Source organism: Myiozetetes cayanensis, unplaced genomic scaffold, assembly GCF_022539395.1.
Source record: "Myiozetetes cayanensis isolate MyiCay16 unplaced genomic scaffold, myiCay2020 scf5-8, whole genome shotgun sequence".
NCBI classification, from domain to species: Eukaryota; Metazoa; Chordata; class Aves; order Passeriformes; family Tyrannidae; genus Myiozetetes; species Myiozetetes cayanensis.
Window position 1 is genome coordinate 40,017,398 of NW_026087742.1, and position 288,358 is coordinate 40,305,755.

General features: G+C 36.7%; 2 protein-coding genes across 3 annotated transcripts; one reads left to right on the plus strand and one right to left on the minus strand.

Moving 5' to 3' along the window:
- Positions 1–29,511: 29,511 nt before the first annotated feature.
- Positions 29,512–43,283, minus strand: DCUN1D5 (defective in cullin neddylation 1 domain containing 5). The gene is made up of 8 exons (XM_050331547.1): positions 42,897–43,283; positions 40,261–40,343; positions 37,646–37,716; positions 37,132–37,223; positions 32,008–32,116; positions 31,810–31,914; positions 30,849–30,951; positions 29,512–30,116 (listed from the first exon to the last, which is right to left on the minus strand). The coding sequence occupies exons 1-8, from the start codon at positions 42,974–42,976 to the stop codon at positions 30,061–30,063; spliced, it is 699 nt and encodes a 232-aa protein (XP_050187504.1). The 5' UTR covers positions 42,977–43,283; the 3' UTR covers positions 29,512–30,060.
- An 864-nt stretch (positions 43,284–44,147) lies between these two features.
- Positions 44,148–200,352, plus strand: DYNC2H1 (dynein cytoplasmic 2 heavy chain 1). Of its 2 annotated transcripts, none has more exons than XM_050333050.1 (89): positions 44,148–44,504; positions 47,011–47,181; positions 48,125–48,260; positions 48,578–48,696; positions 49,243–49,387; positions 50,098–50,330; positions 50,571–50,705; positions 50,809–50,922; positions 51,121–51,232; positions 51,384–51,508; positions 52,912–53,087; positions 54,510–54,705; positions 55,751–55,846; positions 57,620–57,772; positions 57,880–57,978; positions 60,071–60,210; positions 60,300–60,528; positions 60,970–61,097; positions 62,274–62,389; positions 63,639–63,766; positions 66,197–66,346; positions 67,111–67,316; positions 68,260–68,415; positions 68,506–68,620; positions 69,162–69,332; positions 69,513–69,895; positions 70,654–70,786; positions 70,877–70,994; positions 71,151–71,263; positions 71,355–71,474; positions 72,828–72,978; positions 74,496–74,698; positions 75,141–75,323; positions 75,617–75,799; positions 75,909–76,132; positions 76,712–76,827; positions 78,403–78,602; positions 79,256–79,520; positions 79,846–80,053; positions 80,418–80,547; positions 82,044–82,199; positions 82,911–83,170; positions 83,812–84,058; positions 84,760–84,911; positions 85,440–85,584; positions 86,753–86,855; positions 87,239–87,406; positions 87,516–87,640; positions 88,766–89,014; positions 89,832–89,940; positions 90,941–91,054; positions 91,887–92,029; positions 94,091–94,172; positions 94,566–94,720; positions 96,455–96,592; positions 98,896–99,009; positions 100,421–100,581; positions 100,735–100,858; positions 101,451–101,572; positions 102,465–102,551; positions 103,868–103,994; positions 105,717–105,858; positions 106,408–106,517; positions 109,422–109,520; positions 110,672–110,795; positions 113,706–113,869; positions 115,160–115,279; positions 117,521–117,655; positions 118,356–118,499; positions 120,138–120,227; positions 122,249–122,314; positions 124,453–124,503; positions 126,245–126,322; positions 127,431–127,562; positions 128,938–129,010; positions 131,083–131,243; positions 133,166–133,291; positions 136,528–136,638; positions 138,414–138,569; positions 140,507–140,582; positions 142,073–142,284; positions 144,199–144,303; positions 161,097–161,213; positions 168,391–168,600; positions 171,501–171,590; positions 187,746–187,855; positions 188,187–188,268; positions 195,032–195,148; positions 199,782–200,352. In XM_050333050.1, exons 1-89 carry the CDS (start codon positions 44,307–44,309, stop codon positions 199,938–199,940), a joined length of 12,918 nt encoding a protein of 4,305 aa, XP_050189007.1. In that variant the 5' UTR covers positions 44,148–44,306; the 3' UTR covers positions 199,941–200,352. The 2 variants fall into 2 exon arrangements, with proteins under 2 accessions (XP_050189007.1, XP_050189008.1); XM_050333051.1 differs by having other exon boundaries at positions 87,260–87,406.
- The last annotated feature ends 88,006 nt before the right edge of the window (positions 200,353–288,358 follow it).

Genomic DNA, 288,358 nt, shown 5'->3' on the forward strand with positions numbered 1-288,358 from the left:
TTCTGTTAAAGCAGTTTGTATATTCTCCTTTACATTGCCTGTCACCAGTGCTGAGACTTTTTTACTTTAGCAGTGGTGGCATAAAGGTTGTTAATTAGGTAATTCCACCTTCTTAAGAAGTACAGAATCAAACAGGTTGGAAAAGACCTCTGAGATCATCAAGTTCAACCCATGACCCAAGACCACCCTGTCAAATAGACCATGGCACTAAGTGCCACATCCAGTCTCTTCTTAAATACCTCCAGGGACGATGAGTCCACCACCTCCCTGGGCAGCGCATTCCAATGTCTGATCACTCTCTCTGTAAAGAATCTTTCTAATGTCTAACCTAAATCTCCCTTGGCACAACTTAAGACCATGCCCTCTTGTCCTACTGCTGGTTGCCTGGGAGAAGAGACCCCCCGCCTGGCTACAGCCTCCTCTCAAGTAGTTGTAGAGAGTGATGAGGTCCCTCCTGAGCCTCCTCTTCTCCAGGCTGAACAGTCCCAGCTCCCTCAGCCTCTTCTCAAAGGACTTGTGTTCCAGTCTCTTCACCAACCTTGTTGACCTTCTTTGGACACTCTCCAGCACCTCAGTGTCCTTCCTAAACTGAGGTGCCCAGAACTGGACACAGTAAAGGTGTGGCCTCACCAGTGCCAAGTACAGGTGTAGAATCACTGCCCTGGTCCTGCTGGACACACTATTCCTGATACAGGCCAGTATGTCACTGGCCTTCTTGGCCACCTGGGCACAGGTGTAGCGCTGCAGGGAGTTGTTGTGGCTAAAGTGCAGGACCTAGCACTTCTTCTTGTTAAACATCACACCACTGGATTCAGCCCATTTATCCAGGTTCCTCTGCAGAGCCCTCCTACCCTCCAGCAGATTGATACTCGCCCTCAACTTGGTGTCATCTCTAAGTTTGCTAATGGTGGACTCAATCCTCTCATTCAGATCATCAGTAAAGATATTAAACAGAACTGGGCCCAGCACTGATCCCTGGGGGACACCACTGGTGACCGGTCGCCAGCTGGATGCAGCCCCGTTCACCAGCACTCTCTGGGCCCGGCCATCCAACCAGTTCTCAACCCAGCACAGAGTGTCCCTGTCCAAGCTGTGGGTTGCCATCTTTTCCAGGAGTGTGCTGTGGGAGATGGTGTCAAAGGCTTTGCTGAAGTCCAGGTAGACCACATCCACAGCCTTCCCCTCATCCACCACTGTCTGAGTTTAAAAAATGAAGAGAGGTGTAAATGAAGGTAAAAACAGTCAGCAGTGGTTCCTAGACCTTGTGCTGACCCCAGAGTAAACAAGCAAGCACGGAAAGTTATATTTTGAAAGCACTGAAACCCACAAAACTGCTGAATAGTAAGATTTCAACAAGCATGGCAGAATTTCTGCAGTTCTGGCATCTTGTGGGTGTGGGTAGAGTTAGCTAGACTGATGGTAATTTTTCACAGGCACAGCAGAGACTGGAATAATCATACCAGTTTTCCCCCAAAAGAAAAATGGAGAAGGAGGGATGGGAGATGTGGCAAGAAGAAATGAAGCAGCATTTAGATATTATTTATTTAAAAACAAGAATGGTGCCAGCCATATGATTTCAACATATATTTTGCTACTGCAAATAATTGAAAGGTGTCATGTTTTGATTTACAGTCTGTGTTTGGTGCCCAAAATAGCACTATATAGTGAATGTGGTGAATGGTGTGACCCTGAAACAGCAGACACTTCACTTAAGACAGATAAACAAAAGTCAATGGTCCCATTTGTTAATGTTTCTTACCAAAAGGTAGTTGTATTTCAAGTGGAATACTTCCAGTTCCTAGGGCTATGCCATCATACTTAGATCAGCTTCCTCTGGGAAAAAGCAAGTTATTCTGAGGCCCATCGTGCAGATGGCTAAATGGAGTCCCAGAGTAGTTCCAAACACACACTCTGGCTCTGCCTCTCCAGGTGGGACTCCATCTGTGGGACCTGTTGCAACAGGGGGTCCAAGAGCTGGGATGACAAGGGATGTTACACCAACCTGACTCCTTTTTATACTAAACAGCAGCATCTCTCTGCCATTTTCTGGCAAAAAGATGCAATTGGGGTGCCCAGAGGTATTCAATATGGTCCATTGCCAAAAGCAAGAAACATATAGACATGTTTCCAAGAGGCAATGGTTCTTGTTTGAATGAGACCCTGTTGATTCTATACCTCTTAAGTAATAACAAATCATAACAAGTACAGTCCTTACTGGATCTACACATGTCAAACCAGTGCTGTAAGGTATTGTAAGACAAAATGCAGCAGAAGAAGAGTGCAGGTTAATGATCTGGATTTTGAGAGGGGAGAGAAATACTCTCTTCAGAACCAGTGAGAAATACAAGAGTTGTGTCCATTGTTCACAAGAAAATGATCTGTACTGAATGATGTATTACCTGATAATTTCCAGATGAGTCATTCATTAAAACTACAGCCTAATTGAACTGTATGTCTGATGCCTGTTATTTTTTCCAGGACAATACCTACTGGAATTTCCACCTGGCTGCTTATAAATTTCTTTTCAGGATCAAAGCCTCCCATATGTGCACACAAGTAGTTCAGAATGATGTCAAATAAATTAAAAAATTTGCACTGACATTATGAAAAAGGGACAGTACCACAAGCCCTAAGGACATGTGTTTGTCCTTCACAGAAATACACGGAAGTGAAGTTTACTGTAAATTTTTGATTTGTAAGGAGTTTTATGAATAAAACCATACATTTAAAAACATCTAGGAAAGGAAGTATAACTTTTAAAGCCCTGGTTTTTGCTTGCCAATGACATTCATGTTGTTTATACAGCTGGATTTTTAAAAGCAGTTTCTCAACTCCATTGCAGAAGCTCTTGAGAATAAGGGGGACCTAAACTAGAAGTCTGATGTATTTAGTTTAAGCAAGTGATGAGCTTAAAATGATGGTTTGAATTACTGGTAAGGAATTACTAAAGGTGGATTTAAGAAAATTCCTAGAGCTATTTAGCAAAGCGCATGATTTCAACTATGAAGTTACATGGCACAGAAATAAATGTCTAATCTTTTTCCATTACAATGAAGTATAATATAAAGGGGCATGTATATTTAATCAAAAAGTTCTTTCCCCTGTATGGATTAAATTCAGAGTAGGTCACCAAATTGGTAGGGGTTGGAACTCTTGTTCTGTGAGGAGAGACTGGAGAGCTTGACTTGTTCAACCTGGAGCAGAGACAGCTTCAGGGGAACCTAGCAGGAGCCCCAGTGCCTGTGGTGAAGTTTTTAAGGATCTGAAGCCAGGCATGTCACTGTGGTGAATGGTGAAAGCACGAGTGTCAGTGGGTGTGAACTGAAACAAGAGGGGTTCAGCCTGGGTATAGAGACAATCTTTTTCTCCATGAGGAGAGTTGGGCACTGGCACAGAGTGCCCAGAAAGGCTGTGCAGTCTCCATTCTTGGAGATTTTCAACACTACCTGGGTGAAACCCTGAGTAGCCTGGTCTGACTTCAGAGCTGTCCCTGCTCTGAGCAAGAGACTGGACCAGAGGCCACCTGAAGTCTCTTCCAGGCTGAATTTTTCTGCCTTAATATCAGTAACCAAACATCATAGGTGTTTTGAAAACATTTTAGTGAGTATACTCCTAAAGATTCAGCATCCTCCAGTTTGTGTAGTCCACTTTTCTCTAGCCAGATGTGAAGTGGAATTTATTATATTAAGAGGTTAGAAAATATCTGTGCATAGTTGTGTCAGAATCTTTCCAGGTAATAAAAAATCTAGCATCATATGTTACTTAGTTCCCTTAGCATAAAGAATGGAAATTCCTGTCTGAAAGTGAACCATGACAAATGTTCACTGAAATTTTCACAGAGCTTATGCCTTAAGTTGTGCTAATTTTTTATGTCTTTGCAATGTAAAATAATTTATAAAACCTATTCAAAGCTGACATAGAAAACTCTTGCTATGAAAAATACTTCTACTACTGTCAAATGAGACTATTTAAATGGCTAAAAATAAGGTTTGTGTATTTGTGTTTTCCTATAGTTCTAGATGAGGAAAGAGAAACATTGAAACAACACTTTTTAGCCTTGTCTAAAAACTTAAAAAAATGCGGTGAAACATCAAGATTTTCTCTGAAGGTTGCTTTTCTATAAAAAATTACTTAAAACTATTCAAATAACTCTGAATTAAACATTTTTTAATCACTTCTGTTTAAGAAATATCACATATAACAACTCCCAACTTACACCTGAAAAAAATTAATGTTGTTTCTCTGCACTATTAATCCATCACTGACTTCCAGAAACTGAAAGCCTTCAGACTGAAGGGAATGTTACAACATGACAGACGTAATTTTGGTTATTAGGGAATTTGACTAGGAGAAAAAATTTTACATCTATGCACCTAACAAACTATGAAATTGAGGTTCACCCATATGCCAGATGAATGCCCTTGTCCTGTACTAAATGGTTGAATCAGGTCCTCTTGCCTTTGTGTGTGAAGGGATAAGTCCAGGTTTTAATCCTGTCTGACGGACTACCTAATTAGAGCACAAAATTTTATTGTACCATTAAGTACAATTACTTTCATTCAGTTTTGCTTAATTGCTTCAGTTTCTCCGTGTAACATACAAATGACTAAATGACCCATCTATCTTAATATTCTGTCTCTTAGCAGTGATAATAATTTTGCAAATCTTAGTTATATCAAGTTTTTGATCTCCTCCAAACTCCTAATTTGGTAGCTGGTCCATTCACTTAATAATTGAAATTTTCTTTCTGGGTACTTTCTTCACTGTCATATACTTTCTGAGATTTGGAGAACAAAACTGTGCAAAACTCTCACAAAAAGACACAGGCAGTTTTGACATAGTGACAAAATGATGCTCTCTGTCATTCCTGCTCTCAGCACTTATCCTGATGGTGCCCAGCATTTTGTTGACTTCTTTTGGCTGCCACTGCATACTGAGCCTTGATTTTCAAGCGGAGATTTATTCTTGTAGAGTTCACTTTTACTCTTATGCAATAGGCAGTTTACCTTCCAAATCCCATAGCGAGAAGGAATGTGAACTAAAAACAGAGTCAAAGTTGACATGATTTCAGATTCTTGGTAGCAAAAAAACAACTCTAGAAATGCACACTGACTTCTAACATTATCAAAACACACAGATTGTTTTACCTTAGGGTGTATTTTTAGCTGCATTCCTTCATTATCATTTACAGGAAAAGAATAAATAACAGGAAGAAAAGATCAATTTCCCACTCAAAGCCGACATGACCAAAAAACCCCATGCGGCTAAACAAACTGTGAGTTAAATTATAGGATATATGATGTGTTGTACACTAGATAAATGTGTGGGTTTTTCCTAAGACTGTGTGAATGACTGATGGCTTTGCTCAGTCAGAGTAAGAAAAATTAAAAAACCCACCGATTTGATATGAAATTTTTTGTGTTCACCTTTCTTGTCAGATGGAAAAAACAACCTACATCTTTAATGAGAGCTAAGATTTAAGCAAAGCTAGTTTAAAACCCATAGGTAGTATTAGTAAGTGTAACCATAAGATCCAGGGAAGTGATCACCCACTCTTTTTGACACTTGTGAGACCACATCTGGAGTGCTGTGTCTAGGTTTAGACTTTTTAGTACACAGAAGAGGTTACCAAGATGGTCAGGGGCTGGAGCACAGGATGTAAGACGAAAGGCCAAGAAATTAGGGTTTGTTCGTGCTGGAGAAGAGAAGGGGAAGGTGAAACCTTACTGCTACCTACAGGTACCTGACAAGAAAATGCAGAGAAGATGGTGACAGACTCTCCTTGGATGTGCACAGAGAAAGGGCGGGAGGCAACGAACGCAAACTGCAACACTGGAAATTCCACTTGGGAAAATTTCTGTTGTCGTGAGAGATGTAAAATGTTTGAATGGGTTGAAAACCAGAGAGGTTTTCATTCTTTGTCCTTGGAGGTGTTCAAAATTCAAATAGTCAAGTCCATAAGTAACATGATCTCATTAAATATGTGCCAGGGGTTGCCTGTATGACCTCTGAAGGCCCCTTCCAACCTAAATTAACCTGTATTTCTGCTGTTCTTAGAATGATGGTTGTTACTGATCCAGTAGATCATTGGAAGATCTTTCAGAAGGAACCTAAATATTTTTAGATGAGCTGCTGAGAAATGACACTCAGGACATTGCTCTTGGTTTGCTGAATTTTGTGAGTCTAGTCTGGATCATGTATCTTCCCTGGGTCAGATTTGTGAATATTATCAGGTCCACTGAAATTGTAATTTTTTGTGAGAAAAAATTTGTCTAAAATTTTTTTTTAACTACGAGTTTTCTCAGACTCAGTAGTGATTTGGGATTTTTTAAGGCTTGGTTGATAGTTATATGAGTCGTCTAAAACTATGATTCAAGTCTGAGCCTGAAACTCAGTCAGTATTTTTAGATTATTAAAAATGCAGAGACAATTGAGGCAGGGAACTCCTTTGCCTTGTTTACCTAAGGAATGGAGAGTAAGGTGTTTCACAGACACTTGAAAGCAGAGGTCTTTTCAGTGAGTCACTAGTGGATTTTCCACAACAGCTGTTAAACAATAACTAGAAGCATAACAACAAGCAGCTGAATTCTTAAATGAACTGCAAGTTGAAGGCCCAAATTAATCTCTTCTAAATATTGTCCTTCTCCTTGAAGCAATACAGATTTCAACTCTGCCCACACACAATAGTGTGTTGTCATTTTCTCAAATCCTTTAGCCAAATGACCCATTCGACATGATATTGTTTTTAGTATCCTCTTTTTCATGTGTAGACAGGTTGTAGACAGGCGTTGCTCTAAACAACCTCTAAATCTCTTTGCAAAGAGTCAAAAAAACCTGTGTTAAACTACCTGGAAGACATAGTTAATTTATTCACACTAGTTTTTTCAGACAACCTATATTGAACATAAATGGTAAAATGCAACCAACTTGCTCATTGTATCAGAATTGTTTCACAGTGCCAGGGCTCTGATAAGTTGAAGATTTTTCTGGTTAAATAAAATATGCATTTTCTAATGGGGTCCTATGCAGACAGTAATAGTAATATATTTATTCAGATATTTAAATACTCAGATATTTAGTTACTTATTCAGAAGTATCTTGTGAAGAATTTTAATATCTCTCCTTATCATTGGAATTGGCTATGCAGACATTGAAAATGTGTAATGGGGAAAATCCTGCCCAGTTTGCCCCAAATACCTTTAATCTTGGAACATTCTGTTTAGAGTAATCATTTTCTGTTTCTATAACAGAATCTGGTGGTTCAGCCCTGACGTTACTTATCACAGACACTGCAAAATACTTTAATCTGGACATTCTTTACTGATAGCAATGAAGCTACAGAGATGTTGATTTCTCTGAGTTGCTGACAAGTACCGGGGCTTTTTGTTAAAATGTTTGAGTATTGCCTGACTCAGACTGAAACCAAAACAAACCAAGTCATCTCAAGGGGTAACCTTATTGTCAGTCATCTGTATAGAGTAAGTGGTTAAATGCCGATGCAATGACCCCTATCTTGATTAACAAGGTGCAGACTTCCAGTGCTAAAATGTTGAACCTCTACAGTTCTAGGTAAAATCCCAAACATGAGATGGTAGGACTGATACACATACTATTACAATGGGCATGGCACAGGGGAGAATGAATAATATACACTGTAATTATTTTCTCCTACTCAACCTGAGTTAATGAAATTTTTGACAGCAGCATTTTAAAGATAGGTCAGTCATGTATTCTCCTTAACAAAAGCCAGTAACCCAACAGTTACAAATAAAACAGTTATTACAGTCTTTTATACTGTAGCATCCAATTAAGCAGTTAGTTGAGGGGACAAGAAACTTTCCTAAAACATTCCTGTGCCTTGCACACCATATTTATACATATATTAAATTCCCTAATGCAGAATGAAAGTTCTCAAGACTATCTCATTTTACATAAACTCAGATTCTAGACAGGTCTGGGATCTGCAAACATATAGAGATGCAATAAGAGAGACCAGGTTTGCAAACTAGAAAACATCCTCTGATTTAGGCATTAAGAACACAGGGCATTCAGATGAAGCAGTGAAGAAAAGAAGATAACAATGTACAGTGTTCATAAAGGGGCACAGACTTCTAAATGAGTTGGTCTAACTAATTCAAGTGATTAATCTGAATGACTGTCATGGGACCAAGTGAAAAAGATTTGATGCAATTACTTCTTTATCCTGCTCCTGTGAAAGATGCTACAAGTTGTCCCAAGTACAGTCCCAGACTCAAGCAGAGTTAAACAAGCAGCAGTCTTGATAGTGAATGTATTTATTTTTCCCACAAAAAGAAGACACAGGAGAAAAGCTGATTATGGGTTGAAACATTTCACTCATGTATTCTTGTTTTCCGCTTTGCATTTCTCTTGAAGGACTAGCCCTTTTTATATGAAATTATGTATACACTAGTTGAAATTCACTGTGGAGGAGCATGTTAAAAATTGGGCTCTCTGAGAAAGATATGGCTCAAGAAATTTTGCTTAGTTAGGTATTGGAAGGTAAGTTAACAATTAACCATTTACTGGTAAAAACCCTTTCCTAAACAAACACAAATATAACAATAACACAGTGCAATTGTGTTCTTTTATCTGAAGCCTCTATCAAGAACAATTGATATTCTTATTTGTGTGAAATTATTAAAACCAAAAGGGAAAAAAGGGATGATGGAAGGCAACTACGGCCCAACATTTGGAAAGGTGAAATATCTGCAGTCCTAGGTGTCCTAGAGCTGATTGTCCATATTATGTCAGGAAATGAAATTAGAGAAAAAGTCCAGTAAACACAACACTATTCACATCCTGGTACTGAACTCAAAACAGCTAGAAATAAATAGAATAAGCAAACAATATTTAATGATACAGAAGATCCTGATTTTTAAGGTACCTTGAACTTGCTTTGTTTTGTCCTCCATCAGAATGAGTTTTTGCATTCCAGTGAAGAAATGTTTACTGTCTGTTACAAGACGTTTAAAAACATTGGATATGAAAACCCCAAATCTTACATACAGCACTAGTCATCACAAATTAATGATAAAGAAAGGAAGTGAGACAGTCACATGCATAGCAGCACAGCAGCTGTTAAACTACATGGCAATTCCTACATTGTCAAGCCAGAGATGTATTTACTGAAACACATGTTATGAGTGGCTGTAAGTGCATGAATTGCTCTCTCTCTAGGTCTGTGGCCTATGAAGAAGCTTGAAAACTTCAGAAATGTGAATTCAAGTTTAGTATATGGGGCTCATAGTTAAAACCCAAGTGTATGAGATTAAATATCTGTTGAAAAGCATTACCTATAAATACAGGAATTTGAACAGTTTAAATACTGAATCAAGGATGTGCTTTTGTGGCCAAAGGGAGTCTAAAATTACTGAGTCAGGGCGGTATGCTGTTCTCAGCCTGCGGTATCTGGGACAAAATATAGGTTAATCATTGCATAGCTGTTTTGGCTAATAGAATTAGACATTTCAGGTAAGATTGAAGTTCTTGGAGAGGTTGCAAATGTTCCAGGAGAGATTCTCATGGCCATTTATCAAATCAGGGGAATGATGTCTCAAACATATGCTTGGTAATACAGAAACTGAAATGTGATGGAGTTGAAAAACTGCATTAAATATTAAAAACATTGACAATGCCTTAGAAATAACGATACAAGGAATCATAGAGCTTTCAAATATTTTTATTTTCTATTTGATTACCAGATGATTTAAAAAAATATAGGTTATATTTTGAGTTTCTGGGCTTAATTAATGATGGTTATGGAAGACATTTAATTGTTCTAGATATCAGAGATGATATTTCTATTCAGCAAAAGATAATACTTGTGTATACTATTACCAATATTTATGTTGTTCTAAATCAGTCATGAACAGAAGCCCACAAAGAATTTAAGACACCCAGCCTTAACACTGATGCCCCTATACTTGTGAGTTGCAGGGCAAGGTCTTGTATGGTTCCAATGAATATCAAGTGAAAAATTTGATGTGGAAAAAGGTGATAGTCTGAAACAGGAGGGAGAGTTTTCAGGGTGATGAAATTCTACAGAGAAACAGACTCAAGAGCTGCACAAGAGAGCCTTTATTGAGTATTAAATAATTTCTCTTTAAATCAGTACTTTGCCTCTTGGACTTCAGTAAATATATATTTTGTACAGTTATGATCCTATGTTTCTGTCATATCACCACTCACTGTTGTCAGACACCAATAAAGAGTTATAAGACATGTAAAATTTTCCTTGGCTAACATGGTATATTAGTCTTTTTATCTTTAATCTCCTATTTAAAATTACAGTATTTGAAGTGGGATTGAGAACTACATTTGCAGTCTTTATCTTGGAAAAAGATATTAGAAAAAGAAGAGATGATTTAAACTCTTTTTTGTAGTCTGTTAAAATAAGACAGTAATTCCATCAATTTTTTTTTTTTTTTCTTCCACAAATGAATTTGTAGTAATTTCTTTGGAGTCCCATTTGGATAATATTTTCTCCATCACATACTGAGAACATGTTTTTCTGAAACAAAAGGAAAGACAGTGAGAGTACAGTGTGAAAAAAGAGATTTTAAGATTTTTAGGGCACATTAACTCCCAATGTCATTCCAGCAGCTGCTGCAGAATGGCACTGTAGGTTTTCTCCTGCCTACAGATGATTTTGCTATGTGCAGTTGTGGAGAGTGACAAGAATGAGAAGCAATTTGTGGTTTTCCTATTAGTTCAGTCTTCATTTTGGAAAGTAAGGAATCAGCTAACTTTATCTTTTTTCTTGGCAGGGCCTAAGAAGGAAGCAAATTTCATTAGGCACTTGGGTAAATTCTTCCTTTATTCTAGCTCTTTATTTTTCCTACTGAATTGCTACACTTGTATTGGTAAAACTATTCAGGATGAACAGAAATGATTGAGAAAGCCATCATCACTGAACATCCCTGCCTTTCCCCAGTGCTGCCCTCAGGAAGTGGAAATTACAGTCGTATTACCAAGTCGCTTGTAAATAAAATATTTGCCTTGAAATAATCCAGCCAGTTAAATAAAAATAATTCATCTTGTGACAGTAGGGAACTATGTAATCTTAGCAGAGAACAAGGCTAAAATTTATGGCCAGTTGTAGCAAACTCAGCCCCAGGAGAAATGGGCTGGAGTGGCTCAGCCCCCTTTGAGCCCAGCAAGGGCTGGCAGAAGATTCCAGAAGGCGCTGCTTTTGTTGGGCATGTCACAGGGAGTCTGTAGCCTGGGCCAAACCACAGCTATGGGAATGGCTTGAATGGCTTCCAGACAGGCTGCGTGGAAATCTTGCTTGTGACCTACTTCTTGCAACACCACAGCGCACAAACTTACCTCCCTACCTGAGCTCCAGAGTAACTTCCAGGAATCATTTCTTAATACACTTCTCTTGATTTCCCCTTTTCTTTCCTCTCTCCTGCTGGCTGGCCTGAGGGTACCAGCCTTTGGTGGCTTATTCCCAGCCCTGTGCCTCCGCAGCCCTGTTCCTTCCTAGCTGGGCCAAACTTCATCTCAAACACCTTTTAAGTACAAAAGTCAGTTTCCTCACAATTAAGGGTGAGAGAATTATATTCCTATAAATCATCCAAATGAACTAAGATATTTCCATTCATACACTTCTCCCAAGGGCACATTACCCCCAAGAGCAAAAGCCTTTTTGAATTCCCTGACTTCCTGAAGTAGGGTCTGGAAGGCTTTCTTTATGGCAGGCCTTCTTGCCATACCCAGAGCAGTGAGAGACAGCCCTGTTCCTGGAGAGCCTGAAATGGAGAGAGAGAAACTTTAAGACAGGAGGACAATGCCAGTAGATGCAGTAAAACTGGGTGTTCTTCACACCTTCATCACAGCCCCAGGGCAGGGCACTGTCAGGGGGGTCTCAAGCAGGAGGAACAGAAAAGAAGCTCATCCTCATAATGAATGAACCATGGAAAACAAGGAAAATAAATTTCCCATGGAGTCTTTGTATGGTCTCTTTTATTTTATGTCTAGGGTGCTGTTTTTCTTAATTATTATATCTTGTTGAACTATGGGCTGCTTCCTCCAGTTTCCTCTGAGACTATCATATTTTTGCTGAGACCTCTACTCCTGTTTGTGGCTTCTAAGCATGATTTGTTTCTCAATAACAGTATCTGGACATCCCACTGGACTTCTAATTATGAATTTTACCAGAAAATTAACTTAAATACATCAGTCATAAAAATTTCCTTGAAGGGCCTTCACAGCCCTAAAATCAGTTACAGTTAAGCCCTGTGTGACGTGGATTAACCCTTAGCAAAGGTTTCAACATAATCATGTGGTGGTGAAGTGCAGATATTGGGTTGTGAGTTATAGGACTATTGAAGCAGCGATGCCGTATGGGCACATCTGTGCTGTGTGCTGCTCAGGGCAGAGCAGGAGACACCATTCTAGGCTGTATTAAAGAAACAGTATGGCTCTCCTGCATTTTCTGTGCTCTTTGGGAACAGCACAATACATAAAGCTTCACAGGAGATATAGAACAGAGTTATGGAGTGGAGTCGTGTTTTCTGGATATACTATGGGGGTACATCAGAAAAGACTGGGAGAGGCAGAGGAAACAGCCATGGTGGCCAGTTTGAGAAGGCTGGCTAGGAGATGAGCGTGTGGGGAGAAGAAAATGCAAGGTGAGCATAGTCTGTCCTGATACCAGGTAAATTGAAATCTTTTGTGATCTGTTTTCTCTCTGGAGCTGTGGACCCTGTTGCATCTTACTTGGCAGCCCCAAGGCTGTGTCATACCTCTCCAAGAGATAAACTGTGAGAAACCCTTCACACGTTCTGTTCTTCCCTGTTGCACTACTAACTGACATCCAAAATCTTGCCCCATTATCTTGCTGCAAGATCAATTCTTAATCTGTATAGGGGAGCATGCTGAGCTGGCAGAGTGGAGTGGAGCAGTGACCTGACACTAAGCTCTGTAAATCTTATTCTTAACCATTGTGTAATTCATAAGCTGATTTTTGGGTAACAGCATTGGTTTCAAGTCAATTCAGTACGGGTGCTGCATTACAGACTTCTGAGTGGTCCTCACTGTTTTTTCCTGTTTTTCAAGCAAAGGGGTTTTTGTTCCTAGAAGCAACACTTTTGCCAAGAATGGTAACCACAAAAAATGCTGTTTACATCACAAATTCAGAGGGCACAGACAGCAAGTCTCCATCTTGTCAGGGTAGAGAAGAAAAGAAGTTTAAGGCTCTGGGTCACCTTAGTGGGGAGGTTTGAGTCAGCGTGGGAAGAGTCCACCACAAGGAACACGACACTTAACAGTGGTTTTGCTGCTGCCAGTAAGGACCACAGGGTGCCACAGCATAGAGCATTTCTTGTCTTTCTTTTGTTTAAATGAAAAATACACCTTCCTCATCTAAATAAACTTTGCTCAGTTTGAGAATCATAGTGACTATAAACAGCAGAATTGACAGTAGCTACTGACAGTAATCTGAACTAATAACAAAGAAATCAGCTCCATGGCAAAAAGGGAAAACATGCCAACACACAAATAATTAAAAGGCAGGAGGAACCAGAGAGTGCTTTTAAATATTTCTTCAGATTTTTTCATTTGCTGTCCTGTTTAAGCTCCACAATACCACTGGGAAGAAAGCAGGTTTGTACAACTACAAACAAATACAGTGTGGGCTCAATCCTGCCATGGTGCCCAGCAGCATGTGCCCAGAGCTTGCAGTGTGCCAACAGACCTCCTGCAAATGTTAGGAGCAGGAACACAGTATTCTTCACTTCAGATCTGAGCCCTTTGCTAGGACTCTCTGATCATTCTGGAGAGACTGATTTCAAGTCAATCATAATTTGTTTCTTCATCCATTGTATTAAAGCCAAAGGATCCAGCACCTTTATATTCCTTAATCTGCAAAACACTTTTTATCCCTTCAGCTTTTCATGACATGTAAGTTGCAAACCTTGCAGTTTCATTTTTTTTTCTTTGTTTAGTTGTGATCGTCATAACTGAAGTTGCCTCTGATCCTTAAAAATCCTCTGAAAAACTTAATGAGAACACAGGTTACTACTGGATTTCTTGCCTAAGTATTTCCTTCTTTTCTTTTAGTGTGTATCACTGAGATGCTTCATCTGACTTCTAAGTTCCAATAAATTCCAATAGTGTATAGAGTTCATCCCTTTCATACTTTTATTCTGCTATTTAGCATCCTATAGAAGCATTAGCATTCTGTTAAAGGCATTCAGTTATTTAATACAAATCACTAGTTGTTTTTCAAATGAGGTAGAAGTATCCCTGTTTGTTTTTTTCACACACAGATTTGTGTAGGTAATTATTTATCTGCATCTCAGATGTATTTTTTAAATAGAATTCTCATGGTAAATTCTACTGAATTTTACAAGGTTCTTCTGTATACCTTTAAATGTTTTAGAGATCTCTGAAAGTGAAAATAAAACACGATTATAACTGTCAAGAGAAATTAATGGTGATTTCATGTTACATCCACTTATGGATAAGTGAAAAATGTTATGAAACAAAAGATTTGGATTAAAATTAAGCTAAAAGTTTACTCTCAGATCTTATCACCCATCTATGTCATTACCTATCAACTATAACTGCTCAGTATTGTTTGTCTTTGCTTTATAGATTGTAAATCTGGTTTTGGAACGAAGGAAGGGATGAGAGCAGCGGGAATAAGAATAATTGGTTTCAGGAAAGGAAACCACAACAAAATCAAGGAAGTGGTTGCAGCAATCTTTTGAGAAAATAGTCTAAGAAAATAATCTAGGAGTGTAGGACAGAGTAAATCCTAAGAGAAGCAAGTAAAGTGTATAAATTGTAATGACAAATTCTTCTGAGAATTGTCAAAAGAGATACCATTATATCTGAAGATACCTGAGAATAAGAAGGAGTTGAATAAAAGTGGAAACACTATGAAGTATGAATGCAAAGTAGCAGCAGTAGCATGTGAGCATAAAATGAGAAAGATTAAAAGATTAAGACACTAAATATTCTTGGGATCACATAAAGCAACAAATGTAGGTCATATAGTTAAATTACAAATAAAAGAAAGACAAAGGAAACTTGGCTCTGCTGCTTAGCAGGTGAAGGAGCCAGGTGTGGAAGTTGATCACCCATGTATGAACATCAGCAGGTAAGAGCACAAGGGGTTTTCAGTGAGAGTAGGAATTCCATGTACTTCTATTCAACATTTTCATCAAAAGCTCGATGGAGGAATGGGGAGTGTGACAGTGTAACAGAATGTGTTACCACATGTGCTTATACATGTCCTGCGTGGTTTTCTCTATTAAGGAACTTAAACATCTCTTTCTGCCTCGGGGCTTTTTGTTTGTTTGTTTGTTTGTTTTTCATTTCTTTACTTGTTCATTTTGGTTTGAAGTTTTGTATGATTGTGGCATTTTGTTTTGTTTTGTGGGGTTTTGTTTGTCTTTTTTTTTACCTTTTTTAAGATATGTTTCTTTGCTGTTAAGGGTGCAGAAGCATCCTACTTGAGGTGCTGCAGGATTTGACAAACTCATGAGCATATTTGTGTCTCAGCTTCTACATAACCAAGCACAGAAGAGAAGGCTATAGCAGCATCAATGTTGCTGCAGTTGCTCCTGGAAAATGTTTTGTTTTTCTGTGATAGAACCTAAAACATTAGCATGAATGTAAACATGAGTAAGGCACTGTATGACCTCTGGCAATCACAGAAGTATTAAAATTGAGTTCAACCTTTGACTGAACACCACCTCATCCACCAGAGCATGGCTAAGTAGCATCTCCAGTCATTTCTTGCACACTTCCAGGGATGGTAACACCACCGCTTCCCTGAGCGGACCATTCCAATCTCAAAAACACTTTCAGTGAAAAAATTCTTCCTTATGTCCATCCTGAACCTCCCCTGGCACAGCTTAATGCTGTCTTCTTGTCCTTTCACTAGTTGCCTGGGAGAAGAGGACGAGCACTCTCTTGCTACAACCTCCTTTCAGGTACTTGTAGAGGGTTATATTGTCTTCCCTGAGTCTCCTTTTCTCCAGGCTAAACAACCTCAGCTGCCTCAGCCACTCCTCATATGACTTAGTCTCTAGACCCTTCACCAGCTCTACCAATAAATGGCACCACAAAACTAATGAAAGAGAAATCATCAAACAAGTTCTAATGTTATCAGTGACTGTGTGCTTCAAACGCCAGTTACTCCCAGTCAGGTTCATAAAATATGTGCAGTCAGGTCTAGATTCAGAGTATAGAGCTGTTGAACTGAAAACAGGCCAATATTAGGTGATGCAAGTAAGTGACAATACTGGAAGGGTGACCACAAGCTGCTGGACGCTACTGCCACCACAGATCTGAAGGAAAAGTTGGAGCCACAGGCAAAGGAGAAATCCCTCGGGTGCTCTTGCTAGAACTCCTGTTTAACTTGTGAGTAGCTGCTGCTTCCCCTCCTGTCAATTACAGATGCTGAAAATTCCCTTATTTTGCAATTTATGAATATTCCCAAAGGCATTTTCAAGGAGGTCTTATGAAATAATGTACAGATGGACTTCGATTTATTGGATTTCTTACATCTTTACCAGTCCAGATTGCTGTACACCATCTCTAAGACCACAAGCTCTCACTTTGCTCAGGAACATGCGGTTATTTCTTGTGCCAGAATAAACTAATGACTACATGAAATGACTACTCTCAGAAACTCCCAGTCATAGTGAAATGAAGCCATTTTGGATCTAGGACTTTTGTATTTATAAATAAACAGCTACTGGCTTCTGTTTTCTGGCATGCTGAGTAGTACTTGCAAGTCAGCTCTATTTAACGATGATTTTAGCTATGGAAGCTGCTGGTGCTTAGTTTTCTTTTTTAGTTATATAGATCCTACAGTATAGCTAATAGACCAGCAAGAAACACTAACACTTCGTCTATGGATGAATGTCTTTGCCCAGGTGGCACAGAAAAGGCACGTATTTCTACAAATCAAACCAGTGACACTAACAATCTGATCTTCTCAAAGCTTTTGAGTAAAAAATACACCAGTATTAAAAATAATAAATATTTGGTCTTCCTGGGATTTCAGATCATTAGCCCATCATGATACACAGATGCTGATTCAGAGTTGTAAGTGAGATAATGAAGCTGACAGCCACTGCTGAGAGGAAGGATTGCTAAGGCCCACAGTTTTGTGTAGGAGCTTTGCCTTCTATCCTTTCAATGTATTTTAAGAAGAATACTGCATATAGGATATAATGTGGGTCCAACGGTCAATTCTTAATTCATCTTCTTTAATGCACTAGGTAGGGTTCAGTTGTAATTAATATGAAGGGAAGACATACAAGAGGGAATGTTTTTCTCCTCAGTTATCAATCTATAACATTATTCAATAAATGAGAGTCATGCTGAACACTCAAGTGCTTAGCAGTGGATATTGCAAACATATTTTACCTTAACTTTAGCTCATCTGGGTTGAAAACTTTAATTATTCTGCTCTTTTCCTGGAATCCTTTCTCATCGCATACTTATAGAACAAGTTCAGGTTTTTATTAAAAACCCAAACATTCACTAAATTATGGTCTAAAAATAACTGTAAAAAATATTAAAATGTGTGTTTACCAACGTCTTTAGAGCTTCCCTATGGTTGTGCTAATAATTCAGTCTGTTCTGCTTTGGGAATCCATCAATGGGAGCCCAGAAGGATCTCTATATCCAGATATAGAGGTGATAAGAATAATTGAGCAGTGACATATGAGCTAAGAACTTTGGTTCCTTGGGAATTATAAGACTTTGTGGACACAGATCTATTTCCTACTGTTTTTTTTTTCTTTTTTTTTTTTTCTTTCTAATACAGGATAATGAGCCACCTTGTCAAAGGTATCCAGCAATTCAGACTTGCACCTAACTAGATTTTTCAAAATGAGGAGGCAGCAATGGGAGCTAGGCATTAAGGTTCTATACATATTTGACACCCAGCTGTAAGGAAAACGCTGACATATTCTTAAGACCAGTCATGTTCACCAATTCAATTACCAAGTTAAGTCAAGTACTGAATGGAAACTTCCAGGAAAGATTGATGTTTGTAACTTTGAAAGCCTGTATTAATATTTCTTGCATCTTAAAGAGTATCTTAACTGCTAGTGTTTTCAGTAGGAATTCTACATTATGCCCACCTTGGTACCTGAATATCCTGTTAGTCTCAGAATCCTGTCATTAACTTTCAACTTCCCATAGTCTACTAAACTGATTTAGTTGTCTATTTTTTGTAAGAATAAGTCTACCACATAATATTATCACATTGTCATGACATTAATGGAGAAAATATGACTGATACAAAAATAGATTCTTTTAGACATCTGTTTTTAATAAAATAAATGTTATATGGATTAGGAGCACAAATTAGTAGCAGACCAGCACAGGGCCGTGTTTACACCAACCTTTCCCTGTCCTGGTGCAGGGGCTACAGGCCAGGTGAGGCTCCATGCAGCACCTGAAGTGACCCTGCCAAAGCCTGTTTCTAGACACCTCTACCCCGCTGTGGGAAGCCAGGTGTGAGCTCACTATCCATGTACAGGGACAGCAGACCTCTAGGTGTTACAACAGGGATTAAAATAAACATTCAGCACATTTTTCCCAGGTCCTGTGTCCTGCCTGCCAGCATTGCCACAGGATACTGGGCTGTGAGACAGCCTAAGTGGCACCAGGTCGTTGTGTCAAACTCCTCAATGACTCCCTGATGCTGAGACACCACGCGTAGTTGTCTGTACCCTTATGCTGAGCTTCATCTCATTCTGCTACAACCCTGATAGCCTGTAATCCATATATGTCAGTAGTTTTGTTTATTGTTTGGAAACTTCCCTAAAACACAAAACTATGCAGTTTTCCTATCTGTTTCTCATTTCTATTAGGAATCAGTTGCATATTCATCACAAGCTGTGTAGCTCAGCAGTTGAGTCAACAGGGGAAAGAACTGTATTCTATTTCCTTTGAAATTCTGTCTACTGCAGCATGGTTTGACCACTTAAATCAGAACACAAGTCAGTATATTATGGACTGTTTTCTAAAATAATAAAATCCTTAAATGTCATCTCTACTCTGCTAGGAAGTTTGCAGAAGCACTAGAATTTTAAAGTATCCAGATAATTGTTGACTCTATTTTGATTATATTCTTGCAACAACCATGTCATATTAAAAAGTGCAGGATGGAAATCAAGAGGAAAGTATGACTGTATGGACAGGAACAGAACATTGATTTAACTGGCTTATTAAACTGGTTTTATGGTTGCTTTCAGTCCCTATAGTGGCAGTGGTACAGTTAGGCTACTATATGTAAGTATACAGTGAGAATGTGAAGTGTTCAAATTCCCAGATTGCTTTAAATTCTTATTTTATTCTAGCAGTTGGGGTAGAGTTCCAAACAAATTCTTAACATTAGATATTTAAGATCACTGAATATGGGAATTTTATTATGAAATCCTAGTGCACACTGATATTCCACATTAAAAAAAAAAAAAAAGTGGAACACTAAGAACCATATTTTTAAACTTTTTTTCACCATTTCCAGGTATTGGTATGAAGCAAATCCCAGTTCAGGGAAACAAGATGCTACGCTTTGTGTCCAAATAAGAGAGTATATTTTTTTTCCTTCTCATATGGTCATCTTTCAGTTATAGGTAGAAATGGATATTGATTTCCATTTTAAATCTTATTTTCAAGGGGTTTTTTTGGTTTGCTTGTTTTTGTTTGGTTTTTTGTTTTGTTTTGTTTGGGGTTTTTTGTTTTTCATGTTAGGGGCAGATCTGTAAGTGTTGAAATCGTCAGGTATCAAGGTCCTTTAAGAAATGCCCGCTTCTGTGTCCTATTGTGCTAAACACTTCGGGTTAAACACATAGGAGACCTTCACAGTAGGCTTTCAGTCAAGATTTTACACTTGAAAGCGAAAAAATGATCCAGAGATTCACCTTGTCCGTATCCTTGAGTTCCGCAAAGAAATCCCAGAGCTGGCTTATCTGAGACGGTTTTATCAGCATCAGAGGCATCCATAAGGTGCCGAATTCCGTGTTCCAAAAACGAGACAGGGCATCAGCTCCTTTCAGTGCGGCAGCGGTGCCTGCCCTCCAGTGAGGGTCACGTAATAGGCTGTTTTCGTCCGCGTTGTCCCTGCGCTGGAATAACCGGGACAGCAGGAACGGGCATCGCTGGGGCCACGGCGCCCCCTGGCGGTGCCCGGCGCTACCGCGGCGGCTGCGGCCGCGCCCCCGTTCCCGTCACGGCGCTGCGTTCACAAAAATACACCGACCTGTTCAAAACGTCCACAGCGATACAATGCAACTCCAAAAGCAGGGAGTTCGTGGTTTTCCAGCAGAAAATACTTAGAAAAGGACCATACAGCTTCAGTGTTTCCCTGTGGTACAGGCACGGTTTGGCTATTTTCATGGTTAAACTATACCAGCTTATTAACTCACCACTGCCATCTGGATTCTCTCGGATCAGTGGAAGAGTTTGGACAATGCTCTCAGGCACATGGTGCGATTCTTGGGGAATCCTGCTCATGGCCAGGAGTTGGACTCGATGATCCCTTCCAACTCACAGCATATTCTATGATTTTATGATTCATACAAGATTTAAACACAGAAAATGGGAACATACCACTAACAGACAAACTTACCTGGGTCTCAGTGTGGGACTCAAAGTAACTCTTGATTAAAAGAGGGATGAAATAGCAGACAAAAGTTGGACAGGAAGGAAGTGCTCTTAGTGGAAAAAAACAGGTGAGGGCAGAATAGGTAAAGTAAAAATTTTGGTAGCACAGTCTTATTTATTGACTTTGTACTTTGAAATAAAATCACCAAATGGATATAAAATATTTCTACATTTGTTGAGACTTGCAACTATAATAATTCTTAAAACAACAACAACCTCCCAACTTCTAATCCAGGAAGGATAATGCTGAATAACAAATCACAGCCTTGATACTGAGTAAATTGACATGTGACAGGGCTTTCTTAAAATAACACTGTTGTAACCAAGTTGTATATGGATCTCACTCTCGCCCAAAGTGAACAACATTGGCAGCTAACACAAGAATATTTAACAAAACTGTGCAGCACCCAAGTAGGTCAAAATCACGGTACTACTGCATTCACAGATACAGGGTTTTCTAAGCCAGGGTGGGACCAATGTGGTTCCAGTCTATTTCTAAATTGACTTGGGCCACGTGATGTGACTTGTGAACCAGAGCCCCATTTATGGAACAAGTAATAGAAAAGTATATTTCTCTTACAGAAGATGTGCATATGAGGTAATAAATACAGATTAGAAAATTAATAGAGCACAATGCTAAAAGATACACATTTTGCAGCATTTGCTGCAGAAATATCCTTTCAAAATTTCTCAAGAAACCACAGACTTCTGATTTTTTTGGGGCCTGCCCATCACAGTGCTGATGCACTATAAACACTTTCCATTACATAATACTTAGTTAAAACAAGACTGACGACGTACATCAGTAACACATCAAAGCCAGGAAAAATACAAAACATTTAGGTTGTCAGCAAGCATCTCCATATGAGGCATGAATTTTAAAAGGGACTGCATTGCTTACTTAAAATCTAATAAACAACTGGTAACTTTTATGACCTTTCTATCATAGTCCACTTCACATGAGGTTACGAGTGGGATTTGCACAGAACCAAAAGGATATAGAAACAGAGAGGGAACAATTCCCTCCAGAACACATCTGAGACCTCAAAAGCTAAAACTTTCATGGTCTCCCTTTATGCTATAACTGGAATAATAATAATGTTGGCCCAAAGAGTCTGTGAAGGGATGCTGATCTACCTGGGCCATGTACAGTGTGGTCTCTAACAATAAAAACCCTTACTTTCTGAACAGAAAAGCAAGGAGTTTCCTGATAATGTTACTTTAGGAAAAAAAGGAACTACTATTACAGGAAAATCTACATGAAGTTTTTATTTATTGAGAAGCTTCACAAATGAAATAAATGCTCCTTATATTTTTTGAATTATATATATAGAAACAAAGCAAAGGTAGGATTTTCTTTGAAATCAGCTCTTTTTATAAATATCAGATCAAGCCATGGGAGCATTTAACACTTTATCCTACATAGATAGTAAATAAAATTCATACTTAAGCAACATTCATTCTGCAGCAGTGTTAAGAAACCCAGCATAGCCAGAATAGGCTAATTTGAATAGCAGAAGTGGGCTGTATAGATGTGATTCTTCATGTGAAATAATTTCTCTTGCTTTTGTTTTATTCTATTTTACTACAAACCATAGAGAAAAAAAAAGTTCTTAAAAGTTTTTCTATGTCTATATGTCTCCTAAAATAGAACAAAATTGTAAGAGACAGTACAAAAAAACCCATGAATGTAAATGTGTTTGATCACTCTTACTTTTGTTAAAAGCGTCATGTCTTTCTCCCTTGTGGGCTAGCTTTTCCTACCTATGACAGTTCCTTTAACCTGTTAATTCCATTTTTATTAGTTTCTGAATTTCAGCAGGCCTTGGGTGCTTGTTTCATGGAAAACATTAAACTGAGATGGACTGGATCAGATCTCCAAGAAAATTCCAAGTGCTAAACAAAGTAGTTTTGGAAGCTCTTTCTTATGTACAGAGCTGATCCAGTATCCCCTGCTTCAGTTTGGCTGCAGGACAGCTCGTGATGGCACCTCCCACAGGAATTGGCTAGTGACCCATCTGCTCTAGCTTCAAATAGTCTGATGAACGAACTTGGTGCCTCCAATTCACAGTTTACTCAGCTGACAGATTATGCTGAATACGTTCAATTATAAACCTTATTTCTTCTGTTGAACTGGATTTATGAATCAGAGTAAAAAGTGAGGCTAAGAGAATTTGTAGAGTCAATTTAGAGTATGCCTAAACCCCCTTTGGTAGAAAGTGCACTCATCAGAAATCTAAGCCCTACTGAAATGAATATTTAAGTTTAAAAAATTTATCTGAGTTTTCCTAAAAGCCATAAAAGCTTACTAGGCTACTGGACAAAAGGAAGACCAGTATCTTTCTTTGTGACTGTCATTTTTGTGTGGGTCAAACAATTAGGTGATATTTTGGAATGTCTCCTCCATTTTGCCCAGAAACAAAATAGCTGCCAACTCTCTGAACTACCATTGAAATTGAGAAACTTCATTTACAGAGTTTCAAGGTCCAATTTAGGGGCTTTGGAAAACTACCACAGCACTCTGCAGACCCACTCTATTACATGCAGTCCTATAGGACACTATAATGACATAAATGTATATCTTTAAAGAGATGGAAAGAGCTGGAAAGAAGTATTAAAATCTCATGGTTGTAAACATTGTGAAGCAGTATTTCTTTTTTTTTTTTTTTAGGATTGTATGTGGTTACAGTCCAGTGTTTACGCAAAACTACCTTTTCTCAACAGTAACCCCATTCTGCAGAACCTCTCTCAGCCCCTACATTTTCCCACATTATTGCACAGTTAGCTGTGCTTTGTGTTACATTAACATATTTACAAGTAGAATTTAATAATATTGCCCCAAGTGTATTCCTTTATCTGTGATCTTGGGTATATCTGCATGTTCATGATAGCCTAAAGATAGCCCTTCCCAAGTCTCTTCTGAAAAGTGTTTAAAAATCTTAGTCCTACTGATAAGTCTCCTGGCATGTTTAGCGGGACTCATCGTTTATTTTCTAGCATGTATTCTGCAAGGAGACAGTCCTAAAGATTGATGGGCTCTTGTTCCATTAAATGATTCCACAGATCAAAGTTCAGGTGTGGATTTAATTTTTAATGAAATTAATCGGCATTTTAAAAAACCTGCCTTTAAAAAAAGGCCAACTGTGGTCATGTACTGCAGCATATGCAAGATGCTTATTAAATGCACATTCTCTAATCAGTAGATGAGTGCTTGCTGATTCTAGTTATATTTACCTAAAAGTCAACTTGCTAAGCTGCACTATTTAAAGCTCAAAATCCTCCCTCTGCATTAAAACAGAAAATAACTTGTCATATTTCAGTATTCCAAAATATGTCATATTTTCCTTGAAGTCAAAAATAGTAGAGAGTAGGGAGATGATTATTTCTACTTTCATCACAACAGCAGGTTGCACCAATAGCAAACATAATAAAAGCCCACTGGATAAAGCAACACAGTTCTATCAAACCTAATTAATTTTTTTTGGTAATACACTCAGATCAAGAATACATTATTTGTACACATATTGAATTAATAGTTTAAAAAGAGGGAAAGTTATTATTTAAAAATAAAAACTTCCATTTCAGTTCAACTTCACATCTCTCACTTCATTTAAAAAAAAATATTTTTGAAATGATTGTTCAAAATCAGTGCCACTGGTGAAAACCTGAAATACCTTAATATGTTTATAACGTAGAGTCCATGTTCAAAATTTTTGGTGGGATTTTTTTTTAACTTGCTGTAGCTAGAAACAAACTGCTTCAATATTCTTCCAAATTATTAGTTATTAATACACTCTCTTGCGTCAAAGAATTTTGCTTGACTATATCTAGCAGATTATCACAGTTAGGTTTAATCATATTAGCCAATGAGAAACCATTACTTTATTCTTGCTTTGTCCATCTTTTTTCCCCATTGGATTCTTTATGCAGAGAAAGACATAAAAATGAGATGCAAGGTATAATTCTGATGAAACAGAAACATTTAAATATTTCTTTGAATGACAATTGATCCTGTAATATCTTTTATTGAAACTGGGAAGAAAAACAAACAACTTGTGTTGTGTTTGTATAAAATGGTAAATTTGCTTTTTTGACATATTGCTAATTCACTATAGTTTGGCCACAAACATTGGCAATGTTTGCACCAATAAGGAACATTTAGTAACAACATTATGTAAGCACACACAACTCAGGGGCCAGATGTACAATACAGGTAAGATGTAAAGCTCTCCCCTCTGCTTGTTGAAAAGACAGGCCAATAAACAAACTCCTAGACAAAATTACTCCACTGTCCTTAGACGAAATGTTGAATGGCGAGGAGGGCTACAGACTAGTAGATCCATGTGCAGCACAAATTCCACCTGTACAACTGAGTCCAGGTCCTTTCATTTCTCCTTCTGAAGGCATAAAACCCATAGAAGAAAATTAAAAGAAATGCAGCCAAGCCTCACATCTATTTCAAACTACAGCCCAACAGCCCAAACCTGGCCTGCAATCCAGCACAATCCACCTGGTACTGCTCAGCCACAGAAGATTAGAAATCAGCATGCACTAGTGACTGCACCATTTCAGGGATAGCAGAAAATTCGTTTCAAAATACATTATAAAATCTAGGAGAGAGGGGAGCAAAATAAGTGTCTTGTCAATAATTAGGAATCTAATTTCTGTAAAGATGAAATCCTAAAATATTTGGAGAGCTGCAAAGCCTATAAAACAGAAATTCAGTAACTTCTTCCATTGCTATTATGGTCACTATTCAGGGGAAAAAAAAGCTAAGGAGATCCAGATATGTAGAGAATGTCACACTCTGATTAACTAGACCAAAAACAGGAACAAGATTAAAGCTTAGAATCTGGATGAAGTGACACACAAGTCTGAGAAACTGATTTCATTTTGCTGACAAGCCTGGTAGTGGCTTAACATAAAAATTAAGATAACATAGGCAACATAATGTTGCAGGTACACCTTCAGTCTTTAATGCACTTACCTATCACTACAACATCCTTTCTTACAGAAAGAAATACAGAAAGAATAATACAGAACGGTAAAGAGAAGTAATAGAACTGTTGCCATCACCTTGTAGATGCAAGATGCCTGCTGTGCATATACCACTAAACTCCTACTGACTCAGGAAGGCATTAGAAACTTCACTATGAAAAGAAGATAAAGCAGAACCATGGAGAAAAACAAACAGGTATTGCCTTCGGTCTGAGAGAGTCTGAGGGAAGACTGTTCTGAAGCAGGTATGGCATCAGACCTCAACAATTAAAAAGTGTCAAGAGTGGAACAAGCTGCATCTGCAAGGAAAAGAGTGTAGTTATCTCAAACATATGAGACAGGATGTTATCTTTGATCCCTTCTGTAACAGGCTCTGAAAGACCCTATGGAAGAGTGCACTAGAAAACACTAAGTCCTTTCTGAAAATGCAGGTGAGTGACCAAAGAGATACGATGGGGGAAGGTGAAGGGAGGCAGCTGGGGAACACAGAGAAGCATATTCCTTCTTCATTCACATGCATTGCAACAGGTTGTTGCAACAGTGTTCATCCAATCAACAGTTAAGGATAGTTAATTTCCAAGACTATTATGTTCTATCAGCACCTAATAACATGGGCTATAATAAAGAATGATGCTTGCTGTTGCTCCCAGTTGAGATAAAGTTCTGTTTCATACATCTGCACACAGAAGCAAATAAATTCTTCAATAAGGTTAACAATTAGACTGATCCATCTTGCTGGAATTATGTCTCTCAGTGATTTTAAGAACAGTTACACATACTCAAAAACACAAAAGAAAAATTAAAAGAGGCAGCATGACAAAAAGAATAAGTTTTCTGCCCTATTACATACCATTTTATTCATCATACTTAACAAAGCTAAAACTGTACAAGTTTGTACATATTGCATTGAAAGAACTGTTCACTAGCTCAGAAAATGAACAAAGTATCAGAAACACTAAACTTGATGGTTCTTTTGCAATTTTTGTGCAGTCAGTATCAATATATCAGCTCAAAGCTTTTGAGAGATACAAAAAAAAAAAACCAAAAAACCTGAACAATGGCCACAGGGACCACATTTGGGCCAAGACAAGTACCAGGCTGGTGTCCATGGTCATATCAAATGCCAAATTTAAAGTCTGCTATATAGAAATGTGAAATTACAGCCATTAGTAAAGAATTAGAAGTTTAAACAGAGAGGATAAATTGGATCAAAACTACATATACATATATGTAGTTTATATACATATACAGACATAGGTAAACATACATGACTGTTTAATTCAAGATCACATTTGTACACAGGAGAAATATTACATTCTGATGTACCAGTATGGCTTTTTCCATGAGCAGGTGGGTATTATCAGATTTTAAACTGAACTGTTAGTTGTCTATGAAAACAAGGAGTAATTAATTATATTAGGAAGAATTAATATCAAGAAATGAAGGAGAAATTAGACTGAAGTTTATAACATTAAGATAGACATCACTGTGATTTAGTTTTAGAAGACATTTCACCTTTGATTTAATTATTTGTCATACTGTGGCAGCATATTTCACCTGTGAACTCTCATCTTAAAATACTGGAAGATAAGGTGTAACTTTTTTCTTTTAATTCAATAGACTGAAATGCACCTGAACAAAACAAAAACTTCAAAGACTAAAGAAAATGTTTAGCAGAACTCAGTTTTGACTTGCAAACATGCACAAAATTGAAAAAAATCAAAACAAATTGACTGTTATTGGCACTTATGCCAGTAAGCTATAAGGTAATAAAAGTGATCTGCTCATAATGAAACTGTACAAGCCATTAATTCATATTGAAACAGTAAGTCTGATTGTAGTTTTGAGCAAAAAACCATAAAATTCTGTTTTATTCAAATTTGAAAAACTATATTGATTTTAACTAGTTTAAATACATTCATTCCCAGTCAAAGTTTTACAGTAACTGATGATTTTCAATCACACAGACAACCAAGTTATAAATCCCTGAAAAATGGATTTATTATAGGAATACTGATAAAACCTTAACAGCGATACAAATGACACATCACATAGTGTATTACACCTTAACAGTAAGCACTTGATCCCCTTGGATTGGTAGATGCATCACTCCTACTTTTCTAGTCTAATACCATCCTCTAGGACCAACTGGTTTCAATTGAATTCACAACTGTTTGCAGTTACCTAAAAATGATGATTTTTTTTTATCTCACTATAAAATATTCTCTTCTAACCAGTATTTCAAAACTTTTGGAAAGAGAACATCCCAGTGGGGACTAAACACAGTACACAAGGAGAGTTGTTCTAGCGAATTTGAGAAAGTAATTTCAGAAGCAGCGTCCCTGAAGTGATTTAGTATACAGCAGTACTTCCCTTGACATCAGTTAATTGGTACATGTTTATCTGTGCATCTTAGGACTTGATTGTACCAGTAGGCCTTGGGACCCTTGAAGTTAATCTCATTCTGGCACAAACTTTCTGTGGGGTAGGGCAATTTGCAAATGAAAGGCACTCTGTTATGAGTGAAATCAGAATTATCAGCAGTGCAAATGGGCAACTTGTAACATACTGAAAAATGCCACAGCGTATGTGAGCTCTAAAATTAAATACTTCCTATGAAATAAGTGGAAAAATATGTAAAACAGCTGTAGTGCATCTGTTTGCATGCACACAGACACTAGCCATTGTACAAGCAGAGATCTTCCAAGTATCTCAACTGCTGTTTGTTTTTCCCCCAATGCTTTTTTCCACTTGGGTGAAACCAAGCCTCTAAGATTCAGCATGACTTGCAGGACAGCCTCTGACCACTGCACTGCTGCCTGCAGCCCACAGCAAGCAGATCTGGAGAGTAAGATGCAAGTGTGGTCCTCAGTAACAGAACAACAGCACAGGCACACACCACTACTTTGTACCCCTGCTTATCATTTCTCCTCACACTTTTTTTTTCTGCTCTCCTTGTAAAAAAACCCAAAAACAAACAAAAAAATCCCATCTTGGGAATAAAGCTTTCCTTAAGGACAGGAAAACTCATGCTTGTTAGTCTGGCTAAAGGATGTGCAAAACAGAAGTCATTTCCCTGAGGCAAAGATCTTCAAGTCATGCCTAGTTTATATTAGCTATTCTTATTTCAAGCTGTTGAAATATTTGGCACATTGAGGCCTTGATCACTGACTGAGTCTCATGGCATTATCACAGTCTACATTATACATTTATATAATAAAGTAGGAGTTACAAATGCTTCATTCACTCATTTTGTTTTGGTTTTTCACATTTATTCACTAAAATCCTTTTCCTTCTCAAGGGTGGCATTAGGCCTCCTGGGCAGGAAGGTAGAGTGACAAACTTATACTGTATTTAAAGGTTGCAATGAATACTGAATGCCTAAAAGGGCAATCACAGTAGTTACTGGACTCAAAACACAGAGTAACAGGGTGAAAATTAATAGCCTGTTACATACAGCCTGTTACATGATCACAGGTAGGTGATTAAATAGTCTCTTCTTGACTTACATTATAAAAACCATCCAGGGAGAGAAAAAAAGTCATGTTGTGAGTGCTTCCAGTCTAAAACACATAAGAAGCAAAGCCTGAAACCAAGTATTTCCAGCTTTCCCTTTTAAAATATAAATTGCACTTTTATACAAAGCAATCCAAAATCTAAATAGTAGTAAAAGTCTGAAGCTGCCTTACTGTACCAAAGAGTACCTGTGTTCAGCATCTGAAGTACAGGCAACTAGTTTTCAGCCATTCTGCACACAGAGCCATATGCTCTGTATCTTTCTGCTTTAAAAAGGGCCTACCATTAAATATCATGCCACTGGGTGGGGAATGAACAAACAAAAAACAATAATAGGAGTTTAAGGCCTTTATCTCCACAAGGAGCTGAAAACTGTGGCACAACCCATGACCAATACTTGATACAGAAAATAGCACACTCCCAGTCAGGACTTCATAAATCAGTCATTCTTTCTAACGTATGCCACACAAGACAATCATACCATCAGCAAGCAACAGTGCCAATTAAGCATTTTTAAGGTCTTCAAAAATTCACAGAAAGGGCACTTCTGAGAAAGATATTCTTATAGATTTGGTTTCAAAAATAGACACCACGCTCACATTCAAGGGACATTCTTCACTTTTAGGCCTTTGTCACAAATCTGAATCTTTATTGTTCTGAAATAAATGCTATAAACATAAGACTCAAAACAAGAACTCCAACTTTCAGTCTCAGAAGAGGTGTGGTTCAATGCCCATATCACATGTAACAAGAAAGATTCCTTAAAAAAGGAAAAAAATTACTGTAAAGTCTTTCTTACGAATGAAAATGCAATCCTTTTTCTCATTACTTTGTGTACAGGCGGGCACCAAAAAAACCTTTGCATTTTCTTTTGAATTCTTGCTATGACGCTTGACGAACTTTTTGCCATTCAACAAATTCATCCAGAAGCACAGGCCCTGCAAATGGATGAAACTTGGAGTTATATTTGCCCATGTCTTTAAAATATCTTCACTTAAAGTATGAAGGTTAAAACTACTGGTTTAGGAAACATTCACATCAATCCTATGGCCAAATACTTGTAGACTACCACAATTATTCCAATTCAAGGGTGGCAAAGGGTGCACAAAAAACACTAGACAGAATTATGGAAGAAAGTGTTCCCGATACCTGACAGGTGAACTGAATTGAACAGAAAACATAAAAATAAGGTTATATTGTAAATCAGCACAACTAAATCCTTCTTCCTAGAGCTTTCAGAATTGTAAATAATTAGAACACGTACCAAAATGGGATTAATGCAATTCAATCATAGCATCACTGACTACCAGCTGTGTTCAGTCCCAAGTACCAGCAGGTAGGCAACATAATTGTTAAGCTGGAGTTTATTATACATTAGTACAAAACGGGAGTTTGCTGTTTATAGTTGTGCTTTCAAGTCTATAGTTTCATGCAGCAAGAACCTTTACTAGATCCTCACTGAATACAAGCTGGCTCAAGTACACCATCATACCACTACATCTACTATCTGCAGTTTGAAGATGGATGGTTATCAAGACTGGTTTTCTATGCATTGCTGCAGAACAATTACTTTATACCTTAAAGTATTGTTTCTGCCACAGAAATGTGTTTTATGCAATTTTAAAATACTGCGCTAATAGTTGAATAAGCAAAACATTAATAATACTTACATGCACCATCTTCATCATAGTTGCTAAGATCTGCATGGACAGTTCTGCTGAACTCTAGTACATTGTACCACTGATCCTTGTTCATAACTCTATACTTCGATTGCTAGGGAAAATTATTTCAGAACATTAAAATGTCAAATGGCATTTGGTACAGTTTCATCTCATTTATCTCATTTTATCTTCCATCAGTTCCTAACAAACAATTTAATAGGGAACAATGGCTACCATTTACTTGGTTTTACATTTTTAAAAATACTACACATGTACATATTTCTTAGTTATGAAACTACATAAAATGATTTCTTGAAAGATCAGGGCAAAATTGATATACTGTGGAATCAGGAAGTTACCACTCTAAACTTCAAAAAACTGGTATATTTTTGTCATGCCGTGAAGTGGGACGTATCTAGCTCAAATCTACTTCTAGAAGGAAGTATTTAAAAAAAAAAAAAAAATCTTTTCTCCAGGGTACAATACATTATGATCATAAGGACATCTACTTTGCAACATTGGTACTAGTTTGAAGCCAGGGAACAGTCTCAAGCCTAGCATGTTTCACAACCTACACATTACTCATTCACTTACAGCTAAACTGACCAAAATCTTCCAGAGACAGCTAAAGATCAAGGTATCTACATACTGTATCTACATCTGCACAAAGCAAACTTGAAATTCAGCAGAGATGCAGCTGAAGAAACTAATTGAGACTAATTTTAAATTTATCTTTACAGTATAATTAGGATGGAATTTTAGTTGCCTTCGATAAGAGAAAGGCGGTGGGGCATAGGGAAAAAGAAAAGAATCTATGACGCATACAAGAACACTACTGTTTCATAAGTACTTCAAGCAAGGGAAGGGAAGCAATATAGATATATTCTTCAGTAGAACACAAACCCTGAAATCTTTTCACAGAACAGTCCAATTAATATGCCATCATTCAGAAAGTCAAGGAAACTTGTACCTCCAGGTATTGATAAAATACTGAAAACAGTGGCCAAGTTCTTCCGAGCAGAAGAGCTAACATGGACTTTGCAGTATCAATATCAAGACTTCGCTGGTCTTTTTCCTAAGGTTGAATAAAGAAAGCACAGAAACCACTCAAGTACAAGCTTGCTGAATAAATAAAGTAAGAACTTTTCTAATGTTCCAGTAGTCTTACCCTTGCAAAATCAAAGGCATATCTGTAGATATTCTTAAAGGATGAAATGTCATTCAACTGTGACCTCAAGAAATCAAATTTACTCTGTAATTTTTCTGTGCAGTCACACCTAAAATAAAAAAACAGAACACAAACCGCAAAAGTAACCTTAGAAGTTCAAAACACAACATTTAGGCAATGAAAAAAAAAGGTCAGCAAACAAAAAATTAGTTACCAAAATGCAGGAAATACAGGAATAATACTATAAAAGTGACTTAAAGAATATTGAAAAGACTTAATGTTTGTAGCTGACTGACATGATGAATTCTAGCTTCTGTAAGCAAGTTTTTTTGTTTTAAATATATCAGAAACATAATATAAGATGTCTGCTTTACTTCTCAAATAGTAGTCTTTTTATGCCATGTACACTCTGCAATGTACACTCATACCCAGCAGTACCTTATCTTTCAATCACTATGAAAGTTTGAAGAAAAAGAGTATTCAGTGCATTAAGTGGTAAAATCTAGCTTTCTGCCAGATCTCTTTGGGAAAAACAAACCCTAAACATATAGCTTTGAAGTGTGTGTTTACAAATGGTAGGATTGAGCTGGCACTCTGCAAAACATACCAGCCTGCTCATGTTTTATGAGCAATAAATGCAAGCTCTGATAAACCTACCACCTGATTTAGTTACTAGCTATTCAACTGAAAAATCAAAGTCTATAGGAGAGTGTCCAGGTCTGCTAGTTGACAGGATAATCATTTGGTAAAAATAACCCTTTGGCAGAAAAGATCTCCATGTATTTTACTCAACAAGGAATTTTGTTTCCCAATAGAAAATGCACTAGATTTACCACAACGGCAAAGGAGAATGTAATTTACCCTTGCTAATCCTGCAGAAAAGACTCACTCAAAAGAACAGTTGTTATATCACATTATATTCTTATAAAATAGTTACCATGATTAAAAAAAATAAATTAAATAATCTACCTTGCCTTTTATCCTTCGTGACAGAAGCAATACTTTCAGAAATGCAGATGTACATAAATACTTCCTTTGGTCATGTGTCCCCCTTTTGGCAGCCCACCTCTCAGAGAATACATTTGCATCTCTAACAGCTCCACATGGACTTGTCACATAGGCCCACAGCAAGGGCCCTTCTGGAGTACTAAAGCAAGTTGCTGAGATGCTGTACTTGGATGCTGTACTTTGCCCACAGCTGATACTTCCTTTTCCCCAAGTCTGCCAGCCTGTGCATGCCACAGGTGTCTGTCTGTCAGTCTGTCCCCCTCAGACTTCAACAAGAGAAATGTAGCAATTCCAACGGGTGCAGCCTTTTGTTATTTCTTGTCTCTAGCAGCATCTACCTAAAGCAGCACTGAGTCCTAGCCAAGATCAGTGCTAAATAAATAAAACTTTTAGCTAATTAATCTACATATTCAGGTGACAGAACTAATATATTCTGCAATAAGCCATATATCAAGTTAAAAAGAACTCTAGTTAAAAAAGCTTTGGTAAATTTAACTAAAGATAAAATTACTTTTTTTTGTCTTCAGCAATTTAGTTGGTCTAACCCTTAAACTCCTGTTTAACCCTTAAATAGCATTATGCTATGCAAGAAAGGAATCTCATCTTACATTCCTATCTCTTCTTTCTATGTTCAAAGCTTTATACTTCCAGTAGAATGTCCTGTACATTTGAGGACAAATCTATTTATTTAACATCTATGTAAATGCTCATGTTGTTAGTGTACTGGTGACATGTATAAGCTACTTAAGGTGGGGTTACGGCACATTTTGCTAAATATAATTTACTGAGATTTACCATACCATGTGTAAACACAAATTTCAACATGTTTAAAATTTCTTACAAAATTATTCGTTAAAGTTGTTCAAATTATCACAAATTTAAGTGCAAAGTAAATTGCCAGTTATTGTCTCTTGTACTATTGGTTATGTGTATTTTAATGCAGAAGTGATTATTTTGAAAAAGTTGGTATGAAAATGTGCAATTATTAAGCCTCAAGACTCCTGAGCTATTTATTATCAACATTTAAAAACAAACACTCAAACGGATCACGCTGAGACAGGCACCACCACCCTCTGGATCCTGTCACACAGGGACAGGTCTTTGTCAAAGCCATTTAAGGGCACTCCTGTACCTGGCCACCAACTTTCTTCCTGAAAGAAGGTAAGGAGCTGTCAAACTCCTCTTTTACAAAGATACAGTTGCTTGCGCAGCTGCACTATAAGCAAGATGACTGAGGTCACCCATACTTTGAATAATCTAACAATCAGAACAACCTTCTAATTAGCACAAGTAAATTAACACTAAACTCTTGTAGAGACTAGAAAAACATGTGATTTCTCACTCTGTCTTTACTGAAAAATAGCATTAAATAATGTTACCGCAAGGTGAACAAAATTAGACATTAGCTTACTACATTCTTGTCACGTCCCTATGGCACATCTATAACAAAACTTAAATTAGCATCACAAAGCAGATGTATTTTAACTTTTGTTGAGGTAAAGAAATCATTTGAGGCATAGCTAAAACGGACAGTGATGATTCAATAACTCCTACTCAGACATCGCAATGCTTTATATCTTATAGTTATTCACATAAGCTTGTCTTTTACTGAGAAGAAAAATCAGTAAGATGTATACAAAAGTTAAACCAAAAGCATTTAATGGTAGTATACATATTTCATCCTGAGGGGGTGCTTAAAGCAGTCAAAACATATTACCCAGTAGAGGTACTTGTTTCTCTGTGCTGACTATGGAAAGAGTTTCAGGCACCCAGCTCACCCATATATACGTACATATAAATGTATACGCACACACACATGCATGCACACACATATATAATAAGGAGCAGAATTCACCTAACGTACACAATATACTAGAAACCTCACAGCTTACTCAGGGAACACTCTCAAGCCTAGCATGTCTTAAGTCTCCTAAGTTGTTTAAGTCTCATAAGCTGATGTTTAGGGCTCAGTCCACCTTAATTTTGACAGGGTCTACCTTGTCACATACTTATTTTTCTTGCCTCTAAAGAACAAACTTCACCAGTGCGTTATGAAACTACACACAAAAAGAATGTCACTTTAGGATTCAGGCACCCAAATGCTGCCATCTAACTGTACGTTAGATCCAGGTGTCTTAAGCTTTAGATGTTGCCATTCACAGAAGAATAGCCAAGTAGCCTGCAAGAGCAATTCAGGTGACCAGTCACTAGGTCTCTGGGCAAACTGAATACCTCCCTAGGCTTCATTACACTGACTAGATCTCCAAAGATTGCAGTTAAGAGTTTAAGAAATCCAGCTCTTACATACACCACACATTCACATGTCTTACTGTAGAGCTGAATTCTACCCAACTCTATTCATGCAATTACCTTATGTGACATTTCACATATTTTGAAATAAGGATTCTGTAATATAACTGACTAGAATACACTCTGGGTTTTTAATGCATTTAAATCCTATTTCTTCATGCAAAAAGTTAAAAAAAGAAATGCTGTGCAAGACTGTAGTAATACTTTATTGCTTGGAGTATAAAATCCTTTTTCTTCAAAACTTCTCTCAAGCCTTTCCAGGCAAACTAGATTCCCCCATTCCAGAAAGAATCCCATAATATGATCCTTCCTTCCCAGTAAGGAAGAACAGCACAAGTCTACAGATTCTTATTTTCTTTTGCCATGGTTCAAGCCTAGCTAGCAAGTAAGTACACACAGCCACTCACTCCTGGCCAAAACCAGCACCTCTTTTTTAGCCAGTGCATCTTCAGCTGCTTTATGTGTCACTGCTTCATCCAGCTGCTTAGCCTACAGCCTGCTTATTAGAGCACACCAGGGGAAGCAAAACATACAGGTTAGCTGATTTAGGCTTAGGCAAGTGCTCTGATTGCAAGTCTATTTATACAAAAATGCACAGCATATTTTCAGTCTTGAACAATTTTAGACTACAGCATGACCAAATCTGTTCTTAAATGAACCAGAAGATATCCAGACACAGAGGATTATTAGAAACAAAATCTGTAACACTGGCTCTGAAGAGGTTCCTGATTTCATACATCTTTGTGTTTGAATTCTAAGAGACTGGTTAACTCCTGAAAGCTTCACTTTGGTCATAAAAATTAAGTGCTTCAGAGAAGCGACCAATACCCATTCACTACATCTAAAAAACTCTGCACCTATAATTTAATGTATGTCATCCCAGATTTCAGGCAACTTACTCATTCCAGCTCTTACTAATTTCTGCTCATAGTCACAAAACAATCAAGGCACCTACCAAAAGCCTGATCCCAAATCAAATAAGAGCTAAGAGTCAGGCCCAAGTAATTTACTCTCTGGTTACTCGAAACTATGGAGTATTCGCCTGATACAATTTCCCAAACTAATTCACAACTGACAGGACAATGGTCAAATCACCCTCTCTTTGCCACTGTGCTGTAGCTGCAATAGTACTTCCCTGATATTTTTAATATTGAATATAGTGTCATAATAAGCCACCCTTAAAACAGGCAGGTACTATAAGTAGTTCCATGAAGAACAAATAAGAAGTAACAACTGAACTAAGCCTCATAAAAAGCTGATTACTTTAATGTAAGAAAGAATCTCTTTAGGTAGAAAATTAATTCAGTAAAAATTCTAGCTAACAAATATATTTACAATTTATATATATATATATTTAATAATTAAGTTAACTTATAAATTGAAAAAGCGTTATTTAACCTAAGCATTAACCATGGCTTCTGACATGCATCTAATAAATAACACTAATAGCCAAAACTATTATCAATACAAAACTCAGAAATCAGTAAAACCTGTCCAGAATATCAATGCTGAACTACACTTATGTGCATTTCCAAATCTACTTAGTTGTGTCTGTTAGTTAGAATGATATTTTAACATATTTCTGTAATAAAAATAAGCCACCAAAATCTGACTTATTAGGTTTAGACAATAACTTAATTATTTGAGTGAACTCATCAGATTCACTTTACAGTTGTTGACCAGACCTAAAAGCAAGCATTTCTGTGTCTTTTTGCCAACATACAAGAACTGGGAGCAAGAATAATTAAGCTACTGTTACAATCATAAAACTAGAACATTCTATTATATATATAAAAACACTCTTACTGTAATGAGGTCATTCCTTTTAACCATTCTTCCTTGGTAAAAAATCCCATGCTTTCAGCCTCTAGTTTCCAGGCTAAAACTAACATAATAATCTAGGGAAGCCAGGAAAAAAAAAAAAAAAAAAAAAAAAAGAAAAAGGGGTGAGAAAAAGGAGTCAGTATGTAAGAAAAGGTTGATTTACTGATGTTCAAGAATAAAACTCTTAAGCATTCAAACATTCTAGGAATTGTTGCACATGCTTGCTCTTTATATTGGTTACTTTTAAATAATTCAGCTACATGCAATTTTCCCCTTAATTTCAATTTCTGAAAATGAAATATTACTATAATAAAACCCCCAAAAAACCTAACACACCAGCCAAGTATAAATGATGTATTCACATGAGGTATCTTAGAACAGCTCCTAAAAGCAGGAAGATGAACTCTTCACTTAGTGGATTAAGAGTTTTACACAGAACTTAACCTTACTCAATATTGTCTTTTAAAGTGCTACTAGCACTGTGCAAGAAACTTACATTTTCAGGCTCAACACCGATGTCTTCACAGAACTTTTCCATTCCTTCGGGACCCACAACTTCATCAGGACCTTCAAAGTCAAAACGACACCAGATTGAAACCTAAGCAACATTCACTGCTCACAAGGGCTATGCACAATAACTAGTGTATACTGCACACGGGTGGTTTTAAAAACAGTTACATTATTAAGTAGTTTTTACGTTAGAGCTATTCTACCACTGCAGTGTGGAGACGTGTATGTTACATTACTACACCACAATGTTTGTGTTGTGCAACCTCCATACGATAGTAGACAAGCCATTGTAGTTTTGTATGTGAGTCTTCAAAAGACTCCATTAAGCTTCCTATTTATGTAGCTCAACTCCAGCAACTGTGGCAGTCAATTATTTTTAAGATAACTTGGTTACTGCTACTCTGTGCTGAAGTTACACTATGAATAATGTTCTTAGAAGAATTATTTTATGAACAATAAACAATTTAATTCCGTCTGAGCTACTATTACAGATATCACTCTTTCAGTGGTGCTGACATTATGGGTTTGCACTAACACAGAAGAGGGTGAATCTGCAAATGATATAAGGTTAGTTTTATGATGCTGAGTAACATGAGGAAAGTGATAAAAATAAATCAGAGAAATGCTAAGTGTGTTAGTCACATACAAGGCAGAAAGAGGTTTACAGTTGCAATGAAATAACTTGATTCAGACCTAACTAACAGTTAGTGTTATGCTGTCACTTCTCCATTTTAACACAAAAAAGCCTCCAAAATGCAGCAAAATAGTACATTTAAAAAGTGCATAGAGAGACAACTCTACAGCGCTTTGTTTCTCTAAATCTCTCTCTGGTTTCAGTTATTTCCACTAAGCCTGTTCCAAAAATGAGTCCTACAGGGTAGCCAAATATTATTAGAAGGCCTGTTGACACAGTATTTTGATGTGTCTTGGATCATTATGTGAACATTGTTTTAGCAAATATGAACCCATGTAAAAGGAAAAAGGTTAATCTTCCAAAACAACATGCCATTTTATGATTTTTTGGCAAGTTTTACTACTTATATGTAGACAGAGCCCTTGATAATACTTTTCTCCACTTCATCTGTATCTGCTATCAGTGTAAGTAGAATTCTTTTAAGAGTTTGGATAATGCACTTGAATAACTACTCACTGTGAGATAAGACTATCAATAAATACCAGTGAGAATGGCTACTTTTACAGGAAAATAAAATGCACCTGACACTTAAGATCATGAAATTCTACCTCTTGAAAAATATTGCAAAGAACATTTAGCCTAGGTAAGCAAGGCAAACCACTGTTACGTAGAATGTGCTAAAAAGAAATACAAGTTTAAGCTATGAAGAGAAACACATACAAGAGTCCACTGGTAATGACAAGTATAAACCAGTGGTTTTGGTCCAGATATCATATGCACAACTCATTTTTTATATAGATGTATTATATATTTTATATATATATTATATATATACACATGTGTGCATGTGTGTAGTTTTATCTTTCAATGGAAACATTTAATCTTCAATGTGGCATATTTTCATTACTGGTTAACTAATGAAGTATAACCTCCCACACTCAATTCTTGACTCAACAACAAAGACAAAATTTACAGACATTAAAAGTTAAGCACAACCACATTTATCAGAAGAAAATTAACTGAGAATTCTTATTTTCTTCAGGAAAGACTCTTTACTCCAGAAGTGCATGCCTCAAACCTAAATTAAAAAGCAGATTACTAGAAACAAGAGTAGTTCATTGCTGTGGAAAGACTGTAAGGAAAATATCAGTCCTGATAAATATAGTCAAACTGCTGGCACATAAATCAGCAGTTTGTTTCATATTGAGAACTGGCCATTAATGAGTTTTAATTACTAACCAGTTATGATGGACTTTAAGTAATGACTAGACAAAAAATTAGTAACAATTTACAAATCCTGATTTTGTAACCATATATTTGGTAAATAAATAGCAACAACAGTGTAATCAATTGTGCAAAATACAATGCATATTCACTGAAAGCAACTATAACTTTGATGACAATTTTGAGTTATTTGAAAGAGGCTACTTCCAATACTTTTGGAATGAAACATTTGTTAGTAAGAATATAAAAAATGTGAGGACAGATTCTCAAATAGGAAAAACAGTATAAGTATCTATTATTTTGTTTTGTGAAATAGAAACCAAAGAGACTTATATCATGAGCTATAGCACTAGCCTTGCAATATGATCATAAAAAAGATCTAGTTAGACAAATAAGTTTCTATCTAAACTATCTCTCAGTGTCTGAACTTTTACTTGACAATTTCAAAGGAAAGAAGTAGAATCACTCAGCGTATCCTCATTCAACACTGTAGTGCCCAACATCAGGTATTTCATTTTAAAGCTATAAAGCACAGAGTAAAGTAAAGTAAGTGAAAAAGAACAAATAATGAGAAGGTACTAATAAAAGCTATACTGATTCAAGTGCATGTTATAAGGAAGCAAATATGGACATATTTTTATGTATATATCAGCACAAAAAAAGTAAAATTCAAATAGTATTTAATATATTGTTTTGTTTAAAACAAAAATTATAATTTTTAATATGAATCCATTGCACATTACCTGCATATTCATAAAACCAAGCCAGGCACTTTTTGCTTGAAAAATGTTCCTCTCCACTTATTACTTTACCAGACGCCTGTGATCTGCAGTAGCATATAAAAACACAACATGAACAGTATTATTTTAATGAGACATGGGAAAAAATGTAAAATTAGATTCCCAAGTGTTTATTATTAATTCAAACTATTTAATTGTTTCACAAAGTCAATATACATAAACAATGAAGCTGAATTTGATAGAGGGCAACTGTCTGTCATCCTATTTTAAAGCCTGGAACACAAAACTACCTTGAAATACAACCACCTCATAACCCAATTTATTGCAACTATTACTTTTTCTGAAATGCAAGAGTACTGTTATCTTGTAGATATTCAATAAAACTCCCCCCACACAGATGGCCAAAATATCACTCCTCAGTAATTAAAACGCCTTATCTGCTTATATTTATACATAGAGGCATTTAAGGTTAGGTCTCTAATAAGTAGCATGATCTTCAAGAGTGCTGAATATGCACAGATCCCATTAAGGTCAACAGGAGCTGCAGAGTTTGATATATTTAAAAGTCAGACTATTTATAGTTAAAGCATCGAAATTTGGGATGAAAACTTGGTTGATCTGTTTACACTAAACATGTAGCTAAGTACCTGTAAATTCTATAGATGTCTGGTACGTATACCAGAGCAGTAGTGTGCAATCTGTGTAAAGGCTGAAGCCGCTCAGCACACTCAGCTTCCCCACTACATTGCCTTCATTATGTAACACTCAACCCAGTTTGCCTAGGAAGTGAATTTTCATAATTCATCACTCACTAAAAGCATGCACAGAATAACTGATTTACTCCACTAAAAACACTGACCACACAAAAACATCTTCAGTCAGTAAGGAGTTTCAGCACCTTTCAGCATGCTCTTTTCAAATACTAGTTAAAGACTTTTAGAACCAGCTCAGATTATTTCTAACAATGAGGTGAGTGTTAATCATATGAGAGGATTTAAAATCATACAGCTCCCACATTGCAATTTTAAAATTAAGACATGAAGCAGTAAAAGAAGAGTTCAATTCTGAGAGGGATGAACAACTCCCATGTATTGCTTTAAGCTTCACTGGAAAAGAAAGATGTGCTCTCCAAGATGAAGCTGCCTGTGCTGAAAGTTAGAATTAAATGTGTCCTACAAACATCCATCCAACTGCCACTGGGAACACAGGTCACCAGAAAGTGACAGTCACACATATGCTATTGTTTATTGGCTTTATCCAGATTAACACAGATCTATTTCTAATCAAATCAAACTGCTTTTACTAGAGAATAAATCAATAAATTGCTGTATAAGAATGTAACACTAAAAATGCTTGTGTATCTAACATTTTGCGAATTCTCATTTACATCATAGTTTTTGCCCAACAACTATTAGCTTCCTGTAGATTTTTTTTTAAAGAAGCTATCAAAAGATTTATTTTAAGTAAAAGATATTAAGATAACAAAATTTTGGTCAACAGTGTTCAAGAAAGATGAACTCAAACTGAACACATGCAGGGAAGAGTTATGATGAGCAAGGAAACTGAAAGTCAGTATTACAAAGCAGTATAATCTAACTTGGTTTTAGTTTGTAATTGAACAAAATAAAGTATGCAAAAACCAGAAGCACTCCCTGCAAATGCACTCTGAGGCAGAATCATGAGGAAGGAGTGTTGCATAGAACAGAATGTTAGCACAAGAATAGTTATTAACTGGCTATGAATAAACTGACTGAAACTAAAAGGTCACTAATGACCACAGAAAACGAGCTCTGCAATAGTTATCCAAAATGAACAGTCATAACAAAATAAGAGCCTGGGTACGTCTAAGATCAACCTCAGTCAACCTGTGAGAAAGCCCATACGCCCCAGTTTCTTGCAGTAGTCATTCCTGCAGCGTTGATTTCATAAGCCCTTTGTATCCTTAGGGCCTCAGGACGTTATTCCTAACTACTGGTTTACTGACACACTTAACAAGGTCTAACAGATGAAGCAGGCAAACAGTTACTTTAGAGAAGCTACACTGTAAGCTCCTGCTACACAACACTATATTTTTATATAGGCTTATAATTTTAACAGTATCTTTCGGGTATCATGGCATAAAGTAGTCTTTTAAAAATAGTTAATGGACAGGATGCTTCAGACTTCTGTATTTATTAGAGACATTTTTCCTTCTTTTCGAGAGTGCTGATCTCTCTTTCCAATTCACTGTAGAAAAACCCCACAAAAAAAAAACCTCCCAAAAACACACACACACACACGAAAAAAAAAAAAAAAAAAGACGATTTAACGCAGACATTCTGATCACTAGCAACCGTAAAGTGAGTGGCGACCGTAAAGTGAGGAGAGCCGCCTACCGCAGGGAAATACAACTGATATGTGGCCAAATGCCAGCACTGACCCTCCAGGTGCAGCCAAAGGCCAAGCCAGCCGAGAGCGGGGGCCGTTCCGGGCCGTGCCCAGGCCGCACGCCGCGCCCCGCACCTGCAGGGCCCGCAGCGGGACGTGCCCGTCGGCACGGCCCAGGCCCTGCGCGGGGCCCGCCGCCCAGGGACGCCCCGGCGGTGCCGCAGCCCGGGCCCCGCGGGGGAGCGGCCCGGCCCAGCCCCGCGAGACGGTACCTGCCGAGTTTACACTTCTTGAGGCCGGTGTCGTCCGCCGCCGCCGCCCCCGAGGACTTCCTCTTCTTCTTCACCGGCATCGTCCTGCCTCGGGGCGGGGCCGCCCCGCTGCCGGGGCTCGCGGCCCAGGCCCCCCCGGGCTCAACTCCCCCGGCCGCCGCCGCCTCCCGACACCGGCGGCGAGGAGACGAGAGGAGCCCCCGTCTCTCCCTTGCTCCCGCTGCTGCTCCTGCCCAGCCCCGCCAGGCGCTGCCACCCTCCCCTCGCCGCGGGCAGACGCCGCCGCTGCCCCGGTGCGAGAAGCGGGTGTCGGGCTGGGGGCGGGGACGAGAGCGGTGAGCGAGAGCGGGGAGCGGGCGGTATCGGCTGCGGAGCGAACGGCGAGAGCGACCCGGACACAGACGGCACCAGGCAGGAAGTGGCAGCGCCGAGGGGCGGGGCCGCGCCGGGGCCCGCCCCCGGGGGCGGGGCTGGCGCGCGCCGTTCCCGCCTGCCGCCGGGCCGGTGCGGGGGTGCCTGTCAGTTTCAGTCGAGCGTTCGCCGTGACACAAACCGGGCAGCGCGGACCCTGCGTTAGGCACCGGTGCCCGCGGGGGCGCCGCGAGGTCCCAGCCAGCCCGCGGGCTGGAGCTGCCGGCCGTGTCCCGTGGGGACGCCGGGTGGGCAGCGCTGGGGACGGGCGTGGGGCTGCGGCAGCCGCCTCCGAGAGGTGCGGGCAGCGGCCGAGCCCAAGGACAGCTGCTGGGGAAGGGGAGAGCCTCTCTTGCCTGGGCAACCCCCGGAGAAGCGGCTGGGAGCGCGGATCAGGGCGCGGATCGCTACGCCCGCGCTGACCCAGGAAACCACGGGCACACGAGCCTGGGCTCCCGGTGGGGTCTGAACACTCGCACGCTGCGGCACGGATCCCTAGCGGAGCGGGAAGGGGTGGAGGGCGGGGAGAAACACCCCAGGTACTGCGGCGGCCGTGACACCGTGACGCAGCTGATGACAGGAGAGATGATTAGGTGAACCTAGGGGAAAGCCCGGCAGTACCTGCGAACTACTCTTGCCGCGGCGGGACGAGCGCGGTGCCTTCCGCGCCTCCGCCCCTCCCCGCCCACTGTGTCCGCTGAGCGCGTCACCGCCACCTCCATCCCTCCCTTCCTCCTTCTCTCCCTCCCTCTCTCCCTCCCTTTCTCCCTCCCCTCCGTGGGCAGCGGCCCTTGCTGGGCGCCACCCGGCCCGACCCCGCCTGCGCGCCTTGGCCGCCATCTTCGGTCACCATAGCGACGGCTTTCGGGGACGCGGCACGCTCCGGGCTCTGCTGCTGTGCTCCGCCGGCTCTTCTCTCGCCAGCCCCTCCATGTGCTCCCGCGGGGTTCTGGATCCGCCTCCACCTTGATCCTGCCTGACGGCGTGCGTCCGGCAAGCATGGCCGGGGAGGGAGACACGAGGAAGCGCTTTATCTCAGCCACGGCTGCGAACTACTTCGGGCTGGATCCGGCGGGCTGTGCTGCCCTGGCGGCGGGGCTCCACTCCCGTCCGGAGCTGAGCAGCTTCCTCGACGACGGCAATGAATTCCTGCTCGTGGTACAGCACTCGGGCGGGCAGCTCAGCGCCTCCAACAAGGTACCGAAGTGTCCGGCACCGCCCGGTCCCGCGTGTTCGCCGCATCCCGGCTTGCGAGTGGGGATGCCCGCAGTCAGCCCAGGCTTAGTTAGTGGCCGTAAAGACTGGTATAAGATTTGGGAGACATCTCCCTACTGCCCCCCACCCCTCTTTTGGGGGTTGAGATAAGAACAACGAAGTAAAATATAATAACAACAATACAATAATAACCAACTACTAATATAACACTAGTAATAGTGTTAATAATTGTAATGAAAAGGAGCGAGAGAGCCCAAGTGGAATAAGTGATACAAAAATATATTTGTTGAACACCCACTTAGCAATGTCCAGCCCGTTTCCCCAGCAGTGATGGGTGCCTCCCGGCCAATCCCCCCCCAGTCTATATACTAAGCATGACACTCTGTGGTATGGAATATCCCTCTGGTCAGTGCTGTTCAGCTGTCCTGACCATACTTCCTCCCAGCTTCCTGTGCACCTCCTCACTGGCAGTGCACGAGGGACTAAAAATTCCTTGACTTCAGATAATTGTTGCTCAGCAACAACCAACATATCAGTATGTTATTAACATTATTCTAAACCCAAAATGCAGCACTGTCCCAGATACTAAGAAGAAAATTAACTCTATCCCAGCTAAAACCAGAACTCTGGCCCAAGAGTCTGTGAAGACCATATGGTCAGCTGGTGATAACGTTTGTTAGTCGATTGTGCCCATGCTAATGCAGTTTTAGTGCGTTGTCGCTGTGTGAATGTGATGGAGCCTGGAGGATGGCATGTTACCTTACTGCAAATGCCAGGTGGAGTCTGATGTATAATTTCTTCCTGGTCACGGGTGCACATAAGGATTGCATGGCCAATGTCCCTGCAGGGAATGTGACCCAATATATGGGCATGTTGACTGATATTTGAGAAGTCCCAAGGTAGGTGTTTGTCTAAAGCATGCATTTTTCAAACTGATGTGTCCATCTGTGAGCAAATCTTAGGTTCATTGTGTGAAATGTCCTGCCTTGAGTGTTTCTGTTCAGCAAGTGACTCAAACAAGTGATACCATGGGGTGTGATGTGCACTCAATGTCACTATATAATCAGGCCATGGTGTAGTGCCTGCTGCACAGAGTGTACTGGCAAAGTGTGGGTCTTGACATGTGTCCTGTTGTTCTCCTGTGAGAGGAGGGACGTGGTGTCCCTTATGTCAGTGACAGATCTTTTCTGCAGATGAGTGTAATGTGTCCTTAACGTGGGAATTGTGGACCAGTAACTTACATGCCTCTTTGGTTAAGACTAGTGCATTCTGTATTCAGGCAAGTGAACATTTATGTGTACCAATTTTGGGAGCTTGCTGCTGAGGCACTGTCTAAAATACAAAGCAGCTTTCAACAGCTGTGGGAGGTCAGATACATATCAGTGCTACGCTGTATACCTGTTATCTCAGTGAAGATGTCTGTAGGTGTTGGGCTAAAGAGCTGATAAGAAAGTCAAAACTAATACTGTTCAGTAAAACTGAAAGCTGTTCTTCCTATCCCTCCATTTCTTTTAACAGAAAAAAGTGCACAGATGTTTATAATTGTGCAGAATTTGGGATTTCAGCTTGTATATCTTTGTATATCTTCTTGCTATTGATTTATCAAATATTTACTAATATTTTCCTCTTTTATGAATTCTCCTCAGCCACAAATAGTTTCAGTAGTTGATTATGGCAGGTTTTGGAACTTTAACCATAAATTGGGCTGTGAAGGGAACATGAGTCATGACTGATGACTGATGAAGGAGCATGCCTTTCTCTATCCTGGAGAAATCTATGAATTGCAATAGAGTTTCATATTTACAAACTCAGGAGAACAATACAGATAGTTAGAATATTTAAAAAAATATTCCCAAAGGTATGTCGCATAAAAATGCAATTTAAAAATATATATATTTTTCTCTAGGCACAAGACAGAGTTTCTGTTTTGTCTACAGAAAGTGGGGAGTTTTCAAAATAGAGTAAGAAAATATGGTATTTACAGACATTATATGCTATGGAGCCCCTGGTGGTCTAGTGGTAAAGGCACCGCGCTATCACCGCTGAGACCCGGGTTCGATTCCCGGTCAGGGCCACTCCCGGGCAGGTGGGGCTCGTTAGCCCTTAAAGGCAACCCATCTACGTCCTAAGGACCTCACTGCCACCGTCCAAGCTCGCTTGGCCCCGGCAGATGAACCTTAGGATTAAAGGGTGGGCTCAGTTCCGCGCACACTGTGTCTCACCTAAAAAATCCAATGCGCAGGCTGGAAGGTGTAAAGACCTTCCCCGGATCTTCGCTCGCGAAGACTGGCCATTATATGCTAAAAGAGGCTTTATGTGTTTGATGCTGGAAGTCAGGTTCCTATGGGTTCAGAAATGAGTATAATAAAATTTTTCATTTTCTGTGCAACTCAGACACTAGCAGAATATTATCAGGTGGAGTTATAATGTTATAATATGCAGTCACTGACAGTTTTCTAAATAAATCCTGTCTTCTTGATTATTACAGATTGAGGCTACTGATTCAGAGAATAATGTGTTGGTGTTCTTTAAGCTGAGACCCGATGTAATTACAGAAGATAATCTTCATAGTAATGTTCTTGTGTCATCTATGCTAAATTCACCAATTAACACCCTTTATCAAGCTGTACGTCAAGTTTTTGCACCACTGTTACTGAAGGTGAGAAATATACCAGTTTAAATGTTCTGTGGATTTATACTGAGACAGTGAAATTCCATAGGATGTTTACTGATTTTGAAGTAAATATTTTATGTTTTAAAACCAAAATATTTTAAGAGATTAAGCAAAGGTGAAAGTTAAAGAAAGTACTTTACCTCCTATCAGTAAGAATAAGAGGAGGATTCTGGTCATACATATATCTGACTGGAAGTGTGGAATACACTATGCAGTGGTGGTTAATGAAGAAAATAGCTCTTTACCTCCTTTCCAACAGTAATGCCAGCCTTACGTCCTTTTCTTGTTTTAGATACTCTTGGAGTTTGTATGAAATGCATAGATCTGTGTCATGCATACTATGATTCTTTAATAAGTGGCAGATAGGTACACTAGACTTTAGATTAATTTTTACACCTGTATTTTTCATAGGGTTTTTTTTTTTTTTAATTTTCAGAGGCTTTTTCTTCTGTTCTATTGAAAAATATTTGCAGATTTTTGTCAAAAACCATGGCCATGACTGTATTTCATAAGCTGAATAAGCGGAGTTTCAGCACTTAAATATCTTTAATTTATTGTACGTGATAATGTTAATAAAATAATGTTAGAAAAACACAGTTACTTTCCATATTTGATTCTAGCAGTTTCCAGATTATGCTATAGTAGTCCAAATTTATTTAATTTTAGAGAATTATCTATCAAATGATTTCAAACACATTTTCAGAGTGCCTTTAGAAAGCCAACAACTGACTTGATTTTGTGGTGAGAATGGTTTTTTAATAGTATTATTCTGAATTGTTAAATGAAGATAATTAAAAAAAACTATTACATTTTCCCACCTTGTGGTCGGTTACTTAATCTGATTTTTTTTGTTGATTTTAAGGTTAACGGGAGGAAAATAGTAATTACTTTATCATGTGAGTCACAATTTTTGAAATCTTCATTACAGGATGAGAGATGGAGTAAAACATTTGATCCCAAACTCCAGAAACTTTTAAGTGAACTTGAAGCTGGCTTGAGTACTGCTCTCAGAAGATCAGATCCTAATTACACAGGAACAAAATTCAGTGAAGATGATGTGCGAGGTTTGTTTTACAGTAATATCCTTTATAATTAATTTTTAAATTAGGAATAAATAATTTACTCACAAGTTGAATTTTTAGACTTCCTAGTGACTGCATAATGTGAAGTATAGCAGGCTGTGGTTAGTAGGTGGAATTAGTGATGGTCATACCAAGAGACCAGGGTTGACCTTTATACTGTATCTAGTCAGAATCAGAAGTTGAAAAATATTTACATAACCACATAGTAAAAGCCTGCTATAGAAAGTATGTTCTGACTGAAAATATTTTATAACAATCAATTTATTTAATATGTAAATATTTTCTGTTGTTATTTGCAGCTATACTTACACCAACAGATGAATTTCAGTTCTGGATAGAATGTGCTCGTCATGGAAGTAAATGGTGTAGTAAAGAGAGAGCTTCATATTTTAAAGACCTATTTGAGGACATTGCAAAAGTATGTTTTATTTTGTGATATATTTCTAGACTTAGTAAAAAACATTATTTCTGTGAAGTATATGTCAGTATATGTACATTCTTTTCAAATATATAAGTATATAACCATTTAGTTATTTTTTCTTAGGCAAAACTTTACTTTAAATGAAATTCATGTAGTTTCTAGTGACAATGGTGCGTGGGAATGCCAACATTTAATTGGGAACAGATTTGACCATTGAGTACTAAGAGCTGCTGTAGAAATACAACAATATTCTACAGTTTTTGAACTAGAGATTGACTCATAAGGTTATAAAAAGGACAATAATAGTGCTATCATGCAAAAATTTTAGCACCCATCAGGCGCGTTCTTCAACAGTGCTTCAGATATCAATGAGTTCTTCACATGAATAAACTTACACAAATGCTTGTTTTTTGAGAGGATTATGACATATTCTCTTATGCAGTAAACTCCAGGAAACTATACCACTTGCCAGCTTCAGAAACTTATAAATATTTCTACAATACTACTTGCAAAGTAAACATACTAAGGGCATTTTTCTTCTAGGATTATTACAACTTGGATGCTCTATCATTATTTGAAGCTGTGGATTTGGTGGAGACTACCAAGGATACTGTTGATAGTGTGTGGAGACAAACAGAACATGATCCTTATCCACAGTCACGCATGCATAATCTCTTGGATGTAATAGGTAAACCTTTATGCAGTCTTTGTTGAATGAACAGTTGAGAAAAAGTAGAATGATTCCTTGAGCAAAAACCTTCTTCCTTGTAAAGGCACCAGTAATAGCCCACAGCATTAAGGTGCTTACTTCCTGTAATTATGATCCATGAATATTATTTCTTTCTAGTATACAATAATTCAACCAGTTCTGGTACATGCCTTCAAACATGCTTGGGAAGATGATAGATAATAAGAAGATGGATACATTTCTACCGGTGAAGTAGATTTGTCATACTTCTGTTGGACTCCCTGTCTTTCTCTCAGAGGAGAAAATTTATTTATATAAACCCCCATTTAAAGGTTGATTTAGTCTCAATGACCGTCCCATGTTTGGGGACAGGTAATAGTGAGTTTGTCCCCTGCTACCAGATGTCTGTGTGCATGAGGGCAAGGATTGCAGGGGGAAGTCAGATACTGCCATTACTGCTGATAAGGACAGGTGCTTGTGTGTGGGGTTCAGAATCCAAATCCATCGGCTTCTGATATTGGAGCAACCTCTGTTTAACTCAGAGATATTCAAGAGATCTACTGAAGCTAAAACAAAATAATCAGTTATTGGTGCACTTTGTGGTTTGAAATCAAGACATTACACTAGTTTTTAAAAAGTGTAATTGGAATGTGGTGTAGGAATTATTTTAAACATAACATCTTGCTTTTGTATACGTTTTTGTCTTCTAGGTGGCTCACTAGGTAGATACGTTCAGAGAAAATTAGCAGCTTTGAATTTCTGGGAGGATGCTTTTCACAGTGTTAAAGAAAATATAAAGGCTGGCATCTTGATTTGTGAGCAGTGGGTGTCAGCTTGTGAATACCTAACTGGACAACTGTGGCAATGTTATACTCTACATCCATGGAAAAATGAGAAATATTCCCCTGAATTGCTAACCAAACTTGGCAAACGTCTTGATGAGGTAGAGATTTCAGTTATAGACATCAGTTTCATTAGACACAGAATTAAACAGTATTGTTTCAAGTTAAAAAAGAGAGTTAAACACTTTTATAATCTTTGCAGAGTCAGATAGCATTCCATAATCTGTGTTTACCTGAGCCTTTCAAAAGTGTCTTGTAAAAAGGAGAGAGATAGGTACTTCTAAATGTGAGTTTTATGTAAAAATACCTTGGATATATCAAATACTTTTTTTCCCCTATAGGTGCTAACTGTTAGAACACTGCATGAAAAACTTACATTCTTTTTGCCAACTGGAGAACAAAATTCTTTACATCTTGCTCAAGCGTTTGAACCCTTTACTGGCCTAAATCCTGTACATTACAATCCTTACACAGAGGTATAATGCTTAATTTTTATTTTTTAATTTATTCACATTCTTTCTGTGTCTTTCTATGGTATATACGGGTAGACCTAAACTAACATGAACTCATTATCTCTAGCCATTATGGAAAGCAGCCGTTGCTCAGTATGAAAGAATTATTGCACCAGCAGAACAAAAAATAGCAAAGAAATTGAAGAAATTTATTTCAGAAATTCAGGACAGTCCTCAGCAGGTATGGGTATTTTTGTAATCTGAAAATTCTCCTGAAGATCAAGTTGTTGAATTCTTAAGTAGTGAGTTTAGAGCACAGAAATAAATGGTTAGAACTAGAGACAACACTACTTATAAACAGCAGTAATCAGAAGTGTCAGAACATGTTCATTTTTTTTTCAGTAGAAAGCGATAACTTCTTTAAAATTTCATATTTCAGCTTCTTCAAATATTTCAGAAACATAAGGAACTGATAAAGCATCCAAATATAAGCAAAGAATTGCTTTTTGAAAGGGAAACATTACTGGCAGGACTTCAAGGTTATATCAAAGGTATTTAATTGCCTTTTTTTTTTTTTTGCAAATACTAGAATCCTTTATTCTGTAATTATGTCAGTATAACTAGTATATTTTTATAACTACAATGATGATCTAAGGTTTTTCTGTTACATTTCTGGACTAATGTATCTTTTGCTTGTGTTAGACTATCAGACAGACTTTGAAACTCGATGCTGTGGTGTTCCTGGTGATGTTTCTGGACCACTGTCAGGCAAGAACCTTTCTGAAGTAGTCAATAATATTGTATGGGTACGGCAGCTGGAACTGAAGGTAACAGATTCCACTACTCTTTAGAGACAATATTATCATAGAATGTAAGACATGGTGTTTGACATTTTTGTGGGGATTTCCACACATAAAAACTGTGAGCTTCCCAAGAGTTGCATAATCAAGATTCCTTATCAGTGGTGCTGCTTACTAAGTTGAATTTTATTAACAGACCCAGAAGACAGTCTTTTTATAATAAACTGAGCTCCCTACTTTTATGACTTAATTTTTTTTTTAAAAACAAAAAAATCCCGAAACACCCCCAAAACAAAACAAAAACTCAGAGAGGAGGAGTTTTTGTTAAATTTTACGCTCCAGTTTGCATTTTTAAATTGTATTTAGGATTCATAGATAGCCAGATTCTGACATCATAACTCTCACTTGTTGTTACCAACCTGTGTAGTGTCCTCTTGAGATCGAAGGGATTTCTTGGTAGTACATTTTGAGTTTGTGCCTGCCAGGGAATTTACTACATGGACAGTAAAAGTTTTACTTTACAGTAAAATTAAATGTGTTCTCTTACAACAAATTGTGTTTAAAACATATTTGATCAATTTATGTTGGTTTTGTTAGTTTGTATTTACACTTTAGTTGGAATATTTATATATATTTATATTTATATAAACTTTGAATATTTTTTGGAAAGCATTGACCAGTGAAAAGCAAAATGCTTTTTGTGAATGGAAGTACCATCTACAATAACTATAGATTTTAATGAGAGCAGAACTTACTTATTCCAAAATAAAAAATTGGGCTAATAGTACTGGATTAATAGTTATCATTCACCTGTGATTTGCAGAAATCTTCAGGGCACATGTCAGCTGAACATGACAAGGGGTGGAGGTATTAAAGGTGTTACTACTTTATTATGTCTCTTATAGAGAGAACATCAGCAGCTCAGGTTTGTTTCTTCTGCTTAGTCTACCAAAGACTTAGTTCAGCTGACCTGTATCACTTTTATGTCTGCTTTAGGTTGTGCTAAATTTTTAAGTTGCTCTCAAATCTCCACTGATTATATTGACTAGGGTTTTGATTAATTTGTCCACACATAGATGTGAAATTCCATTTCAAATACCTTTGAGTACTGTCATGGACCTTATAGATACAACGGAAGACTCATGGGAGATCTGTACCTTTACGGAATATTAACTGAAGACCAGGTGGGATACTCTGGAGTATCTTAATAGTGGTGGACACCTGTGGCGGACAACTTATTCAGACTCAATTTACTGTAATGAGAATTCGAACATCTGGGACACAATTTGGGATTCACTTCTTTTTTTCAATTTTAATCAGTTTTTTAATCATACTTGGATGTCTTGTAATGCTGATTTTATTGTGGTGGTTTTTCTTTTCTGATCAAATAGTGGGAAGTTAAGCTTCTTTTCTTTATGATTGTGTTTAAGGTGGATGATGCTATCAAGCTGGCAGAGGCTCTTCTGTCTGACTTACCTGGATTTCAAACTTTTCATCGAAGTGCAGATTCTTTTCTGGAACAGTTAAAAGTATATGAACAAGAACAATTTGATGACTGGTCTAGGAATATCCAGTCAGAATTATCAAATCCCAAGTCAGGACTTTGGTAAATACATTCTTGTTTAAATAATGTTTATTAAATAAATCATGTTTATTAAATATGAAATCTGTAGTGTGGTGTAATTCATTAGAACTTGACAAAGGAGATTAAAAAAAGGTACAGAATTGAGAATGAATGGAGAAACAAGAGAGAAGAATTTATGACAATTTCATCATCCTGACAGTCTTGGTTGGTAAGGTGATGTAAAAAGGACAATATTAATAACAAATCCTGCAGTTTCTATTAGCACCTGGAATGAAAGACGTTTGGTTTGCTTGTTGTTATTACTTGTTATCCATTGTAATCCATATAGTGATTGTGTATAGAAACCAGATGAGACTAGAGAATAACTGTGATATACAGATGACACATGTAGAGTAACAAATTAATTGTTATTCACAAGAAATTCTGTAGTCTAAATAAGGCAGATGAAAGAAGGCTAAGCAAATCTATTTAAACTTCCTGAGTTGTGTTCCCCAAAATAATGACATTTCTTTATGAGATATTAAAATATATTTTAACAATTTTTGTTTTAGTTCATTGGCCACATGGCCTCTGTGTGAATCTCTGAGTGTTGCAAACTTCCTTTGGAAAGACTTTGTCCACAGTTTCAGAGCATAAGTATACTTATGTGAAAACTTTTATTTTATGAAAAATGCTCAAATACATCAAATAACCAGATTCAGCACTCCAATATAATCATATATGAACTCCAATATAATGCAGCCATAGAATTTTATTAGTACCATAAAATTTTGTTACCATGAGATTTTAAAAGATGTTGTGAGATTAACTAAAAGGACAAGAAAAGAGGTAGCTCCACTGCAAAGGGGAATACAATGGATATGGAAACTAGAAAAAAGATGAGGAAAAAAAACAAAAAAATGAGTAACGCTGAAGTTTTTATGAAAGAAACCTTGAAAGATGGTGGTAGAAGCATTACTAAAGTGGAAAAAAAAATTAAGTAAAGTCTGGAGATAGGATGATGTTCTTATTAGCATTTGTTTGCATATACCAAAGTGCTCTACTGATCCAAGTCCTGGTTCTTGGACTGATTCCCTCAGATTACTTTTCTCCCTTTGCAGCGCTAAAGACTGGGGCCTGTAAAGTGCCTGCTTGAGAAATTATGATGGAAACAGTGTATTTGAGAAATACTGTCTAGCTGTGAGTTACATGATAACTGTTGTCAAAGATAGAAACACTTTGTAAGCAAAACCAATAGGCATGGTTAATTTCGTATTGTCTTCATTGGCTTTGAATTAAAAGAAAGGTTACTGGTAAACTTTCTGAGTAAAGTAAAATGTTGATAAGTTAGAAAAACATAAAAGAATGACATCAAGCTTTTTAGAATAGTTTATTATGGTAAAATGCATCTAAGAATGGATAAATATCAAATTACATTCTGTAATCTTTTTTATTTTGGTTAAGTATCCAAGCTAATAGCCCTGTGATGGAGTTGGATCACATTTCTGGAACACTGAACATACTTTATTCAGATCGTTTGGTGACTCTCCTAAGAGAAGTACGTCAGCTATCAGCACTTGGATTTGCTATACCAGCTAAAATACAGCATCTTGCAAACACTGCACAAAAGTTCTGCAAGCAGGCAATCATCCTTAAACAGGTATAAGATTAAATTAATGATAACTTCCTGTTCTGACTTCCCAGCTTTAGTTAGTAGAATTTTCTAGACTGCTGTCTTTTCTGTCTTTGTGATTTCTTGAACAAATTAGCTAAGTCCATAAAAGAAAACAAAAATAAAAAAATGTTTTACGATTTCAGAATGTATCTTCTTTTGAAATATAGTATTAAAGCTTTATTAAGTTACTGCATGAATATACAAAAATTAGACAAGTAATTAATTGATCACCTGATTTTAGTCTCAGTTTTTGATTATTGTGACTGAAGGAAAATGCCATAAAATGAAACAACTTATCCTCACCATTGCTAGTTTTTAACTGAAAATATATTAGTAAGTATTTTAATGGAAATACATGTGGGGTTTTTGGGAGGAGTGGTGTATTTTTCTGATCGCATTCAATGCTGCAAAAATTTTTATTCACATGAAGTATCTCACATAGCTGAGATACCCAGACAGCTAAGGCAGAGATGACATAAGACCTACCAGATACCCACACATTTGAATCACTGACAGGTGTCCAAGTGGAAACCTTAGTTTTGTCAAAAGGCACTACATGTCTATTTGTGGACACCTAAAGCAAGCTGTAGGGTATACCTCTTACTCCAGCCGTCCATCTGGAAGTAAACAGACATTTTTAGGTCTTGTGTCATATCCTGGCAGATGTGATGGATACTTGAAGGTCTCTGAAATGGCACTGTTTGCCATTTCAAATGCCAACATTTGCATAAAATTATGGAACTAATCCACTTTTAACAAATCAGAGACTGAACTTCTTTCACTTAGACTGAAGCATAATCACCTCAGATGTGTAAGAAACAGCCTTTTTTCAATTAGAATTCATTACTAGAAGAAGATGGGACCACATTAGCATTATATATATATATTTGTAAATATTTTACTAGTGTAGTTAGTTCTCATTTCTTAATGGGATTGACTGGGCAATATTTTCAGGAATGTTCTGGGTTACAATTATTTGCATATAAATATTTTACCTGTTCTTGTAAATTTAATCTCTCCATTTTTACAGGTGGCACATTTTTATAATTCTATTGATCAACAAATGATTAAGAGTCAGAAGCCAATGATGTTACAGTCGGCTCTAGCATTTGAACAGATAATTAAGGTGAAATAATTCTCCTCCCTTTGTATTTTTAATTTCAATTGTATCTGTTGATATTATGTGCTGTTTTTTTCTGAGTTTATTGCTGGACTTTTTAACAGCAGCCTTCCCATCCAAGCAACACCACCTGTTTAATTAGTGTTTATTGAAATCAGTGGGCCTTTTTTTAATATATATTGTCATTTAAACAACTGCTTACTCCCTTTCAACTTGAATATTATTAGTGTAATATGCTCTCTCAGGAATTATTTTTAGTGTTTCAATTGCACCTGAACTATAGTATAGTCAATTCCTTAATAGTTGGTAACATAACTCCAGTTTTAGCTGTTCTAAATAATACTATTTTGGTTTGTTTGAGTAAGATTGGCATATGCTTTATTCTGGAGATAAACTAGTATTAGGAATTGTTTCGCTGTTTTGTCTGTTATTAAATCTCTCTGGATTTTGTAATTCTCTTGAATATCTCTAATTTGTGTTATGAGCAGGTTAGAAGCAGCCAGCTAGTTTCTGTTTTAGGCTAAGAACAAAGAATCTGTGGATCTATCTGATTATTGACTTATACATGCAGTTTGTTATAGTGAGTTAGTATTCAGAAATAATATAGTTGCTCTGAGAATAGTGTTTCATTTTTTTTTTTTTTAATTACTAGGAAGTTCACTATCCTTAGGTTCTTCTAAGGAATTTGGGTCAATTTGGAGGACTTAATTTATTTTAATTTTTCTACTTTGAAGGGACAATATAAACACTACTGCAACCCACATTTTTTTAACAGCATATCTCTATTTTATGCCTGGAGAAGCATGTCTATAGTGATTTTCAGTTTACTGGTTTTGATCATTTTCAAGCACTCCAGCCAGTTCTAATGCTCTTATAACGTGAGAATGGCTCATGAATTATAACATGCACATAAACTCTGTATTGGAGAATGGTGCCACCAGAGCAAGCATTACAGGAACAAGTGGAAACTCACTCCTGAGAAACATTTTGCAAGACAGTTTATAAGAGTGGGGCTGGGAGTAGAAGGGATGCTCGGGGTTGGGATTAGTTCATAAAAATGGTGGAGACTGCAAACCAAACTGTAGGTTCAAAAGTGTCCTGGTAAAAGTTCCCAAACTATCTCTTAAGTTTTGCTTGAACTGATATAGATTATGCCACTGATTCTTTTAGTGTGCAAACCCTAAGATAGCGATGGTGCACAGGTGTTCAAAACCACAACATAATCTCCTATTTAATGTGATTTCTGCCCTGCATATTTTAAGAATAGATCTAACTCTGGAACTTCAGATGTGAAGTTCTGTCTTCTGATTTTCTACTGTAAACTTGGCAAAATGCATAAAATCACCAGAATTTGATAAAAAGCCCAGAGAAATGAAACTCTCCAAATATTTAATGATTATTTAATGAGCAGGAGAAATTGATTAGCAGTTGTTAGTGTCATATTTTTGGTTTTGTTCTGTGCAGAACAAAAAGAAAGAGAGAAGTTTAAGGTTTCCTCTCATCTTGAGCTGTCTGCTTATGTTTGTGGGGCAGAAGTCTTAACATAAGTTAATTTATTTCGAACTCTGTTAAGAGTCTATCATTAATCCTTCCCCAGTTCATTGATATAGCTATAATGCTATGCCTACATGTCTGTGATTTGCCAGATTATTTTGTCTCTAATGCAGTTAGGGAAAGGAAGGTCCTCCATTTTTTACTTTCTTGTTTTATTACTTCCTGTATGCTAGATGGTAGATTATATTTGACAATAAATCTTACAAAGTTTGTATGTTGTTAAAGCATTCAAAATCTGGTCCTGGAGGAAAAGCTCAAATAACATGGGATAATCCCAGAGAACTGGAAGCTTATATCCAAAAACTCCAAGCTGCTGCTGAACGGCTTTTCACTGAAAATAGAATACTAAGGAAGTGGCACACAAACTTCATTGAAAAGGTACATTTTCCATATGAAATTGAAATTGTGTCTCATAGCTTACCTTACCCTTTCTTTCATTTACATGGTGATGAGTATGTTTATTATTTCTTAAAATTTTTTAACAGGTTATATCGCTTATGAATATTGATCTACTTCGGCAGCAACAGCGTTGGAAAGATGGACTCCAGGAGCTCAGAACTGGTTTTGCCAGCCTCGAGTCACAGGCAGGGGTTCATTACCATACTGCAAACTGTGAACATTTGACTTTTCAACAGTAATCAAAATTTAAGACTCAAACGTGGCATGATTGAATTAACTTTGATTAAGGAGTTACTAGCTCGCTCAGGAAAACCGACTGTGTACTAGTTAATGCCAGGTGTGAGGTAAAATCTCAGATGAGGAGGAGAAAGATAATCTTTTTGATCTCACACTAGTCATGGGAGAACTTTTGGTCAATGACATGTTAGATGAAGAAATGGGAAAACCTTAGATAATGTAGATCAATTGTATCCGAGGCATTAATGCAAGGTAAAACAAAGAAATTGGTACAGATGTGAGTGATCCCCAAATATAATAGAACAAATGTATAAAATTTAGAATTAAAATGCATTTCTGCCTGAAATAATGAAAAAGGTACGCTTATATTTGTTTCCTTATCAACTATCAACTTTTAGAGTAGAATCATAGAATCATTTGGGTCGCAAAAGACTAAGATCATTGAGTAAGATGATAAAGATTTTGTTTAAGAATGTCATATTATTAAAGTAAGTAGGTGATATTATATAACCTAATCTATTTTGAGGTATCAGTCCAGTTAGTTTAATTTTTCCTATAACCTTCAACAATCAAAGAACTATATTCTTAGATGGATGTGTTGTTCTTAGCCTTTCTGATGCAAACCCAGATTACTTTAGTTGGTGTTTGCCAGTCAAATAAATGCAGTATCTCTACAGTATTTTACTTATAATTTTGTTTTCATTTTTTCAAGATAATGAGAAAAATAAATAAATACATTGATTCAGCTTTTAGCTTGTAATTTCTTTTGAAGTTTAATTTGCAGATTTTTATCCTAAAGTCAGTATATATTATGAAAGTAATCTGCATTTGCCTTAGGATCTATTTGAAAATTGTTTTGGTATTACAGAATATTTTTAGATGGAAAATTAACAAAACTGTATAAGTCACTTTTTAAAAATTTTTGACTAGAAGTTATAAAACCTAGCCAAATGTATCTTTTTCACCATCCAAAAATTACAAGATGGTATAGTCTTAGTCCTATTGTCATCAAGATTTTACATATTTCTTAAACCCTATTTATAATTGTCTTAAGGCTTAATCTAGACAATTTCAGATTTTCTTAATCTCTGGAATCTTTCTGTTGTAAGAGTTCCTTGGGCAGCCTTGAACTGTAGGGCAGGCCTTTACTGTATAGCTTTCTGCAGCAGCCCTTGACTGCCTCGAAAGCCCTGTCTACATCTCTATTCAGTTAAACAAGAGAACCTGTTAAGCTGGAAGAAGCTTCTAATTTTTTCTGTAGCTTGTATTCTCCTTTTGAAAATCCTTGGACGACTTGTAAGAGACCATTTACAGACTTGATAGATAGAGCTATATACTTTCTTACAGTGCAGTGTAGCAGATTCCAATGAAGATCTGAATTCTTTGACATAAAATCTTTGCTAACTTAGTAGTTAACACTGGTCTATGTAAACACACAAGAATTTTTTTAAATACTGTGTAAAAGGTAGCTTACATGTTATGAGAAAATAAAAGGTGTGATACAGGTTTAAATCTCTCATTCAGACAGCTCTTTATCTTATTTCTAGTTGAGTCCTGTGTATTTTAGAGTAACCTTGAAGAATCTTATAGTAAACCTCAGTGAAGTTCTTATGCTGAACTGCCATAGAGAATTTTGATTTGTTTGATTTTTTTTTGTTATTCCTATATTAATTTGAAATAAATGCAGTAACTCTAGATCTTCTTAATGTTCAAACTGGTCACATTACCGAAAAATGTTTTGAGTTAGAAAGGTCCCACAAGGACCACTGAGTCCAACCCTCTGCTCCTCACAGGACTACCTAAAACTAAACCATATGACTTAATTATGTTGTCCAGATGGTCCTTAAACTCTGACAGGCTTGGTGCCATGACCACTTGCCTGGGAAGTCTGTTTCAGTAGTGTGATGCTTCAGTAAACTTTACTGAGGTCCTAGTCTTCAGACATTGTACTGTTTCAGCTCATTGTGCAGTTTCAGCTTATAATTATGGTTGGAGAAATAAAATAAAATAAAATAAAAAGTAAACTTTGTTAAATTTTAGGGTTTCAAATCGAATGATATGAAAGCTTGGAGACAACACTGGAATCATCAACTTTACAAAGCTCTGGAGCATCAGTATCAAATGGGCTTAGAAGCAATCAATGAGAATTTACCAGAGATAAATATCGATCTAACATTCAAGTAAGATTTTTTTTTTGCCTTATAATAAAGTATTCAGGCTCAGGTTACATTAAAATATTAATTTTTCTATGATCTGTTTCACTTCTTAGACAAGGCCGGTTGCAATTCAGACCTCCTTTTGAAGAAGTACAAGCTAGATATTATAGAGAAATGAAGAGATTCATCTCTATTCCAAATCAGTTTAGGGGAGTAAGCGAAGCAGATGATGAGTCTATATTCACTGTTATGACTGAAAGAAATGCAAATGGATTTCTGACTGCTTTCAGTAAAGCAGAGGATTTGTTCAGAAGGCTGACAGACGTTTCTAATCAATTCGAGGTATTTTCAGTATTGGACTGACTCATACTTTTTTAATCTTAGATTTGTATTTGTTTATGCTTTGGACACCCTAGAAATAACTGAGCATTGACGTGTGCATTATTGTCCTTTTCTGCAAGACATATAAACAAAAGCTTAATAAGTCCATCCATGTTAGTCGGCCACTTAAGCATATACCTGAGTTGAAATATATGTACAGTTCCCATTGAAACCTCTGTATTATAGCTGTCTTTTCAGTCCTAATGTTTTGATTATCCTTAAATGTGTGAATATGTAAAACCATTTTGTACTTCCTGATTTTTGCATGAAGAGAATCTCTAGATAATTGAAGGAGCACAAAGGTTAAAGAGAATGTTGTTTGAAAACATTATTAAAGTATTTTAATATTATTTAGTCTGGAAAATATTTCTTTTCCATGAAATGAAAAATAATGTTGGAAAGGAATGGATCGTAATTGGCCAAGTAGATATGGAATCTTTGGTGAAGACGCATCTTTCTAGCAAGCAGGACTGGGAAAAGAACTTCAAGGCATTGAAAGTGAGAGGGAAGGAAGCAGAACGTCTTCCAAGGTATAGTGTAACTCTATTCTTTTGTTTGAACAATGTATTCTATCAGATACTTTAAAGGTAATAGTAGAGATTTTTTCTTTATGTGAAGATATAGATAGAACTTCTGCAGTTTTTAAAATATTGATGTACTTTTTGAATGTTTAGATTTTCATTTTTCCATTTTATTTTTAGACACTGTCTTTTATCTGTTCAGCCTTCTCTGAAAACTTTTAATTATTTTGTTTGATTATGATGGGAAACTCCATCAAAATTCAGGGCTGATTCTTAAATATTACAAAGGGTGATATTTTTAAAAATCTTTTAGCTTAAACCTGTACATGAGATATATATATGGCAGTTAGCACCAGGCACAGTAGATGTTTATACATGAAATAATTCCTTTATTGAAACATTTGATTACCTCTTATAATTTACAGTTTAAAACATACTAGTGTAGGCTTTTATTCTTACATATATTCCCATGGAATTACTGTTAGAGTTCTTAAGTGAAACTGGAAGAAATTGTTTTCAGAACAAGGAAAAAGAGGTGACATTTCATTCTGGAGAATGGACTGGTAGAACTTGTTGGCTAAGTGATATTCTGAGTAGTAATTCTGGTCAGTCTGGACAGGCTGATATGTCTTATAGCCAGAAGCAACATGTTGCTAAAAATGCTATGAAAATATTGGTGTGAGGGAGGATACTCTGGAAGGTATAAAATAAGGCAGACTTTTTCTTAATGTTCTTTAGGCATCTGCTTGTGGTCACTGTGAGATATTAAATATGGGGCCTTGAAATGACTCACTATGGCTTTTCTGTTCTTAGGACTACTGAAGGCAGGGCTAGTAAACTCTAATGAAAATTTGAGATTTAAAGATATAAATGTACAAATAATGAAAGTATTTTTCTTTTGAGCATGGTAATAGCCTTTTTGAATTTTTTTTGTACTGGTTATATAAAATCAAGCCATTTCTAACTATTTAGAGAAGCAGAGCATTGGACCTCAGTTCCCATAAAAATGGTGTAAATATTTCAATGCTGAGTAATTTTCCCAATAAGCTATGACTTTTAGTTGTAGAATTATGAGGCAAATTTTTATTAGGCAAAAAATGAGGGTAAGCTATAGATGTGCATAGGTCTTAGACACACTGACATTTAAGTATGCTACTGAATATTTGCTGTCTTTTTTTCTTGAAGCACCGTCAGGATAGATTGTATAACTGTCAATTGCAACCCTGTCAAAACTGTAATTGATGATTTCATCCAGAAGTTGTATGATGTTCTAGTCATTTCTTTGAGGAAATCTATTCAAGGTAAATAACTTCAATGGATAGTATTTTTGATTTTGTTTCAGTTGTACTTGGGGACATTTGTGTAAATGTAAATACTCCTTTAAAGAAATATTTACTCTCAGACATAGTGAGCTGCAGAAATCACAGTGCAGAAAAAGTAATCTGTTACTACTGTTTGCTCCTCAACATTACCTTTTCACTACAAGGCTAATCTAAGACCCTTTGATGCCCATATGTGTCTTTCCTGTTCACTTGCTTTGGCCACATCTCTTCCAGATGTAAGAGAATACATATGAACGTTATTTTGCTTGTTTATTTTATCTGAAGGAATATTTCTTTGTTATTTCAGAGTGAAAAATTTATTTGATGTTTGAGGGAAGAAAATTACTTAGGTGTTTGAGGAGGCATCATAAAATGTTGCAATTAAAAACATTAGATTTTTCTTTTACAAATTGAAATGCTTCATGAAGAGTCTTTAATAATCTAGACTTATTCCATAGAGTTACTTGTCACTTAGACTGTCAAAACACAGAGTATTAAAGAATGTAAAATATTTCCCTAATTTTGTATCGTCTGTCTATGTCTTGAAGAGTAGGACAAAATGCAATGTGTAGATGATGAGAAATAATAGTACTTTGTGCTCTAAAGCTAACAATCATCACAGGAAATACAGAACAGGGGTTGTGGAGAAAGTGAATGACTTCCATAGCCTGAAAGGTGAATTTTTCCTGGAAGATTCCCTGAAACTGTACAGTTCCTTTCTCAGTACCAAAAAAGATCTACCTTGGCAGAAAATTGAACATTATAGCTTAATCAGGCATTTGTTTGCGAGTCTTTTCACTATGTAAACCAAGGTGGCTTTAGTTATTTGCCTTCTTTAAAAGAACCTAACCAAAACCAAAAAACCCCAACAAACCCCCAAAGAACCCAAAAGCAATTTTAACATCTGTTTCTTTCTGTATACCCCAAAAAAGACCTATACAGCGTTTAAAAGTGTATAAACAAATACCTTATGTATTTATGTTTAATGTTCATAAGGGACTCTGATACTTATGGCCTAAATCATGCATTGGGTGCAGTGGTTTACATTTAAAAAGCTATGTGTACATACAAATGTGCAATTTTTGTTGAGGTAGTATGTAAGATTGGAGTCTGCAATTTTTGAAGCAAATACTTTGCATACTTATGACAATGTTGCATTTGTCTGACTTGGATATTTAAAACTACAAATATTTTCTCCATGGTAACTTTGTTTTCCATCATTATGTAGCTCACCTATGTGATGTTTCTTCATTTCTCACCGATGCCATGGAAACATTAGTGATTAGGCCCCAGACTGTAGAGGAAATAGCAGAAGACAATTTAAAATATTCAAGCCTACGTGAACAAAAAGAAGGGGTAAGATACTGGTTTATCATATCTAGAACAATAGCTATAAGAAATGTAATTACTTTGTAGTATCAAAACTTACATTTAATAATAACTAGTACAGACCATGCAGTGCCAGGCAGGGTCAAGGCAATAGTCCATGTAGCACAGTAATTTGTGTCCAGCAGTAGATTACTTACCTATGGAAAATATAAAATTGGGACAGAGTATTTGATATATTTCCTTCTAACCTGCAACCAGAAGCTTTTTGGGTTTTATGCTGTTCCTAAACATACAGTAACACTCAGTGATTTCTTTTTGACAGCCTCACCTCATCTTCTCTTGAGTGCAAATACATGTTTGGCATCCTAAATATACTCTAGTAAAATGTAGATCAATTACCCATTACATGAAGGACCCTTTCTTTTATATCTTTTTTCATCTGCCGTTTGTTAACTTCATACCATTTGTGTCTTATATTGGAAGAGATATTGACTTTTTCATGGTACACGATTGTATTGATTGTATTCTTCTTTTCGTGTCTGGTATCAGCCATCTCTCTTCTAGACTGAAGAGTGTTAGTTTACCTAAGCTTTTCTTATGCATAAACCCACACATAACTTTGATCATCCTTGTTGCCTTTTGGTAAGTCTTTTGTTTCTGTTTCACTTTTCTGTCAGAACAACAGAATTTTTTCAGTTTTTAAGATATGAATAAACCATGGATTTATATGATGAAATAGAAATATTACCTCTTTTATTATTTTTTTTGACCCCTGTGACTCCTAACATTTGATTTGCTTCCTACTGCTTAGATTAAGCTGCAATTTTTTTAAAACTAGCTGTCATAACCCCAAGATATCAAGCCTGAAGTTCAGTTGTTAGCTTAGAACTCAACTTGAACATGTAAAATTTATTTTTTCACGTTTATGTCACTTCATGGCTATCTTTTTGAGTTTTGTTTGTCACCGGTATCATGAGCCCCTATTTAAGTTCATTCTGCAGTACTTCACTGGTGAAGTATTTTTAACGCCTGGAATGGCAGGTTGGTCTCACATGTTGGTCTCCTTTTCCAACACCTTCCTTTTATAAAACACCTTGAGCAGTCCAACACAGGTACTTACAGAATTCTGCGGGTGACCTTTTTCTATTGCAGGAACTTGCTGTTTCCTCCTAATGCTCCTTCTCTGTCTTTTACCCAATTAATTATCTGTGCAAGGCCCTTTGTTCTTTTGTCAAGGTTATCAGTTTTCCTTAAATGCCTTAGGTGAGGGTTTGTGTTAAAAGCTTTTTGGAAATTCAGTTGGAATATATGATTTGATTTTCCTTCATCCATACCCTTACTGATGCCCTTAGAGAGCTCTGGTTCTACAAAATTGTGAAATTCTGCAAAACCCATAATAACTCTTCCCAACCGAACAATATTTACACTTTGAAGGATTCAGTTCTAAATGAGTGCATTTGAATTTAGATGTGTATGTGCAGGTGTCTGCAGTGTGTGTGCTGTTAATATACTCAGCTGAAGTCTTGTCCAGTTGCCCAAAAGTGCAGTTCTACCTTTCTGTAGTTGCAACTGGAGGCCATGCAAGTGCCCTAGAACATCTCAGATGGCCCGAAACATGTATTTGTGAGGAACTGAATCAAGTCCCAGTGATGAAGTCAGCTGCTGGGTATAATTATTTATTTAGATTTTGTAGGAACTCTGGGAGAGTTTTTGGATGTTGAAGAGAATTGCTTATTAACATTAGTGCCTCTTATCTCTTAATTTTTAAAGGAAAACATACATAACAGACATTTTGGTGAACGTGAATAACTGTATGTGTTTATCTCCGATGATTCTTCTGACTTAGTTTAAAAGAGTTGGTTTGGTTTCTCTTTCAAATTTTGTTGGCTCTTAATGTGTGGGAAAAAAAAAGATTAATTTTTTTTCTGCTTTATCAGGTTACAAAAAACAGTGCTCTTTTATATGAGTATAAGAGAAAAAAAAAGGAAGGAGGGAAGGAAGGAAGGAAGGAAGGAAGAAAAAGGGCAATATTATATGGCATGGAAAATCTCTGCCTAGCTGTGTGTCGTGGTTTGAGATAAAGACAGTTAAATAGGTAAAGCAAAAGTAGTGCAAAATCAAAGCAACACAAAGAGTTCATTCACCATGTCCCATAGCCAGGCAGGTGTTCAGCCATCTTCAGAACAGCAGAGCTGCAATGTAAAAGGAAACTTACGTGTTTCATAGTTGTCATTCACTTCTTTATATCTCATGTCAGGATCAAGATTTAGAATTTCTCTAAATAAATCAGATGCTATTTTTTCCAATGTTTTAATGTTATTCTATAAGCAGTATTAAAGCAACTGTATTATCCATGCATACATAGTTGGTGATTCATATGTATCTGCTCATAGTTTAGATAAACAGGATTTGCTGAATTTTTATATGCACATTTATTTTTAATCTTTCTGATTTTAGATTTTTGTCCTGTTTCAAGAGGCTGAAGATAAAAACAAACTTCTGCGAACTGTGGCTGGTGCAGGTTTGAACACTATCAGTAACCTAAGAGCTACATGGGATAAATTTGAATTAATGATGGAAAGCCACCAGCTTATGATTGCAGAACAGGTAACAATGAAAGATTAACGTTTTACCTGAAAATATTAAAATTATTTTGAATAAGTCTGGAAAAATACTTTTTTTCTTAGATTAAATCCATAAATATTCTCAATTCAGTGTTAAAACCAGTGTTACTGAATTGTAGTAGAGGTTTCAAAGGAAGAATAATTAAACTCTTAAGCAGCAACGATGTGAAACTTCTGTTGAATTGATGCTGAAATGAATGTTGCAATGTTGTATTTTTGTCTCAAAACAACATCCGTGTAACAGAAATGACTTAATAAATGCAAGGGTTAACTGAAGGCAACAGGATAACACTTAAAAGATAGCATTTTCGTTACTTTATCATGCTTTTAGTACTGAAACTGTTTTTTTTTCTTTTCACATAATTTTGTTAAATTATGCACAGTCCTGTAATTACAGTCCATAGGCAAATTGCTGAACTCATTTGAAGTTCTACTGAGGATATCCATATGCCATACAAATACAGCAATTTTTCTGTGCTCTATAAGATGCAAGCTAGACAGATAGCATAGATGAATAAATAGGTCTCAAATACCAGCATGATTAAAAAAATACTGCCCCTTTAAAAAAAATCCACAAAACCAGGAGAACAGAGTTGGACTATTTCTTGGGGTATCGTACAACAAGTTTCTTGAGTTTGATTTTTAATCACATTGTAGTAACCAAGTTTTGAAGTCGGTACTTTGGTTTTGATCATTGTTGTAGATACAAACCATTGAAGGAGTATAATTTTACCTCTTGCTTTACAGATTGAAATGATGAAAGGAAATGTGATTTCACGTATTAATATATATCTTCAAGACCTGGAAAAATTTAAAGCACGCTGGGATCAGCTAAAGCCAAGTGATGATGTCATTGAAACAGGGGATCAGGGTGTACTTGAGAAAAGTGCTCAGATCATAAAGGAAAAAAAAAAAGAATTTGATGAACTTGAAACTGTGAAAGAAAAACTCATGTATGTATGTTTGCTTCCCTGTATATCTTGTTCATTAATGTATGGATCTTTTGCAGCAATAGTAACTCAGAAGATGTTAACTAATTTTTCTCACAAGTGAATTCAATATTTAATACCTGATTTTCATTAGCTTTCCAGGGTCATTTTTGTTGATTTTACATAACATTAATTTCTCAAGCAAAATTTTTCTAGAGTTTTTTAAATGAAAAATTTGAGAAGTCTCTTAAGCTTTCACATGAGAAAGTTTGATGCTGACTTCTGAAATTCTCGCTAAGAGAAGGTTTGGAATATTGGTCCAAGAAGGACCTCAATGCTCTTGTAACTTCAGTGGGCAGGAACTCACTTCTCCTGTTTCTTGAGTAGGTGTCCTATCTGTAGACTGTTGTGCAAAAGGAAAGGATTTTTCTGGTCTGGGTGTCTACTTTCAGTAAAAAAATAATAATAGTAGTTGTAACAACAACAACAACAATAGTAATAATACGTAATTATTATAAAAATAATAATTAGTAAATTATTACAGATCTTGCAAGGACAAGTTTTCTATTTAACTTCTCACCTTGGCAGCCAAATGATAGTGAATAAAATTAGCATATTCATTTTACCCATCAAAAAGAAACAATCAATTCAAAATTATTTTCTTTCAAGCTTTGCTTTCAAGGGACCAAATTGATTAACTTTTCTTGTAAAAAATGAATGACAGTTTATGGAAAATAACAGGGAATATGGGAGAATATTGCTGTGTAGGAGAGTTATCCCTCATATTCCTTTATTATTTCTATTCAAGAAGGAGACTGTAAGGAAATTGGAGTTGGCAGCAATGTTCTTCAATAAAGCCAATAATATTTCTTAAAAAAGTATGATTATTTCTGTAGGATACCATTTCTTAAACCATAAATGTATAGTGGAATAATGTAATGGATATTACAATGATCTTTTTATTCAGTGAAGAATGCCATCATTTTAAGTTGGAAGAGCCTGACTTCTCATTGTCAGAAGTTGTAAGTCAAGATATTATGAGTTGTGCAGAAGTCTGGGCACTGTATGAAGAGTTTTATCAAGGTTTTCAGGAAAAAGCCAAAGAAGACTGGATTACTTTTAGGTATGATTTATTACTTTGTTTTTAATGGACATACATGTGTGGTTGCAGTATTATGTTGTTATGACCTTTTTATATTTGATTTTCATGCAGAAGTAAAACATACCTATTTGAAGAATTTTTGTTTCACTGGCATGACAAAATGAGGAAGATGGAAGAACATACTGTAATGACAGTAAAATTGCAAAAAGAAGTGGACAGATATAAAGTAAGATGCTTATTACTGTGGAATTGTTCAAGACCAGGTTGGATGGGGTTTTTAGCAGCCTGGTCTAGTGGAAGGTGTCCCTGCCAATGATAGAGGGGTTGGAATGAGGTGATCTTTAAGGTCCTTTTCAACCCTAATAATTCTATGATTCTATGAATTTCAAAAACGCCTATGAAACAAAACATGGTTTAGTATTAGTGGATAGTGGACTTCATTCTCTAGCTCATTGTTAATTTCTTACAATAAAATCAGTTAAAATTTAACAAAATATCTTCTGATACAGTTTTGCACATTTTACTTTTGAGAACCTTTTAGTTCCATGCAGTGAATAGGAAGATCATTGTAGCTTACGTAGACACACATTTAATAATGAGTTTTCTTCAGAATTGTAATGCTAAACTTTAAATCCAGCAATTGGAAAAAATGTACCTCAGTTTAAGAATTTAATTTTTTTTTTGTTTGAATAGCATGTCAGTCTGTAATCAAAGAGGTGCAATTTTCATAAAGATTAGATGGATTCATGTGTGCATTTTTTCTATAGATGATAATTCCACTCCTAAAATATGTCAGGGGAGAACATCTTTCTCCTGACCATTGGCTGGATCTCTTTCGTCTTCTGGGTCTTCCCCGAGGCACTACACTTGAGGGCTTGTTATTTGGAGACCTATTAAAAGTGATGGATGCCATTATAGAGAAAGCAATGGAACTTAAGGTATGAATAATTTCAAATAAAGGAACTATAGTTTTATATGGTTTCTTTTATGCTATACATGTTGTTCTGTATGCATACAATGTTATTACTATAGGAGTAGAACTTGCATTTTATTTTTGAATAGAAAGTTTATTGCAAGCTCTGTAGTTTCATATGAAATCTATTTTTGCTTTTAAATAGGATTTGAACTGTCGAGCCCAAGGTGAAATCACAATCAGAGAAGCATTACGTGAGCTTGAACTCTGGGGAGTTGGAGCTGTCTTTATGTTAACAGATTATGAAGACAGCCAAGGCAAGACTATCAGGCTTATTAAAGACTGGAAGGACATAGTCAACCAGGTTGGAGATCATCGCTGTCTTCTACAGTCTCTTAAGGACTCTCCATATTACAAAGGTTTTGAGGATAAAGTGTCCATCTGGGAAAAAAAGCTAGCTGACTTGGATGAGTATCTGCAGAATTTAAACCAAATTCAAAGGAAATGGGTCTATTTGGAACCAATATTCGGTCGTGGAGCTCTACCCAAAGAGCAGTCTCGTTTTAACAGAGTTGATGAAAACTTCAGGTTAGTCTTATGAAATAAGACTTATTTATTTTTAATATCTTTGACATGTGTAGTCTAGAACATTTTTCATGGTGAAAATATACGGGAACAATTGGAATATGTATGGAGAAGATAGTTAACAAAAGGAATTCAGTAGTTATATATGTGTGAGTGTGACATATCTGAGTAAAGGTGGTAATGTTTTCATTTAATGTGGTGCTTGTGAAGAAAGGAATCACATGAAACATAAAAGAGCATGAACAAGGCAACCAAACACAAGATTAGTCTTGTCAGCAGTAGAGGTGATATAGTTATTTTTTCAAGAATCATGTTGAAGACAAGAACTATATTCACTAAGAAAGAACACAGATAGACTTTTGGGAGAAACAGATAGTTTATCTGATCCAAACAAGTCAAAAGATAAAAAGGGAGTAGATTTTAGACATATAGTAAGATATGTACCTTTGTCTGTCTTGGTTTGAGTTGAAATGACTTACAAGGAAATAAAAGACAAGAACTGAATTTTCTTGGCTTGGGGTAGAGAAATTTTAGCAAAAAAATAGTTGTTTTTAAATTACAGTGGAGAGATATTGATGTAAATTCTGCAGTGTTTCATCATTAATACTGAAAACTGAAAGTTATGTATCAGCTGTTTATATTACTTACCTGTGTGTTATTTTTTATTTGCATAACTACTTATATATTGTATTTAAATTACAATTATAATGGTTTTATGAATTATAAAATTATGAATTATAATTTTTTTTTTTTCTGTCAAGATCCATTATGTCAGATATCAAGAGGGACAATAGGGTAACATCACTGAATGCCCGGACAGGAATAAAAAATACCTTAATTACCATACTTGACCAGCTTCAGAGATGTCAGAAATCTTTGAATGAGTTTTTGGAGGTACAGCCAACATTAATGGAGTTTTTTATAAAGAAAGTCAGTAAGTTTGAATATAAGTCAACAAAACTGATTTATTTTGTTTTAATATAGGAAAAGCGCTCAGCATTTCCAAGATTCTATTTCATTGGAGATGATGACTTGTTAGAAATTCTAGGACAGTCTACGAATCCCCTGGTTATCCAGTCCCATCTTAAGAAACTTTTTGCTGGTAATGCATCAATTTTCATTTGTGAAATGTACTTAGTTAGAAATAAACTTTTTCAAAGCTAAATAATATGTTGCAGGCTTTTTCCCCCTTTTTTCCACTACTAGACACTAAGGAATGAATGACTTTGACAATATATTGATATTTTCTGATTGATAGGCATTCATAGTGTGAGCTTTGACAAAGAATTTAAACACATAATTGCCATGAAGTCTGTAGAAGGAGAAACTGTGCCACTTAGAAATAAAGTTCTTCTGTCAAATGATGTAGAGGTAAGAAAATCACATCCCAGTCTGGTTCAAGCGTCTTTGAGAAATTAATTGGTGATGTAATTTTTGAGGGTTTTTTTCATCTCTTTGTCAGGTGTGGCTAAACAGTTTGGCTTCGGAGATGAAGGAGACTCTGAAAAAAATGTTAATTGACTGTGTTGATGCTGGAAAAAAATCACAAGGTTCAATTGATCCATCACTCTTCCCTTCCCAGGTAGTAGTCCAGTAATGCCACTGTGTAGTCTTAGATTTACCAAAGAAGTTATCTTTTTTGAATCTCATAGAGAAGGATATATCTGGATTTGGAAGAATATAACCCTTAACAAATCCATTTACTCATTTATTGTGTAGAGAAATTCTTAAAGATATGTGTTCTTATAATTCTTTGTAAACATTTGAAATATTCAAGTCTTTCACATGGCACATGATCTAACATCTGTCTATTTATTACATTTTATATAACTCTTGATCTTAGTTGGTATTGAATGTCACATGCAGGGCTGCAAACTTAGGAACATTAAAATGCCCTTTTTGAATCTGATTAAAGTAGACAGAGTTTCTGAAGCTTAGCTGCCTAAGCAGGAATAGTAATGAATATGAAATTCTTTTATTGATTTTGACCAGTAGCAGAGAGCATCACACAGAAACACAGAGCGGCTATGGTGGGAAGGGACCTCTAGAGGTCATCTGGTCCAACTTCCTGCTCAAGCAGGGCCATTTAGAGCTCCATGCAGTGCAGCTGCTCCCTTATGTAAAGGGCAACTCCAACTCCTCATGTTCCCTGCTTATCCTGTACTGCTTGATTGCAACACTCCAGCTGTGGGAGTCATCACACCACATCTCTGTATTCCCACTAAGATCAGAGCCTTGCAATTGAACACAGATCTCTTAACTCATTATGTTTGTTCCCCATAATGAGTGCATTGGTGTACAGGCACTTCAGAGGAACTGAGCACATTGAGTTCTTGGAGAAGGTTTGAGAGTTCCCAGTAATTGTTGCCCTGTAGGTATTTCCTTGCTGACATGGAAAGTGTTGAAGTGACCCTGCTTGAGCCCCATTTTGTTTTGTTTTTTTGTGGTCACTTTCTGTCATAGGTCCTTTGCTCAGTGATCCTCTCTGTCAGTCTGCGCACAGGACTTCTCTGCTCTCTCCCTTCCCCAGAATGTAGTTACTGTTACAATCTTCAGATTGTCGCAATTGGTGGAATTTTTTGTTACAGACCTTTCTAGTTCCAAGTTTGACTGAACCTTCATAGCTCAAACAGGGCTCTTACACTGAATGTAAAGTAATTAGAATATAAGTAGAGTGCTGGAAACTAGAATGCCAAGTGTTATAGTAGCAGATCAGTGACACAACAAGTGAGAGGTGCTTTTGAGACCCTGTAATATGGGCTCAGCATGCCCATAATATGGTTGTTTCTATCTAACATATCATTTAATAGAAAAAGAGACTTATAAATTTTGCTACTACATGCTTTAGACCAGCAATAGCAAATTAATTGAAAAACTGGTTGTTTTCTATGTCTTCTGTATTTATAAAATATAACTTGAATTTTTTGTTCCAAAGATTCTTTCCTTGGCAGAACAAATTCAGTTCACTGAAGATGTTGAAAGTGCTATAAAAAGCCATAATCTGCAACAGTTAGAATTAGAACTCATGGCTAAACTGGACCATTATACTAACATTGGTAGCGGCATAGAAAATACTGGGAGTACAGGTATAAAAATTATAATTAATATATAATATTTTTTTATGACTGTAGTTGTGTAATATTTTACATTCTGTATATTTTAACAGGAAATTATATAAATCTATCTCTATCTGAGTTCATGAAGTTGAGTTACATAAGGTTACTGATCTATTACTACCAAGATTAGAGTTTTTAATATATCATAACAAACATTTTTATTTAGATTAAAAGTTATCTTAGAGAATTTATGTATTTGCGAACATATTTTCTTAACTTTTTAAAAAGTTTCTATCTTTTGGTTTATATATCTACTGCTAATTCGTTCTCATCTACTAAACTGTGTCCTAGTGTTGTGTTTCACAGGGAGCGGCCAAAAAGCAGTTGACATATGTTGAGTCAAGCCAATATACACTGTACAACTGTGTGGGTAATTTTCTATGTTAGATGTATGCATCTGCCTCAGAACTAACAATTCCTGTGTACCTCTGAGGCAAAACAAATTAGCTAGTTATTCCCAAGATGGGATTGTTCTGAATCTTATATAGTATGAATGGGTTTGAATAATTACGCCTCTGAGTGCTTATTCCTCTCTTTTGACCAGAGGCAGGACTTTGAGTGACTACCTAAGATGTAAAGTTCCATACTGTAGGTTAGGTGAGATGGGTTTACCTTGATATGTATAAAAAGACTCAATTTGATGTGTAGTTGACAATCTTCCACCACATTTGTATAGCTGGTTACTGCTTTAAATTCTAGTTTATAATTTATGAACTGTAAACATCTGTTATATTGATTAGGAATAGGATTCATATCACCTGCCTCCAGCAGTCTATGAGTATGGTTCTTTGTCTAAGCTTCTTTTCTGCACTCTTTCTATACCCATTTGAGAAATCAGAGGAGTGTTCATTCCATCTATTGTATACTACATTTACAGTAACTTTTTAGCTTAGATAATAGGTGTGATTTTGAACTGAGTGTCTTGGTTATTCCCACTTACTTTGGTTTAATTCCCATTGTGGAGTGGTCTAGAAGCACACAAACTGGATATCTTTCAAAAGAAACTAAATTAAACAGTTTATTCTAAGAATACACTTAAAGCATGCAATCTACTAATGAACATTCATTCCACATCACCTTAATTACTCTGAGTAAAATTTCCAGAGTGTGTGTAGGGTGAGGTTTCAGATCCTCAGCAGATCACTCAACAGATTATGCCACCTGATTGCTGAAGTGGACATGGCTGTAAACACTCCTGGAATAAATTGCTTTGCAGAAAAGCCTTTTTCTCTGTTTTTGAATGTAGAGGCAGACAAAATCACTTCAAATGACTGAAATTACATGATGATTCACACTGTCTGTCAGGATCTCATTTTATGCTGTTTGCTTTAGAAAATAAAAAACCTTTCTCTATATAATTCAAATAAGATATGACTAAAATCTACTGATAATAAAAAGCAGGACAATGAACTTGAGAATGGGTGACGTGTGTCTTCCTTACTACACTACTGTGATTTTTTTTTACTTTTGTGTGTGATTATTTGCAGAATCAGGAATCCTTGAGCTTAAACTTAAAGCTCTGATTCTTGATATCATTCATAACATTGATGTGGTGAAGCAGCTGAATCAAGCTCAGGTTCACGATATTGAAGACTGGGCTTGGAAGAAGCAGCTGAGATTTTATATGAAAGACCAAAAATGTTATGTTCAGATGGTGGATGCTGAACTCCAGTATACTTATGAATATCAGGTGTGGTATTTTAATTTTTACCTAGTGTCTTTTATATGTGTCCAACACTTTCTCATTTGATACCTGCTGCTGGTTGTCTCCAAACTGTTGTCATTTTTTTTAAACTTTGTTGTGTCCTTAGCATGCTATTTCATAGAAAATATTAAAAGATAGGGTAATAATTTTCATTCTTGATGGGGTAAATGTAAGTTTTATGGAAAGGAGCTGTATTGTCATATAAGTATTTTCTAAAATGATTGCTGCTTTTATATATCTGAATGCAGTTTCATGTGCAATTCTAAAAACTTTTGAACAATGCTTTGGCATTTGGTATAAAATCAGGAAAAATTTGAAACTAATTCATAGTCTTGGCTGTAGTTAATTAGTTATGAATGAAATGAATGAAATTACTTTGTCAATAATTTCTGTCTCCCAGTCAATATAATTTGTTTTGTTTTTGCAGGGTAATTCCCCTAAACTTGTTTACACACCTTTGACAGATAAGTGTTATCTAACTCTCACTCAGGCCATGAAGATGGGCCTTGGAGGAAATCCCTATGGTCCAGCTGGAACTGGGAAGACAGAATCAGTAAAGGCCTTGGGTGGACTTCTCGGAAGACAAGTTTTAGTCTTTAATTGTGACGAGGTGAATATGGTTCTGTTTAATTTAGGAAACTGGATGTCTATGCCCATACTTTGTAAAGCAATATTATATTCTAGAAATAATATTAATAGTATCAATTATTATGAATTATATATTGTTAGTTATATTTAATATTATTAGTATTAATAATATTATTCTAGAAATAATTCTGATAATTTGTCAGTTGCCATTAGAAATTTGTGAATATTTCTACAGACATTTTTTAGTGGATGGGAAGACAGTCTTTTATATTTTCTTGTCATTTGAATTTTGATAGTATTCTTTTTAATTTTAAGGGCATTGATGTGAAGTCAATGGGGCGCATATTTGTGGGCTTAGTGAAGTGTGGTGCCTGGGGCTGTTTTGATGAATTCAACAGACTTGAGGAAGCTGTACTGTCTGCAGTATCCATGCAGATTCAGACAATTCAACACGCATTGAAGAAACACAGTCCTGTATGTGAGATGCTTGGCAAAAAGGTACAGCAAGCTTTAAAAACTGACTACTCTAACTAAGCACAGTCCTCCCAGCATTTCTCAATGCTGTTTTATTTGACATTATGCTATTATAATGCACTTCTAATGCTAGGTTGAAATGGATCATAATTCTGGAATTTTTATCACTTTGAATCCTGCTGGAAAAGGTTATGGAGGAAGACAAAAACTACCTGATAATCTCAAACAACTTTTCAGGCCAGTTGCTATGACTCATCCAGACAATGAACTCATTGCAGAAGTGATTTTGTATTCAGAAGGCTTTAAGGACGCTAAAATACTGGGTAGAAAATTAGTGGCTATTTTTAATCTAGCAAGGTAAGCTTTCACACACCCCACCTCCCCCTAGTAAAGTACCTTTTTAATTCTCTTCCCTTCTAGCTCTTAAATTTAAATGGTATATCATGCAAATCTCTGTAGATACTAACTTAACATAGAATAAAAATACTGCAATATATTGGGAGGTTGAGGTGTGAAAGTGTATGGAATGCAATTATAATCTCAAGGGGACAAATTGCTGCTCCCCTAGTATGCTCCCTAAATATAAATGTGAGCACATGAATGTTCACAAGCATTGTGTTGATTTTAGGCTCTTGAAATTGTTGAAATGCAAGTAACTACTTGATTAGAAGTATGCACATTAGAAAATACGAAAAGTCAGAGGTTATGGTTAGTGCTGTTAGGAGCAATAATAAATATATTAACTGTTGAATATAACCCCTCTGAAAATTCCAGAGTGTCATTGCTCATATCTGAAATGCATTTCAAGTGGCACTACAAATACTTACCAGTTTCTCTTTTGCCCAAAACCTTATTAGAAGCGTGTTCATTCGCCAAACCAAGATTTCAGGCACTGTAACCTAAAGATTATTACAATATTGTTATTTTCAAATTTAGGGAGCTTCTGACACCACAGCAACACTATGACTGGGGTTTACGAGCATTGAAGACTGTTTTGAGAGGCTGTGGCAGTCTTCTTCATCAGCTGAAGAAAAGCGATTCAAAGCAAGAAAGTAAGATTGACCATGCCAAACTTTTGATTCTTTAGGATCTTGTACAGATAGAATTTACTACAGAGTTCTTGTTCACTGGAGTTTTGGGAAGCCATGGCTTGGATCTGGAGGCAATTTAGAAAATAAAAAAAAAAAATTCTGTGAAAGCCCACCTTCACTAGGAGATCACAAAAGACCGTTGTCATATTCTAGATTGAGCTTTTATATGATGATAAGAACATATACACAGGACTTCATTCTGGAATGATTTTGAATGATTCTTAAAGACTTCTCTGAATGACTCTTAAAGACTTTTTGTTTTCATTTGCAAGGACAGGAGGGTTGATCCTCTGATGCGGCAATTATTCATAAGTTATCAGACTATTTTGAGTCTATTTGAGATTGTTTAGATATGTGAAACCTGCTAAAATGTTTTCTGGTTTAAAACATAATTTTGAATAGCTCTGCCAAAGGCAAGGTGGATGGATTTAACTTACAATTTAAATCCAGAAATTTTTGTTTCTGTTTGTTTGTTTTTTCATGCCTCACTTTGAGAAGCTTAAGACATTTCCAACAAATGCAATTGCCTGTTTCTTTATGTTTGCTTGTATTTTGGAGTCAAAATCCTTTGGTATGGCAAAATGCTACTTAAATTTTGTATTGCTTCCTTTAGTAAAGCAGTTCAACCTTTCTAAATCAAGTTCCTAATGTCAGTGTTTTTCCTCTTAACTGGTTATCATGATATTTAGAAAAATTACCTGTAAAAGCACTTGCATTTAGGACATTTTTCATTATGAAAAACTTTGAACTTATTCCAGACTTTAGAAGGGCATGCTAATATTTAACCTCTGGAACACTGGGAAAAAGACAGGAAGAAAGGAAGTTAGAGAATGGACACTTTCTGTCCCCTGTGTTGAATCTGGATGTTCTGTTTTTGGGCAGTCATGTATTCAGAAGCAGGACAGAAGCACAGGATGATTTTCACCTGTGGTTCTTAGTCGTACTTTCTGGAAATGTACACGTTTTATATGAGAATGTAATTTAATTAAAAAATGAAAAAAGAGATGAGAGCCCTGTGCCATTCCCACCATGAGTATCTATTTTTCTGTCAGAGTAAATAATTTGTGTGGCTTTTTTCATTCTGATCCCAAAATGCTTAAATATCCATGGTATTTCAGATTCAGGAGTAATTGTGGAAAGTGTTTACTTCTGGAATATTCATAGTTAATTAGGATGCACTTGAAAGATGGGACTTCAAACTACCTCTAGCAGATTAAGGTCTGGAATCCAGGTTCTTAATTTCTTTCATGAGTTCTTTAACAAGTAAGCTATTGTGATAATTATTAGGCAATTATGTACTTTTTGGCCAGCATCATAACCATCTCATATCTAAATAGAATACATTTGTAGGCATGTATCATACTTACAGTAAAGCATTTGCCTAACTTCCTAGTAGAGTGGTACATGAACTGGAATGAAGTCTGTGCTGCAATTCTACTTTCAACGTCTTTGCAGTGTGGACTTGTGCTGACATATTCAAAGGAAAAAAACCCAACAAACAGCTTAAACTGATCTGTCCTCTGTTTTTATTTCCAGTTAATGAAAGTCACATGGTGGTTCAAGCTTTGAGGCTTAATACCACATCAAAGCTTACATTTGCAGACTGTGCACGTTTTGATGCACTGGTTAAAGATGTATTTCCTGGCATTGACTTTCAAGATGTGGAATATGCTGAGTTAACTACAGCTTTACATCAAGTCTTTGAAGAAGCAAACTTGGAAATTATAAGCACGCAGGTAAGCACCATCTACAGCAACAAAATGAGTTATTCTGAATTAGAACTGATTTATAACATTCAACTAATTTCTGTTTTCTTTTGAAGTAAATCTTTTATAAAGAAGTGAGAATAACTGATAGTTGGATTCTAGTTACATGTATATAAAGAATTAGATGTGTGTTTGAAGCATGTAGATTAATTATGTCACTGAAAGTAAAATAGTTCAAGGAAAATTAAGATCTGAACATGTGACACACAGTTTCATTCAAGCCAGGTACAAATGCCAATGAACATTTTGGACAGCAAAAGAAGGAAATATGTGTATATTTGGTTTTATCAAGCAGTTCTTTGTCTTGTTTTCTATTTATTGTAGAACTGGATGAAGTTCTGTGGCTAAAGATTCATAAATTGCTCAGTAAAAATATGCCCAAAGATGGCTAATATTTTTATTTCAATAATTTAGTGAAATGCTTCTAACATGCAAAATAAACTTCTTGATATTCTTCTGTATCGTGATTCTAATTATTTCTGCAAATATCTATTGTTTCAAAATTTAAAATTATAACAAGAAAGCGCATGCAAAGTAAATTGGAAAAACATTAAAAAAGAGGATGTCTGATATAGCTTTACAATTTTTTTTTTTAAATAGCCATTATCTTTTTTATTATCTAGATCAAGAAGACTTTGGAATTATATGAACAGCTACGTCAAAGAATGGGTGTAGTTATTGTAGGTCCAAGTGGTGGAGGTAAATCAACACTTTGGCGGATGTTAAAGACAGCACTTGGTAAAACTGGCAGAGTAGTGAAACAGTATACAATGAATCCTAAAGCTATGCCTCGACATCAGTTGCTGGGCCATATTGACATGGACACCAGAGAATGGTCGGATGGTGTGCTTACAAACAGTGCTCGACAAGTGGTACGAGAGCCCCAAGGTATGTCTGTGAGGAGTTATACATCATTATGCCTAAATTACTGAAATGATTAATTTTCAGTTACATTTTTATATTGTATCATTATTTGTGGATAGCATAAGGTAAGAAAACCTTTTGGTAACAATTGTAGTCAAGAGCCCTGATACAGACTCCAAATTCTGTTATAAGAAAATAGAAATAGGTAGCAGAAGGTAAAGCATGTAAGGTATATCTTCATAGAACTTTTAAGTTATAATGAAGAGAGTACTAAATAGTGTTAAAATAGCAAGGGGTGATATTTTTAAGTGGTTTTCTTGGATTTTTTTATTTTTGTGCCTGGAAATAGATGTTACTTCATGGATAATTTGTGATGGTGATATTGATCCTGAATGGATTGAATCTTTGAATTCCGTTTTGGATGACAACAGATTGTTGACTATGCCTAGTGGAGAAAGAATTCAGTTTGGCTCAAATGTCAACTTTATATTTGAAACTCATGACCTTAGCTGTGCCTCTCCTGCTACAATATCTAGAATGGGAATGATCTTTCTGAGGTAAGTCATTGGAGTACTCCATATTTTTAAAGTAAGAAAATATGCTTACTTTTCTTGAAAGGTATTCTCAAGTGGATGGTACAGTTGATTGTAGCTTACACTTACAAAGCCAGTCACTGGAGAAGTTTGCTTTAGGTTGCATGTCCCTTCTGTGTTGTTATGTTATAATCTTTTGGCTAATACACCTCAGACTTTTTCAAAAAGACATGGTGGATTCTTTGTTTGTATATGATACTTAGAGAGCCCAAATATGGGTTAGAAATTATTAAAATATCTTCCTGAACTTCTTCTGGAATTTTGAACCAGTCCCTTTAAAGGTGTGGATGCCTTGTATTTATCTGAATCTTGTTTTGTTTTGACTTAGTGATGAAGATACAGATCTTAATGCTCTGATAAAGTCTTGGCTAAGAGGTCAGCCTGAAGAATGCAGGTACAACCTTGAAAATTGGATTGGTGACTATTTTGAAAAGGCTCTAAACTGGGTTGTAAAGAAGGTTAGTAAATGAATACTTAATCAAATGTCAGCTTCTGTTAAGTATGATACATTTTTGAAGTTTAACATTGAAGAGATCATTCAGGTTAATTTTTAAATTGTTAGTAAAAAAATCTCTGTTTTTTTTATAGAATCATAGAATATCTTGAGTGGGAAGGTTCCCATAAGGATCATTGAAGTCCAGTTCCTGACCCTGCACAGGATGACCCCAAGAATCACACCATGTGCCTGAGAGCACTGTCTAAACACATCCTGTACTCTGGCAAGCTTGGTGCTTGCTGGACCAAGCTGTTTCCTTCATAAAGGAACTGTTTCCTTAATAAAATTAATACTGGAACTATTCTAATAAGTTTCCAAAAAGTGATTGCTGTACTTAAAGTTTTGAAACATTCAGTACCATTTAAACTAATCAAAACAGATATTAAGTTTCACAGAAATACATGCATTACATTATTCCATACCAGACATTTTTCTTTATGTTTTCAAAGATCTAAAAGACTTTAATATCTGAACTAAGAAAAATGAAGAAATTTTCTAGATTGATGTTATTGTCTATAACACAAAATGGCTAAAATTTGACAAGTTGCACAGTGTAAGCTGAAGCTTCTTAGAGGTTGAGGAGAAATTTAATGCTAGATACCTAAAAAGATTGATAGAGACGTATATCAAAAAGTATTTTGACTGTTCAGAATGCTAAATTTTAACAGCTTCTGCTAATCTGTCCTGGAATTAAGTATATAACTTTAGCTCTTTAGGATTCTACTCAAAACCTTAATTGAAAAATGCTTTAATAGGTGAAAAGTAATATGTAATTAAAATATTTTAAAAAAGGATAGTCCAAAACTTTGTATATTATCTGGATTCTGATATGTGTATTGTGATAATTTTTTTGTATATGCCAGATTTTCTTAAGGATTCTAGATGCTTCCCAACCTCCCCTTCTTCTGAAGGAATTGGATTTGCATTGATCTAGTAGCTTATGTTGCACAAAATATTATTTAGGAGACATCCCCATTGCTGTGACCATAAGCTAGTCTTTAAGAGATCTGCATTATTTCCCCTTGAGTAACTTATATGGACCTGTTGTGATTTTGTTGTTATTTTTTCTCTTGGTTCTTCACCCATGGTGACTTTTAGACTTCTAAAGTGTCTCCAGATGGATACAGAGGAAAAAACACGATATTGATCCCAAGGCTGTTCAAAAGAAAGAATTACAGTATGCAGTTATGTTTATTTCTTATAGATTCTGAAAATCTATAAGGAAAGTTCTGATTGCTTATCCTAAATTACATCAATTTGTAGTCTGCAATTAAAACCTCCAAATAAATTCTTAGAAATAGTTTAATGTCAAGTGAATTTTCTGGAACAATAACACTGTTGAGATCTTTCATTATTTGTGTAAGTGTCAAAAAGCAATGAGTAATAGTAACCTGCTAGCAATACATCACATTTGTATTGAGAAATATATTTAAATCTACTACACTTTGTAATTTACAGAATGACTCTGTGGTAGAAACAAGTTTAATTGGAACTGTGATGAATGGACTGTCTCATCTTCATGGGTGTACTGATCGTGGACAGTTTATTATTAACTTGTTACGTGGTCTTGGTGGCAATCTCAACATGAAATCACGACAAGAATTTGCAAAAGAGGTAATCTTTGTTTTCTAATTTGATTGTAATCCCCGTTGTCTATAGTGTTTCATATATCACTGATAGACTGCTAAGTGCATCCATCCCAGATAGCAAACCTCTGTCCATACTGCTTTCTGCAAGGACCCACTATAGCAGACTGTGTGTGTCTGTATGTATTGTATATGTAATACACATTTATATTTGTGAATTTTTTTCTGTTCAGAATGCTTGAAGTGATGATGTGAGGACTTTTTTGCACCTCATTAGGGAGATGTTCTTAGAGCATTACTTTGAGGTTATGTATTGTATGTGCTCTGTGTAGATACTTGAGGGCACATGGGCTAGGCAACACTGTTAGAAAACTATGTGAGTATGCTGGTACATAGTGTCTTCAAAAGGCTGACCCTGGAGATAATTATTTCCACAATTACACTTGGGTTTTGTGTTGGAGAGAACAAAAAAAAAAACCAACCCCAAATCATAAGCTTTTCAAAATACAACTTATTTGAATTTCTCTATATTATGAAAAGTGGAAAAGTAATATGTTACTGTTTGGTTAAGGACTTATAGCATATGCATGACATGATTGAATTTTCAAAGGCAACCTTAAACTATCAAATAGTGATTTTACAAAATTATTCTTTGAACATTCTTCAGATTAGTTTAAAATGGTAGATCTTGTTAGGAGTGCAGATTTAATTGAAGTTTTATTTTTATTTTTTTCTAAAGCTCTTCAGTTGGGCACAAGAGTCTCCACCAGACCCGAGGAAGCCCCTGGACACATATTATGACACTGACACTGGACAGCTAATGATGTATCAGCTGAAAAAACCTGAAAATCTAACAGCTGATGACTTCAGTAATCTCCAAACACTTCCTGTCATCCAAACCCCTGACATGCAGAGAAGTTTAGATTACTTTAGACCTTGGCTAGACATTAATAATAAGCAGCCATTTCTTCTTGTGGGTCCTGAAGGATGCGGAAAGGGGTAAAAAGTAGTTCCTGTTTTAAGTAAAATATACTTCTAGTTATTTGACAGAAATTGTAATATTTTATTATAATGCTTTTATCATATGACTTTCTGATAGAATATCACTTGTTTAGGTCACTAATGAAACAAACCTTCTGTAGTGGCAAATAGGTAAATTCTTACGAAGTTCTACAGGGGAAGTTCAGACTGCTACTATGCATCTGAATGAGGCTTTTAGATATGAAACAGGACCTTTGCAAAACCTGTGCTGTTATGGAGCAACAGCTTAGAGGCACATGAGGTATTTCAGTCTCATTTCAAGAGTCACTTAGGTGCCTGTGTACAGACAACTGAATTTAGCTCCTTCTCTTGCCTAAATTAAGTTCCTTATTTATATGCGTTGGATCACTATAATCAAGGTATTTATACTAACTGTTTGTTTTGTGTGGCTGTGTACAAAATTTTATTGAATTTTGTGAATAGGAAATAGCACGATTTTAAAGGCAAGAATGTTGAATTCAGCAAACCTCATGCTCCACCTATTCCATTAATACAGGATATAGTATATGCATTTTAATTCAAAAACTATACAATATATTTGGATACAGAGCAGTTTAATTTACTTATGTTTGTATGTATGTACATGTTTGCTTTTCTAGGATGCTGCTTCACTATGCATTTTCTCAACTCCGATCCACTCAGATTGCTACCATTCACTGCAGTGCACAAACTACTTCTCAACATCTTCTACAAAAACTAAGTCAAACTTGCATTGTAATCAGTACAAACACTGGGCGAGTATACAGACCAAAGGACTGTGAAAGGCTTGTTTTGTACTTAAAAGACATCAATCTACCCAAACCTGATAAATGGGGAACAAGCACTCTCGTGGCTTTTCTACAGCAGGTGAACATTTAAGTCTATTATTTATGTTGCCTAAGTATACTTAAGTATACTTATATAATTTAGTGTATGTAGTAAATAACTACACTGATTATTTTCAGAGTTAACACCCTGCATCTGCATTGGTATTAGTTTTGTTTCTACTTGGATAGACTATGTAGGTGTCAGCCAGAAATAAGATACCATTTTTATTTGGCTTATTTGTGTAAGTAAATAAAGCCAGTGCTCATCTCAGTGAGTTATAATGCAATAGGCATATGAATGACAAGAAAATCACTGGGAGTAGTTAGCATGGATTCACCAAGGATAAGTCATGTTTAACAAGGGGAGAGCAGTGGATATAGTCTAGCTGGACTTCTATCTAAGACCCTTGATGCTGTCTCCCAAGAAATCCTCACAAAAAAGCTGTTGATATGGGCTGCAGATAATGAGGTGGGTTGAAAACTGGCTGAAGAGCCAGGACCAGAGGATGATGATCAATGGCACAGAGCGTAATTGGAAGACAGTACCTGCTTCACATCTTCTTTAATGATCTGGACAATGAAGTCTGCAACTGACACAAAACTGTGAGGAGTAATACACCTCTGGCAATTAAGAAAAGAGAAATAATGGTATACTTCTCACTATTTTATTTTATTATATTTTCCTTTGTATGATATGCTGTTGACTTTTTTTTTAATGAAATATTTATTTAATTATTAAAGGTTCTTACATATCAAGGATTTTATGATGAAAATCTGGAATGGGTTGGTTTAGAAAACATCCAAATTGTGGCTTCCATGTCAGCTGGAGGAACGTTAGGAAGACATAAACTTACCTCGAGATTTACTTCTATTGTTCGTCTCTGTGCAATTGAGTAAGTATGTGAAAATTAGTCTAACTCTCAGGACTCAGATTCAGCCTCTGTTTATAAGGCCCTTGCTCCATTTAGTCTTTAAAAAGGTGTGGTTGTTCTAGTCTTTCATATTTTCTAACAGTTTGGGGTCATCTGATTTGGTGCTGTTTGGTGCCTCTTGACACTAGAAACCAGCTAAGAGGAATCGGTCACTGCCTGTTGATAGTGAAGTGTTTGAAATATGTTTCCTTTTGGATGATTTTGCTTTCAGTAAGCTGTTTTCTGCATCTTTCTATTAAGGTGCTGTTTGGTTACAAAATTAGAGAAATTGTAAAGAAGTTTATTTGTTTAAGTTTGAGTACATCAACAGATGTATTTAGAAATTTCTGACAGTGGCCTGTTGCAATAAAATGATAATTTTACTTAGCTGCTGTATGGAAATGCTATTCATTGAAATTTCTTAGTAATTGTGTATACAAGTTTGACTCATTTTTAATTAAAAAAAAATTGATAGTTCATAATGATTTGTTTTTTTTTTTTCCTTTTTAGCTATCCAGAAAGAGAACAGCTGCAAACTATTTATAGTGCCTACTTGGAACCTGTACTACAGAAAAACCTAAAGGATCACCCTGTTTGGGGTTCTGTACCAAAAATACATCAGCTAGCAGGATCTATGGTTCAAATATATGAACAGGTATGGAAATCTTTTTTCTATTTACAAGGATTTGAACAATTCAGGGTTTTTTTTTTAAAACAATTAGCTTTTGATAATAACAAGTGAATAAAAAGGTTTATCAGTATTAAAATCCAAGTTTTTTTTTTTAATGAAGTTAGTATCAATTTTAGAGCAACTTATTTGCAGAAAATCCTAGATATTAGAGGCAAACTGAGTAAGTGGTAAGTATTCCTGCTTTCCCACAGATTTATTTTAGGATTTTGGTATACATTGTAACCCTTCAATACTTTCAGTTACTGATTTATAAAATGTGGATTAGTGGTGTTTTCACACTTAATGGATGAGGAGACAGTTCAACAGATTGTTTTGTGCCCACTTGTTACAGATGCTATTATGAAAAGAGAAGAGAGATGGAGGGTGGAGTGCTTTACAGACATCATTAGCTATTAAAATTTTACACTGTTAAAAATAGGTGTTTAGACACACAAGTTCATTTTATCCTCCCACTTAAAATTTTGTTGACTTCTATCAAGCAAAACATTTAAGTACTTGCTTTTCTTAAACAGTACATAGCTGTACTGGAGTAGGTACTGTGGGGATGTAGGTGCTTGCTGTATGTTCCAATAACGTATGCATGCCCCCATCTAGGCAGAACTGTGATACAAAACTGATCTTTATGACTGGAATCTGGGTTTAGTCACTGGCTGGCATGCGCCAATTACCAGGAGTTTCATATGATGTTATCAATGTATTCTAAGTCTAACTGATGAAGGCAGTTTTTCTTTGAGTTAAAGAAACAGTTGTATATTCAAATATCCTCTCTGGGAGAAGAGAAAGTATGAAGTCTTTTGTAGTGAGAAAGTGTTACTAATTTAGGTAGTTTTTTATTACACGTCTATATTTCCTTTGCATTTCATATTTAGTATTGCTTTAAAAAAATATGTATTTTGTCCAATAATACTGCACTAACAGTTCTAGGTGACATGTGTGGTTGTTTCTGTCAGAAATGGTAGAGAAGAAATGTTCTGAGAAAATCTTTTCTGATCAGAAAACCATAAACAAGAAGTCCATTAATAAAATATCTAAATGTACACCAAATAGAAAACTAATTTATCTGGTATTTTAGAAAAAGTGCTCTACATTTTAAAACATCACTTTTTTTCTCCCCCTTAACTCCCATTTTTAGGTACGAGCGAAATTCACAGTTGATGATCACAGTCATTACCTTTTTACACCATGTATTCTTACTCAATGGGTTCTTGGTTTATTCAGATATGATTTAGCAGGTGGTAAGTCACTTACTTGGTTTTCATTGATAAATCGTTCTAAAATGGCCTAAATTATTATTGATGTCAGTTGTACTGTTGCCTCCACATGCAATTCATTCATCTTTTAAAATTATGAACTGTCTGTAATTCAGTAGAGGGAAAAAATGCCTAATAGTTCACTACATAAAATTAATAGAATATGTTTCATTTTATCTTGTAATGATCCATAAAGATATTATTAAAAAGCACTTCATAATGTTTACTTTTTCTCTTCTTTCTTCCTTACCGATGCTTTCCTGCTGGTATGTAATTTCACTTGCTCATTTTCAAGCTCAAATTTTGAAATGGAAATTTGAGAATTTATTATAAATATATAAAGTTAATTATCTCCTTAAATTTTGTAGGATCATTGATTCAAACTGCAGACTATGTATTGGAAATTGTTGCTTATGAAGCACGTCGTTTGTTCCGTGATAGAATTGTTGGCGTGAAAGAACTTCATGCATTTGATAATGTCTTGATGAAAGTGTTTCAAGGTGATTGGGGCTCAGAAGTTCTGGACAATATGCCAGGTAAACTATTTGAAGCATACCATACAAGCTTGAAATATAGTAGGAATCAAGTCAGATAGCATATGAGCTGGACACCTAAAGTTTTTAATGTTTCCTTTTATTTTCACAGATACCTTCTATGTAACTTGGGGAGCTTGTCAAGAGGCATTCATCACGCCAGGACAGGCACTACCACCATATGGGAGGCCACTTGGCAGACTAAACTCAACAGATCTAAAAGATATCATTCAGAAAGTGAGACATATTAAAGAATATACATAGCAAAGGTTCACAACAATGATTCAAGACTTTTTTTTGCAAGAAGTAGCATGCAAGCACCAGTTTAGGGTGGGGTCTGCTTCTTGTTCAGGGCATTATCTTTTACATTTGGTTGAGTGAGGGAAGGTTTGTGATGCTACGTAGAAGGCAGTAGGAAGTATCATGTAGCAAGGTTTTTTTAATGAAAAATCAGTTGCATTTGCTGCTGATTTACAAGTTTGATGAATCAATATTTTGAAAAACATTTAATTCCATATATGTTTGTGTATTGTTTGAGTACCTAAGTGTTTTATTAAATGTTTACTTTTTGAATTTGTGATTTGGTAATGTAATTTTTATTTGAAAAATACAAATGGAATGTTTGGAGATTTGACATGCTTTTAAGCAGTGAAGTACAAAAAATGAGCTTGATGAGGAAATGCAAACATTTAACTCTGCTAGGGTATCTGATTTTTAGGATGAGAGCTTTGAGGTCATCTCCCTTAATAGCGTTTGATGAATTGCTCTTGCAGATGGGAAACTAATCCCTCTACTTAATTGCCAACTTGTGACCAATAGACTGTATGGGAAATGATGAAATTCAATAGCCTCAGCAGAGAATTTGTTGGGCTTTTTTTCTTCTGACTACACAGTTACATTGGGCTTCAAAGATGAGATTTTAATTGGTATAACAAGGTCAGAATTTAATTTTAGGATCTGTTATTGTGTGTGTTTCACTAGGAATTTTCATAATCTGCAATTATGCAGCAATTAGCTGCCTAAAACATCTTCTAAGTTATTAATTAATTAATCTGTAGTCACAGATGGCTCAGACTTTGTTCTGGTCCGTTATTCAATTTTAATTAGTTCAGTGGTAGATTCCTATTTTAATATATCAAAGACTTCTAGGGTACCCTAGTGCTGGGGGTAGTGTGAGATGTTCGTTACTGGTAAAGGTATCTAAATTCTGTCACATAAATAATTTATTTGTAATGAATATCAGTGTGGTCTCTTAAGCTTTCAAACTCTTCTAAACTTCTAAATTTTGGATGCTTTCATATCTCACTGCTTTTATTTATTATTAGTAAACACTTTTTTTTTTCCTCTCTTTTTTTTTAATAGGGTATCATTCATTATGGACGAGACAAAAAAGAGTTAGAGATTTTACTGTTCCAAGAAGTCCTCAGTTATATGTCTAAAGTGGACAGAGTGCTAAGTTTTCCTGGAGGATCACTTCTTTTGGCAGGACGAAGTGGTGTAGGTCGTCGAACAGTTACCTCTTTAGTTAGTCACATGCATGGAGCTGTTCTGATTACTCCCAAAATTTCCAGAGGTTATGAGCTGAAGCAGTTCAAAAGTGATCTTAAATATGTAAGTCACTCATTGTCTTCCATTTTGTAATGTTGAGGTGTATATTAAAGAAAAAAAAAGAATGTGGGAATTTTGAAGGACACAAAAGTGTTGTATGAAGACATATTTTAAGAGAAGCAAAATGACAACAATCTAAATGAAGCGAGTAGATTTTTAGAAGTTCTCTCTATCTAGGTGTATATAATGTTCTTTATTCAATTGACTGAAACTCCAGTTTCTTAAATACCAGAGTTCTCTTTGAGTGTTGTGGATGTCATAAATTCAAAGTTTTTGTGAATATTGGAAAGGCTTTTTCATGTATATATTTTCATATTTGTATATATTTTTATTTTCTACCTCTACTATGATCTGCCAGTAGCTGAATCCAGTAACATTTTAGTGACTGATGAAAGGGAACATATTATTTAAAATCAAATGCAAACCTTGAATCAGGAGTTTCTCATTACCTTCAGCAATGCTAAAGAAAATTCTAGAGATACGCCTACACAAAAGAGCAATACAGTTTTATCATTCAGTCATATATATAAATATACTCTATGAAAGAGAGTGTTTTAATTATTTTTTCATTACCAAGCTGTACATCTAGGTAGAATGTTCTTTATATTTAATAACTCATATAACTGAATCACCTAGAAATCTTTTGTAAATGTATAATAGTGTAGATGCTGCTGAGAAAATATGTATGTAATATATAATCAAGGAAAGATTAAGATCCTTGTTGGCCTCTTCCAATTCAGGATATTCTATGTTAATCATTATCTTATGAACAATACATATGTTCCATACACTGGGATTCAAATGTCTTTCCTGCTTCTAGGTGATGGAGCTTGCAGGCATTGAAGCACAACAGGTGGTATTGCTGCTCGAAGACTATCAGTTTGTTCATTCCACATTCCTGGAGATGATCAACAGTTTACTGTCTTCAGGTGAGGCAAGTCCAAAAATGATTCTAGTTTTACCGCACAGAGTTAGCTAATGAGGCAGAATAAGATGATCTTTTCTAACTTTATATCTCTATCAGACAGGTTAGTTACCTTGCTGTGCTGTTTTAGGTAGAGTGCTTGTACATGAGAACCTGACTCAAAGTTCACTTAGCTGTTCTTTAACCTACCCGATAGTACAGGTGCTTTCAGTTCCTCTAACTTGTTTCAAGGGAGTTCTTTATAAAAGTATAACAACAAAATGAGAATGCATTCTACTCTACAGCTTCCCTTTTATAATAAAATTCAAAATTGAGAAGTGTTCCAATGCTTTACTAGATTGTATAGATTGAGTCTTTTACTGAAATGAACACTAGCAAAGCTCACTTTTCTGAAAGGAGTGAGATGATTAATAATGATAACAAGAAACAAAAGTGACTTTATTTTGCTGTCCAGCTTTGTTCCTGGATCAGAGAGGTCACTGAAGGACTGAGTCTAGCTTGCTAAATGTTTTTTTTTTTTGATCTGCAGTAGTGTAAGAGCGGATTGATAAGATTTTCCTGTCTCTCAGGTGCACTCCCAAACCCTCTTACAGTATCAGATTTTTGTCATCCACTGTTTAATCTCTGCATCTGAGGATCTAGACAACTACTCACTTTCATATTTCTGTGTCCTGGTGTATGACAATCCTGGTTTGATTTGTTTTCTATGCAGAATTGGGTCAGTACCTATGCAGTGTTGTTTTGGAGTAGATTTGAATGAGCTTTTGAAATACGTTTCAGCAGTATGAACAAAGTAGACTATTAAATCGAATCACTATAATTTGGTTCATTGTTTTCATGATATCATGAAAAGAATGATGAAGTGCATGGGATGATACTTATGAAAGTATGGAGGGGAATACTGCCATAATCAAAATCTCTATACAGAGGATTCAAGGAATCCTTCAAAGGAATTTAAAGAATTATAGTGTATTTTATCTGACTTAAATTCATTCTTGAAATAGGAGAAGTTCCTGGGCTATATAAAACAGAAGAATTAGACCCATTGCTATCCCCTCTGAAGGATCAAGCCTCACAAGATGGATTTACAGGACCAATTTTCAACTATTTCACACACCGTATGTCAACAGAATTATAAGTTATAATTTATTACGAAGTTTAGGAAGTGGTATAATAGTGGACAGATGATTTCTAACATGGTCCTTCTATTGCATGTGGTTTTAACTTTCAGTTAATTATTAAATACCAGGCAGGAATAATGATAACACTGTGATATTTGAGGGCACAGAACCCTCACTTTAAAATTTGTTCTTCTATCTGAAACTTTGTATTTATGAATCTCCTACAAATGATATGAAATCTGCTATTGAAAGTAATTAGAAGGAAGAAAGTTTTTGTTCCCATTGTATTCTGGTTTGTATAGCTTATATATATATCTAGTACCAGAGTTTTCTTCTATTTGCCTAATATATATACAAATCACTTTGGATTCTGAGTAATCATAAGCAGGTTTACAAGTGGGTTTCTTAATTATTTTTCTTTCTTCCTTGGACCACCAAGAAGATTAAATAGTTTACAAATAAATAATATGACTGAAAGAATATAAATGTTGACAGTCAAAATTTCAGGCCCTGAAATTACTTCTAATTGGTTCTGTTGGTCTATATGAATTGGAATGAGAATTAGTGATATCTATTTAAATACTGTCAGCTCTTCAAAATTAAAACATACACTGTAATATACATAATGAAAATCCACGATTCTAAATTAAGTTCTATTTATAAGCATTCCTGTCCTAGTGTGATCTGATATTATAGGCTCTTTTTTTCCCAGAAATTACCTTGTGATAAGTATTTGAAGGACAGTAAATTATGTTGTATTTACAATAAAACTACCATCATGTAGTCAGATTGTTATGTACTAAAAATTTAATATGTTACTTTTTCCTAGGGATCCAACAAAATCTGCATGTTGTCTTGATAATGGATCCCACTAATATAAATTTCACAATTAACTGTGAAAGTAATCCAGCACTGTATAAGAAATGTCAGGTTTTGTGGATGGAATCTTGGTCAGAAGACAGTATGAAAAAGGTAAATTGCATTAATTGTGACTTATTTAAACTAGTATCTCCAAAAATAATGGAGCTTTGGTAAAGATACGTGAAGTTGTGAAGGAATAATTGTCACTGTGCTTATTTAATCCATTTGTAAAGTCTTAAAAAGACAGAAAATTCCCCTGAACACTTAAGTACTATTAGCATTATTATTTTCCCAACATTATTTTTTGTTCTCTCTGTGTGCTGTCTTGAACAACATGCTGACTACTATGAGTCTGATCAAACACAGCATTTAAAAACAAAGTACAAATAGACTGCAAGCAAAATGTTAAAGCCAATTGTATCAGGTTTGTGTGGTGAGCTTTTGACAGTAGTGGGGGCTGCAGGAATGGTTCAGTGAGAATCTGCCAGAATCTTCCCCCGTGTCTGACAGAGCCCATGCCAGCCAGCTCCAGGACAGACCTGCTGCTGGCCAGGGTTGGGCTCATCAGCAATGGTGGTAGCATTTCTGGGATAACATTTAAGAAGGGTAAAGAAGTTACTTCACAGGAGCAACTGCAGCCAGAGAGAACAGTGAGAATAGGTGAGAGAAACAGCCCTGCAGACCCCAAGGTCTCGAGGCACTGGAGCTGAGATTCCCCTGCAGCCTGTTGTGCAGACCACGGAGGTCCACAGTGGAACAGAAGTACCCCCTAAGGCCCATGCAGAACCCCACACTGAAGCTGGTGGAAGCACCTGAAGGAGGCTGTGACCCCAGAGGAGCCCCGTGCTGAAGCAGGCTCCTGGCAGGACCTGTAGATCCATGGAGAGAGGAGCCCATGCTGGAACAGATTTGCTGGAAGGACTTGTGACCTTGCAGGGGACCCATGATGGAGCATTTTGGACCCCATGCTGGACTACGGAAAGAGTGTGAAGAGTCCTCCCCCTGAGGGGAAAGGAGGGGCAGAGGCAGCGTGTGATGAACTGACTGCAGCCGCCCTTGCCCATCTCCCTGTGCTGCTGGGGGAAATTGTTTTGAAATTTAGTTATTTCTCTTTATCCTGTACTCTGATTTGTCTAGTAATAAGTTAAACTAATTTCCCCAAGTCAAGGTTCTTTTGCCCATGACAGTAATTGGTGACTGATCTCTCCATGTCGTTAGCTTGACCCATGAGCCTTTCATAATCTATTTTCTCTTCCCTGTCCAGCTGAGGAAGGGAGTGATAGAGAAGCTCAGATGGGTACCTGGCATGTGGCCAGGGTCAACCCACCACACCAACTATGCTGGTGATATCTGTTGTTACCAGTATGTTTCACAACTAGTTTTAAAATAGGTTTGTTAAGTGAATATGAGCTGCTGTAGATCTAAGATTGCACTGTAAAGCTTATGTTATTCTTTAATCTTTGCTAAGTGTTTTGCTTGATGGAACGGAGTCAGTGTGTTCTTTTTAGATTTTAAATCTGTTTATTTCAGGATGTTCACAGTGTGAATTTGAGAAGCATATATTACTTCTGTATGTTAAGAGATTACCAAATGCAGTACCCTGATAGGGGCAAGGGTGCCACAGCTTTATGGCTCCAAGGTGAACCCGTGGTGAAGCTGAGCATGTATTCTCAGTAGGCACACACAAACACATATGCAGCACATATATACATGTGATGGCCACACAGAACAACACAAACAGAAACCCTAAGCACAAACATAAACAGCACTGTTGCCATCATCCTATTCCCCCATCTCTGAGTGATCTCAGTGAAGGTCAGTTACTGGGTAATATGTACATGTGCAGAATGTGAATTAAGACTGTCTGATTTCCTCTTGAACTGTATATCTTTTTAAATCTTCGACATTTGTGCTATTGTAAGAGAGCTACTTGCTCATTTGTACAGCCAGCAAAATCTCTGCTTGAGAGAGCGGGAAGTTATCAGTGACATGGAAAGGCAGAATTTGTATTTCTATAAATATTCTGTAAATTCCCTGTTCTGAGTAAATGTATCATTTTCAGTCTTTCCAAATGAGAAACTGGATTTAAGGTTGCTTTGGGTTTTTTTTAATTTTAACTCAAATTGTCATTGTTCATCATTTTCATGCAGAAAATCGTGGGGTTTTTTTTAGATACCTGAAATGCTGCTGTATGAATCGGATGAGCAAGAAAAGACTGGAAAAACACATAAGGAAGTTAAGAAAAAACAGTCAGGTAATATTTGGGTAGACACACTAGTTACTATTACTTATTATTCAAAACTTACTCAGTGTTACACACTAGATCAGTAATCATTGGGTCAGAGTCACTGTGTGGGTGGGTGGGTGGTTGTGTCTGGGGGGGTGTGTGTTGGGGGAGGAGCCCAGGCCCCCAGCTTTTCCAAACAGCAAACAGTTTCAGTATATTTCTTTCTGAGAAATATGCATTTCAAATGTAGTTGCATGTTGTTTCCCTGACAGTACTTTAAAAAAAGTATAATCTTTGTGATATTTTTGGATGCCCTTAATTCGTATCTCAGAAAACATATTCTGTTGCTCTTCCTTAGTTATTTTAATTTGAGATAAAATTGAGTATAATATTATGTGTGTAACAAATGATGTTGTATAGGTGATTCTGATTTTCTGAAGTCATTTCTGGCAATCCATGAATCATGTAAAATATATGGAGCAACTCCTAGCAGGTATATGACATTCCTTCATGTATACAATACCATCAATAGCAGTAAAAGAAGAGAGCTCATAAAAAGGCAGAACCACTTGCAGGTATGTGTTTAAAACACTTTTAACACATGGCTTTTCAAAATACTCTCAAATTTGGAAATGTCCTGTGTTTAATGGGCTGTAGCTGCTAACAGGGTGTGATGTGTCCTCTATCGGCATATGCTCATGCTATGGTTTCAGGAGAGAAATATCATGAATCCTAATGCACTTCTCTGTTGAAATACCTGAAAGGGAGAAAAGTGTTTTTCTTGATTTTGTTAATGGTTTTCCTCGAGAATGTATGAGTCTGGGTGTGTTTTGTGGCAGAGTAAAAAGTACTTGAAAGCACTTTAAACTTTTTCACCCATGCGTATTGAAATTGTGTTGCTAAAAACCCATCATCTCTCCATCAGTTTAAGTCCTGACTCTGCTTGTATAAATGTTCTCTGTGTAGCTCTATATTCCATCCCTTTCTTTATGTGTTGAGAGTAACTTCCTACTTTGTGTGATTTTCACATCCTTCTAGTTCAACAGACTGTTATTGTTAACCTCATGGTGTTCTTGTGTAGCTTTGACCAAGATTCCTTTTGTTGTGATTTTCTTTCCTTTTGCGTTTTGGAATGATTTTGAATTCCTTTGGCACACATCAGACCTTTGGACAGTTCTAGACCAAAGCAGTTCATCTTACAGGTGTCACTTTATGCCTGTTTTATATGCATAACGTCCCTATTTTTGAAACCCATTTGTTATCTTTCCAGTCCTACTTACTTCCATCCCCCCACTATATTTCTGGAAAGATCTGTGTTGTCTATTAGGACAGCTTTTGTCTTTCCCTTTCTCCTGTCCATTTCAGCTCCTTTTCTCAGTCACCTGTGCTTGTGTTCTGAAACCACCCTTGCAAATCTCTATTTTTTTCTTAAACTGTCTGTCAAAACCAAATTACTTCCTTGCCTGTATTCTACTCTATATTTACTCTGTCTGCCAATATTTTTCCATCACTGTAGTATGCAATTTAAGAAGATTTAAATTTGTAGTAATAGAAATTGCTTTTTTTTTTGAGTGTATTTAGAATGTAACATGTTTGTTAGTGACAAGTACTCATTTGCTTATTAAATGCCTTGTTTAAACAAAAGTAATAATTTTCATGAAAATTAGAGATGTCTATCCTTAGTCAATATATCTTGCAGGTATTTTTTTTTCAAATATATCTTGAAATAATTCTTTTATATAGTTAATATGAAGTAAATAAGCTAGAAGGTGTGATTACACAAAATAGTTAATCTTAAGCATAATAGTTTGTTAACTAATTAAGCATAATAAATATAACCAATAATTTGTCTTATGCACAACTCTGTTCTTTAGAGAGTGTACAAATATGTAGAAATAAGCTAATCTATTTTGTTTCAATTTGTTGAATTTTTATAGATTTGTTTTTAAGGGAGATATAATTACAATGAATATATAACAGGTAACTGAAATTCTGTTGAATTATTGAGAAATATATTATGTACTAGTTACTGTTTTGGTAAAAGTTTGTTAGTTTGAGAATTTCATTGTCATCTTTCTGATGTAGCAATACATCTTACAGTGATGCATCTTGAAGTGTCAGATCTCATTCTTAGGTTAAATAATAACAAAAAAATGTAATAATATCAAGAAAATGTGGAACAATAATTACAAAAAAATAGTATGTTAGTCTACATCACTCTTAATTTGTCCATACTATTTGTAACAAACCTTCATTTAAATCCACTAAAAATTCACTGCTAAATGTCTGTTTTTTTCAAACTTTCATAGGCAGGTGTTTCAAAGCTGAATGAAGCTAAAGCCCTGGTTGATGAACTGAACAGAAAAGCTGGAGAGCAAAGCATTTTACTCAAAACAAAGCAGGATGAAGCTGATTCTGCCCTTCAAGAAATTACAGTATCTATGCAGGTGGTATATACAATCACATCAACAATGGAAAAAAACCCCAAAACTAAAACAATGCTTTTCTGGTTTTGGTCTCGCTAACTGCCTGTGTTTTGTAATCTTTTCAAGTGTTACAAAACATCATGCTTTTACAAGAATTTACCTAAGGGAAGACATGAGCCCTGAGGCTTGAATAAGGTTGCAACAGGACAGAGGATTCTATAACTTAAATCATATTTGAACTGATTGAATAGGAAGAGATCAGTGCAAGTTTTGCACCTGAGTAGTGTTTACTGCTGTAAATGTCTGAAAGTTTTCCTAGAACTTCATAAATCCAAGCTGATGCCTTTTATGTTTATCACAGATAGGAACTTCCAATAAAATATATACAAGTAGCACTATTTTAAGTAACAAGTACCAGGAATTAAATTTGTGAACTATTAGAAAGTGTGTATTTCATGAGGTCTGGTCCTCAGAATTTAACCTCGAAGAAGATTAAATAATACCTCCGTGTTCATCATTCCTTGAATTTTTATTCTTCAGCTGAGAGCTAGACTTTTTTTCAATATTCTACACTTTTCTTTACCAATGTTTTCTCAGTCAAGTAAAATAATTTCACAGGCAATAGGTCTCCACATTGATACTTCCTGGAATCATAAATGTAGGTTAAGTGTAATGAATCTGCTGTCACTGCAGTGGGTTTTTTTGTTAGTGATTTAGTCTGATTGGTCAGAAGCTCAATGCCAAAGACATTCTCTGTATGCTCTAAAGTAAATACCTGGTCTGTCAAACCGTTTGGTTTACAGTGCTTTGTAAGTGCATTAATTCCCATTTTTATAAGTCTTTTGGTGATGGCAGTTTTTAGTACTTTTAGGCTCTATCTGCCTACTCTACATGAATTTGAATAATGATGGTTACCTTGGTGTGTTCACTGATGTCAGTTTTAAATCTGTATCTGCTGTTGTCTAGAACAGTTACAGGTTATCTGGGTAGCACATATTACATTGTAGGACATAATTAAAGAATAGGTAAAAAGCAGTGAAACATGATGGGCCCACTGACATCAGGAAAATTACAGTAGAATTTTGATTATTTTGATTAGCATAAAGTATAGGTGACCTCTAACATTTTAATGTCACTTCAAATATTCTGGTTTATGTAAGAGGGAGTGCTCTAATACATAGAGACTCTTTTACTCTCCTTTCAGAGCAAGGCTTTTGACCTACAACTGAATTTTAAGGTTTTCGTATTCAGAGCAATCATTCAGTACATGTTCATTTGCATGAAATGTCTAATCTAGTTTCATGTAGCTAATGTTTTATGAATTTGAATGTAATCTTCAATAACGTGCTGATTTGCAGCTTGGGTTAAGTGCTCAGAGAATTATTATTATCTCAAGGTTTTCTCTGCTTATATGCATCCATTACCTTCTCCAGCAACTTAGCTTGACAATTGCTGGTGATAATAATGTGTTATATATCAGAAAAACATAAACTCTGGGCTTTTTTGACTTGTATTTTTTATGTAAACTGAGCTTAGAATATTAGTCTTTTATGCATTTTATACATTTATCCTCAATGATAAAAGACATGTAAGGTCCTTTTTATTGTAGTTTTATGTGCTAGGTATTAATTACTGTACTGAAGGTTTTAGGATTGTCTTGAGATTGGAGATGGCTAATAGCTACTGTCTTCTGTGTGGTAGGCACAGCACAAATCCAGAAAAAAAAAGAAAAAAGATGTAAACCCAAACAACTTACAATAGGCATGTAGGACATAAGTATCCTTACAGACAGAGTGGTACAAATTTATAAGTAAAGAAACCATTGTATGATTAGTACTTTTACACTAATAGGCTGTAGTTCCAACACAACTGCTGCTTTAATGAACATGATAGAAAAACAGCTTTAATGGTGTTGTGAAAGAAATTGAAATAGATATGGAAGCAGCTGCAAAGACAGTGACAGCATGATAGTACTTTCAAATGTAGTAAGAATGTTATGTAGGCTGTCCCTCATCCTTTTAGAGGAAGACTGACATGTTGGTAAGGAATGGAAAATCAGATGCAAAGAGAAAAAAGATCATAATGAGCCTCTCAAAACTAGACATACAGATTCTCATCTGTGGTAAAGACAGGAGACACAGTAAAAGCAAATGATGCTTATTCCATAAAGTTTTTTTACCTAGTCTGCCTGTCTAGTATCAAATAGACTCAGATATTTTACTGTGATTGGTATTGTGCAAATTATTATAATGAAGACTAAAAGAAATGAGAGCGGAGGGAATAAAATCTGTATAAATTTGCTAACGGGAGGTATTTTATTGCAGAATGCTAGTGAGCAAAAAGCAGAAATGGAAAAAATAAAACAGCGAATAGCAGAAGAGGCTGCAGAAATAGAAGAAAGAAAAAGAAAAATTGAAGATGAACTAAAAGAGGTTCAGGTAAGACCTGATAAGAAAAAGTTATATTTTGCGGTCTGATGGTTTTGCAAAATTTATCCTTGCAATTCTTAAATTTTGCACTAAATTATTTTGATACTAAAACTTTTTGAATTAGGAAACAGAATTCTATTTGCCAAATTTAGGTTTTCATTTTGGCATTTGTGTTCTCTTTGATATTAATTACAGAAAGAATTTTCAAACCAAATCTTACCAACCACTTGCTATTTCTATGCTGCTATGGTCTACAGCTGAGTTCTGCTGATTTTATGGAATATTTTCCAATTACTCATGTCTTATATAGACCAACCCCATTACTTTGCTTTGATCAAACTGGTAATATCATAGGGTTTGGTAGTCTCATCTGAATGGAAATAATTTAATGAGAGATAATTTCCAGTTATTACTAAATTCTGAAAATTGTATATCCTAATGGTGCTACAGCAAACTGCTTGTTCAAGAGACTTTATAGATAGTTGGGCACTGGAACAGGCTCCCCAGGGAAGTGGTCACAGCACCAAGCCTGACAGAGTTTAAGAAGTGTTTGGATGATACTCTCAGGGACATGGTGTGACTCTAGGGAATGGTCCTGTGCAGGGCCGGGAGCTGGACTTGATCTTTTTGGGTCCCTTGCAACTCAGTGTATTCTGTGATTCTATGTTAAGCATCAGGTTTCTTGGGAGTTATGTGTGTTCAGTCACTGCTTTTATTCTCTATTTTTCATCCTATCCATTTTAAATTTATACCAAAGCATAAGGGAAAACTACAGCAACTTTTTTTTTCCCTTTTACATATTATAATTGCCAAGGAATTGTATCCTTGTATTGAAAGTGGCATAGAACTGCAGGACTACACCCATTCTGTGGTCTTTGATAAATATGAAAGATCTGTAAGGTGTGCACAGTTTTTAAGTTATAATCTTTAATTTCTCTTATCATTCTGTTGCTTTGTTGATAAGGGCAACGGCTGTCTGGATTTGTTTAGCTACTGGAAATAGAAGGCTTCTGTGACCTGTACTTCTATGTGTGTTTACACAGAGATTCTCAGTCATGCCTATAAATAGTAATTAGCATAATTATTAAAAGATACCCGCATCACAATGAACTTCTAAGCAATGAAAGAACAAACATGATTGACACTAATATCTATCTAATATTTATAAATTACAGTGCTGAATGAAAAGCTAGGGCATGTCAGGATTATAATATGCTCTTTTATATGGAAATATATTTATTATCACTTAGTAAACACGTGACAATTTTTTAATAACTTGTAAACATGAATATGTATCAGTGGTAGTTGGATAGGTAATAAAGTATTTAAAAAGAACAAGATACTGTATGAAAACTGAAATGGCAAATGTTCATTTTTTTGTATCCTCATCACTCTTTGTACTGTGTTTTTATGTTTCAAGCCACTGGTTAGTGAAGCTAAATTAGCTGTTGGAAATATAAAGCCAGAGTCTTTGTTAGAAATCCGGTCACTACGGATGCCCCCTGACATAATCAGAGACATACTAGAGGGAGTTCTGCGGCTGATGGGGATTTTTGATACATCATGGGTGAGCATGAAGAGGTGAGCATTTTATTTAAACTTTAAACTTTTCAAGATGAACTACTTTCAGTTATATTCAGGAATAATTTGTGTTCAGAATTATTTGGTTTCATACAGAAATAATATTTTTAATATTTGTTTCTTCTTTACTTAGTTATTTAATTCTTTTTACAGTTTCTTGGCCAAAAGAAGCGTAAGGGAGGACATAGAATCCTTTGACGCCCGTAATATTCCAAAAGAAATACGAGAGAGTGTTGAAGAACTTCTTTCTAAAAACAGAGCATCTTTTGATCCAAAGGTAATTCCTGATTGCATTACATAAAACAAAAAGACCAAAAAAAGACAAAAATAAAAAAGACATGGTTGTCTGATTTGCTAACGTAATTTTTAGAATGAGAGAAATCAGAGAAAAAGTGATGAATTCTGCATGCAGAATTTGTTAGAGAAAGGTGTAGCAGAGGTTACTCTGTTGCATGCTGTCTCTAACCATGAGAATTTGTTTGGTGAGTGAGGAGCTGTGGAATGAGAAGTTACTATGGAATCAAGTCCTCAGAGATTTTTGTCACTGGTATAAATTAGAACTCAGACCAAGGAACAGTAACTGGCTTCTTCTGGCCTCCTTGTAACAGTAAGAGTCTAATAAATCATTCATTAATTTAAAATGTGTTAATTTCAGTGAAGCTTTGTGGTTCATAAGATACCCACTATGTTTTTTTATGCAGTTTGATGGCCTACAATATAATCTCTTAGTAACAATTTAAAAGATTAGTTCAGTAGAAGAGCTGGCTAATTGGCATATTTAAGTTGATATCTAGTAAATCGGTTTCAGTATTTATCTTTTCTGCATTATACTTCAAGGACTTTCTTGTAACTGTTAATCAATTTTTCAGAATGCTAAACGAGCCAGTGCTGCAGCTGCTCCGTTAGCAGCTTGGGTGAATGCCAACATCCAGTATTCCCATGTCCTAGAACGAATTCAGCCTTTGGAAAAAGAGAAGGCTGGCTTGGAAGCGTAAGTTAGACCCTATTACGAAATAAGTATTTTTAATTCCATTGGTGGTGGGTGAAACTAAAGCTGCCAAGAAGGAATCTGAATATGAGGAATAACATCTTTACTTAGAGGATGACAGAACACTGGAACAGGCTGCCCAGAAAGGGGTTGGAGTCTCCTCTGAAGATATTCAAAACATGCCTGGAGACAATGCTGTGCAACCTACTCTGGGTGAACCAGCTTTAGGAGGGGGTTGGATTAGATGATCTCCAGATCATGATTTCCAACCCCAACCATTCTGTGATTCTGTGTGGATTGAAGTTTATTAAAAAAATGATAAAAGAAACTATACCTCATCCATAGGTAGTAAAGTGTTCATGCTGATACAGAAAAGTAAGTGTGCAATATTTTATTTTTCCTGGAAGCTATGCCTTGGTTGTTTTTTGTACAATCACAAGTTACCTGTCTCAGCTGAATAGTGTCAGGGAGAAATGAACATCACAGATATGCTTAAAATGTGGTCTCTCAGTAAAACCCATGTGGGATGTATGGTTCCTCTGTTTTCAGTCACGTACCAAGCATGATCAGGTTCTCCTTGGTATCAAAAAGATAAGACATGGTCTTATGACCATCCATAACCTGAGAAATCTGTACTGATTGTTTTACCAGGTTTTAAAATTCGGTATTGGAAGAATTTGTTCTGATCTTTAAGAATAGGATGTTTGTTTCCATTTTTAAAGCTATGTGATGAGAAGTACTCAAAGCTTTTACATATGAGAACATACTTTTTTAGTGTAAAACAAAAGGAAGAACTGTCTCTGCACTATCTCTATGTAAATTACTTTCCTGTTTTATTTACTCTTTTTTTTTCCCTTGGGTCCATAGTCTTAAAATAAATGTTACCTTTTTGTAGTAATCTCAAGAAAACTGAAGACAGAAAAAAGAAGTTGGAGGATCTTTTGAACTCTGTTGGTCAAAAAGTATTGGAACTGAAAGATAAGTAAGTTGGGTTTGTTTATTTCAAGATATAAATAAAAACATTGATGATTTTATATTATGAATAATGAAATTTATCTAATTATATGTAACTCCCTGTTCTGCAAGATATTTACATCCCAATTAGCTAAGCTTAGACTATCTATACACTCAGTGGAGATAAATACTGTTAGAATACTGTTCATCTCCTCGATCAGATTCAATAAATGGCCTTTAAAAGTACCTGCTTCTCACTACTGATGGTGTTGGTAACCTTTATTGTAGCCATTGATGTTAAAGGTAAGCAGTATTGTTTCTAACCTTCTAAATCACAGAGGACTTCAATGACTCCTTAGGATTTTGGGAACATGCCTATACAAAACTTCTACTAATCACATCTTGAATGCAGGCAGTTCTATTTCTTTTAGGCTGGCCTACTTTTCTGACAGATAGTTAGCTATCTCCCTTTTTCCTAGCATCTCATCAAGTACATGACTCACAGTGGTATAAAAATAGCTCTGGTGAACTTTTATACTTTCTTCAAATTCAGTTTAATCTAAGTTTTTTATTTTGATGGGTTTAGTATTTACTTAGCATAGGATATAATTTATAATCTGACAAATGTACATATTACTAAAAGTCATGTTTTGTAGTCAGCAAAAAAAAAAAAGGCAGAATTCTTGTCATTCAGCTATACAGTGATTTCTTAGATTAATTATATACTACAGATTACAGTTAAATAGATTACTTTAAACAGGTGGATTATTAAATGCATTAATTATTTAAAATATTAATCAAACTAATTAGATATTGACCATTACAAAATAATACCTAAACCATACCTGTGTTTTAGGTCATGTTCTTACTACGTATTAGTTTACAAAATAGACTGCTGTGCATTGAACTGGAAATTCATGTGAATTAGCAATATTCTTTTTTAAAAGTTTCAAAGATCAAATTTACCAATTAATTACAAATGTACAGTATGGCATTGAGCCTGCTATTGTCCTGACTAGGTGCCAAACAAAACTTTACACAATCACTAAAATCAAGTCAAACTGTTTAAGCAGAAGAAGGAATGATTTTCAGACATTCTGATCTGTATTTCAAATGTATTTTTAAGTCTCATCTGTGCATCTATCTAAATTTTTTTAGTTAAAAGTCTAAGAAGTTCATCTGCCAATTAAAAGCAGAAGGTATAAAAAAGAACTGTAGTTGTGTTCTTCATTAACAATAATGGAGGAATTAATTACAAATTCAGTCAATTAAACTGCCTTGAAAGTAACTGTTCATAAGTTTAGTAGTTCATGATAGTAATTACAAAGACTATTTGTTTTACAGGTTCCAGAGTAGAACAACAGAAGCAGCAAAACTTGAAGCAGAACTAAGTAAAGCTCAGAAAACATTGAAAGCTGCAGAGGAACTAATAAATCAACTTGATAGGGAACACAAAAGATGGAACACTCAGGTTAGTGAAAATATTCATAAATACATCTTATAGCTGATAATTTGAAAATACAATTTTTGCACTGCTTGGAGAATGTGAGTTATTGCCATTCTACATGTCTGCCAATTCTACATTTATTTGATTTCTTATTATAAATTAAAGCTTTTCTTTCTTCTGAAATATATTTTTACTTCACCATACAAGTTATATCACCTTACTACAGAATGTGTAAGAAATCCCTCAGTATTTAATACAGAACATACAACATTCTATGATGGTTTTCAGTCACAATAATGTAATTGTTATGATGGCTGAACATGTCAGCAGTTGGACCCTCCAAGCTGAGATACAATCAAAAGGGTCAGTTTTTGGGAAACCATTAAACAATCACAGTCTTAAAACATATATTCTTTATGGCATTGATGCCAGAAATGCAAATGTGGATCTACCCAAAATATTTTGTTGCTTTTGAAGTCTTCACTTAAATGTTTTAGACTTTTCTGAGTAGGGAAAGTAAGCATATTTTATTTACTCAGATGAAATATTTGAGAGAAACTGTCAAGTCTTTGGACACACTCTTTGGTCTGAAACAAAAAGGAAAATCTCGAGATATATACAAGCTGAAAATAGGTGTCACCTCCAGAAAGCAATCCCTACTTTTCCTGTGTAACTTAAAGTGGAAAAAATCTCCATGCAGAAATTCCTGGTCCTGTCTCTCCACTGATAGTGAAAAAAGCCTAAACAAGTAGACTAAATGCCTGCATTTTGAAGAACCAAAGTTAAGGTTAGATGAATCCTTTTTGTAGGTTGACCACTATAACGGAAAAAAATGGAAGATTTTCCTTTGAAAGTAGCTTTATAGCTATTTCATCTGCTCTAGTAAGGATTGGATATATTTGAAGCCCGGAGTCTAAATGCTTCTAAAAGTGATTCCTCACAGGTTTTTCACCCTGGTACATTACCCTCATCATTAGAAAGTTCAGACTATCTATTAATGGTATGCTGTAGACTAAACTGACAGAGAGATTAGTCAGGAAGTATCCCATATTATGGACAGTGAAAAGGCAATAATTGTCTCCCTTTAAAGTAAGGAGGAAGCAATGAAAAGTTTCTTTTTTTGTTTGTGTAACACCTTTTTTTTAATGTCAGTTTGATTATAGTAAAAAAAAAAAGACAGTACTTTGAAACTAATTATGGCAGTCATATATTATTTTGATACACTGTATTTTTCTCCAAAATACTTGGAACATTTCAAAACAGAGGTGATGTAGTGCAGCTAAAGTATTTGAAGAGATATGATAAATGTATTTTATCATGTAAGTGTGCAGTGAATAACAGTAAATGTAATAGTTGCATATAGTATTTAGTATCTGTATACATATTGTGTACATACTACCTGACTGTGACTGGGAGGGATCACATATTTCTTATTTTTCTTACTATAATACTGCTTACCCATTTGTTTATAAATTGAACTGAAATTCATAGATTTTTAGCAGCTACATTCTCAGAAATATCTGTCCATGCCCTAACCCAAGGCTAAAAAGAATTTTTCCCATAATTGCTTGTCTGTTTTGCTGTGGGTTAGCTAGGTATAGATACCTGAAATGCAAGAGGGAGATTGTCTCAACTGTATTCCCAATGGCAGGCAAATTGAATTATGACTTTTTCATAACTGATGAGACATATTAACATAGCTTTTGTTTGTAATACACCTGTACATTCTGTACTTTTTTTTAAAAGGTGACAGAGATAACAGATGAACTGGCTACATTGCCTAAAAGAGCTCAGTTAGCAGCTGCATTTATTACATATCTTTCTGCTGCCCCTGAGGATCAGAGGAAAACCAGCTTGGATGAATGGACCAAATCAGCAGGCCTTGAAAGTAATTTTTTTGGTGTGTTTGTCAGTGTCTGTGTGTAAGTAATTAAGCTTGATTGAGGAAGTGAGAAATGCCAGTCAGTTCTAATGAACAGTCTCAATTGTCTTCATGTTCCCAAATGAAAAGTGATGATGCTTTCTTACTCAATAAATACTTGTATATACAGACAGACTATTTCTTTGGCTTATTCTATTAAATTATTAACATTATAAAAACTTAAAAATAATTTTATTTTTATAGAATTTGCTTAAAATGAAAAACTGACAAAAATGAATGTATTCACAGGAACTATTGTAAATTTGCCAATGCATTCTGAATGCATCTGCTTTTTCAGCAAGCATTTTTATTTTTGCATTAATAACATAATTAAATATTATTATGACATCAGCTAGTTATTAGTAATAAGTTCAAGCAATAAAATAACAGATTAAAAGGAAATCTACAGACCTGCACTCTGTTAGAGAAACTCTCCACTGTATGTAGAGTGGTAAATGCTTTATAATTATGCAGACTATAAATGCTGACACAAAGTTGTACTCTTTCATTTATCAGAGTTTGATTTACGGCGGTTCCTGTGTACAGAAAGTGAGGAATTAGTTTGGAAAAGTGAAGGTTTGCCTTCAGATGATCTTTCAATAGAAAATGCTCTTGTCATCTTGCAGGTAAATTTGCTTTTTTGTCTTGTATTGGAAGTATTTAAATTTTTACAAATTTCAATAAGATGACATCTGTCTGGAATTCTGAATTACTTCATTTGTGTTATTTATTGGCATCACAGAACACACAGATACGGAGAAATAAATACTTATGTAAACTGGGTATTCTGTAGTACAAAGGAAAACCAGTTAAAGAAAAGACATTTTCCTTTTTGCTTCTGCAATTTTCTTCCATATCAGTCTATTCCAACTTAAAGTGTGAATGGTTATTAGCACCAATACAATCAGTGGAAGATTATGTCCTATGTACATTGACTTTGACATATAATTTCTAATACTTTTTTCTCAGAAAAAGGAAAAGGCTATATACAGATACCTTTCAAAACCTATATATATATATTACTAATAATACTTGAAAAAAGAAGTGGGAAAAGATTGAGTTTTATATATAGTTATACACAGATATGTAATACATAATATTGCTTGTTTATGTACATGACATTGTAGTCATTTATTAGATCTATTAGCAAGTGAGTAATGGCATGAGGAGAATCTGCATTTACTACATGTGATTTGCTTAGATGACTGATGATTCTCTCTAAATCAGTTACAACCTTTTCTTCAATTTAAATTTATCTTGCTTTATTATCTTGATGGTAGATTGATAGTAGATCCTTTCTCAGTTTGATTAAAAAGGTTTTCAATAAACACTATCTTGTACCCTTAAAGCTACTTGTGTGCTATAATAAAATCTTATTTTAATCTTTTTCCTTAGTTGAATAGATTGAGCTCTTAAAAATCTCTATGTGTAAAGAGCTTTATGAAGTGCTCCCTCAGCTCAAATAATTTTCTTTGTGTACAGTTTTTTTCAGCATCCTTATAAAGCTGAAATTGGACATGGTATTTTGCCAAGGTGATCTACAGTAGAGTTCTCAAGCTTTTGTGCTCATCGTCTTTTGATGCTTGAATATTGTCCATGTTTCTTTGTCTTTCAGTTTGAGATCTGTGCAATTACTTAGTTTGGAATACTGGAACTCTAAAAAAAAGCCCCACAGCCTGGAAGTGTTTATCTATCAGACTGAACTAGAAAATTGTTGAAAATACCTGTTTAAACCTTCAGCAAGTTTGCTGACACAAAACTGGGAGATATGGCTGATACACCAAGATAATCAGATAATCAGGGTTGTTTAGTCTGGGGAAGAGAAGGCTCTGGAGACCTTATTGCAGCCTTTCAGTACTTAAAGGGGACTTTTGAAAAAGAGGGAGGACAAGTCTTTATATGGGCAGATAATGATAGGATAAGGGGGAATGGTTATAAACTAAAAGAGGAGAGATTTAGATTAGCTGTTAGATCTGCTTTACTCAGAGAGTAATTGGTGAATCCACCACCTCTCTGGGCAGGCCGTTCCAATGCCTGATTACCCCCTCTGTAAAGAATTTCTTCCTAACATCTAACCTAAACCTCCCCTGGCAGAGCTTGAGCCCATGTCCCCTTGTCCTATTGTTGGTTGCCTGGGAGAAGAGACCAACCCCCACCTGGCTATAACTTCCCTTCAGGTAGTTGAAGAGAGTGATGAGGTCACCTCTAAGCCTTCTCTTCTCCAGACTAAACAACCCCAGCTCCCTGAGCCTCTCCTCATAGGACTTGTGCTCAAGTCCCTTCACCAGCCTGGTTGCTCTTCTCTGGACCCGCTCCAGCACCTCAATATCCTTCCTGAACTGAGGGGCCCAGAGCTGAACACAATACTCAAGGTGTGGCCTCACCAACGCAGAGTACAGGAGAAGGATCACTTCCCTGCTCCTGCTGGCCACACCGTTCCTGATGCAGGCCAGGATGGCATTGGCCCTCTTGGCCACCTGGGCACACTGCTGGCTCATGTTCCTCAGAGAGTAGTGGGGCACTGGAACAGGTTGCTCAGAGAAACTGTGGAAGCCCCATCCCTGGAAGTGCTCAAGACCAGGTGGGATGGGCAACCTGTTCTAGTGGGTGCCATCCCTGCCTGTGGCAGGGTGTTGGAACTAGATGATACTTAAGAGCTTTCCAACCCAGCCATTCTGTGATTGAGTCTATGATACACCAAAGTGTCAAGCTACTACCCAGAGGTCCTTGACAGACTGGAGAAATGGGCTGACAGGAACCTCATGAAGTTCAACAAGGGGAATTGCACAGTACTGCTCCTGGAGAATAATCACTCCATATACCAGCATTTGCTGGGAACCACCCAACTGCAAAGCAGATTTGCAAAAAAGGACCTGGCGGTCCTGGTGGACACCAGGTTGTACATGAGCCAGTAATGGGCCCCTTCCAAGAAGTCCAGTCATATCCTGGACAGCTTTAAGCAAGGTACTGGTAGCAGTTCAAAGAAGGTGATCCCACAGCATTAGAAAGGCTACACCTGGAATCCTATATCAGTTGTGTGATCTTCAGCCCAAGAGAGACATGAATGTACTGGAGAGAGTTCCTTGTAGCTTTATGCCTGCAGAATACTCATATTCATGATTTTTTCTAAAATGCATTGAGGTCCAAAACCAGAAGTGCTGTACCTTGGCCCACTAGAGGAAGAAGAAGGAAAACTAAAACCTCTTCTTCTAAGTTTAAAAGCAGTTGTGAATAACAAAAGCTCTAGATTATACTCATTGAATAGAGACTCCTGTTTATAGAGAAGGTGAAGAACGACCTAACTTCAGCAGGACAAATGCCTGAGAATTTTGGATTGGGTGCTTTTTTTTTTAAAGAAATAAAATATAAAGACATGAAATTCCTAGTCTGTTTCTCTAAGCAGTTTGTTAATGAAAAAAAGATTTAAAAATATTTATACTATTTGTTTGGGAAAATAATAAAGGACTCCAATTTTATTCTTAGACAAAATAGATTTTAGTAAATACACATTTATATTTTTTTCATCCTAGAGTAAAGTTTGCCCATTTTTGATAGACCCTTCTTTCCGGGCTACTGAATGGTTGAAGACACATTTGAAGGAATCACGTTTGGAAGTTATTAACCAACAGGTGCAGTATTTACTCTTGATCTAACAATTCTGTTCAGCTTGAGCTTTCTCTATTCCAGACTTTAGAGAGCAGTTTTCAAAGGGATGTGATAGCAAACACCAAAAATGAGGTTGTGTTCTATGAAGTGTATAACTTCTCATGAAAATTTGTTTACTCAAGGAAGAGACCAAAGTAGTGAAAACTGGAGGGTCAACATCTAGTATTACTTCTACAAAGTTTTCCTCTTTGTGCTGCCCTCTCCAAGAATATCATATTTTCTGCTGAGAGTGAGATAATAAAAGATTTGTAAATAGAGAGGTCTTTTGTATTCTTGGCAGTTCACTAGATTTCAGGACTATGTGTACACTTACTCTCTGTGATTTTTGTGTTGTATTATCTACATTGGAAAGAGTAAGTTTGATTTCAGTTTCAGACTAAGGTAACTAAAATAATTGTCTACCTGTAACTATTTTCATGGGTGGTGAGGTGTGGCTCAGTTGTACACACACAAGCAGGCATCTAGTGCTGTTCAGAAGTTCCTTATTGAACCCCACCTGGCCTCAAGTTATTGCTTCAACAGAATGTACGTCTTGCACAAACCCCTGCTGCTCTATGCAGACCTTTTAGATACTCTCTGATGGTAATTGATAACATATCTTTGGGTAATTGATTGTTTCTCCTACCAGCTGATTAGACTGATTACCTTTTAGACTCTGTTGTCTTCATTGACTAATGTAATCTTAAACACCATGAGCTTGTTTAAACACCTACAGCAAAAGACTGCATTTAGACTTCTTAATACCAATGTGAATCCTGTCTGTAGATCTTGATTCAGTTTTCAGATATAGCTACATACTAACATTTGAGATGTGTTAACTGGCCAGGACTTCCAGGTGCACGTAGGTAGACCTGCTCTCTTCAGGTGCAGCACTTGAAGATCTAGGCATATTGAATAGATTTTCTGTATGTCAGTATCTGAGTAGATCAAATTTATTTAAATTAAACACTTGTGGCTAAACCTGAAATATCATATGATGCTTGTAATAAAATTTTTCAGCTATACTACGGATTTTTAGATTTGGACTACTTGGTTAATGCCTTCTTACTCATTCTGAGGTGTTTATGTTTTTCAAAAAAACATGAATCAAAGTAATTTATATTTATTTGCCCAGGACACCAACTTCCTAACTGCCCTTGAGCTGGCAGTGAGATTTGGGAAAACACTTATTATACAGGAAATGGATGGAGTGGAACCTGTACTTTACCCATTGCTAAGAAAAGATCTCATTGCTCAAGGTAAGTGACCAAGATCTTTACAAATGCTTCCTCAAAGCTATTGTAGTTTATACATCCAGATGGGATGTAAAACTTGATTTATCTGAAAACTTGAGTATTGTGCAATTTTTTACCTCTTTAGTATTAACCTGTTGCCAGCATTTCAGTGCGAAAAATATGTTGAACATATGTTCTTGTTTAGTACGTGAAAAAATACTGAAATGTATTTAGAGAGTTTTTAACTGGAATTAGAATAAAGTGTTTTTATCAACCCTTCAGAATTTAAATTTTAAGTTAATTTCTAGGGATAATTTCAAATGCATAGTTTTACTTGAAACTTGGGCCTTAAATAGACTAGAAGTTACACAGCTGGCTTTGCAATTAGAAATCAAGAGTTTTAGAATATTGGTGTTGCTGTTTCTCTTTCAGTTGTCTGAAACTAAAGGCACACAGGTCTGTCCCTGATGTGCCTTTGGAATGGGGAGGGTTGTAGAGACCAGCAAAATGGTGAAATTTTCTGAAAGGGGTCCCTTAATGATGCAATGAAAGGGAAAACCCCCAACATTTGTTTTGCAGTATCTCTGCTTTGGACAGATAATGTACTCTATATAACTCTATATAAAACTTCTTTGGATTTAGTTGCTTTAGTAACGGCTGATATGAAAAATTGTGTTGAAAGTTTAGCAAAAATAAATAGCAATTATATAAGTATCTCAGCATGAATGTTGTTGAATTATGTTACATATTTTCAAATTATATCACAAGAACCAGGTGGATAAAAAAATACAGCAATATCTGTTTTAAATATTTTCTAAGTTACTGTAGTTAAAATAATTTTACATTATCCTTTGTAATCATATTTCTGCATCAAGTTGTAATTCTTTAGCATGTACCACAGCCTATGCATGTAATTTACAATATGAACTTTGGCTACTGAAAAAAGCTCAAGACTTTTTTTTTTGTTGTTTCATCAACCACTGAGATCTAATAATGCATGAGGTAGCAGTAATGCTTTAAATGTAAGTACATGCTAAAAATAAATGCAAATGTCATAGGATTCTTATATACATTTATCTCCAATATCAGAAAGATCTGTTTAGTGAAAAGAAAGTTACTTTAAATCATTCTTCCATTACAGATGTACTTGCTTGCTTATTCTCAGTAAAGGAGTACCAGCAAAGTATCTTCAGGCATCTGTAGGAGTTTAGGTAGAACATCATTGCAAATTTTTTTTGCCCCACCAGTTTCTGCTGAATTTTGGAAAGGAGAGATACAGTATGGCAGGCATCTTAATTGATTTTATTCAAGGAATCAAATTGAGAGATGAATATGTCTGCAGAACTGTGGAGAAAGTAGAGAAAGCCCTTCTCAAATCTTCGTTCGCAAAGCCTAGCCATGACTGACTGACTGACTCATTTATTCAGGGAAATTGCTTATAACACTCAGACATCCTCTTTTGCTTGTTAATGAGCTATGTTAATGCTAGGTCTGTGCAGGTCCAGACTAGGGAGCTGTTATTTGAAAAGGAGAATGGGTCACTATTTGAATCTTTTCTGTCACTTTACAAGCAAGCACACACTCCTTCTCTTTGTCAAAATGTGGAGGTGGGGGCCTAGCTGCATTATTTTGCTTGTGATGACTGCACATCTCTTCATTACTTGGAATGAAACATTAAGAAAAATGTGAATATATATACTGCAATAAATTCGTCTTTGTACAGCTTCCATTTCCTGTTTGACATTTTTACAACACAGTCCTGAAATTTATTCTGATCCTTGGCATAGAAGCAAAATTGGTATGTGAGTTTCATCTCTACCAGTGTTTTAGCAAGAGATTTATATTTCTGATCTGCAATCAGTGCTAAAAATAGAAAGCACCTAACTATGCCTCTTTGAAATTTTTCTGAAATGGGAATTTTCACTTTTTAATTTTTCATCTTATAATTCTGTTCTTATTTCTTTTTCAGTATCAGGAGGCAAAGTCTTACTCTAATCATATGATTGTTTGAGTCTATTCTAACACTGCTAGAATGGAAACCTGGGGTTGAAGGGGGGTGGTGAGGGGCCATACATGTAGTTTTATTCTGTGACAGGCATACTGAGAAATACTAGGAGTATAAACAGATTGAAACCATGACATCAATTATTTAATAAATTCTTTCATACTATGATTAAATTAAATGTTTTTATAATTAGACAAATTTATGGGACCTTTCTTGATGTAATATTTTTCTTTCAGTCTAATGTCTAAATATCCCAACATGTTTAGTTTCATGGACTTGCTCTATAACAATTATCATAGAAAGTAACATTTTAATAGAATTATGATTATACAGCAACATCAACCTTCTACAAATAAATGTAACAGATCCAGAGATGAAATCTAATTATTTTGGATCACATTCAGAAAATGTTGAACCATTTTAGTTAACAAATATATAATTATGGCTAGTATGTTTTGCTAGAGTGGTATACAGTTGTGGAAATGTAAGTGAATATATTTAAATTATGACAGATTTCTTGCACATAAGGGGAGTTCTCCAGTGTATCTTGTGTGTTTTTTTGTCTCCTGTTCATGGTTTGAAGATTTCAAAGATTCATTAGTATTACTTTTACTTCAAATACTTTTTTTGCCATTTAGTCTTTGTGTGGTGGGTAAGGATAATTAAACTACTCAGGAGTATTAAATATTCTCACTATGTAGCTTTCCTATACTAGTGCTATGTTATTGCTTTTTTTTCTCTAATAACACAGGTTAGGATACGTTCCCTGAATTTTTAAAATTTGTATTTCTTTCAAAAAAACTTTATAAATAAATTTTATCAAATACATATGCATCTCATGGTCATAAAGTATTACACAAACCATTATTTTCAGATAATTTTAGGATGTTCCAATCAGAGTGTGTATAACATCTGCTTATTATTTACAGGACCCCGTTATGCTATACAAATAGGTGAAAAAATGATAGATTATAATGAAGAGTTCCGTCTTTTTCTGTCAACAAGGAACCCCAATCCCTTCATTCCGCCTGATGCTTCTTCTATTGTTACAGAAGTAAACTTTACCACAACTGCAAGTGGCCTAAGAGGACAGGTAGGCATTTAGAATAAAAACAGTGTATATTTATAGTGGACATGCATAGATGCATCCAGTGTATGGAAGAAGCCCTATGGTGCAGTTTGTGTTAATGGTCATGGAAATATTTTTTAGCTCACAAATATAAATAGTAAAATCAAAGCTAAAACTAAATTTAAATTTTAAAATATTGTTGTTATGCACTTTGGAACCAAGTTGTGAGTCCAATAGAGAAAATTAAAATGGTCTCATTGATTTCAGTTGCAACAGATTAATTGCTAAGCCTCTGCTTTCTGTTCAAGATACATTTATGATTCCATGGAAACATTTCTGTTGCAGCTCTCTAGTGTCCTACCTAGAGAGTAATGCTAGTACCATCAAGATTTTTGTGTACAGGAAAATGTAGTGAAATCAAAACACTGTATATTTTACTTCCTCCAAAATGCTAGTAGCTTTTGAGATTTTCTCTATAAAGTTTAGGAAGCAAAATGGAACATTCAAATGGAGGAAAGAAAAAAAAAGTAAATTAAGGGAAATAAAGCCCCTCTTTATTTGGTATGAAACAAGTTTTTGCACACTAGTGAGGCTTAGAACAGGATGTAGGTAAGATGTTCATAAGTAAGATACAATTCAAAATGTGAAGCGCAGATATCCGTATGGATTTCCTCCTTCCACTGGAGGTAGGGAGTTGACACCATACAATGCAGCAATGAAAATTGATCCCCTTTTTTAAGTGGAAATGCAGAAAAAACAACTTTGTTTTTATTTTCTCTCTTTGGTAGCTGGAGAGAGGTTTGATTGGTAGGCATGCTGTAAAGAAATTTGCTGCCATTCCTTCCAGTTTGTGCTTTCCTACATCACCTTTTTATATATGATAACAATACCTGCAGAAGTGAAGACTGCCAACATTTAAACACACATGTAATTCAGATTGAGGTGTAAAAGGTTTAGGTCTAAGCATGAAACACTATGAATGGATGTCCTCAATAAAGTCATCCAGAGCCTCTTGAGATGCCCTTGAGTATCTCACCTGGCTTGCATCTGCTGTTATATATATCATATATATATGATTCACAGGAGTTGCTGGGTTATCCTTGCCACCATATGATATCCTGAATGTCTACATAGATTTAAAGCTATTTGATGTCTGCTGGAACTGAGTAAACCCTGAGAAATCTACTTTCTAAAACAGAGCAGTATATAGTCTATATGATGAATGAGTATATAATATGCTATATAACTGATGAATACATATTTTGAAATATTAGAGTGTTTTTTATTCTGCTGAATAATCTCCTTTGTTTTTAGCTCTTGGCTTTAACAATTCAGCATGAAAAACCTGATTTGGAAGAGCAGAAGACGAAACTGTTACAACAGGAAGAAGATAAGAAGATACAGTTAGCTAAGCTTGAGGATTCTCTTCTGGAGGTAAAATAAATTTACTTCTGTTATACCAATAAGATAGTGTTAATATTGTTATGTATTTGAGTCAAACTATACTGTTTCTCTTTCAAATTATGAGTTTTAACAAAAGCCACATTTTTAGGCTTGTTAATCATGTCAAATGATACTTTCAAGTTGAGAAATGATCCTGTGTAGTGAAAGGAAAAAAAAATTCCCAGTACAAAAATTGAAGGATTATTGAGAGACAGATAAAATTTTAAACCTCCACAATTATTTCTTATTATCAATGAACTGTAATGTTCTTTACAGTTAACATTTTCCTGTGTTGCTTTTAAAATTAATATTCTCAATTTTCAATTCACCTTTTATTTCAGTGAAAGTACTTATACTCAGAAGTGGTTGTTCACTTCATATAAAAGGGTAGCTTCCAAGGAAGGACTGCTTTCTTGTTCTGTTTGTATCTTGTCATGGATTCCACATAAACTGTACTTCATGCTTGTAGGAATGGATCCTCAAATCCTCCATCCTTCTAAAAGGTCATAGATGCAAAGAGATTGACCTGGTGCCATAAAACACTCTGTCATAGCTAAGTCATAGAACTTTGCTGTAATGAGTGCAATGGACTAGCATAAGCTGTTAGCTTTCACAGATTAGACTGGACATTTATTAGTCTGGCCTACAAGAGAGCTGAAAAGTGACTTATTACAAAGGGCATGTAGTGATAGGACAAGGGGGAATGGCTTCCAACTGAAAAGGGTACTTTTAGATCAAGTATTAGGAAGAAATTCTTTACTAAGAGGGTAGTGAGGCACTGGAGCAGGTTGCCCAGAGAACTTGTGTACCTCATCCCTATTCAAGTGTTCAAGGCCAGGTTGGATGGGGCTTTGAGCAGCCTGGTGTAGTGGAAAGCATTGCTGCTCATAGCAGGGGGTTTGGAACGTCCCTGATTGATTAATAACTCAGTTTTAGAATTTTGTACATGATTATCTAATGTGATTTGAATTTCAACATTTACTCTCCCTATTAAACTCCTTATTAATTCTCAAATACTAAGCTCAACCCTTTCTTAAAACTGTGATGGGGCAGATTTCTCTTATAGAAAGAGGAAAACTTGCTCTCTTAAAAAATTCCATATCCAAAGTTGATAATTTTTAACATCTTGTTTTCTACCAGAAACTGAGAGTTCAGTGATACCACTATTTGACCTTTTAGAACAGACTTTTTGCATTATCTTGGAACTCCAAGATTTGTTACATTTGTCCTATCTGAATTACCAAGTACAAAGCTTAAAATACCTGATACCTAAGATATTTGCAACAAAAAGTGGCTGAGTATTAACACCGAGTTGGTTTCAACTTCAGAAGTTAGCACTGGAATCAGAATACTCTTCGACCCCAAAGATAGAAAGCTAAAGCTCAGTGGAAACTGGCAGGTGCTACATGGACTTTGTCAACAAAGATGGAGGTGGTCTAGCTAAATTCAAGTTAATCTTAAAGCAACATTACCATTCCATCTGAAGAACTGTACTGGTTTTCTTCTGAAAGCCTTGGAGTAAAAACATAGATGCTGTGACGATCTCGTAGCTTACAGTGTGATTCCTTGTAGCAAAATTAGATTCCTTGAATGCTGTCCTACAGGTGGTTGTTCAGAACTGACCCAGCTGACAAGAAGCCAATTTTGTGTTGCTGCCTGATTAAAAAAAAAAAAAGTATTGCAGTATATTTACTGAGGATTAGTAAAAAACCCATTTATTATTAGTGAATAATTCAAGCTTTTGCCACTTCTTAAAAGTGAAATTAATTGCGTGGAAGAACTCATGGAAAATGTGAGGCAATCTCAAGGATTTTTAAGTGATCTCTGATTACAAAACTGAAATTGTTGTAATGGAAATATTTGTATCAGTTGAAAACGAATTTATGAATGTCTGGGTAAAGGAAGTTGTTACAAGTAGCCAACTTCAGGTTAAATTGGAAGTGAAATGGAAATTTACCATGGAGATTTTAGTGCCTAAGACTCTGATCATAGAAATCATTCTGAAAAGCTTACTGATGACTTATGTTTCAGAACCTGGCAATCTGGGTTTTTGGAGGACCTTCTTGAGTTTTATTTTCCATGCTTCTTTAAAACATCATCTCAGTTTTTGGAATAACCATCTGTTCAGAAATATGTACAAGTTGGAAAGATGGACAGCTTCCAAAATAGTTACTTTACAGGATTGTTTTGTTTATCTTTAATGTAACATAAATTACTTTTTTTTTTCCCCAGACACTTGCCACATCACAAGGCAATATACTAGAAAATAAGGATCTGATAGAATCTTTGAATCAAACTAAAGCAAGTAGTGCAGTCATCCAAGAATCACTGGCTGAATCTCACAGACTTCAGACTTTCCTTGATAAGGTAGAAGAATATTTTAATCTTTTGTTACTGTTTTTTTCCTGCTTAAAATAGTTATCTTCTATATACAGAAGACACGGATATAAGATGAGTAACAAATTAATTTTTTTGAGTAAATGATATTTGGGATAACCAAGCACTGATAGTATTTTCAGTAATTAAATTGCTTTGTTTTAAACATGCTGAATAGTTACACAATTTAAAGTCTGCCAGTTTGAATTAAAGGATGTTTGGCAGGTAATGAGGTTTGACTTCATTTTACCATCCTCCTTTTCAAACATTATGGATCATGTGGATATTTTTACTTAATATATCCCTTTCTATTGGAAAAGTTTAGATCATTGGCATTCTTCTTTTGTGACGGATTACAGAGGGGTTTTTTCTGTGTTCTTATTTGTTTAGTTTAAAATTTTCCATTGAATTTTGGGACATATTCTGTTGTGAGATGCAACCTCAGTGCCCTAGGGATTAATTGCTATCATGTCCTTCATTTAAAAAAAAGTTTCCAATTTTGAAATCTAAAAAGCATTGAAGTCTTGAGTTCTGGTCCTTCAGTTTGAAAAACTGAAAAGGATTCGGTTTCCTAAAACAGTGGGAATCATCCAAACGTGTTTTTTTAGTGGGATGAGTAATAGTTTATGCAATAACCGGTAGGTGGCAGTAAAGCACCGGGTTTTTAAGTGTGTATTGTTTTTCTCTGCAGGAGAGGGACGCCTATCTCCCTTTGGCCGAGAGCGCCAGCAAGATGTACTTCATTATCTCTGACTTGTCCAAAATTAATAATATGTACCGCTTTAGTTTGGCGGCTTTCCTGCGACTTTTCCAAAGGGCTCTGCAAAACAAGCAGGTATTTTCTCTTCTGAAGCTGCTAATGCTGCAGAAGAATCAATCTGCTTTGATCCTAAAAATTTGTTAGATTCTCTGACATTTTAAAAAAAAAAGTTTATAATAAATGTTGATGAAATGTATAATAAGTAGTGATGCTGAACTGTTGTGCTTTAGATATTCAGAATACATACACATGGAAATTTAAATTATTACGTTGCATATAAATCAGAGTATTGCTGTGCCATCTGAAAGCAGAGGAACTCTTATTTGTGATTTCAGGCTTTCTCTTTGTCTAAGATGAACTAGGAAAACAAAGGCTGATTATAACTTTACTGAAGGCTTTATTTAAATAAATTAATGATCTAATAATGCTAATTTTATCAAGAAAGGGTAGCGTAAGAAAATACCTATATTTCTGCAAGGCTCAGTTACATGAAGGAAGATCAAAATTTAGCTACTTTTATACAGTTTGTTAGCATACCTGCATCTGTCTTATTGACAATGTACTTTTTGTTTTTCTGTATTCTAATGGCCTGTATATCCTTATTAGAGCACAGAATGGATTTATTCCTTGTCGCCAAATTCTTTAGATCTAAATACCCACACTGAGTAATGATGCGTTATTCAGTGACTCCAAAATCCATGGTATTTCTCTTTGTTTTCACTTTGAAAAGGCATTCACTAACCTTTCATCATGTCTCCTTTGGATTCCCCTTTATTGTGCATCCATGATTACAACTTTCCTCCAGCTCCAGTCATGACTAGGAACAAAGTTCTAGCTTTGTGAACTTGCCCTCTTTAAAGTTCTTATTTTTACTTTTCCACAACATGAGGTTTTAACTTCTTTTTTCTTAATTTCAGACTCTTTTGGAATTTCTTTTTTCCCTGCCTATTATGTTACCAATTTAATTCTCAACTTCTGGTTTTGCCTTCATTGACTTCTTTCTTTTTATCTTTTCCTCTATTCAGTTCTTCATTTTTGAATCATTTAGGCATGGGAAAGGTATTAGTCAAATCACTTGCCCAATTGCCCTCCTTAAACTCCTCTCTTCAAATTCCAGCGTGGTAGAAAGGAACTTATACTATCTGTTACACATCCCATGCCTCCCAGCCCCTTTCTTCTTTTGTCCTGTCATTTTTTCACTTTTTTGGTGTTAGAATTAGTTTTTCAGTCTTGACCTTTGAAGGACAGGGTACACTTACTATTTTCTAAAACATGTATTTCATTTGGGTGAAATTTGACCACAAGTTTTGTAACTACACTTAACATCAACATACCTGTTTAGTACTATTAAATATACTAATTCAATGCTTAAGCTATTTTTTACCTAGTGAAAACTATGAGATTTCAAGGATATTAATGTTAGGAGAGGAAACTGTTCTCTCATTCTTTGTGTATTTACCTTATATGCAAAGTTGTATAATGTTCATAATCAAAATATTCAAGCCCAAAATATTTATTTCTTAATACTTTGGCATAAACTTCTCATTTAATCATCTACCAATTGATAGGTACAGCTGAATTTAATAATATGTTTTTAGAACAGGTGTCATGTAGCATCCAGATTATTTGTGTCATTTTTCTGAAATTTACAAAGTACATTAAAAAGTTTTTTACTTCCACATGAGTTTTTGAAACCCAAAATTTCTTTTTTAGGATTCAAATAATACTGAGGAAAGAATCAAATTGCTTATTGGCTCATTGAAACATGCAGTGTATGAATATGTTTGCCGTTGTTTGTTTAAGGTAAGATAGTATTTTTTCTGGCTTTCGACAGTGCACTGGGTTTGAAAGTATTCTTTCAGCAGCCAACACTTGATCTACTTCAAAGAAGTGGTAATTGTGTAATAGATGCACAAAATTACACTATCAATATCTAACATGCAAAATGAGGAGGACTAAAATTTAGGATATGACAAAATTAATATTGCTTATGGACATTTTTTCACAGAGCTCCTCATTTTGGCTTCATAGCCCATCCGGGGCTTCATGGTCTCCTGAGCACTTTTTTTTTTCCTGTTTACTCTTACTTCTTGCATTCCTAAATGTGAGTGTTTGACTTAGCTGTCATGATAAGGTTTTGTGTCATTATTTGTGGTTTTGTAGGTTTTTTTTCTTTTTTTTTTTTAAAGGAAACAAAAGTGGTTGTGGTTGCTTGACAATTGGACTTGATAATCTTAGAGGCCTCTTCCAACCTTGATGATTCTATGATTCTAAAATACACCCACATTGTGATATTTTCCTTTCTCTTTTCTCTACCTGTCCCAAATCTCTACCTGGTACCTTGTTTATTTCTATCTGTTCCTTTTTTTTTCCATGTGATGTTCCTAATGTGTTTCTTCTTTATTTCAGTCAGGTGTCTTTTCTCTTCTTGCTTTCTTATTGAAAACCTAGGATAAATATGCCTTTCATTTTCTGTTTTAAGTTTTACTTTCACATGGAACTGTCATAACAAGAGGTATTTGTCTCATAATACCAGCCTGAAGAATGCACAGTAGGTCTTCATAGATGGTTTGAGTAGTAGTAGAAATCACACAAGTCTGGAGTTTCATCAGTGAGAATGGAGAGATCTTGAAAATTTTACACCAACTCCTCCCCTCTCCTCCAGTCTAGCAACGTTATGTTGAAGGTACAGAGGTAGCAGATATTTCTTAGGAATTTTGTTTATCAAAGTCCAAATGGATTCTCATGCAATATTCTCATCATATTTAATGTCTGCATTTGAAGTCATGAGTATGTGAAGCCTTCCACTATGTCATTACATCTTGTGAATATTGGAAGACAGCAATTTTTACACATAAGAAAAGGGTAGAGATTTCAAATGCAGGGCACAGAGGGGAGATTTCTAGTAGGAAGGATTTTAAGTGACTGATTATATTGGAGTTTAGAAAATACTGAAAGTCTCTTACTGTGCAACTTCAGACTAATGGTCCATCCATGGACCATGTTGTGTTCTTCATAGTTAAGAGAAAAAATAAGCTCCTCACACCATCAACAATTCACTGATATTTCCACCTTTTATCCATGAAAATTTTTAAAGACTGCTGTGACACTGAGACTTTACTAGTGTCTTCATAAAAGGTATAGCTGCTACAAGTTTATTCGTTTTTAACCATGTTAGAATTGGGAAGCATGGTTTTGTCTGTCTATTGTTAATGTCTATGTTTTTGTGTACCTAGGCTTCATGTATGTTACTAAATGAAGTTGTACCATGAAATTTTCTTGAGCACTGGAATTCACCCACCTGTACTGTTAATTTGTCAAAACAGTTGCTGTTACAGTTAGCGTTCTTCCAAACAATTTTCATTCAAATTTTGGATACTAAATCATCCAGGGAGCATCCTAATAGGCAGTTTGGATTTGAATTTGCTTGCAGACCTTGTCTGAGAACATGAAAGAGTTGACTGGTGTAGTTTGTTCTCAGTGTCATATAATGTTCATGGGCGTATTTTATTTATCAATAAAATGAGACTGTCAGTGCCTTGCAGAGTTTGACACCAATGCTTAGTAGGGACCTATTTATCCCCCACTCCACAGACCACTTTGGATTAGTCTTTGCCTTTCAGTTGCAAAGGCTATGTAGCAATTTTGCATTAAGGTATATGTCATTAAGTCATTACTATGGAATTAGAGAACACTTATGTTGCTAATGTTGCTTATAAAAAAAAGCAGGTGACTTTTGCTGAACATATAAATAGATTTTTGTTTGCTTTTTTTTTTAATTATTTTTTTATTTTATTTATTTTTTTTCATTGCTTTTATTTCAGGCTGATCAGCTAATGTTTGCTCTACATTTTGTACGAGGAATGCACCCTGAACTTTTTCAAGAGAATGTAAGTGCTAGAGAAGAAAATCCCCAAGTATTTTACTTAATATCAAGAGTAAATAAGTAGATAAAATGATTTTGTCAGTAAGTATAGGACTGACTCATACTTGTCTATAGTGTAGTTGAATTACTCCTATAAAGTCTACCTGCAGTGAAACAATATGCATAACTGACTTAATAAATTTGCTTAAATGTGGCTGATTAGCCTAAGTCAAGACATATTTAATTTTCTAAAACATCTGCATGGAATGGAGAGACAAAACTATGGCTTGTTGTATTAGAAGCTGGAGGCCAGAAGGAGTATCGAATGGTAGTAGATGTCAGTAGAGGAGAGTCCATTATAGGGTAAAAGGTAAAAATCAAACAATACCTTTGAAGGAAGTAATGGAATTTGATTATATGAAGCATATGAGCTCAAGGCACGAGGTTTACGAAAGGTTGGTTGAAACCTCTTGGTGTTATGAGTGCAAGGTAGTTTTACTGCAGACATATGGATTGACAAAGTAAAATCCCACTCTTTCAACAATGATAAAAAAAAACTAATCTAGTTGGTAGAAGCATATCCTGGCTACTCTTTATTATTAGAAGTTCCCTATTTCATCCTCTTTATTTATTTTGGACTTCTGAAAATATCTTGCTTTACCTTTCTTAAGTTTCTAAAGTCATGATGGCAGCAACTTGCAAATAGCTTTCAGACTGATTTAAAGCTTGGCTTTTTAAGTGTTTGTAAGTACAGCCTTATGTGTTGGTTTCTGTTGTTTAGCATGCATTTCCATCAGCTATTAGAGCTCTTAGACAGCTTAATCTAGGTTATATATAATGCCCATTTCTACACTATCTGAGTACTCTAGAATGAAACCAGGCAAATAATATCAATAATTTTCTTACTTCTCTGAAAGGTAGAAGTTATTTTAATTAAATTGTTAAGAGAAGAGTGCTTGTACAAAATATTTAGTGAGAAAAATGAAGCTGAAGTGATTATTCTTTTAAAGTTATTTCTTTTAAAGCTTTTAATGTGATGAGACTAGAATTTGATTATTATGCTGCTAGAGAATTTAATGTTCTAAGTCCCTCTCCCAAAAGAGTTCAACCTTCTGCACTTGTGAATTTTTTGCATAGTGATGAGAATTTTATAGTACAACTAAAACAGTATATTACAGAATGCCTTGGGTTTTAGTGGAAACGTTCTCTTTCAGAATCAATACATATAGATTTTTCTGAGGTAGTTTATATGCCTGTACAGATTATACTTTTGCTTTTCTTCATAAAAATATTACATAATTTTTGGTTTTAAAACTTTTAAAAGTACTTAATGTATTTTTCTGTTCACAAGCATTTTCTTTGTCATTGGGAGAGGAACATCAGTTTGTAACTGAAAGAGAGAGCTGTTTCAAGACTCAACTAGATGGGTGTAAAAAACTATTCTGTGGTGTGTATCAGTAGTTCTACTACTTGTCAAAAACCTTTATCACAGAATTACAGATTCTGATTATATAAAAATTTCAATACTTATGAAAAAATTTTAGTATATTTCTTACCACCTCCAAATAGAGCATTATGTATTTTGTAGTGTTCTTAGATAATTATTTAATCTGTCTTAAAAGGATTAAAAGCTGCCTAACTGGATACACATACCAAGTCTAAAAGATTTAATCATATATAAATTTAACTTACATTTCTCTTTTTAGTGCAACCAAGGTATTTGTAATGCCATTCTATTGTATTAAGTATTCCCCCTGTTCTAAAACCTGCATATTCTGGATACTGTAACATGAAACACTGTTGAATCATGGATTCCGTAGCTATCTGTTCTATGTGGGCTGCTGATACCCTGTCCTTGCCAGCAGCATTTGTTACTTCTTGGTAGTGTATAGTTATCCTATATGGTGAGAGCTTTGGGTGCTTAGAAGGTATAGGACTTCCCCTCTACTTCTTTTGCTTGTAAAACAGTCACTTAGCCTGGATTCTGCAAAGGGAATTAGATACTGGTAGTATCACCTAGCATTTTAAAAATGTCTTAAAACTCTTTCAGGATCTAGGATTTAATTTGTTTATCATCCTACTCTGCCTACATGCTATTACATACCAGTCTTTATTCTTTAAGATAACTTGTGACCTATCTGAGTTATTATTTATTCCCTCTAGGAATGGGAGACTTTTACGGGTGTGATCATTGGAGATACCATAAGAAAATCAGTAAGATACATTTATTTGCATATTTTGAAATAAGGAACATTTACTTTAATCCTGAAAATTTAAAGTTGTATTTTTACTATATTGTTTAATTAATTGTATTCATACATGAAAGAAACAAGTAACTTCTCACATAGTAATATAAAAATATAAATTTTTAAAAAACTTTCTGTACATGGCAACTAATTTTCTAATTTACTTAACTTTTTACCTTTGTTGCTTTTCTTATTTTCTTTTTCTTTTACCAGAATTACAATTTGTAACTGTATGTTTGAGGAGGTTTTCAGCCATCTTCTGTGACTAAAATAAGCATTTCTGAATCCCTCTTTCTCTCAGAATCATATATGAGTTGTTGCCTGAATTAGTGGAATTGTCCACACACTTTGCTAACTCTGACTTCCTTTTTCCTTAGTCTCAAGTTCTACATCTGGAGATGTATTTGTATGTTTTCCTAGGTGACTGAGCAAGCTTAAGCAGCTTACTTTGCATGCCTGGCCAAACATACTGTAATTTACTAAGTGTCTCTCAATTCTGTTGAATCTGTATACCTTTAACGTAACATTCCAGTAGAAAAGAGTAGAGAAAAAAGCTAAGCTTTCCATAATCTTGCCCATTATAACCCTTCTTTGAGCCAGATGTTTTGGCAAAGGTTTTGAAAGGTGTTTTTAGGAAACACGAGCACAATCGGGAATCACGAGTTTAGTTTTTGGCCCCTGTTTTGCTTTTCTCTGCTTTTCCTTCATTCATGGTCCCACTAGCTCATTCCATGAGGCTTAGCTCACAATTCATCATTCACAATTACTCTTCACCTATAGCCTTGTTTAAATACTTATCAGAGTACCTTGTATATTAAATGGTACAAGACAATGATCAGTGTGAGTACCTTGATTTTAGACACTCATGACAGTAAGTGTGTTCACATGTGTGGTGGCAGAAGGGGCAAGTCACTTAAAACACAATGTATTACTCAGGTTTTCTCAGGCAACTGGTTCCCGAAATGATCCTTAAAGTCCATTTTCTCTGGCCATTAGATGACTCTACTGCAGGTTTTGCATTTCAGTGTGATGGCAGAAGTTCCCCTTCATCTCTATGGAGTCTTTGTAATTCAATTAAATGTCAGTGAACTGGGTGATTGTCAAGTATTTTCTTGTGTAGGCAATTTTCAAGCTATGTGAGATCTGATTGTATAAGAGATTCCACTGGACCTTAAGCTGTGTTGTTCATCCTTAGAATTTTGTCCATCCCAAACACCTAAAGAGCAGAAAAATAGAGCTGTGGCCAAACTTTATCAGTGCAGGGATGTTCAGAAGTGATGTTTTGCCTAGTGACTTACCCCAAAATTGCCTTTTGTGTGAAGAACTGTCTCCTTCATGGCAGCAAATATGTACAATGGAGTTGTTTTTTGAAGTCAGTTGCTCAGAGTGCATATGCAGATAGACAATCATTTCTGTCAATTCTTTTGAAAAACTACTTAGAATTGAGTACATCATAAGGATACTCAAAATAATAAAGTATTTTCAGGCTCAAGTAGCAAAGCAAATGTTACTGTGAACAGTATGTCTCATATTTAAATTTTTGGTAGCTTTTGTTGTGTTATTTATGAACTTCGCAAAAGACCACAGAAAGATTGCTGTTGTGAATGGTATTTTTATTAAAAACATGGGTTTCATCATCTTATTACTGAATATAGTGTTTCCCAAAAATTTATGTTACTTACATGTGTAACATAACTTGCTTCAATAAGGATTCACAAAGAAGTGTTCGTGACCAGATTCCCTCTTGGATAGAACACGACCGAGCCTGGGCAGTGGCATCTTTGAAGGTATACACCGTGTGGTGGGTTGAATTTAAGTTTAAAGGACTTTGGTTTTCACAAATAGGAATTTGGACTTGAATACTCAAATATATATTTGTCAGATGGAAATACTTACTATTTTAAGCTGCTTCTTCTATCTTTTAGAAACCATGGCTTAATACATACCCACTTGAAAAAAATAAAGTATTTTAATCTCATTTTTCTGACCCTTTTTCTTGTACATTTCTACCCCATCTAAAAATGAAGTTCAGTGTTTGTAAATGAACCTGTCATCTTACTGAGATTAGAAAATGTTCTATGTAGGGTACTTCAATTTTTTTAGGTAGAAAAATATACTATAGGAAATGTTGCAAAGAATATTTGAGTTTCACTTTTGTAATGACCTTCACAAAACCACTTAATATAGTGTTAAAAACTCTTAACTGAGAAAATAGTCTTCTCATCAGATTTCCTTGTACATCTTTGCAGATGATTCAGAGTTTGTGATTGCTCAGATTGAGTAATAATCACACTAAAACAAAAACGCTTGTGTTCCTCCTACCACAGTCAATGTTAAAGAGAACTAAAAGAAAATACTAGTGCTTGAAAATCGATTTTAGGCTCTTCTCCTGCATGTAGCTGAGCAACAAGAAGGAAAATCTTGGCTGGTCTTTGGCTAAACCCAGAATCCATTATTTAATTTCCCTTGAACCAGAGATCAGGAACAATCACACTAATGGTGTGGCAGGCATTATAGTTTGAGGTTTAAAGAAACAAAGAAACAAACAGAAAATTAGTAACTGAATGAATCAGTAACATGTACTGATAGAAAAAGAACATAATCGTGATTAAAGCAAAGGAGTTAAACACAGAGCTCAAAATTTAAAACCAAAGAACCGTTAAGTTTAAAACCAAAACCACAATGCAAATACAAACTTAGCATTTCCAGGGAGTAGTAATAGTAAATAAATGGTTAATTTTAAAATGTGCTCTTCTTTAACTCCGAGGATAAAACTGAATTTTATGATGTGCACAAGTAGATTGATCATAACTGGTATTTGGAAATTATTTAAAATATACAGTGTCCAAATGGCTATTCTTCCTTATAGTTAAATGTATGTCATTTGTTTTGTAGATTTCTCTCCCAGGTCTCTATCAGGTGCTCTGCTTTGAAGATGAAAGTCTCTGGCACACTTTTTCTCAGAGTTCTGTATGTGAACAAGACTTTCCGTCTAGTGTTGTAAAAAGAATTTCCTTGTTTCAACAGGTAATCTTTTCATTTATTGTATTATTTATAAGTTCAGCATTAAAAGTAAATCTTACATCGAGGCCTGCTTGAATTACAACTTACAGTTTAACTAGTTTTTTTAGTCTAAGGATTATGTATTTTCTTTTACTATAATGCATATTTAGTTCTCTGTTATCTGAGTCTTTTTTTTTGTTGGTGTATTGGCTGCAACTGAGTAAACCCTGTAAGGTGACAAGTTCTACAGTAATATTCAGAATTAATTTCAGTAATAGGTATTAAAATTCTTTCATGGTTGCTTTGTTACTGGTGGATGTGTTAGCTTGTTGAGTATCTTTAGTTTAGTTCATCATTTAATGTACAAACTCACACATCTGACTGAAAACCACAAAACACAGTAGCAACCTCTGCATTTTTAGAATAGTAGTCATGAAATATGACTCTTCTTGAAAGCCTGATGATAAAGAACTCAGCAAGAATATCGGAGGGGAAAATTCCTTCCTCTACCTGAGGGTCCTTCTCCTCTGGAAGGGGAAAATGTAATCCCTTTTGTGTTTATGCAAGAAGGCGTAAATAGTCATTACTTACTTTCAAATGATGCTGTGATTTTTCATTTGAAGTCACTTCACATAAAAAAGTGAAGACCCATTCTGAAGAAAGGATGAGGTAGTTTCATGTAGTTTCGTGCTGATTGGCTATTAGCAGCTCTCTATTTGGTGTTTTTGGTGGAGGAGGAAAGACAGCATGCATGGAATTTAGGACCAAGACATTTTGGAAAGGAATTTGTCTGAGTCATATTTGAGTCTATGAAATGCAGAAGAGCACTTCTTATGTGTGCAGTGTGTTATCAGAAAAATTCTGCATTTATAGGAAAGTAAATCTGGAATGATCAGTGTGTCTAGTTCCTCGTACAGAAAGTATTAAGAATATTTCTGTTGATCAAATATAGTGAAACTACATGGTGAGATTGATACAGCACTCATAAATTAATTTACGCTGAAATCAGAAACATTAGTATTCCAGTTAGGACATTACTGCCTTTATACATGCACAGAATTTAGATTACTAGTATAAAGCTAAGTTTGCTTTCTTTTATTCTAGCTGCCCACATAGCTACCTTTTTTCTAAAACAGTGTAGGAAAGGTCGTAGCTTACAAATAGACATTAGATATAGATCTATCTTCTGATTCTATTAGTAGGACAAGCTACTTACAAAAGAAAATTACAGTAGATTATCTTAGAAAGGAATGATCAGACAGCTCTATATATTCAGGGAAGATAACTTTGTTCTTAAGAAAAGGGTGAAGAATTCAGCCTTCTTAGAAGAGTCTTGCATTTTAAATTGTCACTATGTACTTTTATAGACTCATCTCCCCTGAATATATTTTATTTCAAGGTACTTGTGGTCCAGGCTGTCCGACCGGACAGGCTACAGAGTGCCATGGCTCTTTTTGCATGTAAAACCCTAGGTAAGTTAATTTTCAGCAGAGTATTTCTGCACAACAGTTAAGTTTCTTTTTTTGTCCTATGTTTTGCTTTTATTTTATAGTTGCTATGGAATCCCTAAGTTTCAGGATTTGAAAGTATGTTGTAAATGGACCTGCCGATTTTGTTCTTGTAAAGTATTATTAAAAAGTGCTTTTAAAACTGTTTGGTTTATGCTGCATGGTGATTGAAAATACTGTAAAAGATCTGTCAGATTCTTTTAATGAATTCTTGAACACTGGGATTAATTAAGAAAAGAAGATAACTGGTTTTCCTAAAGTTTTGACGCTGCTGCATTTTCCTTAAGGCACAAATTTTCCAAAAATATTAATTCATTTAATGTCATTAGGTTTGAGATTTTGTGGATTGAATCTCAAAAGATTATTTAATAATTTCAGTAATTTTTGTCTGTCTCTTGGTGTGTAATACTTTTTACTGTCTGATTAAAAATACACACAATTTAGAGTGATTCAATACTATAGTTGTCTATTTGTTCTAGACAGTCTATTTCCCCTTTGAAGTCTGTTGTATCTACAGTTTGAAACCTGTATGCCAAATAATCTTAATATTGCAGTATAGCACACCTTCCCTCAGTTTTTATCAGTTAATGGATATATGGAAGATGAATTATGAGTGTCTCATCAGGGTGGACAATGTAAGTTTAAAAAGTCACTTTATTTTACTCCCTTATGCTCTATGTCTGTGGGCATTGTTTGTTGGTCAAAATCAGCTCCATATCTGCAACCAAGACCGGTATTTTCAAGATTAAGGTATAGCTTCTCTGTCAAACATTATTAGTAGATAAAGAGGATACTTTGCTGATGGTGAGTATAAAAGGCCCGTGCTGACAATGTCCCTGCCTGTTGGAATCAAATGACAAATGTGATCTGCAGTGCTGTGTGGCTCAAAGCCCAGCAGAGACCTGAATGCAGAGTGAGTTTGCCTGCTTACTGTCTTCCAAATCTTAATAAATTACATAAATTGCTTATTTTTATACCAGTTCCTTGGAGGAATGCTGCACGAGGGGATGGTTTTAGGTGAATGAAGCTACAGCCTCACCAAGGAAGGCAGAATACCATTGACTTCATTTGGGTTTCAAAACCAGCAGGTCATCCACAAATCATCTGCAGATTTTTCATGCATATTAGTGAGATTTTATTTTGAGATCATGTATAAATCATGACTAGCACTTTTTAACTGATAAAAGATGTCACACGTGTATGAATATTTTTTCATATTTTTTCTAGTGGGTCTTTTTCAGGATACTTGCCCTGAAACTACTTAAAGAAACTTTCACTTAGTTTGAAAGGGAGCCTTAAGTTTCCAGTCTACTTTGGCTGCTTTCCTGTAAGAAAAATGAGTTCCAAAAGAGCTCTAATAACCTACAAGAAAGCCTTTCACTTCTGTTTTATCCAGATATGGGTTTTTTTCTTCATCTTTTACATATATTTTTAAATTTATGGATGAAGAGGGATTAAAATAATTTCTTTTGAAGATAAGGTTCATAAGAACTTTCTATGAATGTATTTTGTGGACACCCAAAGCATGCTTATTTCTTTATCTTACATGCTGTACTGAAATGCACCATGTTAACTGGAGCCCCACTCCTATGAAGACAGGGTTGGGGTTGTTCTGCCTGGAAGAGAAGGCTCTAGGGAGACCTTAAAGCAACCTTTCAGTACCTAAAAGTGACCCACAAGAGAACTGGAGAAGGACACAAGGGCATGTAGTGATAGGACAAGGGCTATGGCTTTAAACTGAAAGAGAGTAGGCTTGGATTAGATATTTGGAAGAAATTCTTTACTGTGAGAGTGGTGAGGCACTGGAACAGTCTGCCCAGCGAAATCGTGGATGCCCCAACCCTGGAAGTTTATTTTTCTTATCATTATAGAGTGTCTTCTACCTGCATATTGTAAGGATTTTATTCTCATTTTAAGACTGGTTTTATGGTCTCCATTGAACAGAACTCTGACTGCCAGATGACCTCTAAAGTGGTTAAAGCACTCCATCATGGGGAGTCACTTTATTTCCATAATAATTCTAATTCTAACTCTAGGAATAAAGGAATTATCTCCATCGCCTCTCAATATGAAACGTCTATATAAAGAGACTCTGGAAATTGAGCCCATCTTGATAATAATTTCTCCTGGTGCTGATCCTTCCCAAGAGTTGCAGGAACTTGCCAGTGTTGAAAGAAGTACTGAGTGCTACCATCAGGTCAGTCTTAAATAAGCATAATGATTAAAAAATGCAATGTGTAAAATTTTACTGTAGTAATATCTGTTTTACCTTGTTTTTTAAGGAAGTTAATACATAAAAACATAGTTTGGTGTCTATGTGTTTGTTGTTCTTATCTGTCTTGACATTAACTTCTCGTTCCATTTGCAAAATTGGTTGGAGAACAGAGACACAATTTGTCATCCTCACAGAAGCAGAATCCACATGAGAGGCATTCCTCTAACTTTGAGAAGGAAAAAAATAAGAAGATAGATGGAATAGAACAAAAGAGGCTGAGAATTGTTATACATGCTACAATGTTATCTATTTTAAGTATGGAGTAATTGAAATATAAACGCTCTGAAAACTAGACTGCATAATTTCCTCTGCTTATAGGACATTTTTTTTCTGCCTTTTTTTTTCTTCAACTGAGGATATAAATCAAATGTTCAGTATTTGTGAATACTTCAGTATTTTGTGAAATTCTGTAAAAGATTTTGAGAAATATAACATCCTTGAAGGTTCCCAATAACTCACTGGACAAAGCCCTCAGCTCCTGGTCTGATCCTTCATAGCTGGCTCTACTTTGAGCAGGAGATTGGATTAGAGACCTTCCAGGATCCATTCCAATTCAAATTATTTTATGATAAAAGTAGTTTCCTAATGTTCCCATTACACAGTAACAATATGCTTTATACCTTTCTTTAAAACATTGTTTTCTTCTGTCATTTAAAACATGGGGGGGGGGGGAAGTTATTATCTAGACAATCACTGGTTAACATAGAAATGGAAAACGTCAAGTTTAATGTTGCTTTTAAATAGCCCTTGAAATTGTTCCTTTCCTAGAATATACACTGATGTAATATATTTTTTCCATCAAACTGTAAATTTTAAGAACCTACTACCAGTTTATCTAGCTGTGAACATTGCAGAATGCATATTTCTTACTTTGCCACCTGGATTTTTATGTTTATCTCTAAATATTCTTTACGTGTTAGACTTTTAAAATGTAACATGGTATGGTATTCAATTAAGGAGTGCTGCTCAAAGCTAAATAATCTGCAAGTTGTCCTACTAATGAGAATATTGTGTTTTTTTCCTACACTTTCTCATGTAATTTGAATAGAACATAAAAGATCACATTTTTCTTGTCTGTTGAATTATTTCTCATATGGGATAAAGAACAGAGTGCTAAATTTGTCTGCCACCATATTGCTGGTGACTTTCAATTATCTTCTTTTGGCTGTTTTAAATTATTTCAATATTAAGTTTTATTTAGGCAGAGGAGAATAATGCCAAGACGAGACTTTTCAGATTTGCTAAGATCACTTTATTTTCAACTTGTTTGGTTCAGGGTTTTTGTTATGTATTGCTTCCAAATAGATTCTAAGGTAGAACTAATATGGTGCTATAAAACACGAAGAAAGGACTGTATGTTAAACTATTCATATTTCCCAGTTGGAAAGAGACCAGTCTGAGTTTTTCACTCATCTTAATATAAAACTGAGTGTTTCTCTTCAAAGGAAATATTCCTAACTTCCAGTCAAAAGAAACTTTGTTCTCATTTATCTCTTGTTTTTATTGTATCAGCAGTTCTGCAGTAGTACAGTTTAGTCACTGATATTTAAATTACTTTTTGACTTCCCAGGGAATACCATCACTGTCACCAAGTGATGTATGGTTTTTTTCCATAAAAAGACTAGGTAATGTTTTTTTAAGGAACTCTGATTAGAGAAGTTGCAAAGGAAAACTGTTTTCCTCAATCGTTTCCCTACTTTAGTAGCCTGTCACATTAGAGAAAATTCTGGTTGTCTTTAGCACTCCTTTTTTACATGTGCACCCTAAATTGAAGATGTGATTTTGTATTTAGCTGTTAAATGAGGTATGGTAAGTTTTTGATACAACTGTGTCTGTCATTTCAGATTGCGATGGGCCAGGGCCAAGCTGACCTGGCTATTCAAACTCTAAAAGAATGTGCACACAATGGGGAATGGCTCTGTTTAAAAAACCTGCATCTCGTTACATCTTGGCTTCCTGTGTTGGAAAAGGTGAGGGCAAATAGAGAATTAGATATTGGAAACCAGGCAAAATTAGTATGCAACATTTCTGAAGCATTTCAGGCATTTCCATAGTGATGTTTAGATTTCCAGTTCAAAAATACACCTTTGCGGTTTTCTCAGTCATGAATAAGGTGAACTGCTGCAGATCCAAGCAACTCCTTTCTTTGTGCGAGCACTTTCATTTTCATACAGTGTAGGGTATTTCTACCATGATGAATGGGAAAATGTTGCAGTTAGGACTTCTGGTACTTTATGAGATACTGCCCATGTTTGCTGAACTATTTCTTTTTCCCTTAGTTCTAGGACTTCATTTTTATCAGTTCTTGTTTTTGCAAAGTATAGCTTGTGCCTGAGTTACTGAGAGGTTTTTGCTAATTTGAGATTAAAATATCTAATATTTTCTAGAAACACACTCTTCGTTAGGCATTAACTTGCTAACCAGAAGTGATTTTATATGACACGCTTTTCATGTATATCGCTGTGAAATCCTCAAAAGAAATTAACCCAGAAGAAAATTAGGGAATTCCTATCAACAGTTACTACAGTCTTAATTTTCCAGCTTTCTATGATTTTTCATAATGTGTACTCCATGGATGTGATCTGTTGTCTGTCTCGCAATGTAGCACATATGTACCTTTAGCATTTCTATAATCCATTTTGAAAAAATGCAAAGGCAAAACAAGGTAACACTGATGTGTGTCATCTAGTCTAAACAAGATAGTGAACAGTAAGGAAGTGTTTGCAAGCTTCTTACTGATTACAAAATTTCAGATCTTATAAGTATTAAAATATGGATATGTGTCAGGAGGTTCTTATTCTTTCCACAAGAATGTCATACTGAATGTGTTAAACTTTCTGCTGAGCTTAATATAGACTAAGATTTGCTGATGTTTGATTCTGCCCATTCCCTTATCTGCTTTGCATGTCATTAACAAGTGTGACACTATGTAATTTTTATGCTTGAACATTGTCTTAAGGGACTTCTTCATATTTATAATTCAGTTCCATCCAGGTACATAAATTTAGTTCTCACAATCTTTCAGTTTAAGAAGATGAAATATATCTTCTGGTCAATGTGAACTTTATCAATAAGAAAATGATACCGTCACAACTTACAGCTTCCCACAATTAGCTGCCTTGTAGCCAAGCACAGAGTATCAGAGAATGCATACTGCAGATAATGATGCTTGAACCAGCATGTGAATTCTCTTGTTTTCTTTTCCTAAAACTCCTACTTCCAAGGCTGTGGATCATTATCAAATCTTGGTTTGGTTCCCATAACATCCTCATAGACAAGCTCATGAAATATGGACTCAAGTGTACCACAGTGAGGTAGACTGAAAACTGGCCTAGTTGCATTACTTGAAGGGTTGTTGTCAACATCAAAAAATCCACTCAGAGGCCAGTCATCAGTGTTGTGCCCTAGGCATTGGTACTGTGGCCAACACGGTTTAACACCTTAATTAATGATATGAATAATGGGACAGAGAGTATTCTCAGCAAGTAGAGATGATAAAAAATTGGAGGAAATGATTGATATAATAGACGAGTGTGCTTTCATCCAGAAGGACCTTAATAGACTGGAGAAGTAGGCTGAGGAGATACCTCATGAAGTTCAGCAAAGGGAAATAGCAAGTGTTTCCCATGAGAAGGAGTAGCTCCGGCCACCCAGACAATCTGGGGATTAATTGGCTGAAAACAGCTTGGCAGAAAAGACCTGGGAGTCCTGATGGGTAAGAAGGTGACATGAGCCAGCAAAGTGACCTTCCAGCAAATAAGACGACGGCCTCCTGGGCTGTTTTAGACAGAGTGTTGCCAGGAGGTCGAGGGAAGTGATCCTTCCCCTCTACTTGGCACTGGTGAGATGTATCTGGAGTTCTGTGTCCAGTGCTCAGCTACCCAGTACAAGAGAGACATGGGCATACTGGAGCCAGTTCAGCACAGGGTTAGGGTGATAAAGGAACTGGAGCAATATATATCATACAAGTAGAAACTGAGAGAACTGGGACAGTTCAGCCTGGGAAAGAAATGTCAGGGGAATCTGTGTTATTTAGTGTGTATTGGCTGATTGGAAAGAGTAAAGGAGACAGACCCAGACTCTTCTCAGTCGTGTCCTGTTACAGGACAAGAGGCCATGGGCACAAACTGAAATACAGAACATGCCATTTAAATAAATGATAAAACTTATTTTAATGTGAAGATGGTCAAACACAAACAGGTTGCCCAGAGAGGCTGCAGAATCTTCATCCTTGAAGATACTGAAAACCTGAGTGGATACAGGTCTGGACAACTTGTATCTGGCACTGCTTTGAGCAGAGTTGGACTAGTCAGGCTCCAGCAGTTCCTTCCAAGCTCCATGATTCCATGATTCTAGGTACCAGTTATAGTTGTCATTTTGCAAAATAACTGAACAAGTAATGATGTTTCAGAATTTTTTTCTTTACTAAAAACACCAAAACCAAAATGATAATGAATATGCTTTAGATGTTATGAGAATGAATGGATTGTGAGAAAATCTGTTGAATTTTTTGACCTGTATTTCTCTGAACATATGTACACAAAACTGTTGACATTTTTCTGAAGTCAGTTGTCAGACAACTTTGGTGTCTTCAATGGAAAATATGTCTGTTTCAGCTGCACCTAAAGCACCAGCAGTGTGTGTCCATATTTAATAATTACATTCTTTTGTGAAACCTTTATATTTGAAATATCTTTTGACAATATTTCTCTTAGAACTCATTTTTCCTAATCTCAGTTTTCTGTGAGTCATGATAACATGAAGGGTTCATACAACAAACACTTGAAGAGAAAGAAATTAATATAGCTATACAGTTGTTGAAAGTCATTGAGATCTGTTGATATGCAGCCCACATTGCAAACCTTCATCTTTTGAGATGCAGCCTTCTGGTGTTTTTGTACTAAAAGAGGTAAAGAACTGCTATGTATTTTTATGCCCCAAATTTTGTATCTGGGGGAAAGGTGCAAATATTTTGTCACAGCTAGGATGAACTTCAAATTTGAGCACGGCGATGACATAGAATGTGTGGAGACAACACATCTTGAACTATAGTCTTTTGAATAACCTTATATGTAAAAGCAATTGTAGATTTTTTTTAGCTAAGCCTAACTTTCTAATCCAGGGTATTATAATTTTGTAAATACTGTTCTGTATATTTAGAAAACCACCTCAAAACCTTTTTCAATATATATCATCTCTTTAATAGGAGCTGAATACATTACACCCTCAACCAAACTTTCGTCTGTGGCTTACTACTGAAGTTCATCCAAAATTTACTCCGATTTTGCTTCAATCAAGTCTGAAAATAACTTATGAAGTAAGATGTGTTTGGAAAGTTTTTATTAGATTTTTACATGGAACAAATCTGGATGTATACTAAACTATATGTTTAGATAGAATAAGTGACTTTACCATATATTTCAAAAAATGCTTTGAATTTACCTTGAGAGATGAATCTTTTCCTGGATACTTTTTCCTATTGAATGTTTGCACTGATGGTCTGTCTTGTGCTCCAAATTCTTTTGTGCATTTAATCACTGTTTCTTAAAAGGAAAAACTTACACAGATGATGTTACATGAATGGCAAACAAGGAATTTCTCCTTCATGATGGATGTCCTCATATGAAGATCACAGAGTCCCACTTTCTTATTTTCCTTTTTGGGCCCATGGCTTTATATTCACTGGATCGTTTTAGCAAAAATGACTTTCCTCCCATAGAGCAGAACATACAGTTAAAGGCCTTTACTCAAAACTGAGAGCTTTGCTTTTGAAATAGTTCAATTTAAGAAATAACTGGGACTATGTTCCTCCAGCTGATTGGAAAGTAGTCCTAATCATGAATGCACTGAAGCAGTAGTGTCCACTATAGAAATAATTGATAGGAGTGCTACTTACTCTTCCATTCATTATAGAGTGTGGAGCTAAACCGAGAAATTCTGACCTTTTAGAGTCCAATGTTGCTGACCTTCAAGAATCCAAAATTGTTATACTTTTATATTGACTGCAGGTATTTTTAAGCTTCTGGAGTACCTTCTTACTTATGTTGAGCCCTTCAGTGGTACAGAAGCTCCAGGACTGTGTAGGATCATCACATTTCTTTTCATTTAACTTCCAGAAGTTACTCATCCCGCTATCTTTGGAATAATTGGAAATTTGCACAAATGCAATATTCTAAGTACTTTTGCTTCCTTTTCATTTTTAGTAAATATTTTGTTACCACAAAAGGGCAATGATAGACAATGACTTGTTGAATGATATTTGATTATTATATGATTGTAGTATGTCCCTTAACTGTTACCAATCAGGAGGCAGACATTAAAAGAAAAAGTCAATTTATTACAGTATTTTGCAAATGTGTGTATTTATTACAGTATTTTGCAGACAGAAGTGTGTATCAGCAACATATGAAACTATGGTAATCTTATGGAAACATGAACAGCCATTTTTCAAAAGAAAGAACAAAGAACATTCTGTAGAAATACAGAAGTGTTCGTTAAATCTCTTTAAAATCTATGTTTGCCTTCACATTTGAAATAATTGGAGAATGGCTGAGTATCCAATAGTTTTTACTTTTAAGCACTGTAATTTCTCTTATTATATACACTTTAAATGCAGTTATTTCTAGTGCTTGTGAGCATTACCTACCACTCAGAGAACCAGCATTTTATCATAGATCTATACCATGTCTATATGCTAGCTAACAGAGTGAGGTGATGGCATAAAGCAATTTAACACTCGTCACAGAATTAATTGGTAGTTGAACTTTTAAAGTTGTGTTTTTGAAAACAGTTGAATTTAGTTTATGCTTACATATTTTGATAGAGTATTATTCTTTCACTAAGTTCTTTTAGTGTAGTACAGTCCTGTCAGTTGGTCCTGGTTACAATTTCCTTCAGTATGTTGAAGTTATTTTCAGTATAGAATCATTCTATTATTATGCCATTTATTAAAAAAATTCTTTTTTTGTTAAATTTTATTCTATTAAACACTGTCATTTCATTAAGTTATAAATTTTAGGTTAGAATTTAAGAAAATAGCACATAAAAATACCAGGTTTTCTGTCTAGAACAGTGTCTTTCCTTCCAATGCAGGCACCTCCAGGCCTCAAAAAGAATCTCCTGCGAACGTATGAATCTTGGACACCAGAGCAAATTAATAAAAAGGGAAATTTGTCTCGAGCACATTCTCTCTTTTGTTTAGCATGGTTTCATGCTGTATGTCAAGAAAGAAGAAACTATATCCCTCAGGTAATATTTTATTTGCTATCTTTTTAAAAATTTGCCCCATTTATTAGCTTCTATACTTGGAAGTATTTCTCATTAAGTATATGTTGGATCATGTTCAGAAAATGAGAAAAATTTGGACACTTCTGATGCCTGCCTTTATTGTCTCTGAACTCATTGCAAAATAATAACTTGGTAACCTCAATTCCTGTCTGTCTGAAAACTGTTCCTGCCTGCATGGAGTTATTTTGTGATTTGTGCACTAACTGATACTGATGGAGAAGTGAAGTTCCATGGAAAAGATTCTGGGAATCCTGTTTGCTTGGGACAGGAAAAAAGTATTATGGAAACACACAATTGAATGGGAGGTGAGAAAAGAGACGCTTTGGTAGGAAGGAGAAGGTGACATTATCTACTCTTTCTATACACAAACCCTTTTCAAGGAAAAGGAAGAACAAGGGAAGGTATTCATTTCTTGTGAGGATTATAATGGTTTTCAGAGACTGTGATTTTTTTTCTTAGACAAATTTGTTTAAAGTAAACATTTCTTCATGGCTGCAGATGCTTAAGTTTAACAGACAAAAAACCCCAACCAGCAAACTGTTGTATGTCTTATTTTATTATATTTAGACTAGGGATGAAATTACCCTGTCATCTGAAGGATTTGGTCGGGTGTATCTTAGAACGTTAGAGAGAGTTTTTTGCTAGTTTTGACTTTGTGATTGGAAAGGTTGTTTGCCTCTTGCAGTAGAAGGCTTTTGAATATGATGTTAAAAGAGTACAATAGGTGAAAATTTTTGAAGTACTAAAGTGACACATGAATTTTCCTTTCTCGTTGTTCAAATTCATGTTCATTTAGCACCAGTTTTTCAAGTAACAAAAGATAGATTACTGCTTTCTCTTTAATTCTTCTGTAATTGTGTTTGTCTCGAGCAAACAGTGATGATTTTTCTAACATTGATGTACTGCAATTAATCCCAGGTAGAAGCTTTTGTATTTTATTATGAATTTTGGGTGGTTTTGAGATCTGTAAAAAAACCCCAACATGAACACTAGTGAGCATCTTTCCAGTAGATGACCTTCTGGGTGACTGGCTGATAGTTTATTGGGATCTGTGGAGCAGCCACAGTCTTAACCTGAGACTGTATCCATCTCACTGGATGTGTGGAAAGTTATCTGACACATTTGTGCACCTCACGTCATGAGTCATATGCACATGTTGCTATGATACGATCCATATGCAAAGGTACAGCCACAAGAAGATACAGCAACAGAACTTTGAGATCTGGATTTCCTAAATTCTGTATCATATATCAATATTTGTTTATACTTATCCATTTACAATGAAAGCTTTTTGTGACAATTACATGCACGCTACACGTTAGTGGTACATAAAGAGTAGTGCTACCAAGTACAGAAAGGAGGTACAAACTGCAAATGATTAAAATATGTGTATGGCAGTCAGCATTTTCACTGTAATAGTAGCAGTAATTGCTTTTCTCATATTTTTTTTAGTCAGAAATGAAGGGACATGAATTAAAGATGATGAATGTACAGTAAAGACTCTGTTTGAAGAATCAGTCCTATTTATGAAAATCCTTTCTATATCCTGAAATATTTAAAGGCCCTCAGAAATAAAACATAATTCAATGAATGATCTAGTCACAGATATCAGCAACTTTTAGTTAAAGTAAATAATGTTAGGAAATAAAATAAACTAAAGTTTACATTCTTCATACTTGATGGATTCTGGCTTGTGTAAGTGTAAAACTAAATGCAGTGGTAGAGCTAATGTTTCAAAATGAATGTTTCAAAAAATGCACTTTAGAGGGCACAGATTGTTTCTTTTTGATTCAGTATTTAGTATTATACAGCATTCATTAATCACATAATACTGGTATTTTACTTCATGATCATCATTGTGTGACTAATTAAATTCTTTGGGTTTCTTTTAATGATAGGGTTGGACCAAGTTTTATGAATTTTCTTTATCTGATCTCCGTGCTGGTTTTGACATTATTGACACACTTTTTGAGGGTAAGTCACATCTTAAACAAAGTCCCATTAGTAGGGATGTTGTATGAAGAGTTTTATCTTTGTACAATGTTCAGTAAGGAGTGAAGATGCTGCAGAGCTCATTAACAGTGAGCAAAGCTAGAAACATCACAGATCCATCTTTTGGTAAACCAATAATTTCTTGGTGCCCAAGAAGTATTCTGCTCAGTTTTTTGAGTCCAGAGGAACAAATGGGAAATACAGGGCTCCCTCTAAGATGGAGTCTTTTGTCTCCATTCTTTCCCAGTATGAACTTCCTGTATATTGAATAAATTAATTGAAAATTATTTGAATAAATCCTTCATGTTGAAACTCAATATTGGATGGAGCCCATTTTATTGTTCTATTAAGTAGTGTAGGAGTTTCTTAATACAAGTTAATATGATAAAGGTAATTTTTTAAAAAATCTTTGCATTTTGTATAATATCAAAGTAAAGTTAGGAACTGATATTTATTTAGAGCTAATTTATGATCATTGACTTAAATGGGATTTGTGGATTATTAGTACTTCAGGAATTAGAACTTAGTTATGCAGACTTGAAACATACAGCAGTGTAAAGAGATTGAATCATAAATCAATAATTGTTAATCTAATCATCATTATTGATTTTCTTATGAAAGAATTATTGAAGTATTAGAAACAACAGTTACCAACAATAAACCCCCCTCTTCAAATAATTGCCCCTTCCTTTTTTCAAGGGACTTTAAGAAGCACCTTTCTAATCAAGCTTTTACCTGCACATGAAACCTATAGGATATAAGTAGATCATTGTCCCATGTTGTTATTTTGGACAACTGTGACAGAATGGAGGAAAAATAAGATATTTTGAATTTGTGAGTTATAGCTAAGCCAGAATAATGTAATGCAACATCAATCTGACTAGGAAGTTACTAGTAACATGCTTGACTTTATGTGTTATGTAATGTGATTTATAATGATTTGCTAAGTATCTAGCCTGGACCTTTTTGTGTTTGAAAGGTGACATTTCGAGTAATCTTACCTATTTTGAGCATGGTCTGCTTTTGATTTAATCAGTCAGTTTATTTTATGAGATCAGATGGTGTCAATATACAAAATAGTGTATAAAATTTTATTTATGACAAAGGAGCACATAATTAAAGTTTATAACATAATTTCTGAAATGCATATAACTAATGAAAATAACCAATTGGTTCAAAAAGCACTTCAAGACCTGTTATATTTCTAATAATTCATTTTGAAATACAGTAAGTGTTCATTTTATTGATGACAGATATTTACAAACTCATCCAACTTTCTGTAACTTTTACTATTTGATAACTTAGAAGAAAAATAATTAGAAATTAATTCTTTGATGTGTTCATGTCTCCTTTATTTTGCTGAAGAACTGCAATGACAAGAAGAAATGCTTATAAGGCAATGCTATCCAGTGATATAAAACTAATATTAATATTAGTTTATTAATAACTAATATTAATTAATTAATCAATAGGTTTCAAAGACTTTCAGTGGGAATTTGTGCATGGCTTGTTTGAAAATGCAATTTATGGAGGCCGTGTAGATAATTACTTCGATATGAGGGTTCTTCGGTCCTACTTGAAGCAGCTTTTCAATTCACGAGTCATTGGAAGTTTAAATACTAGAGGCAAGAAGATGGATAGTTTCCCATGTTCTATCTCTCTACCGAATTCCTGCAGTATTTTGGTAGGTACACATCTTCTATCACCTAATAAATAATTTATTTTCAGGAACTATTCTTGAAATACTTCCACAAATAAAACCAGAGTTACAATACAAAGGATACCTTTATTTCTTCAGGACTTCTTTTGTGTAGAACACTAAATTTTTCATTCACTGTTCTTTTTTGTATGTAATTGAACAGTGGTGCAGAGCAGCAGAGCTATGGAGAATTGAGTATAAAAGAAATTGGGTCAATTTATGAAAAAGAAGGATATAATTACCTTTTTATTTAATTAGTATATTAACAGTAATTTTGTAAAGACTACTAAACATTCCTACAACTTCTGGATGAAATAGGAAGATCTAAATATATCTTCTTATTTCCAAAATATATCAACATTCTGACATAATCTGCTGACATACCATGGAGGGTGTATGACATTTTGTTTGGTGATAAATATGGATTCTGATTCTTCTTTAGTACTCCTTTAGCATAAATGAGAGGAAATTCCTCAGTCTAAAGAACTGAACTCTCCCTATCCTTTCATATACTATTATGGTTATTACTACAATTAAGATTCATTTGCATTTTAATTTAGGACTTCATAGTAGACCTCTAACATGAGTTAATGTAAACAGAATTATCCTAGTTAAAGTAAATTGCTGTCAGTGGCATTCTCTACCTGGATTCTGACTGTTCAGGTTTGGTGTTTTTTTTTTGTTGTTGTTGTTGTTTTGTTTGTTTGTTTGTTTGTTTGTTTTGGTTTTGGGGTTTTGTGGGGGTTTTGTTGGTTTTGTTTGTTTGGTTTTTGTTTGGTTTTTTAATTTTTTTTTTATTTTATTGTTTACTCTAAGGTGACCAATATTTTTTATTTTCTATAGATGTGCTGAGTTAATATCATAAAGAGGGAAAGAATAAACAAACCAAACTGGTCTCTGTTTTTGTAGATAATGTGGTCAAGTAGATGAATCTTTTTTTTTAGCTTACACTGCATTTAATATCTCTTGATATATGATTATGTAAGAATTTGTAGTTCTGTATCTTCAGTACTTTTCTGCAAGCAGTTTTGATTAGTAGAACACTAATAAAGAAAAAAAAGCTAAGATTGTTTCCTTAAATTATTTGCAGTAATATACCTTACTAAATTAGTGTTCCCTCAGTGTTTGGTGTAGAGGTCTGCTCTTGTTGTTACTTCTGAAGTGAGATTCCATGTTAAAATAAAGTGTGTGTATCTAGCACGTGCTCCTGCAAGCAAAGACAAAATGCATATGACACAATGCAAGAGGATGCAGCCAGACTTTCAAATAGTAAATATTTTTGCCTTTAAATCACAATGAAAAGAGATGTCCAGCACTATGAGTCTACCTTAAGTCTGAAAAGCCTCTTTCTCTTTTGTGAGAGGGCATCTCTAGTGACTCTTTCATTGTAATCACTATTGATGCTATTCTGCATCTCCATATTATGCAAACTTATTTTTACCGTGACTATTTTACTTTCTTTGAGTGATAATATCTTCATAGATTTAAATAGAAGTGAGTGCTCTTAATTTTATAAATATGTATTATACTCTTATTAGAACTCCAGATGGGGAAATATTTTTTTTTTCATTTTGTCATTAATCTTGGTTTTAAGTTTTCAACAGAAGTGTTGTAACTACTTATCAGGGACAGTCTTGGCTTATTTTTCTTTTCAGTTAATGAAAAGAAAAATGCTTTTTGCTCTTTTAGAGTGGAAATGCTGTATAAAAGAAGATAGTTTTTGATAAAATGAAGAAATCTGTAAATAAGATTACCAACATATCTCATGTCTTATATATTTATTTTAATCTTTGTGCTATGCAGTGCATCTAATGAAATTCTTTTCAACATACACTGTTAATTTTCATGAGCTGAATAAAAAGTTCCCCCAGTTATATCTATTCTTTTCTTCTAATGCAGGATTATCGCAATATTATTGAAAGCCTTCCAGAAGATGATAAACCTGACTTTTTTGGTTTGCCAGCTAATATTGCTCGTTCATCACAGCGCATGATCAGTTCCCAGGTAAAATTAGCATTTTTCATTGACCTCCAGATCTTTTTTGCAGATAGAACAAGCTCGAGAACCCAACCATCTGTTCATAAATGTGCTTCCATAAGAAAGTTGGAGTAAATGGATGTATTTTTTTTGATATATTGACTTTTATCTGTAGAATTATTTTAATACAGGAACAGTTAATCTTTAGTTACAAGAATATTCATTTAGGACTTAAATAAGCAAATAGTTATTGAGGAAGTTTCCAATAATACAATTGAGTTCACGTTGAAGAGTGATAAGATAGTTTTACACATGGAATAGGGGTAATATTTATGGTTTTTCTGAAAGAGAAATTCTGAGGAATTCTTCTAGTAGTCAAAAAATTCCATCTTTACAATTAGAAATGTGATTTTTCTTAAAAAGGGTTGTTCTCACTGGAGAATAGCTACTTAGGCATGTCATAAGGAAATTCTCAACATAATGAAAAGTAAGTTTCAGGGTGTTTGTAGGTAATAATTAAAAAATTTACTGATTTTAAATATTTCCATTATTGATTTAACTGTAAGATATGGCAGATGGCTATATCATAGTTAAGATTTCTCAGCTGTCATTTAATTTCAGTCTAGTCCAGATTTGAGTATATATTTAGTACATGAGAATGCGCTAATCTTAGTGCTGGAATAATAGGCAATGATTAAAGATTTTTCACCTCTTTGTTTTAGAGTTCTATATAGAAACTGCAGCTTGGGTGAGTGATATGGGTCACCCATTATCCTATGTACTATTAAGGAAGCATCTGGGGCAGCTTTCCTTCTCACCCTTTGGGAAGCCCAGAAATACTGACTGTCTCTTGTTCTTGTCATAATTTCTGTTTTGTCAGTCTGTGAAAGAAAAAGATGGAGCGATTTCAATTCCATGTATCTTCTTTATCAGCATGGTTTTTGGTTCGTTGGACAAAGCTTTTGATTGCTAGGATTGCATCACTTCTCTTAGGGGTCAGTGCAGCTGCCTAAAGATTAATATCTTGTATAATCTGGATATGCTCTAGTGTATTTAAGACATCTACTAGGAACTGCCAAATACAACACAGGATCCAAGTGAATACATGTTCTGCTGAGCCAGCAACTGGAATTCAGAACAAAATGGCACTAGAAGCCCGTGTTTAAGCAACTTGATTCCCACTGCTTGTGCACCCAGATCAGTAAAAGTATGGATCTGGAGGTCCTTAAATTCTTTGTTCTGTATTTTTCTTTCATTGCTTTTCAATGAAGTCTGGATGAGAGCGCATGATTACTGTATTAGTGCAGTACCAGTCTTTTAATTACTCATTAGCATAGTTTATTTGACTGATAAATTAGTTGTGTCAGATGACAGGAAATTTGATTGAATTGAGAGTCTTACATCAGAGCTGTGAAGGGAACTGGTCTGTAATTCGTGGCTCTCTTTAATTTTCTGCATGACCCTAGCGCGCTGTCTTATGTAAGGATAAGTTATAGGGGGAGAAAATTAAATCACAGAATATCAGGTTGGAAGAGATCTCAAGGATTATCTGGTCCAACCTTTTTTTGGCAAAATCAATTGGAAGTTCCCTATAATTGGAATTTCCTATAATTTCAAGACTTAGAATTATAGTTTTTAAAAAAGTATTAAATTGTTTGCTCACACTCACCTAAAAAGGGCTCCAAGCAGAAATTTCTTATTGCTATAAGACCTTTAATCTATTAAAAAAAAAAATTGCCTTAGAGTATTACATTTGTTGACTATCAAATACAGTACTGGTTAATCTGTTTAAATATATCTTCTACTTAAATTCATAGCTGTACTGTCAAACTATTTGGGTTTTTTTTAGGACATGAAACAATAAAGCTTTGTAAAAACAAATCAGTAAGATGAGATGCATAGGGTAATAGGCTGAACTCAGGAAGGTATGTGTTACAAAGCTAAAAAATGCAGTGAGATTCAACATAGCTCTATTTGGTTTTGTCATAAAGTCATTTATGTAAACATCAAATTAAATGCTCTTGTTTCTGTCAGTTACACTGTAGACTGCTGATTATTTTATTTATTTCAGCTATGCTTACTTGTTAAAAGCTGCAGCTGTTAAAAGATGCTAGTATTTGAAAATAAATCCATAGTTAACCTCCACAAAATCAGAACAGATTCAGAGTTGATGTGTGAAGGGAAATAGGTAATGATCGTATGTACATGCAGATTCACACTCTGCTGGTCTGTCACAGCACTGATTATAAGCTATAAATTGTGGATTATAATTTTGAAAATGTGAGACTGCTGTAGTTACAATGAGATGATTTTTTTGTCATGTGAGAGATTTTGTCATCCTTCCAATAATAGTTTGTGGTATTTCTTTAAGTCTTAGGCAATGTAAGTAACAGAAATGTGAGATTTCCTTTAAATTATGCTTCTGTCTAACTGTGAATCCTGCTCCCATCCCGTTTCTGACAGTTTGGCAGCTGTCTTAGCTCCACAGGTGATCCCATGGTTCACAATCTGAAATTGAATGATTGCTTTCTAACAGGAGTGTTTATCAGAAATCCATTACCAAGCTAAAGCAGAGAAAAGGTGAATGAGTGAGGTGGTGAGAAATGAGTTGCTACCAGCTCAACTGCCATGCCTCTAGCACCAGAAAGGTGAAATGTAATACCATGTTCACTACTTCACTGATTTTGTAGACTTTCTCTGAATATTATTTATTTTTCATGCCTAGGAGTTATAGTTTGTATTGCTGCAGCAACAGACTTTACTGTAGTAGAAATTTGCTGCAGCACTGTGCAGCATTTTGCAGTCATGCAGACATCTCTTCTGTAACCTAATATATTAATGTTCAGGTAAACTTAAAACAGCAATGAAAAGAGAGGGACTTTTTTCAGAAATTTTCAAAATATTGATGAAATTCACAGCTTCTTACCAGCAGAGAACTTAATTGAAGAGCTGAATATCGGTAGCAGTTTAATTTTAATACTGCTAATTACTAATTGAATAGTATAGAAATTATGTCTTGCAGTGTTCTGTAGTCTAATTCAGAGAGTATTAATATTTAATGTGTACTGGTGAAAACCATTTTGTTTTTAAGAAAATATTTAACGTAAAAAGACATGATCTTTTCAGAAACATGACTTACATTTTTTTCTGGAGTTTGTCCTTAGTTGCTCTATGTAGGTAGAGCTAAGTAAATTTTTAAAACCTGGATTTCTAGAGTTCACTGTCTCTCTTGGGTTCCACCTCACCTAGTGTTACAACCAGCCTTTGACACAACATCTCTTAGATTGAATATGGTCATGAATAATCTCACATCTTTTACTATGTTCTCTTTGCAGAACATTATGACCTTTATTCTGGTGGTTCAATCTCCCAGTCTAAGCTATAACCAGTGATTAGAGCAATCAGAGTGTGTGGAGCTTTGCTTTAGGTTTCCTGTGCAGCAAGAATTCTCTTCTAATTTAGGTTTTTCTTCAGTCACATTCTTGCAAAGTGGGCTTTTGGTGCCAGTGTACATGTTTCTTACTCTTGGATGCATATTTCTATTCTTTTATGAATTCCTATGAAACAATTTCATCCTTTATTGTAAATTTAATAGAACCATACATAATGTGTCTTCATCAAAATAAAATTTATTATATGTGATAAATGGAATTTATACAGACTGAAACAGACAGGCTTGCATATGTATTTTTACACCTTAGAAAAGCAATAAGAACTATCCTGTTCTGTGAAGCTTTTACCATACTTAATACAACTAATATGACTTATTGTCAGTAACCATGCTAGGAAGATGAAATGAAAATGCAGAGCCATTGTTTTGTCTCCCTCCCTTCTTTGCACAGCAGATGTGGTCATTGCAGGCACTCTTAAGCGAGTGTAACATTTAAAACCTTCCGTGCTGTGTGATTCTAACAAATCCTGCTGAATGGCTGTGCCTGCAAGTGACTACAGACTGTAAATAGTAGCTTTGTATGATCAGCTGACTGGTTAATCTAAACATTCTTCAATAATATGGTATATAATTTTCAGAAAAAAAGCCATTCAGTAACTGGTAAGTTATGCAAGACTCTTCAAATATGACTGCCAATGATAATGACTATGGCTAGCACTTAGTTTGCTTAATGCTAATTTCTATATAGAACATTGTGTTTAATTTAGTCACTAATATCTTGTCTCAGCAATTCAGCATTCTTTTACACATACAGAGTCATAGTGCTTCGCAGAGATTATCATGAGACAGATAAGTCTCAATAAGGTTGAAAAATAGGTTGATTTTGAAGTTTTATAGATGAATGAGTACACTCTCTGACACAGGGGAAGAGGAGGAAGGAGTGGCAGAGATAAGGTGTGATGAACTGACCAGAACCCCCATTCCCTGTTCCCCTGCACCACTTAGGTTGGTGGAGGTAGAGAACTCAGGAGTGAAGTTGAGCCCAGGAAGAAATGAGGCATGGTGGGAAGTTGTTTTAAGATTTGTTTTTATTTCTCATTATCTTATGCTGATTTGATTTGCAATAAATTAAATTAATTTCCCCAAGTCAGGTCTGTTTTGCCCATGACAGTAACTGGTGAGTGATTTCTCCCTGTCCTTAGCTCGATCCACAAACCTTTCCTTATATTTTTCTCTCCCCTATCCAGCTGAGGAGGGAAGTGATAGGGCTGCTTTAGTGGGCACCTGGCAGCCAGCCAAGGTCAACTCAGTACATCTTCAAAGAGCTTAAGGACATCAAAAACGTAAAATAATCCTTTGAGCCTCAGATTGTTGGAGTTCACAGATGGAAGCTTCTTACCAATTTTTCAATGAAATACTATAAAATTGTTTAATTGTAGATTCTATGTACGAATTAAAAATGTTGAGCTCTAAGTACTTATAACTTCAAATAAGTGGGTTCCAGTTCACTTCAGCTGAAGTTGCTGAAAGTACTTCTCCTGTATGTTGTTCTTTGTAATTTTATTTGATTCTCAACCATGCCAGTGATACTCTGCAGCTTAGGCAATTCAGATTTTGCAACAAAATTACTGTTTTTAAGAATCTATTTCACACTAATTTTATAGTCTCAAATAGAATCCAAATCTGACTAGCATTTTCTGTGACAGGGTAAAGGATATAAGGTAATTTAATTTTTCCAGATATGTTTCTCTGAAACCCAGCTGCATGCTTGTCTTTGCCTGTTTTGTCTCAGATGAGTGATGGGAATCACTCTCACTTCTCCCAGTTGGCAACACCATTATTTTTATTATCTGAAAGTAATTGCAGAGAACTGGTTTCTTGAGATACTCCCTTTTCTTTTAATCCTAGATATTTATCTCAGCTCTTTTAATAGTAATAACAATAGATTCTGCTTTTCTGTCTCATCTAAATAATATCTTTGTGGATTCCATCTGGTATTCATGAAAGCATCCTAAAGAGTGGAACAATTCCTGTAACTTCATTGTGCTTCTTTGTATTATTAACAAGAGAACTGACTTGCTGTTTGACATATTTGAAGAAATACCTTTCCCATCATGTTATACTCTAGGAGCTTTTTTCCAGCCCTCTGTCCCACCCTTTCTCTATGGACTTTGGTCACAATTGCCTGATAAACCTAGTTTAAAGCATTCCTTGCTAGCAACAAGGCTGTTTGGCAGATACTCTTGTTACATTTTGTCATGTGGATTCTGTCTGCCTCCCTGTCAAGTCTCTCTCAAACAAGGTGTCACAACCATAAGAGAAAATGTCTGCAGCATCCTAGTTTGAAAGCCATGTTAACATTCATCCGTTCCTGTCCCATTCCCTTCACTAGCAGCATTGGCAAGAACACCACCTGGGCCCCCTTGTCCATGGGCAGCTGCTGCTTTCTCTGGATGGCACTGGTTCTGATCCATGAGACAGGCTCAGGAAGCCCACGTGTCAATAGAACTTTTCTCTCCTCACCTGTTTCTTCTCATTCTGCAATTGCACATTTGCAGATGGAGAAAGAGCCTTTTCTTCTTGCTGGAAGTCACAAACTTTCCCTTTTATTTACCAGTATGGACGTATTTTTTGGGGTAGTCACTACAGGTTGGCAGCTAAACTAATACAAAAGAAAAAATATTTTCTTTTCTAAGGGTGATAGTCATCTAAGAAAGCTTTATTTTTCTCAGAGCTAGGTGCCTAATCTGATGGTTATCTAGGCTCCCTGTATGTTACAGTCCATCTCCAAAATATCAGATTCATACCTGCCGTCGAATGAATTATGTAGGTGTGTGAAATCCCGTTTTCTTCACTAGTATTTCTTAAAATACCTCCTGTGTTAATACCAAATATTTTATTTAGATGTTATTCTAATGTTTTCCACAAATCAATGGTATTTTAAAAATAGATTTTGTGGAATTAAGGTTTATCTTTGACATACACAGAGAGGTTCTGTCAGATTTGTAGTTCTACTCTTAAAGGATATTTTCTTTAAACCCTCCTAGAAAAGACTTGTGATGTACTTATTGATTCAGGCTACTTCAAATTCCACTGATCAATATTGGAATAATTTCATATGAGTTTGTTTTTCTTTTAAACGTTTAGGTACTGTGATAGAAAAATATGATAAGCCCAATTCTAAGCCAATTGAAGTTAAAAAAATAAAGAAGCCCCAGTGCAATACTTCTCATCTAGCTTCGATCATATTCATATTATCCACTTCATCTTAGCTAGTTATCCTTTTTTTTTTTTTTTTGTTACTAAAGTAAGACAAGCAGCTACAGGGAATAATTTTTACCATTCTTAGATAGGCATCTAAAATAAAGGAGTGAATCACCTTTTGGAATTACCTATTTCTTACTAATGAACTTTGTAGTAATGTCAACAGCATTTCTAAAAATTGTATAGTGAACATTTTAATGAGCATTTAAGAGATGAAAGAAAACTGCTATAACTACCAGGCTGTTGGTTATCCAGAAAACAGAAGGGCTTCTCTTCTATTGGAGACTGGACTGTTAAAAAAATTAGATTTTTATTAGGATAGGATTTGGAAAATAGTTGGTTTTCCCATTTCTCCATTGAGTATTGTAACAATCTAAATAAGCTGTCACACTTGCATTTTATATTTAAGTATTCAGTTTAAAGAAGAGTTCAGGAGGAAGAAGTGCAGGTTATAGTACCTGTCTCAAAGAAACAAAATGGATATTTTTTAATTAGTAGACAGATATTTTTGCTTGTTTTGTTTTCCAGGGCAGGTAAAGACCAGCACATTTCATTTTTTTTTTTTTTTTTGTAGTTTTATTTTATTCAACTACTAACACCACGTGAATGGTTCCCACAGCTAATTGTACATCCTTAGGCAAGGCTATAATTCACATTAGTGGAAAAGTGTATGCTTCTGAGACTGATCTGTATTAAAAGGACTTCTGTGACTAAAAGGTAACTTAATTTTAGTTAAAATTTTGTAAGCTATCAGGTCTGACACGAATTTTATTCAAGCTTTTAAGATATAATTCCTGTGAAAAATTTGTTGATGCAGTTCTTTGTTAAAGTATAAAGCTTGTATGTTTTATTTCTCACACTCAGTAAAAATCTCATCTTGCAGATCACTGCTATAAATTTCAACTTGTTTCCATGCAGAACTACAATGCAGTGTTATAGAAAGTGTTTAAAAATACATAAAAATTACCTGTGCCCGTATTCATACTTATTTTCATGAGGGAGGAGTGACTGATACCCCAGAGTGCTGTGATGCCATTCAGTGAGACCTGGACAGGTTGGAGAGTTGCAGTTCAACAAAGGCAAATGCAGGATCCTGCACCTGGGGAGGAATAACCTCATGAATCAATATGGTCTGGGGGCTGACCTCCTGGAAAGCAGCTCTGTGGGGAAGGACCTGGGGGCCTGGTGGACAACAAACTGTCTGTGAACCAGCAGTGTGACCTTGTGAGTAAGAAGGCCAGTGGTATGCTGGGGTGCATTAGGAAGAGCACTGCCAGCAGGTTGAGGGGGAGGTGATCGTGCCCTTCTACTCTGCCCTGACGAGGCAACATGTGGACTACTGTGTGCAATTCTGGGCTCCCCAGTTCAAGAAAGATGAGGAACTACTGGAGAGTGTCCAGTGGAGGACTAAGAAGATGATTAGGGGACTGGAGCATCTCTCTTATGAGGAAAGGCAGCGGGACCTGGGCATGTTTAGCCTGGAGAGGGGACAACTGAGAGGGATTTTATCAATGCTTACAGATACCTTAAGAGTGAGTATCAAGAGGGTGGGTCCAGACTCTCTTCAGTGGTGCCCAGCGACAGGACAAGGGGCAACAGGCACAAACTGAATTCCAGGAAATTCCATCTGAATATGATGAAAAACTTCCTAATTATAAGGGTGGCAGAGCACTGGAACAGGGTGTCCAGAGAGATTGTGTTTGAATGTCACCTGCCTGGAGGTGATCCTGTGCAGCCTGCTCTGGGTGAATCTGCTTTGGCGGCGGTATTGGACTAGATGATCTCTAGAGATCCTTTCCAACTGCAACTGTGATTCTGTGATTCATGTATTCATACCGTGGCATTTCATCCTCATCATGAATGGCAGCTGAATCATTTGAAGACTTCAGTTTGTTCTAGCAGAAACTCAACGCAGAGAAATAATATTCACACATTATATCAGGATGAATTAAGAAAATTATGGTATCTGAAGAATGCCAGGTTTACAAAATCAGGTAAAAAGCATGTTGTCCAATTAAAACTGGTCTTTCTTCTTAAAACTGTGGTCAGATGTATGGTTCTAGGACAGGTCCAGTGCTGGTTTTTAACTTGCTAATGACAGGAACAGGTAGAGAAAGTGTACAAGGACACCCCTAACTCTTAAATTTCTGGATCATGCTTGAGGTTGTACACCAAGTCTCAACAGCTGTTATTACCCAGGTCAGATAAAGTATATCCACCAATATGACAATCCTACATCCTACTGCAGTATTTCTACTGTATATAGAATAAGAGGGTTGTAGTATGTGGTTATTTTTCAGGGTACAACTGTAGTATAATGATAACTGCAACTTCTTGTGTGCTTGTCAACAGACTAAAATTTTCTCTTTCAAAATCTAGCTCAACAGGACTTGGAACACACCAGTTTTATATTTACTGCTCCTCCGTAATTCTAATCATGCCACATAGAATAATATGGGTATAATTATTGAAAAGTATGCAATATATATTATTCTTTAACTTATTATGTTATTCTGTCATCCATAGAAATAAATCTATTTTCTTAAAATAATTTAGCATTTATATAATGCTTGTATCAGCTGTCCAGAGCATATCATTACTGAGATTTAATAAATGCATCCCACATCACAAATACATGACTAACAGTCTCTAGCAGAAGTCGGTGAGTAATGCAAACCTGTATTTATTACACTGCAATTGAGAGATCTGAGTACTTATTAAGAATTTTTAAAATATGGGGAGTATTTTGTATACACCTGTGGTGATGCATGAAAGAAATGTGCTGTGCCATTAATGGAGTGGAAGTTACAGAATTGTGCTCTAGCAAAAACCGCATCTCATTACCAGTGCAGTGAAACAATGCAGTGATTCAAGTAACCTTATTAATTCCCATAGAATTGGTACTATGTATATGAGAATATATTGCTGCTCTGCATATGAGAATTTTGTTCTAAGAACAGGCTGCAATCTTCCAGTCTTAAATTTTGTCAAGATGTAATTGATTAAGGTCAACCACCTCTTTGGCCTTCCTCTTAGCATCATAGTCTCCAGGTAATGTGAATCCTGTGAACCTGTACAAAGTAAAACTCTTTTGGAGAAGGTTCAACTGGATTACTGGCTATGACAGTACTGGGCTTATGCTGTCCATCTGCAGTATGCTGCTGATTTTCTTCCTCCTCAGAACTCCTACTCTACAGAGGATCTTCCTGTTGTCAGATGTATATGATATATGATCCTCTTCTGTATAAAGGAAGATACAGCTGGTGTCAATGTCTTCTCCTCATTTGCTTAGTATTTTGATTGAGAAGGCATTTATCTCTGTGCAGAGTCCAATCCTGCTTCAGATCCTTACTGAGTGAAAGTGCAGCTTTGAGGTGACCTTGAAGGAACAACAAAACAGCAAGTGTAGACCTACACTATCCCTTATTCATCTACATGCAATAGGAATGATTTGCTTATGAGTGCTATTAAAGTACCTTTGTCCCAGCAGCATCCATGGATCCTGTTCTTGCAGAGAGGGTAAGAGACACAGAGAGGCTGAAAGTCAGAAGTTTTATTGGCAACTCAGTACAAGGCTACTTTCACAGCTGTGTGGGAACTGCAGCCAAAATAAGAAACAATATGGAAGCATGTAGCTCTGTCAGGAGGCATGTCAAACAGAAATCTATTCCCTCTCATGACACAATGAAGACATAGTTGTATTGCACTGGGTTAGTATTTTAACAATATTTACCCAAGTAATTAAGTTATAGCTTCATATTTTAGTTTGAGCTGTAAAGTCTTATAAAACCAGAAATATGTCCTTGAACAGTTTTGTAAAGGGATGTATTGTGTCATTCAGAGAAATGAACCATAAGTGTATTCTGTGCTAAGACCACATCCTTCTAAAACTGGTAGATGGCAGTAGAGTATCTGCTTTGACATCTTTAGATTTACTTAGAGGAGTTTGTTAGATTTTAGTACAACAATAAAAATCTATTTTATCTGTTCCATAGTCTTGAAAAAAATACCAGTTATCTGACTAGCAAATATTTTCAGCTTTGTGTTCTTAGAAGAGTAATCATATTTAGTTCAGAAATGATTGATTTGAGGAGTTTTGGTGTTTATTTTAATTTACTGACATAGAATTTTACAATGTATTTTTGCCTGTATGCCTTTCCTCTTTTTGAAATTATAATAGTGTGTGTAAAATTTGATTTTGTCGCATGATTTGTAGGGCATATTGCTTCTGTAATGAATACAAGACTTAGATATAAGCCTGTGTTTATTATATGTTGTGTTTGTGAAGTAACAGTTTTTGCAGTAGCTATGAATGACTGAAGGCAAGACTTTTCCTCATCTTGTACAGGAGGAAAGAACAGAAAAAGATTTTGTCTTCCTAGAAATCTGTATTACCTAAGTTCCAGAGAAGGAAGTTAAGATCTTGACATTTTCTCATTTTTATTTTTTCCATTAATTTTTATTTTAATTTTCAGGTCAAACAGGACTTTCTAGTAGTTCCATATGAAGCTACATGGTATCATTGATTGTCTTTAAACCTTTCAATTTTCTTCAATCTCTCTCATAATTTTTCTAAATGCATGTGCTGTTTACTGTAATGTGTTGGTCAATATCATAGCATATGTGCACAGAAAACACAGCAGTATGCAATAGATAAAAAAGCTCAGATGCACAACTACCTTAATAGCTAGGTAAATAAATATTGACATTTTAAGTTTGACCACCCCCTCCATTAATATATGTAATTTGTATTTTTCTGCACTGACAATTCAAAAATCATGCAATGTTCGAATTTTCCACAGAGAGTGGATAAAATACTCAATAGCAGTTCCTGTAGGCTGTTCAGAGGTATTGGATGGACTGTTCACAAACAAATTGTTCTATTGAATTTTTTATATAAATACTGTGATGATTGGTTAACCTTACTTAAAACAGACAGCTTCTACAAAGAATTGTGGTTCTGAATAATCTTCTCACCCCTCTTTAAACAGACGTTATTGGTGATTGCTTTTATATTTTGATTACCTTTCTTTCTATCCCTCTCATATATTCAATGATGCTACTGTTTTCCTGCATTATGATAGGTTTTTAGGCTTTTATCATTATTCAGAATATTTAGATGTGTATTTGGTCGGGACTGGAGCCCCTGGTGGTCCAGTGGTAAAGGCGCCGCGCTATCACCGCGGAGACCCGGGTTCGATTCCCGGTCAGGGCCACTCCCGGGCAGGTGGGGCTCATTAGCCCTTAAAGGCAACCCACCTACGTCCTAAGGACCTCGCTGCCACCGTCCAAGCTCGCTTGGCCCCGGCAGATGAACCTTAGGATTAAAGGGTGGGCTCAGTTCCGCGCACACTGTGTCTCACCTAAAAAATCCAATGCGCAGGCTGGAAGGTGGAAAGACCTTCCCCGGATCTTCGCTCGCGAAGACTGGCCATTATTTATTGGTCGGGACTAGTACATCATGTAAGTGCTTTTAGTTTATAATATATTAAAAGAATATGTTGCAATAACAAAAGAGAGCATTCAAAGGTTAAGTATTGAGTAGTCTGTATTATGCATCTATGATTAAATTTTCAGTTTACTAAGTACATACCTGGGTTAGAGTACAAATGCATCTGTGTATGCATCTGTGTATGCATCTGTGATAGCCACTTCTAGTCTCTCTTTGTGGTCATGGAAGCATTGTGTTTAAGGCAAGCTTAATCTAGAATAAGTATTTGAAGTTGATTATAGGTTGACCTGATGGTCAGAGGAGCTCAGAGGAGATGAATTCTTCTTAAGCTTTGTAGTTAGCTTTCCAGGAAATTAAATTAAAATCCTCATTGGAATTTGCACAACATAGACCCATCTATCTGAGGTACCTATGTAAGGAACTTAGTTTTCCAAAGTACTCAATACGAGGGTCTTCCAAAAGACAAGTTAACCCAGTTAAGATCTGTCTGTCTATTGATTACATAGGAGGCTAAGGTGGTAATATTTGTAATTTGTATAAGTTTTAAATAAGCTTTAAGTAAGTTCCTAAGGGTAGGTGGGGTAAATCTGTGCTTGTCTGATGTGACTGTGTACAGTGCCCTCTCTCAACCCAAGAATTGTTTTGTCTTCTTAAATACAGATTCCTAATCATATTTCCTTTGTCATCTGAATGAAGGTCTTATAGGGATTCATCCAGTCTGTGTGTTCATTCCTGTCCTGTTGCCTTACAGAGCCATTTCTATTTCTCATAAGGCCCTCAGGAATGTATTCCTGATACTCCTCTTTCTTTTAAATCCAATTTTCCTTCATTCAATTCCAAACTTGTTTCTCTTGCCTGGAGGTGAAAACAGTTACGTGGAGCAACAGCAAACATACCGCCAATAAATACCTGGGACACTTTTGTGATACACCTGGTAATTCTAATAGGGATATATCCCACTCATGGTTTTATTTAGGTCCTTCCCAATCTTAAAACATTCTTTGTCCCAAGCCATGCATGTGACTCTCTTGTTTTTACATGACATAAACTGAAGCAAGAAAGGTCCAGATTGGGTATTAAGGGAAACCTTTTCATCACTAGGGCAGTAAAGCAGTGGAACAGGTCATCCATGGAGGCTGTTCAGTCTCCAGACTTTAGATTTTTCAAGGCCAGGACAGATAAAGTCCTGAGCAACCTGATCTGATCTCAGAACTCATCATACTTCAAGCAGGAGGTTAGACCTCTTCCTGAGGTTCTTTCCCATCTGAATTGTTTTATGATCCTATTAAAAAAAAAAATTAAAAATCCCCTTTTATTTGCATAACATTCAGGAAGAGACTGATTTGAGAGTACTGAGTAAACATTTTCTCAGGCTTTAGCTGACTTGAAGTAGCACAGACTGGCCAATACTGTAAGGAATTTCACTGGGTTTTGTGAGAATTAAATACTTACACCATTCAAATTCTAAAATCAAACTTGTAACCATAGATAAGCAATAATATGAATTACTATATTGCAACCTCTAATTCTTTCCTAAATTTGAACTGATTTCGTGGATATAAAAAATGGTTCATGAAAAAAAAAGTCCATCAAAGTTTCAGTCCCTTAGCAAAAGTTTGGGGTGCTGAAGCAGTTTAAAGGTGAGGTGAACCTGAGTATTTTGACACTAATCAAATATATTTTCATCTGTTTTTTGAAGGTGAATGACTGCTCTAGGCTACAATTTTCAAAAAATACTCAGGTTGAAGGAGCCACCAGTACACAAAGTTTTAGCCCAACCCATTAAATAAAAAAAAAATTACAGTGAAATAAAAATAGTTTGCCATCATGGAAACTTTAGTAGTAAATTATGCTACCTGTTATACCTGAGAGAAGAAATGGAATTAATTGGAAAGAGTTAAAGAGTTTTCATGGACATTTGATGAAGATCATAGCATGTAGCAGTACTCTAGAACACTGAGAGATAAAACTTGATTTCTTTTGATTCAGTACTTTAAGTTTGTAACTTTTGATAATGATATCCCAACATTTTTGAACCACTTTGATAAAATATACAAAGCAGGAACAGATACAGGTGCACTGAAGAAAAAGATTGAAATAAAGGTTTGACATTATGTTTCGTATTTAAATTATATTGACAAATTCTGTACTTAGATGACTAGAAACAGACAGCTAACCCCATACACTAGAGTTAGAAAAATATTTTAATTACTTGATCTCGAGTCACTATTTTGCAAATTCATTTCATCTATCTGGAGATAATTGTTTATACCTCTAAAGGCACTTAAAAAAATGAATACCAGATTTAATATTTTCAATTTCCCATATTCAAAAAGCAATAATATAAACTTTTTTCAGCTGTATAGCATGCATTATATGCAATTTTATATGAAGTATTGCATATTGAATTACCAGTAAAAGTATATTTGATATAAATGTTTTATTGCTTAGCAAATGATGCCAGGCAACTATCCAAAAACAAATTAAAAGAGTCAAAGCTAAAGCTAAAAGAATGATATCTGGAAGGCACAAATGTGTGCTTGTTATCTGTATTGCTTGTCAGAACATTTGCATATGTGCAGAGTGAAAACGAGGAAGAATAACAGTAATGATAAAGATACTATGATCAAAACATTCATCAGAGAAAATAATTTTTTTCTAAATTAAACAAGAATCTTTTCTGATATACACAATACCTGGAGCACACAAAGGATTATTAAAGTTTAATATTAAGTTATGAGAATGAGAGGATAAAATGTTATTTTACATAACAGAAGCTCTAAAGAGCAGTAGCTCACATTTTCTTTTAGGTCTCATAGTACTTGCCAGAAGCCCTTTTAAGCCTTTGCATCCACTGCTGTTTTCAATCCCAGATGAGATCTGGCTTTCCTTGCTTGACCCTAACACAACTGAGCAATGCCTTTATATCCCTGCTGGGTACTCCATGCCTGCTCCCATCCTCTGTGGGAGACCTCATAGCTGTCTACTGGTTTCTGGAGGGGCAGGCACTGATCTCTTCTCTCTGGTGACCAGTGACAGGACCCAAGGCATTAAACTGAGTCAGGGGAGGTTCAGGTGGGATATTAGGAAAAGGTCCTTCATGCAAAATGTGAATGAGCACTGGAACAGGCTCGCCAGGAAAGTGGTCACAGCACCAAGCCTGAGAGAGTTCAAGAAATGTTTGGACAGAGTTTTCAAGCACACAGTGTGATTCTTGGGACTGTCCTATTCAAGGTCAGGAGCTGGACTTCAATGATCCCTGTGGGTCTCTTCCAACTCAGGATATTCTATAATTTGAGATCAGAAACTTCCTTTACATCCATATTGATTTTCTGCCATGATTACTTATCATGCTTGTTTCCTGTGCATCAGAAAGGACTCTTCTTGTGCTTTGAGGGAATTTTTCTTGAAAATTTCTTGAAACTCTCCCTGGCCCACCTTTGCCCTCCAAAACAGTTACCAAATGGGTCCTGCTAAAAAGATTGCTGACTAAGTTAAAATCTTCTTTTCTGAGGTCTGGGATTGTGATTCTACTACTAGCCTTGCTGTCTTCTCTCAGAATTTTAAAGTCCACAGTCTCATGGTCAGTGCTTATTATAGAAGTTAAAGTAATGGTTTTACTGTCATCTTATAGTGCTTCATAGTCCCTGTCAAAACTGATTAATAAGAAGCTGCTGTTTGCTTCAGTGAAAGAAAATGAAAACCAAAAGAAAACACTTCATCATTGCACATCTTTCAAGAACAGAAAATAAGTCAAAACCCAGCAGAAACAACTTGACTTTCTCCCTCATTCTGTGTAACAATTAAACAGTCCAGTACTTCTGAATGATTAATTCTTTTTTATTATACAAATTCATTCTTTATTGTCAAGAAAAAGAGGAGAGAATGAATAGGTTGTTTTCTAACATGTCTATCAAAAAATATACTGTGAAAAGAAACTCAAATTTAGCTAATATGCCTTAAAATACCAGGGGATTTAAATGCAGTTTAAGGGACAAACTTCAATATCACTGAAGAATTTTAATTTTACTGTTCTTTCTTTACAAATATATACATATATTTTATGAGTTTATGTGTGGACTTACCAGGGTTGCTAACAATAGAACACAGTTGGACTTAAAGAACTGGAAGCTCCCCTTCTTTCTGGAAGTTTTGCAGTTATTCTTTTAATTGCTTTCTTTCTTTCTTTAATAAGTATGCATTTGAGTAGTTTGAGGTAGCATGAATATCTAAGTAAGAGATCCAGGTCAGATCATAATGAATTGACTATAATTATCTTGAGTTTTGATGCCTGATAGTTACTGTATGTGTTTAGTAACATATTCTGGGGTTTTTTTCCCTTAAATTTTTAATTAAAGATGAAGCTTAGTTTAAGGCAGAGCTTGAGTTTTTACTCTAAATTTTATGGAAAAGAGGCTAATTAATTAATTATACACCTCATTAGTTTTTAAATTATAGTTGAACAAAGACAATTACTGCAATAAGAAAAATATGGAGTTCTTTGTTTGTGGCATAATATGAATGAGGCTCAAGTATGTTCTGTACTTGAATATAGGTATTTATGTTTTGATCAGATCATGATCAGTAATTAAGTATGGAGGAAAGTATAGTTCAAAGATAAATTGGAGAATATTTGCTGTTGTATCACATTTTTGCACTGAAAGAAGTTTGTTTATCCTTCTTCAAGATTGCATTTGTATTCTCATCACTCAGGTAATTTCACAGCTTCGCATCCTGAGCAGGTCAGTAACTGCAGGCTCCAAATTTGACAGAGAAATATGGTCTACGGAACTTTCTCCTGTTCTCAACCTATGGAAGAAACTTAATCAGGTAGGAGTGTACCTGATTTGAAATGACAACTTTTTCTTTTTTTCTCCTGGTAACTACATAAAAAGTAAACTTTAAGGAATTATCTCAATTATTGAAACACAAGAAGAAAAAAAGTAAATTAAATGCATTTGCAGGGGTAACTACAATGTTAGGTGTTTGTAATTAGACATGAAGTCTGTACGTGGTGTCACAGGCTATCACTTTTTTCTCCATATGAAGGTGAGATCATACTCAAGACATGAGACCAACATCTTGTATGTGTTTCCAAGAAAAATACTAGTTTATTTTAGATTTTAATTTATTCTTTTCATTTCTCTAATATACACAAGACAATGTTTAATGATTATAAATATAAATTAAGTTTTTCTTGTATAGTCTTGAAATATGGTGTTAGCTTTAATCTGAGGTTCATTAAAATCCCTTCTACATAGATCACAGACCTCGTGGCCTAAAATTATGTCTTGTACACAACAACACTGTAATAAGAAAAACTTTTCCCTTACATAATCACATACAAAGAAGTGGCATGAGGTGCACATTAGAATTTGCCATTACATTGTGAAATATCTCATTAAGTTCTCATTTAATCTATTCTAAGTGGATTCACCATGTTTTTGTCAAAATAGTCTTTTGGTATTTAATAACTTGATGTTGAAATCTGTGGCCTCTGAACACGGGCTGCTGTTAACCAGGTCTGTGATCCTGTTAAGAAAAAGCAGAATATTTCAATGTGACACCTTTCATGATCTCTTACTAACTAAACATAATTTTAGGCTTGCAAATCTTCCTTGAAAAAGCTCAGATGAAACTATTGCATATATGTATAGATACACAATTAGAAAATTAGAGATTTTGGTTGTAATGTTTGGAAAACTGGTAAATGAGGCCAGCTTTAAACAGCAAAATAAATCTGCACTACATGAATACTCATTGACAACACACATTGCAAATGGCTAGTTCTTTATAATTATTAGTCATTATCAGTGCAAATTTAAAGTACTTACTTACTGGAAGTGTTCAAGGTCAGGTTGAATGGGACTTTGAGCAGCCTGGTCTAGTGGAAGATGTCCCTGCCTGTGGCATAGGAGTTGGAACTTCATGATTTTAAGGTCCCTTCCAATACAAACCATTCCATGATTCTGTATTATTTTGACGTTTCTTTCATTTTTGAAATTTTTTATGCTATTAGGAGGTAATGAAACTAATCTTTTAAAGATCTCCTTTTAGAATAGGAGAGTTTCTGACCTTGTGTAGGTTTTTTTTGGGGGGGGACATTTGCTTGAGTGTTTATAAAAGTTTAAATAACAATGTCCTTTATCAAAATTAGTTTTCATAGTCTGTTCAACCAGTAATTGCTTTAAGCTTTGAAAGGCTCTAGGCAACTTTAATATTTCCACAGACATTACGTACTGTTCTACATTCTCATTTTATGTTGATTTCTTAATGAAGGCATCATGTTTGTTTTCAGAAGTTTTAAAGACCTGGAAATTGGAATGAAGAAAATAGTTAAATTGCTGCTTAAGTTAACAACCATAATTATTTTATTTATGCATGGATGGGCACAAAGTATGAACTAAAATTATTTCCCGGGTATGAAGAAGTAGAATCACAAAAGCTATTCTGGAAGAGTGTAAAAATTTTTTTTCCCTTCAGTTTTGGAAGCATTTGCATTTAGCTCCAACAGGTCCGTGTCTGTGTTCTGCTGAAGTGTTAAGAGGGGCATATGCATTCCAGGCAAGGTCTCATGAGAGTGGAGTAGAGGGTGCTCTTAATTCTTTGATCCTCCAGCCTATATTGAAACTGGGGATTGCCCTGACCCAGGTGCAGGACCTTGCCTTTCGGCCTCACGAGGTATACTACTACTACTACTGATATCATCATCTTGATCCTTTTTATCTGTTGGATACAGATAGTAGTAAAGTAGAGGCAGATGGGATAGATGCTGACAATGCCTTCAGTTTTATTTACAAGGTGCAAATATTAGTTTCTACCTTTCAAACGTAATTATCCCCAAGGATAGTGGGAAATAATGGTAAAATATCTGTTTCAGACTAGTAAAACTCGGGAAGTGTCCATTATAGGTCTGAATTGAATCTAGGTAATCTATTTATAGATTCAAAGCTCTTTTTAAAAATCATCTACTTTTTATTCCAAAGGCAAAAAAAGCTTATTAATATGTAGGCAAAGATTAAGTATGTTTTTAAACATTTTTGTTCCCACACTGAGTATGTAAATCAAGGATTAATTCAAAAAGGATTATCTTACAAATACCTTGGAAATAGTTGTTGTACATCTCTGTGCTGATGGTTCTGAAACAACAAAATAGGCATGTCCTATAAGAATGTACACTGGAATGATTTATCATAATCTATGGTCATATTTTTATCTGTGCACTCTCAATGAAACTCCCAAGCCAACTAGACTGATCTACACATAAGCACCAGGAGGAAGTGGTAAGGAATAGTAGTGAGCAACTCCCTACAGCTGGGAAAAGGATTGCTCCCATTTTCTGACCTCATCTGTTGTCTAGGGAGTTCTGCTGCTTTTCAGGGGCTCAGATTTGGGACATTATAGAAGGACTGCCGAGGCTTATCTGGTGCTCAGACTGTGACCCCTTATGCTTTTCTACATAGCCCCCAGTCATACTGCCAGAGGTAGCATGGAGCATATGAAGCATGACTACCATGGGTCTAGGGATGGTGGTTAAGGGCAGGGGGCCCTAAATGTTCCTTCTTGATCCTTAATAGTGAAGGTGGAGGACATGAGGAGGAGTGGACATATCCTACAAGTGGTTGCACAACTGATTTCAGCAGCAGGGTTTTGTTGTTTATGGCTATGGGACACTTTAAGGGTTGATGATAGCCTGCCAGAAAGAGAAAGGTTCCACCTGACTAAGGCGGGCCAAAAGACTGGTCTTGTTGGTGAGGAGACCTTTGAGACAGAAGTATCAAGGTAGGGAGAGGATGACCACAAATTACATGAGAAAATAGTCAACCAGGTTGGCAGGCAAAATCAGGTCTGTAGACACCATAATCAACAAAACAGAGCTGAAGGGGCACAATGTAAAGTGTGTCCATATAAAGTATTCAGTCTGGGGAAGAGAAGCCTCAGGGGGAATCTTAGTGTTTACTGTGTATTGGCTGATGAGAAGGAGTAAAGGAGATGGAGACAGACACTTCTAAGTGTTGTCCCATGACAGGACAAGAGGCCGTGGGAACAAACTGAAATACAGGAAATGCCACTTTTTTACTGTGACGATGGTCAACCAGTAGAACAAGCTGTACAGAGAGGCTGTGGAATCTCCATCCTTGGTGATAATGAATCATAGAATATGCTGAGTTGGAAGGGACCCATCAGGATTGAGTTGAACTCCTGGCCCTGTGCAGGACACCTTGAGAGTCACACGATGTACCTGAGAGCATTGTCCAAACGCATCTTGAACTCTGTCAGGCTTGGTGCTGTGACCACTTCCCTGAGGAGCCTGTTCCAGTGCTCAACCACCCTCTGGATGAAAATTCTCTTCCTGATATTTAACTAAACCCCCCCTGACTCAGCTTCATGTAATTTCCTCAAGCGCTGTCACTGGTCACGGTGCCTGCGCCTCTGCTTCCCCTTGTGAGGCTGTTGAAGACTGCAGTGAGGTCTCCCCTCAGTCTCCTCTTCTCTAGGCTGAACAAAAGCCAGGTCTGGGCAATCTGCTATAGCTTTGAGCACTAGGCAGTCTCCAGAGGTTCCTTCTGTTGTCAGCTTTTTTGTAGTTCTAGGATAGGAGTCCTTTTGGCTCATTTTTCAGAGCTATCACAGTCTTTGTGGCGAAACAGCAAAAATGGCAGATATACATTGGAAATGAAAAAGATACTTAAAATCTACTTCAAATCAGTGTGATCCTATGTTGAAATTACACAAACAAACTTCTCTTTTTATTTAGCTCTTCTGAACTAATACAGAATGTCTTGACATTTTCATCCATATTAGCTTCATTTGAAAACATACATTTTAATTCTTGCCATTTGAAAGCACCCTTTTAATGAGTACTGTCCTAAAATTGCTTCTACAGTCTTTTTCAGCATGATTTAATAACAACTTAACACTAATCAAATTAATTAAACTCTCATGAATGTGCCATTAAATTAGAAAAACCCCACACACTCAGATGCTAAGTATAAGTTTGCATGAAAGACTTGTTACTCTGTAAAATAAAGTCTTCACTGAACAAGTTGTCAAATGTTAACACAAATTTTAAAAACCCTTCCTGAGTGTGGAAGGGTGGCCCACTACAGACTGTTGTCAGTGGCTGGGCCGTCAGAGTTAATTCAACCAGACTCTGTCCTGGTGTCCATTCTTTTCCCATGTAGATTAGGACATATATAAGCACTATATAATCCCTCGTTGTCACATAATGGGATCAGTTGGAAATCAGTGTGCAGTGGAACTCAGGCATTGCCCATCACATAATACTTGTCAGAGAAGCACAAGAGTATCATGATGCGATAGGGTTGCGTGTTTCATCGTATCCAAATGGCTCCTTCATGAGGAGAGGGAGAGAAATCAGTGCTATATTTTTATTGTAAAGTGGTTACATTTTTTGCCTTGTTTCAGAAAAACCCTTTAGGAGCTCCATGAAAGGAGGCCCACACATAATAAAAATTCAGCAGCAACTGCTTCAAAATTGTTTGCTGAATGTATGATCATAAGCTGTCATTTGTTTTGTGTCTTTTGTTGTGTTTGTAAATTGTAAATAATTACTTTCATAAAGTTGCATAATGCTGCAAGAAAATTGCAAAAGTATTTTTGAAAATTATTGAGTTGCTCTTTTAACTAAGCCATTATAGAAGCATAGAAAATATCCTGAATTGGAATGGACCCACTAGGATCATCAAAGTCCAACTCCTGGCCCTGTACAGGACAGCCCCAAGAATCACACTATGGTACCTCATTAGATATCTCAGCTTTAATAGAAGAATGATTTTTTTTTGCACAAAGGAAAATCAGTGAAACAGAAATATAGGGTCATTCTTTTCTGTATTTTTAACAATTAAAAATTTGTGTAAAAACCAGTGAAAAACTAATATCTAAAAGAGTAGGCAGAGAGACTTGAAGGAGGAGACAGAATAGGTATATCAAAAGGCTAATGGAGTTTTCTAAAACCCACCACCACCACTAAAATTGAGTTTTGAATCAAATGCATACTAGGGTAGGTATATGAGTTTAGTTTCATTATATTTGTTACATTCTTGGGGGACAGTTTTCAGAAAATACTGGAGTCTGAAAAAGCTTCAGTTTAAGAAGGTAAAGTAAAGCTCTGGAACAGCTTAGATGAGACTATGAAGTCTTACATTGTACTAAGAAAGTAACACTTACAGAACTGAAAGGGAAACTGATCAAAGTCTCAAAATACACCTGATTTAATATTGGTAGCATAACATAGTATTTAATATTAAAGATTAGAATCTATCTATACTTTTTTATGATTAGGAAAAGCACTCAGTACTTCAGTAGTTCTTCATCTTAATTCCCAAGCAGGTCATGAGGATATTTTAAAGACTGATGTGAGTTATATACATAATGGATTTTAAGGGAACGTAATAGGACATTAAATGTATAAGCTGATATTGGTATTCATGTTTAATTTTCCTATAAAAATGAGAGATGGGTTGTTTTATCAAATTCTCCAGGGAAAGCATTGGAAAGAGTGATGAAATGGAATATGCAATTCATAGGAGACTGTTATGTAAAGGACAGTACTGAGGAACTTAGAGGCCTTCTCTTTCAGTAAATTTGTTGTGAATTAAGAGAACATATGTGAAAGATTGAGCAAAGCCTGAAAGTTGCAATGTCTTTGTTCTTTCTTTATTTTGTGCAATACCTCAATAAGAAACTATCAACTGGTTTATGCTAGTTTTACATTATAATTGACATATACTCAGCAAACTGTGGTCTTAGAAAAACTGAAGTGAGACTGGTACTGTGATTTTAGAATGCATGCAAAAAAAACCCCCACAAAGCATAACAATTCTAAATTCTGTATACTTCTTATAGTTTGAACAGTAAGTAATTTTCTTGTATACCTTTTTAACAATGTGGGAAGGAAGATTATCTTTCATTTTTTTGTCAGTCATAAACCAAAGTACTGATCTTTCACTTAGCTTTTCTCATATTTTAGCTTGGTAGCTTAGTGCAGTATGAGCTTGAAATGAAAAATATGAAAGTTCTGACAAACGTACAGTGCCTGGGAAAGATACTAGATGTAGATATCTTGTGTGTTCCGGAAAGCAGGATGCCATGTGACAATTCAGAAGTTTATTTAATCTGAAAAATAGTCAAAACTACGTGTTATTTTAGGAAGAGATATTTCAGAGAAAGTAAAATCAAATTTTACCTTTAATAAATTACTACAAATTGAAATAGCAAAAAAAATTTTTCTCAAAGAAAAGGGATTTCTTTTTGCATTTGTGCCATGTAGAATTTTCTAGAAAAGTTTTTAATTCTATAACTGGAATTCATTGCAGCCTCTTGTCACATGTCAGGTTGGCAGTTTCTGAACACATGCTAAAATATATTTATGCAATACGCTGAATTAAGGTTTGCAAGGTAATACCATCTCTTGAAATCATTGAATAAATTTGGATTTTCAGTGGCTGCAATGGAAGGGGAAGTAAGTAGTGAAAATGGCAATGTGAGAGCAGCACTACCTGTCAGAGTCTGTTACCCAAGGTTTACACATAATATTATACTTCTTTTGTATTTATTATTCTATTGAATTTGCTTCCATGTTGAACTAGTCTTACCAAAGCAAGAACTATATCTGGCAGCATAGTTTATAGTACCCAATACAGTCTGGTTATGCTGAGTACAGCACTGCTTTTTATGCCGACACATTAACACAAATACTAAAAGCAGTGATTTAGCTAAGTGAAGATTTTTCAGAAATTCAAGTACTTTGGAAATAACTGGGTAGATAGAGTTGTCTCAGAAGAGTGGTGCCTTTATTGAGCATTTCACAGACATACTGAAAGTATCACTGTAGTTTTAATCTAATGTCAGAAAAAGGCTGATAATTCAGTATTAATTCAAAGGTAAGGTGATATGAAGTAATACAAATTAAACAAATAATATACTGTGTAACACTATAGTTTCACTGAGTTTATTAACTGGATATCACATATTCTTTTTTTAGAATTCTAATCTGATCCATCAGAAGGTGTCTCCTCCTGCAGAGCAACAAGGATCTCCAATCTTATCCTTCATTACTCTGGAACAATTCAGTGCCATTCGCCTTGTGCAAAGTGTCCATCAGTCACTTGCTTCTTTAAGTAAAGTCATCAGAGGTACCTCATTACTGAGTTCTGAAGTACAAAGACTAGCAAGTGCTCTGTTAAACCAGAAGGTAATTTTGTAATTTTGTATACATTATAATGTGCAATGAAAAAAACCAAGGAAACCGAAGAAATTCTGATACACGTTTTCATGGCACCATTTGTTCTAAGCTCTTTTATTGATAAAGATTCTAAAATGGAGTTATTTCGTTGATAGTAACTCTTGAATACAATCAGGATTTTTCTGGAAAATTTTTCAGAAAAGTGTTGCTTCAAGTACTTGTAAAAGCTTCTGAGTATATTGCCCTTTTATCAAATTTTCTCTTAAAGATGATTCCAATAAGGTTAGAAGTTGTGGAATGCTATTTCAATTTCAAATACCAAGTCATGTTTGATAAGTCAAATGTATTAGCCAGTAGAACATGTAAATCTGTCACTTTACTTAGTTTTTACATTTTCTTAAAATTTAAGTTATAATCACAATTTGCTCTCTGCATTTATTCAGTGTGGAATATTGCCATATCACACCAGGCAGGCTGTGCCTATCATACCAACCTATCATCTCACCCTATACTCCTGATATATGAGAAAAGCAATCAGAATTTGCAAATGTACTTTCTCCATGTTTTTTGGCATCAAACTAGGCATATTTATAAACTGATACAATGAGTGACTGCAAATTTACATACTCCATCATTAATAGCTAGATAATGGGATTACAAAGGTAGTCAAACATGGATGTGACCTGAAACTCTGGTTTTGTTTCACCTGCAGCAATAAAAAATTCTGCCAATGGTAATGCATAGATATTGAGATTGGTTCTGCAGTGAATGATAATTCCTATTTATATCTTGTATATCTTCACTGGAAGAACAAGTACTGTTAAAAAGATTTTTATGCATTTGTTGATCTATCAGATTTCTAATCAAAACAATAATTAAATTTGTTGTCTTTTTAGATTCACGAGACAGCATTTGTTAGCAAAATTGCAGTACAATTAGCATAAATTCATGTTTTCATGTTAGCAATCTCATTTCCTTTTTAAACATGTTTTGACTGTGTGGTAGAAATTAGTACTAAGTACAAGTCATAGCAAATGCAAATGATACACGTAATGGTCATTCTTTAGTACTTACAGTTATATTTCTTGTTACTGAGCAAGAGAGCATGACTTGCTTGTGTGCTTAAGATGCACTCTTAAATTGGAAGCAGCAGGAGCTATGAAGCTGATCACTGTCACAAAAATGTAGTCAAAAATTCTATGCATTTTTACCTCTCACAAACATCAGTTCAGTGCTTTGTGATGGATTCAGCGAAGTGTTTCTGTCATTTCATCTGCTTACTTAGCCACTTACCTTGACACAGATCACTTGACTGGATTGTGACTGTATAGCAATCTTTTCAGCAGCCTTCCAGAGAGGGTAATGACACATTCCTGGCATGGCAGCTAAACCTCAAGACAGCTAAACCGCACTGTATTTATCATCCTAAAATGATTTCTTTCATGGATCTTCTATACACTGTTCTTATTTAGTTTAGTGTTGTCATGTGTTATGTAACAAAAGACTATTTTTAAAAATTTGTATTTTAAAAGCACCAAGACTGTAGTTCTTTTAAGATTATAGCACCTGAAGAAACTGCAATATTATTAATAGAAATGCAAAAATCAAGAAATGTACTACTTCTAAAGGTTTCAGCAGTGTGCTTTATTTGTGTAAAATTGGTATATTAGCCCCATAGAAGCCACCATGAAGAAAATTAACTCTACCTCAGCCAAAATGAGCAGCAGTACACATCTGAAATATGCTTACATAATAACAATTAGCAAAGCAGTTTCTTTAAAATTAGAGTAATTTAAAGTGATATATTAGCAATGTTAGATGAATACTTTCTAAATGATAGATTGGTGAGCTGTCTGTAAATGCATATCTACTGAAGAAGTCTTCAAAAATGCAAGGTTAAGAGTTTTAAATAAAAAAAGTTTCAAAAAATCATAATTACGAAAAAAGATGTGCAGTTAACTGTGCTTTGTCGGTTGTCTTGTATGTGTTCTAATTTATTCAATTCATTCTTAATTAGTGTCCCCACACCTAGTTATGTTCTGTTCTTATCTATAGAAGGTACACATGGAGTATTTACTTTGAAAGATACCTTCTCTTACAAACTTAAATAATCAGATTTTGAAAATCTATGGAGGATATATGCTATTAGAGTGTGAACCTCCTTGAAAATGCAGCAGTAAATATTAAAAGGATAGACTGTTTATCCCATTCAGCATCTTCAGTATTGTGCAGTATTCTACAGGTAATGATTTACATCACTTCTCTTTAAGTAGGAAAATCTTGCAGAATCACTTTCACTGTGCTTTACAGATTCCTGTGGAGTAGGTAAAATTAATGTTTTTACCCTTGTTTTATAAGGAGGAAATCTAACAAAGGGCCCTCTAAGCCTTTCTTTTTGAAGTCAGTGAGAAATTTGTATGGGGAGGTCTTGTAGGATTTTATCTCAGGTTTTGCTCTAGAATGAGATGAGAAAATAATCATGCAGAGGAATTGTACCAGCTTCTTTTCACCACATAGCCACACAACTGCATGTTCAAGTCTGAGGAGGCAGCAGCAAAGGAGTGGGAATCTGTGGCTGCTCTTGAAAGATGACATTGTGGCTTTTCAAGAAATAACCTGCTTAGGCCTTTTTGAATTGTTCATGGAAAAAACTGATGTTTCCTTATTGAATAGGAGAGGTTCTTGCAAGTTCCCCGTCAGCACTGTGTCATTGTGGGCCACAAGAAGAATTAGCAGGAATATGACCTTTCTGGTAGTGGTTGTATATTTTGGTCATTTTATTACTTGTATTTCCTTTTTTTCTTTGTAGATATATTTGATCTCCAGATTGTTTAATTTCATTCAAATTGCTAGTTTAAAACATAATGGATTTGAAATAGATACTTTCAGTAAATATATTTTTATTTCAGTGTCCTGTCGCATGGCAAAGCAAGTGGGAAGGTCCAGAAGATCCTTTACAGTATCTTAGAAGTCTTGTAGCTCGAGCACTTGCTATACAGGTAATTTTAAAGAGTCATTTATTTGCCTTAATATACTGGTGTTCAGTGACACAGTACATCATGTAAATTACTCTACAGTAGACCTTTACAAATACAAATCCCAAAGAGTTGTAGACATGTGAAAAGGCATGTAAAACTTTAAAGGATTAATATGGTAATATTGCTTCACAATAGATTTACACCTTAGATTTTAGTCATAGTCTTTATGATGAACTGGGGGAAAGAAAATTTATTTATGCAGATGAAACTTTATATGTAAGTCAACACACACACTTTCATCTGGTAGAGAGATGCCTATCAAGGCATAAATGAAGCATTTCTAATAGAGTTGATGTAGATGACTAGTCTTTGAAGCAAATAATGAAAACATCTGCATTCTCCAAGTTTACAAGAGGCTATAATAGAAGGTGCAGTCTGACAACAGCTTTGTCAATTTACAGTCTGACAGTGAAGAGGATAATTTTTAGTTGAGGTAAATCTATGTGTACTTTGATTGACAGAAGCAGTGTATTTAAGATAATAGGCAGAGGAATAAAAAAGTCATTCATCTAAATTAATTAGTATTTAACAAAACAGTTTTCATCATGTTCCATATATAGAGAGAAAACTGTGAGAACCTTCCAGAGGGGAAGATTCCTTTAGGAAGGGCAGATCTTTTATTATCTCTGGGTAATAAATAGAAAGCTTATGGTTTTGACCTTGATTAACACAGTCTTGTCCAGTGGGATACAAAGATTTCTGTCAACATTAATGTTGACTGTCAGATTCAGAAGGAAGATTTGAAGGGCACATGATTTCTAGGCATTACTCTTTCTAAAGAAACTACCAAATGGATGTTTTCAAAGTATTAATAGCATTCTTGTTGTGCAAACAGTCTTTTGGCTAATGCTTAGTTTTTGTTTATCCTTTCCTTCAAAAAAGGCTTAAAGTATAAACAAAGAAAATGTAAATATGTATAGCAACAAGTGATAATGGATGTTCAGATGTTATTTGGTCATATAACTAGAGCTGAAGTTAGTCCTATCTGTCTTTTCACTGAATATTATAGTCTTTAGTATTAAAAAAGCATCATTTGTGGCTTAGTCAGTGTTTGTAAGCTTCAAGAGTACCTTGCTGTTTGCAGCTTGTACTTTCATTTGGTTGTGACCAAACTGCATGCAACTTTCCTTACTTATATGGGGTTTTTTTTAATTGAAGTCTGAAATTACTGTTCAAGCTTCTGTGTGGCCTGCATCTCCCATGCAAAGTGGAGATAATGTGACAGAGTGTAACAGGATGATAGTAGTGTTAATAGTAATAAACGAATATTCAGAAAGTTTTTATTTTCATATTTTACTTCAGTCAACTATTGACAAATATGCTGCATTATATTACCATGATAGTATCTTCCTTTCTCACTGTTTGAACTGCTGACAAAATGGTACATTAGGATTACTCATTTCTGTGAAATTTATTATGAAGGAATCATTTACAATTTTAAACAGTTATTTATTATAAGAGATGGAAAGATTATTAAGACAGAGCTTTACAGCAGATACTTAACATACATAATTGTATCCAGAAGCAGTAAATTACATAAAATTTTTTGTTAGTGACAACAGTTGCTGGTTATTTGATTTTATTTGTTTTAATGTGAAATATGTAACATAGTTGTGTTTGAAGCAATTCTTAATAATACATAACCGGTCTGGTTTGCATCTCAAGCTTCTAGTCAAATCACATCTGAAGAGCAATTTCTACATTTTTTGTGTATATTACTAGAAAAGTGTTGATTATTTCTAATTATGCATTTCAGTTGAATCATCTTTTTATATGATTCCAATTCATAGTTGCATGTATTACACCAAGATTTTGATTACTCTTGATAATTTTTAATTAACTTTTCTTTTTTATGACTTTTCATTATTGATTTTATAAATGTAATTTGTCATTAGTTAATTCTAGATTTAGTGTTCAGAAATTCACTGAAGGCTTCGATAAAGGTATTGTCATAACTCTGAAAATTTTCAGGTTTATATTTCAATAAATGCCATATTTTGTATTGGTTTAGTTTAAATGACTAACACCATCATCTCTTTTTTTTTTGATAGTTACTCTTATCTCCCTCTGTTTCATTGACTAGGAGACTTGTACTTTTAGTGTTTGGGACAGGTTTGATTTACATATTTTTAAAGAGGAAATAGGAGACATTGAAACATTGAATTTGTACTGAAGGTTTATATATACTAAGGATGCAGTAAGTCTCTACCTAGGTTATTAGTTAAAGGCTGCCTTGTCAAGAGGTTTGCTACCAGTGCAGAAAATAATAAAAGCAACTGCATTGTTACAAGCATTTAATGGGAATGGAGAAGAACGCAAAATATAGGCCAGATGGTAAAATATTTATAGCAGAATTTATAGAAGTATAAAGATGTTCTGAGAGCATTACACAACAACAGACAGAAAAACAACAGGTGTTCCATTTCTCAGGTCTGAATTCTCTCAGTAAAAAAGCAAAATTAAAAGAAATTACCTGCTGAAAGTAAGGCAGTATTTATATGCAAAATGCAGTAGAGACATGTATTACTGTGTCTTGTGTTGTGGTGATAGAATTGATGGAAATAGATGATTTCTTCCCAGGTTGAAGTTCTGATATTTGGATGTTAGCTTTCACTTTAAATTGAAACAAAAATGGTGTATTGAACATTCCTCTAGGATGGAGTTCTGAATACTTTCAATTAGCAAAGCTGACTTTGAACTTTACAATATCATGCTCAGCTTGTCTATCTACAGTGATATATTTGCTATCAACATTAAGATGTGAAATATATGAATGATCATAGATCATTGTATTAGTTTTAAGTCTTGGTCCTTATACTGCCAGTTTCCTCATGATGGCATCTTAAATGTGTTCTGTGGTTTTCCTCTCTCAGTTCATGATTATAGCCCAGGTATAATAGACATTAGCGTATAATGCTCTGAAGTGAATTCCAGTCTACAGAAAAGTGTCTTTTCATGGCTAGTGGATACCAGCAGGAGAGAAAGAGAAGAGATCCTGGACTACAACCAGTAAGAGCCAAAACACCAGCCCAGGCAAATGTCAGATAAATATCAACCTTAAAAAAATGTTTCAGATCAAAAAATTGGAAAGTAATTTTTGTTTCCACAAGAACTAAATGTAGAGCTTAATTTCACCTTTTCAGAAAAAAAACAACAACAAAACCCAAACCAAAAAAAACCCTGAACCCCTCATATTCCAAAAATACCTTCTATTTTAAATTGAAACATTTATTTAATTCTTTTGAACTGAACTGATTTTATGTCATCTGTAAAAACAGTTCTTCCTTTGGATGACTGTTTGGTCAGAGAATGCTGCTAAAAGGCTTACAGTGCACATTGAAAATGGCACTGTTGGACCTCAGAATCATAAACACCTATTTCAGTGTTCTAATGAAGGAAATGTTTATAAACACAGGAAGTTTTTATTTGCTTAATTTATGAAAGGTTTTGTTGAAAATGTGCATTTATCTATAAAATATTCCTAGTATATAAAAAAGTTATATTTCATACTTCTTCAAGAGACTCTTATCTATCTTTCTGGGATACTGTTCTCTTGTTCCCTCCCATTCTGAGTGAAATCTAGGGTAATAATATAATGTCAGTGCCAGTTCGATCCCTTAGTTAAAGATTTTTGCTATTTTATTGCTCTTTTACTATTTGAGGAAAAATTTGTTTCTGTTTTAGAACCCTTACTATTCTTCTGTTTCAACACTTAGGTCCCCAGAAAGATAGATAGGACACCGAAAGTATGTGAGATTTGAACTCCTGGAAATTGCCTGCTAAAGACACTAGAAAACTTTCTGGGAATAGGAGACACAGGATCCTTCCTTCACACCCCAGGCATCTAGGCAAATATATTAAATTTTCTTTCACTGACAACAGGCAGAAAGTGTGCTATTAGAAAGCCAAGGAAGCCAAGTCCTCTCAATTTTCACCGAGTTAAAGAACTCCCATAATAAATCTTGTACAAACCAAGAATTTTCATGCTCAGTCCCCACATCCATCCCCTTGGGCACTCCATAGTAAGGCCTGTTCCCACTTTAAGTAATCACACTTACTTTGCATAGCATTTCATTTTTTTCAAATACATTACCTTATCAGATTTGCAGCAAGGACAATAGCTTAATGGTTTTCCCTTTACAGTTTTAGGAGTAGCTGATTCAAATGGATTAGATTGGCTGGTTCCCCACCTTGTCATTGTTCCTCTCATGACTCTATCTGAACAGCTGTTACCTAGGTATCTGTGCAGTGCAGAATGCTCCAGATTTAGCATTCTGATATTAAAGCACAAGAATTCATAGAAGTAATGTTTTAAATCTATGCATTCCATAATTTTAATTCAAATTCCCACCTTATTCTGAAGAATTAGCATTTTTCTGCTACTTTTTTTGGCTTCTCCTCTTCAGCTGTCATGAATATCAAAACAAAAATAAAACTGCAGCCTAATATTATCTGCTAAGGAACTGATCCTTAATTGGCTCCCTTAGCTCTCATCATGTTGCAGCATGATTTCACTTAGTTCAGAATTTATCAACCAGAATACATCTTTCAAGACCTTTTACCTAAGTGATAACTGCTTGGTAAAAATTGGAAATTTGCTAGTACTACTATAAAATATATTTTGTTTGTCTCTCATGTAATAGGAAAATTTGAAGCTCTTACAGATCCAACTGTTGTATTGTGTCCCTTTTTAATCACTGTCTCAGTTAGATGGTATTGATGAAGTAATGGCTGATATAGAATACTAGTGCTTTGTAAAGATAAACCATCCAAACAGGGTGCCACACAGAATGTAAGATCGAAGTATCAGATTTGTACAGGTCATAGAAGCTGTCCATTGAAATAAGATCTAATTTCCAAGGAAGCTTAAGGAGAGCTGAAGCACTTTTTGTGCTCAGGTAGTTCACATACTCTTGTAGCTTACAGAAAGTTGTATTCCTGCATGGGTACCTGAGTTGTAAGGATTGCGGAAGTTTTCTTTTTATGCACCAGTTCAACACTTTACTTTTCAGAGGTTTTGAATCATACAATCATAGAATATCCAGAGTTGGAAGGGATCCATCAGGATCACTGAAGTCCAACTCCTGGCCCTGCACAGGATAATCTTGAAAGTCACACCATGTCATGTGCCTGAGAGCATTGTCCAAATGCTTGTTGAACTCTATCAGGCTTGCTGCGGTGACTACTGCCCAGGGAAGCCTGTTCCAGTGCCCAACCACCCTCTGGGTGAAGAACCTTCTCCTAATATCCAACCTAAAAGTCCCCTGACACAACTTCAGGCCATTCCTTTGGGCCCTGTCCCTGTCACAGAGAAGAGATCAGTGCCTGCCCCTCCTCTTCCCTTCACAAGGAAATTGTAGCCTACAATGAGGTCTCCCCTCAGTCTCCTCCAGGCTAAACAGACCAAGTGATCTCAGCCTCACTGGGCTCCCCTCAAGGCCTTTCACTATCTTTGTAGCCCTCCTTTGGACACTCTCTAATGGTTTTATATTCTTCCTATATTGTGTTGCCCAAACCAGAAAATACCTATTTCTTGTAGTGAAATTTTTGCTTTCCTGCAAAATACAGTGCATTTTAACACTAAATCTGCAAACTGTGCTGCTTTAAATGGAAATAATTTTGGTTGCCAATGAGAAGGATTATGTCAAGTTTGGGAAAACAATATGCCTTATGCATGGAAAAACAATTTTTAAAAAGCAGCACTGGAAAAGGGAAAATATCTCTACCTGCATTTCATTTGGTTTTATTGTCAGCTGTTGAAACTTAGTCCCAATGAAGGCTAGGTGCTCTGTTAAATTGAGGCATTGACAAGTTATGAGTTTTTCAATAAACATAAGGCTTAACTATTATGAAAAATAATCTGTTTCAAGGGAATTCAGTTCCTGTTCATTCAATTCTTGGAATTCTAAGCATGTTTTGTGAGAATGGCTGTTCTGTTTAAATTATGAAATACTACCTTGTAAGCAGAAGTTTGGGCAACTTCCCTTATATTACCAGTAACCATTTGGTCAGCACTCTGATTATAAAATATTTATTGCAGAAGATAATTACTCATAAAAAATCCTTTTAGAAGTGTTGCATAAAAAAGAACAACTCAGGTCATTGTCTCTATAGACATTGTCTCTCTGAGGAATTACCTTATTTTAAAGAAAATTATTTTTTTTCCTAATCTAAGTTTAATTTAAAGGATGAGATTTAGTAGTCTTTATTTCTTCTATGGATGTAAGATAGTATTTATATATACAGTAAGGTACAAAAAACTGTACTATATATTATATAAGATTTAAAGCTATAGTTGATACACTTTATTTAAAATAAAATAATCATCATTCATTAATTTTTCTCTTTAAGGTACAAGATACATTTTTCATATGGAAGAAATCTGAAAAGATACAATGATACAAGATAAATTGTATGCCTTTAATTTGTCAAAATTAAAAATTTAGATTACTCTGTTTCTAATAGCTTGTTTTTAACTGTATCTCCTTTATCATAGGCAAGGCTGTCTGCAAAACAGAAAACTGAGTAAAATGGATAGTCTTTCTGACAAAAGATCAAGAAAAAAAAAGGTTAATTTTATTACAAATGGTAGGAAAGAATTTAATTATCATTTACATATGAAAAAGAGTCCTTCTGTTATACTCTCAAAGACTTGGGTAATTTTAAATTCCAGACATTAATATATGAGAAGGCTGCAGCACATGCTAGTGCACTAATTTGTAGGTATTTCCATCAATCTGCTTTGCTTTTTCTAGACAACTTAGAATCGTAGAAAGGTTTGGGTTAGAAGGGACCTTAAAGATCATCTAGTTCTAACCTGGTGGCAGAGAAGCCTTCCACCAGACCAGGTTGCTCAAAACCCCATCCAGCCTGGTCTTGAACACTTCCAGGTGTGGGGTATCCACAGCTACTCTGGGCAACCTGTTCCAGTGCCTCATCACCCTCACAGTGAAGAATTTCTTCCAAACATTCAATCTAAACCTACTTTCTTTCAGTTTTAAATCATTCACCCTTGTCCTATCACTACACACCCTTGTAAAAAGTCCATTTCCATCTTTCTTGTATCGTCCCTTCATGTACTGGTAGGCTGCAATTAGGTCACCCCAAAGCCTTTTCTTCTTCAGGCTGATCAATTCTCTTAGTGTTTCCTCATATGAGAGGTGCTCCATCCCTCTAATCATCTTGGTGGCCCTCCTCTGGACTCACTTCAACAGGTTAATGTCCTTCCTGTGCTGGAGACCTTAGAACTGGATGCAGCACTGCAGGGGGGTCTCACCAGAGCGGAATAGAGGGGCAGAATCCCTTCCCTTGACCTGCTGGCCGTGCTGCTTTTGATGTAGCCCAGGATACAATTGGCTTTTGGGGCTGCAAATGCACATCAACAGCTCATGTCCAGCCTCTCACCCACCAATGCCCCCAAGTCCTTCTCACCAGTGCTGCTCTCAATCCCTTCATCCCCCAACCTGTATTGGTACTGTATTTTGTGCTGAGCCAGAAGCACATAGCGCTTGGTCTTGTTAAACCTCATGAGATTCCCATGGGCCCGCCCACTTCTGGAGTTTATCCAGATCCCTCTGGATGCTATTCTGTCCTTCAGGTGTGTCAACTGGACCACTCAGCTTGGTGTCATCTGCAAACTTGGTGAGGGTGCACTCAATCCCTTTATCTATGTCATTAATGAAAATATTAAATAACACTGGTCCTAATACAGACCCCTGAGGGCCACCACTTGTCATTGATGCCCATCGGGACTCTGAACCCTTGACCACTGCCCTCCACTTGACTATCCAACCAATTTCTTATCTATCTAATAGTCTGCTCATCAAATCCATCTCTCTCCAGTTGAGAGAAGGATATTGTGGGGCACCACGTCAAAGGCCTTACAGTAGTCCATATAAATCACATCTGTAGCCCTTCCCTTGTCCACTGCTGTAGTCACTGCATTATAAAAGGCCACGAGATTGGTCAGGCATGACTTGCCCTTGGTTACACTAACTTGCTCTTCTGACCACCACCATATTGACAGAAGTATTGTGTCTACTAACAATAAGCAGTCTATCCAAAATACTTTTTTAAATTTATAATTGTGATTTCATAGTCATACATACATACATACATATAAATAAATTGCTTAGAGTAGTAAGACAACTTTGTAACTAAAAAGTAGATGTGATCGTGGTTCTGTTTTGAACTGTAGGTGGTTTGGTGGAAACTTGCTTAGTGTAACAGCTTGCAAAATATTTCATCTCTTTGTTTTGAGATTTTAAGGGGTCAATGTCAATGGCAATATGCTTTATTTCTCAAATAGTATTTGCTGGTATGTGTTAAAAAATAAGCCCATTTTATAATAGAAACACATTGCCAATCCACAAGCAAGCATCATCCCTAATAAGCAATCTTCGGGGCATTTCTCTGGGAGAAGGCAGAAATGTAGCTGCATGTTGACCTACCTCTCTCTCTTTGAAGAAGATTCCATATAACTGAATTTGAAATTACAGCATGGTTTCATATTGTATTCCTGTACAAATATTTTAAAAAAAAAAAATTAAAATTTCAGAGCTGTTAAAGTTTCAGAGCTGTCATCCCAAATTTAGCTTGTGAGGAAAAAGCTTTGTAAGAGTAATTCTTCACTAAATCCTTCTTTTTCTGTTGTGTATATGTAGTTTTACTCTTGGGAATTCACAGTCAAATAAAGTAATCAGTGCACTCAGCAACTCTGTAAACAGACATGACTGTATTTTAAAACTGGAGTAAGTAGGCATTCGGGCTTGGGGTTTTGTTTGTTCTGTTGTTTGGTTTTTTTCTTAGTAGAGTTCTTTTTGGAGTGGTCTTTTGTCTCTAAATGTTCAGAAAGGTACATAATTGAAGAAAAAAGAAACCAAACCTTGACTCAGGATGGAAGAGTTGTTAAGAGTGATAGGAAGCTTAGATCCCTAGTTTAGGTATGTAAGTGATGCTTAAAGGCAGGAAGGGTAAATATGCTGCTGCTCTATGTGTTTACCAGTGTATTCATCTGAGTGCTATAAGTAGCAACTTAATTAGAATGTGTGCCCTTACATGGAGAAGAATGTGTAAAAGCACATTTGCAGGCAGTGATATTTTTATGTTGTTAAATCCTCATAGTCACTCTGAACTAAGAGACTTTTGTTGCAATGTTCTCTACATCAGAGCTTGAGTTTGAAAATGTCCATCAGATTTGTACTGTTGCACAGTGTTGTATATGCTTTTCCTTATATATACAATGCATTTTCTTATAGGTCCCCTATAATTACCATTTTCAGTGTTATTTCTAATATTTCATGAGCCTATACGATAAATTAATCAATTGAAATTACCTACATATCAGGCAAAATACAATAAATAGTTTAGAAGTAAACTAAATATTGTTCGTTATTCAGATATGTAGATTACAAAGCTAGGAAAAAGATTTATGCTGTCATGTGTTTATGTGTTTCATTATCACTCTGAGAAAGTAAAAAGTTATGATTTTAATATATCCACAGCAGAATCCATCAAATGAAAAATATGGGAAGATATTGCTAGAATAATAAAACTAAAACCATGTTGCTTATTAACTGCAAATTTGATAAACATATGTGTAACCAAAGATACCACAATACCATAGAAATGAAAACTTCTTAATGACCTTATTAAAGGTTGAAGGGAGTTGTTATTTCTTCCTGTTCTGCAGTTTTAAGGCCACATCTGAAATGCTTGCCCAGTTTTTGGCTCTTCAGTCAAAAAAAGGATTGCCCAGGTTTCCCAGAGAGGTTTGTGGAACTTCTGCTTCGGAGATACACATAATTGGAGAAGACAATGCCGAAAGCAACCTAAACTGATTATGAATTTGGCCATACTTTGAGTTGGATTGGATGCCAAAATGTTTAACTTTATGAATAAATTATTTCTATAATGGAATGCTTAAAAAACTAAAGCATTGTAGCTTCTTAAACAAAGACATTTAAAAATATAACAAAAGTGTGCTGTTTAACAAAATGTACAGTAGTTTTACCTTAAATTGCACCCGAATGTATGTTTCTCTGGGTTACTTCTTGAGAACAGGTTTGAATGATGCTTCATACTATGCTAATACTCTTTGGCATTCTCAAGTGTGACAGGACATATGAGAAAGACCTACAGCCTTGATGATGAGCTGTTCTTTTTGGCCTGGCCACAACAACAAAAAAATTCCTGTTCTGGTTAAATAGAGATTTAGTGAGCTTCAAATAGCTGATATGCAGCACTCAAGGTACCTTCACACTTACTGCCTTAACTTTACTATGTAGGAACAAACAATAATCCATACCAGTTTACTGCACCAGTAGAAAAAAACATTATATTCTGTGTCTACACAAAGTTGTGCTTTGTTGAACAAACCATTTGATAGTCTGAGCAGTAATCCCATGTTGCAGTGTTCTGTTTAATGAAGTGTAAGTAGCTTTAGCATGAGCCAGCATGGTGTCCCAGGATAACATGGCCATGCCATCATTTATTTTCTTTGTTTAGACTGGGTTGCATCAGCCACTGTTTCCGTTCTGTGATCTCTAGAAAAAAAAATGGATTTCTTTCTCTGCCTTTTAATTGTGGTATCTTTTGGGTAATTTGGGGTATGTACCCCACAGAGTTAAACAATTTCTAATTAAATTGCTTTAGTATGTTTGAAAGTTGCATAGGTATCTGAGCATTAGATTAAACCTTAATAGTTACTAATAGAGTTCTGTGACATGAGTATGGCTGAGAGACTTTCTCCATTTTGACTGCCTTAAGAGAGAGTGTTAAAAAAAAATAAATGACTAGTAAACAGTAAAAAAAACGTAAAAGAGAGAGATTGGTGACTTCTGTTCAAGGGTTCATTGTTTCAGAAGAGGAACAAAGACTGTGAGGAACATGCTTAATGGAAAATCTCATGGGATGTTACCAGAGAAAATGAGCCATAGCAAAGTAAGCAGTTCTCTGTTGGTTCTCTTTATTGTAACATAGCCTTCAAGCTGGTACTATAAAACAAATTACTGTGGTGCATCCCATTATTACTAGTGGCTAATAAATTGAGTATTCTGTACCCCTGTCTAGTCACACCAGCACAATATAGATTTTAGCATTCCAGCTCCAGAACTCTTGAAAGGATTTGTCTGATGTAGTCCTGTCTTTGTTCAAGGATTACGGTAGAGAGTCTAACATGCTATCTGCAAAAGAATATTGTGTGTCACTGTTTTCCCTCCCCTGCAACTTATCAGTGGGAGTTCCACCAAGGAATAATTCCAGCTCTTATGCTTCCTTACCCAGTAAGGTAACTGAAAATGCAATCTAGTGCTTGGTAACAGATGTGTTTAGTTGTGGAGAAAGAAAAGACTAGAAAGTGTGAAGCATAAGACTATTGGATTCTAACTTGATTCTGTGTTTAGTGATCATAGAGGGAATATCTGAAAGTTAATCTGAAATACAATTTCGGCATGGATCAATCATGATCTTGTCAGTATTTTGTTATGGTTCTTATGCATCGTCATCATTATGATACCTGAATTAAATGTAGCAAACAGCAGTTTATGAAAAGTCAAGTTCCTGTTTTGATAAAAAATAAAGTGATACAGTAACCAGAATGCAATCACATTTGCTAACACTTCTCTCAGCTAAGCCTTACTGCATATTTGCTTCTAGCACAGTTAGCTCGGATGCTGATACTAATGAGCTCAGAACATTCATGTTCTAACTCTGTGCTATTGTGTTATTGTTCAGACTTCCTAAACAAACTGGGGACTTTTGAGGTGTTTCAAACTGAAATAAAGAAATAATAGTATTTTATTTGAAGCAGTAGCCAGCAGTCTTGGTCTGCATGAAAGAAAAAAGAAAAGAAAAAAAGGGAAGAGAAAAATTTTAAGCCAGACATAACTCCAAATTAAATTACTGTGTTATTTATCATTTGATCATTTATTATTGCTAAACATCATATACCTGAAATACTGCAATATTCACAAATTCATTTAATAAAGGATAACTACGTCAGAAGTAATGGCACAAGGATTTCACATACAAAAAGAAATTACCAGAGGGGAGCAAATTGTTGTATACCAGTTGTTCCTTAGAACCTACCATGTTACTGCCTCTGGGCTCGATGCCTGAAAAAAATGCCTCTATTTCATTTCCTTGTACTGTAATACAATCACTCCTGCTGGCATTAAACACTGAATGCCAACACTTAGGAGCGCACCTATGGAACAACTGCTTCACTGTGAGGAAAATTGGACTGTAGCTTAACTGCTTGTTTGACCTTTGCTTAGTCTAAACTGGTTAACTGCATATTTACTCCTCTATCAGTGGTACCATCATTTGCTCTGAGAATTATCCAAAGTCCTACAGTTTTTTCCCCAATAATGTTGAATCCCTCTAAAACTAGTGGAAAAACAGAATTGTACTGCATGGTTTCTGGCTATGCATATTCACATAGCACTGAATACAATTTTCCATCTAGGCACAGGAATGAAATTACTTCTGTAGTGATTTATATGTTGGTTTTTTTTTTTTTTTTTTTTTTTTTTTTTTTTTTTTAATATAAGTTCTCTTCTGGGACCACAGCAAAAGAAAAATATAATAGAAGAAAATACATTTGGAATGAACTAAAACTGGTGAAGGAAGAGTACTTGATTTGTTTTAGAGGAGTCCTGTGATCCTAAAGTTGTATAAATGATAATGTGAAAATCTGGCAACCTCCTTATTCCTTCCACTGTTCAATGAGGAGCTCAGTTTGCTTTGGGATTAGAGACGATAAGGAAGGCTTCTCTTTGAAAATGGAATAGATGTTTCTTGGATATTAAGATATATGAAAAAATATTATTTGAATCACCTGAGGCTACATAAGGGAAAAAAAAAAAGAAAATAAAATCTTTTTATTAAAGCAAATAGAACCCCATATTAATTGAAGTTTTGAAATATCCTGCTAGGAATTGCTTTTCAAGCGTTTTGGGTATTGCTGCTAAGTTTTGGTATTATATTTATAATCATAATTTGCTAACTTAATCTATCAGAGTTCAAACTTAAATTTCTAGTTTAATTGTAATACAGATTCAGGAAATAATGAAACATTGAAATTAAACTTTGAAAGAAACAGCTGCAAAGAAGAGTGTATGATAGATTTTTAATTTTATTTTGTAATAAAAATATTTTCAGGGTTAGGATATTTGGACTTGTAGACCACATTGTTAGTATAATAGAAATTACTGATATAAAAATAATTACTTTTTTTAAAATAAGTTATACATTTTTAAGCTTTATTATGCCTTTTATAGCTGCTGTATCTAAACAATAAGGTATCATTAATTAATACACAAAAAGTGACCTTTAGCGAATTTAGATCTTATTAGCTGCTTTGGAGAAGAAAACCTGAACTGCATCAAACCTCTTAAAGACCACCTTATGAGAGTTAGGAGTGAGGAACTAGCTGGGAAAGCATGGGTACCGTCCTGAACCGCAAAGAGATGGGCAGCTAATATTCCTGGAGCTGGCAATAGTCTTCTTACTGCAGTGCAGCTAAGAAGTGACAAATGCACGCATTATTGTGGCCTACCTGGCAGGAAAGGCAAAGTTTTCTACTGAGTTGGTCATGGAAGGAAGCCCTTCAGAATGAAATGTTACATGGCAATCCAAGATGAATACAAAGTCAAACAACTTTGCATCGCTTTGACGAATGCAGTCAATATATGTTTTTATAGGAGTTGGGATGAGGGTGTAATTATCTGTTACAGGATTTCTCCTTTTCAGGAAACATTTAATACCTGATCTCTTCCAAGCCTTGTGGCGGTGGACGTACTAGTGACAAGTGATCCATTTAATAAACTGAAGTTGTTTTTTGAGACTGTAGCTCTTCAGTAACATGCTGCCATGTGGTCATATAAAACTAAAATAAGCATAAGGATATTTTTTACAATTTTGTTGTCACATACATTTTATTATCATTTTATTGCATCTAAATCTTAAATTATTTATTAATTGGCTCGGAATGAGCTACATCTTCAGCTTTATGCAGAGCAGTACAAGCTATTATGAACTTTGCTTTTGTGACCTAATGAAAGTTTTTGTTATTGTGTATATCCTAGTGCTAATTGTATGAGTTCAGAATTAATATCACCCATACTGGTCTTTTAATTGGGTGGAATATAAACATCTGTGTTCCTGATGGTGTTTCTCTTTAGCAGTTACATTAAAAGTTTATTTGATGGCAGCAGTAGAATGATTATATTAAATATAAGTTGAAATGAATGTCTACTTCTATTACATTAAACAATTTACAAAATCTCTCCTAACCAGAATGCAGAGTTACTGCTATATGATAAAAGAAATCATTGCATAAAGTCATTAAAAGAATCATACAGACAAGAGTCGCTAACTGTGTACATTAATCTAAGGAAAATGGAAAGCAAAAATCTCCTAACTGATTCATAATCATTTGGGTTGAGGGCTCATAATCAGTGATGTGGCAGATAAAAAGATCACTGATTAAAGGTTTGAACGTGGTGGAAACATTATGGAGATGTGTGTGACACGCTGACAATAAAAAATAAAATTCACTGAGTGACATTTAGTTGCATTTTAGATGATTTTGTCACTTCCAAAATGCTTCTATGGAATTATTCATCAGTCAGTAGTTTAAACAATACAGTAAAATACTTTTTAAGTGTGATACGGATGCTTGGCAGATGCATCGTGTAATGAGAGTGTAACTTCTAAGACACTTCAGTGACTAGAGCAATTTTATCATATGCAAGTAGTTGGTATTTAGAAAGGAGTGGGACCTATCTTTCTTTATTTAGTGATATCATGAGGAATCTTGGTCTCTGATGAGTTTCTGGCTTCATATTTGTAGAATCACAGAATGGTTTGAGTTGGAAGGGATCTTTAAAGGTTGTCTAGTTCCAAACCCCTGCCACGGGCAGGGACACCTTCCACTAGACCAGATTGCTCAAAGCCCTGTCCATCCTGGCACTGAACACTTACTCTTTCTGTGCAGAAGCTTGCAACTGCTTATAGAGTAGGTTGTATAGCGACTTCAGGTTTATACTACAGTACCATGGTCAGGACTGTGACTATATCATGTAAAGAAATTGTACCAAAGAGCTACATTATAAAAGTTTCAAAAGAGGATTTTGAGTGTGGACTGTTGCATCGCCACTCAGGTACCTAAATAACTTGTCTGAAGATAACAAATTCTTTAGTCTGCAATTATTAGTATTTTGAGGATCAAACTCAGATTGCATTACTTAGGACACATGGTTTATCATGATTTTAAGGTGCAATGTGTGTCTTTTTTCTCATGTTGTCACATAATGTGTTGGCTTGATGGGAAATTCCAAGCTTGCTGCTCCAGTAACAGGCTTCATAGTTGCATATTAGAAAGAGTGGAAGAAGGTTGAGACATGTTTTTTTAAGGATAATTGAGGACAGTTATTCCCCTGCCCTTATTAGTTTCATTTATTACCAAATATAACAGAGCCAGTTTTTATCTTATAATAAATTCTATGAATGTATATCTCAAACTAATACACTAAAAATGGCACATCAACCTAATACTAGGAAATACTTTTTTTAAAAGGAAAGGTAAGTACTTATAGAAACTTACTGCAGATTGAAAATCAAGTGTTCCTTGAATATAATATGCCATTTATACAAAAGAATGATCTTAAAGCATACTTGAAAGGAATGCATTTATTTGCCTGAACTTATTACAGCAAAGACAGTAATGGCAGCCATTTTGATGGAAAACTTAAACTTCCCTGTAAGTTAAGGTGAAATAGGGTTTCAGCAATGATAGAAGCTTGATAAATTTACACTGTACGAAGTGAGCTGCACTGTATAAAGAATGAAATAGAAGTTTATTTAGAATGCATGAGTCATGTTACAGATAGACTGCTGGTATTCTGTATACTTCTAAATGGTGTTCATTTCCTTTTTACCAGTTTTAAATGATTGAAATAATAATAATCTTTGAGGTTACAGAATATTTACACAAACATTTTTCACTAATCATAGTAATTGACAAACTTACATTAACTCAAAATTTTGAAAAATCAAGCAATAACTTCAGGATTCCTTTTTTTTTTTTTTTTTTTAAATTATTTTCTCTTTTAGAATTGGGTAGAAAAAGCAGAGAAACAGAAACTATTGTCAGACACCCTTGACCTTTCAGAGCTGTTTCATCCTGACACGTTTCTCAATGCCTTACGCCAGGAGACTGCAAGGTGAGGGAAAAATAATCTGCCTATTTGTGCTAATGCACCATTGCTCCCTATGTGTGAAGATGGTTATTTAATTTTTAGGACACAGATGCAGCAATTTATGTCAATCACTATAATTAGTCATCTCATTTGTATTTCTTGTCTTGAAGTAAAATAGCTGTGAGTTGCTTGTTTAAATGCTGATTGATTTTTTTTAGATTAAAATAAAGATGTATTTTTCTTCAAAGGAAGAGTTAGTATAATGTGGTGCACATTGAAAATACACTGGGTTCGGTTTTGTGTTTCGTTTCCTGTTACGTGTCTAAGATTTACTGTATATGTGTTTCCTTTGCAGAGTAATGAGCTGTTCAGTGGACAGCCTTAAATTTACAGCTTCATGGAAAGGGCGAATACAGGAAGGCAAACTCCAAGTTAAGGTATTTTACTGAGATGTTTTACTAGAATTTTTAGGATGTTTTATTAGCATAGTCCAAGTCATCTGTCCATAAACTTTCTGGAAAACTAAGGCTGGTCAATAGTATACAGCTACAAAAATGGTTGACAAGCCACAAAAATCAGAAAAAGATGGCAGTATCTTTTTATCCTCCCTAGTCATAGTACTCATTTAAAAATTAAGCTTATTCTTGCTCTATTTTCTTCAATCACCTCTTAGATAAAAATTGAAGCTGCGATTCCACTAGTTAAAATCTAACTCTTGTCCAGAATGACTTGTGTCATGTAGCAAGGGGAAATACACATGTAAATCAGTCAAAGAGAATACATTAGCATTTGTTGAAGCACTGAAGAGAGGCATCTAAGGAAGTAATCCAAAGTACACTATGATATGGCTAGTTTTTTATATGGTAAAGACCCAACAATTTTTTAATTAATTAACAGTTTAATCTTAGACCTACAGCCAGCAGCCATGAAGTGACTTGATTGCTTAGACAGCAAAGTCTGGTTTAATTTTGCTTCTAAACATTTCAGGTAGAACTACCACTTTGGCTGAATCCAGTTCTCTGTGCACCTTTTTTATACTTAATTTTCTAGAAAGTTGACAAATAAGTTTTCTACACTATGTGTTCCAAGAGGTGTGTTGATCCCGTGATATCCTGCACAGCTCCAAGTTCTGTGTTCAGCACAGAGCAAAGCACTTAAAACTGCATTCTCACAGAAACACGTGTGACTAATGCAGGGCACTCACCATGTGAATTTTTTCCTCATACAGCTAAAGCAAACAGATTGCTCGACTAGGAGAGAGAAAGCAAGTAGCAGGGTACCTTCTCTAGTCTGATAATGCAGGCAGGCACAAAGCTGTGGGAGATATTTGGGATCTGGGCTGGCTGCTGACACTGTCTAAAATTACTAATACGGAACATGTAAGAATTCATATTCCTAAAATCTAAATAGATTGTAAGGCCAGTCAAGACAACCATAATTATCCAAACTGACCTTTATACAATACAGTCTTTAGAGCTTTGTTGAATTAATTCCTGTGGAACTACAGAATATTATTTTGAGAATTGTTCAATCTTAGTATTTAAGTAATAGGAATGGTTGCCTACTTCGTTTAATGAGAAACAGGAGTCTAGAACTTGGAGATAAATAAACCAAGGGACTTTTAGGGCAGTTCAGTTCCTTGGAATAAACCTGGTATATTACAAACCTTGGAGCCTGCAAATCACATGTTCTGAGGTTACAGATTCATCTAAGACTTCTGAGTCCGTAACAGTAAGCCAAAACTGAGTTTCACACCTCAGACCACTCATTCTAGTAGGCTAACTATCAGCTGCAGATTCTAGGAGCCTGAACGTCTTCAAAACTGTCCTAACATCTTTGAAAAATGTCAGATGTCATTGTCAAATATGTCAACTCTTTGCATGAATAATTCTACCTCAGTATTTTCATATATTAAAAAGAATCACAATATTTTACAGTTGCTAGATTGAAATAACTACTTGGAAAATAAAGAATTAGAGGAAAGAGTTTTATAACAGTACTCCAGTTGTTATTAAACTTCTAATTGAAGCTTCTGCCATGTGAAACTTTATGTGGTAAATTTTTGGTAATACCAGTTAAAATACACTGTTAGCAGTCCACATCATATGTAGGCAAAAAGGTTAATGTCTATTCTCTATTGCTAAGCAAGAATGAGTCTTATGTTCCAAGAGGAACCAAAACTAAAAAGAGAATTCTCTGCCACAGGAATAGTACAAGCAGTTAGGTGAGTGGTTATTTTTAACAAAACGTAAAAATCCTGTCAAGTTTCTTCACTTGATTTGAATATTATCTTTACCTCTGTAAGAGCAATATTAATTTGATCTCTATTAATAAGTATTCGCTAGTATTTTTAATGCTCCTTTGAATCTTTGATGAACAGAAAGGCTTTGAAACTCTTTGCAATGCTGAATATTTGGATTCTTTACCCATAGAGTCCCTCCTTGTGCTCAAGGAAAACTGGGGAGAAGCTTTCACATTAAATACCACATGCACTGTAACTAGGGCATAAAAATGTCATTGATTCAGAAAAAATCATTCTCTAAAATGTGTCTTGTTTGATAAGGATCCTCTGGATTGCACATTAGGCTTGGTTCATCTCAGCAGTATGAATTTTAAAACTGATAAAGTAAACGTTGTATCTGCAGTTTCAAGAATTCAGGCTAACCTTGTCGAACAGGGAGCTATTCTGGGAGGGGACTCCAAAAAAAATCAGTCAGCAGGATAGATAAGTCCTTATATACACATGCTGTGGTGAGATAGCTGAGACCTTGTTTTATCCCACCTAAATCAGAAATTGTGGTTTACCAGACTCCCCTGCAGGAACCAGGCCACAGTATAGGCTATTCTGAGGTTTATCAGTCTCATTTTATGCTCATGGTGCTATTTCACTTTACATAAATAATTCCACCGAGAGACTTGATTCTGTACTCACATAATCAGGGGACTCTGTTTCTGGATATGGGAGAGTTGTCCTCAAGTCCCTGAATCAACTAATATATAATTAGTGTTATAGAATGTCTTTGTTGAAGAATTGGAACACATAGGGATGCAGATGAATTTAAACCTGATATTCACACATACTTTGTATAACTGTCTTATTCACACTATCAGTTAGCGAGTGAGTCAGGATCTTCAAGATCTTTTTCTATGCCTTTAGTTTTAAAAGTTTTTGATGGCTTAGAATTAGCTCTGATAAGGAAAAGAGTAAATTTCTTTATGATCTGTATGATGAAAATGCTTTCTCAGTCTTCCTGTAATTTAAAAAAAGTGCATCATGCTTCATCAATTGTAGACATTTGACCCTTCTATGGCAAAAAATGCAAATAATATACCCTGTGTTCATCTGTAAGTCAGAAGCATGCAGTGATAGAACTGTCAGTGTACAAAATACAAAGTAGGCAGAGGAACACTCAATCAGGCCAAAAACACACCTTAGTATGTGAAAATTATCAAATCAGATGGTAAATTACCAGTGTTAATTCAGGTGATAGTTTAGATGTATGATGTGGAGTAGATCTCTTCTAGTAGGATGTGATGTATATTTGATTAAGAATCAATCTGTGTAAAATGACACCTTCTTTAATATCCCTTCAGATTGCTTTAACAAAAGGTACTGAAAATGTATTGCTATGGCACATTTATCACATATTGAAATGCAGATACATCTCTTCTGTTTGCTTTGAGCACTGGTTGTGCTGTTGTACAAAAGCAGGTAGTCATTCCTTCTGGCATTCCATTCTCTGTTATTGTAGAAAAGATGGAAAGGAAGAAACATGGCAAGAGACTTACTAACTTCGGTAGTAAGTACTATGAGCTTGGGTAGAACTTAATATAAATAGTGAAAAATAAAAATTTATTGCACGTCTCAAATACATAATATCAGTATTAATATCAAAACTATATACTCTTAGCAATTGACAGATATATTATTGTAGGACGTCCTAAGAGGTCTTTTTTTACAGTATGCCCTCATCCTGAAATTCCAATAAATTAACAATGGAGGCCTGTAGAGTTAATGAAGTGAAAATATGCCTTTCAGAAGTCTGCTGTAGTTTGCATTGTTTCATGGGAAATTATGGCATTAATTAGTAAGGGAAAATTAGAAGTTTGAAATTTTGGAAACAGACATGCTTTGGACCATGGTATCACCACACTTTCTACAAATGTATTTTAAAAAACCATCTGTAATGTTTAAAGATAACTGTTGTGAACTTAAACTAGTACAAATAGTTGTGAAATGCCAAATCCTTTTGTAAGAATTAAAATTTTTAAAATTATGGTCAAGTCTAGCCGTTACTCTCAGCTGTGTTGCAAAGATTCTATTATTATATTACAGATGCTGTGAAATCCATGTCGTTCACAGTAATTATAATTTCTCTACACTGTTTATCATAGAAATGAGCACATGGCTATGAACTACTCAGCCAAACGATATCTGAAAGTACATCTGAAAGTACGCATTCTGTTGTTTCTGGTTTTTTTCTTAATTTCTTTTAATATGGCATCAAAGTAAAAATTTTGGTCTTAATCTTAAAAGGAGTTTCTAACATTGGTTGAAGTTTTCCAGGAGATCAAATGATATTATTTTATGTAACTATAATGTCAAAGGAACTACCAGTATCAAAAGAAGAAAAGTAGAGTAGAAGAAGATTTTTCGATAGGTGACCCACTTCTATAAAAATTTCTTTTAGAGATATTCAGGATGGCTAGACCTTTGAACACTCCAACAGTAAATTTTAAAACCTCTTCATCAGGCCAATCTTCCCTCAACAACTTTGCCAAACTCATTTATTTATCAAATTAAACTCCATAACATAATTCCCTGCAGAATGCAGGAAGGGCAGAATGAAGAACACAGGAGATGAATCTTTCTAATATTAGTGTGATAGGGATAAGTAAGAGCTTTGAAAACATTCAATCAGAAGTGTAGTGAGATAAAGTGTAATCTAGGACCTGTGCATATAATAAAGTGAAGTCATAAGTATCAGTGTTCACAACAGAGACCTGTAGGAAGGAGTCTGTGAGAAAGCCTCAGTATAATCATTAGTAAGAAATTCTTCCTTTTGTGCCATTTATGGTACTTTTATTCTTAATCTTTCTTCTTGAAAGACAGAAGTGGCACTGGAATGTATATAGGCTATTGTTAGGGATTACTGACACCCAAAATTCTTTTTTTCTGCATAAAGTCAGCTTTTTCCAAAATCTCTCTGGAGAGATTTTGAGTCTGAAAAGAAACAGTGGAAAATATCAAATGTTAAGTCTGTATCTTAAAAGCAACATACCTGAAAAGATCACAATAAACTTGGCAGGAGAAGTGAGAATAGTGTCACATTTTCATAATGAAGAGCAGACCTTAAGCTTTTGAAAAGGGATTGGAGGAGAAAAAGAGTTTTTGCAGTTGCAGATAGTAAGTCTGAAAAATGTAATTCATTTCACTGAGGGTTTCTTATAATAATTTGTGGAAGTTAAAGTTAGACAAAAAGTCATACTACTCTGAACTTTCCATTTGGAGTTATTTTGTTTCATGTTATCCACAGTTTTGGAGGCTTTACTGTAAGTCCTAGACTGTATGGAGCATAGATTTCTCCTAAGTATGTTGTTGACTTCTCTGGTCACTGTCCAAGGAGAAACACAGCTTTGTTATATCTGTTTTTTAAAAACCATGTTGCATAAACATCTTTTTCACATTAGAATATGTACATCTGCTTCTCACACATTGTAAGGATGAGCCCCCAGATCAGTTAGACAAAAATATAAGTTTAAAGAAGAAAATTCTTGAAGAGTGCAATGCCTTTCTACAATCAAAAGAATAATTAGATATTAAAAATGCAAAATGTAATCTTATCTAGTATGCAGTTAGTAGACAATTGACAAAAAAACCCTAACATCTAGGAGGAAAGCATTGCTTTTCAAGCAGGACAGTAACCCCCATTGTGTTACTGTTTAATTCCAACTTTCCTTATCAAATAATTTTAGAATATTAAAATTACCTACAAAGATTATTTCCGTTATATCTTCTATGATATTGACCTTCATTGTAACATCATACTTTAAGCCATTTTAAAAAGCTGGTACTCTTAAAATTTCTTGCAAGGGAAAATGTATTTAGGAAATGGTATTTCTCTCCATTTTGGTTATGTGGTCACTCATTCAGTTTACAACAGCATTCTGTTTCCTAATTCCAGCACTGCTTTGTTAATCTTGTATTTGGTGAAAGCTGACCTCAGTATTACAAATTTGATTCAGGGCTTTAGTACGATAGTATAATAGACAGATGTATTTCTGATTGTAGTTTCTGTTAGAGATCTCTTGCAGCTTGAGAATTACATGAAAGTTACATGGAGCTACATGAAAGTTAATACTAAGTTTTAGTGCTGTTAAAATTGAAGTTCTCACTTCAGCAGGTAAACTGACAAACATTATTATTATTTATACTGGCAAACTGCTATTATTTGTACTGGGAAAATAACATGATCAACAAATATTGAAAATTATAGTTAGAGGAAATCCAGAATAGATATCACTGTCACTAATTTGTGGAAGACTTCAGTGAAGAAAAAAGGGAATGTTTAGTTCAGAGGCTAAAATTACTAACTAATCAAAAGAAAAAGTGCTTGAAAAATGCATACTTACAGAAGCATCTGTGATTCTTATTTAATTATTTTCCAAACAACAGTTTATCAGTTTATCTAAGAAATCTTGAGTTTTGTTAAATAAATTTTTCTCTTGTGTTATTTCACTATGCTTTGTTTGCCTCTGCTGAAGCTGTGTAGCTGCACATTCCATTCTTTGAAAGCTGTGGTCAGACTTCCAAGCAGGAAGTCACGCTTATTTCAGTGATTGTTCTTCTCTTCTTCTAGGCATTGTAATGATTGTGCACTTGGCTGTTGCTATCATAATTCCATTAATCTAATGCCAGGCAACTGCAGTTTTATAATTGATGACATTTACAGGTATTTTTCTCCTGCATTTCAAAGAATATGAATCCAAATCAGAGGAAGTTCACACCAAAGTGTGGTCCAGATCTTGCTTTTAAATCATGTTTCCTAGTCTCACACAGACCATTCCAATAATTAATTTCCTGTTGTTTAATAATTTGGTCACAGTAAAAAGGTTCATCATTTATTAAAGCACAGTGTAATCATTATTGACATTTCAAATCTGTTCTATATGTTTGAATATTTTATATTTCCATGGCAGATCAGTGGCTTACAACTGGAAGGCTGCCGTTTTGATGGAAATCGACTTTCAGAAAATCTGCATGATTCTCCCAGTGTGTCATCTGTTCTCCCTTGTTACATGGCCTGGATTCCACAGGTACTAAATTATTAAAAGCCCTAAACTTTCAAGACCCATAATTTGATTTCTTTTCTGTGTAGTAGCTTTTCAGCATGATGTTGCTGACCTGTTTTCCCCCTCATTTCAAAATAAAAATCCTAGTCTTTACTAGGAAAAACTGTTACTTATTTTATTTTAAACAGGAACTTATTATAATTTTGTCAACATTCTTTAGCTTCTATTGCTTAGATGAAAGCAAGGGCTTTATTTCAGTCATACCTTTTCTCCTTGTCTTTTAAATTAAATCATTAGCATATTTTCAAAAGTCTATTTAGTAAATGTGTACATGTGTTTGGGATTTCATTCCTAGAATATATTTTCTTTGCATTTTAAACAATAAATTAAAATCCAACAGCACTAAAAAGATAAAGAATATGATGTGAGCTGTAAGCAAAGGAAGCCTTTCCCCTACTTACACTAATTTTAAAAAATGTCAATGCTTGCAAGTTTTAAGATGAAAGTGAAGTAATCCAAACAGTAAAAGTTGTTACTGCTTCTACCCTCCAATTATCATAGCAGTCTCCGATAAATAATACAAAAAGTTACATAGAAAATATTTAAGGATGTGTCTTATGACTAAAAAAGAGCTTATTGTAGAATTCATCTCACCTAAATTTAGGTGTCTAAAAGTTAATTGCTGGTATGACTTAGTTACCTTAGCTCCTTCTTTGGTCTCAGTACAAGCTAGGCATCTCAGGAAGCCCTGAAGGTAACTGGGATAAATCTCTGTCTAGGTGTGACTCCAGAGACATCCTAGACCCCTAATTCTGGGGCAGACAGGTGAGGAGAATCCCACATACACTTCTAAAAGAAAATATATTAAGACTTTCACACCAAAAATCAAGTGAAAAATAAAAAGTGAGAAGTAGGATGAACGCAGTTTTTTCCCCACATCCTGTAGACATTAACTCATTAAGCAAATGAATTTATTGACTGTAGTCTATATTATTTGACAATCCACATAATTCAGCAGTTATCTCTTGAGAAAGCTAATTTTGGTTAGAAGACTGTCAAAAAAAACTTCACTGGGCTAAAGAAGTTGAAATTTCAGTTAGAATTGAGTTTATTAATTATCATAAATTATGGCAATGATTAGATTTGTCATATACTGTGATAGATATTGTGCAGGGAGTTCCTTTGCCAACACACTACTGTATCCCAACTTTTCTCTCTTTGCTATATCCTGCAGTGGAACTATACCATTATATTATAGTATAGCAGTACTGTACTAAGATTTAGATGCTGAACATAGCAGTAAAGCTTGTCACCATCTGCACTACTGTTCCCAGCTTGGATGGGAAAGAAAATACTGAAAATTAAAAAAAAAAAAAAGGACAGAAAACTAAAACACAAAACCTGTTGCAAAGTTGACCAGTGAAAGATTTTTCAGTTCTTCAGTAGTTTACAGAGTTTGTTTTGTTTAGATAAATAAACAGATTTGTTATTTACTTGAGAGGTGGTAAAGGGATAAATACAGAATTGGCAGATACCTTAATATATTGTCTCAGAGGTGGATGTAGAAGGGTGGTAATATGCATGGTTTTCCATGGTAACGCCAAATGGAAAAACATTGGAAATTAGGATTGTAAGTAGCCCTCCCATTGTTCTAAACATTCATCTTGTGTTAGAAATAAAACAGATTCCTAAGTATTTTTCTGAATAACTCTAATAAACTTCAAAGATAAGATCCAAAAGTTGTGAGATCGGCAGAAAGCTTTATCTATAAAATATAAAAGTGAGATAGTGCAATAATCAATGAATCAAACTTCTTCCAATGTATTTCATATTTGAAATGCATAGCAACTAAAGTCTTTGTGCTGGAAAAAAAAAGTAGTTCTTACAAAACACATGCCAGAACCTGTCAACTGCACAGATTTTAAATACAAAGTGTCTCTAAGGAAAGCTTTTCTGAACTGTTCTACTCTTGACTTGTTTTGCTATGAGCTTCACTGTAAAATTTGACCATAATCAAACACTGTGCTCAGAAACCAGGGCAGAATTGGATATTATGCATTTCCCTTATTTCATTACCTCTCCTTAGGAGAAGAGTGCATAAAGTTGAACATATTATCTTAGGATTCATAGGCTTTGAATTTGTTTTCTTTTCCCCATAAAATCTCTTTTTAAATCTAGTGAACAAAAATGTATTTATTTATAAATGCAATGCTTTGAGGTAATTTTCAACTAAACTAAAATAAATGTGAACTCTCTAAAAAAAAGGAAAAAGTAGCCTACATGATTTCTCTGAGCGAATCCCCTCAAAATGCTGCAGTGCTCAAAATGGAATATTTTGAGCTACTAACATGATGCTTATTGTCATTAAACTGTGAAGGTCCTTTCCAGTTTTAATTCACTGATAGATCCCAAGCTGTGAAGGGTGTCACTAAAGGGGATGGAACTGTGTTTGAGGCAGTCTGACAAAAGAGGATTTTTGGACTGTTCTTAAGCCAAGGACATAAGGATTTGTGGTTCAAAAAGACTTTCACAGAATGGCTTTAACCCTCAAATAATGTGATTCCTTGAAACATCAGTGGGATTGAGAAAGGCACAAGAACTGATATTTTGACCCTAGAAGGTGTGAAAAGAGGTCTTTGAAGGCAAACTGGCTGACTTTTGGGTCCCAGCTTTGGCAAAACTTAAATTCTCTGATTAACGTTTTAATCTTGCACTGGCAAGTGCTTTGTCTGCTTCCCTTGGTTCAGTGTTAACCAAGGGATAAATGCGGTAAGTATAATCCTTCTGAGAACAGCTGAATTCTCTTTACAAACTTCTGATTATTAAGTTACTCTATAAAAATATTACAGCACATGGAACTTCCTTAAAGATTTAAATGCTGGTGTCCAAAAGACAGGGGAAGTTGATTTTCAAAAGGGACAACAAACTACCTCAGTAATGGCAAAGCATGTGCTTGAAACAGTTATTGTTTGCACATTTCCTTTTTCCTGTTTTTAGTTATTTTCCAATATTGGAGCATCACTAACTCACATTTGATGTGATTTGCGTTAAAATGATGCTCATTTTTATTTTAAGATCCTTTCTGACAAGTGTGCTGCTTTGTTACTTGGTTCTTGAAAATCTTCTGACACTTTCCTATTGACAGGAAGGGACATTTTGAGTGTGATGGAAAATGTGCTTAATATATATCAGTTCAATCAAACCCTGAATTATTTGCTAAATAAGTACATCATTGGTTGAAACCTAAATTGCATGCTACAGGAGTCTAGACTGAGTCTTTGAGCACAATTCTAAGATCACACATATGGACAACTCCCCATGCAAAGCCCTAGGAGGAAACTACATCCAGGGCGCACACACTTCGTAGTACAGGCAACGAAGAGGAGCTCTTTGTGTTCTCAGAACAGAGCGTTTGTTGTTCTTCAGGATACAGACTGAGAGGTAAAGCCATGGCTTCAACCAAGGTCCTTCCTCTAGTGTTACAATATAATTTTAACTGTGAATAGCAGTACTGCTAATGCTGTGTGAAGTACATGTATAGGAGAATAAAAATTATAAATTAATTCAAATGGAAGTTCAAAGCACTCAGTTCAAATCTGTATGCCTAAAGTTATCTTGATAATTTCCTCTTTAGGCATTTAATACAGTTGGCCTGTTTTCCATAAGTGCTAGAGAACCCAAACTGTGATTGGGATCAGTAGTAGTAGGAAAGGCATTAAAAAAAATTTTAAAAAGTGAAAAAGCAAAGTTGCCTTTTTTTTTCTCTCTCTTTTTTTTTTTTTTTTTCCTCTAATGTAACTATTTACGTGTTCTTACATGTCTGGAAGTGCTAAAAGTATTTGGAAAGGACTAGGGAATTTAGGTTTTTGTTTGTTTGTTTGAAGTTGTGGTCTAACTAAACTGTGGTTAATACTTCTGTGTTCCTCTTAATATCCTGCATTAAGTGGAGGTCCTGTGAAACTATAATGTAAGGTATAGTAGTTCTCTCTGTATCAGAGAGAACAATTTTTATAATTGGATTCCATGATGTTAGAAATCATTGTTTAAATCCATAAAGTATCCTGAAAAGTGTGGACTAAGATTTTTTTGATTGTATCTCCTGAAATATCCCTGTTGCAAATATCTCAGACACAGGTCTCAACATGGGCTGTGTCACAGGAGGAGCACAGGGTTGTGCTGTGGGGATGGAGGAGGCAGTAGAGCCTGCCAAGGGCACCAGCACTGCCCACACCGGCACTTCATCCTGCCAGGATAGCAGCTCCCTGCAGTACAGCACCAGTGCTCCTGAGAGACCTTCTCCCTGCAAGAAACTGTTCAGCACTTCCCATGCCCTGGTTTGCAAACACTTTTGACATGTAGTTTTAAAGGGTGATTTTAGCTGAACAAAGATTTTGATATGTAGTTCACAGGATCACCCTGTTAGATACTTTTTGGAGTTTTAGTTATGGAGCTAGCAATTCTTCTGAAGTCTCTGCTTTGTTGGTAATCCTTGGTAATCCTTGGTAATCCTTCTCCTTTGTCACCTGGACCAAGACTTTCCTGTCCAAGGCTGCAGTGTCTAAACTGTATGTTAATTTTAGATACCAAACCATTGGAGATTATTGCTTTCTCACGTTTGTTTTGTCTAAGTGGTAACTAAGTGCTTGCTTGTTGACAGGATGCGTATGGTCCATATTCTCCAGAGGAATGCATATCTTTACCAGTCTACACTAGTGTGGAGAGAGACCGTGTGGTGACAAATATTGATGTACCTTGTGGAGGAAACCAAGACCAGTGGATTCAATGTGGCGCTGCTTTATTTTTAAAAAATCAGTAATCTGAAACTGCGTTGACTTGTGACGTTAAGAATCATTTAAATATCTAATTTCTTACTTATTAGAAGAAAACTTTAGATTTGTCACTTACATTTTTAAAACAATAGTTTATTAATTCCTGTTTATTTTTTTAAGATATAGTGAAATAATTCTACTTGAAGTTCATTGTATCTTTGTGGGATATCGTAAAAGTTAACATGGCACTATTCAGCAAACTGATAATTTGGGGTTTTTTCTCTAGATTATAATGTGCTCTATTTCTTTCTCAGACTTGCTGAAATCTCTTTTTTTCTGCCCAGAAATATTGAATATAAACTCAAAGTCAGCATTTTTTCTTTGATCTTTTTTTTCATTATCCTTTTGGAACTGTTATTCATATATATCTGTTATTTAATAAAATAAAATTATAAAACCCTCTGTAACTTAAATGGAATGTTTTACTTGAAGATAAAAGTCAGGATAAACACTTCATTCTGCTTTAATACCGTTTTACTTGTAATTATATTCTTTTGTGTTGGTAGGAAATAATAAGATCGTCATAAACTTCATGTGGAGTTATAAATTCAGTTAGACTACTATCACAATTGTTATATAGAAGTTACTGAAAAAAGATATTTATGAAACTATGCTAGATTCCAGCAAGAATGTTCACATAAAGGCCCAAGATAGACAAACAATTCCTTAGACAAACAAAAGAGGTTTTCACCCAGTTATTAAATTAATAACAGAGGGATATAATAATGCTTTTGGTCTGTGATGCAACAGATGCCTGGAGTCTTATTCTTAGTTGCAGGATACTCAAGTGTGATTTCACTGGTTCGTGGTGTATCATGTTGGGATGCTGACATAGCGTTGGTATGCAATTAGACAAAATCCCAAAAGAAGGAGGAAACCCAGAACAAAGCAGGAAGCAGCATTACTGATGAATGATGAAGTCTCAAAATAAGAATTGAAAGTGTCTAATTTTTAACTGGAATTACAGAGTCACCTCTTGAAGATATTTTTAAAGGCCAAAGACAAATAAGTACTTTCTTGGTTTGCTTAGAAAACGAAATAGATGTCTTAGCTCTGATATATTTTATATTCATTTGGAAGTAGTATTTAAATTAAGATTATATTTCACTGTCCTGATATTTTTCATTTATGGCTTGAGGGAGGGAGAAGCAAAGCAGAGAAAAGATTGGCCACATCTCCAGGTCTACTTCCTGAAGAAAGTATTTTTGTCTCTTCTTCTCTATTGTTCATTATTTAAACTTGGTCTTTTACCTCTATTTAGAAAGTTCCTATTTTAGTTGTTCTTCTAATAAAAAGCTGTCCTAAAGTAATTTTATGCAAGTGCACATACATTTTTAAAATTGAATCCTGTCTAAAAGAAGAATAGATTTATGTGATACTTTTCAGATAATTGTCTCATCTTCCTTTGTACACTTAATTCTGATTCACTGAGGAATAAAAATGTAGCAGATCTGGAAAAGACTTCTCTTTGAAGAAAATTTTGAAAGAAAATGACAAAGTCTCCAATAGAACAGCAAGCACTTGCATAAATGTATGCACGAGCTCTGGGAGAATTTAGAGGGTGATTTGTCCAGATAAAGTATTCTGCTATACTAGACTTTCTTGGAGATGAAAAATTTTGCTGAGGGCAACTTGGGCTTTCAATTCCCTTAGACACATGTAAAGAACATGTTGCAACTTTGCCTTTTGATCCAACATGTTTCCATAAACTAGACTGGATTTCAGCTTTCCTATATCTCAAAACTGAGGGATCAACTGGCTTTCATTATTTCTGGTTTCTCTTTTGTGGACAGGTAGAGAAATACAGATACTCAGCCATTCAGATAACTACCTATGTTAGGGCAAAGACGTCTGAAAAGCAATATATTGTACTTTAACCTATCTTGCCCAGAAAATAAAGACCAGAGATGTAGTAGGTGGCTTTGATGACCCATCTTGCTTGTCATGGAAATGGAAAATGTACTTTAATGAGTTGTAGAAACCCTGAAATAAATCATTAGTAGAACCTTGTGGGGATTTTCATGTTTTGGTTTGCTGTTTTTTTTTTTTTCCTCTCCTAATTGTAAGCTTGAAATATGCCTTCCACATTGCCAAGTGTAAATATAAAAATTATTTAAAGTCTCTGTTTTCAAATCTCCTCTTTGTATATATTTAGTCAGGAAGTCCTTACTAATTCTACTAATATTCAGATATTGATGTTGTCACAAAGAACAGGTGTAAAAGAGACTCCACCAGACCTATCACACTATATTTCTATTTCAGGACCAGGTACTGATTCAGTTTCTTACTGATAGCTTGTCAGATAGGCCACATCAGAACTGGCCTATCTCTGGAGTTTTGTTGCTTCTTCTATCATTTACTACTGCCCAAGATTTAGAACTGTGTAATATTTCTCAGCTCACAGCATCAGGAGTTTAGTTTTCAGCAGATGCATTCATGCATTTCTGTCAGAGCACCTTCTCTCTCTGAGTACAAAGTACTGTTAGCCAGCTTGATTAAATCTCCTTCTCTTTGGTTCTCCTCTTGGTTTAGAGCCGTTCCACTTTACTAGAACTGTCTGTCCACTTTTGCTCTTTCTGATACCTTCAGTGAGTAATATGAAAAAACTCCCAACCTTCTTAATGCTTAGCTATAGCTAGAACATCAAATTATATTTTCATTTGGACAGAAGTTCTTTGGGAGCCCATCAAGACTATTACAGATGTAAAATGCATTCTCTTCCTAGGTGTCCTTGATGTCTTTATTTTTTTCAGCATAGGACAAAAATCTGATTTAAATCTCAAACTAGTTTGTCAGCTTGAAATCTATTAGACTTTTAGTTATGTAGTATTATCATCACAAAAATAAGCCAAAAAACAAACCCTGAGAACTGTATATTACATTTGCCATGTATTAAGCAGTATGTTCAGTACTAATTTTGATGAAGTGATTCACTAATCTTTCTTTCTCATGTCTCTAGTTATAACCCTGATGTTTTGGATGGCTCCCAGGTGACCTAAAGAAGAAAAAAAATTTCTTTCTCATGTGTTCCTTGATACTTATTGTCTGTTTGCATTGTATAATGTGTTTTCTTTCTACCCAATACTGCAATCTAAATGAAAGATACTACAGGTAACTGCTCCTCTATATCATAGGAATTATATTTTTGGCAGTAAAAACAGAACTGTAGAGTGTTTATTACCACCAAAGTGCAGCTGTATTGCAATCATAGGCCATTCACAAGTATGAATCAGGAAACATAAGAAATAAAAACATCCAAAATGCCTGACTATGGTTTGAAGGAGTCTGTTCTGCTATTCAGTTTCAAGGGTATAGGAACTTGTAAGACTAAGATATAAAAGAGATCCTAGAAAACACACATTACTACTCTGTAAGCACTCTCTTTTGAATACTTGAGAAAGGCGTATATCTTCAGCAGTTGCAAATTGTTATCAGTAGAAATCAAAGTGACAAAATGCAAAGTGAAATAAACCTTTAAAGAGTAGTAAAACCTTTGAAAATAATGAATATTGTGCAGTAATATCTGAATGTCTTTAAAACACATTTCTTTTTCTTTTTACAAATGCCTTTATTTTATATTTTAAAATGAACAGTTTCTTCCTTTTACACTTTATAGCAGTCAAATTTCTGTCAGATATTGGTTCTGTTATCCATTGGAAGATATGCTGTTTGGTGCATTTAGCAACTTCACAGCAAATCTACTGTCACAGAGCATGCTGTGTTACCAAACAGAAAATTACATGTTTGTTGAAGAGTCAGACCCACTTTCTGTTACTTGCAATAAACTACCTTTCAGAAACAAGACCTACGATGGTGATAGAGTACCTCACATGTTTTAGTGCTGAAGGGAAGCTCTTTATAGAGTTGATTAAAGATTTTTTCCCAGAAAATTTTTTATAATTTCACTAAAATCCAAACACTGCAGTAGAAGGCAAGTTAGACAAATTATGCTGAGTACAAATAGAACCGATCATGCAAATTGTCTTTCCCGCTTTGTTTCTTCATTTCAGCTTTCAGAGACCAGTTCTCAGAAGAGCAGTAATTTGTCCCCAGACAGCTATATAATTGTTAGAGCTGAGGGGGGAGAAACCTGGAGTCCATTCACAAAAGCGTTAAAAATGAATCATAAGAGTTCTTAAACCGATAAACCATCTTTCGTTGACAAAAGTGAGTTTACATAAATTATACTTAATATTGGTTACCGTACTAAAAATGTGCAGGCTTGGCTAGGGCTAGATATTCCTACAGGAAGTTTTACATAGACATTTTTAAATCCCTTTAATTTTTACATTTTCAATCCTTTGAAAATTAAATGTGTTAGTAAGAAACTAGATGTGGAAGAGTCTGAAGACCAATAAAGAGTGGGTCACATTTGAGAAAACAAGCTCACCAGTTGTGAGTTCTTATGCTGCGTTCTCCTTTGAAGTTGTACAGCTTCATCAGTGTGCTCAAGTTCTTCACAGATTAGAAACTTCCTAGGAAACCTGGCTGCCTGAGAGGCCATCCTCCTTCACCTCAGCTCATCTCCTCCAGTATGTGATGCTGCATAACTTAGCCCCATCTCCTGTTCTTTTCATTTCAGCCACTGAAGCTGCTTGTAGCAGAGCTCACTAATTGGATGTGTTTTAAGAAATGTCAGTGTTTAAGGTCTAGATTTCTTATTTCTAGTTCTCACAACCTTTATGTAAGATGCCTAGAAAGCAAAAGAGGAGGGCTTTTTCACTTTCAGTATGTTTGATACAAACAAAAAGGCTTTTCACTAATGTGTTTTAGAAAATCAAATAATAAATTGTTGTTACTTCTTTAAACAGCTTCAGAATAATTGCTGCTAGTATAGACTGCAGTTTGCCTCAGAAATAGTTCTTAGGGAATGATCTTTGTGGAAATTGGAGTGGTTATTTCCTTTCATTTTAAATTTAATTTAATTTGACTTAATTATAGTGCATAAATAATCATGATAGAGTATACAGAAACCTTTGCACGGGCCAATTCTAGAGTAGGTGTGTAGGTATGAGAGGCTAATCAATGCAATAATTTGAGTATTCATTCTGTGATACAATACAATATTCTACCTTTTTGTTATCAAACCCATCTGCATTGCAGTGTTCTTATCCAACACATAAATTAGCCAAGAGCAGAAATCATTTGAGGACAGTGTAAATGCACTGTCCAGTGTTCATTCCTGCTTGATGTAAAGGAAGTTGCCTGAACTGCAGTAAGCAGGTGCCCAAGAAGGATGTCAAGTATGTGTACTCTAACTGGGAAGGGTGAGAATTGCTGCTGGCTTTGCATCTCATGAGAAAGCAAGCTGCCCCTGCTGCCTTCAGAAGTCTCAGATGCATTCTTCATATCTTCACCCAGTGTTAGACCCACTTAATTTTTAGAGCAGTAAACATAAATCTGCTTAACAGGTCATCTTTGGGAAAAGCAATTAGTAATCATGCTTATGAAGTGTTCCAGGTAGGCAATGTCATCATCAGAGCTGTATAAATCATCTTAATCCCTGACAAGGTGAGTTCTCCTCATGCTATCCCACATGGTGCTATTGCCACACATACAAGGGAGGATGTTTCATACACTTTTTGCTCTCTCTACGGAGATCTTGAAGAAATGTCAATGTCTAAGAGCTTTTTTGGGATGGACACAGTCATATCACCATCTCCCACTAGGTGGTACTGTGGGCTAGACCCTGGTGAGAACCTGGCACAGGGAAGTTACAGGGGTTTGGAAGACAATTTATAGTCTATATAATTTTGCATCAGCAGTCTGTTCCAAAGGAAATTTTCTTATCAGCAGTGCTGAGTAAGCATCTATGGTTTTAAAAAATGCTTCTAGTTAGTTGTGATGTAGTTCTTTTTAGAAATAAGTGATTCAGCAAGTGTATTTCTTGGTCCTTTGAGATGCTTTGATTGTGGAAGTGGATAAGGCACTGACTGACCACTGTGGCCTGTTTCCAGATTTCTCTGTACATCCTCAGTATCTAGGTGGGAAGAAGGAACAGTGGGGAGAAGTCTGCCCTTGCCTCCTGGACTGCATCAGATCGAGGAAGGTGATCCTTCCCTGCACAGTATTGGTGAGACACATCTGGCATTCTGGGCCCAGATATTTCCTGTTGTAATCAGAGTTCCATGAAGAACCAGCAGCAGAAACAAGTGAGCCTATATAAATGTGACCATTGCTTTTTTGCCCTCCATAATAGATGGGAAACAAGCTAATCAGTAGGATTATTCAGGGAAGTGCCTTCACTTCTGGTAGTCACACCTGAAAGCTGTGATTAAAAAATTAAAACAGAAGTAGGAAACCATGCCATGACTGCCTCTCAGAACATCGCAATGATATCTAAGGTCCTCTTTTGACTTCTTCGTTAGACCTTTTGGAGTTGTACTTTCAGCAGCTGCACACTGGGGAAGAAGAGTCCCCACTCCCTTTCACATCATATGGGTAGTGCCTACATATACCCACCGAGCTACATCATATGGCAAACCACTGTCCAAGTTTGTTGCTCTTTTCTGTAGAAATCAATACGTGATAGAGTGCCTGATGCACAACACATCTCCCTCATTGCAAGGGAATGTCAACAAGGTGACTTGGGCACCCTTCTATTTTCCCTAGTTTAGACATAGCCATAGATGCCATGGCTATTTTGGCCAAGATTCTGGACTGCTTAGAAATTGCATTGGGAGAAAGGGAACAGCTTTCAGGCACCAAAAAATGTGGTTGACTCTTAAAAGAGAGTGGCACGAGCAATTAGTTTGTAGCGGCAAGAGAGGAATGCTTAGACAAGAATTACTGGATATTTATGAGCCTTCCAATACAAGGAAGACATTGGAAAACTTTAGAGAGTTCTTTGGAGGCCACCAAGAAGGTCAAGGGGCTGGAGCAAATGCCTTGTGGGAAGAGGTTTTAAGTAACTGGCCTTATTCAGCCTGGAGAAGAGACAACTTTGCTGATAGGGACTTACTGGCAGCTCACTATTGCCTACAGGGAGGTTATCAAGTTCCATGGGGGGAGGACAGGGAACAGAGGATGCTATAAGTGCATAAGAGAAAAATATTTTCCCCATGAGGGCAGTTAGGCAGTGGCACAGGTTGCCCGGAGAAGTTGTGCAGTCACCATGCTTGGAAGTACTGAAAATTTGACTGAATAAACCCCAGAGCAATCCATTCTGACTTCAGAGCTGACCCTGCTATTGGGGACCTCCCAGGGTCCCCTCTAACGTGAAATGTACTATGCCTCTGTCTGGCAGATTACTTATATGTTCATCATTCTAAGCAAAGTGTATAAATTACAGTAAGAAAATAATGTAATTTTCCTCTTTCTACTTTGTACTCCATACAGAAATGACCTGCAAGTCCTTCAGTTTTACTGCTGCCTCATAAGCCATCAGCAAGTTCAGGGCTAAGTCAGTGGAAAATGAAGCATTCACAAAATAAATGGATGAATGAAGTGTTAAACCATAATAGGGCAAGCCAAAAACAATTTAGAGGGACCTCACTTAAGGCATAAAAACAAAAATAAATGTTCTGAACACTTCAGAAGCAGGATGCCTGCCAAGGAGAGTATTGGGTTATTAGATGAAGTGTAAAATGAGTACTCAGGGAAGGTAAGACCACAACACAAACCTAAATTCTTTACATGAAAATACCTTTCAAAAAAGCTGCATAGTTCCCACACTGATTTCTCTCTCTCTGTTTTTTTAAATAAGGGATGAGCCTTAGGGATCATCTTAAACTGACCTGTAAAAATAAGAAGTCTTGGAAGAAACTGAAAAAACTACTAATAAGAAACAAGCTGTCAGGTTCTCATCTAGGAGTCCTAAAGAAGCTCAAGTAACTCAAGCACAATGTTGTCCTGCTACTCAGTATGCTGTCCAAGCTATCATTTAACTGGGCTGTGGTTCTTGCGAAAGGAAAAGTTCACTTTTTCAACAGTTCTCCATAAAGACTTTTTTCTATGTAAAAATTACTGAAGTTGTAAACCAATAAAATTTAATACTCAACTATTTTAAAAAAAGAAAGGTCAGCATAGATTTTTAAGTCATATTTTAGAGGAACCATTTGTTAACTTTTATAAAAGCTTGACTTTTTCAACGGAGTCAGGAAAATATTTGATACAGTATACAGGGATTTGTACAATGTGGAAAAAGTTGGGGAAAAGGAACTAAGTTGTACAACAAGAAAAAAAATTTAGAGAAATATGGAGGAAGAGAGTGAGTAATGTTGTGCCATTTTATAACAGCTGAGGATCTCTATTTCCTACCTGATCTTTACCAGAGCAGGAATCCCAGGCCAGAATATTTGCTGTCACTCTTCAGTACAATGGTGTACTTCTTTGAGGAGAAGTCTGCATTAATTTCACTGCTTTTATTACAATCAGATGTGCTGTGCCCATGGGTAGGTTATATCTTAATGTGTGTACCCTTCATGCCTCTCTCTCAGATGCTGACTGATTGATCATCCTGAAAGGTGGCAAAGGATTGGCAGTAACCAACCAATTTTTATTTTGCTCATATTGCTTATATGTCAAATAACTGATGCAAAGCATATTAACAGTAAGAAGGGAGATTCCTTCCTTCCTTTCTCCCTCCCTCTCTCCCTTCCTGCCTTCCTCTAACTCAACTAATATCTGGTTGGCCATTAAAGTGTTAGGAGAGAATGAAGAATTTTTTTTTCTTGGCAGTTCTAATCCAGTTCATATAAAAGGATAGACGGTATCACACCTTCTTCTAGGGCTTACCTGGAGCAGCAACAACAGAATTGCAGGAATTAATACAAACAAAAGTATTCTGACTGCAATTCCTGATGGACTCCTGAAGTAACTAGAGAAAGACCTGAAGGTTTAAAGCTGATCACTTGCACAGAGCTGCTTCTAGCAGTGAGCTGATGAGATGTGAAATTTGGCTTGCCACAGGCAGGTCAGAATTGCCCTGTCATGTGTCTGTGATGCCAGTGTAATTAATCCCTGTAAATCCCATTTTTAAATAGCTTAAACTAAATGTTTGAAACATGTTTCATTCTACTGTTCATTGAATTAATTCTCTTTCATTATATGGAAATGAAATTATTCAAACTGGTAAAACTGGAAACCACCCTTAAATGAAGTACAAGAAAGCTGTTTTCTTAACATATTATTAATTGTCTGGTTTTAACAGTATAGGAGACATTTACAAAGCATAGGAAGATCCTTGTGGTGATTTTCTTGGAAGGCCAAGAACAGAGCAATACATTGGCCAAAGGACCATCTTTGAACTCAGCTCAAACTATCTGCTACTGAATGTTGCTGGAGACAAAAGGAGGAGGGGGAGGCGGATCTTTGGCTCGACCCATTCTGTGGGTTGTTTAATCCAAGTGAGATTTTACAGTAGATCTCATATGACAGAAATTGTTTCTTAGCTACATTCCATCATGACCACCTTGAAGACCTGTCTAGGGGAGCCTAATTAACATAAATCATCGGAAGGCGTAAGTGCCATGGAAAACTCAGAAAATGTACATGGACACTCCAAGCAGCTGTAAATAATCAACGTGTCCCTGTTGTCTTCAGGGAAACTGCTGGTTCACATCAACTGATGCCTCACTGAGTTACTTTGACCTTAGCTCTGTGCAGTGGGGGCAGTGGCTGGTTGTTTTGGTTTTCTTCATGGGGTTGATTAAGAAATTTATGCAGATTTTTTTTTCCCATTGAAAAATGATGATTCACTAGAACAAAAATGCTTCTGAGAAGGAAAGCACATTGAAACCAGTCCTAAATAAAAGATTAGAAAAGGTTTTCAACACTTTAGAGTGTCCCTCTAAGACTGATGCAATACAGATTTTATCCCTTACTTCATAGGAATTTTCTGTTTTGAAATCTAAACATATTTCTTCATATCTAAAAGGATACCAAAATAAGTTAAATGATACATCTAGGATGAGTCTAATTCACTTTCTTTAACAAATTATCTAATCACAAAATAAAATGTATTCAAGCAGTTAACACAAAAATTACATGTAAAAAGAATTAATTTGCTTTGTAAACAAAGGTGTGATTTAACCAAAGATATACAAGTACATTTTTTGTAACTACGGGGACCCATTTCTGCATTCAGAAAGTTTAGTTTCCAGAGTATGGCCAATTTCAATGTACATACCATAGTCTTTGCTCCAAAAAGATGACTACAATTTTCGATCACTTCTGGATGAATTGCCTACCTACTCATAGCATGAAAGAATGTGTCACTGGAAATTATTTTCCCAGATTATAATAACATGAGTAGTACAGGCTTATGATAGGAGATAAACTGTAGTCTCTGTGTTAGAACATGTGCCCTGGTTTATCATGCTGTTTTGTTCCTACAGATCACTATGGTAGTCTGGGTTTTTCAGGGTGCTGGAATAGAAATATAAAAAATACATATTTTCAGACAAGCAAGAAGACTAAAAAAATTTCAAATTCAGTTACTAAAATGGCTATTGCCCACAGCAAAAAGTACAGAAACCAATCTGAAACCACAGACACCAACATTTCCCTTCAGAATTCAGAATATGGGGTGTGATATTTTGATAATTATGAATGGGATTTTGGATGTGCCTCAGGCTCACTAATCCTTTGGAGTTATGAACCTTATGAAAAATCCCATCTTGTGTTTTTAAGGATTTCATGAGAATTTGATATTCAGCAAACCCCAGGTCTATCAGATTTTTGCTGAAGTGTTGACACAGTCTTTTACTTGGGAATAATACCAGGGTATTTTTCTCTACATAAAATTACTCTCATCAGTAGTTGAGTGTTTTCTAACCAAGTTATCCATGGAGCCCCTGGTGGTCTACTGGTAAAGGCGCCGCGCTATCACCGCGGAGACCCGGGTTCGATTCCCGGTCAGGGCCACTCCCGGGCAGGTGGGGCTCGTTAGCCCTTAAAGGCAACCCACCTACGTCCTAAGGACCTCGCTGCCACCGTCCAAGCTCGCTTGGCCCCGGCAGATGAACCTTAGGATTAAAGGGTGGGCTCAGTTCCGCGCACACTGTGTCTCACCTAAAAAATCCAATGCGCAGGCTGGAAGGTGGAAAGACCTTCCCCGGATCTTCGCTTGCGAAGACTGGCCATTATCTGGTCCAAACTGGGACCAGATATGGCTTTCACCTGGCTGAGCAAGTCATCCTCAACTGCCATGGTGTGACCTAAAATCCCAGTGTAGCTGTTGGTCCCAAGAGCCTTGCCCCAGTTCCTGACGCTGCCCAGGAGGAGTGGCAGGCCAGATAGTGTTGGCACATGCTGTCTGTCAGAGAACACTCCCTGTCACTGGGGTTCGCTCCCCTTTATTTTGCAGCCCTTTTTTAGATTTAATTAAAAGTGTAGCAGTCCTTTCACCCTATGTTAAAATTAGTTCGTAAAGTACGTGGACAGAGCTATCTGAAGGTCAGCTGATCCATCAGAGGATCCAGGGAGCTGGAGTCCTGTCAGCCTAACCTCAGGAAAGTTATGGAACAGAACATCTTGGGTGCAATCACACAGCATATGCAGGACAACCTAGGACTCAGTATTGGGGTTGGTCCTGCTTGATATCTTTATCAATGATCTGGATGAGAGAATCAAGTGCACCCTCAGTCGGTTTGCAGATGACACCAAGTTGGGCAAGAGTATTGATCTGCTGGAGGGCAGGAAGGCTCTGCAGAGGGAACTGGATGGGCTGGATCAATGGCCCAAGGCCAATTGTATGATGTTCAACAAGGCAAAGTACCAGATCCTGCACTTCAGTCACAACAAACCCAGGCAGTACTACAGAGTATAAAATCACGGAATTTGGAGCGGCACTTTAAGTAGACAAATAGCCAAATTATTTAGAACTCTTTAAAATGGATGAAATTTTAAGTAGACAGTATAAATTAAAACAAGTAAGGTAAGAAATGATGATCACCAACTGAGAGCACTGTTACCAGAGCTCAGGGTCCCCAGCCACGGAAGGCTGCACTGTGAAATGCACTTGGTCATTTTCAAAAACTACTTAAAAGTCACTGAAGATTGTTGTATAGAAATGTTACATTTTATTCAAAAGCAGTGAACAAGTAGAGCCTTTATTAACTCTTAATGTGTGGTGTTTTTCCTCCTTTCCTTTTCTCACTGTCTTTTCTGTACCATTCAATGGTTCACACACCTTTCAGTAGAGATGGGATGACTGTCAAAAGCAAATGGATTGTGCATACCATGCTTTGGTAGTAGGAGACAGGCTTTTAATTGTCTTTTTAATCCCAACATAAATAAAATTAACTGGCTTTGGAATTATTGTCTTCAATTTTTCATGTCTAACTCAAACTTTGTGAGGTCCCCAAAGCAATAAAAGAAACACTTTAGCTATACTTCATTGGTTTCTCCTTGTTCTTTTGGGCACTGAGGGGCATTCTGCCAGAAATAGTTGTAAATGGCACCATCCCTATAAAGGACATTGAAAATTGTGTTTTCAAAACCCTTCAGGTGTGACCAATTCTTCCTAAAGACCTCCTGGGGGTTTCTGCAGGAAGAACAGCTGACAGGACATAGAGAGGCTATAAACACACTTAAACATTGTCAAGGCATCAGGCTGCAGACCCGTGCAAGCAGCAAACCCCCAGTATCACAGCCTGACTGTGAATTTTGACTGGGGTCCTTCATGGCTTAGAAACAGGAAAGGGTACAGGAAAGGGTGGAGGCAGTAAGTGCTCCCACGGTCCATCATAATGAAAATGAGTTAGAAAAGGCAGAGAGGCCAATCTGAAACGTGCACTGAGGAATGCAAAACATGGCAGGTGAAACCCAGTGCATGCTATTCCCCTCCTTGTCCCTTCCTTTCCTGGAGTTTTATACAATGGAGATGACTTACCTCAATAAATTGCTCTTTTGTGATCTTTTATGTTGTATTGAGTTAGATTTTACGCTCTGTTTAACTGAGCTAAAATAATAGATTAGAAGATTGCTGTACACAAATAATAATTAAAAGAGATGGCTTCCTAGAAGTAGAGCAGACAGCAGCAGAAAGTTTTTAGGATAGAGCAGTGAGACAATGTATTAAAATTATTGAATAATTGTAATATACAATAATTCTTAAATAAGAATTACTTCTGGGTTAATTTTCCATAGTGATTTAATTGGAAAAAATGGTTAGTAGCAAGGGAGACTACAGAAGAATACAGCAGATGAAGCCATGTAACTTCATCAGGCAAATGCTTTACTGCCATCATAGTGACAAGCTGAGATCAAGTATGAAGGGGTACAAGCTCATGGGTCAGAGACAGGGTAATGACCTCACTTGCCCTGTTCTAAACTGGATTAACTCCCATACTCAACACAGTTGTGCTACAAAAATGAGATCTGATGTTGGCTCTGAGAAACGTCTTTACAATGTACTGAGCTGTACTCAGCTAATTTGAAGCGGGAAAACAGTTAAGCCAGGATAGTTTGTACCAGCTGACAGTCTGCCACACTAACTGAATGGCAACTTCATAAAAATCAAGCACTGTAGGAACACGTTCAATATTTAGGAAAATTGCAAACCACAAAATGAAAAAATAAAATGCAACAAGGCACCTTGGGGCCACACTTGCACCTTGCAGTGTTGACTATTTCTGTATTATCATAGAATCACAGAATCTTAGAATATCCTGAGTTGGAAGGGACTCACAAGGATCATCAAAGTCCAACTTTTGGCCTTGCACAGGATGGCCCCAAGAATCGCACAATGTACCTGAGCTCACTGTCCAAGTATTTCTTGAACTTTAAAACCTTGGTGTTGTGACCACTTCCCTGGGGAGCCTATTCCAGTGCCCAGCCACTCTCTGGGCAGAAGAGAACCTTTTCCTAATATCCAACTTAGACCTCCTCTGACACAGCTTCATGACTTTCCCTTGGGTCACTCATCACCAGAGAGATCAGTGCCTGTCCCTCAGCTTCTCCTCATGAGGAAGTTGTAGACCCCACTGAGGTCTTCCCTCAGTCTCCTCCAGGCTGAACAGACCAAGTGACCTCAGTTGCTCTTTGTATGGCTTCCCTTCTAGACCCTTCACCATTTCCATAACCCTCCTTTGGACACTTTCTAATAGCTCAATATCCTTCTTATATTGTGTTTCTGTGCTTGTTCCTACAGCCTCACTTCGCTTTTAGTCCACAAGCAAAACAGAAGAGAAATTGTATTACCTTTAATATTTGCCCATGATGATGATAATGATTCCCCATCTTGATGGCTGTCTAGGCACTGCTTTAGAAAGCAGTGTTATTACATGAAAGGCAGGATACTCTATTTCTCTTCTCTTACAGCTTTGAGAATACATAATTTTCTGTATATTTGTTTGCCTTCCTCAGGATGGATACTGTGATATAAGTTTAACCTTCCTTGTAACTGTTAAGGTTTCATCTGTGTCTGGATGATTCAACTACATTCAAGTTCCCTTTAAAAAACAGATGTTAACTTATTTTTATGCAAAAATTGAGGAACTTTATACCTGGGACAAAAATATTCATGAGCACAACTCTAGATGGATGTTCTTTGTAGAGAAATATTTTTGTCTTATTAAGGAAAATGCATTAATGCAAATGTGAGTGTGAGAAGTTATAAACATTAAAGGTAATCCCATCTCAAAGCTACTTACAGAGACAGAAATTATTAGACAGTCTTTATAATGCTATAAATTAAGTCTGATTTGAACTTCATTTTAAACTCCGTAGTGAAAAAGAAATCAGAATTTTCTGTTAAATACAAAAGCTTAAATGAGAATTCAGCACACAGGAGACAGCGGGCTGACAATATACAATCTCACTGAAGCTTGAGTGTGCATAGACTAGCACAGTTAATCAAAAACTCCACTCATCTGCCAACTCTTTATGCATTCATCAAAGCTCAGCAGAGAGTTATCAGCACAGAAGATTCATACATCAAGGCTTCAGCTCTGGCTTCCTTGACATCCCAAGCAGATTAGCCTGTGACAGATTTCTGTAGCGCAGCAAGCATCCCAAAGTGGAGCTACAATGGAGATGACAAACAAATACTTGGCATCTGATGTCATGTCCACTTGTTCCATCAAAACCAACAAGGCTCCACTAAGGTTATTGAAGTCATGCAGGTTTAGGAGCTGTGTTTTGATTCAGGCAACGTGACAGGACAAGTTCTCAGCAGCTCGATGAAGAAGATAACCTACTGATCCTTTCAGAGACCACATGAATAAATAAATCCCTTTCAGACTCCTTTCAAAACAGCTATGTGTCTCCCATGCAAACAGGCCAAAGGAGAGCTGGCTCACAAATAACTGTTCAAAAATGCTCTTTCTGTCCTCACGAGGTATCCCAAAGGGGATTATGATGTTCTTTTCAGTGCCTTAAGGAAGCAACAGTAGATCAATTATGTCCCCACATTTCAGCGCCTCATGCAGCTGATGTTGGGCAGGTATTGGATGGCTGAAGATGTTTTGATCTGGGTTTGAAGCCAACCCTTAAGGGGCATCTTGCCTGGGAAAATCCCACAATCCCACAAGTCTACTTACATAAGAGATTGGACAATGTTTTCTATCACAGAGTTAGGGCAGGGGTAGAAGAAAGGACCATCCCTACCTAGGGATCTCAGGACTAGGCTACGGATGGGCAGGAGCAAATGTGCCTGTCTTTCTCAATATGTGAAAACCCCCAGCCCATTCATTTTGTTCCTCTGTGTGAGGTTCTTGTTCAGCCTGGAGAAGAGAAGGCTCTGGAGAGACTTTATTGTGGCCTTTAAATATATAAAGGGGGTTTATAAGAAAGATGGAAAGAGACCTTTTACCAGGGCCTAATAGGACAAGGGGCAACAGCTTTAAGCTTAAAAAAGGTAGATTTAGATTAGAATAAGAAAATTTTTATGATAAGGGTGGTAAGGCACTGCAACAGGTTTCTCAGAGAAGTTATGTGTGCCCCATCATTGAAATTATTCAAGGACAGATTGAATGGGCACAGAGCAACCTGATCTAGTGAAAAATGTTTCTGTCCATGGCAGGGGATTGGATTAGATGAATGATCCCTTCCACTACAAGCCATTTTATGATTTTATGATCACTCCACTGAGAATTTGCAAAGGGTTCCAAGAGAGTAAATTTACTGAAAAACCTCATAGGTTGAGGTAAAGACAATTTAATGGCTAACACAAAAGTCACTCATGCAAGCAAAGCAAAACAAGGAATTTATTCCTCGTTTTCCATGGGCAGGCAGGTGTTCAGCCATCCCTAGGAAAGCAGGAATACATCATATGTAACGGTGACTTGGGAATAGAAACTCCATCACTCCAAATGTACCCCCTTTTCTTTCTCCTTCCCCCAGTTTATATGCTGAGCACAGCACCAATACAATCTGGGATGTCCCTAGCATTAGTTGGGCTCAGCTGTCCCACCTGTGTCCCCTTCCAGATTCTTGTGCACCTACCTCCATCCTCCTCACTGGTGGGATGGGGTGAGAGGCAGAAAGGCCTGTGTAAACCTTGCTCAGTAGTAACTAAAACATCCCTCTGCTATCAAGGCTGTTTCCAGTACAGATCCAAAGCATAGCCCCGCATCAGCTATTATGAATAAAATAACCTATATCCCAGCCCAAACCAGCACACTCCCTTCTACCCTTCCAATTCTTTCCCCCATCCCATGGGTAAAGAATGAGAAAGTGGCTACTTGGAGCTTAGCTGCCTGACGGGGTTAAACTAGACTTGTTCATAGTGGTATGGATGCTGTTCAAAGGATGAGGCAGCAGCCATACTCATTTTGGTAGCGCCTTGTAAGGCTCATTAAACATAAGCTGTCAGCCAGCTATTAGAAAAGGATGACAGATCAAGGTATTATAAGAATCTATAGAGCGATAACTTTCCTGTACAGCTGACTGACCAAGCATCTCCACATACAGAAAGGAGGGAGTTCTATACCCTGTTACCTCCTGCAACATAGCAAGAAGTCCGGATTACATGAATTGCATCAGTCATGTCACTCACTCACTTAAAGGAATGGCTCAAGTAAATTCTCTGGAATTGATATACAACTTGTACTCAAGTCACAGCACACAAAGGAACACTTTAGACACAGGGAATTCTAAATTTTCATTTGGTAAAAATAAAACATCAATACCCAATAAATGAATTTACAAATGCTTTTGTAAATAAGCTTAGATTTACTGTAAATGCTAGAATTATAAAGAGACACTGTTCTTTTTTAGAAAACAGCCAGGACAGATAAAATGAAACCTCCAGGTTGCCATGGAATCTTCTTATATAGACAGCTTTAGGAAATGTCGGTTCCAAATAGACATAAATGCCTTGTAAAATTTTTTGCAAGAACAGGCATAAACCTTCAAGACTCTCAACAGAATTTTCTTCCCTATCAATACTCTGCAATGAACTAAATAGTTTTTAGAGGTGTTTCTCCTCAGAGGTAGATGGCTTTCAAGAGTCTCAAACCGGTGAAGCCCCTTCAGAATGGAATTTAAATGCACATATAATTCATGTAAAGAAAATTGTTTCCTGATAGTTATGGGGATAGATACATTAAAAAAAAATTTATTCTTGAACCCGGTCTATTTGCAAAGTCTAATTGTTGCACGTTTTAATAGTTTCACTAATTCAGTTAAAAATGTAAATATAACAAGGTCTAGGATTACCTCAATCCCCTTTAGGAATGTAAAATGCTTTAAGAACATATATTGCTTCCCCAGCTCACAGCAACCTGGTCATTAGAAGAGTGGCAGCTGTTAAAACTAGCAATAAATTATGGAAGCCAAGAATCTGAATCGACTGGGCCGATAATCCATTTACCAGAAACTGCCTTTTAATAGTCAGAACACTCATGTAAATTTTCTCTTCATGTTTTATTTCATACACACATGCACATATAGACACACACATTTCACTTAAAAGGGAATTGCTTTAAAGTATTTCTATCGCCTACCTGAAGACTGTAAGCATGCTTGACCTTCAGATAGTCCTGTTTAGGACCAGAGACTATTTAGGGGTATTACAGATGACCCTATGAATAGTGTGGACCCCAACAGCCACTGTACAAAATGAGTTATATGACCAGCAGTGATACCCAAGCCTTGCTGAGACTGCAAGCAGGGATCTGCCATCAGCTGCCTCCAGCTGATGTCTGACTAGAGAAAAATAAGATTTTCTACATTAGGAAGGTCTTGGCCTGAAGGCAGAACCATATGATCACATCTACATTAACAAGTGGCTTGGTTCATGTGAACTTAGCACGTATTTCTTGCAAGGCAAGTGAACTCACAGGTGTGTCACAGATGGAGTCATGCACCTCACTTGTAAGAGAGCAGCTGCAACATACTTTATTGATCTAAACCAGTGAGTTAAAAAAGTTCAATGGTAAATGCAACAGTGGTTTAACAGATTTGATAGCAAGGTAAACTTGACTGTTTACTGCATGCAGGGCAGGGTCAGACAGAACTGCCACGGAGACCCACCTGTTGAGTCATGAGGCTCAGAAAGAACTCTCTTCCATACTAAAATCCTTTTCAGAGAGGAATCTAGGTGTAGCTGGATCCAATCCTAGTCCCAACTTGGTCAACAGTTTATGTCTGACAGATTATATATCCAATCTTTTATATTAAGATTTCAACATTTAGCATCTCTTAACCACTGAGTATCTGATGCAATACAGACTCTAAACCCTGAGGAATAACCTTGACATCCCTACTCAAGAGGAAATGCCATGCAGCCCACTGCCATGCAGGATTATTCAACAGGCCCTGGGCTGTCCACTACCTATGGAGTAAGACTGTAAGTAAGACAGCTGCATACCAGCAAGATATTAAGGTCACCGTTCCAGACCACCCCCAGCTATCCTGTTGATATCTGCTCCCCAAATTCCAGAATAAACTGAATGCAGCCATCACAGCCCCAACTGAGGGGCTGGGAGAGGTCACCATCACAAGGTACTAGTGGGATTTGGCTCCACAACTAAAAGCACAGTGAAAGGCAGCCAGACCTGAGCTGGGAGTAGAGCAGCAACACTGTAAATACAAAGGGGAGCCTCAGGTGCCTCTGGTAGGCTCAGGTAAACACAAAGGGAGGTGCCTGCTTTGCCTTGGCTGCTCAGGAGGGAGAGGTTGGATGCAGTTTGGGGGTGAAGACCCTCTGCAGAGCTGTATCCCACCTCTGGGCAGCAACTTGTGTTTCAAGGAAAGACCAAGCACTCCAGTAACATGTGCCAGCATCTGCTCTGGGCTCTTCTGGCAGCTGTTGCAGAGCTAAATTCTAGCCTTGCACCCCAGAGGTGATCAGCTGCTGCCCTCAAGCAAGGAATTTCATTACTCATATCTTGTCTTTACCTGCCCACTTGCAAATGTTTAAGTGATAAGATTTTCCAGCCTTTTTTAAAAGCCAGTCACAGGTTTTGCCACTGTGAGATCCTATGAACAAACAAAGCATCTTCTTGCCTCCTTTCCTCCATCTGCTTTGTGTCACTCATACCTGGGATGCCCTTTCAGCCAGGATGAGAGGGTCATGGTGCATGGCCAGGGTTTTCTTTAAGGGCAGCTTTCCAACAAAGGAGTGATATACTTTTTATAAATATAAAATACTTCAGTGCTGAACAATTCTGTCATTGGGAATATTAAAATATGATCAGAGATATTTTATGCAGCTGTTATTAAATAGTCATTAAACATTTCTGGAAATTACACTCCCTGAGGATTTGACATTGAAGAATAGACTGTCAAGGCCCAGTCTGAGCCATGACTTATAAAAATATAAACCTACCAAGTGCATTAAACTTGTCTTCATCATCAGCTATCTCTGAGTTCAACAATTTTCTACATACCAGAGAAAGAGTTTTGTCCAAAGCATCTGTTTCTATCCAGACCTCATCCCGGGACCATGATGTCCTATAGGCACATGTAGCACATGGATTTACAGTAGAGGAGGTGTCAAAAAGACCACAAGAAGTCCATTTGCCTTAGGATCTCAAGGGTCATTTTTGGACTTAAGAATGAAATGGCATTTATCTCAACCAGTTTTATATCTTGACAAAGCAGGCTCCCATACCAGTGCTCAGAGGCAGTGTTTGAGAGCTGCAGGCAGTGGAGTGACATGAACTGACTTGGGGCACAGCTCATCTGGCATGTCAGATGTACTTCATGATGGTTTGATCTGTGCTTTGGTGATGACTGTTCCTTGGCCAGTTATGAAGGTAACTGTCTCAGGTGACTGGTTCAGATGTCCAGACTTTGTGTCTACCAGGCTGTCTCATTTAGAGATCCAGTTCCCCTTCTTCTGCCCCCCAAACCAATCACAAATTCCCAGCAGCAGCTTAAAGTTTCTTCCCTGAATGTCAGTGCTTTCACCTGGAGATTGATAAAGACAACATGAGGGTTTATGCCTCTTCCAAATTTATTCTTTCCAGATGCAGAGGTAATGTCTTTCATATTGCAACTGAGAGGAGCATACAGTGGATTGGTCTATTTTTACCTAAATTTTACGAAATGTAGTGCTTCCTTCCTGCTGCTGCCTTGAGCTCTGCAGGGCTTTTATCTGCAGGGAAAATCCCCTTATTTACAGACTAGTCCAGATTCCCAGGGCACTCAAACTCTTATTCCCCCTACCAGAGATGTGGCTCAGTTGTAACCAGGCAGTTCACCTGACTCCACTGGAAGTTTTGGTCCTCTGCTCTCATACAAATTGCTCTGCTAAGGGAGAACAATTCTCCTTCTTAATGAATATGCAAAAAGCCAATTTCCACACTCATAAGTCTCTCAGCTGGTTAGTTAAAAGCCTCCACTGGTGGTATACAACAGCAAGAATAACAGTTTGATTAATCCCCATCTACTGGTCTAAACTAAAACCCATGCCATTTTGTCACATTGCAGTGACAGAGTCATCATAAAACAATACAACTTGAAATGGCTCTCAGAGATTCAGACGGTTATAATGGTATCCCCACTGACCCAAAATATCTGGGGGTATGCTAATTTTCCTTTGCTGAAATGAAGAGGGGACTGATTTTGAGATTTCATTGTTATGGAAATATATTCTACTCAGGACAATTACATTTGACTTCCCCCCCCTCCCCCTGAAGCATCAAGAAAATTTAATATGCTATCCTGATTAACAATGTTAGTTTCCTGTTTCTGGGATTATTTATCTGGGTAATGTATGCATAGAGGATACAGCAGAAGAGAAACTATGATGTTTCACAATCGATCCTATTATCAAATTTGCCGAGAAAAACCTACTTTTCCACTGAGAAGATCTCAGAGCATGAGTATCGATAGCTTTATCACTCCTTTTTGGGGTCTGCTTAGTGCCATTGATGCTTCTTAATTAGCCCAACCTAGGGAGACTAAGACCACACTAAGAGCAGACATTGAACTGTCTGGTGGGATATAGACCTGGACACAAGTTATCCACAGAAAATTTCAGATATCTCCTCCCAGTCTGTTCATGTTCTTGGCTCTTGATGCTACTGGAAAGAGATCTGGATTGCTATGAAGGACATTGTGCCTGGGACTGAATAAAGAAGAGAGCAGTTACTTCACCAGTGGCATATGGTTTTAACAGGGTTTAGAGAGGGAGTTGTGAAAAAAACCAACAAACTAAACACCAGTGACTGCTTAGTCAGATCTATCTATCTGAAGACATTGGCAACTCTTTTTGTTTATTTTGGGCCATCTGTTCCGGCAGTGCAGCTGGGTTCTGCCAATTGTGCTGGAGCCGCTGCTGTACCCTGACTCCAGGTTCATGTGCTGACTTTCCTCTTGATTTCAACAAGGCAGAAATATCAGGACATTCACAAATATTTATAATATCTGCTTTAATTATTTGTAACACTTATTGTTTTAGGTAATGTTCACAGTCTTAGGAATAAGCATGCAACCACAAAACTTGAATCAGTTTGCCTTTAGTGTGGTTTTGCAGATTCCACGTTGAGGCCGAGTTCCAATTCTCTTTAGAAAGAAAAGAAAGCATGTCATATCCCTTGTGTTTCTAAACAGCTTGCCTAATCATGTCTCTAAAACTCTTGGTTATAGAGCGCATATATATGTAAGTTTTTATATATATATATATATATATATATGTATATGTACATTTGAACCTGAACTGCAGTTCAGTGTATGCTTCCATACGAAACACACAACTGCATTTCTCACCCCAAAGCTGTGTGTTGTATTGTGTTCACCCCTCTTCCTCCTACCCCATTTTGCTTTCAAATATCTTTCTTGAAAGAAAAAACCCACAACACTCCCATTTAAGAAAAAGAGAAAGCATGGCCTAAACATTCATACTCCATCAATTAAATCAATCCAGTTCTGAATGAGAAAACATGGAGGCAAGGATGAAATAACATAAAATGAAGATTGCAGTAATAGATCATGCCGCAGTAAGGTTTTTTTTAGAAAACAACCTTAGGACTGTTATTTCTTAGCGGCAGTGGTAGGGAAGGATAAACAAGAGCAGAAAGATCTGTATGAACAAACAGATACCACATGAGTAAGATTAGACAGAATAATGGGTGGGCTTCTGACTGCAAGACCAAGGGGTCACTGGGATATCTTTTCTCTCCAACAGGAAGATCCTTCAGCACTTCAGTATGGAGTCTACTCATGTAAGGATTGGGTTTATGTGATGTAGCCCCTAAAGATTGTTGCCAACTAGACTCAGGGACCCAGGAAGTCACCACAAGTCATGTGCTGTTGTATAGTTCACCCTTGCTTTGTTGATGCTCTGCCATCTACTATCTTGAATCCTGTGGCTCAGATACTGTGCTATGTCTTGTCAAAATATGTCATTTTTAGACAAGTTTCTCACTTCTATCCTCTAAAGAAAATGACAGAGAAAAAGAAATTTTCCAGAGTTCCCCATCCCATTCACTTCTGTATGCCCACATATCTCTGTTCATTTCTCCTGCCCAGACTACTGAGGCTGTTGGGGTGATGGGACAACAAGTCAGACTAGATCTGGGCTGGCTCATCAGTTGAAGAGTTTTAAAATTCTCTGTGCCTAGTTGGACGTGATATATCCAACCATCCTTCCCCAGGACTTCTTGTGTCATGACAATATGGGAAATCTGCCTCAAACTAGAAAGACCAAGAAGCTTAGTGTTACCAGACACCCAGGAGCTCTGCAGCTGCTTCATTCACTCTTTCAAAGGCACTGTCCCTTCCCAGGGTTGGACTCCTTTAATCACAGTGAAATAGTTCTTGTTTCTTCCTCCTGATCATGATACAGATGTAGAGTAGCGAGATGGAATGGCAAATAGGTAATTGATGACTTCCTGTGTTGTTTTTTGAAATGCATGATCCTGATAGTCTACAGTCTTTTACTCAAAAGCTGGAAAAATCTACACTGGTGTAGTATTTCCAATCTGAAACACCTTCACAACGAAGAAGTAAAGATCACATCCTTTCAGATCCATAGATGCATTACTACGGCGATAGTAATTCAGAAAAATACATTTAATTTTCACTCTTAAACACCACAGAGCCATTTGAATTTTCCATGAACACAACTCCCCACTTGCATTTCTGCATTCCATGATAGCTTTTTCTCTTTTGACCTTACTCAGTGTCTTCTGGGTAAAGTTCAAGCTAGTAAGGGTTAAAAGTACCCTTGATGCTGTTCCAATTACAGTAAAGGTGAACTTGCTGCCCCTTCTCCCTGTATGGGGACAGGCAGCCTGTGATGCCCTGACAGGTTTATCCTGTTTGATGCTGAAGCTCAAATACAGAATTCTGACCCTTTTTCCCTGTTCTATTCTTCTTCTTCAACTTCTCATCCTCAGTGCCAATAAATTTTAAGTGTAATGAAGAAAGAAAACATGCTGGTGCACAAGGGTATAGATAGATAGTCTGTTTGTCTATAGCAGGTTACCCTTAGCTGTAGCACTAACTGCAATGTGCTAGCTCTTTTCTTAATGCTGAGGAAAGGTATTTTCTGCTCAGAGAGCTCACAGCCTTAGGAAAAGACGGAGGAAGAGGAGAGAGCAACTGCCAGAAGTTTGTAAGTTAGTGTCTCTTCCTTTGTCTGAGGGAATGGTGATGGCTTTGAAGCCAGCTCTGGTCTCAGGCCTGCTGTACTCCCCTTCCTCTGCCCGTTTTTTCCTTGTTGCTCTATTTAGATCACAGGATTTTGTGGTTCAGTGACTGCATGGCCAAGTGGGACACTGGTCACTCAGCAAGCTCCAGGAATTTTTGCAGGATGAACAACAACTTGTACACAATGGAACTCCCTCAGAATGGCCTGTGCGAAAGAGGCTGAGAGCTGAAAGAAAGGTTTTCACATGGGACAGGGTATGTCAGGCAGTGGGAGGCATGGGAAGAGCATGATGTGGCTGTGTGAGGGGCTGCCACAGGGGTGAGCAATGCAGGGAGCAGGTATCTGGGTAGGTCTGGCCAAGGACTGAAGAAAGTAAGGTACACACGCAGCTGTAAGTCCAGAACAGACCTGTCCTGAAAGGCCACCTTTTGCTGCCTTGATGGATGGCAATCCCTGTTAGCCAATGCATGGGGATTATTCTCTGCAAGACTCAAAGAGTCCAATTCATTATAGCAAGCCCTATTTTTTTTGCCTTTTTCCACTCCAGTGGAGCATAAATGACCCAAATAAATCCTACTCCTTTGGCACATGTAATGCACGGAATGTGTTGCCGGTGCTGTAACAAGATTTATCTCTTGGTGCATGTTGTGAACACACATTTCTTTCCAGTCAGTAGAATTGTTATAGCTATAGAGCTTGATTATTGAAACGGGAGCTGGTTGGTGGAAGGAAGATATATAAATGTGATATACAGAGTACACGTCAGCCACACCAGCTGGAAAAATCCATTTATTTCCACTGACTGAATAACTCACTTTTGATTCCAGTTTATACAGGTAGGAACGTGATTACTCAGAGCCTGTCTGCAATAACTCAGTGAGTATTGAGATTTGTTTAGTCTTTGTGGCCAGAATCAGCTCCTCTCTAGAGCCCCATACCAGCAATCCCACAGGTGTTCAGAGTTGAGAACTGATACAGACCTGCCCTGCTCCAGCTTTGAAATACATCCCAAGGCAAGCAGTGGGATCTTGTGTCTGCCAAGGACAATGAACATGTATTTAAAGGTAGAAGGAAATGAACGGGGACATAAATGGATTTATCTTGTACTTACAACCTTAAAAAACCTTCAGATGTGGCATGGTGGTTATGCCACAGGAAGCAAGAAATACCCTTTAAGGAAATGGCAGTCTGTTCCAACCAGTTTTCTGGTTGGAAATGCTGGTCAGTTTTGCAGTTTTGCAAATGTCCATCATGAAGTCCCTTGCTTGAACAGGGGCTGTGAACAGAAAGGTCTGTGAATCACTAAGGAACCAAAAACCTCCACCACAGTCCTTCAGTGACCAGCCTGCTTGGAGGAAGAACTCTGCTCTTTGCATGTGGATTTCTGGAAATGTATCTCAAGTGCTGTGACTGCCCCAGGTAGTGCTGAGCTGCCCAGTGATTGTATTCTCACAGATATTCATCCAGGTTGGATTCTCACCTCTGAACAAGGGTAATAGCTGAAGTCGTGCTCTCACTCACTGCTGCTGTGCTTCTTTCCAGACTGCCTGTGACACGTCTGAAGTTATTTCCACTACGTTTTGTCCTTTTCCCACTCTGTCTTTCCTCGGTGGCTAAAAGGCGAACTCCAGCTGGCTTTCTCAGCCAAGGAAGAGATACCTCCCAATTGCTGATAGCTCCAATCAGGTGATTTCCAGGTGATTTCATTTACCAATGAAAAAACTTAAGTACAGGAGGTGAACATGGTCATAAGGATTTTCAGCCCAGCAATCACCAAGCCAAGTGTCTCATTCCTGTGGATTGGGGAAAGATAAACATGTATCATTCAAAGATCCCTTGATTGTGGAAAGTGTCCACCAACATGACACCAAATTAGTCTGTGCAGCTTTATATTTTGCCCATCTGTTATTACTAATCTGGTCTCAAGTGTGCAGTTTAGTGCTGTAAACTTTGGTTGGGACTGTTTTATTAAACTCTGTGGCCTGTGGCACCTGCCTGCAGCTAGGAGAACAGTTTTGGAAGGCTTCCAAATCACAACGAGGGTAGATATATTTTCAGTGTTCCAAACAAACACACTTTCTGGCCTGATCTGTGCTCAGTTTCAGGGAAATATATGCATATATCTGCACGATCACTTGGAAAGAGGGAGCCTGCTCTTCAGTTTTTATGCACTCGATTCTCCATCTGGCTGAGTCCCCCTCCTTGGCTCCGCCCTCCATGCCAGTGAGGAAGACTAGAGCCACAGGACCTCATGCCACACACAGCCTGCTCCAAGCACTACCACTCACCCTCCTGTGAATGTTTTGGCTGCAGACAGAAGAGCTTCCTGAGAGCACCTCTTGGCACTTCCTCTTCTTCAGTGACCTCCCTGTTGTAACCACGACCAGAGTGGCCTCTGCTCCCAAGCTAATGGCTATTCTTTGTCTCTCTGTGAATGCTCACCTGTGAGTCTTCTCTCAGTTCTTCCCCTTCCACTTCTGCTAAGTGAATGCAAATAATTTCTCAGTTCCCTCTTCTCCTTTATTATCCAAGGCTGTAGGCTGAGATCAGGACATCAAGATAAGAAGTTATCTGCCCAGCAGGGTAGAAAGATGGCTGGAACCTAAACAAAGCAACAGGAAAATAAAATGACAATACGCTTAAGAGCATTATGTTGTAAAATAGTGGCCTTTATATGCTTGTCAGGCTGTACTGAAGGAGTCGATTATCAGCTGCTTCTTTGTGCCTCCAAGAGCCATACAAGCTACAGCACTTTGCTACTGAATTCTCATCTGGCAAGACTTCACAAGTTAATTTACAATTTTTCTAAGTGCTAAGCACAAACACAGAGGGCGACAATGATCTGTGTGTACAATCAAAGTGTAATATACAATAGTGCTGTATGCAGATAAGGAGCATGATGAAGTGGTGAAAGAATATCGATCATAAGGAATACTCCATAAGTATGACCAGTATATCTCCATTCATCTATGGAGAGCTTTTGGGAATTGAGTGCTGTGGAGTGTTGGTGACTGGTTGAGGGACTTTTTCATGATTTTGAGGACATATTTGGAGAATGCTTGAAGGTGATTGTTAGAAAATCTAACAGTGGAGAGACAGAAGCTGTTAGCTGGGGTTGTAAGATGCAGAAACCAACTTCATGACATGAAGGATGTTTTCTTATATTTTTCTTTTCTTACTGAGCTTGTGTCCTGTAGCAATAGTAATTCTTTGCTGTCAAAGTATCTAAGATAAACACTCCATAGACTTGTTATTTTGTCCAGCTGGGAAGGAAATACTGTATTTCTTTAGATAAACAGAGTTCCTCGCATTGTCATGGAAAACTGATCTAGCAGGAGCTTTCAGTTGCTGCTTTGAGGCAGGTTGCTTTCAGATACAATGGGGATATCAGCTTTGGCACATTCATTGCAGTTAGCTGTATTGCAGAGATGCAGTTGAAATCAATGTCCACTGCTGGAGCCTTCCTGAGGCAGAATAACTCTTCTTTGGGAGATGGAAAGCAATTGCCTAAATGAAAAGTCTGATGCAGAGGTAGATTTGTACAAGCTTTCAGTAATCTTTGAAGAACTTGCATGTCTTCTCTCCTCCTCTTAAGTAATTTAAATTTTTATGATCTACTTGGTGAAACATACTGTCACATAAAAGATTTAAAATGAAATGTATCTTTCCTATCAGGGAGAGTATGAGAAGGTATTTGCACATCTCTTTTTACAACATTGGAAAAAAATTGGACACAAATGCTGAAAACCACTTGGTGGTTTATAGGGTAGATGCTCCATTCGTGATTTGCTTTAGAAAATAGCCCAGAGAAACAATTTGTCCTTCCTGGACTGTAGCTTTGCACGAGGAAGGGGCATCAGCCTTTGTCTGTGCCACTTGTCAGTCCTAGCTCAGTGCCAGGGAGCAGCATTAGCGACTGTGACAGCTGGCAGGAAGGCAGCAAGTATCAGAGAATTGTCTTTGTATGGATCCTGTTGTTGATAGAGTGGAGTGGAATAACCTCTAAATGGGTGTTTGTGAATACTACTCTGCAATATATCACATGTTTCCAGCCTGGACCCAGATGTTATGGACATAATTTTCCACAATGAAATACCCAGCACTCACACTAATCAAGGCAATAGGAAATATTTCTGCGTAGAGTAAAGAGGATTATGCCTTATGGCATATATATGCATAACACATGTTCATATGCTTTTATTAGCTGTCACCCATGCTTAAGGCCAAATGAGGCATGCCATTTTGTTACTGGACACCTGTCATGGGAGGGAATTGTTCATTCACTGCTCACAGATGTGAACAAACATCTTAGACCAGCATCTAGGAATTTAAGGAACGAGTTGTGATAGTGCACCCAGACAGATGTCAGCTTGGATTATTCAGCTGTACTTGTCTCAGAGACAACTACAGTTCTGGTATATTGTACAGACCAGAGAATCTCAATCAGATAACCTTTGTGATCAATATCTACTGGAGAACTGATATCATGTACATTATCTCTTCTGTCAGTTCACAGTTATTAAATTATTTTTGTTGTACTGAACTCTTGATTATATGTTAAGAAAGGTTTAGTTTTCTTCAATCAATAGTTTCCACCATATATTATGATGATGACCTATTGGATAATAAATGTTCAAAGTCTCTGTCAGTGTTGTTCTGGAGGGAAGAAAGGCATTCACAATAAGACAGATGTCTCTAACAAGCACACCAACCATTTAACTACAAAGGCAGCCTTTCTACAAGTTGAGAACATTGCCATAATAAAAGTTCACCAGCCGTGGCAAGTTTATGGGAATAGCTGTTTGGCAGAATATGCAAATCCACAGAATCTGACAACAGCCACAATTGCACAATGTGGGATGTTGTCCTTTCTGCTCAGGGCACTGACATCTTGAACACACAGATGTGGACCAAATTTAAAATACCCCTGAATGCTCAAGTAGTGCTCTTGCAGGGAGCAAAGAGGACTAAAACCATGATGCTTCCCACCAGTTTCCAATAAATGTTGTGAAGACACGTTACAATTGTGGAAATTCAACTATTACAGCACGAGAAAAAATTGGGAGGGACACAAATTATGAAACCTGCTGACTTTTGCTAGCTTGGGAGAGACATGTATCAGTAGAGACCTATGAATCTGTCCATGCCATGGGGCCAGTTGTGAAAAAACATAATGCTGTAGAAAGATGAATTAAAACCCCTACGGTGATCACTATGACCGTACTACTGACAAGCGTAGTACAACTCTCTGGGGTGTCTCTCTAACCTGATAGGGAACCAGTCTGCATCTGGAAGGTTGCCTGTGCTTATAATTGTGTTGAGCAAGGCCTGCAGTGAAAAGTAACTTCCACAGCTGACACTACATGCTTCTCCAACGCCTGCAAATCAAGTGGTTGTTTAGCAAAATCTGAATGAATTGTATTTTTGCTACTCCAGTATTCAATAGTGTTCTGTTCAAGAAGGAGAGATTCAATTTGTGATTGTATAAATGTACTCTCCTACTGCTAGTTTTAGTAAAAACTACTTTTTAGTATAAAAGAATAGTGTAACTGCCCCTGTCTGGGATATTACAGTGCTTATTTTAGGAGAAGACCATGTTAAAACAGCCAGTTCTTTCTCACAAAACAGAATGCCTCACAAAAGGGACAGCCAGAAAGGAACATGTAAAATTAAGATTTTCCCTAAGATAAATCTAAACTTTAATTCCCTTTAAGATCCTCTCTGCCCTTGTTAGGACTCCTGAGACTGACCAGGAGGAAGAGCCCAGATGTTCCATGATGTTGTCATGCTCTACAATCAGAAATCAAAAGGCAATTCAAAAGTGTATTGAAGGCAAGGAACAAAGTATTCACTTAAAAAAACCCCAAAACATTCCCATATATCCTTGGAACATAAATGGGTATCATTACAGTTAGAATAAGGTAAAATAAAGTGAATTTATTCTGGATTTTAGGTTTTTACCTATATACTAGTGAGATGGACTCATTAAATGTGTGTAGTTAGATAATTTAACTGGAGTTTTTTAGAGGAGGAACTTATTCAAAGCAGAAGGGATATTTTATTCAGAAAGGTTTGATAGTATTTTCTCTCAGCAAAGTAAAATGTTACTGAGAATTTTCTTTCATTTAATACAAGTAAAACTAGTGAACAGGGAAATTAAATTCCTCCAGAAGTAATTCTGCAGATTCGTTTAGCCTTAGGTTAAAGCTTCAATTGAGGAAAAAGGGGGAGGAGAGGATCTATTACTGTCCATGCTCTACTAGGATTCTAGTGCAACCCATACTTACTGTTTAATAATGAAAGTTCTATGTCTAGTTAGCCACGAGCTGGGGATTGAATCAGAATATTTCATGTGAGAACTGATCTGAACGGCAAAACAGAAACCAGAAAGTCTTCAGACCATGCTTGAAACAATCATACAAGTATCATCAGCGGTCCTGTCACCTTTCACATTCAGAAAGATATTCAAGAATTTCAAAGTGAATTATTTCATTCAATGAAAAATTTCTGTTGCAACCACTGTCTCATTTTACACTGTTGATTTGGAGTGCTCCTTGTTTCCCTTAGGACCCTCTTCTACTGATTGGCCATGGCCTGAATGTTGTATTAGCCAAAAAAATTTTTCGGTCAACAGAAGAAATAGGTAGACAAAAACTGTGGGTGGTTTGGTAGTTGGATGGGTCCAGAGATTGCTCCACCTGGTAGTATGGATGGGACTGCACCACATCCTGGTGCCTTGGCTCAGAGTGGTCCTTGAAAACTGTTCCAGAAATCCTTTCCTTTCCACATGCCTTTGTACTCTGTCATTTCACCCATTATAAGGATAACAGACACAGCAGGTTCCTACAGAGTCACTGCTCTCACTGTTTCACAATTCAATATTAACTCCAAAAACATTTTAAATAATAAACTCTCTGTGACAAAGGTCCTCAAAGGGATGAAACGTGCCCTCATTTATTGCTGAGGAGGGGCTCATGGAGGCTGGAAATCTCATGGCTCCCTCAGAACACATGCAGGTGGCCTCATACTGAGAGGCTTAGGCATAGTCCCAAGCTTTGCTGCTCTCCATGTGGGAAACCACCCTGATTATGTAAAACAAGGGTCAACATGCACAGTGGCACAGGCATATGATGCAGTGTGCTGTGTACCATGCAGTGAGCATCTCTTCAGGATGGTGCAGTCAACCTCTGATGGCAGTGCGGACACAACCCACTCTCTGCGTCTCAGTCTCAAAAGCGCAGACCACCTTGGAAGCAAATCACAGAGACAGTATGTGAGGAGCTATCAAGATTCCTGTCCATCCTTATGCTGTCATTTAAACTTGGCTCTGAACCTCTTCATAAGCCTGGACTATCCTCACTGCTTTCCTGTGGCCCAGGTCAGGGTTAGGAGAGCTCTGTGGCTTCTACCTGGAGGACCTCAAGCTTTAACATAGCCCAGTGCATCAAGGTACCACATCTGTATCAACCAAGCCACAGTGAATCCTTCCTCAGCTATTCCTAGGCATCACGTGGTCTAAGCCTGACCTTCACAACGCAAAACTGAGCAAAGCAAAAGATCACGTGTGGACTCCCCATGTGTAAGATCACACTTCAGCCCAAGGACCATTCTAATGTGTTTGCCATGGTATGGGACAAAGAGGTTACCCAGGAGCCACCAGGAGCAAGAATTTGTCTTGCATAGCCACAAACAGAGACTTCTCACTAGTGGACAAGTCTATGCTTTATGCTGTATAGGTTAGCCAAGCATACACAGTGTCCAAGAGAGAATCTGGCATAAATATGCACTTCCGAGCTGGCCTGTGAACCCAATGGTCACCCAGCAGAGATTTCCAAATAGCTGGCAGCTCAGGCTTTTGGCCATCAAAGGTAGCAGGGATGTGGCAGAATACTGCTAGAACAAGACAAACTACCAAGAAAAGCAGTGGAGCAGTAGGGTGTGCCAATTGTGAGCCACCAGATCCTTCCCACCTCTATGCACTACTACTTAGAGTAGTCCTTGGCCAATGAATCCATCATCTTAATCTGTAGATTACTCTGTGACTATATTCAAGACCTAATTTTTTCGCCTCTAATTATAGAATCATATGTTGAAAGATAGCTCAGACAACATCCTACCTCCTCCTTACTGTTAAACTGAGAATCTGTGGATTCTTTTTTCTGATTCCCTTTTTACTACATTTGGAGCATAATTACATGTGGGGATTTTTTTTATGTTTATATTTTATTCAAATACTTAATTAGCTTTCAGACAATCAGAATAAAGGTCTGATTTTGACACTGTTGTTTCAGAATTTGTGAATACTAAGGAAAAGATGGAACAGTGAAGGAATTTAGTCATACAAGAAAATACATATGCATATACATATACATATACATATACATATCATATACATATACAAAGCTCTCTGCTCAAAGGGTATAAAAACCTTGCAGAAGCATTGCCAGTAGCCAATATTTTGTATATAAGGTACCATCTGTGTTTTAAAAAGCTTTTGTTAAGGAAATGAACTTTCTTTTCTGGGGAGGAGATGAGTCAGAGGAAATGTATAGAAAGCAAGGGAAAATTAAAGGAAAGGAATAGGGAACACAACTCAGTCACTTTCTTCAACAATCACATTCTTGAGAACATTGTTCCTAGAAATACAGCATTGTCCATACAAGGATGTCTACTGTTTCCAGGACAGGTACTTCTCTGCTCCCTTCTCCACCGCCTTTTCCTCCTTGGAAAAGCCTGGCAGCCCTGCCTCTAGTCCAGCTGCAGCTGTGGCCCTGTGGTTCACAGCCTCAGTCCTCTCTGGGTGTATCTGCTATGTCCGGTCCTTGGTTCCACCCATTCCCAAATTTGTGAAGCAGACCACCTTTGTGTTTATTGTTCTATGCTGTCCCAAGCCAAAGTTCACATACATCTTGATTACTCAAAACTATAAACATAGAAGGTTATGCACTTCAAAATACAATCAATTTTACTTTGACTTCAGTTATTGTTGAAGCCATGACTAGGGTTCCTGGTTCACTTGGAGGACTGCAGGGGAGCTTGAAACTTCTCTCTGGAGGTTTGAAATGGGCCTGATGGTTGCCAGTGTCAGTTGCTGGCAGGGGCTTTAGGGGACTGCCCCATTTAGCTGAGAAAATACCTGAAAATTTTGGAAGTCCTGGAGCACCTGGTCTCAACAAAATCCCAAATTCTGATACTTTGTCGTTAGAAGATACTGAGCATCACCACTGGAAGTCTGGGGCACTTTTATTTTGCTATCTAACTATGTAGCTGTGTGATATGAAAGTCAGCTTTGAGAGTGATGTTCCCTGTGCTATGCAGCAAATCATACTAACTCATCAGATCTCTCTTGTGACCTCTTAAATATGCAAAAATTATGACAATTAACTTATAGTTTGTTAAAATAATTGGTTTAAGGCTGATGGTTCTTAGAATATTTGTTCTTCCCATAAATCTGTATCTTCTGTATGAAATTGGCACACATTAAGAGCCTCAGAATTACAAAAGACCTTACACAGGTCACTGTTTAAATCGTAAGGAAAAAAATAATCATGTCTTGTAGGTGGACAGACCTTACCTTCAGAAGCACAGTATGTAGGAAAGAGGTTTCTACACTACACAGGTTTCTCCCATATCCTAAAATTTGCATAATCCTACCATCCAAGTATTTTTCTTTCCAATATTATTAATTGTTGTACATAAAAATACTACGGAAAAAAAATATGATGCTTCAATTAGACTGCATTGTTCCAAAGGAATTACATTAGCATTTTTTCCTGCCTTTACTCTCAATGGAAATCAGTTTCTACTAGTCATAGATTACACCAGCATTATCTCCCTGTTCCATGGCTTTCCTAGTTTTATTGAATCACAATTGCAGTATGGTTATGCTGAAAAATGTTCCTTTTTCCCCTTTGTAAAAATATTCCATCAGAAGTGCAGAATCAGGTATTGTTAACCTCCATACTCTTTAATATTTTTAACCCCCAACTTGTCTGCAAATGTACTGAAAGTAAAAATTACTTTCTTTTTCTATTATCTTGATTGTTCAATTCATTTGGAAAAATATACTGATTGCCACCTAAAAGCTACCACTTTTAGTGCTGAGTGCCTAATAGCTATTTGTCAGGAAAGGTAATTTGATCACTTTACCCTTGGGAAAAGAAAAGAGAAATACGAAAGATAAGTCAGTACTCACAGAGTACAGCTCTCCTAGATGTACAGAAATAGTGCTCAGTGGCTCCCTCCCATCACAGCCTGCAATGGGATCTTAGCACAGACCTGTTGAGGACCACCCCTAGTCAGCAAAGGGGACACACGGGGTGCACCAGCTGCCCTCTGTCCCAGCTGAACCGATGCTCAGGAGACCAGGTAATGATACAGGCAAAGCCAGTGCTCAGCACATAGTGCTTTCAAAACATCTTCCCACTCTTTGCTAGTGGTGACAACTGAAGGTCTTGAGAGATCTTCAGGTGAGGTGTCAGATTTGAAGCATCATGCACACAGGATAATTTTTGGACATAGCCCATTTCATACGGAGACTTTTCTTCTAAGAATGTGTTTACAGGTAATACTCAATTGTGGGAGATTCGTAGTGAGGGTTTTGGTTTGTTAGGTTGGTTGGTTTGTTTTGTTTCTTTGCTTTATTTTTTTTCCTTGCAATCTGGTTTCAGATTGGGATTTTTTTCTAGGAATGAGCACAAATATGTGGTTTGACTGACTGGCCGGAGCAGTTGATAGGCTGCAGTGCAGGTCTGATTTTCAGAGGGAACTGAAAAGGCTGGAAAATTGGGCTGATGGGAACCTTATGAAGATCAGCAAGAGCAAATTTCAAAGTCTCACCCCCAGGGAGGAACAACTCCAGGCACAAGACAGGCTGGGCCTGGCCAACTGGGAAACAGCTCTGCATAGAGGGACCTGAGGAACAGAGGAGAGGTCAGCAATGTGCCCTGAGAGCTTCCATGCACTGAGCTATATCATCAGCAAGAGAGTGGCCAGGAGGCTGAGGAAAGTGGTTGTTCCCCTCCACTCAGTACTGGTGATACACAGCTGGAGTTCCAGGTCCAGTGATGGACCTGCCCAGAGCAAGAGAGATGCAGGCATTGTGGAACAGGTCCAGGGAGTGACTATGCAAAACATGAAGCAGCTATAGCATCTTACATGTAAGGAGAGGCTGCAAGACCTGAGACTGTGTAGCCTGGAGAAGAGAAGGCTCGATGGGATCTTATTTAGTCCCTACAACTACCCAACCAAGAGGATACACAGAATCCAGACTCTGTACAGGGGGTCTATGAGACACTGTGGGCAGCAGATAGGAGTTTCATTAAGGAGAAGAGAAGATCTTTGCAGCAATAGTGGTAAAGCACTGTCAGAGATTGTCCAGAGAGGTTGTGACTTTCCATCCTTGGAGGTACTCAGACTTGTCTGGCCAAGACCCCAGACAACCTTATTAGCATAGGAGTTAGCAGTGGTTTGCATGGGAGGGTTGGACCAGGTGACTTTGAGTCTTTCTATCCAGCCTGTGTGATTCTGTGGTTTAAAGATCCTGTAAGGTCAGTTGTCAAAGGTGTGGCTCTAACTATGGAGTAGTTTTTAAACTAGTGTTTTGATTCTCATGAAAAGTTTTTTGAAATCAGTGAATCTTGTTCATCACATCAGGAGATTCAGAGAGGAAACTTGAATGAATCAATATGTTTATCAGTATGTTCCTTAGAAAGATGTCTTTGGCCTAGAAATTTAAACAGTATAAAGCAAGAATGAATGGTGTTTATTAGTCATTCGTAGGTCTCTAGCATTGACAAGGGACTTACTTCATGGACCTGTGAACTTCTGCAGTTATCTTTTATAGAGAGATAAGCTTCATCAGTTACCTTTGGCATGCTCTCTCTCCCTGATTTGTCCCAAGAAAGTCCTTTTTTAGTACAGCTTATGTCAGTTTTGTTTTGTTAATGATACTTCTTTTTCATGTTGCACTCACCCCTACAAGACCTATCATATATGGAATGACCTCTGTGGGTCTGAGATGGTGCTGTTATTTTTTAATTTCTTTCAGCCTCATAAAATTGTGTCTGTTCAGTGGGGAGTATCATGCTACCTGCTTGTGATGGTATTGACAATAATCCATATGATCTTCTCTACTGTGATCTACCTTCTCGTGACTCTTGACAAACCTCTATTACTTTCTGCTCAGTTTTCACTTTTGTAAAAGGCAATGTGTTCCTCTGTCTCCTCTGGGATGTGCATTTGAGGCAAGCTATATCTTGGAGCTGTCACAACCTGGGACCACACCAAGTCAGCCTGAAGGCGGGAGGCAGGTATGCACTAAACATTTTTGCTGTCTTGCTGTACGATGCCAGGCTATTCTCACCTGCTTCCTAATTCACTAATCCAGCCACTCAGTTTAAGTCTTTGATGTATTATAAACTATTGTACCTAAACACTGTGAGCACCGATGATAAACACCAGCCTGAAAATAACCATTAGCCCTGCTGTATGTGGTCAGCAAGCTCTTACGCTTCCAGAGGCTGAAGGTTAAATATAGCACACTGCAGTGCCAGCCTTTCTCTCGTGCAGCTGATGCAATTCTTCATAGCCTATTAATTCCAGGTTTTTGGTTTTTTTTCACATTATGAGATAGTATAAAAGCTGTTGCCCATATCAGATTTTTGAAAGGGAACCTAATCAAAGCACTCTGTGTTCTGCATCCAGCGCCACAGTCAGGATGCTTTAGCAGCACAGTGACTCAGGGTAAAGGCTGACATTTAAAAAATATTCACATCATTCTAATGGAGAGTGGGTAGCTTGAGCAAACAGGAGAAAGCTAACTATGTAGTGGCATGAAGGGAATTTAAATTGACAAAATCTCCTTCAAAAAAGCCAAGGGCAAATCCGAATCCAAGGTCCTTCCTGTAGCTTTTGGGTTTAGAGGAAAGAGGTGTTCTTTTATTTATTTTCTTTTTCTGGGGGCAGGAGGGACTTCGTATCTTGAGAAGGCTGTGCTTGCTTGCTTTGTGCTAAGAACAATGAAGAAGTTAGGAAAATTATTATCTTGATTGCAATAACCCTCCACCTGGAGACGAAAACAAAGAAATGTTTCTCTTTTGCTTATTATTTCACAATTGAACTTTTCAGTTACTTAGATTTGATTTTACTTATGGTCTTAGCCTTACACAAACAACAAGCCAAATAAAGCAAATCCCAAAGCATATAGCGTTACATCTCCCAGGCAGATGTAATTTACAGAAACAGTAGGCACACTTAAGGAGTTCACTGTGGTTTCAGAAGCATTTCCAATTCCAGCTATGTTTCCCATGCTTAAATTGGGGCTGCAGTAGTCTCTCAGTAGTCAGAATTACCTTTGCAAGTGCATACATACTGCAGAGCAGCAAAGCTTAACACAAGCAGTAAATCTGCTGCAGTGAGGCAGAGAGACCCTGCTGGGAGCCTGACACAGTGGAAGCTAAAGCCTGTTTTTCTAAGAATTGGAGGTTTTATTTGGGTGTCCAGGAAAAATTGGGGTTCATCTGTGTGGAAGGGTGCATGTACACACCACATGTGCTACGTGTTGTGGTCAGTGCTTCTTAAAGCTACTGATGCAGGACAATTCCCCTCAGAAAATATGATTTTGTAACACAGATATATAACTTCTCTGACCAAATCTTAACTTTCATTATTTAACTAACAAATCTGATGGTGAAAAGAGAAGGGAAAAATTGGAACCTAAATTTCAAAAATGAATAAGTCATGGGAACACACCAATCATTTGTCAGGCTAAAACTGATTTTCTTTCAGCAAATGGAATACTTTCATTTGTATTGAAAATGCCAACAGCTTTAGTTGGCATTTCCTGTTTTCAAAGGAGGCATTCTTCTTTCCATAGATTTTAACATTCTTCATAAACAATCTAATTCACTGCAGAAACCCATTTCAAAATGCTGCCATTTCTCACACAATGAAAGTTGTATTTCTCTGAACCACTCCAGTGCTAAATATTTTTCATTTTTTTGCAGGATGAGAAATATTTTCTTGTAGTAGCAGATCAGAGATGCCTTGTCTGGTGCAAGGCTTATGTGTCCTTCCTAGGAAGAGCCCCCAGAACTAGTTACCACTGCTCTTCTGTGGAAATATCTATTGCCTTACTGGAGATAGCAGGAACACCAAATTTCTTACAAAGTTCAAACAGAGCTAAACCCCCATAATCTCTGTCCTGTTGTTTATATTAACTGGTCTCTCATGGTCTATTTTCAGTTTTCCTACATCAAGGAGAAATGTCAGCCAGTTGCCCTGTGCCAGCTTGGAGGATGTCCTGGGCCAAAAGGAGAGGAAAAGGGAGACAAATCAAAGATCAGCTTAGGGCAACTCAAAATACAAGAACAGCTCTTCACTGAATATTAAGTAGAGCTTCAAGATGAAGTGTTTTTCATAGTACGGAGAGAAGTGGTTGAAAATTGTTTTTTATCCGGCAAAGTTGGATAGTCCTAGACTGCAACTTAATGGTAAATTTGCAGCAGATTTTATTCCAAAGTTGCATGTACATACACATTTTCCCTTTAAAGTTTATAGTCCTTTCAACAGTTTTTGAGGTGGAGCATTATTTTCTCCTCCTGAGTCATGTGTTTGGAGGGGAGGAAGGAGAAAGGAAAGGAAAAGCTTTGAATATGTTCAACATGATCTCATAAACATGCTGTAGGGTTTACTATCCACTTTTGCTTGTGTGAACAGAAGTTAATTTATTCAAAGAATTTAAGTAGAAGGTGGAATGAAACAACAATTTAGATTCATGGAAATTTGGTTAAGTCTATGGTATGTAATCTAGTCCCAGTATAAATTATCATTGGCATGCTGCAAAATGTAAAAGTGCAAACATGGTCACAATGAAGTTTTATCCCATGAAATTGATTATGTTCTTTATTTTGCTAATTTTTAAATGAAAACCCACATTTTCATAAAAGACAAAAGAATAGCAGAACAGAATATTGTCTGAAGTCAAATGAAGTTGTGAAATCATTCCAGACTTGTTATTGCCCCTAAATCCTGTTCTCTCAACAGTAGTACGTGATGGAGATGTTTGATGTTTCATAACGGTGTTTCTATCTGTCCAGAGAAATAGCACCTGATATAGCAGACAACCTTCTAAGAATGCTAACACAGTAAATTGATACCAAAATAGGAAATGTATGGCAGCCTTGTCTGTGCTGAGTGGCATACATTGTGGCAGTATAATAACTTTGCATTCCAACTCTTATGGGGAATGGTTGCCTTCACAGTCCTGAAGAAAGAGTGGTCTGCAGAGGCTAGGTCTTTTTTTCTATATAGGATGTATTTAACCTTCTTGCAGTAAGTTCATAGGTTAACCACCCTAGCTGTCCATTCTCTCTATTCATCTGTGATTCATGCAGTTTGTAGTGGGGGGGAGTCTGTTAAAGGATCAGTGATCCAAGGGGGAACTCCAAAGCATGGGTTCTTTCTCCCTGGCTGCAGGGAATGCTATTGAGCTGACTGAAGTCTTACTCTCTTATAGTGGATACCAATCTTGTGAACAGCATTTGCTCTTCAACTGTATCACAGAACATCCTTTTTTGTCTTTACTGGGAAAGTGGAAGACTGCTGGCTGGATTTATTAGATTTTTGAAGTTTCCTCCTTCTCACTCAAGTCCTTTCAATGTTCCTGGGATAACATCACAATTGTTTAGTGAAGAAAAATGTAACATGCTTCGGAGTAAAAACTGGGAAAATCAGAGTGGCAGGGTTTGTTGGATGCAAGAACACTCAGGCTATCCCTTCAAGTGTAATGCCCTGATGATCCATACTACGTGTATATGCTAGTTATTTCTGGGCTGGACAAGGTAACTTCTGCCAAGGGAGATGCCTGGGTACAGACAGTATGAACATTATGGACTTGAGCAAGTTGGCAGTGCTTACCCCAAAGTCACATGCTCTCCAGCACCAGTGATGAAAGCAGCAGAAATGGACTCACTGTTTCTCAGAGCATTGCTTACCAACTAGACTTTCAAGCCAGCTGAAGTACATGAAGGGCACGAAGTATAAAAAGCAGAACTGGATTTGGTTTAACACAGATGGAGCAGTTTAATTCCAGTGTAAAATGAAAGGCTGCTCAGTGATTATAATAGTTACTTACCATTCTCTAATCAGGGTTCAGCTCATGGTTTGATCACAAACATTTACTACTCTGAAAAAGAATATGGATTTACTTTGTATGATCATGGTCAAATCACTCAGCAACTGAAAACAAAGGAACCCATTGTCCCATGTGACAGCAAGGTCAACAACTTCCCTCTGAAAATCAGGGTCTTTTCTGAAACAAGGCAGCTCCAAAATGAAGGAAGCATATAATACTTTGTCACGTTTGAAAGTCTTGTGCAGCATTTCCCTGGAGACTGGAGTTAGAAACATAAGGGAATGAAAATTTTTTGAAGTTGTTTTTTGTTCAGTGCATAGCTCTGAGCATATCCCAGCACTAAGAGGAAGCTGGACTGCATAGCTCTAAAGCAGGTGAACATGACAGTTTTAGGAAAATCACACGTTAAGAAACAGCTGGGTTAATACGACAGTTCCTGCATCTCCCACATTATCAACACACAAAGGTACAGCCATTTTTCTTCCAACTGGGTGGACAACACAAATTGGTCTTAAAGCTTTCAAGAAGAAAAATGGTAAAAATAGCTAATTTACCTGATTTATGTGAGCCATTAACAACGTACTGCTATGCTCTGGTTCCACTTGGGTTGTAAATTTCACATGACAAAGAAGACAATTAAGGAAAACAGGTGAGAAAATGAACAAATCGTTATTTTACTAATTTCTACTTAGCAAAGATTTTGCAACCACCACCTTTTAGACCAAGACTCTCTCAAGGCATCTCAAATTGCTATCTGAACGTGTACATCTTTGAATCTCTTGCTTCAACTGAGAGACTCAAGACTGCTAGCCTCTCAAGGGATTTTAAGCTCCCTTCTTACGATTCAAAATATCCTTCCTTGGTTTATCTACCCATTTTTGTACCAGATCAACCTGACTTATATAAAACCAAGCTAGTTTCTCACCATAATTTGAAATAAAAATATTTTTCTTCCCCTATTTCTTGAATTCTGCTCCTTCATTAATCAGAAGCTGCATTGTGCTGTGTCTTTGGGAAAGCACCATATATCTTTTGCAGAGCTTCTAGGAAAGGGCAAGCAAGAACTGGGGAAAAAAAAAGTCTGACTTATATTCTGTTTGTACAGATAAACAGAAAAGGGATTTCAGCTCCAAAATTTGAGTGGGATACCCCAAAGACAAGGGGAGGTAGGGTCCTCAATTGATGTGATGGCACTGTGCTGCCTTCTGAGACATCATGAGAACTGCCAACATCCACAAGAAGAGCAGTAGACGAGGCCCACAGCAATTTGTTTTTTCTGGATAGGTGAAATGACTTCTAGGTGGATGAAGCAGGGGTGAATGTAACAAACATTCAACACAACAACATCTGGCACTTCTCTGCCCAACCAACAGAAATGTTGACATGACTCAAGTCCCAGATTTAACAGCTCATCCCTGTGGTATGGAGAGCTTCACTGACCCCTCACAGACCCCAGAAGCATCATGTATGGAGACGGCACACAAACAAAACTTGATTAAGACCATATTTTTCTTGCTTATTATTCTTATAGACTTTCTACTATATATTTTATTCTATGAACATTCACTGAGAGAGTTCATGGACTGGTAGAGGCAAGGATAATACCTAGATTTTTTTTAGATGATAGCAAACATTCCAACAACCTTGATGGGAGAAAGTCTTGGTCTGTAATAACATTCCCGTAATGATTACTGAAGCCTCTGGGTCATGCTCAGGAGTGGCGTATACATTGTAGAACTGGTGAGAAAAGAGTTAAATTAATTCTGGACAAGGTGGACCATTAACATATATGTTTCCTTTTATATGGTGTTTACTTATGATTTTCCCCTTTGTTACTCTTAGAGAATTCTGAAAGGAATTTCTCTGCAGGCACCAGACCTTTTCTCCACAGACCATCCCTTCAGCTGTGCACTCTGTTTAAATTGTGGTACATGTGAAATGATAAGAGCGAACAGAAGGTATGACATTCTTTTCCAAGAGAAGCTTTAAAGGATGATAAATATTTGTCTAAGCAGAGCATTCAAGCCATATGCAAATTTGCATAATTGCACTCCAGGTGATGCAACGCATGGTAATTACTTGTAACCTGATAAAACAGAGAAATTCAGGAGTATGCTGGTGAATGCAAACATTCCTCTGTGAAAAACAACACTACCTTGTCACTACTTAATAAGGGTGTTAGGGAGAAAAGACATGTCTTTAGGGAAGGACATGAAGGACATCTCTTTGCCTCCCTTCAGGACTGTGATCATTGTATGCTCACCTCCTGACCATAGCAATGCCTTTCAGCTTTTCAACTTGCATTGATTCCTTAAAAGCTTAAAGAAGCTCATCATCCCCCAGAATTACACATATTGGCCTGACTTTTCCAGCTCCCACAGCAACATGCCTTGTGCTGTAATCAGTTGCTCTCAATTAACAGCACTTACATCATCAAGGAGAAGAGGAACACATCAGATTCACTTGCCCATGGGCAATTAAACTGAACAAGCAACACCTTGATGCTTGAGACATGACAGGAGAAGGTCAATAGTTCAGAGAAGAAGAAGTGGATTGTAGCAATGCAAAAAGGTATAATTAAATTTCCATTTAACATGTATTTAAAGTCCAGAATAGAACAATGTGTCTAAATGAATATGATGAGATTTTACCATTAACATTGCTTGGACCAGAATTTCACTGGGACAGATTTTCACCCACTGGGATAATTCTTTCTGCATCCGAGTGAAGTAGGGGAGTATCTAAAATGGGTAACACAATTGTCTTCACTTTAAAGTGTCTCTATGTGGGAAAAATACATGTAGATCAAGGGAAAAAAGAGTCAAGAAAGTAGTTATAGTGCTAGTTATCTCTAAGCGTAGAGTGAGAACAGAGGTGTTAGGGAAGCAGGAGAAGGCCATAAAAGCTAGTGGTGAATTGTCCAAAATGGGGACTTCAAAGGAGCCTGTTTTTAATGTGGACTGGAATACATCATTTTTACAGGCAGATCCTTTCTTGTATTGATGGTACCTGGGATTATGAAATATCAGAGTATAATTGTTTCATGCTACTGCTGTGCTCCTGGAAGGCTCTAATTAACAAACACAGCACTGAAGGTGAAATTCTGGACTCCATACTGAAACAAGAAGAGTTTTTCTATTGAACCCTTAGTGACCAGAGTCTTAGTCTCCTACCTGCTTCATGTCTCTTCAGGCTTCCCCACCAAGTGAAGAGCACTAGGGCTATTGTCAGGATGGCAACAGGCAGTTCTTCCGTCTTTATTCCTCAAAAAGTATAATCATTACTTAAAAAAACTTAAATGTAAATCTTCATTTTTTAACGAGGGTTGCCCAAGGCACAGCTTTAACTCCAGTGTCTATGTTCCTTTTATGAATACAATTTGATTAATATGCATTATTTTTAGGGGAAAATTGTCACATTTTATTATACTATGGGAACAAGAGCACTTTGTTTGTATTAAAAGAACTTAATCAGAAAAGAATAATAGAAACAGAAAATCCCTCTGAGTGTGAGAAACAGCAAGTGTGGAATTATGAAATTTTCAAAGCTTTTCTTTCGGAAAGCCAAACACTGAATAAACTTCACAAACTGCATGAGCTCAGCAGTGGGCTCAAGGTAAGGTAGAGACCTGAAATAAGGAACAAAAAGGACATATTTACACTGGCAAACACAGCTGACCTGGTATAGTTCTTTGACATTAGGGCCAAGCGGTATGGAATAGGCTGGATCCACACTATTAACCTTTTATACCTTCCTATGCCACGAGGGTGTCTAACCTGTCTGTGGAGAATGGGCCTTGGCCTATGCTAACACCCAAATTCTCCTATTCCCAAATTCTTTGAGAGAGTACTAGTCAGGCTGCACCAGAACGTATAACATGCTGCAGTACAGTTCAGTCAAGTAAATTACTGAGGTCAGGGCCTGGCACCTTCCCTGGCATTGTTTAACTTACACTGTATTTCATATGTAGCTGAAATATATTGAAACAGAACAATTAAAGGGCTGTGGGATTCCTTCCTCCTGGCAGCTGTAGCCCTGCTTAGAAGTTTTACATTTACTGGTTTGCATCATTGACCCTTTTCAGCTGAATACTCTGTCATATCCAACCTATGCAATGGGGTGTCCCTCTGGCCTCGACACACCCACTGTTACTCCAAACCTCAACCAGTAAGAGGGGTGCTGCTGGGATTCCCAGAGGCAATCTCTCATAATCTATCCCAGACAAAACCCTTTCTTACCTACTTTCTGTTATCTTCTACTTCATATATTTCCCCATTTAAACTCCTAAAAATGTATCCCTTTTCCTAAGCAAGCTGAAAGTCTCAAGGCTCCCCATTGAACAGACTGCATGGAGCCATTCTTGGTTTCATGCTGGAAACATTTCTTTTCTTTTCTTTATGAACAGTAGAGGAACTCAGTGCTGAGGTAGCAAATTTCATGATGAACAAACGCTAGGTAAGCTGCGGGGCAGGAATCCCAAACTAGCTCTTTTGCATCCCTCCAGTGATGGCCTTCTAGTTTGACATTGTCCTATCTTATCTTGTCACGCTCCAGAGGGTGTTTTCTTTTTTTGAGATTAGGGCTAAGCTAAAATACTTCTATTCAGCTGAGTCTGTATTAAGACAATAAAACCAAAACCAGAACTGAAATCCAGGTAGATTTAAAGAAAATTAGCTCTCTCAGCCACAGACATCAGTTGTTAATATCTACTGTATGGCTGCAATCATTCAGTTCTTGGGCAAAATCCCAAGCAAGTTTTGGATCTGCTCAGATAAGAAACCCTTATGTGTGTCCTGGGTTACACAAAGACTCTGGTATTCACCTTTCCTTTTCTCTTTTCTCCAAATATGCTACTAATTTAGACCCTGGGGAGGGGTTTAAGACAAGGGTGGGAATCTATTACCCTAGAGAAAGAACATATCCACTAGCGTGAAGAGGCTGATGACTCAGAGGGTGTGCACGCCTGCCACCTCAGGCTACAAACTGGGTATTGTTTCTTTGTCCTTACACTAAGGACTCATCTGTGATAACTTCCCTTGGGGTGACATCTGGAAAAGTCATACACATGGCCTGAAGATATTAATCTCTGCTGATGGCCATAATGGATCCACCTGTGCTTCGAAGGTGTCAAAGACTCTTGAAATGTCCCATGATCCAACATTAATCATACAGTGAAGAGCTCCCCACCCCAGGGAAGGTACCAGAGGTGTGCCCACCTACCCTGAGCCCAATAAAAGACACTCGGACTTCACTGGAGAGATGAAGGGTCTCCTTCCCTCACTCCACGGAACTTTTACAGTCCGGGATTTCTGCCACCACTTGTTGGATCCAGAGGAGGACCAGAACTTCAACAGGACTGTGGGTTCCACTCTCAACAAGACTGTGATTGTTACTTCAACAGGACTGTGACCACCATCCGGACCAACAGGTTTTCCTTTCCTTTTACTTTGCACCTGGGGGGTCCACATGGTGCTCAGCACAGGGGTTGACGAACATCGTTCTGTTCTTGTCCCAGGGTGCTGGGTTATAAGTCTGTCTTTGTGGGTTAAAACAAGGGTTTTTTCTCTGTATCACTGAATTTATTGCAATATTTTTAGTAAATTGTACCTCTGACTTGTAATATCTCGAGTTCTGTTCATTTCTCCAGCCAGTTTATTTTTAAACCAGCACAATGTGGGTTGGAAAAACTCCTCAGTGACTAAGTTTGGGTCTGCATTTAGCATGATGCACCATGGAGTCTTCCAAGACATCCCAGTCTTTCAGGTACTGTTTGTAAAACAGAAGGAAAGGTATGCTTGTTTTTTTTGAAACATAAGCTCTGTGTTTGATCCATGTTTTCACCAACAACATGGTGGCTGTATGGTGGTCTGCAACAGACTGTGCCTGAAGGGACAGATGCATGAGACAGGAAGGGTCTGCTGAGCATCAAGGGAGAGCTCCTGGACAGGGCAAGAAACCACTGTGTGCTTCAAAATGAGCAGGTTCAAGAAAGTCAAAGAAGGCCTACTCACTTTTTTTTTTTTTTCCCTTTTCACTATTAAAATATTCGTAGGTTGTAATAAGCTTTCATAACTAATTTTTGTAATGAACAGCAGACATGAGACAGAGGGCCAAGGATGTGCCTTTTGTTGTTCCTTATTTGAATTCTGGTCTTACAGATCCATTTCCTTTCTTTTTCTCTCCACTATTTTTTGCCCCAGGGTAAGAAGGGCTCTCTCTTGCATTGTTCTAAAGACAGTAAGTACAGAACTCCATTTGAAAATGTAGTTTGCTACAAATTAAGCCAAAATTAGGTTCACCAAGTCAGAGCTGCACTTATGTGGGGTTTGGCAGAAGAGGACAGGTTCTGAAAAATAGAATCTTGTAGCCATTCTGGACTTCTTTGAAAAGAACAGCATTGTTGGCACACTTAGGGATGACCTAGGAGGCAGCAGACATTTGCTGTCTAGGTATAATACAATTTTCTCTAGTATTAGATTGTGCAATCTGAGTAGCCAGAACCCCTCACACCTTCCTTTCCTAGTTGCAACAACAATAATCTTATTGAAAAAGAAATTGATACTTATCTCTTAGTTTTGCTTTCTAAAATTTATGCTGTTTCTCTGTCTTGGATTTTTCTTTCATTTTCTGATTTTATGTTGAATGAGAAAAACATATCTGCTCAATAAAGGGCTTCTTAGTTTGATGCCCACTGGGAACTTTATCCATCTAAGCATGTCAGCTAGTGGATGTCACTGAATACACTACAGAATCTCACTATCTTCTGTGTAAGGCCAACAAAGAGTTAGTCTCAGGCTGTGGTTGAAATATATATTTGTTCTTCTCATACAATAGGAATCTGAACAAATATTTAAGATGGTTTAAGTGATTAAAAAAACGTCGAAAAATGTCAGGATAAAACTTAAGAATTGCCAGAGGGATAGCTGCAAAAAGGAAAATTATAGGACTCCCACTACTTTGCTATCAGTGACTCACTGTTGTGCCTCATGAAAAGGTCTGTAGATAAGGGCCTGACACTGGCACTGACAAAGCAAATTCAGCTGATCTTTCTGTTTCCTGTTTTCATGCATCTATGTCCTGTAGAAATTCTGAGTGGGAAGCAGAAATTATTTTTAAAATATTTAATAATTTACTCCTCACTAAAATCTGAAATTTTCAAACAGAAATTGTTTGCTTTCCTTTGAGTTTTTAACCATCTGACTCACCTACTCCTTTAATAGCCATAGCTGCTACCTGCCATGCAATTACCCAGGTGGCTTTGTCTGAGTATGCCATTTCTTGCTGATCCAGTAATTGATGGATAACAGGAAGTGTCTCAATATGGATGTTAAATTACATTCACTGTAGGAATAGATTGCGTTGCCACCACTGTTGCTATGTTTATTTAAACCAGTAATCATTGTTACCATTTTATGTGCCCTCAGGAATTGGATGCTGCTGTTCTTTCCCAGCATGTCTCTTTTTCCAAAGGCATAACACATGGATGGGACAATGGATAGAGGCAATTGCACAAAGAGAGGACTTCAAGATTTGCCCGCTGTTTGCATCACGTAAGCTGATCACACACAAACATGTACACTTTGTCAAGAAAGAAAACAGCACCAAGCCCTTGAAATGGAATGAATTAGTACTGATCTCTGCTTACAGAGTGCCTCTGGCTGGCAGGATGGTGCACTGTTTGCCAAACCTGACACTAGGCAGAGCTCACAGCACTGCCTTTTGCTCTTGCTGTTGATTTTACAGGTTTGTTTCTCAAATCTTATGGTTTTGGCAATTCTGGCCATTAGTAGCAAAAATTTCCATAGCTGGACATCTTGGGTGGGGAAGGGGTCAAGGACTTCACCATGGATCTAAGTTATGTCTTTTTGGAAGGCAATGACTGAGCAAGGATGAAACTATGGACTTTTTCCTCTGTCCTTCTTATGCAAGTCTCTGCAAATCTCTGCTTGGGAAGCCACACGGAATCTGTGAGGTGTATGGGGGTAGGGCTGGTTTCTCAGTTGTGGACAACCTTATCAGTGTGTTAACCATGAGGCTATCAAAAGCATAACTTGCATGTGCATATGCCAGTGTAAGCTAATCAGAGAAGTTTGGCAAGTATAATCAGGGCTTTAAAATAGCATGGCTATAAAAAGAGATCAAATTGACAAGCAATTTTTGGTTTGGAATAGAGACAGTTATTGCAGATATACAAAAATATAAATGGCATAAAAAGAACAAGAAGTGATTGGAATTTGAGTGAAAACATACTCAGGAATGAAAGAGGGTCCCCCTCTCTACTGACTTGAAGCACGAACAAGCAGAGGAAACCTCTAGCTTTCAAAGACCCCAAACTGAAATTTGCTGGAAGTGGGAGGACATAGCAGGGGATGGATAACTTGGTATTTGTCCTGCTTTTAGATTCCTGTCATGCCCACTTACTGGCATGTCTCAAAGGCACAGTGGCAGGCTGCATAGCCCTTTCCATATGGACCTTGCTACTATTTAAGAGGCAGTATGTTTTTATAGAATTTCTTACAACTACAAATAGTGCTAGAAATAACTAGGCCAGTCTTCTCCATATCCTTTTATGTACTTTTGGGATTTCGAACACACACACACACACACACACACACACACACATACACATATTTGGAATATATTCTGCAGTATTCCTGCCTCGTGCACATTATAGGCATCACGCCGTACAGCTGCCACAACAGTCATCTTTCTGCTCAAGCTCTGAGAAGAGTCTGCATTTCAAGGAGAGTGTACCCACATTCACGCTACTTAAAATATTTCAATATAGGAAATTACATAATTAAAAGCTATTATCCCACATGTTGGAACCAGATAGAAATAGCCTGTATTATTAAATACTTGTGTTTTGTGAGAGTGAATTGTGTTAGGAGTGTTTGTTTGTAAACTGATTAGAGAGCTAATGATATAAAAAATATGCATAAAATGTAAACAGGATCTCTCATAGGACATTCCCACGTGCACAAAGCATCCATAATCTGTTTGTCTCTGGCCTTGCTGCTACATGGAAGGCTTAGAATATAATATTAACCCTGAAATGACCTTTAATTACAACGGGACTGGATTTCCTCTGTTATGGAGACATACCCTGTGAGTGATTAGTAGTTGTCATTGGAAAATATTTCATATGTATTTCTAAAGCCATTGGGTTTCCAGCTGAACACTTTGACCAAAGGTATCACTGCAGAGAGATCAGTCTGAGTAAGACAACTGGGACTGCACTCTTGCATTGCTCCTGAAATTCTCAAGCAGACAAGGAAGACTGTATTTTGCCAAGAGACTTTTATTATGGAATTTTCAGATCTTCTTATTGTTAATAAAATCAACTGCCAGCAATTATTCAAATTGATAGTCTTTGATTGCTGTACTAATTCCGTTCATTACTGTGGAGATTTATATTGATATTTCTTTATAAAACTTCTACACTGACTTTTTGTTTACAATATCACAGGTTAAAATGTCTTATTTGCTTCTTTCCCATGTTTAATTAAAGCAAAAATAAAATAAAAGCTGTAAAATTCAAAATAAAAGTAGGAATAAATCGTTGTTCCACTGTGATCCCATGGGCAGGCTCTCATGACACTGCCAAGCCCCTTATAAGAGGAGATGATCTCAATTCATGAAACACCTATATGCTCTGAATTCTGCTGTCTGTGACGTGTGCATTCAGCAGATGCAATGTGTAGTAGTACCTCACTGTGGGAGGCTTCAGGGCTGAACACCTGCTGACTAAATAATGAAGTGTTGAGTTGTATCTCGTCTATACTGCTCCTTTCCTAAACTCGCCTATGTGTATTTTCATTCATGCAAAATATGCAGCAAAACTGAGTTTGTGTCTGGGCACTCCTGGCAGTCATCTCACATGGCCCTGGCTTTCAGAAAGCTGGATTCTGTCACATTTCCAGAAGATGTGAGATTTCCTAGGCACCCTTAAGAAAATATTTTAAAATAATTTAAAAAAATATTTAAAGGTGGATGTCTGGGGCTCTAGGACTTTTCTGCAAGTGTTTTATCTTTACTGGACATCACCTTTTTCCAGGACGTGAACCTCCATGCAGAATGCTGCATCCCATTTTCTGACTTTCACATTGCATCGGATAACAAGGAATTGGAATGTCCAGAGGTTGTCCAGTGCCATCACAAACAGGGCTTGGATAGGAAGCACTTAGCAATGCAGAAATGTGAGCCTCTGGAATTAAGGGTGCAGGAGATGCAAGAGTCTGTGAAAGTTTTTCTTTGGCAATAGAGGAAGCTGATGCTGGGTGACTGGATTTGAGATGTCCAGAGCTACCAACATAATCACTGTATAAGAATATTTGCCAATATTTCAATAAATAACTAGAATTATAATGATATTTCAGTTTACCAATAGGCAACCTACACCCAGGCCTTGAACTGGTCCTTTGTGACTCACTGAGCTGTGTGGGGTGGGAAAGGTGGGGCAGAACCAGGGGTTTATCTACCTGATAAAGACATGATATGTGAGACCCCACAGAGCACATCAGACACCCAATGTAGCAGCTCTCTGAGCAACTGGTGACTTTGTGTCTGCCACCCGTGCTGCCCGTGAGGAAGGTCCCTATGGGTGAACTGCCTGGTGGGGCTATACCTGGTATACCAGGGTCTGAGTGATCCTGAAATGACCCATCCTGCCCATTGTGCTCTCAATGAACCCAACACTGACAGCTGGAGCAAAGACACAGCAACTCCACAATGCCTTATCAAGGTGGACAGCCTGGGGCAGGCATTACCATTATTATTTCTGTAGCCTTTAGAGGAATTTTTATCTAAGGTCATACATGCAAGATTTTTTCCCCCCTCCCAAGAAATAAAAGCGTTGAGGCAATAAGGGGACAGATACTGTCATAATATCCTGTCCTCCTTGTATCACTAGGCAGTCAGATTCTGAAAGCTACCCCTGCTGCTGTTTGGTTCTTATTGACAGACACCTTTTGCAGTACATCACTAAGCTGTTTTGTCAGCTTGAGAATGTGATAATTAATTTTTCAGAGACATGCAGCTATTCTTTTAACATAGCTGTTAGTTTGCTGCTCTTTGCTAACAAGGGAAAATTAATTTCACAACAGGGTTTAGAATTATGTCTCTGAGGAGATGGACTTGTCCCCAGACCTCTCATCCCAAATTCCATAGCAAATGATGCCTATAGCCTGTACGTGTGCTAGATATTAACTGGCTATATAGTTAAATTAATGAGTGAAAACAAAAGAATATTTACTGAAAGCTGGCTTTAAGTTTGCAGTGATGAATATCTCCCATTATTATTTTTTGGGGTTACACCTCTAGTCAGTGCTGTTTGTTCAGACTCCTCAGCTCAGCAAGACAGCTCAGACATGTAACTTCTATAGTTCTGGGTACATCAATGGAAGTTGCTCTTGTGACTCACTGCTGACTTGTCTCTTCATTGAAATTCATATTATCAACTTGAGAAATCTATGATGTGCGTATGTACAGATACCTTGTGACTCTGAGATGCCTTAGGGCATTTACAATGTACACAGATGCCCATGTCCCTCAAGACTAGCAGTTGCAGACCAGGTAGAATGTGTTAAGTAACCCCAATATCACAAGACACCTAGATGTGGGCAACTGGATCAAGCTTCTAAAGTCTGACAAAATGGTTTGTGCCTGTGGCATCTGTGCTGTGGGGATGAAGCTTGGATGTACACTTGTTTCTGGGCTGATGTACTCAAAGTGTTCACACATAATAGAAATGTTCAGTGGGGAGAGGGCTTGTTTGCAGTTGAAACGAAGATGAACTGAATCCATGATTCTCTGTTTATCTCTTGAAGACTCTTACATTAATTAATTCCTCTCACTTTTGGAAATCTTCTTGTAATAAAATGTACGAATCCTCTTGCCCCTGGACTAGCAATGTGTGTCAGTAAAATGCCCGTGTATTGGGACTAGCTGAGATGGAGTTAATTTTTCCCATAGCAGCGTTGCATTGGTAGCTAGAATGCTGGGAACACATCAGTATTTCGCCTACTGCTGAGCAGCACTGGCACAGCATCAGGACTGTCTCTCCAACATTATCCCTCCATCAGGGGGCTGGGGATGGGCAAGATACTGGGAGGGGACACAACTAGGACAGCTGACCCAAACTAACCAAAGTGATATTCCTTTGACAGCATCTCAGGCATAATAACTAAGGAAAGGAGGAGGAAGATGGGACATCCATTATTTACAATGTTTGCTCTCAAGAGCAACTACCATGAGTGCTGAAGCTCTGCTTCCTAGAAAGGCACTGAACATCACTTGCTGATGGGAAGTAGAGAAAAACTTTTTTTCCTTTCTCTTTGCTTGTGCATGCACAACCTTTTGCTCTTACTTTAGAAAACCGCCTTTTCTCAAACTGCTAGTTGTTTTCAATCTTATTTTCTCTCCTCTGTCCAGCTGAGAAAGGGGAATGATAGGCTTTGTGGGTACCTGACATCCAGCCAAGGTCAACCTACTCTCAAGGAAATTTTCCTGTCTGACCATCCAGGAGCCACTATGGCGTAACCTGACCTACACACCCTACACTCACACATTCAGACCAGGTTTCCTTACCAGCTCAGTACCAGGTTTCCCATAGGAGAGTCTCAGACATCCAAATCCTTAAAATCATTCGGTCACGGTACAAAAACTAAATAACAGCTCAAGCTCTGTGTCTTTGAGGAAGGACCTTGAACAAAGGAATGCCACTTGTCTTGGGACCCTGCAGCTCACACTGCAACTGCACACCAAGCTACCTGCACTAAATGTATTCCTCAACACCTACCACAGCCTGACAACATGAAGTTATTTTTCTGTTTTGGTTTATTTTCCCGGAATTTTCTACCAGAAATGTACTATTGACATTTTCTTTAAATTATGTAATTTTTACATAAAAGAAGATTCCCTCAGTGAAACAGTGCAGAATTTCACAGAGTGCTGACAGACGAGAATACCACATTGTGCCTCTAGTGATCATTAAAGACTTTCTCACTGCAAAACAGGCTAAGCAAATCCATTGTAATGCTCTTCAGGCATTTGTCTTTGTTTTCCCTGTACTTAACATGACGTTTCAAGACCCACATTTCTCCCACAAGGATCTGAGTGGACTCTGTGGGTTTATGGGCTCCACAGCTGTGGAGACAGAGCCCTGCTGTGCTTTATGCTGCGCAAATACATGTCTAAGACCTATCCCTTCAGCAGACAGTGAGTGGGACCATGGGGGCACACATAGAGCAGCTCCATGGGAGCTGCTGGTTCTGTGAACTACCTCCAAGACCTTGCACTCCAGGACAGGGCATTTGACAATGGAGGAGGAACATCTTTATTTTGAAAACAGATGGTGGACTGAAAGGGATTCAGGAGTGACAGTACTCCTTCCACCTTTCCCACAAACTAATACTACCCAGTGCAGTGTGCCCCTATTTAGATGATTGCTCCCTAGAACAAATTTGGAAAAAAATGTTGACTGAATTGAAATAACACTGAATTGGGAGACACTAAAATTTTAAGTGAGTTGAAAAATCTGCTCATCACTGAGATTTTTTTGTTAAACCAATAAACTATATTAGGAGCAGAGCACAAATGCTTTTTAGATGCATGTAAGATTATCCAGTAATACAGATAGTTGTGGTTCCATCCAGTCAGAGAGTCATAATTTATTAGTGTAATTCTTTTGGTAAATGGTATGGAAGGTGATGCAAATTGCATTAAAGCCTGTCCCTAGATTCAGCAGACTGTACGAATTTACCATATTCTGTCTACCAACTGTATGTCTTACCATATTCTGTCTTCCTTTGAGTTTCTAGGGTAGCAAGAATCTGGGTAGCCATTAATACATGCCACATTCATTGTTCTAGCTAAGCTGATGGTTTTAATCCAAGAGACTTCCCTGTTTATGTAACATTGGAACCACACAAAAAATTATTCTGCTTTACTCTTTCTAGAATATGTCTTAAGACTTGCCTTATCTTTTTTTGCACTTCATTAAATCAGCTACATTCCTGTGTTAAATCAGCCATACTCCAATCACTGACAGCAAGAGGAACTCTACCCTTTGCTATTAAAACATATGGACCATAATCTGTTATCATTATTATATTTGACAAATAAAAATTTGTTAAATCAGAGGGTATGAGTTTTCGCCTTCCAAAATATAATCTTATAGTTTCTCTCTTGCTGCTTTCCATTTCTTTCAAGGGCAATCAAATTATCCTTGCCTTGCAGTAAAGTATGGCATTTATTTGTCTAAAATAATCTACTCTCTAAATTACCTTTCATCTGAAGAACATGAAATGCTTTACTTCATGAAGTTTGCATAATCTCACTGTCACAGACAGAGAAAAAAAGTAGAACCGGAAAGAATCTTGAGAAGTGATTATTTGATCTGCCCACAATGTCCTCTGTTTTGATGCAGAACTAAGGTAATGTAGTGAGAACAGTGTAGTCAATTTTGCCTCTGCTTTTACTTTCCTCCTAGTGATATTTTGAAACCCAATCATTAGCCATACATGGTTGCATCAGCTCAGACTGAAGTTGTTCTTAATCTTATTCTTGATTTGGATAATAAGATTTCAACTACATATTTGCCCCTAGGTAGCTGGGGTAGAAAGAATAACAAATGCAATTGCAGCTTCCTTTTAATTCTGCCTTTTGGAAGACAGCTCTGTTCTTTTAACTAAAATATGCTCTCATTAACACACCAAGTTTGTTTGCTGTAGCCAGTGGGGTCATATGGAGTACGGCTAAAAGCGGAATTTGGTTTGCTACATTCACAGCAGCTTTTCAACAAATATTTGATATGACAAGATGCATAGGTGTTCCTGGTTTTATCCATGAGAATGGCAGAAGAGCTTTCCGACACCGAGTTGCTTCAGAGTTCCTCTGAAATCCTTCTGCTTGAATTGTGCAGAGTTCTACCAGTTGCATTTGCGTGAGGGCTGAAAAAAATGTATCTTTTAGCATTAACCTTTTACTGCTTATTTGGTTTTATGCTCAGTTGTAAACTCTGTTGTTTTATTTGCTGATCTGTTTTATTAAGTGCCTTCTGACGAAAACCAAGAAGCACGTAATAAAAACCACCCGCAGTGTGGTGACAACTTCTTTCTCTCAGTCACAGGTCTTAAACTAGTCCCTGGTGTGCTGCTATACCCAACCTTGCCTTGTTTCCAACACTTGCTAATGAAATGTTTGTCTGGGTCCTGGTTGGCTTTTTTGGTTGAATTTGGATTGTGTTGCTAGTAGAGGATACCCTCCCCTAGGAATCTTTTCTGGTTCATATGTAATTTCATCTACAGCATACTCCACTAGATAGATCCTCGCTGGAGTAAATATCACATTCAGATAAATGAATGGAAAAATGAAACAATTGGCGTTTGGTAAGAATCTGACCCTTATCCAGTTGCAGCAGACGTTGAAGTTCTGATTTTGTTTTTCCTTGCTCCGCACCTGTGTACCACATACAGTGTTTTATTACACAATCAAGGCCCATTTTGTCATAGCTCTCTCCCTTTGCTGCAGACTTTGCTGCTAATTGTGTACTATGCCATCAATTTTTAAATGCTGGGGTGTTTCCATGACTTCCATGAGAACTCCTACGTGGTCAAACCTGAGAGGACCTAGTGTGGTGTGCTTCCGCTCTTTATGCTAGCTGAGATGGAACACCTGAAGTACCTGTTCATTCTTTAGGCAATGTTGTGTTGGTGTTCAGTTGTTAGGGAGTTCAACTAAGCCGCCCAAAGACCTGCTACTCCATGGGGTTTGGTCTCCTGAGAGACTCGTATTTTCATGATACACTATGAGTGAGGTAAGGTGTTGCACGGGAAGTAAATGGGGCAGTGTTCAGGTTTCCTAAAGATCATCTGGGTCTCTAACTATTGACAGCATGGCAGGCAATGCCTTCCTTGACAGTCCCAGGAAATGCACACTTCTTGCTACTGCAGGATGTGTCCACGAAGAGGCCATTAACATTGTTGGACACAGTCTCTTAGAGAAGAGAACTGAAGAAGCAGAAGCCATTTAAAGGAACCTACACCTGGAGGTGTTAAAGATAGGCAATGTAATTTAAATGCCAGACTCTAAGGACCCAGAATTTACAATGGTTTAAAATTTTGATGAAAACTGATGTAAATGATCCTGGCTGATGTAAATGAACCATTTCTGTTACAGCACCTTCACAAGATTGACCTTGTCTTCTGGTTCAAACTTTATTTCAACTAAATATCAGCCTAATGAATGAGATGGTATGCTGTTACAGTACAGACTAATCTTCATTCATGTTGGTAGGGTAAGTCATTAGCTTTTAGCCTATATTTTTTGCTACATTTTCAGAAAGTTTGAGAAGCCTCCAGTGGCTCCAACAATCTAAATATCAAAAAATGACATTTAAAGTTTGGAAGAAAAAGAAATATACTGCAACTTACCAGGAAGGCCCAGTAATTACCCTTGTCTTTCACATTTAATAGCACTTTATTCCCTGTAAGCCTCTCCCGGAGGCTGGATCCAGGCTTGCCATTACTTAAGTGTGGAATTTGAACCATTAATATATTTTACCATTATTGCATTCATAACAAGAAGTTATTCCCTGCTTATTTGTTCCTAAATTTTTTTCTTTACACAATAGTGAAATACAATACTATATTTGTGAGCTTCATGTCTTTTTATTATATTACACTTCTCTAGCATATGTTTTTCTGGAAACAACTTCAGAAAATTAGTGAAAAGTCGTTTTGCTTATATAGCAACTACTGGCAGCAGTAGCCAAGCCCTCTTTACTGTGACCTCAAAACATCAAAAAATATGTAATGCAATTACAACTATTTGGGACTGACTCCTTTTCTCTTAATTTAATGATATTACTCAATCAAATTAATCTTTTGAACATTTAAGTTTTGTAACATCTGGATCCATTTTTATTATTATATTTTCATCATTTGTAATTTTATTTAGTAATTTGCTGCTTTAAAGAGTGAAAAGAGATATGTATGAGAAACTTTCTATCATTAATAAATACCTTTAACCATAACAGATTATTTCAATATAACATAAGTCTACTTCGGAATTAGTGGCTTAGATCTGAGTTAGGACCTGCTTTTTTCCCTCTGTGAACAAGAAGCATTTGAGTTTAATGATTTCTACCAGTGTACCTTTGATCATACATATAAAAAGAAAAATCAGCTAGCAATTCAAATATGTTAATTCTATTTCTTGAAAATGGTGAGGATAGTTATACCAGGCAGCCCAAAGTTTTGAGCTCAGCATACTTGCACTTATCCCCAGAGTGATGGCACACCAGACAGGGAGAATCGGGGAATTATGAGAGACAGACCAAATGCAGGAGTGTGCATTAACAGGGTAATAACAGAACTAACATGGCTGGACTTCTTCCAGATTCAAGCCCCAAATTGGCATTGACTCCCACACCTCTACTGGTTTGAGCATCCCTGTGTTGGAGCTAGCTTTAAAGTCAGAGCTCTCAACAATTGTTTCTCATCTATGGCTACTAACCAGAGACATTGTAGACACACTTTTAAATTCTTTGAGTTCTTAGTTCTCTTAAGAACTGTGCATTTTTTTCCATCATTCTCACAAATGGAAATGACTGTTCAGGTTGACTTTATCTTTCTTTTTGCATTTGTGTACGATTTAAGCCTACAAAGCTGACAGAAGGAAAAATCTTTTACTTGCTACTGTCATTTCAGTGGATGTTTTTACTCTCTTACAGCACTGCTTTCTCTTTACCAATTCCTCCTCTGATTTCTTCGAAGTAAAAGAAAATCCACCTACTCTTGCTTTTGAATAACAACTGTAATTCTGTAATTGCTTCAGAGCAAAATGAAAACTATTGCTGTAAGAAAATCAGAGCTTTAAGAAATACCTGTTTACATATTGTATCCAGCCCCATGCCCTTAACAAGTGAGGTGCTTAACAGGCTTCAATGCCCTCTGCTTCTCAGCAAACAACTCTTAGGAACTCTGTGGTATGGATTGTCCTTAGCGTTATGGCTACTGCACCCAAATATAGCATGTCTTCAGGTCCTCTACCTGTTTCAATCAGGTAGTGGGAAAAACTTTGAACATATGATGGCTAAGACAAATCATAAGATAAAAGATCTTTCTGTATTTTAGTTCAAACTGCTGGTGTCCCTACATTCTGGTCATGGCTACCTGAAGGATTGCTTTTACAAGCCAAGTTCTGAGGTACAGATAGAAATAAAGAAAAAAACACATTCTGGTGTTGACTGAAAGGAACTTCAGTGGTCAGATTGTCCCTTCTGCCACTCAGAAGTGAGACTGTCACCAACACTAGACCCTGTCAGTAGAGCCTGTAATGAAGATTGACCACAACTCTGGATAACATGCTTCAGTCCATGTTATCACATCAGTGAAAAAGTTTTCCTTAATGCAGAAGATGAACCTCCCAGTTCACAACGTTTGGCTGCCACTCCTCAGCTGTGTATAGCATATATCAAGACCAAGAAAATTTTGAGTCTGTTTCATTCATAATTACCACAGGCACATTTGCAGCCTACAGGTAGACTACCTCTTTACCAGACTAAACAAGCCAATGTCTCTCAGCATGTTCTCACGGGTCATGTGCTCCTGATCACTGGCTTTCTCAGTTGTCCTCCAATGGACCCAAAAGTCAGAATCCCAAAGTCCTGACTCCAAACTGCTGTATCTGTGGTTCTATATTAACCAAGCTTTTAAGCCAGGCATTGCAATGTCTTACGTGTAGGTCTTACGTCCATGGTCTGCCAGTGTGATGCAAAGCACTTAAGTATGTGCCCAGACTCCCTACATAGTCAACAGAGAGATACAGGCACCCCTGCAGGTCTCTTGATAATTATCAAAAGCAGAACATTTACTTGTCTTGGCTGATTGTACCTGGAGCCTTCATGATTCATGGGGCAATCATGGAGCAATTCAGGATTCAGCAAACCTTCATGGAACAATTCAGCACTCTTTAACATTGAGGAGGGAGCTGTCTGGAGGCAGCTAATGGGAGATCATGAACAGGACTGCAACAGAAAATGTGTCCAACTCAGAAGTGCACAGTGGCTGCCTGGATCCCCTGGGAGCTGGGACACAAGATCAGCCTCAGAGAGTAGGTGTCTGGCTGGAGAGGATGTATATAGCTCAGAACTGCTCAGATGTAGCTGAATGGAAAAACCCCGAACCACACAATTCTAATTTGGTTTTGGTTTGTTTGTTTGTTTGTTTGTTTCTTTGTTTGCTGGGAGGGTTGTTTTGTTTTGTTTTTTAAGTAAAGCTGATGAAATTTTTTAGTAACTCTATGAAGCATAGCTAGCCAAGTCTTTGAGACTACCCCCTTTCCTATGTATTCACAAAGCCATGTTCTTGTCCTCAGCATTTCTGAGCTAATAGAGTAATGAATATAGTCTCCAAGTTTAGGCACTTCTGCTCTGTTTGGCATTTTGGAGTATGTTTCACACATTCTTGCAAAATACTGATAATGTTCAAGCAGTCATGTTTCCCTCCTGTCACAAGCTGAATTATATACTGTTTTGCAGGTACTGGACACTGAAATCATAACTTTAAATTCTCCTGAACATGTTCAATCTAGATGAAGCTGAAATTGCAACCATCCAAAAATAAAAGCTAGGTTTTATTCAAAAAAAGATGGTCTTGTCCAGCTGTGCTTAAGCTACATGATCCTTCAGCTTCTTATCTGGTGGTGTATCCCTTAGGGTAAAATGTTACTTCATGCATTTTTATTAGAAAAATATTTTATTTGGTTTTTTATATTTATTTTAAGAAGCTAAAAAATATTATCCTAATTTTTTTTGAGCAATTAATTAGAATATTTTTAAGGTGAAAGTCCATATCATTTACTTATGCTGAATAGTACATTACAATGCAAATAAAAGATTGTAGGTATATTATACAAACAGAGAAAAAATATGGGGGCTGAAAAGATTGCAGGAGAGGCTGGAATTGGAGGTAATTTAATATGTATGCTCCATAAACCAAATAATTTTTATTATGAATTTGTAATATATACAAAGGCTGTGAAAACAGTAAGAAATTATTTCACAAATATATTTAAAGCTTATATTGTTTCACTTCTTATCGACTAAATTAAACCAAGTAATGTAATTTTTGCTTTCCAGAATTGGATATATATTTTCATCTATCATTGGCCCATGAAAGATTTCCTTTTCTTGGTGCCTTCTCTACTTCTGTGGGTACCTTAAAGCTATGAGAAGGATTGTACAGTATAATATTAGCCTATATCTATATGAATAATCTGATAGAAACTGAAAGTCCATAGTGGTAACAGCTGAAGAGAGATGTTTCAGCATCAAAACTGTAGTGGTTAGTTATGATTTACCTGTCTTACAAATATTCTTATCTGCACTAATGCTTATTTCTAGGTGTTTAAAATATATTCTGTTGCTTCAAGCAAAGCTTACATAATTTCAACTTCAGTCAAAATATTGCAGAGGTCTATTCTATGTGATCTTATCTAGATCAGGTAAACTGAAGCAATTAATGGTGTCTAAATAGAGAAACCTTCAAAGTCATCTGAAGCTTGATCTGTCCCTGCTCCTGGGCCATATGGAGATGTGGCTGTACCTGTGCTGTCATGTATACAGCTTCAAAACAGCCTCTATGAAGGGACTACTTTTTTCCCATTCTCTAACAAGTTCCATATTACATCCAACATTTCTTAAACTTATCTGGCTCAGCCTTAAGAGTAGGATTTTTTAGTTGTGCATTCCTCCCATAAAAATTTTTCTTCAGATCCTTGGTGTTGGAATGCTTACCTTTTTCTTTTTTCTCCTAATTTCGAGCCTAAATTTATTCATAGTCAATTTATACCCATTTGTTTTTGTGTCAGCATGGCCTTTAGCTTAAACAGTTGTTTTGCCTGCCTGATGCTTACATCCCTGAAATGCTTACAAAGAATGGGAGAAAAGACAGATGGCTATCGCTTAACCTGTAATTTGTATTAACTAGAATAATTAATCAGTTTTTTGAAGTTCAACATGGTGCAATTCAGCAGGATTTGGTATCCTGCTAAAATTCCTTAGCAGAAAAGACAATGGAAGATTTTAAGTTTGTAAATAAATCATCAATCCTAGTAGTAAATATTTGCTAACAATTGTTATTAGGGAGCTGGACTACAACAATTCTACCAAAAGAAAGAAGCGATAAAGCCAGTGCTTGCAGTGCTTTACAGCCTGTTGTAAGGAAACCCCAAAGTGCCACAGAGGCAGCTACTAAACAGTAACTTCCTTGGGGTCCTTTTTGTTCTGGTTCATTGAGGAAATCCTTTAAGATTATGCCTGTGTTGCCATGTTGGCTTGGATTCTGAAGCAAAAACCTCCTGATATTGTCTCCATTATAGATGTTTTGGCTCCCCAGACAGAACTGTTCCAGAGGGATGAACTGTAGTCCTTGGAGACAGGGCAGAATGGAGGGGTGCATGCCTGAGCCACAGCTGGGCAATCACCTATGGGGGCTTCCATCCATAGCACCGGACCACAACCAGTCCAAAGCAAAACCTTCTGGTTCTGTAGGATGGATGTCAGGACCTCAGGAAAATACACATTGCTCCATTGCTGGTTTTAATAGGTGATAACTTAACCACTGTTCTAATTTTGCATCTGTTTAATTAGACCTTAATTTTCCCTATTTAACATTGCACTCTGTCTAATTTCTTGACGAGTACCTTTAGCTCTTAGACATCCACTCTGTGTTACCAACACCAGTGTTTCCATGAGTGAGGTGCACTGAGTTGCTCTGCAAAGAGAGAGCCCAGCTCCAGCATGGGCATGGGTCCAGCTTTCCCAGGCTATGCTGGCCCAATGCTTTGCCCCCAACATAGTGTTTAGTTGCCTCTTCTATATCTAAGTGGATCTTGTTCAGGTTTGCAAGCTTTATTGTCTCTATTTTATTTTATGTGGAAAAAAGTACAATTTTTTAAATGTGGAAAAAACATTTAACACAAATTTATACAGCATCAATAGCAAGCAAATAAGAGGTGATAAGTCCTTGCAGTTCCCAGTCTACAGCTATTCTTCAGAAAGCTGCCCCAAGTATTTCTCCTAATTCTCAGCAACCTGAATAAAACATCCAAGGTTGATTGTGTGTTGATTGTCCTTAAAACTTTTATAGCCATTTAGATTAAACATTTTTACATCCTAGGTGTATTGATTTATTCATTACATTACTTCTGCTTTATGCCATCCTTGTTTCAGAGACACTGCAAAATATTTTTAACTTCTACTCATAAAATGTGCAGAAAGGAGACAGAAGATCATGGAATTATCATCTTCCCTCCTGTGTACTGCTATCAGAGGGACACAATTTCTCTGTGTGCCCTTTACTGTGGTTATATATTGGTATCTACCTGGGGAAGATCAAAAAGCTTCAGTGGGTTGGGAGTATAATATTAATTTCTACTCCTGTAATGACCTGGGAAATGTTTGATTGTGAGATATTAATCTCATTGTGACCTTTGAAATTTGTAAAATTTTACTTCTGGAAGATTTGTACTACAAACTGTACACTCTGTTGCTGAATGAAAAGTACTATGTCCCTTACCCCCTTTCTGTTCTCTTGTTTTGCTCAGCTTTAATTTTATATGCAATTTTCTGTACAGACAAAGATACACACAGTGCTACTGTTTGAGATACTGTAGTAATAGCCTCCCTGTAGATATATCTTTGAGTAGTTCAACAGTAAAGAATTCAGTGCACCACTTCCTCAGGAAGCACATGATAAATTATGAATAGCTGCTATTCAGGCAGCACTGTTCATTCTAGGCACTGAGTCAGTTAGGGATGGTGGAGTGGGAACTATAACGATTATGAAATCTGCAACTCTCTCCTTTGTGAATGCTTGCATGAGGACTGAACTTAGATTTTATATTTGAATGGTTCCCTTTGCCATGCTTTCATGTGTTGTTTTTTTTTTAATGCAATTACCTTTAAAAAAAAGAGGAAGAACAAAGCAAAACAAAATAAGCAAACAAACAAAAAACCAGACCATTACAAAATAAAACCCTCAAACAAACAACAAAAAAAGAAACCAGAAAAAAAATTAGAAGAAATTTTCACATGGGACAATGCTGATCATAAAAGAGGTATCAGCAAGGTTTACTTTGGCAAATAAAAATAATCTTCCATGATTTCCTAGTATTTTGGCTGTCCGCCACGGAACCACAGTAGCTGTGAAACTGCTGACAATCTTCCAGCACAGAAGGGAGCGTGATTTAAAAATGACAAGTTTAATTACAAGTTTTGCAGTACTTAAATACTTTTAACTAAATAAGTTAAATGGGAAGAGGTGGTGTGAGGAAGCTGAGTCACAGAGAAAGCTTAGTTCTACAGCAAATAGACACTAGGACATTCCTGTCAGGAAAATGTTGTCTGAACAGTGGAGACAGAAATAGGGTCTTGCCAAGTCTAGCCTATGTCTAATAGGTTAGAAATCAAGACTCTGAAAGGCTACTTAATTTTTCTCCTTTGCCTCTATTTTTTTCCTACCTCAGATGATGAAGGAACCTAATTCAAAATATTCATGAGGATTTATGTATGACAAGCCATGTGGCCTCTTTGGTTCTCTGGCAGTACACCCTACCATCACCTTTATCTATGTGACTAGGAGTAGATCTGCCTGAAATGGTTGGATTCACCAACGTGTTTGCCTAAGGGGGAAGAGAGAACAGAAAAGTAATTTAGAAAGCACTTCAAGGGCCAACACTGCTATTTGTATTATTAGAATGCAATGTGTGGTCTCTATGAGAAGCCTTTATCAAGATGAAAATTATAAAAATGAGACATAAATACATTGGTATTTCTTCTAATATGTTACCTATAAATTACTATAACAGTGCTGGATAAGTTGTAATCTGGAAAACAGCCAGTCAAACCCACAGGACCTTAAGTCCTCTACAAGGACTGTGATAGGTATGAAAACCTGAGGGACTCTCATGGAGGTGAAAGGAATTCAGCAAAGACCTGGGGATTGGGAAGGTGTGAATCATTCAGCTGGAGTTTGTGCTGTTCTTCAAGTTGGATTCCTGTTAAACAAAGAAAGAGGAAAGGAGGTAGAAGAGAAAAAACAAGCCAGAGAAGAACAAGTTCTATTCCCTTCAAAATCCCTGAAAGGGATGCTGTCCAGGCGAGGCAGTCAGAGAATGACCCTATCAGCTGCCAAGGACGTTGCAGGTCTGGTCTGGAAGGAACACTTCTGAGCCATGCATGCAGCTATGTACTGCCTCAGGTTGGTTTTATGAGACAGCTTTCAGGGTTCATCTGAAGTTTTTCACAGGCGGCATGCCCTCTTAGATGTTTCTGGTCTCATGAAAGAATGTCAGGTGATGCAATCTAACACAGGGGAATCAAACTCCCAGATGAGGCTAAATGATATCATTGTATAAGTTAAGAATACCTTCGTTGTTTCTTTATTTACTTTCAATTCCCTTAAGCAAGTGGTAAATGGCCATTAGTGTTTAGGAAAGAACTTCACATTTGAACTATCTGGAGTAGCTAAGCAAACAAAGAAAGATTAGTCCCAATTTACTGCTTTTTGTCTGACAGCAATGTTTGTTTAAAGACATACAGAAAGAATTCAACTTTAGTATAAAGTGACAAATACTCATCAGGTAACAGGTAGTCTCTGTTTTGGTAGCACAGAGCTCCTTCATACTGAAACCAACAGTAAAGTCTCAAAAAACTCCTCTCAGAGAATTAAAAATTCCCCTCTGGGTTTAGTCAGACCAAGCACACAGAGCTGTAATGAGCAGAGCATCCTGTTTTGAATGGGAAAATTATTATACTGTCAGTAGAAAAACCACATGTTTCTCCGAGGAAACCTCAGTCTTTCAGTCACATAAGGAATAGGCATGAAACCAAGGGATGGATAATTTTTTCCTAAGTTTGACCTCTTTCTAAATGTATCAAGGAAGGGGAAAAAAATCCTATGGTAATAAACATGTCAAATGCTTTTTTGTGGCACAGTGGGAGGAGCTTATGTACTTTCCTAAGAAGTGAAGACTGTCCTGCTGACTTTGGGTTCTTCTACTCATATATGACCTTGGAAGTATATCCCTTTCACTTTGATGTTCAGTGCTGACACGGACCATATGATTTTCCAGTAATGAATTCACTGATCCCATGGGAAGTCCTTCAAAAGCTGGTCACATTTTTCTGTTTTACACTGGCAAAGTCAAAAAAAAAAAAAAGAAAAAAAAAGGAAGTGGCAACAAATTGATATATAAGCAAATCATCTAACATGCTAAGTAGGGTTGTTTGATAACAATGATCTGCATGGGAAAGGGTGTGAATGAATGTGAATGATTAGGTGAGAATGCCCCTGGATTTTTAATGTAAGATATTAATATATTGAGAAAAGTGAATGAAGACTAATTTAGCCATAAAGCTGCTTGGGGACCATTGCTGTCGCTGAGATCTCCTTCAGATGTCTAAAATGCCATCCTTTGAATCCAAAGTCACCACGCAGGGGTGGCTCCTTTTATAGTCAGTAGAGAGAATTAGAGAGAATTAGAACCATTTTTCAGATTTGCCTACATTAAATGCTTTAACTAGAGTGAGATGAACCCTTCCTAGGGTGTCTCTCCCTCTCTTTTGGCTGCAGAGACAGCACTGAATGACAGGCTCAGAGGGAGACATCTCCATTGTATATATTAAAATATTAGGTGAGACGAATTCTCCCCACCCTCCATCTCCAATCCTAACTCAGTACCTGAAACCATATTTTCCCTTGTCTTCTTGCCCACTTTTCTACATATTCCACCATGTAAGGATTGATTATATTGTAACAGGTGCAAAAATCAGTTAGGAACAATATGCAGAGACAAACCTTGTCCTAAAAAATTAGAGCTGAGGGATAGATGCTTGTGTATGCATTTCAGGTTTCATATATTATTATTTTGAAGTTAACTAGACATTAGTTGTATATATTAACAGTCCCTGGATTCTCTGTTAGCAGTTATGAGATAACTTTCCCAACTACAAGTCATTTTGCCTTACAGACTAAGACCTATCCTATACAACTGATTTTGGGAAATTACAGCCCTGTGTTTTAGACAATGTTTCTGTCTTTTTTAACTTTGATTGTTTGTTTGTTTGTTTTTGTGGGGTTTTTTGGGGGGTTTTTTGTTTTGTTTTGGTTTGGTTTGGTTTTGGTTTTGGTTTTGTTTTTTTTCTTAAGACATAAGGATGATGACTTCTAAATCAGAGTTAAACATTGGGTAGTTGGCTTGAAAAATATTTTCTTGAAAGTGTCATTCAGTTTCAGAAGAAATCTTTCAATCTTAAAGTATAACAGTAGTGTGGAGATACACTTGAAAAGAACTCAGACACTTTGTTTTCCATTGAGAATCTTTCACTATAAAGACCAAGTAGTCACATTGTTCAGCAGACCGTCTTCTCTGTTCAAGGTGTCAGACTGAGAGGTAGCAGTGTGGGGTGTTAACTTCAAGAACATAAAATAAGAGAGGAAGGTAGGAATTTTGGTAAGAAAATCTTTCAGTAGGCACCTTTGGTATCACTTTTACGTAGTTTAATATCTGTTTCTGGACAGCTTTTTTTTTTCTCTCTCTTCTCTTGTGCTCATCCATTTCCTCCCCTGGATTGTTGTCTCCAAATTTTCCAGTCTTTTTTCTGTACAATTTCCTGGCCTTTCAGTACCTGTCCTGTTCCTCACTGTCTACCTCTCTGCTCCTCCCTGTATTTTTTGCTCAGAATAGAGTCTCTCTATCCTCCCATTTCTAATAAATATTTTACTCATTTTCTGTTTATACTCATTCACTTCTGGCTTCTTAGGGCCTGGAGCTGTCTCAGTAGAGTGCATTCCCATCACCCAAAGGCCAGATGGCACTGGGAGTCTAGGAGTGCTCTGACTACAGCAGTAATGGGTATTCCATAGGTCTTCATAGTCATGGACTTGGGAAGAAGTCCTTAACCTAGAGTCATTTCAGTTGTTACTAAAATGTTTGCCCCAAGATGTAGATGTTTCCCTTGACTCCAGCTTGAGTGAAAGGAAGAGCAGGAGCATAGCATGGAGCAGGAGCACAGCATGGACTCAGCTGTAGCTGGCTCAAGTCCTGGTCATTCCTGTTATTAGCAAAAGAACTAATCTGACACAGATCTTTTGGAAAGTTCTTTCCTTTACACTGGTCTACTGTGGGAGGTAATGCTATGGGAGGAAACATCCAGCTGGGAGGTTGGGACTGCTTACCTCCACATGGGACTTCACTGGGGCGTGTAACTCACTTGGCTCCTGCCTCGTACACAGTTATGCAACTGAGCACACTATTCACACAAAATGAGAGTTTCGATTTTTCCTTTGAATGATATAGGACCTTAGCCTAGTCGTATAGTTGAAATACTCTACTTATAACCAAACAGCTTCATTTTTCGGATGTTTGATGCAGCAATAAAGCCTGAGGCAAATGGTCAGCAAGGACCTCTTGACAGAATGTGTCTTTGCAAACGGAGTAAGGCAATAACTGTCATATCACAGAAGGTTCCTGCAGAAATTGGTCTCTGCACAACTGGTTTCATGGTCCTTCCCAGAGGACTTGTTTAAGATTGGTCTTAGTCCATAAAAAGTGCCAATACTGAGAGCACAAACTGGATAATCACTGAGATTATCTTGTTCCTACCCTACTCCCAGAAGTATAAAAGCACAAATCTTACTAACTTTGCTAACAACAACTGACAAACTCTTAGGGGGGTTTGCAGCTGTTTTGACTTTTTTTTGGTTGGTTGGTTTTGTGGTTTTTTTGTTTGTTTGGTTGGTTTTTTGTTTTGTTTTTGTTTTGGGGTTTTGTCTTTTTGTTTGTTTTGGTTGTTCTTGGTTTTGTTTGGTTTGTGTTTGTTTTTTTTTTTTTGGTAGTGGTGGATTGATATAGTTTGTTCTTTTTCTTCTGCATATCACAGAAGTCAGGTCCTGTGTAATTCAAGCTTTCCACTGCTCAAAATCTGGCTACATGGCACCTTTACCACCTGTGTTCCAAACTAAGCATATGAGGATGGTGCTATCAAACAATGGGAAGGGATGCCATTCCTAACCATGGAAAACCATCTCATTCCAATTGATATACTCTAGGTTATCTGAGGTCTCTTCACAGGCCTGGCAGGTATTCTGTAACAATAACGTAGGGCATACAAGCAGTCTTTGGAGGTCACAGTGTGTTAGGGTAAGTTGGTGATCAAGCCTATATTTAGCACATAAAACACTCCCCCAGTGGTTACAGTTCCCTTTCAAATAAGGGAAATTACATTTATTTTCCATAATTGCAAAGAATAGTGAAAATTTTGAGTCAAGTGAAGCTTTTATCTATTAACAATCACTCACTGACGTACAAAGTTACACCTCATTGCGCAGAATGTGTCCTTTTATTATTTTTTTAATCAGTGCATTGGAAATGCTGTGGCTTCCTGTTCCAGTGTATGTGCAGTTTAATACAAACAAGAATGCCTATTGAGCATGGCTCCTAAGGAAATCTGTGTTTGTAGCTTTGGGAAAAAAGGTACTACGCAAACCAAAAGAGTTGATATCCTGAGCAAGGAAACATACTGCACCAGGAGACTTTAGATTCAATTCTTGACTGTGCCTCTGGGGACAATGATAAGGCTCTGTGGAGGAGTGCAGAGACACCTGCAAGCTCCCTTTGTGACGCTCGGTTTCTGGTTTAGCTGGTCCCTAGGTGAGCCCTTGGCACAGGTCTGTACAGCCTGACTTTTCTCCATCCTCCCTCGCAGTTGCCAGCAGCCGCAGTGACGTGAGTGCTTTGTGACATAGGGTTGCCCCGGCCTTGACTTTCTGTCTGATTAACAGCCAGAGCACAGTGTGGGAGAGGTTGGGTTGGCGTCGAGCCACAAGAGAAGTCCCTGTGCTCTTGGCTGTCCACCAGCAAAGAGCTGCTGTGTTCTCTTGGCATGGTGAGACAACCTCCATGCCAGTAGATTCTCCCACGGGATGAGTGGACATATTTTCCTGAATTCCTTCTTCTGACTTCATAGACTTTAGTGGAACACTATGTCAGACATTTCAGTGAGTTAATTTCCTTCCCCATGAAAGCAAAGTACTTACTTGCTTGTTGGTAAACAGAGCCGTGTCACGCTAACATTTATAAAATAATGAGCTGATCAAATTACAGTTTTGTTAACTTCCACTGTAGAACTGCTTGGGGAACAGTCAGTTCAATACACTTATTTCCCCCCAAGAAATTGAAGGTTACCAACTAGCTGGGGAATTGAGGGATTTTTTTTTTAAACAAACATTGAAAATTATGTTACTGTATTCACAGCATTTTACAATGTTGTATAACTTGAAGACAGTACAAAATATTTACCAGAACTAAGAGAATATTCTGCAAAGTGTCTTATTTTCTTTCTGCTTCAGTTTCATATATTTTTAAGGGCAAGGATGGAAGAGACAAGAAGACAAAAGTCTGAATTGCAGATGAAAAACAAATTGTCCAAAATGAATGTTACACCAAAAATCTCAATGAGGAGTAAGCTTTCTAGGTGGAACAAAGAATCCATCATTAGTCTAATTAAAATCTTAATTTCTATGTAAAATTTTTGTTGGTTCAGTTATAATAGTGCTAACACTGTTAACAACTCAGTTAGGGCTGGTGTATGCAAACTTTCTGCTGCTTATCCCTGCTGTTATGCTCACCCATCCTCTTCCCTCCTCTTACCACAGCCCCCTCAAGAGAATGGTGGAGGTTTTCAAGGAGTGATCAGTATTCTGAGTTCTTTGAAGGGAAGAGTGTGAGCCTGGTATTCCTCAACCTGGGATCTGCTTGAATTATCTTTATACACTGTCTAAACCAAAATGTTTCTTTCTTTAATTCTAGTAATTCCCAATTTCATATTTTGCTTGCTTTTCTGTTCTATTATCCTTAAAAAGCATTTTACTGGACACACATGGCTGCACTCCTACAGTGCCCAGTAATCGGTCACTATCATTTGTGTTTGCAGTCCTGGGCTTTTGGATATGTCTCTGTTGGTATGCTATGCTACATTTTTATTCTAGGATCCTATTCTAGGCAACTCACCCAACCCAGAATAACTACTTGTTATCATTACGTATTAGTTAGGAGTAGGCATTCATTGCACTGCACCATTGCACACAGCTCAACTAAAGCTGAAACAATTTAGGACATAGCTATGTGACCTCTAGACAATTGCTGTCACAGCTGTGACATGCTAAAATCAGCTCAAGACAAGGGAACTGCAGATGAGTCCAGAGTACTTGGGTTAATACAAATTCTGTGGCTTCTCACCAGTAATGACAAACTCGTTTTTTCTCAGCCACAGGGCACAAATTTCACAAATTTTGGTTAGGAAATTCATATGAAGGTTTTCTGAAAGTCAAGGACTCTTCCAAAGTTCTACTTATGGAAACATTATATTAGTCAAATAAGTAATACAAATATTTCATTAAAGAAGACTATAGACCTTGAAATTATGTAAATATACAGTTTTAATTAGTTAATTCCTAAGGTTTCAATATTAAGAAACACTTTGGGTTGGTCTGCTTATGAAGGCTTAATCTTGTCTCAGCTTTAGTTGTTAAGCCAGAAGAGCATATCTCATTACAGATGCATATTGGAATTTTTACGGTCTAATCACTGACAGAAAACTTCATTATTACAAGTGTGATAAGTGAAAGTATTAATCATCTGCCTCTTGACAAACTAAATTTAACCTTTAACCTAAATTTTAATTTCAGTGGTTCTCTAGACCATTTAATATTATTTTGTGATTTGTTCTATCTGCGTGAGCACAAATTCAGCCTTTTACCACATATGATCATTTCCTTTGATTCTGCTTCTTGGCATCCCTTCTTTTCTGTTTTGAGGAGGTGCTAGGATGTAATTTCGGTGGCTTATCTAAACTTAATCGGCCTTTTGTAAAAAGTATAAGCATATTAACATTTCTACATCATCTTAACATACTTCATAAGCATTTTGTGGTTTTGATATTAGCAGCAGTCTTTGACTCTCCAGTTAGTAGAATTTGGATTTTCAAGATACTGAATTAGGATTACAAAGTAGGTAGTACTTGTATCCCTTAGCATGAAATCCAAAACACAGTAAAGGTCTTCTAGTCTTTGGATGTCTAAAATAGTAATCCTTAACATCGAGGAAATCTTACCAGTCTGATGCCAAAATAAGTCCCCCACACAGGGCCACCTAGCCTAGGACATACAGTTATAACCGAACTGGTCATCGAGTTCTTATATGAGTAATTAACTCAGCGTTCAGAGTCTACTTGGCAGCCTCAAGATTATAAATGGTGGGTTTACAGATGGATTTGTTTTCAAATATACACTTATAAAAATGTCTGAAGAGATAGCTTTCTTCTGAGGTCTCAGCAGCCCTCTAGGAAGGTTCTCTATGTAAAGGCAGCACTGTTTCTTCAAAGGATGTTGGGAAATTACATTTTAATGGATCTGTATTGTTCCACTTTTCTTGTTTCTATGAGACCTATGGGAACACTCCTTTGGAGTATAATTGTCCTTAAGTTTTTATGAATTGTTTTAAAAGTCCATTAAGTATCCAGCTACAAGTTTTACACAACATAAGAAACTTTACTGAGCAAAGTTGCTTGTCCTGATAAATGTGACTCACCCTTGTAAAAGCCCTCTTCTGAGACTGGCTGGTTGATCACTTTAGGAATAATTGCTTGAGTTTGATGGGGAGGGAGCATGATTGAAAAGAAGATTCATGGCGTCATTTGATTTCAGTATTTTTTTTTAATATCTTAATTGCATTTAATGATATAAAGATCAAATTCTTCAAAATTTTCAAAATTGGAATTTATAGTACAATAAAATCACTCATGGATGAGCTTGCACCAAGCACAGGTAAAGTGATTTGAAACTGGTGATATTTTCAAGGTTTTATGTCAATACATCTTATGTTGGTGGGATGAATTTGAGTGAATAATTAGCATGTCTTCTATTACATGACCTGCCGTGCTATACACACTTGGCTTGTACAAGTTACTGCTTCTGTTACTGCTTCTGCCTATAATTGTAATGGTTTGCTACAAAAGAATGGAAGGAAAATTACAAGGATAACATTGATTTGCTTTCTCAGCCTATGTACACAGATGTAGCACTTTCTGGATTTGAGCAGTAGTGTATGGGTCTCTCAATTTCCAGTATTAAATTATCTTCATAATTACACTACCCACCCTATCTATGCTGATCTTTGATTTTCACCTCTCCATTACAAGTAGTCTTATTTCTAGTGACATAGCAGTTTATAGATAAAAAATGGGTTACTGGTAGATGAACCTGAAAAACTAGAGTGCATTTAAATAAGCTGAGGACAGGGTCTTAGTATTGAGTCTATACTCATGGAACAGTCCTTATTTTCTTCTTAATGTTAAGTTCCCTCAAAGTAGCACTTGTGAGTAAATTTTTATCACTTTTAGCTAGCTAAATAAAGAGTTCCATTACCTTCACTCAATAATTATCCAGCATGGAGCACTTGAGTACATCTCTCAATGGTACTTAGTCCCCTTATGAATAAAATATATATAATCATAAAAGTATAGAACCATAGAATGGTTTGGATTGGAAGGGACCTTTAAAGACCACATAGTTCCAAACCCCCTGCCATGTGAAGGGACATCTCCAGCTGGATCAGGTTGCTCAGAACTCTGTCCAACATGAATTTGAATGTTTCCAGGGATGGAGCATCTACCACCTCTCTGGGCAACCTGTTGCAGTGTTTCACCACCTTCATTGTAAAAAAAATTTCTTTCTTATATCTAATCTGAATCTATCCTCCTTTAGTTTTAAGCCATTATTGTCGTGTTCCCCTCCTAAGAGGGAGAGAGCACCCAAGATTCATAGATCCTCATGATCAAAAATAATGGCAAAAGCCAGAAGGGTCCAAAAAGGCTCACAAAGTTTTATTAGCAAATTACACCCTCAGCATGGAGATTTTTGCCCCTCTCTTCTAATAGTAAGAGTAATAAAAGAATAAAGGAGATAAGAGGAGAAAGAGAGAGAGGTGGGGGCAGAGAGAGAGAGACATGAGATAGGAGAGGACACCACCAGTCTTGGGTCCAGGGTTCATCCAACAAACAGGGTTTCCAGGGTCCTGGAGTTCCTGCTTGAACTCTGGGGGTCACCCTTTTTATAGAAAAGTTTTCCCCATCCTGGAGCCAGCTTTCTTGCTTCTCATGCAAATACATGCACAATCCACTCCCCTGGATCTTTCTAGAAATGGATCAGAGGACTTTGAGGGTATTTAGTGGTCTTCATCCCGCTCTTATTCACTCCTCGACTCCACTCCTGTGCTTGTGGTGTTCTGTATTATGCGGTCTCCATGGACCAGAACAGGGAAATTGGCCCCACGAGAAGTGCTGCCTTACCTCCTCACGGCCCCCTTCTCCAGCCACAACCTGCTCTGACTTACCCACTTGCACAGTGGCTATTGATATTTGAGACATAGCAGCACATTTACTCCTCATTGCTCAGGTTTCTACAATTACCCCTTATCCTAACACTACAGACCTGATTAAAAAATTTGTCCTCATCTTTCTTATAAGCCCCCTTTGAGTATTAAAAAACAGTAACAGAGTCTTCATGGAGCCTTCATTTATTCAGTCTAAACAATCCCAATGTCCCAGCCTTTCTTCATAGGAGAGGTGTTCCAGTCCTCTGATCATCTTTGCTGCCCATCTGTGGACTAGCTGCAACAGATTCATGTCTTCTAAATACAGTTGGAAGGGAAAATTAGAGGTCATATAGTCCAATGTGTCACTCAAATAAAGGCTGTTGTAACACTAGATCATATATTCTTTCAGAATTTACTTCTCGTGGTCTGTCTCTGGGCTAAACAAAAGAGAGTCAAAGAATAAAGTTGATGACTCTGGCCAAAATCTAAATTTTTGGCACAAGAGAGAATAATAAGAAAGACTATCCTACAAAGGGAATGGGTGTTGGTATTGTGAGTTATTCTGCATGAACTTTCAAACATCTTATTGCCTTTTTCACCAGAATAAAGGTGTATATATATTTGTCTTCTGATACAGAAATGCATGGGGATATCTTCTCCTTCATCAAACTAGCAGCAGCCTAATCACCAATCAAGTAAAATTATAAATACTTTTAGATAAGAATATGAATAGCAAACCATATGTAATGATGTAACAAATTGAAGACATTAAGAAAAGAAACTGTGCAAAATGAAATGGAAATATATTGACATCATAATAATTAAATGATAGAAGTACAGGAGAAATGTTCTAAATTCTATTAATAAACACTAACTTATTTTTTCATTAAATAACGGGTTGGTTGCTAATTTTTTTTTGTGCACCCAATTTCATCTCAACATGCTGCCCTGCTTGCCTTCAAGAAAAAACAACAAACAGAAAAGCACCTTAGTGTTGCAGAATTAGAGGCTCTCTGGGTTGAAACAAGAATAGATCAGTTGGTGGGAATCTGAAAAGTCCCAAGAATAGGTGTTTTGAGAACTAGACGAGTGTTTTGAGAACTAGACACTTGAGAAAAATAAGGGCCAAACACCACCTGCTATGGGAGGCATGGGAGCACCTGCTATGGGAGGCATGAGAATGGAAATATTGTTATGAGATTTAGAAGAATAGGAATTTAAAAAATAAGATATATAGAATAGCCAATAAGAATTGTGTGAACAATGTGTGTTTTAAATGTGTAACCAATAGCTATTAAAATAGTTAAATATGTTTTAAGTATGTATCCAATGATGTGTGAAATAGTAAAATATATTATAATTATTAGACTGCATAAAAGTTTGTGTGATGGCTAATAAAGTTTGAAGCTTCCGACATCATATTGGTGGAGACGAAGTTTCCTTTGGAGTTCTCGCACGTGTTACACCTTAGAAATTCAATTTTGTATTGCCTGTCATAGTAAATGCTTCAACTTGCCTGATGCTCCAGAGAAAGTGTTAAATAATCTATTTATATGGTAGAAACAATAAATGGCTTTATTTAATATAACCTCTAATATATTAGCTTTATACTTTAGGTGGATAGTAAATGCAGCTAATGTAATCAAAGAGTGTCAGTCCTACACGTGGTTCTCTAAGAACCCTAGAAATCAAACATAGAAGAATGATACTATTTTTCTCAATGGCAGTTGGAGTCTTCTGTCAGTTCAGGGGAATGCTGTGTTAAACCTTCTTGCTAAAAGGTGAGTCAAACGCTTCACATAATTTAAATATTAAATCACACAGCAGATGTTTGGTTGATCCGCCTTTGTTCTTTCCCCCACTTGCTCCTACATGCCCAACAGTACAATAAGAAAGAGTTAGGCTGAGCTATATTTTGAAATCAGGTTATCACTTCAACTTGTATTTGTTCTGAAAAAAATGTATTTTGATATTCAGTAATTTGTAGGAAAAAGGGTATTTTTAATCCTATCTTTACAAAGGAAGGTTAAATTTCTAGGAAAATACCAGAATTTTTCCCTTGAAGTTTTCAGATGTGTTCTCAGTTAATAAGAAAGCAAAGCCACATCCTGATTTAATACAATTATTGGGGCTACCTAAACTCTCAAAAATGAAACTTGGAGCTAAACTATAGTAACACTTGCATTTTCTTACTAAACTGAATACTCGTATTGGCCATTTTTTAATGTTGTATTATAATAATCTCAAAACTTAATTAATTCATGAGTGTCTTTCCTCTTTTTTTTTTGTGAAGATCAAGGAAACATCTCTATCTTCTAAGGATCAACTGGCCTTTCTACAAATCTTTAGCATCATGCTGCTAGATTTTTTTTCCAAAGATCATTGTGCTACTTGCACTGTGAAGGTAAGATCTTTGTTTATTTACATATTCTGTCAGTCTAGCTAGTTCTAAAATTAAAGTCATTCATTTAGAGGTGTTCATTTGAAGTAAAAAGACAAAACAGTAACTGAAAAATTCACTTTACTATTTTTTTTTCTACCTTGTGGAGGAAACAGGAATTTAGAAAGGTTGTGAAATTCTCATTATAAAGATTGAAATGTCATTTACAAAGCTGTTTGGACATCCAAATAGATAGTTATCTGCTCAGTGTAACTGCATGAATGTATGTATATCTAAGTATCTTGATATTTTGGCTCAGGATAAAATAAAAAATAAAACTTTGGCCAAAATTTATTAAATTCCATTAATTCTGCTATTAATCAAGAACAGCTATATGTGATAGTATAAACATATTTTCACATATGATGGATATTCCAGCAAAAAATAAGTAAATTAATTTTAAAAAATGCAAAAATTCTGTCTTAGTTGTTTTCAGTTCAAAAGCAGCTCTCTGCCTAATACAGTCTGAGATAACTCTCACAATGAATCATGAACAAGGAATGTGCCCTTCTTCAGTCTCTAAAATATCAATAGAAAAATTAAGTTTCTAACAACATATGCCAACTTACATTTTTGTTGAACTAAATATATATGAAGAGAATGTACCATTTTACTTGAAATAAATACCAATTATGCAATATAAGGTTACACTAGACTGCAAATAAGTATTTTTAAAGGCTATGATGAAGAAGTAATCCGATTAAAATCATGGTTTAGATCGATTGACCTGAGTAGGTCTTCCCTGGTGACAGAAAACAACTTCCTACAATTACCTATAAATATTGAACATGACCTGACCTCATGCTTCTGTGTCTGAAAAAAACCACACAAAAAACCCCAAAACAACAGAAGACAGTAGTGTGTAGGAAAGAGTCGCACTCAGTACTTTGATCCAATTCTCACTTATTCACACTCAAGATAAAGCTCTGACAAGTCTAGGACTACATTTTCAATGGCATTTCAGGATATATTTCTGGATTTTGGGGAGGCTGGGTTTGTGTGATCCTGCAGCAAATCAAGCATTGATAAAGGGGCCTATTCTCAATGCAATTAGTGCCTCTCATTCCAATTCTAGTTGTCGTTCCATCAATGCTTGTAGGAGGAAAGTATATCCCTCTCCCTTGCTTCTTGTTCTTCACCTGATGGAAAATGACAATGCCATATGCTGGTAAAATATGCTGAGACACATTTCAATATGTTGAAAAATACATGAGGCTTCAAGACTATTTCCAGATTCCATTAATATATTACACTTTCATTGCATAGTGATAATGGGCTGAACATTACACATGGAGGCAAGAGTTGCTATTTTTTATGAAATATGAAAAGGTGTGCAGTTTGCTCAATACCTGTGTTCCTATTTCTGAAGAAAAACTTTGGCTGAAGATCTCCAGCATGGAATATAACCTGATCTCATTGTAACAAACCTACAAACCTAACACTAAAGAAACTAATTACAGTAATTAGAACAAGATTGAACTCTTACCAGGGCAGACCTGCATATAATGACCATACTTCTTTTTGTCCCTCTGCGTGAAGCTTTAGATCCATAGATGGGGAAAATGTGCACATAAAATGCTTGTTGTTTTCTTTAAAAGTGCCCCTTAAAGGTGGATGCATTTCATAAGTTTCTCCAGAGTTCTGCATATTAATGTTCAGTTCAGACTGAGACTTATTATGCTGCACATCACCTTGCCAAATCCTATTATTGCGAAAACCTTGAGATAATGTTTAATAGCATGAAGTGAGACTGCTGTAGTGAAGTTAAATGATATGTGCTTGGGGAAAATAAGTGATTTAGAAAGAATCTTGAAATCTTTAATCTTACACGCAGTTTCTTAGAAGTATGTTTATAGAGAACACTTTTTCTCTTTCAGCTCTGAGAGAAAAAAATGAAGCTAGGCAATATCAAAATGAAACAGCTATTTTTAGCTTGAGACATGTATTTTCTCCAAAAGAGAAAAGGTGCAATGAGTTAGTCCAGAAGCCGATGTTAAAGATGGGTTAGTCACATGCCTGTGAGGTTCCTAACTTGAGTACAAACACCAAAAGGTTTCTGAAGGAACTACAGCCAGAAGTCCATAAAATATATAATGGTCCATGAGCAGTAGATATCATCTGGTCAAGTCACCTCCATCTTATCCTCTTTCATATGTTGTGTCTATGATTTTAACCACTGCTTCCTGCATCTGTATCGTTAGCTGTGCATTGTATCAAGCTGAATTAAAGTTGGCTTCCTAACAACAGCTTTAAGTAGTGCTTATATCTAACACTGTATATTGTCCTGTAAACTCTGTGTGTCACTGATCCCAGCAAGTTACGCAGTGTTCATCTTTTCTGCACATCTTCACTGCGTAGTGATTCTCTTTGGCATTATACTGCAAAGACCTCACTCCTTTTGAGGTTTAAAAATGCAGTTGATCTTCTGATGAGGTCAGGAAGATGCAAATATTATGGATTGCTCCTTAGAAGTGCTTCCAGACTACTCACAAAGCTTAGAGAAGATGGCTGATTGCAAAGAGCATATAGTAGCTTACTGTGCACAGCTGACTGAGTAGTCACCTGATACTGAGTCAAGTTGAAATAGAATCCCAGAATCATAGAGTGGTTTGGGTTGGAAGGGACCTTAAAGATCATCTAGTTCCAACCCCCTGAAATGGAGAAGGACACTTTACATTAGGTCAGGCTGCTCAGAGCTCCATCCAGCTGGGCCTTGAACACTGCCAGGGATGGGGCATCCACAACTCTAGGCAACTTGTGCCAGTGCCTCACCACCCTCAAAGTTAAAGATTTTCTTCCTAATATCTAATCTAAATCTAACCTATTTCATTTTAAAGCCTTTGCCCTTTGTCTTATCACTACAGGCCTTTGTAAAAAGTCACTCTCCAGCCTTATTGTAATATCCCTTCAGGTACCAGAAGGTGCTATAAGGTCTCTCCTCAAAGCCTTGTCTTCTCCAGGCTGAACAGCCTGTCTTCATGAGAGAGGTGCTGCACCTCTGTGATCAACTTAGAGGCCCACTTCTGTGCTTGCTCCAACAGGTCCACATCCTGTTTATGTTTCAGGACCCCAGAGCTGGACACAGCTCTCTATATGGGGTCTCACCAGAGCAGAGTAGAAGTGGGGGAATCACCTCCTTCAATCTGCTGGCCATGCTGCTTTTGATGAAGCCCAGGATATGTCCTTACAGCCAAACTACTGTAATAAAATACAGTCATTAGAGACTAAGTGACATTTTTACTCTGCTTCAATAGCTTTGCCAGAACCTCTTGTATTTAACCTATGGTCTATGTTTGGCCAGGAGAGATCATGACTCATATCATGCTGCCTCAGGTTCAATGATGGGGGGCAGCCTAACCCACAGCAGATAGCCCTGAGTACTCTCACATATGTTGTGAGCTGGCAATGCTGGCATTCAAACGCACTGATGGCCAGGGCTTAGTTACATATAATTGTAAGCACAAGAAACTGAGCGATTGGTAATGTTTATTTAAAATGTTTAAACTGTTGCAAACTACGATAAATTGCAGCCAGGCAATGATCTATGATGTCTCATTGACCCTGTTCCACAGGAAAAACATGAAATCATTGGGGAAATAACTCTAATTCTAGCAATAAGAGGAGTGGCTGTTGAAAGGACTGCAGTTGGTCAGCCGGGCTATCCAGAAGGCAGTTCTAAAAAGGAAAAAACAACAACCTAATATTCATTATTTGAATTGCTTCGCCCTTTAAATTCAGTGAATTTTGTTATTTTTATTAGAATGAGTCCAAAAGAATCTAGTTCATTAAAGCTGTGGAGGAGAGCAAAGCACTACACAAAATATATTCATATGTCAATATGAAAGACAACTTCATCACTACTTTACTCCACTAGTCTGTGCCTTGCCAACGTTTTGTTTTATCTATGTGAAAGTTTTAACTTGAAAAGTATGATTATACTTTCTGGTAAAAACAGTGGAAGACTTAGTAAAGTGCAGACAATTTTATTATAACTTAGTCTAATTGAATTCTGGTTATTGCCGTCAATTTATTCTGAGTTTATGCAGGTTTCAGCTGACCCAACTTTCCACAAGACCTTAATCTCTTTTTATTTATTTATTTTTTTAGGAAGCTCACTTACAAGTATCTAGATGAAGAAGAGTTGGTGAGATGATTAAATTCTGATACTGAAGTAAGAATCACTGAAATAATTCCTTGCATACATTTCAATCACTGTTATTATATTCCCTTCTATAGAAATTGAGCAAATGAATTCTGCCTTGCTACTGAGGCAGTGTGCACACACTTAGTTAGAGAAACTCACTTGACAGATGGCAAGTTGTTAAGACTTTAACAGATGTTTGTGAGTGGTGTGTCAGAGTTCAAAACCTCTGTCTCTTAGATTTGGCAGTGGTAAAAGCAGTGGATTGGAGTGGGCCAGAAACCTGTCAGCCTGTGTAAGGTGTTTTATTGCACTATTTCAAAACCACTGTCATTCTCCCACTGTATTTTCCCATCTCCTATGCAAACAAGCACCACTCCAGTTAGGAAACTTCACTTTATATTATAATGTTGCATTTCTAAGCCTTTTTATCTTCAAAAATACCTTACAGATTTATGTTAATCTGTTTGAGTACTGAGAAGAAGGTATTAGGACTGGGTTGATGATTGTCATTGGTTCTACTCTATCTAGGTAATATCACAGAATTATAGAATGGTTTGGGTCAGAAGGGACCTAAAAGATCATCTAGTTCCAATTCCCCTGCTCTGAGCAGGACCACCTTGCACTAGACCAGGTTGCTTAAAGCTCCCTGCTAATACTGCTTACAGTACTAGAAACTGGCAGACATTTAGTTACACATAAACATACCTTCTTTTCATATATGTAATTTGGAAATACAATTCACTCTTGTTCTGTGCTACAGGCCATCTGTACAGATAAAGTGTAGAACTGCTATATGAGCATCCAGATAATGCTGCTAACCTTTGATGTGCAGTCCTGTTGGCTTATCATAAGAACTGTGCACCATCAGACAAAGGACAACTCCAGAATACATATGAAATCAAAGATGGTGTAACACAGTAGTCTGATCTGCTGAACATTTATTTATACTACTTTTCATACTGAATTCTTTTTGTGCTAGTTTTTGTGCTAATGTAAGTTAAAACAGAAGTCTTTTGAAATGAGCCATTGCCAGATCAATAACAGCATCCAGCAAATGTGTAGTCATTAGTGATCAGCTATTGCTCTAACACTTATCAATACAGGACCAGTTTTACCAACATGCAGGATACAGTATTGTGGTGCTTTTATCCTGGCCTCCAGCTCAGCACCTACACAGTTTCTCCCTGACTGCCCACCCTGCCCACCGTCTCCATGGTATGAGGGAGAGGATAGGAAAAACAAGAGAAAGCTTTTACATCAAGATAAAGACAGTTTAAAAGAGAAGGAAAGAGAAAACCGACTAATGCAAAGGCAATCACTCATCACCTCCCACAGGCAGACCAATGCCCAGCCAGACCCTGAAGAACAACTATGCTGGAAAACAACCCCCACACATCTTTTTTTATTTATTGCTGGCCATGACATCACATGGTATGGAATATCCCTTTGTCCAATTTAGATCAGTTGTTTCAGCATTTTTCCCCTCTCAAATTCTTGGCCACCCTCAACCTTATTGCCTGTGGGGACAAAATGACAAAGAAAGAAGGCCTTAATGCTGAGTAAGCACTCATTACCAACAGCCAGAACACTGGTGTGTAATCAACACTGTTTTAGTTACAAATCCAAAACAAAGAACCATATGGACCATTATAAAGATAATTGACTCCATCCCAGCAAGACCTAGTGCAAGTAAACTAGAGTGCTTAATGTCCAATCTATAGGAAATAGACTTAAATTCAATTAGTGAATGGACTGCAAAACTTAATTTTACAAAAGGAAGGGCAGATCATTTCTTGGATTACTCTAGTTTTATATTTTTCTGGTAATTGTGTAGATAGCATCTGATCAGAGTGCCCAGTGCCTCCTGGCAGGCTCCTTGCATGTGGAGAACAGCATATGTGTTCTGGGGAGTAGGAGAGAAACAGCAGGAGCTGGTTTGTGCTCCGCAAGTGGTGCAGTTAGGAAACAGCTGGGTTATGCAATTGGTTCTGGGAACTAAAAAACATTTCTGAGTTTTGTGGTACAAATGTAGTCCAAAAACCCCTTTATTTCCTTTAAGACTGGCAGTGAATCAGAGTAGATCCTGTGTTGAACTCAGATCTGGAGGACAGTTTTACCCACAAGCTAAACTTCAGTGGAATGCTTTCATCCACAAGGCACTTAAGAGCCCAAATACTTTTAATGACCTAAAGTCAGGTATTATCTTTGGCCTCTAGCTGAAACAAAGTGTAATTCAAAGTTTGTAAACAAGGAAAGAAAAAGGAGATTCACAAGCTTGAAGAGTCAATGTAGTATTCTTAGACCTTGTTAAATACCTTCTCTTATAGCTTGACACAGCCCTACCTTTCATTTGCAGTTCTGCAGGTCTGTATTCCCTTGCACTGACTTTCTTTTCAAGAAGGATGAGCTGTTCCTCCAGCAGCTGTGATACAGCTGTTGTGAATGTGAGGGTGTACAGTGCATTCTGTTAACAGAAGAGGAATTAGCTATTACTGAAAGTCTTGTTTCATCCCTTTGTACAATTTCTACACAGCAGTTGACAGAGAACCATGGTTTGTGTTGGTGAAGGCACTTCATGGTTTCCTGAATTTCTTCTTGCATGCTCAATCTGAATGTAAACCACACCTCTCTGCTCATTATGGGTACTATAAAATAGCTGTAAGTGTTGGAATTTATAACTGATTGAATCTGCTATGAATGATGTGTGCTTTATTGTCTTTTAATGCACAGTTGCTGCAGTAAAGTTTGCAGTCTTGTTATTTTATGGCATTTTACTATGCATATTAGAACAGCATGCTCACAGTGGCATAGTTAAGAGTTGCAGTTTCCATTACGAACCTGTTTTCAGTCATAAAGACTCGTTGTTCTAACAGTGCATGAATTTTAGATCTGCACTTTTTTCTTAGAAGCGTCCAGATTGGTTAATTCAAAAGAATTCATTTATGAATACAAGAGACTGGGATTTTTTTTTTTAATTTGTATTAATTTTCGATCTTGCATTTAAAAATGAAAGTGGCTTTACCATAAACAAGGAAAACAGCTGTTTACAGAAGCAGTTCCAGTTTAGTTAAATGAACTTTTTTTTGCTCTGTTTTAACAGAAAATAGCAGAGGGCCTAGATAATGTAAAGTCCTAATGAACTGTATTTGCAATGAGTCAGTCCAGTTGGTCCGTGGGTCTTCTGCCTTAATGAAGAGTACAGAACCAGTTTTATTATGACCTGAAGTCCACGTAGACAGATTTTTTCCCCAAAATTAGGTTTTTATGAATGTTTAGTAAGGAAGAAATCCAGATAATATTTTTTAATAATCGTGTTGCTGGTTAGTTAATTTGCAATACTGGATTTTAGGCTAGCCTCTTTGTTTTGGTTGTTTGGATTTGTTTTGCTTTCCTACCTCAAGCACTTTGAAAGAAGCTGTGAAGGTCAGAATTTCTAAGCAGTAAATCTAAATGTGGCTGATACAGCTCTAGAAGACTACAGAGAGGAGCATCTCTGCCCCATTCTTAGTAAAAATCTATGGAAACTATTTTGGAAAAAGAAAAGGATGGGTCAAGAGTGGAGGTCTATGCTCCAAGGCATGTTCAAATATATAATCTGGCTTTGAAACTAGATGAGAAACCCTCACACTTCATTCATGTGTGTTGCTTGAAGTCACAGGATATTTTTGGGCTAACTGGAATTCTCACAGAGAGAGTTCTGCTGGCAATCTGTTGAAGTTACAGGTTCATCACGGGCAGCATCAAAACAGGTCATAATTCCACTGAGATGACAAATGAGGGTGAAAATGGAAAATAAGTAACCTAAAATACTTGTCCACAAAGTCATGTATTAACTGATTGAGTAGAAGTTCATGTGCTCAGCTGCAGCATCTTCCCGAAATGTTACTGACTCTTAAGGAAGACAAATTGATGGTTTTGCATTTGCCAAAACACTCCTTTGGACAGCTCTATTCATATATATTTATAAATGGCAGAAGTGACTTACCTATAAAAATATCTGCTATGTGAGAACATTTCAGGCAAAAATGTGGCACAAATCAAGTTTCCCGTGCCTGCTGCTGAGCTGCTGTGTCACAGCAGAGGGACATATGGATGCATAAGAATTGTAATAAACTCACATCAAAGTCATAGTTTAAATGTTTAATTGACCAAATGTTTCCTGAGCTGAGAGAGACAAGGGTGGCACAGCCCTTATGGATCTTGTGCATCCTTGTGCAAAGCCTGTGTGCTGATCTGTGAGGTGGCCCTTCACCTCCATTCTCATCTTATACCGGTGAGTGCACATCAGAAAGGACATGTTTTGCTTAACAAGAAAATTCTCTGCATTGTCTTCTGTGTAAATCAGCTTCCCTTGTTGTTTCCCTTGAATTAAAGCATTTCCAGAGCTGTTGACAGCCCCTGGGGTAGAGTTAAGCTAAGCTGAGGACAGCTGAAAAATGTTGCAGTTTCCATCTGCGCAGGTTTTTTATTGCATTTAAACTTTGCTCTAAATACTTTTCCCTTTCGAAAGGATGAATTAAGCAATGCTTGTAGTGACAGGGGCATCTTCAAAACAAGGATTTGCTGATAAAGACAAATATTTCAGCACCCATGTCACAGGGTGACCCGCAGAAGGATGTGTGGGTAGTATCAAATCGGGTTGCAACTCATGTCCTGACTTAACCTCTTCACCTAACATTTCTTGTCCACCACTGGAGGAAGCAGATAAAGCAAACCTGCAGGACACCCTGCACAGGGTAGGCAGTACTGGGGGTAGCAGAGCTGAACAGGAGCCACCAACCCTTTTCCATTCCACTTTACCTATTCCCCCAAAACCAAGTGGCACCAGAAACCACACATGCAGGACCACTGAGTGATGTGGGCATTTTCCAGGATGCGCAGAAAGAGCCATTCTATTTATCATTATGAGTTCTTTGTTTGTCTACCTAGACACCTGATCTGCTTTTAATGACACCTCCAGGAATTGAAGGTGACACATGAACCATGAGATTAGTGCAATTTCTTGCCCTTTCCACTTGTTTGGCAAATAACATGATTAGGAGCAGTGATAATCTTCGTGGTGCTTGTGAAATCCATGTGGAACTTATTTTCCACCTACTTCAGCTGTGATCTGACAATGACAATAATAACAGTGTTGATGTAGTGGTGGTGCTATAACCATGAAGGTCTAAGGATATAAACAGTGCAAGATCTGGGGAGATTGGTTACATCTTTTATCAGAGTTCATAGATGTAGCTAAAAGTACAACTAAGCTTCCAGGCATGCGAAGACTCAATACCACATATAGACAGCTCTTTTCTCCATCTATGAGTAACTCTAATAAAAATAAAAAAGGAAGGCTCACTGTGCAACCCGTCTCTTTTCTGTCAGAGGTTAACGGTTGTAAAGGACACAGTAGTTTGGCTCAGACAGACAGCAAGCTAGAGAAAAAAATTCTTGAGGATTAATGTGTTTTTCACTGTATGCTGCAGGGCAAACCCTCAGTGACTGCTGCTCCCTCTCTACACAAAAATCATCTGTGCAGGGAATGATGAACTTCCCTCCAGCGCAGCTCAGGTGGAAAGACGTATCTGTTAACGCAGCCTGAAAACAGTGGTACTGCCTTTGATACTGATGCTTTGGGATCAGCTTCCAGAGATGTTAGTATACAACTCTACAGCTCTGGCTCTCCCCCTGCCTACCCCAGGCTGTGGTTTGGACAGGAGAAGCCCTGCACGAATTCTGTGTTCTGCAGTCCAACAGACTCCAGCTTCAAGATATTTCCACAACTGTGATTTCTGCAGCATGTATTTATTCAATTGCCATAATTTCCTCTCTGGTTCTTCCACAAGACTCAGGTGTGGTACTGTATGGAAATCCCATGTTTAAATCCTGTTTCTCATGAAAAAAACTAGTTAAATCAAAGTCAGCTAAACACTATCATGGATACAAAGTCTTGTGTGTACTTAATGCACCAGAGAAATATGACTGCATTGTTTACCCTATGATATCTGTTTTTAAAGAAACAGTGTAAAAATTTTGCTGTGCTAGAAAAGCACTCCTTGGAATTAAATCCTTTAGGTGCAAAATATCTCTTCCTAAAAGCACAAATGAGTTAAAGTTTCTTCTCTACCCGAGATAAATTACTGCAATGATTAAACATAGCTCAGGAGCCACTTTGCACGTGGTGCTACTAAACCATCAATTAGAGACAAGTCAGCAAGGACTGAAGAGAAACTAAGATCCAAATTTGGAAAAAGGATGAAAAAACACCAGAGGAGTATTATCACAGTGACACAGGCAGAAAACTGAGCAAGTTAAAAGTAACAAAGGCAGTAAAAGTTGCAAAGAGGAACTGCTGCATAAAGCCTGTTTTCTTGGAGCATCTGCATTTTAGCTCTAGCTGAATGTAACCTTGCAGTTGTAGTCTACAGGACATGGCTTTCTAGAACATAAAATGAATGTAAAATCTTGATGAAAAATGTGGTGCTTGATCTGGGACTAAACAAAACCTTTAATCAGGGTGGGCAGAACACCTGCAGTTATGAAGGGTATAGGGTACCATAACACTCAGACACCTGCTTGTTTGGGTTTTTTTAATTTCACTTTCCTAGCCATCAGTGTTATTTTTGTTTGGTTTCGCTTTTCATACACATACATACATATATGTATATGTGTATGTACATATTTTTGTATTTTTTCCTGCACTGTTGTTTGGAAACATGTGCTCTGCTGGACAATATCACACAATGAATTTTGCCAAAGGGAAAGGGATTATTCCTGCTTAATCCTGTCTTTACCTACCATTTTTAGCATGCCAGGTTAGAAATGACAAAGCAACTGCAGGGGAAAGTTTAAGAAATACAGGGACTTCCTTGCTGAAAACATGGACATAGTATTGAAATTTTGTCTAGCTTTACAGATAAATATGAACTAAAATCCTAGATCCAAACATCCTTCAATTTGGAGAAAATTCAGACCTCAAATTAAATTGTTAGATCTACTTTAAGGTTTTCTTCAGGAAGGAAGAGACATTTTAGCTTGGAAGAGAGATTGCTGACAAAGGTTGTGGCTTCAGGATTATACAGAAGCTGAGCCAGAAGCTTTTGGGTTTTCCGTTTAGAACTTTCCTGAGTGCATTCTCCCTAAATACTACTTTAGGGACCTGGTGGGTTTTTTTGAGTTTCTGGCCATCAGACATATCTGAAAAACTCCCCTTTCAGCCAGAAGAATTGCTTAATAAATTGTTGGTAACAGTAGATTCTTATCTTTTATATAGGCCAGTCACTGAAAAAGAAAATGTAATTTTTGGCAAGTTTGTGACAGGAGGAAATAAAGATACTGTTTATTCAGTTTGGAATACTTTTCACATTTAGTAATAATATAATTTAGGTGAACTTTTCAATTAATTATGGGGGGTATGCTATAAACAGACATTTAAAAAAAAAAAAAGGAAAGAAAATTTACAAGACCGAATGTCTGGAAAAATACTTCACAAATGTGCAGTTCAGTAAGCTGCGGTAAAATGTCTCATGAGTAGCAGTGGTCAGCTGCTCAGCTCTTTGGTAAAATAGAAGTAGTCTCGGAAAAGCATTGCAAAATACACTTTAGGGAACAATTTTACAGTGGCCAGAAAAATGGAGTAGACAAACTGATAGGTCTTTTTTGTCTCCATGTTCTATTAGAATGTGGTTGGTTGAAGCAAATTTGTGCTCCAAAATAACCTCCATCTCACAACTCTGAGAATGAAATCTATATAACCATTAAAATATATACAAAGGTATAATGGTATCTAAATTTAAATGTCAAGGAACCCCCAAAAGATGTAGGTAAAAAATGTATTTGTGTGTAATATTAAAAGTCCTGGTCATCCTATGACTTAAAATGCAATCTCAAGAAGCTTCTGGCATTTTGTTGGGGAGTCATTTCCAGCAGCTGCTTAGAATTCTTTAGTAATTAATAGCAAATTCTCATTGCAAGCAGCCTAAAACAGTACCTTTTAATGCTCTGCTGTCTTTTTCAATTGACACCTTTAGAGCTGTGGACTGAACAGAAGCAAATAGTTTAAATGTCACTCAGGTTTACATCTTCCTCAGGGCACCTCAGATAACAGATTGACTAGTGTCTGTGCAGATGAGGAGATTTGTTAGTGTGGGCATGACTGCCTTGATTGTGGTAAGGGTAAGAATAATCTTTGTGTTGTTTTTGGCTGGGATAAAAGTTTTCATCATAGTAGATTCTCACCATGCCCCACCAGCAAGGAGGCTGAGGGTGCAT

What these genes read in the sequence shown, in the direction of transcription:
- DCUN1D5 (XM_050331547.1), bottom strand. Translation starts at nt 42,976, where the DNA reads ATGCCGGTGAAGAAGAAGAGGAAGTCCTCGGGGGCGGCGGCGGCGGAC. An exon ending in AAGAAGTGTAAACTCGGCAG is followed by an intron (nt 40,344 to 42,896) that starts GTACCGTCTCGC and finishes ATGCTACTGCAG; the next exon opens with ATCACAGGCGTCTGGTAAAG. An exon ending in TTGGTTTTATGAATATGCAG is followed by an intron (nt 37,717 to 40,260) that starts GTAATGTGCAAT and finishes TTGACTTTGAAG; the next exon opens with GTCCTGATGAAGTTGTGGGT.
- DYNC2H1 (XM_050333050.1), top strand. Translation starts at nt 44,307, where the DNA reads ATGGCCGGGGAGGGAGACACGAGGAAGCGCTTTATCTCAGCCACGGCT. An exon ending in AGTGGTACGAGAGCCCCAAG is followed by an intron (nt 79,521 to 79,845) that starts GTATGTCTGTGA and finishes GCCTGGAAATAG; the next exon opens with ATGTTACTTCATGGATAATT. An exon ending in CAGATATGATTTAGCAGGTG is followed by an intron (nt 86,856 to 87,238) that starts GTAAGTCACTTA and finishes TAAATTTTGTAG; the next exon opens with GATCATTGATTCAAACTGCA.